Raw genomic sequence first — 255,278 nt, forward strand, 5'->3', positions numbered from 1 at the left:
TATCCTCTTCCACACACAAATAAATATAACTTTAAATTTTTGGGGGACTGGAAAGATGGCTCAGGGGCACATGTCACTCTTAAAAGGACTCTATTTCCGTTCCTAAGGCCCACACCAGCTATTAACTCCAGTTCCAGGGGGATCTGACGCCCTCTTCCGGCCTCAGAGTGCACTGCAAATATGTGGAGCACATACATATACATATATATTTTTACAGGCCATACACATAAAATATTTCAATTAAAAAAAATTAAAACCCATTTTACAGAAAGTTAGCGTCATCCCATTTTCCAGAGGAACAAACGGAGGCTGATCGTGTCAGCACTTTGGAATGCGCGGAGGTGGAGCCCCGACGTCCTCGGGCACTCCCCGACTGGGCGCCTGGGGCGGGCCTCAAGCCCCGGGGCTCCGTGGCCCGCGGCGGCGGGTTACGGCTGTCCGCTCTGCCACGCAGCCGCAGACGCTCGGTCCAGCCAGCACACCGCAGGAAGAGAGGCGACGCCCCCTGGATCTCCGCAGGAACCCGGCCCGCCTCCCAGCCCGCCGGGCCCCAGAAGTGATGAAAGCCGAAGCCGTTGCCCTTTTAAGGGGAAGCCTTGAAACGGCGCCCGGGTTCCATGTTTGCATCCGCCTCGCGGGGAGGAAACTCCATGTTGTAACAAAGTTTCCTCCGCGCCCCCTCCCTCCCCCTCCCCCCGAGAACCTGGCTCCCCTCCCCTCCGAAGCTCGCGGGGATCCCTCCCTCCCACCCTCCCCTCCCCCCCGCGCCCCGATTCCGGCCCGAGCCGGGGGGGAGGCCGGGCGCCCGGGCCAGAGTCCGGCCGGAGCGGAGCGCGCCGGGCCCCATGGACAGCTCGGCCGTCATTACTCAGATCAGCAAGGAGGAGGCGCGGGGCCCGCTGCGGGGCAAAGGTAGGCGGGCGGCGGGAGGGCAGAACCGGACTAGGGGCCGTCCTCGCGCCGCGGTCGCTGCCGCTGTCCCGGGCGTGCGCCTCGGCCTGGCCCGGCCCGAGCCCCGGCCAGTGCGGCCGAGAGAGTTTGAACTCCGCGAGAGTCTGAGGCGCTGGGCGGGGCCTGGCGCCACCGGTGCGCTCGAGTCTGCTCGTAGTGGGGAAACTGAGGCAGAAGGCGAGCGAGGGGCTAGCGGGCTGCGGGCTCCCGGGCGTCGCCCCCTCCCCCAGTTTGGCGCCAATGGGACGAGAAGGTGGGGGTGAGGCGGCCGCCCGGCCACCCGCTGAGGCTCCGCCCCCTCCCGGCTGAGGTCTGGAAGGGGTGCGGAGGTGACAGCGGGCTGGGGAGGCTTGCAGGGATCTCCCGCCAACTAACTCACAGCCAGGTTCTCACAAACTCGGGCGTCACGCGTGGAGGTGCAGACGACACCCTTGGAGGCAGAGAGCCTCTAGCCTTGCAAGATAGACTTGGGGACCTTGTGTCCAGCTGGGCACGCAACACCCAGGCTGCAACAGGCCTGTGCACGCTTGCACCCACCCTGTAAGGGGTGCTGCCTGCCTATGCGGAGCCCCTAAGGCTCCCAAGAGTGGGGCTCACCCCTCCCTCCCCTGTGTGAATTTCAAGATTGGGAAGTCACTCCGGGTTTGTCCACTGTCCAGCCCTAGCTCTTTGGGGGATGGGTGGGGGGGTGGCCTGGAGGCAGAAAAGATGAGAGAAGAGGCTTGGTGGGGGTAGGTCTGTCAATTTAGACAGGCCGCTGCAGCTCAGTAAGTCTAAGGTTGAGACGGGTCGGGGTGAAGGAGGTGGGGCCGGCAGGGCTGACAGCCCTGGGACACTGGCCTCTGGGCCCAGGCTCAATGAGGACTTTGGACTCAGTGGGTAGACAGAGTGGAGGGAGAGTGGGAGTGGACGATAGAGTCCTGAGCCCTGAAGGTCCTGAGCAGGGGTTGCTCAGGTAACGTCCACCTGTGAGGTCAGATGATTGAGAACCAACTGTGAGAAAAATCGGTCCCCAAGCCACCTACTCCTTAAAGTGGCTGCCTTCCTAAAAAGCCACACCAGATTTCCTTAAGTCGCTGAGTTGCAGGGGCCCTGAAGTGGCCCGTGGTGGGGCTCATGGAAGGGGGGTTCTCTGGAGGACAGTCAGCCAGAGCAACCCCCATGTGTCTCCTGATGGAGGGAGACCGCTCACATTCTCTGTGCTCAGGGATTTGAGACTGTAGTGCATGCAGCCAGCCCCTGCAGGCCAGTGTGCCCACATTCACATCTTGCTTCAGGTGACCAGAAGTCAGCAGTTTCCCAGAAGCCCCGGAGTCGGGGCATCCTCCACTCCCTCTTCTGCTGTGTCTGCCGGGATGATGGGGAGCCCCTACCTGCCCACAGTGGGGCTCCCCTGCTGGTGGAGGAAAATGGCGCCATCCCTAAGGTTTGTGGCGATTTGGATGCACGGGGACCTAGCCGGAAGTAGACTTGGCAGATGCAGATAGGGGTATAGGCCCGAACTTCACTGATACACGTGCAGATCCTAAAATGTGCAGAGAGGGAGGGCGCTTGCCCGCTAGGTCCTCCCCCCTTTCCAGCCTGGCTGCAGCCTCCCAACCCACAGTTATGCCTTCCTTGCTGGTGGGAACTTTATGAGGCGAGGAAGAAGGATCCATATATCTTACCCCTGGCTCACAGTTTGCAAGACTCCAAGCTGGGGAGGGGGTAGAAGGTCTGGTCGGGTCCTCAGATAGAGAAATTTGGGGAGGGAAGCCCCTGTAAGAGGTGCCCTTCCAGCCCAGCCCTCCCCACAGCACACCCCAGTCCAGTACCTGCTTCCCGAGGCCAAGGCCCAGGACTCAGACAAGATCTGCGTCGTCATCGACCTGGACGAGACCCTTGTGCACAGCTCCTTCAAGGTGGGCCCTGCCTGGCACCTCTCAGCCTCCAGTCTCTTGACAGGGGGAGGTCTCTACTGGATTTCCACCCTTGGGATTCCCTCCCCACCGGCTCCAGCCATTCTTCTTTCCTTACAGCCAGTGAACAACGCGGACTTCATCATCCCGGTGGAGATAGATGGAGTGGTCCACCAGGTGAGGGTCAGAGGGAGGTGGGGGGCTTGGTGTCTGCACTACACCCAGGTTCCTCCCACCCATCTTGAGCGCGCCCCCACATGGAACTTTGATAGATGGGGCGTGTCCAAAGCTCAGAAAGAGTGAGAACCCAAGACTACCTGTTACTCCAGAGATGGAGCCAGACTCCCAGACCTGCACACTGGGCTCCTTCTGGTCCTGTCTTGTGGAGCCCTCTCTCCCCTCTTACCCCCCTGCCCGGGACCCAGTTCAAGTAATTCAGGATAGGTTGTGGTGCTGACCAGCCTGTTCTCCATTACTTGGCTCGGGGGCCGGTGCCCTGCAGCCTTGGGATGAGAGGGCTAACCTGGACTCCTGCATTTGGATAAAACCAGTGTGGGAAGGGGAGTGGCTCCCACTAGGTGAGGTGGGACCACAGGAATCCTATTCTCATCTCTTTAGGAATGGGGGATGGTTGGGGCAGCCTCTCTAGACTGCCCTTCCTCCTCCACTGTTCCTGTCCCCCTTTTGTGGATCACCCCTAAGCCTGTTGGCCGGCAGCTCCCTCACTGGCTCATTCCCCAGGTCTATGTGCTGAAGCGGCCCCACGTAGATGAGTTCCTACAGCGAATGGGCGAGCTCTTTGAGTGTGTGCTGTTCACTGCCAGCCTTGCCAAGGTGAGCCCTCGCCTGGGGTCTGGGTCACCCATATCCTCCCACGTTGAACATGCAGCCCTGGACATTACTCACTCTGAGGTGACTTAACCTCCTACCCCAGTATGCAGACCCCGTAGCTGATCTGCTGGACAAGTGGGGAGCCTTCCGCGCCAGGCTGTTTCGAGAGTCGTGTGTCTTCCACCGAGGGAACTACGTAAAGGACCTGAGCAGGCTGGGCCGAGACCTGCGGCGTGTGCTCATTCTAGACAACTCACCCGCCTCCTATGTCTTCCATCCAGACAATGCCGTGAGTACACGGGACCCAGCGGCTGAGACACGGGACCAGGGCATATGTGGAGGGGCCTCCCCAGCCCTGTGTGTGGTGGTAGTGGGGACTGGTAATGTCCTATTACCTGTGTCTGCTCACATATCCCACTCGGCCTGTGTATGGAGGGTCCTCACCTCTGGCTGGGGTCCCCATCTGACAGTCTTCAAAGCTGCCAGTCATGGCCTGTAATGGGACGGAATGAAGGTAGCGAGTCCCAGATAGGACCCTGCTGAACAAAACAGTAAGCTTAAGTATGTGTGTGGACATTGTGCTCAGTGGTATCTACAAATGAATTTCACTGTCAGCTGCCAGAAACAAAACAAAAACCAAACAAGTATGTGCCTTGTGGGCAGGAATTGGGCTGGACAGGGGACACCCTGGGACACCGGCCCTCCTCATGTCATCTCTCCAGGTACCAGTGGCCTCGTGGTTTGACAACATGAGTGACACTGAGCTACACGATCTCTTACCCTTCTTTGAGCAACTCAGCCGTGTGGACGACGTATACTCAGTGCTCAGACAGCCTAGGCCCGGGAGCTAGTGAGGTGTCCTGGGGCCAGGACCTGCCTCTCACCAAGGCCCAAGCCTCTTCCCAGCAGACTGTGGGCACCTGCCTTTGCTGTTAAAACCCCTGGCTGTGTCATGTTCACGGCCCTGGGGAAGAGGTGTCTCCCCTGCCATGTTGCATGGAGGACAGTGAGCCCTTGGGCCCCTGTGTCAGTGCCTTCAAACTTCTTCCCCTCTTCTCAGGGGACCTGGGGGGCCCTGCCTGCTGCTCCCCACTTCTGTCTTATCCACGATGCCATGTTTCTCTGTTGCCAAATTGGGCCTCTTCGCCCCAGTTCTGCTCTGGGGGGGTAGGGACAGGGTTTTTGCTGCCCCGTGCCTTGGATTCCCCACCCCCCACCCCCGTCTGAGAACAGTGGACACCCAAGTGCCTTTCATAGAACCCTCTTTACTGGTCAGCTTTTCCCAGATCTAGGCTGACCTGAGAGGAACCAGTTTCTGCCCTTTCCCTCCTGGGATGACGGTGCCCCACCAGTTTGTACGCGAGCAGGAGAGGAAGAAAGTCTATTATAATACACTTGTAAAAGAGCTGGGGACCTTCCTCGGGAGGAACACTCCCGGTCCAGCTTGTCCAAGGCTGACGGCTGCTCCATATCTCACTTAAGCCCCAAGTCTCCCCAAAGCCCTGGGGCTCGGCAGGATGCCCCCGTGGTGCCATATAAATATGTATATGTGTATATAGATTTTGAAGGGAAGGAGAAAGGAAAGGGTGAGAACAAAACACTCTGCCTTAATCCTTCCCTGGGCCCAGAAATTGGGGGAGGGAGGGAAAGGATTTTTACATTTTTAAAACTATTTTTCTGAACGGAACAAGCTGGGCTGAGGGGGCAGGCCGGGTCTTCTGTCTGTCCCAACCCTTTTTACTCTTCATTCAAAAGACATTTATTGATTACCTTCAGTGCCCAGCAGTGAGCTAGTCCCACCAGCTTAGTGGGAGGGGGTTGTCTCTGCTTCATTTTTGGTGCCTCTAAGCCCCAGATGTCACGTGCCTTCAGAGTATCAACAGGGGGTGGAACCTTCTTGTGGGGTTAGGGAGTCCCCAAACCTTAACCAAGCTGGCTCCTCCTGTGCCAACTCCTCCTTCCCTGTTCCTTGCAGCCTTCTCCATGGCCCCCTGCTGGCTGGGGGCCGCTCCTGGGTCTCTGCCTTCTGTTTTTAAAGCCCCTCCCCATACCTGCAGAGTCTGCAGTTCAAGCCCTTAGGCTCTCTCCCCAGATTACGAGGGTTAAGTGAACCCACAAACAAGTGCCAAGGGGGTTGGTGAAGGGAGAGAAGATGGCCGGAATCAGATGACCTTCCCAATTAAGTGCCTTCTCTGTGACCTGAGCACCTCAGAGTGATAACTAAAGAGAAAGCTAGACCCCCTCCTATTCCGCCTCTGTGGTTTTTTGGGGGAGGGGACTTGAAGTGCGTGAATGTCTCACATCTGTGACTGCAGTTTTGACTATTTTTCATAACCCTGCTGGACAGGAGGAAGTTAGCCTAGAGGGACTGCCTGGGCACTCGATCGGAGTTCGATTGCTAGAGCCCACGTGATGGAAAAAGAAAACGAACTCCCACAAGTTGTCCTCTGACCTCCTCACATGCACCATGGCACGAGCTCTACCCCCACCCCCCCCCCCCCCAGATACACGCACTCTAAACAAATAAAAAATACACAAAAAGCACCGTGCCCCCACCTCTGGAATGCGGGGCGGGGCGGGAGACGGAAGGCTGGGCAGATTAGGGCGGCCCTCGGCCGACAACCTTCCGGGCAATGGGGCCAGCAAGGAGACTGGGTGGGGCGGGCGCCCGGAGGCCTCCTGCCCGCTTTTGCCCTGGCCACGCCCCGCGGCCTTTGGCCAGCGTTGGCCACGCCCCTTCGGCCAAATTCGTCTTCCGTGAACCCCGCCTGGGCCGGGCAGGAAGTGCGGGCCCGAGCCGTTGCTTGCCGCTAGGGGCCTCCCTGCCCTTGTGGACCAATACTGGGCTCCGAAGCTTGGCGCTCCGGGGTTTTGAGGTCTGGAAAGGACGAGGGAGCTAATCTCGTCCACCTTCCTCTGAAAGCGTGGAGCTTCAGACATCGTCCACACACAGTGGAGAAGGGGCGGTGTGCATCTCCCAAATACTGGTCCCTATCCTCTAACTCAACCTCAGGCCATCCCTTCCTTATCATCACCAAGAATTTAGCCCCAGCTTCCTTTTGCTCCGTGTGTGTGTGTGTGTGTGTGGTAAGGGGGGCCCGAAATAAGTGTGAAACCGCCCCTTTTCGCATCTGCCTACCCCCTTCCAGGAAACTCCCACCTGAAAAGAAGTTTATCCTGGAATCAGCTCTGGTCTTGAGCTGCATGGACCGGGAGAGCCTTTGGCAAGATTTATACCCTGCCCCTGGCCTCTGCCCATCCTCAGCCAGGATCAGGCTTGGTTTCCTGCTCTGTATGCAAACGGTGGTCGCCTCAAATTTGCATCCCGGCGGCCAGACAAGCAGAGCACCAGCTTTCATTGAGACTCAAACTCTCCGATCCCACAACCTCACACCCTCTGCCCACGCATAATAAACTCAACCACATGTGTGGGCACTTGCTTGTCAGCACCAGCCAGTGTCAGGCTGTGCTTCTGCTCTCAAGGAACTCTTCTCTACATTACCGCAAGCAGCTTTAGTTCCCGGAGCTGGAGAGATGGCTCAGCAATTAAGAGCACTGACTGCTCTTTCAGAGGATGCCGGTTCAATTTCAAGCACCCAAATGGTAGTTCAGAACCATAAGAAACTCTAGTCCCAAGAGATCCTATGCCCTCTTCTGGCCTCCGACGGCACTGCAGGTATGTGGTTCACAGCCATACATGCAGATAAAACACATATTAAAAAGGGGGGGGGGGTCGAGGGTAAAGAAGAAAAATGGAATTAATTCTAGAGTGATGGAGAGATACTTCGTAACTTTTGGGGTTTTTTGTTCTCGAGACAGGGTTTCTCTGTATAGCCCTGGCTGTCCTGGGACTCACTTTGTAAACCAGGCTGGCCTCGAACTCAAAAATCCTCCTGTCTCAGCCTCTCGAGTGCTGGGATTAAAGGCATGCACCACCACGCCCGGCGATACTTTGTAACTTTTAAGTATGAGTATTCTTTCTCTAGGATCAGCTGCCACTACTGAACGTCGTTAATGTTTCTTCGGTGTTAGTTACTCCAGAGAGGCCTCTGAGGGTAAGTCCCTCTGGGGCCCATTGGGAATATTTCTGGAATTAAAGCATGATTAATTAATTAAAAGAAAGTCAGAAAATGAGGAAAAGGAAGTTAGACATAGCAAGTGCAGGTGTGCATGCAACCTGAAATTTAAGGAAAGAGGTAAAATAAGCCGGGTGTGGTGGCGCACGCCTTTAATCCCAGCACTCGGGAGGCAGAGGCAGTGGATTTCTGAGTTCAAGGCCAGCCTGGTCTACAAAGTGAGTTCCAGGACAGCCAAGGCTACACAGAGAAACCCTGTCTCAAAAAACCAAAAAAAAAAAAAAAAAAAAAAAAAAGAGGGCTTTTGTTTTCTTGCTTTGTGTTTGAATTCTGGGAATTGAACTATGGACCTCATAGATGCCAGGCAAGTGTTTTACCACTGAGAGCTGTACATCAGCCGCAGCCGAGTCACTAAGACAATGAGGAGTACTGAGTACTGACGTTTCAGTACTTAGGGTAAGTGTGAAGGATGAGTAAACTTGGGGAGAGCTGCTGTAGCCGACTGTGTCACCAGAAAGTGAATAAATGAGAAAGAGACGTTGTTGTCTTTTGAGACAGCATCTTGTGAGGTCCAAGAGATTCTCCTGCCTCACCTTCCAAGTGCTGATGTTAGCTTATGTCACTGGGGTCAGAATGTAGAGGCTTTTTCTTAACAGAGTGAAGTACTCTTTAGTTCAGCCAAGACTGTAACAATAAACAGGATAAACAAAGGTGCCTGGAGAGATGGCTCAGTGTTTAACAGCGCTTCCTGTTCTGCCAGAGGACCCACGTTTAGTTCCTGTATCAGCAGCTCACAACCACCTCTAACCCTAGTTCCAGGAAAGCAGACAGGTACCTCTCATTAATAAAAACAATAGACCTTAAAATGATAACGATTTAATCTCCGTTGGTAGTGGAGATGCACACACCTGTAATTCTAGCACTTAAAAGGCTGAGGCAGGGGGCCGGTGAGATGGCTCAGCAGGTAAGAGCACTGACTGCTCTTCTGAAGGTCCTGTGTTCAAATCCCAGCAATCACATGGTGGCTCACAACCACCCTTAATTAGACCCGACACCCTCTTCTGGCGTATCTGAAAACAGCTACAGCGTACTTATGTATAATAATAAATAAACCTTTAATATATATAGGCTGAGCCAGGGGCTGGAGAGATGGCTCAGTAGTTAAGAGCACTGACTGATCTTCTGAAGGTCCTGAGTTCAAATCCCAGCAACTACATGATGGCTCACAATCATCTGTAATGAGATCTGACACCCTCTCTGGGGTGTCTGAAGACAGCTACAGTGTACTTACATATAATAAATAAATAAATCTTACAAAAAAAAAAAAAAGGCTGAAGCAGGAGGGATAGGAATTTATCCTATTGGCAAATTGGGAGGCCAGGCTGAGCTATGTAGAAAAGCCTTGCCTCAATATAACAACAACAACAAAAGCCAAAAAAACAAAAACAAAACAAAACGAAAGGATTTAAACTACGTTTGCTTTTGCTTTGCCTGTGGGGCTAACAGTGTTGTCTAGTTTCCCAATACCTGGTGGTAATTTAACCTAAAGGACCACAATTCCACTAAGAGAGGACAAACTCCTACTCAAGTGAGATGCCAAGTTAAACAGAGATAACTTCAGAATTAATTACTTATTGCAACACACACAAGGCAAGATAAATAAAAATAAGTTTAAAAAAAATTGCTTGAGGCCTCATGATGAACAAAATGTCACATGCCCATAGAAGAAATGGTCCAAATGGGCAGGGAGACCACAAGGACAGTAAGAAGATCCGGAGTGTCGTCACATCCTCAGTAGTGAGGCAGACTCTTGAATGGGCAGTGCCAGTCCAGTAAATGCTTACCGATTGGAGTCAGGTGACATGTTTCAAGTGACAGTCTAAAGACACTGGGACTTAGGAAAGCTATCCCTGATTATTATCTTAGCTTCCAGATATTAATTTTTTTAAAGATTTATTTATTTATTATATGTAAGTACACTGTAGCTGTCTTCAGACACTCCAGAAGAGGGCGCCAGATCTCGTTACGGATGGTTGTGAGCCACCATGTGGTTGCTGGGATTTGAACTCTGGACCTTTGGAAGAGCAGTCGGTGCTCTTACCCACTGAGCCATCTCACCAGCCCCAGATATTAATTTTTGCGTGCTTGTTTGTTTGTTTGTTTGTTTAAGACAGGGTTTTGTGTTACCCAGACTGACCTCAAGGTTGAAACATAGCTAAGGATAATCAGGACTATCTGAGCCTCCTGCCTCACCTCCCAAATGCTGGGATTACAGATGTATTCCTCACCGGGCTCTAGAGGTCCATTTAGAAGGAAAAAGTTCTAGTTACGAACTATCTGATTTGCATATCAGGATACCTTCACCCCGATAGTTAACACCCAGGGCCAGCCAGCCACTTATCTCAGTCCAGTCTTGCTAGAGAAAGTGCAAAATGTAGTTAGTGTTATCTGTTATAACTAGAACCCTGACCCACAGGAATGAAACCTGCAAAATCGCGCCACCCAGCGTGAAAGAGAAATTAGGAACTGATCAATGACCACAGCGCTGCAATGCTGTGGATGTCTGTGAGCGGCTTGGGGGCTTGAAGAGCACATGGATGCCTAGACACATAAAGGGCAGCCCCTGGGGCTTGAGCAGCGACTCCCTGCTGGAGGGAGGCTTGCAGAGAGCAGGGGTCTGTGAGGTGGCTTAGGGAGGAGGATGAGTAAGACTCCTGAGCAAGGGCTTCAGAACTGGCTGTAGCAGGAAGTACAGAAAATGGCAGGAATGCAGGAATGACATCCAAGCGGAGGAGCATGGGACGGCAGGATAAGAGTGACCTCCTATTTTATTTTATTATTTTATTTTGAGATAGGATATCTCTGTGTATCTTTGGCTGTCCCAGAATTCCCTCTGTAGACCAGGATGACCTCAGATTCAGAGATCCACCTACATCTGCCTCCCAAGCATGCATCTACACATCTGGCTCGTTTTTATTGTCAGCTCATTTTAATTTATTTACTTATAGACAGATTAAAGGCGTGCACCACCACGCCTGGCTCCAATTCCCTTTTTATTCATTTATTCATTAAAAATTTTTTTTTTCGAGACAGGGTTTCTCTGTATACCCCTGGCTGTCCTGGAACTCACTTTGTAGACCAGGCTGGCCTCGAACTCAGAAATCTGCCTGCCTCTGCCTCCCGAGTGCTGGGATTAAAGGCGTGCACCACCACGCCCGGCTCAAAATTTTTTATTAGATATTTTCTTTATTTACATTTCAAATGTTATCCCCTTTCCTGGTTTCCCCTCCGAAAACCTCCTCTCTCCTCTCCCCTCATTTATTCATTTTTTGATATGACAAGGGGTTGGAATGTAGCCTTGGCTGACCCGATACTTCATATGTCATCCAGGTCAGCCTTGAATTCATGGTACTCTGCCTACCTCAGCCTTCCAAGGTCCTTGGGATTACAACACCACCATGTCCAGTGAAAGAGCTACCCTGCCCCCTCCACCCCCATTTTAATAGGCATAGGGTACAACCGAGGGACCATAAGCAGGAGAGGGGTGTGAGACTACCTACCAACTGCACACTGGAGACTGAGGGAGATGGGCACACACCTGTCACCTGGACTGTGGAAACTAAACCAGGAGTATGAAAACAGAAGACCAGGCTGGGAGAACACAGCCCCAGTCCTGGAGATGAGGAAAGGGCCCGACCTGGGGCAATGGCAGAGTGAAGAGAGAGGCCTGGAGGATGCCTGTGGAAGGAGATAAAATGAACAGGGCAGGAAGTGAGGTTGATCGCTTCTGGGCAGGGGTGGAGGAGGAGGGGAGCGAGTCTGCATCCCTTTAGGGGATGCTTAGGGATACAGCCAGTAAAAATACCTCTAACTGGTCCTGCGATAGAGCAGATTCTCTTAATTCTCCCCCCAACCCCCTGCCCCTTCTCTTTCTGTCAGAAACAGACACTCAGTACAACCCTGCTGACGGTAGTGTAAACTGGTAAAAGCCCGGGAGAATGAGCTAACAATATCAGAGAAAGCATGTCTTTTTAGAGATTACTTGTTTGATTTTTATTTTACGTGCATTGATTTTTTTTGTTTGTTTTTATTTTTGTCTTTCCGAGACAGGATTTCTCTGTGTAGCCCTGGCTGCCCTGGAACTCACTTTGTAGACCAGGCTGACTTCGAACTCAGAAATCCGCCTGCCACTGCTTCCCGAGTGCTGGGATTAAAGGCATGCACCACCACTGCCTGGCTGTGCATTGATGTTTTACCTCTATGTGTGTCTGTGTGAGGGTGTCAGCTCCACTAGAACTGGAGTTACAGACAGTTGTGAACTATGGTGTGGGTGCTGGGAATTGAACTCAGGTCCTCTGGAAGAGCACTCAACCACTGAGCAATCTCTCCAGCCCCTGTATGTTGCTTTTTTTTTTTTTTAATTAATTGATTTAGTGTGTGCGTGCTCAAGTGCACATGTGAAGGGTTCAGATGATGTCTTGAAGGAGTTCACTCCTGCTAGGTAGGTGTCAGGGATTGAACTTTGGTCCTTGGGCTTGTCAACAAAGTCTTACCCACTGAGCCATCTCACCAAACCTGGTTTGGGCTTTTTGTTTGGTTGCTTTTTGAGACAGGGTCTCACAATGTAGCCTTGGCTGGCCTCATATGCACTCTGTAGGCAAAAATGACCTTGGGCGTAATAGCTTTATTTATTTGAAAAAAATTATGTATATAAATGTTTTGCTTATATGTATGTATACCACATGTAATCTGTGTCTGTAGAGGCCAGAAGAGGGTGTTGGATCCCCTAGAATTGGAGTTATAGATGGTTCTGAGCCTTCTTGTGGATGCTAGGAGCCAAACCCAGGACTTCTACAAGGGCAGCAAGTACTATTCGCCTCTGCGCCGTCTCTCCAGCCCTGCCTGGCTTCCCTGCCTGGCTTCCTTGCTTCCCTGCCTGACTCTTGCTTCCTCCCCACGTGCAGCGAGGTCCAGTTTATATCATTTGATAGGAATTGGACTTTATGGCTGGTGGCACTGTACTAGCTGGGTGACATTGGCAGCCTCAACTTTGAACCTCTGCTTTTCTGGCTTCCATCACACCCATGTGCTGGTATTACAGGTGTGCTCCACCACAACAGGCTGAAAAATGGTTTGGTTTGGTTTTTTACCAAATAGGTCAATTTGCATCGGAACAATCCTACTTGTAAGTATTTACCCTGTGGGTGAAATGTATTCTATTTGTAACTTGCTACATGTAAGGGTACTGATTGCATCATTGTTTATGATAGCTCAAGTATTTATAACAGTTCAAGGATTTATAATAAACACTTGAAGCAACCTGTGTTGCCCAGCAAGGGACTAGTTAAGTAGACCTTAGTATAGCTACACCAGAGAGTTTTTTTTTTTGTTTTTTGTTTTTGTTTTTTTTTTGAGACAGGGTTTCTCTGTACAGTCCTAACTGTCCTGGAACTCACTTTTTAGACCAGGCTGGCCTCGAACTCTGAAATCCGCCTGCCTCTGCCTCCCGAGTGCTGGGATTAAAAGTGTGTGCCACCACTGCCCAGCCAGAGAGTTCTTTTTCTTTCTTTTTATCTTTTTTTTTTTTTTGCATTTAGCAGAAAGGAAGGAAGGGAGGAAGAAAAGAAAGAATAGGTTTGAGGGAGGAGTTAGTTCAGTAACTGCCTTCTGTACACAAAGCTCTGTGTTTAATCATCAGCCCTGCAAATTTTTAAAAATTAACTCCTAAAGGACAATTGCTAAAGAAGTAGAAAGTGAGAAATCAAAGGACTTGTGTGTTGGCGACAAACTATCTTGACTGGTGACTTCTATCTGAGATGAGGTCTCCCATGTTACCCAGGCTTGGCCTAGCGCTCAAACAATCTCCCTGCCTCAGCTATCTGAGTGGCCAGGAGCACAGGAGCACACTGGACCCGAGGATGATCCCTAGCTATCAGTGGGAAGCCTGCCACTGAGAGCCAAGCAATATGGCTTATGCCAGAATAACTTGTCACCGGAGTGTCCTCTGATGCCATTCACGGTCATCACCTTTGAGCCTGTGCTGAGCGAGTAGACTCACACAGGGACCAGTGGTATCAGTGCTCCCGAGGACCTTGTTAGTGATCTAGAACCTCTGGCCCCACCCAGAGCTACTGGATTGGTATCTCAGCTTACAAAGATTCCCTGGTGATCCTAAATGATGGTTTCCTGTGAGAACGCCGGACACTAAAGTATTTCTGAAGAAACTGTTAACTGGAATCTGCTTTAGGCTTTAAGAAATGGTAGGAGAGCCGGGCATGGTGGCGCACGCCTTTAATCCCAGCACTCGGGAGGCAGAGGCAGGCGGATTTCTGAGTTCGAGGCCAGCCTGGTCTACAAAGTGAGTTCCAGGACAGCCAGGGCTACACAGAGAAACCCTGTCTCGAAAAAAAAAATCAAAAAAAAAAAAAAAAAAAAAGAAATGGTAGGAGAAGCCGGGCAGTGGTGGCGCATGCCTTTAATCCCAGCACTTGGGAGGCAGAGGCAGGTGGATTTCTGAGTTCCAGGCCAGCCTGGTCTACAAAGTGAGTTCCAGGACAGCCAGGGGTATAAAGAGAAACCCTGTCTCGAAAAAAACAAAAAAACAAAAAAACCCACAGAAATGGTAGGAGAACAAACAAATAATATAATGCCTAAACCTCAATGTTTGCTGCTGTTGTTGTGACAGGATCTCATATAGCTCAAGCTGGCTTTGAACTCACTATGCAGCTGAGGACCGCCTTGGATTTCTGATTTTTCTGCTTCCACCTCCCAAGTGCTAAGACTACTGGCATGTTCTACCACACCCAATGTAAGGGCATAGCATTTATGTCTTTAAAGCAAGCCAGAACAAGCTTCATGGCTGACACATGAGGACTGTGAGTTCAAAGTCAGTCCTCAAACTTAGTGAGACTCTGTCTTTATAATATAATAAAGAAATTTGAATTTCGACCCTTGTTGGGGGGAAGCATTAGTAGGGCTTGTGGGGGTAGCTCATTTAATAGAGTGCTTGCCTAGCATGCATAGAACTGTTCAATGCCAGCACCTTCTAAAGAAAATAGGTTTGCTGGGCAGTGGTGGCACACACCTTTAATCCCAGCAGTTGGGAGGCAGAGGCAGGTGGATTTTAGGGGCTAGCCTGGTCTACAGAGTGAGTTCCAGGACAGCCAGGGCTACACAGAGAAACCCTGTCTCGAAAAAAAAAAATCAACAACAAGAAAGGAAGAAAGAAAGAAAGAAAGAAAGAAAGAAAGAAAGAAAGAAAGAAAGAAAGAAAGAAAGAAAGAAAATAGTCTGGTGCACCAAGGATACTGTGGTCCCAGCACTGGGGAGGTGGCAGGAGGAGGGTCAGAAGTTTAAGGTCATCCTTGGTTACAAAGCAAGTTTTCAGCCAGCTTCAGCTACATGAAACCTCTGTTTGTTTGTTTGTTTGTTTGTTTGTTTGTTTGTTTGTTTTAAAGCATGAATAAATAATACCATAAGGAGGTTGGCAATGGTGGCAGACACCTTTAATTCCAGCATTCAGGAGGCAGAAGCAGGCAGATCTCTGTGAGTTCGAAGTCAGCCTAGTCTGCAAAACTAATTCCAGGATGGCCAGGACTAAATAGAGAAACCTTGTCTCATAAAACCAAAGTAGTAGTAGTAGCAGTAGTAGTAGTAATGCCATAGAGAAAATTGGGGTCCATTCAGGATGGACCATCCCATAAGATGACTCTCTTGTCCCAGGTAAGCCAATGTCATGGGGAAAGGGAAGGGACTGTCCTAGATTAAAAAGTGCTGAGGCGATGCCTATTCTCGATTTGATTCCATATGAAAAGGCTGATAAGGCCCAAGAGAAGTGGAACTGGGACTCTGGACTGAAGACGTGATGGCCTTATAAATACTGGCACAGACTTTCAGGTATGAAGATCACTTTCAAACCACAGAACAGAAAGTGCTCGCTTGTCCTCAGCATAGCAAGCACTGGCTGCAGAAGAGTGATATTTAGTGAAAGCCACCTTCACAATATCTTTGGACTTATCACATACACGTGTCAAATGTGCTAACTCCCTAGTCCACAGATGGCTGTTACACTCGTTTCTGCTTTCCCATCTGGTTGACATTTGTCATAACCAGAAATTAGAAAAGTGGGTATTTATTTGTGTGCTGAGGACACAGTCAAGGCTTTTCACATTTCAGGCACATGGTTTACTAATTGGGCTACTTCTCCAATGGTTTGAAACCATTTGTTTTATATTTACTTATTTTGTGTGCCTGGGGTAGGCGTATATACGTACGTATAGGAGTCATGCATGTGGCTGCTACCCTCAAAATCATTGCAGATCCCAAGCAAGTGAAGTCACCGAGCGTTGTAAGTTGTTATGTAGCACTGGGAACCAAGGTTGGGTCCTCTGCAAGAGCAGCCAGTGGCCTTAACCATAGGGACAGCTCTCTAGGCCTAAGGCAATCTTTAGTTTTAAAAAACTATATATTCTCAGCCGGGTGTGGTGGTACATGCCTTTAACCCCAGCACTTGAGAGGCTGGGGTGTGGGAATTATACACACAGGCCAGCTGGGGTGCAGAGCATGGCCCTGGTTTTTTTTTCTTTATGTGCACTGGTGTCTTGCCTGCGTGTATGTCCGTGTGAGGGTGTCAGATCTCCTGGAGCTGGAGTTAAAGTCAGTTGTGATCACGGTGCCGTTACAGATGCCGGAAATTGAACCCAGGTGTCCCTGGAGAAGCAGCCAGTGCTCTTAACTTCTGAGCCACCCCTCCAGCCCTACTTTTAGAAACTCTTAACCTTTTTGTGTAATATGGAAACTGAATGGGCCTTGCACTTACTAAATGTGTGCTGTGCTGTAGCTTCACTGAGCCCGTACCCACACTATTAGTGGATACAGTTTAAGGGCAAACATTTAGCATTGACAATAGTTGGATAGAGTTTGAATATAGTCCTGAGCTATTGGTTCACGTGACCTTTGCTGTCCTTAGCATGTACTGTGAGAAGACAGAAAATTAAGACTTGAGTCTAGTCCTGGAACCCACAGTGGCGGGCGAGAACCCACTCTTGAAAGTTGTTCTCTGACCTTCACATACAACCATAATAGTTATAATGATAACAATAATTAGTAAATTCTTTTAGAAGGTATATGTTGAGAGGGAGAGACGGCTCAGCTTCCAGGAGCACTTGCTGCTCTTGCAGAGGACCCAGATTCAGTTCCCAGGACCCATATGGTGGCTCATGGCCATCTGGAAATCCAGTTCCAGAGGATTCCACACCCTCTTCTGGCCTCCACAGGCACCACATACATAGTACACAGACATACATGCAGGCAAAACACCCATACACACATAAATAAATAAGGAAACTTAAAAGGTGCATGTGTTGGTAGACATTGTGCATACACATGCTGGTTGAAGACATGTACAACGCACACACTGAAGAGGGATCTGGGGCTGGAAAGATGGCTCAGCAGTTAAGAGCACTGACTGCTCTTCCGAAGGTCCTGAGTTCAAATCCTAGCAACCACATGGTGGCTCACAACCATCTTTAATGAGATCAGACGCCCTCTTCTGGTGCATCTGAAGACAGCTACAGTGTACTTAGATATAATAATAAATAAATCTTTAAAAAAAAAAAAAAAAAAGAAGAGGGATCTGAGACACCCCAAAAGAGATTATGAGCAGTGACTCATGGGTGATTATCTACCCTGGAGTTTTCCCTTTCCGCTTGGCTTGCAACTGGGTGGACAGACGCTCCTTTTCAGTCACAAGAACGGGTGCTACATTATTTCTGAACAAAACAGCACCTGCAGTATGTTTACTGTCCTCGTTGACTATGAGCAAGGGCATGCGCGGACACACACACACACACACACACTTTCAGTCTCCAGAGCTCTTGGGAAGGTCAAGGAGAGGCTGCCCTCAAACACCCTCTTCATCTTTCCCTCCTAAAGGACCAAGATTCCAAGGTGGCGGAAGATCTACAGGGGGCAGAGGCAGGGAAGGGAAAGCATGCCATGGTTCCCAGAGACCTACAGCAGAGGGCAGCAAGGCAGATCCCCAGGTCCAGGGCAGGGAGGTGGAGGCCCTTGGCTCCAGGGAGAAGGCAGGCGGCAGAACAGGGTTCAAAGGCACAGGTTTATGGCAGCTCATAAAAGTGGAGGTCGTGGCTCACTCAAAAAGGAAGAGGAAGGGAAAGGCCCTTGTGCACACTGAGCGAGGGTCAGGGTCATGCTGAGTAGGAGAGATCTGCAGGGGTGCCAGGGGCCCCACCTGTCTGTCCCAAGGGAACCCCAAGTGTGAACTCTGGCCTTGGGTGCTGAGTTCCAGCTACAAGGCCCCAGGAGTCCAACCCCATCCCCATCCAGTGCCCCCTCGCCCCACCCCGCCCCACCCCACCCCACCCCACCCCGGCCTCCCATGCCACTTCTCTAGGGCTGGAGGGTGGTCTATTGAGTTCTCCTCTCAGTGGGAAGGAAGAATGGTCCAGGCACCTGTGGCCAGCCCTGGTTGGGGTTGTCTACCTGCAGGAAGAGCCCAGGTCCTAGCCGGAAGTGCACCCCATCCCTGAAGCTGCAGAGCCAAGGGCGGGGCACACGACAGCTCAGGCTGTCAGGTTGTTGCTGGGCTCTAGGTTCCCAGGGACCTGGGCACCTACTTCCCCACCCCCTCATCCATTCTCTCTGGGGCCCTATCTTCCCTTATATGGTGAAGGAAGTTCCTGAGGGGGGCGGGTGGTGAGGACAAAGGTCGTTCGTTCTCCTGCAGCCAGCTTGCCACAACTTCCTAAGATCTCCCAGGTGGTGGCTGCCTCTTCCAGACAGGTAAGGCAATTGGGTGGGGACACATGGTGAACACAGGTAGTTGGAGGGGACAGGGTCCTTGCTTCTCTCTGGCAGCCTGTGTTTTCTGTAGCACCTTGGTATAAGTTTGGGGGTGAGGTAAGGTGCTCTGAAACTCTGAAAGAAGCAAGAAGCCAGCAGGCTGTCTTGGGCCTTCAGTGAAGGAAGTTCACAGACCCCCTTCCCTGTAAGTCACCTTCCCTTCATATGTGCAGACTCCCTGGGACCAAGGTGGCTCCTGGGACTCAGATTTCTACAATTAAAATCAGGACAGTCCTGAGACTTGGTCTCCGTGCCTATATTTATTACTTCTTTCTGGCTGCTCATTTCTGTGTTCATGTCTTGCACATCTGAAATGGTTTCTTTGTGTCACCATTCCCCTGACACTCCTGGGAGGTCGTATCCTTGGCCCATGTATCCTGGGATGTAAGCTGCAGCCACCAGGAGAGAGGGGGAGAGTCAGGAGCTGGGTCCTAGGCCCTATTAGGCCTGGACATCACCCCTTTCCTAAAAATGGCCCCTCCATTTTCCGGTTACCATGGTCTATTTTATATCAGAGCGGGCAGTGAAAGCCAAGCCTGCCCAGAAGTTTGGGACTCACTTAGACCAAGGTTATCTGCTCAGGAATCCCCCTGTCACTTGAGGTTGGGAGAATCTGCCTCTGGGGGCTTCCAGGTCTTGGTTAGCAGGACGGTGTCCTTTGTATAGGGCATGACCTAGCCCATGGTGTTACTACATTCCTGTCCAGTTAAAAGCTGGAACTAAAACCCATGGCAGCGCCCAGGATTCTCTAAAGTTGTACCCCAAGAGCAACAGGACAGTAGATATGAAAGGATAGGTAGCTGGGGAGAAGAAGAACCCAAATCCCCCTAAGGCCCACAGGTCCTCCTTCCATTCCCCAGTTCACAATGCCAGTATGAGTGCTAGCTACTATGGGCTGTGAGTTGGTAGCTAAAAGCATGAGTGATGTTCATGTGTGTAGTGTGTATAATCTGCGCACTTGGGAGGCTGAAGCAGGAGGATTGCTATATGTTTGAGGCCAGCCTGAGCTATAGAGTGAGACTTTGTCTTTAAGAAAAAAATGAAAGAAGCCCAGCAGTGGTGGCGCATGCCTTTAATCCCAGCACTTGGGAGGCAGAGGCAGGCGGATTTCTGAGTTCAAGGCCAGCCTGGTCTATAGAGTGAGTTCCAGGACAGCCAGAGCTACACAGAGAAACCCTGTTTTGAAAAACCAGAAAAACAAAACAAAACCCAAACCCAAACCTCTCATCTCTCTAGGCTGTGTCTGTCTAGGTGGGAGAGTTTGGGAACTTCAGACTTATAAATAGGCCTTTTTTTTTTTTATCACTGTGTGGTCAGAGATGAGAAAGGTTTCAGTCTGGAACACGGTGGGACCCTGAGAAAGTACTCCTTGCCAGCCCAAAAATTCCGGGAAGGCTTCCTGGAGGAAGTGTGTCCCGATTGAGTCTGGAAGAATAGGAAAGAAGTGGGAAAGCCAAGGCAGAGCAGCCTGGGTATAAAGGCAGTCAGACTCCTGTTCTAGAAGGCAGAAGAGAGGGTAGGAAGAATGTTGGTGGACAGACAGTTGGAACAGAAGGACAGGAGGGGGAGGCATCCAAGATTCTGTACATGTAGCTGACTTTTGGTTCTCTGGGTGACAAGTGTCCCCCAGGGATAGGGCTGAAGAAAGGTGGGGACCAGGGGTGAGCCAATGAGGGACACATCCAGCCCAGGGTCCTTGCTGGCAAGTTAAAGAATGAGACCCCCTCCAACCCTCCCTGAAGTTTAGGGGAGACAGGAGAGTTGAGGAGGTCCTTCTAGGGTGAAGGAGAGGTGTCTGCTCTGACCAACATGGCTAGGAGCAGAAGCAGTTGGACCAGTTACCCCTCAGAACCAGCCATCCCCACTTGGCTCTAAGGAGGCCGGGCCCCTTTCTGTTTAAATCTTACTTTTCTTCAGAGAGAGGCAGCAAGCCTTTGTGCCCTCCCTGTTGGTCAATAAACACCCCTGTGTGTAACATTAGTTTATTTTGCTGACGGTTTGCTCCAGGACAGTCCATCTGGTAGACCTCTGCTCCTAACTCACCAAGGTATGGCCCACATTCCTCACCCAGAGAGTGCAGAAGAGAGCCTTAGAGAAAGGGTAACAGTAACAAAGATGGCCAGAATAAAACAAAAACTACTATCCTTTGTACCCAAATTGGTTTTGCTGAACCAGGAGGGTGTGTGTGAGTGTATGTGTGAGTGTGTGTGTGTCTTGGGGGACTTTTCATGCTAAAGAACATCTGATATTGGCGCCCATGCCAACAGGGGTATTGGGGAGAGTCAGGCTTCTGCAAACACAGCAAGCTGCCCAAGATGGATTGGTGGCCTGAATCACCAAGGGGCAGGCTGATCAGAGTGGACAGAGCATCACAAGATAAGCCACCCTGTGGGGCTCAGAAGAGGGAGTTTACAAGAGGTAAAGGCCAAGCCATTTATTATCCAAGACATGACTCAAAATCAAAGTGCAAGGAGAGATTAGCTGGAGAGATGGGGCTGTCAGTGCGGGACACCTGACCTTGTACTTATTAGTCACTAGGCCAAGGAGCAGTCACAGAGGGTGACTGGGTCCTACTCAGCTTGGAGCAGGCACGTGGAGAATGGGTGACCTCCATCCTGATGGAGAGGGATGAGCACCACCAGGTACAAGTGTTCCCTGTGTCTCATGCCAGGATTCCTGGCCAGTTTTCAAAGGACTAAGGTCTCATCTCTGGTGGAAACAAAGTATCCAAGCCCTAAGCCCCATTTTGGTCTAATTAAATCAGAACCCCTGGGGATGCAGGCTCTGAGCAGCAGGAGCTTTTTAAAAAGCTCCCAGGTGATTCTGATCAGCAGCTGGAACAAACACAGCTACAGGTTCAAACAGAAAGAGGCAAAGCTAGGGAAAGCTTGGGACGGGGAGCCTTCTTCCAGGCCAGTAGATGGAGGCTGGTTAGCAGTGATGGCAGCTTCTCTATGCCTGTCATACATCTATCCATCCACTCATCCATCCATCCACCCACCCATCCATTTATCCACCCATCCTTCCATCCATCCATCTATCCACCTACCCACCCACCCATCCATCCATCCATCCATCCAAACCTTCCTTTTCTCCTTCTTTCTTTATTTTTTCCTTCACTCATTCATTTATCCAACAGAGAACTGGTATTGTACTAAATGTGGGAGATTTAATTAATTTTTAGAAGCTCTGTTGATTGACTGATTGTGCATGTATGTGGACAGGTGCATACCACAGCACACGTGTGGCAATCGGAGAAAAGTTTTGGGTGTTGTTTTCTCTTCCCACGGTGTGGGTTCTGGGGATTGAACTCAAATTATCGGGCTGGTGGCAAGTGTCTTTACCACCGAGCCATTTTGCTGACACATCATTATTACTAGAAAGCATCTTATGTAGTCCAAGCTGGCCTCGAGCTTGCTATGTCGCCACGGATGACCTTTAACTCCTGCTCTTCCAGCCTTCACCCGAGTGCTAGGATTACAGGTGTTCAACACCACACCCAATTTAATGCTCAGGATTTCTTACTGAGCAGGCAGAAATCTGGGCAACAGCTGGGCATGGTGGTGAATGGCTTTAATCCCAGCACTCTGGGGGGTGGGGTGGGGGGGAGGAGGCGGATCCCTGAGTTGGAGGCCAGTTTGGTCTACAGAGTTCCAGGATACCTGGGGCTACACAGGGAAACCCTATCCCAAACAAACAAAGAATATTCTGTGCAATAATCACAGAGATTAGAGGATATTAGTGGGGCTGGTGAGGGAGAGTCATGCTTTCTTTTGTATTATAATAGTAAAGTACTCACAAGATGCATTATCTATCTATCTATCTATCTATCCATCCATCCATCCATCTATTGTATAGCCCAGGCTGCTTTGACTCAATGCTCCTATTTCTGGGTCAACCCTTCACCCCTAGTGTTGGGTTTACCAACACCCAGACATTTATTTTATTTTATTTATTTAGGAGCTCAGGGTGGGACTCAGGGCCTTGTGCATGCTAAGCAAGCTCTCTGCCACAGAGCTGCAGCCCCAGCCCCCATTTTGTTCAGGTGATTCTGTGACAGTTGTCATATTTGCAGCGCTATGTAGCTCTCTCCACCTCCCGGTTCCAGCACTTTCTGGTCATCCTAGTGGGTGGGCAACTCTCACCAGTGCTCACCAGTGCTCACCAGTGCCCTGTCTCCAGACCGAGTAACCACAGTCTCTGCACCTACAGATTTGCCTGTCTGAATAGTTCATGTAAATGGGATGTGTTCCCGTGTATTCTTTTATGGCTGGCCCCTTTATCTTAGCACAGTTTGTGTTGGGCCATGTGTCACTGCTATACTCTATCTTATCGTCGTCTTATGGCTTAATAGTGTTCCTTTGTGTGGATAAACCACTTTCTGTTTCATTTACTGATGGAAATTTGTGGTCCCACCCCCACCCCACACCTTTTTTTTTTTATTTGAGACAAGGTCTTTCTGTGTAATCTTGCAATCTTGGCTGTCCTGAGCTCACTCTGTAGACCAGGCTGTGAGGCTGTCATTCCACTTTTGACACTCCTGTGAACAGAGTAGCCATGAACTTCAAAGACAATTTTCTGTTTTGGTTTGTTTTTTTACATTTGTGTGTGTGTATGCGTGTATATGTGCATGTTTGTGTCTTCAGGTGCTCACATGTGTGTACCTGTGTGTGGGACAGAGAACAAACCAATGTGCAATTCCTCAGATACCACGCATCTTGTTAATATTATATATGTTTATTTAGTGTGCCCAAGTATGCAGGTATTTTGTTGGAGTTTTCACCTTCCCTTGTGGGCTCTTGGCATTGAACTCAGCTCCTCGGGCTAGTGCGCAATGCCTTCACTCGCTGAGCCATCTCGCTGCCCCTGCTGCCACCTCCCCCTTATTTCCCAGACGGGACTACGCACCTCACCGGCCTAAAGCTCACCAAGTCATCCAGAGTGGCTAGCCAGGGAGACTCAGATATGCTGACCTCTGCCTCCACAGTGCTGGAATTACAGGCATGCATCACTGCTGGAAGCTTTTTAACCTGAATCCTGAGGATAGAGCAGGCACTCTACCAATGGAGGGGTCTTTTTGTGTTTGGTTTGGTTTCCTCTGCATAAGATCAGGCAGTCTGAAATAGTGTAGCCTGGGCTACATAACATCTTGTCTCAAAAAGCCTAAAGATGTGGGGAGGTCGAGGCTAAAGAAGAGCCTTAAGCCGGCTGTGATAGCACACAGGATAGCCTGCACTATATAGCAAGACCTTGTTTCAAAAACATGGAGGAAGGGGTATGTTTTAAGTGCTGGGCTGTGTAACAGGCACTAAGGGAGCCAATGTAGGCATTTAACTAAGAAAGGATCATCATCAAAGCTGGGTGGGCAGGGTAGAGGTTGGACTACAGTGGTCAAGACCCCCATAGGAAGCCAGTTTCCCTTCTTCCTCTGGCCTCAAGCCTGGCTCGACAGCCACCGCTCTCACATGCCTTCTCCTCTAGGCTCGTCCACCATGACTAAACTGAATGCCCAAGTCAAAGGCTCTCTCAACATCACCACTCCCGGGATACAGATATGGAGGATCGAGGTGAGTTCTGTCTGGAGGGGAGCCCTGGGATTCAGGAAGGTGCAGGCAGCCTAGCATCTGACTCCTCCAGCTCTGCCCTATACTCTGAAGAGAACTGCTTATGCTCCTGCAGCCAGCTCCACCCATGCTCCTCCCTATGCCCCACCCATGCTCCACCATGCTCCACCCATGCTCCTCCCTATGCCCCACCCATGCTCCACCCATGCTCCTCCCTCACCTCTCTTCTCCACTTTGTCCTTAGCCTACCTCTACATCCTCATCCCCTTCCCCGCTGGTCCTGTCTTCCTCTCCTGTGTCCTCTCTAGCTCCTGCCACCTTTCCTCCCCCTGCCCCTTTCCCTACCTTTCGATTCTTCGATTCTTCGGTATTTTGTGATGCTGGGGATGGAACCCTGGGCCATGCTCAGTAAGGACTCTAAACTGCAGCCAAACCTTGCTGGACCTTGTTCCCTCAGCTCCCATCTTGCTACACACCCCTGGTCAGCTTTAGTACCTGGTGGTCCCGGTAGCTCCTGTGACCTCTTTCTGACCTGAATCAGTTCTTTCCTCCTTAGGAAACCCGATAGTGTCCTGTTCCTGGGAGTCCACTGTACTGGTCCCAAACAGTGCAGCTAGTGATCAGCACAGCCCATAGCAGCCTTGAATGGCTAGACCCCAGCAGTCCTGTTACTTCTGCCTCCTGGGTAGCTGGGACTACAGGTTTGCCATCTTGCCCTCTATGACCTCTCTCTCTCTCTCCCCTCAGGCTATGCAGATGGTACCTGTGCCTTCCAGCACCTTTGGAAGCTTCTTCGATGGTGACTGCTATGTAGTCCTGGCTGTAAGTGGGTCAGGCCAGGCCAGGGCTGATCAGAAAGCAAAGCCTGCTGGGTATTAGGGAGGAAGCTAGAGGCTGGGGCAGTGCTGAGGGGTGGTCTGGCTTCATTAGTCAGTGTTTGCAAGAGTGACCAGGACTCCAGCTGTGGGGCTCCGCGGGGCTTAGAAATGTTTGTAAAAGTCCTTTCTAGCTCAAGAGCTACAAACTCATTCAGCCTAGGGGAAGGCTGAGTTGGTCTGCCTTGCATTCTTATTAATTATTTGTGTGTGTGTGTATGTGTGCATGTGTGTGTGCCATGCACACACCATGGAGACAGTGTGGAGTTCAGAGGACAACTTGGGGGGCGGGGCCTCTTGTGCATCTCAGGGATTGAACTCATCGCCAGTTGCCATGGCAGGCCCTCTTACCTACTGAGCCATTTTGCTAGGCCTGACCCCCCTCTAAAACCCACAATCATCTTCATATCCCTTCCTGATGTTTACCCACTTACACTGCTAGAGATGTTGGTGTTTTTCTTATGCTGATTTGCTTCCGACTTTTGAAGTGTTTCTAATTACACTCCTTCATTTTATGAGTCTGCGAGTGCCTCTGTGTGTGTGTGTCTCAGATTGAAAACAGCTATGATGTACGTACACAATAATTGTGTGTGCAGGAGTTATTTGTGTATACAGGATATCAAAATCAATAGCCGGGCATGGTGGCGCACGCCTTTAATCCCAGCACTTGGGAGGCAGAGGCAGGTGGATTTCTGAGTTCGAGGCCAGCCTGGTCTACAAAGTGAGTTCCAGGACAGCTAGGGCTACACAGAGAAACCCTGTCTCGAAAAAAACGAAAACAAACAAACAAACAAAAAAATCAATAACTGTATAAAAATATTTGAAAAAAATTGCATCTCGGGGGCTGGAGAGATGGCTCCTCAGTTAGGAGTGCATACTGACCTGAGTTCAGTTCCCAGCCCAGCACCCATGTCGGTTGGCTCACAATTGCCTGCAACTCCACCTTCAGGGGAGCTGAGATGCCATATATATATGTACATATATTCACATATATTTACACAATATATATATATATATATATATATGAATTTAAATAATTGAATCTATATAGATTTTTTTTCTTGTCATATAGCACCTATTTTGACAGTATCTGCCTATTAGGTATTATGAATCATCTAGAGATGATGTAAAGTCTAAGAGAGATCTGGGTTGTCGCTCAAATGGTAGAGTGCTGATCTTGTATCCAGGGGACCCCGAGTTCCATCCCTAGCCCTATGAGTGGGTGCATCAGCATACCAGCCTGTAATCCCAGTCCCGCTGAGGGAGAAAAAGAACGCCAGTGGGAAGTCATCTTGCATCCCAGAGTATTCCTGCCCAATGTGAGCTATATGAGGCCCTGTATCAAAAATAAAATAACAGGAGCAACAAAGTTAGTTCTTGATCCAGGGACTCCTCAGCAAGTGTAAGTGCCTGACAAGCTGGGTTCAAAGCCTCAAGTACAGAAGAAAGAACAACTTGCTAAAGTTGCCCTCTGACCTCCACACACACACACACCAGGGCATGCCTATACCCGCACTTAAACACACTTAGCATATCCGTGTGCACACACACGTACATATATACACATAATTTTTTAAGCATAAGGGAGGATTTTTCAGATTGTAGACAAACATCACGTACCATTTTACAGAAGGGACTCCAACATGGGGTGGTCCTCTCTCTCACGGACATTGAGGGACGATTGCAATACATTCGTTTGCTGATATAGTCACCTTACTGGCCTCTGATCTGCACGCATCACTCCATGTGCGTTATTTTTGAGATAAGAACGAGGTCCATAATGGGGAAAGCCACCTACTCTTCTCCATTGGTAGAGTGAGCTGAACCACAATTCAGGGCTCAGGAGCAGAGCTTCCTTGCTGCAGGCTCACCTGCGGCCCAGGGTTCAAGTGTGTGGCAGATCCCGCAGAATGGGATAGGGACCCACGGGAGACCCAGGTCTCACTGCATAGATGCCTCCCACCCCCAGATCCACAAGACCAGCAGCACCCTCTCCTATGATATCCACTACTGGATTGGCCAGGACTCGTCCCAGGATGAGCAGGGGGCAGCTGCCATCTACACCACGCAGATGGATGACTACCTGAAGGGCCGGGCTGTCCAGCACCGCGAGGTTCAAGGCAACGAGAGCGAGACTTTCCGGAGCTACTTCAAGCAAGGCCTTGTGTAGGGCGGGGAACAACTGGGACTGGGGAGGACACCAAGACTGGTCATCCGAGGTGGGGACTGGAACTGGGAGCTGGGCTGAAGAGACAGGGACATTAAGGCCTGAAGTGTGAGAGACTCTGGTCGGTGGGAGGTGAGCTGGCCAGACTTTCAGAAGGAAGTCTGAGGCTCTGGGGGCTCTGGGGAGCGCACATGGCTTTTGTTGATTTTTCTCCACCTTTCCACCCCTCACTCTTATTGCTGCTGTTACTCTGACCTTGGCCCCGTTCCTCTGAGTCTATTTTGGCTGGACTTACCCCTTGGGCCCTTCTGTGACTATGGCGCGTGAATTCTGTACCTTAGCTCTTGTCTACAGGGACCGCTCAGGGCCTGAGGTTCTCAGGCTATTACAGCAAGCCACGCCCACTCAGGCTAACTGGCAGGTGGCCGCTCCCTCTTCTCTTTCCAATCAGGCCTTTCACAGTGCAAAGACCTACTTTTTCTAGAAAAGTCTGAAGCTGGCTCTCCTCATGGAAAGGAAACCCCTGCTCCACCACCGCAGTTTCATTTAACGTGTAGGATGGAAGCTCTCCAATCACCGATATCCCTACCTCCCCTTTCTGTGTTGTTCTCTTCTGCCAGCGGCTACAGTCCAAAGTTACTCTCTGGTAGTCGAGTGGCATCTCTCCCTTCTTCCGCCTCAGCGCCTGGTCACCAGAGCCTGGCGTTATGCCCACTTTCTCCTCTCCAAATTACCATGATTATCTTGGCAGACCGCTCTGCAGGGCCGGGAGCTAGGGCAAGGGATAGGAAGACATACAATGCAGGGTCAGGTGCAACAATATGCTACCCGCCAGCCAAGCCCTTGTAGGACACTGATGGTGACTGTAAACTTGATGTTTGGAACCTAACTACTTCCTTTGCCCACTCAGGCTAACTGGCAGGTGGCTGTCCCAGTTTGGACCTCAGAGGGCCCCAGGAAGCTCAGGACCTTGGCACAACTCTCCCACCCAGTGCCCTTAAGTCAGCTTTCCTTTCTTTCCCAGGATCCGGAAAGGGGGAGTGGCTTCCGGCATGAAGCACGTAGAAACAAACTCCTGTGATGTCCAGCGACTGTTGCATGTCAAGGGCAAGAGGAATGTGCTGGCTGGAGAGGTGAGTTGGCGGGGCTGGGACACGGGCTAAGAACTGAGCCTGAGGGGGGCAGAAGAAAGGGAGGGTGGCTGAAGATGAGGCGGATGGGGAGGCTCTGAACTTCCCTGTGCCCTCTAGGTGGAAATGTCCTGGAAGAGTTTCAACAGAGGGGATGTCTTTCTGCTGGACCTTGGGAAGCTTATTATCCAGTGGAATGGGCCAGAGAGTAACCGCATGGAGAGACTTCGGGTAACCCTACCAGGGCACCTCATTTCTGCAATTCAACATGCCTCATCAGCTTCACTCGTCTCAGCGTCACCTGCCCTAGTCAACCTCAACCCCACAGTCCTGCAACTACCCCACCCCACAGGCTTCTCTCTGGCACTTCTGGGGACAGGACAGTGTGTGAAAGTAGACCTAAGTCTCTATGTACATGAAGAGGCATACTGCTTGTGTCTACTTGTGACTAACCCTTATGGTGGAATATGTCTCCGTACTATGGCAAGCCCCATTCTCAGCCTTGGGTATTCAGGAGTGGATGAGGTGGGCAGAGCTTTGCCCTGGCTGTACCCAGAAGCTGGCCGTCTGGTCAAAAAGCCGTAAGGGAAAGGATGAATCAGAGAACTGGAGAAGTTCGGTACTAGGCATACAGGGAGACTTTGGGGATCAGATGGGGGTGAGGCAAAGGCCCTGGGGCAGGAAAGTGGCTGGTTATTGCCCAGTAGGAAGATGCTGAGCAGGTAGCAGGTCTCATGGGCAGGATGTGTGCCCAACAGGTTGTGAAAAGGAGTTAGGTCCTTACTGGGTAAGCTAATGAAGCTTATCTGATCTCTGAGTGGAAATGTGCTGCGAAGGGGACCAGGTGGAATCCCGGCTTCACTTTGTATGGGGTGAAGATACAAAGCCTTATGCTTGAGAACAGTAGGGAACAGTAGTGCCCCAGTTCCTGAGATGGGGAGGACCTCTAGGGGGGAAACAGAGGGCACTTTTTGACTATCTGAAGAGGCTCTGTCCTATGATGAGAGCCGAGAGCTAGGCTAGAGACAGAAGCACACAGCTGTTGCTGTCCACAAGGGCCCAGGGACTCCAGACGGCTCATGAAGGGAGGGGTCTTGGGCTGAAAAAGTGAACCACAGTGTGTGTACACATGAGAGCTGTCACTCTCCGGACTATGTGTGCAGATACATGCCTGTGTGAACTTTCATGGAACAGAACTATGTGTGTGCCTGAGTATTTGTGTATAGATATGTTCATGTGAATTCCCATGTGCGCCGTGAGACTAAGGTAGAGTACTATGACCTTTGAGGTTCAGCTCTTGTACAGAACCACGAAGGGAAGCCATAAATTCCCAACAATGTCAAAACTACAGGCACAGCAAGACCATCGCAAACACCCCTCCACCCCTAACCATCACCTACGAGGAGATGTACCTCCCCATAGCTTCCAACCGTTGCCTCTCACACCTGAAAAGCCTTGTCTCCACCTCTTGTAGATCTGCACAATGGGGTGGAGTTTGCCCAGCAGAGTTCAGGGTGGTGAACATTGCTACCCTGTCTGCCAGCCTTCATGGGTCATCTGTGCCCTCTCTACAGGGCATGACCTTGGCCAAAGAGATCCGAGACCAGGAACGGGGTGGACGTACCTACGTAGGTGTGGTGGACGGGGAGAAGGAAGGGGACTCCCCACAGCTGATGGCAATTATGAACCACGTGCTGGGCCCACGCAAAGAACTGAAGGCTGCTATTTCTGACTCAGTGGTGGAGCCGGCCGCTAAGGCTGCACTCAAGCTGTACCAGTGAGTTCTGGCTTGGGGCCTTCCTGGGTGTTGGTGACTTCCTGGGTTAGGGTACTCTGCCAGCAGCACCTCCTATCCCTATCCATGCCTTCCTGTGTTCTGCAGTGTGTCTGACTCGGAAGGAAAACTGGTGGTTAGAGAAGTTGCTACTCGGCCACTCACACAAGACCTGCTCAAGCATGAGGTGAGAGGATCTGGAAGACCTCAAGCAAGGGGCATCTATAAGATGCTAAAGCAGACTTAGTGGGCGAAACTGGCACAGCCTAGCCCCACCCCCACCCCCACCCCCACCCCAGCACCACAGGCTAATTTTTTTTTTCTCTATTGGCTCCAGGACTGTTACATCCTGGACCAGGGAGGCCTGAAGATCTTTGTGTGGAAGGGAAAAAATGCCAACGCTCAGGAGAGGAGCGGAGCCATGAGCCAGGCCTTGGTAAGGAAGGAGTCAGGCACAGCAGTTCTCCACCTTCCTGATGCTGCAGCCCTTCCATACAGTTCACCTTGTGTCGACCCCCAGTCATAACATTATTTTCATTGCTACTTCATAACTATAATTTTGTTACTGTCATGAATCGTAATATAGATATCTAATATGCGGGATATCTGATATATGACCCCAACAGGGTTGTGACCCTCAGGTTGAGAACAGCTGATCTAGCAGCAGCAGCAGCAGCAGCAGAAAGGGATTCAGGGAGCTGGAGAGATGGCTCAGAGGTTAAGAGCATTGACTGCTCTTCTAGCGGTCCTGAGTTCAACTCCCAGCAACCACATGGTGCCTCAAAACCATTTGTAATGGGATTTAATGCCCTCTTCTGGTGTGTCTGAAGACAGCGACAGTGTACTCATATAAACATAAAAAAAAAAAAAAAAAAAAAAAAAAAAAAGGGAGGGAGGGAGGGAGGAAGGAAGGGATTCAGACCAGGCCATAGCACCAGGAAGAGTCTAAGGACTATCTCTTCTGGGAGGTCAGGGCTAGGGGCAAATGGACACAGTTGCTGGGGGCTGAGGAGCATACTGTCACCAGCTTCCTGGCTCTCAGCATGTGAGTGAGCTGACAATTAGACAAACCTAGGCCTCCTCAGGATATTGGGTGTCACTCCCCCCTGCAAGAGCTTTGTTTCAGGGAATGGCTCTTCTTCCTCCAAAAGGCTTGATGCCAGGCCTCAGGTCTGGAGTCAGGTCAGTCAGTTGGGTTGCAATGGGTATTAGAATCGAATTGGGGTATAGTGCAGGTAGGGGTCAGATTTGTTGGTATCAGGGTCAGGATTCGGGGTTGAGGTTGGAGTTTGAGACACTAAAAGGTTTGATCTTGATTGAGTTTGGGGTCCGCTTTGGGCTTGGAGCTGGGCATGTTCAGGATTGAGACTAAGTGGATCTGGTTGGGGTCAGGACCAGGCTTTGGCTTGCAGGGGGTATGAAGATCTAGGGACAAGAGGCAGTAGTCACCAGTGACCCCCTCCTTTCCCCAGAACTTCATCAAAGCCAAGCAGTACCCACCGAGCACGCAGGTTGAGGTGCAGAATGACGGAGCTGAGTCCCCCATCTTCCAACAACTCTTCCAGAAGTGGACAGTGCCCAACCGAACCTCAGGCCTTGGCAAAACCCACACTGTGGGCTCTGTGGGTGAGAATCCACACCTCCCTCCTCCCTTTCCCAATTCCCCTCTTTCATACACACCTTACCCTGCTCTCAGCTCCCTGGTGGGTACAGAGAGCCCAGAGGACAAAAAAAGCTCCAGTTATCACAAGAAAAGGGGAGCTAAAAATGACTTCTCTGTCATGTGGAATGGAGTTGAACCTCCCTGGAAACCGAAAACCTCAGCAGACTATATTTGCTGAGGGCAAGAGGTATGCCGGACGCTGGGGGAGGGGTTCAAATGAAAGGACAGCGTGGAGCCTTCATCACGACGGGATTCCTGTCAAGATTGGAGGCAAGGCCGGGCTTGAAGTCTAAATGCTCCAGGGAGCTGGACTAAATAAAGCACTGCTCTTGACCCTCAGTTGTCCTCAGTGGCCTGGGAGCCACTAATGAGGTCTTAGGGGCGTGGAGCTGTGACACATACTACTCTGTGTGTGTGTGACGTTAGACAGCTGAACCTTGCTGGCTTTAGTCTCTTCATCTATCATGTGGGTCTTCGAGTACCAGCCAGCTCTCAGGATTGTAGTGAGGATATGGGGCACCTCAGCTAGTGACAGCTGGTGTCCTTATCTCTCCAGCCAAGGTGGAACAGGTGAAGTTTGATGCTCTGACCATGCACGTACAACCGCAGGTGGCTGCCCAACAGAAAATGGTGGATGATGGGAGTGGGGAAGTGCAGGTGAGTGAGGGACGGGGAGGACAAGTTGGTGGGAAGGGGGTGCTGGAACCCAGGCTGGACCTCATACAGGACTGATTCTGGTCCCAGGTGTGGCGCATCGAGGACTTGGAGCTGGTGCCTGTGGAGTCCAAGTGGCTGGGCCATTTCTACGGTGGCGACTGCTACCTGCTGCTCTACACCTACCTCATAGGGGAAAAGCAATCCTACTTGTTGTATATCTGGCAGGTGAGGTCCTGCCCACCCCACCTGCAACACACCTGCTCAGTTCTCCACATCCCACCTGCAGCACACCTGCTCAGTTCTCCATCTCACCTGCAGCACACCAGCTCAATTCTCCACATCCCACCTGCAGCACACCAGCTCAGTTCTCCACATCCCACCTGCAGCACACCAGCTCAGTTCTCCATCCCACCTGCAGCACACCTGCTCAGTTCTCCATCTCACCTGCAGCGCACCTGCTCAGTTCTCCATCTCACCTGCAGCACACCTGCTCAGTTCTCCATCCCACCTGCAGCACACCTGCTCAGTTCTCCATCCCACCTGCAGCACACCTGCTCAGTTCTCCATCTCACCTGCAGCACACCTGCTCAGTTCTCCATCCCACCTGCAGCACACCTGCTCAGTTTTCTGCATCCCACCTGCAGCACATCCGCTCAGCTCTCCCCCACTCCTGTCTTCACCTATGGGTTGAATACCCCAGCTTTTCCCACCTTGGGTTGGCTTTAGCTCTGAGATTGTTCCCTTTGGACTTCCCCATTCACAGCTCTTTCCTTTTGGTTCTGAGTCTCTTTTCTAATTCCTGTCACCTGCTCTATGTGGGGACTCTGTGTCAGATGCGTGAGTGCAGGGGAGTGAGTTATGTGGTATTTTTCTGAGGATGGAGCAGGAAGAATATACTGCATTTGAGGTAAGCCAGGGCTGGGAAAGGATTAGAATTGGGGCTAGGGTCCAAATCACAGTCTATTGGGGTTAGGTTTTAGATGTAGACTAATATAGACTTGAAGGGAAGGGTGTATTATGGGACCAGCCATGCCAGATTTGGAGATGGCTGAGATGTAGCTCAGCTGTGGAGTGCTTGCCTAACATACACAAAACCTTGGTTCAGTCCTCAGCCTTGCATCTAACCTGGTGTGGTAGCAAATGCCTCTAATCCCAGCACTTAGGAGGTGGAGTAAGGAAGATCAGAAGTTCAAGGTCATTCTAGGCTATATGGAATATTCCAGGCCAGCCTACGATATGTAAGGCCCAGTCTAAAAAAATGATAATAATTGGGCAAGGCCTAGTGTAGAGGGACACATGCCTTAGTCCAAGCACTTGAGAGGCAGAGGCAGGTTGAGCTCTGTGAATTCCATGCTAGACTGTTGTATGTAGCAAGGGCCAGGACATGTAGGGATATACTTACTGACTCCATCTCAAAAGGAAAAACATTTTTTAAAGTGAGTGGGGGCTGGAGAGATGGCTCAGCAGGTAAAATCACTTGCTGCCAAGTCTGATGTGAGTTTCGTCCCCGGAACCCACGTGGTCGGGGAGACCATGGCTGCAGAAAGTCTTTGACCTCGAAACTTGCACGATGACTTGTGCATGTAGTCTCTCTCTGTAGATCAGGCTAGCCTCAAACTCACAGAAATCTGCCTGCCTTTGTCTCCTGAGGGCTAGGATTAAAGGCATGTGCTACTGCCTGGCTCACACCCATACATGTAAGTGCACACATACACATTCTTAAACAAGTGTAATCGATTTAAAATTGGGGTGGGATATTTTGGAGGCAGAGGGATAAGGTCAAACTCAGGACCCCATCCTCCCCTTCCTTCTCATTCCCAGGGCAGCCAGGCCAGCCAGGATGAAATTGCAGCCTCGGCGTATCAAGCCGTCCTGCTGGACCAGAAGTACAATGATGAGCCAGTGCAGATCCGGGTCACAATGGGCAAGGAGCCGCCTCACCTCATGTCTATCTTCAAGGGGCGCATGGTGGTTTATCAGGTGCAGTTGCTGCACTGAGAGATGGCATCTGGGAGATGGGGAAGAGGTTGTATGGTGGGCATGAGGCTGGGGCCAAGCCTGTTCCTCATAGGAGAGGTCCCTTGCCACGTACAACAGAGACCAGCATGTTTGCTGTAGGGTCATAGGGAAGGAACCTTCGATGTGTACAAATGTTATTTACTCTCCTTGGTCTCTGCTCCATGAAAAAGGAGGGTTTTCAGCAACCACATGGTGGCTCACAACCATCTGCAACGAGATCTGGCGCCCTCTTCTGGAGTGTCTGAGGACAGCTACAGTGTGCTTACATATAATAAATAAAATAAATCTTTAAAAAAAAAAAAGACTTAAAAAAAAAAAAGAAAAAGAAAAAGGAGGGTTTTGAGGGGCTAGCTTTGCTGTACCTTCCCAGTGAAATGAACCAGACATCTCGCGCAGCTGTTCAAAGCAGTGATCTCTTTGTGGCAAACCTTCTAAGCACACAGTCTTTTGCAACTCAGGAAGTGAAGCGAGACAGGACAGGCCACCGTTCGTTGGGAAGGGATGGTCATATGGCTCTGCCTAAGTGGTGACTTCCTGGCTTGGAGCACTGTGCAGTTAAATGCCAGGGATGGAAGTTGAGTTCAATGGAAGGCAGGGAGCAGGCAGAGGACTCATGGTGGGAAGGAATTCAGAGGACCTCTAGACATTTGGGGCAGGGGGAAACTAGCTCTCTGGAGGTAAAATGGGGGCTTACAGTGTAATGGGGGCACAGCTTTCCTGAGGGTTTAGAGAAGGAAAGAGAAAGAGAACACAAAGATAGTTGGTGCCTTCATTTCAAATTTATGGATCTTCAAGGGCCAGCAGAGTCCCTGGACTTCATAGCAAAGCAGTGGAAAGCCACTGAAAACCTTGAGCAGCAGAGAGCCAAGATCCAAGCTGCCTTTGGGCTGGCTCTTTTGCCCTTTCCCCCTCTGGATGTTCTTCACATCACTGTGTCCCCTTCATGCTTGTCCCTGTCTTCCCACCTTCCCCTTATGCCTGCAGGGAGGCACCTCCCGAAAGAACAACTTGGAGCCTGTGCCCTCTACGAGACTGTTTCAGGTCCGAGGGACCAATGCTGATAACACCAAGGCTTTTGAGGTGACAGCCCGGGCCACGTCCCTCAACTCCAATGATGTCTTCATACTCAAGACTCCGTCCTGCTGCTACCTGTGGTGTGGAAAGGTGTGCGAGGGGCCACAGGTCTCCCATCTCCAGTGGGCACTCTCAGTCTCAGAACGCATCAGGGCAAAGATAGGAGACTTCTGGGTCATCAGGTCCCACTTACAGGTCCACTGTGGTAGCCTAAGAGTCTCCCTTGCATAGCTCTGGTCTCTCTGTGCCTCTCTGATTCTCTCAGACTGCGTTAAAATCAGCCTGTCCTGTTCCTTTCATATGAGGTATCCATCAGCTCCCTCAGCAGGTACTCTCCTGTCTCGACTTTCTCCCTACCTTGTGTCTCTTGTCCCTTTTTTACTCGGGGGTGGGTGGGTTATTCTCCTTATCATCTCTGCTAGTCTTTAGACTGGTTTTTTTTTTTTTCCTTTACTTATTATATGTAAGTACACTGTAGCTGTCCTCAGACACCCCAGAAGAGGGAGTCAGATTTCATTACGGATGGTTGTGAGCCACCATGTGGTTGCTGGGATTTGAACTCCGGACCTTCAGAAGAGCAGTCGGGTGCTCTTACCCACTGAGCCATCTCACCAGCCCCTCTTTAGACTGTTAAGGATGGGAGAAAGTAAGAACTGTCCCTCACGGTGTGCCTGGAGTCCTGATCCTGAAGGACCCTCTCAGACCCAGGAGGTCCAGCTGAATGTAGCTGAAGGGTGAGGGGGTGGGTGGTACCAAGGATGCTCTTCTTAGCATGGCTGACCTCCTTCATTTCCCAGGGCTGCAGTGGGGATGAGCGGGAGATGGCCAAGATGGTTGCTGATACCATCTCTCGGACGGAGAAACAAGTGGTAGTAGAGGGGCAGGAGCCAGCCAACTTCTGGATGGCTCTGGGCGGGAAGGCGCCCTACGCCAACACCAAGAGGTACTGTCCCAGCATCTCCTCCCCTGCCTCCTACCCATGTTCCGTGTGAGAGACCTTCTGAGAGTCTTCAGTGCTTGTGTTTCTCAAGTCTCTGCCCCACACTCCTTTTGCCCATCCTACAGGCTGCAGGAGGAAAACCAAGTCATCACTCCTCGGCTCTTCGAGTGCTCCAACCAGACCGGACGCTTTCTGGCCACAGAGATCTTTGACTTCAATCAGGATGACCTGGAGGAGGAGGATGTGTTCCTATTGGATGTCTGGGACCAGGTAGGACAGGAGGTCTGGGGAATACCCTTCCCCACCTTGGTTCCTACCATTAAGAGATCCCAGTAGCTTTAGGGTAGGGAAATGCCAAGGTCTTGGAGGGGCCTGGGGCATTCTTCTTCTTCTTCTTTGTGAAGGAGAAGGGAGAAACAGAGGGACATCCCACAACTTATTTCCCACAGAAGCAGGAACATTGCCAGGCATCCTGTGCTCTGCGGCAGAGGAGTGCCACATGTTCACTAGCTGTCTAAGGAACAGCGTGTGACCAGCCTCATTTCCCAGATGTAAAGTCAAGGTCAAAACAGGCCTTGCTCAAGGTCATTAGCTGAGCAGCGACGGGTCTTCCTAGCTGGGCATCAGGGATGAGCCAAGGCAGAGCCGGAAGGCATGGAGACTGCCCGAGCTGATCACCACGCAGGAAAGGACTGAGGGGCTGTGGGGCTCTCCACAGGTCTTCTTCTGGATAGGGAAACATGCCAATGAGGAAGAGAAGAAGGCTGCAGCTACAACTGTACAAGAATACCTCAAGACCCACCCTGGAAACCGAGACCCTGAGACCCCTATCATCGTGGTGAAGCAGGGACACGAGCCCCCCACCTTCACAGGCTGGTTCCTGGCTTGGGATCCCTTCAAGTGGAGTGTGAGTAGCTAGTCCAGTCAGCCCTCAAGACTCAGCACACCCTCCCTCCAGGTAGCTTCATGGCACAATCCAAAGGGAGGCCCTGGTCCAGATGCCACCAGCCTTCTTTCTTTTTTTTCCCCCTTTGGAATTTTGTAAAAATGGTTTTAGGTGCTTAAAATACAAAGTAAGGCCAGTAAGCAACCTGGGAAGGAAGAGGAAAGGGAATTAAAAAAAAAAAAATAGTGGCCAGGCATGATGGTATAAGCTTTTGGGGAGGTAGAGGCAGGAGAAGCAGAAGTTTAAGACAATCCTTGGCTATAAAGCAAGTTAGGGGACAGCCTGGGCTATCTGTTTTTGTTTTTTTTTGTTTTTGTTTTTGTTTTTTTGTTTTTGAGACAGGGTTTCTCTGTGTAGCCCTGGCTGTCCTGGCACTCACTTTGTAGACCAGGCTGGCCTCAAACTCAGAAATCCACCTGCCTCTGCCTCCCAAGTGCTGGGATTAAAGGCGTGTGCCACCACTGCCCGGCTAGCCTGGGCTATCTGAAACCCTGTCTTTGTTGTTGATTTGTTGACACAGGTTTTCTTTGTGTAGCCCTGGCTGTCCTGGAGATCACTTTGTAGATTAGGCTGGCCTCGAACTCACGTCTGCCTCCAGAGTGCTGAGATTGAAGGTGTATACCACCACCTCTGGAATAAGACTCTGTTATAATAACAACCCACCAATAAAACAAAATACCTAAGGTTTGTAGGCACAGTGGATGAGGCATGCCTGTGTTCCTAGAACTTGAAAACAGAGGTAGAAGGGTTTCAAGTTCGAGGCCAGCCTGAACCACATAGCATAAAAAACTAACCAACCCCCCCCCCCCAACCAAAAAAACCAAACAAACAAAACTCAACCAACCAAAAACAAAGGTGTCACAGCACTTGCTGAGCTTGAACAAAGCCCTGGCACCTCTTTCCCCTCACATACAGGGGCGAGGGGGTAATTCTAGTGCCGTTTTTGTGCTATGCAAAGCTGTAGAAAATCGATCAGAATTAAAATTCAAGACTCCGTTCTTTACTGTGCGTAGTTGTGTTCAGCAGCTTCGGGTTTTATCTGTGACAGCACGTGCGTGTGACGAATGTGTTCAAGGACAGTCCTTTCTTAGGAACTTCTTTAAGGCTACCCTGGAGAGTCCTCAGTACCAGCACACTGCCGCTCTAAAGGACAGATGAACTCTCCCTGGCTCTAAACCCAGCAAAGTGGCTCTCCCACGTGCTCCCTACTGGGGGTCAGTGCATCAGGTCTCCGGGGGCACCCGTTTCCCTGCCTTCCCGCTCCCTGCCCCAGGCTTGTGGCTCTGGATGTTTGAAATTGGCAGAGCAGACGAGTTTAGGGCAGAGAAATTAATTTCCTCAAATCTGCTGCTCCCTGTCCCCTTTTCTTTACTCTTGACTCTTGTTGATAGGCTGTTTCGTCCTCAGGATGGATTAAGCAAATCTTCTACCTCTCACCCTGCCATGTGTGTGTGTGTGTGTGTGTGTGTGTGTGTGTGTGTGTGTGTGTGTGCGTGCACAGGGAGGCTCAAGGTTCAGATTCCTGTGTCTGTTTTTGCTCATTCTAGATTTTGACTCCTGAGGGAGGGTTTCCCTCCAATCCCATAGCTCAGAGGTTCATGTAGTCTAGCTAGTCAGCTTGCCCTGGGATGGGGTCCCCTGTTTCCACTTCCTGAGAGGCTAAGAGGCTGTGGTCACACACAGGCAAACTGCTATAGCTAGTGGGCTTTCTGTGAGAGCTGGGGTTCTGAACCCCTGTCCTCATGCGTGGGAGGCATGCACCCTTTATCCACCAAGCCTCACAGTCATCCCAGTGCTTAGCAGTCCAGATGTGTGCCGCCCCATCACCTCAAGCCTCTGCTTCCTTCTCTACCTCATTCAGGAAGCACAATTCATTCAGGGAGTTCTGACGTGTCACCCTGGGTGTTAAGCACTGGGGCTGTGTATAGAGGAGGTTCCTAAAAGTATCTTTCCCTTCCCTGTCTTCTGCTGGGGCTCCCCTTAAGTGCACCTGTTCCCCCAAGTTCCCCAGTATGTCAGTAATGCTCATGGCTATTTGCACAGGCTTCACAACGGGTCAGGGAGGCATACTCATCTCTATTGCCCTACCCAGCTGAGCAGGGACAGAACAGTCAGCTTGTCCTGCCTTTTTCTGATGTGAGCTACTTTGGCCTTTCTCTCTCCATCATCATTAGGACCACCTTGCTCACCTGCTTACCCTGAGCTGCCCCCTGCCCGCTTCCCCACCAGTCCCAGATCAACCTTTTTCTATTCTTTTTGAGACAGGGTTTCTCTGTGTAGCCCTGGCTGTCCTGGAGCTCACCCTGTAGACCAGGCTGGCCTTGAACTCAGAAATCCTCCTGCCTCTGCCTCCCAAGTGCTGGGATTAAAGGCATACGCCACCACTGCTCAGCTCTTTTTCTACTCTTGAAAGAAAGCAGCCATTTACCTCCTCTGCTGAGATGGAGTCTGATCTGTTGTGTACTTTATTTGCAGAACACCAAATCCTATGATGACCTTAAGGCAGAGCTGGGAAACTCTGGGGACTGGAGCCAGATTGCTGATGTAAGTACAGTGGCACGGCTGGCTCTGAATGGCCTGAAGGTGGTCCTATCTGTGGGAGCTGACATGTTAGAAGACATCTGCATCTTATATGCCACCGCAACCTCTTCCCTTTTCTTGTGGAAGTCCTTGCTGTGTAGCATACAATGCCATTTCTTTTTCTTTTTTTGATTTTTCGAGACAGGGTTTCTCTGTTTAGCCCTGGCTGTCCTGGAACTCACTCTGTAGACCAAGCTGGCCTCAAACTCAGAAATCCACTTGCCTCTGCCTCCCAAGTGCTGGGATTAAAGGCGTGTGCCACCACTGCCCAGCTGACTCCATTTCATAGTGAAACAGATTCCCCATTTTTAGCACCCATGAGGCAGCATATTAAAATGCAGATTTTTTTTTTGGCATAGTGATGCATGATTATAATTGCAGAACTGAGGAGGCAGAGGCAAGGACTAGGTAGAAACACCGAGACTCAAAACAAACAAACAAACAAACAAATCAAAACTAGAAACAAAGTTAGCAGATGTCAAGGCTCCATTTGAGTTAGCTCTTAGGAACATCCATGGTTTTGTTTTTTCATTGTGTGTTCTCTTTTGTGTGTGGAGGTCAGAGGCTGACACGGAATGTCTTCCCTGATTGGGCAGGGTATTTTGCAAATCCAGAGCCTTCCATTTCAGCTGGTCTAGTGGCTTGCCCGCCTCTGGGATTCCTGTCTTTGCTTCCGGAGTGTGCTATTACAGGTGGACTCGGCATGTTTATTGTGTGATGGGGATCTAAACTTCAGGCCTAACGCTCACACAGCAAGTATCTATCCTTTGGGCCATCTCCTCAGCTCCAGGTTCTGCATGTTTAAATGAAAGGCTTAAGTGGTCTGATGAACTTAAGCCACGGCTTGCTTGCCCTGGGGGAAACGGTGGTGTCTCTAAGCACAGTCATTGTGAGGAATAGTTCTCCAGGTAGAATGATTGTGACTCCTTCAGTCTCTCTGCTACTTATTAGAGATAGGTTTAGCATGTTGGCTTGGGGTATGAGACTGTGAATTCAAAACTGTCCTTTGAGGTCGTCACAGGCCCGCAGAAGAAACAAGACAGGGCTAGCTCTTCAGAAATGCAATTAGAACCTGAGAGCATCTTCTCAAGTAGGTGAGGGTAGCCCTCCAATCACAGCCTGAAAACACTATGGTGCTTAGCCCTTCCAGGTGGACAGTGCAGTTGTTTAAAAAGAAAAGCTAGTTGGAGGCCGAGTGATAAATTTATAGATGCCAGTTTTACAACAGCTATGAGAGAAAGGGTCACAGATGTCCTAGATGTCACATTCCAGGGGAAGCCATGGCAATGTTAGTCATTGATTAAACAGTCATCTTTTCCCAACTGACTTAGGCCAGATGCAGGCCACTAGGCTATTATATTAGCTTTTGGGTCCAACCCAGGAGATGGTGTTCATTCTACAGTTTGTTCTACTGTGTGTGTGTGTGTAAGAGGGGAAGGGGAGAACCAGGAGGGGGCCTCCCGCAGAAGGTACCATAGCTCACAGCGCACAGCAGCACAGGATGTCGCCACAGCTCAGGGCTGCTGAAGTAACCTATGGTTGTCTTCTTTCCTAGGAGGTTATGAGCCCGAAAGTGGACGTTTTCACTGCCAATACCAGCCTGAGTTCTGGGCCCCTGCCCACCTTCCCCCTGGAGCAGCTGGTAAACAAGGCTGTAGAGGATCTCCCTGAGGGTGTGGACCCCAGCAGGAAGGAGGTGAGTCGGGGACACCCAGTAGGACCAGGTCTGGTCCATGTTATTAGAAAACCTAATGACCTCAGACTGTGCCCTGCCCGCAGAGGACTGAGTGCCTGGGAGTCCTTGGTGAACCAAACACCTTCATGGGGGTCCTATATCCCTGGGAGCAGGGCATAGAAGTCCAATCACACTGCTCATTGTGTGTGTTGTGGGAGTGTGTGTGTGGACTCAGATTTATTTAAAATCAGTTGTCAGTAGCTGATTTTTTTTTTTTTTTTAAATAGACATTGTATAGCCTAGGCTGGCCTCAAACTTAAGAGACCCATCTGCTTCTGCCTCCCAAGTGCTGGGATAAATTTTTCTGAGATTCTTAATTTTTTAAAAAGACATTTATGAGTATTTTGTCTATCATGTAGATGCTGGGAACTGAACTTGCGTCCTCTCTAAGAGCAGCAAGTGCTCTTAACCTCTGAGCCATCCTCCCAGTCCTTGACTTTTTTTAAAAAAATTTTATATGAATATGAGGGCATCAGATCTCATTACAGATGGTTGTGAACCACCATGTGGTTGCTGGGAACTGAACTCAGGACCTCTGGAAGAGCAGTCAGTGCTCTTAACTGCTGAGCCATTTCTCCAGCCCGACTTATTATTTTAAATAATGGATATATTATAAGCATAATGTGAGAAAGCTTGAGTTTAGTGCCAAATGGGGAGAGGAAGATTTCAGACATTTTTGGCTCCCTCAAACTCTAAAGGTGAGCTATTATTAACAAGAGTGGAATGGCGGGTCTTGATGGTGGTGGCGGCAGCAGGAGGGTATGGCAGTGCTGATGAATCAGCCTCTGGGAGGTAAATATGAGCATGGGCAGGGCTGGTAATCAGCTGGCAGGCCTGCAGAGCCCAAGGCCTGCAGGGCCGTGAAAGATACAGGCTCACTGGGATGGGTAGTCTCTGCCTTTTAGCTGGGGTCAGAGTCCAGCAGTCTGGACACAGTTGAGAGGTCAGCCTTACTGGGCCCAGGGGATGGCAGTGGGGGTGAGGATAGGTATGGGTACCATGGATCCATGTGTGGAGCTTATTCTATCATAGGAGCTATAATTGTGACAAATATAGGGCTCCAGTAACAGACGTGGTACCCAGTTCCTACCCACTGATATCCCTATTTACGGCATTTCCAAAACTGCCCTCCCAGGAAACTTGAGGAGAAAAGGCCCATGCCTGGGAGGCAAGTCTAATGACAGGGTAGGGAACTGAAATGTCTTACCTACCTGAGCTTGAAACCCATCTAACAGTGTAGGTTAAGAAGCTGCTCAATAGCTGGGCAGTGGTAGTGCACACCTTTAATCCCAGCACTTGGGAGGCAGAGGCAGGCGGATTTCTGAGTTCGAGGCCAGCCTCGTCTACAGAGTGAGTTCCAGGACAGCCAGGGCTACACAAAGAAACCCTGTCTCAAAAAACCAAAAACCAACCAAACAAAAAAAGCTGCACAATGTAGCTGCTCTAGGAGCTGAGAAATGTCCCCTGGGGTAACTCCACTTCAGGACTGCCTGATTTAAACTGAGCTTTGCACATAGTAGGCAGGCAGGTGCTGGAGCACTGAGCTCTCCTACCTGTATCTTCCAAGTTCTGAGTTACAGCAGTGCGCCACCAAGCCATTTTCTCCAGCCTTTGAAATCTTATTTTTTTAAAAAAAGATTTATTTATTATTATCCATAAGTACACTGTAGCTGTCTTCAGATGCACCAGAAGAGGGTGAAATCTTATTTTTATTATTTACTTTTATGTGTATGGATGTTTTGCTTGAATATGTGTACCATGCGCATGAAGTACTCCTGGAGGCCAGAAAAACCAAATAAACCTCCCCAACAAACAAAAATCAACAAAAAGAAACATCCCTGAGCTGTGTGGTAGTGTACACCTTTAATCTCAAGTACTCAGAAGGCAGAAGCAAATTCATCTCTAAGAGTTCAAGGCTAGCCTGGTCTACAAAATGAGTTCTGGGCAAGCCAAGGCTACACAATGATAGCCTGTTTTAGAAACAGCTCCCATTTTGGGCTAAGAATATAGCTTGGGTTTGAACTGTGCAGCATAAAAACTGTGCCCGGAGGAACATGCCTGTAATGTTAGTAGTAACAGGGGGTTCAGGAGTTCAAGTCCCAGCCTGGGTCCCAGGACCACTTCTACTTCCTACTTAAACTCCTACTTCCTAAGAGTAGGAGCCTGGAAATAACAGAAGTTCCTTAAACAAGCCAAGATCTGAGATTTGACTTCAAGCCTAACGTGGCCTGACTGACTGCATGGACATTTATTTGTGTCACACTTCCTCCTCCTCCCCTTCCCTGGCTCCTGACAATGTTGGCTTTTGTTCCTCTTTTGTTTGATCATATGCCACATCTGTATGATTCATCTTGAGCAAACCCAGGGGAAGACTGTGACCTTTGCCCTCCGGTTCTCTTCTAGGAGCACCTGTCCACTGAAGACTTCACTAAGGCCTTGGGCATGACTCCCGCTGCCTTCTCTGCCCTGCCTCGATGGAAGCAACAAAACATCAAGAAAGAAAAAGGACTGTTTTGAGAATTGAAGCTCTGGCTGTCCAGCAGCCTCTACTCTGCCTTCAAGGGCTTTGTGCAGCCATTACTGGTTTTAGTCCTGTGCCAGATGAAAATGTCCAATTGTACCTGTGAGCCACAGTGTGACAACTCCTTTTGTTTATAATAGTAATTTGCCCATTCCTTCAGACGCATGCCACAGACCCATGGAATCTTGTTGTAGTTTTCTTTCCTTAGATGAACAGCCAAGTACTCCAGGAGACATTAGCATCTGGGGGTTTATCTGGCACCTTCACTCACTCATCCTCCTCATACTCAAAAGGGAGGGCTAAGGCCAAAGCTGGGCTTACAGGCTGTAACCCAGAGCCTTTGCAAAGCTCCAGACTCCTCAAATGACAACACCAGGAACATGGGTTTGCTACGTGAAGTCCAATCAGAAGCCAATAGGTGATTTTTCTCTTAAAACTGGTTATCCAGTGTCCCCAGGAACATGTTCCTTTAAACAAATAAATCAAACTAATATGAGGTTAATAAAGGCTTTAATGTCTCTCACACACATTAAAACAAAACAAAAAACCAAATCCGTATAATTTAAAAAGAAAACAAAACCAGGGAAAACCCTTAAAGGAAAAGAGGAACAGTTCTGCTAAAACACAGATAAAGCGCCGTTCCACACAAACATCAATAATCAGAACCCAAGTCACTCTGAACACAAAGGAAAAAAAGCCACCTCACAAATAACGTGGCCAAAGCTGCCAGCAAACCTGGGAGTGGCTCAATCAGCAAAGTGCAGGAACCTCACTTGTTCCCTCCCCCAGGCATGAAAACCCCTACCAAGAGGCCAGGGAGGGCGAGGAGGCAGTGTGAAGAGGAAGAAGCAAGGGGCAGGTGCACACGCTACAATGGCCTCCCTCTTGCCCTCTCCTATTCCGACTGACTAGTTCAGACAACTGCCCTTTGTTCTTGATCTGGCTTGATACACCTGGATCTTGACTGTCATCCAGCTTCCTCTCAGGCCTGAGGACTATCTCCTATCTGTAACTTTTAAGTCAACTGTCATTAAAATGTTTGTTTATATGGGAACACCTATAATTAAAACCTCCAGACCTTAGACACGGCACTCATGGAAAGTATAGTTTCCTAATTGTGTACAAATGAGAGACTGCTCAGATCTCGTAACTAAAGCAAGCCACCAAGGAGTCTACTGTGGCGACATACAGAGTACCCCTGTTATAAAAATCCACGGCCAACAAACTGTAGTTTTTTTCAATAAAATAGTTTTCCAGATGGTAAGACAATATAGACAGTTTTAAGTAATGCACTACAAGGGTGTTAGAGGGCAGAAAGCTGTATTTGCAGGGAGATGTTACTATAAAGCAGGCAGAAGAGTGGACACTTTTATGCAACTTTCATGTGCTGGGCTGAAGTTTCTGAAAGTGTCCGTATATGTACAAGGTCCACATGAACTTCGATTTAGTTAATGGGTCTACACCACACCATAGCAACTGAGGGATGGAGGGAAAAACTCAGTCACTATGCTGAGGTTTGAACTATTAGAGCTTTTCCCTAAGTTTTACACTTCAGAAGATAAAAAAAGTAAAGTCCAATATTTGCCCTCAGAGTTAACCGATTTGTAAGCACTACACCTTAAAATGTACACACATCTACATGTGCTATGTCTGCTACTGCTGAGCTGTTTACGTTAAACCTGATCATACAAAGTAAGAAACCAATTTGGAATCAGAAAATAAACAATTCATGTATTTACTTATTCTTCCTGCTGGGACAAAGCTTATGAGTGTGTGTACACACACTATCCCTATGAAACAAGAGCACTAGCCTCCCTACAGATCTAAATGATAGTCTTGGCTACTAAAACAACATTCACATGCAGCTCTTTAACTCTGCATAACATGGGCAGTGGGGATGGAAAAATCACCTTTTTAGTTGATTCTCTTTTCCAGTTTTGGCTAAGATGAGAAGACTGCATAGAGTACTAGTTGCTATAAAACTCTAGTTCAGTCATTTAAAGTAACATAACCATACATTTGGCATTTTATACAGGAAAGTTATTATGCTGACTGAAGGGAACCAACACCCTCGGTTCCTATCTAATAATTTGTCCCTTCTTAGCCCAACATGTTAATTGTTCTATCCCCCAATTCTTTGATCACAGTATTAAAAAAAGAGAATATATTATTTACTCATAATTTTAAAATAGACACAGCCACCTTAGAACAACCAGTACCCTATCAATACAGTCTAGGTGAGATTGCCATCTGGAGTCAAGCAGTCAAGGTAAAGGAAAGAAGGGAGCAGGGAGGCTGACAGGTCATCATGTGGACTGGACATAAAATTCAAGTCCTAAATTTGCAAGGAGTAACCTGTTTATAACAAGTCCTGCCCAAGACACGGGGGTCAAAAGGAATCAGGCTCTGTGCTGAGCCACGGCCTTCTAAGTCAACAGAGACACAAGCAGGCATGAAAGCGGTCCAGATGCCCGGGAGGCAGTCCAGACTGAGGGCATCATGTCTGCTGTCCTCCATGCCACGATGCAGAGCCTTTTTATTTTTTTAATTAAATAAACTTCCTCATTATTTCAACTGCTCGAAGTTCTCCAGTAGCGACAAGAGAACTCACTATAGCACACCGTCATCACTCTGGGTGCTCAAGACAACCAGTCACTTTCAAGAAAAACAAGACAAAAGGAGGCTCCTGCTCGAGGTGAAACAACACAATTTAAAGTTAGCTTTAAAAACAAATGTTTTTCTCTGTTGTAACCTGCTGCACACCCTCCCCGTGCCACTTTGGAACATTCACTATAACAATGTGTGCTGGTAGATGGTAGGAGTCATAGTTTATCAGTAGTCAAAGCACCGAGGCACAGGCCAGCGATTCAGAGCTTTAGAAGAGGGGATTAGTGAGAATATACCCAGGTTCCGAGAGTCAGGCTGGAGCTCTCTGAATACACTCTTCCAGAAAAGATGCTGCATCTTCAGTGATGGGTTTTAACATCTTCTGAAAATCTAATATGGTTTCATACCTAACTCAGAACTCACAGTAACCCTCCCATTAATAATAGAAGAAAAAATAGGGAACAAAACAAATGCAGACTTCATTTTGCTAAGGTCTGTGCAATCCTAATGACACTTAGGCTGACAGGTCCCCCCAGGCTCATTCCATGGTTTCGTTAGCTGCTTACCCAGGCAGGTCATGTGGGCAGTGTGACTCATGCAGTACTTGCCACTGCACTGACACTTGGTCTCACTCGGAGCACTAACAAGTAAGATATGTACTAGGCACCTTTGATTGATAGCTCCTGGAATCCCCTCCCACTACTTATTTTCACCCTAGCAACACAGTGTTTAGCTTTTAGCTTTAGTGGCCCAGAATCTGCACTGTAAAAAGTGGCATGCCCCTTGCTTTCTCTGCCTGCAGGACAGAGACTAGTGTTCTTCCCTGCCCTAAGCATCCCTGTCAGAGTCCCAGTTGAAGCTGTCTTTGAACCTTTTATAATTGAGGTTGTAATCCATTGGGTCATGCCTGTTCCAAGGGAAAATGATACAGAAGAAAATATAAGCTTCTAGCTTTACCATCAGCACACCACGGAAGAAGACGATGAACACACCGTGTGGAGGCATCTGAGAGAAAATGCCAAGGGCATGATAAATAGCAAGTGTGGGGCTGTAACACTCGGAAGCACCAACAATCCATTGTTTGGAAACTGCATGTAAACAGCATGAGAGTCATAAAATCAAAAGAAAAATAAAACTCAAATCAGGCTACATAAATGCCTCTTGCAAGGAAAATAAACTGTTTTTAGTGTAACTAGCTTCCCAGAGAGCTTTACTTACAACAAACATAAAACGTTGGACTTGAGTGAAGCCACTCAAAAGACAAAAAAACAAAACAAAACAAACAAACAAACAAAAAAACCAAACAAAAACCAATCCAAAAAGCCCCAAGGTTAAAAGCCAAACACTATGCGCACCCCCACACCATCTCAGATGAATGCGCTTGGACACTTTGATTTCTTGGCCAAACAGCTGCAGCATTCACTGTGCGCAGGAGCATTACTTCTGGTGGCTCATCCTAGCTCTTTAAGGCTCCATCCATTCAGTATATGCGTGTGGGTATGCACATATATATTTACAGTATGTATTCATTCCTAAGACAAAAGGAAGCGGCACTCTTGTAGAAGAAAAAGAGGATAATCAGCTATAGATGAGACCAAGGCTTCCATAAAACAGCATGGAGCGTTGCACATGACTGAAGTTTCTTTTGGTTTGGCCCTGAGCTGCTGTTGCTCCTGCATCAAGCAGAGTTCCCAATTCTCTTCGGGCAGAGGACGTCAAGGAGGGTGGCAGTGACAGACGTGCAGCTTGTGCTGACACCCACAAGGTTCTCCTCAGGAAGCCTGACGGGCAGCTCTCCCCACCTCCATGCTAAGCGCCTGAGAGGTTTTTTCTGTCTCCAGCAACTCATCAAAGATCTCCCTTAAAAAACAAACCACAAAAATCAGAAACCAATGAGAAGGGGGAAATACAGATGAGAAAAAACCCAAACCAAAGCAACCAGGACATGGATATTGATAAAACTTGCACAGTGCTGCTCGGCACTCACATTCTGTTAAGTCAGCAGTTCCCTCGCCTGAGCATCTTAACCCTGGAAACTGATTCTGAGAATGAGGAAGTGCCAGCAGTTAGCTGTAGTCACATGATCAGATCTCACCAACAGAACTGAAGACCAGCTTATAATAAGATATGTCCTACCACAGAACAGCCACTGTAAGTATAATTCCCAGATAGTGTTATGCGATGATAATGTGAGCAGAGAAAACATTCGGGAGTTCTGAGGAACCATTAGGAGAGAAACCCTAACTAAGCAAAGACAGGAAACTCTAAAGCCACCAGTCAGAGAGTGCGAGTGGCTCCAGCCTGTTGCTGCTGTCTGCTGGGGTGCTTACTTGTGCATATAGAAGAAGATATAGCCGCTGCGATCTCGATCACTCTGCACGGCAGCCTCTTGGATTTTAGAGACCTCCAGGTCATTGTAAGTGAACCATGCCTGTTTCTTAATGTCATACACATCACTAATATAATGACCTGAAACACAGAAATTCAGAAAATTCTAGTTTTTCAAAATAAATCTTTTCCTCAGTTACCAGAAGTTTGAGAAAGAGAAACAAATCTTGCAAATCTTGACTTCATTATTATCAGCTTCAGCAATATTTCTTTCTTCCTCCCCCCCCCCGTCTCTCCCCCCTCTCTCACTCACTCACCCACTCTCTCTCTCCCTCCCTGCCCTCTCCCGTCCTCTCCCTCCCTCTCTCTCCCTTTCTCTCTATTTTGGTTTTTCAAGACAGGGTTTCTCTATATAGTCCTGGCTGTCCTGGAACTCACTTTGTAGACCAGGCTGGCCTCGAACTCAGAAATCCACCTGCCTCTGCCTCCCAAGTGCTGGGATTAAAGGCGTGTGCCACCATGCCCGGCGCAATATTTCTTTTAAAAAAATACAGAGAATTAAAAGTATAGGTTTTGTATGTCTACTCCGCAACAGAGTTATATTTTGGCTCTTGGCCATTTGAGACAGAGTGTCTTTAGGAAGCTTGGTCTTGGTTAACCTTGCACTCACTTATGAGGTTCACAAGGCCTTGAGGTTCTTTTTATTTTCTTTTTTCTTTTTTAACCATGCTGCTTCTCAGTTTCTCAGTTGTTCCGTGCGTGACAGAAATGCACCAAACCCAGAAAGCCAGCTTCTTACTTTAGTTTTTGCATGTGAGCATACATGTGTCTTCCTCAATCACTTCTCTCTTTATTTACTGTGGCTGGGTGTCTTATTAAACTCAGAGCTTGCTAGTTTCACTTACACAGCTAGCTAGCTAGCTAGCTTACCCTGGGGAATTCCTTCTGTCTGCCTAATGTGGGGCTAGGATTCCAGACAGGTCACTGGATTTTTATGTGGATGCTGGAATATAAATTCTAGTCCTTGTGCTTGGAAGGCAAATACTTTATCCACTGAATCATTTTTCCAGGTTGATAATTTTCTAATAAATATATTTGCTCAGGAGAATATTTATCATCATTTATGAATAGAAGAACCAAAATAGTCACACCAACTTGCACTGTGTTTAAGAGAGTACTTTAAGCTGGGCAGTGGTCCCTCATGCCTTTAATTCCAGCACTTGGGAGGTGGAGGCAGGCAGATTTTTGAGTTCGAGGCCAGCCTGGTCTACAGAGTGAGTTCCAGGATAGCCAGGGGTACACAGAGAAACTCTGTTTCAGAAAACCATTAAAAAAAAAAAAGAATACTTTAATGTTTTTCCTACCCTTTTATATAGATGAAGTTTCTTCAGACAGGTCCTGAACTGCTGACCTCCCTGCCTCCACTCTATGAATGCTGGGATCAGAGATGTGTATCCCACCTTCACATTTATACAGTGGTGGGCAAGAAACCTAGGGCTGGCTTCCTGCACACTAGTAAGCAAGCCCTTTATCAATCCCATCCTTAGTCTCATGAGTTTTCCTTAAAGTAGCCAACCTACACCTAACAAAGACATGCAAATAATAACAAGTGGGGCAAGTGGTGGCTGCTTTGTTAACACATGGGGAAGTCAGGACTGACGTCCATTTACCTGAGGAAGAAGTGCTCCCAATGTGACTGACAACACTGATGAGCCGATAGGAATGAGGAAGAGTTCCTGTCTGAAAACAAAAGTGGACATAACTCTTCATTTGAATAAACGTAAAATACTGATTTTTAAGTTAATCACAGGTGATATAGATAATCTTGAGTGCATAGTATAGTAAAAGTAAGTAAAAAACTTCAGTGGTTACACTGTTTATAAACCTCAGCACAGGACCCCTATCCCTAGGAATTGTCCTAAGAAAAAAAGTAAAAGAAAGGAATATACTTGGGACTGGAAAAATGGCTCAGCAGTCATGTGTGTAAATACTGAGCATCCTGTACTTACACAGCACCTGAGTTTAGTTCCCAGCACCCACACAGGCACCACACCTGTCTATCAAACTCTGGCTTCAGGGGTGCCGAGGCCCTCTTCTGGCCTTGACAGAGTACACACGTACACATGCACACACAAAATTTTCAAAAAAGGTATACTTTATGTATATTAAATTACTCACTGTAACATTATAATGATGATGTTAGCATATATGCAATAAGTTGACTTACTCGTGGTAGATCACTTATGTTATTCAACTTTATAGGAAAATTATTCCCATTAGCAACATATTAGCTTATTTTTCAAATCTACATGAATGTATAACTATAACCTTACAGAAAGTTATGTTCAGTTATGGACTTCCTGCACAGCAGAATGAAAAGTTGCTATGTTACTGCAAAAATTACAGATAGATTTCTACATTTTAAATACTGTATTAAAATATTGTCAATAAAATAAAATAAATTAAAAGTGAAATTTATACACTATAGGATATACAATAAAGTCAAACCTGAAGAAGGAATACAGCTATTGGAAAATAAAAAACTACTAGTGGCCGGCAGTGGTAGCACAAGCCTTTACTCCTAGCACTAGGAAGACAGAGACAGGCAGACTTCTGAGTTCAAGGCCAGCCTGCTTGGTCTACAGAGCAAGCTGCAGGACAGGCATGGCTATACAGAGAAACCCTGTCTTGAAAAAAAAAAAACCAAACAAAAACCATTAGGAATTCATACATTTTGATGAATTATTTTACTTTGGGAAGTTTATCTTAAGTAGGAAATTCAAAATGGGGAGAACACTATAATCACACATAGTTGCTGAACACACCATTTATTATAATCAACAATGGAAGCTGTATGGGGAAGCATGTTGTAACGCCAGTACTCAGCAGAAGGGTCTGAATTTTAGTCCACCTTGGACTTTATTATATAGCAAAACCTTTCTCAAAAACCACCACCACCAACATTAACTTAAATATTCAGTGTTAGTTAAAAATTACCTAAGTAGTATGTTCATTTAAAGGACTGCAGACATTAGAATAAAGTGCTCAGGCTGGAGATGAGACTCAGTTAGTAGATTGTTTATCTAGTTACATAAAGCCCTGGGGTCAGCATGGCACTCCATAGACAGAGAGTGGTGACAAAGTCTACAGTGCTGATACTCAAGAGGTTAGGGTCAGAAGGTTATCATCGGCACATAGTTGGTTCTTTGTTAGTCTGAACTACAGGAGATTAAAAAAGAAACAAGGGGCTAGAGAGATGGCTCAGCTGTTAAGAACACTGGCTGCTCTTCCAGAGGTCCTGGGTTTAATTACTAGCAACCACATGGTGGCTCACAACCATCTGTAATGGAATCTGATGCCCTCTTTTGGTATATATATGCTCCATATACAGATAGAGCACCTATATACATACAATAAATAAAAAACAAATAAAAACAAAATAAAGTTTAAAAAATGGAACAAAAGAACTTGTGAATAATCTTTTCCCCCTTTGGACATAGGATTTGATTCTGTAGTCCATGATGGTCTTGATCTCTTTTTGGTGGATCTTCGTGCTTCAGCCTCCCCAGTGTTGAGATTATAGGCATGAGACACTAAGTCAAGTGAATAGTATTTAACCAGCAGAATAAAAACATTGCTTAGGTTATAACATTTTAAAGCACATATGAAGGTGGGAATGACAAAATAATATATTAATAGTTGCTAATAATAGTTGTGTGCTAAAAGAGTACAATCCCAAGTAATTGGTATTTTTGGGAAAAAGTAATTATTTGCAAAAAGAGAAGGATGGCCGGGCGTGGTGGCACATGCCTTTAATCCCAGTACTCGGGAGGCAGAGGCAGGCAGATTTCTGAGTTCGAGGCCAGTCTGGTTTACAAAGTGAGCTCCAGGACAGCCAGGGCTATACAGAGAAATCCTGTCTCGAAAAACCAAAAAAAAAAAAAAAAAACCCCCAAAACAAAAAACCCAACCAACCAGAGAGAAGGATGCTGGACATGGTAGCATACACTTTTAATTCAAGCACTTGGGAGGCAGAACCAGGTGGATCTCTGTGAGTTTGAGGTCAAGTTCCAGGATAGATAGGGCTACAAAGAGAGACCTTGTCTCAAACAAAACAAACAAAACAAAAAACAAAACAAAAAACCCAAAAAACCCCCAACAAAAAACCCCCCAAAACAACCAAAAAAAATATAGGAGGGTATACCAATATGTTTACTATTACAGAATTAACTGAATGAGTAGTATTCACTAAATATAAAGATACATTAGTAGTGACTTGGAAAAATTAAAGGTAATGTAATATATTTATGTCTTCATTTATATGGATATACATACATGTTCTTATATAAGAAAAACATCAGTCAGGATGTATTTCTGTTTTGTTTGGAAGAAATAAAGAGCAAAAGAGAAGAGAAGATGGAGATGCATTTGACAGCAGCTGAGAGGCAGAAGCTGTGCTACATTGAAGGAGTCTCTAAAGAGAAGGGACAGAAGGAACACAGGCAGTGTCACCAACCATACCTCAGCATTTCTTTTCAGCTCCTCAGCTTCAGCTTCTGTGTATTCCATATCAAAAACATCCTCATTTCCAGAGTCCTCATCTGAGCCCAGGGAATCCAGAAAAGAGTTGTTAAACTCTGAAGAACAGAAAGATGGGTCTCGTAAAAGGTCTTAGAACAGACATAAGATGACTGGGAAGATTACACAGCTCGAGACAGGCTAGACTTGAGGGTGTCCACCTACAATCCTAACACCAGGCAAAAGGAAGGCTGAAGACAGCGAGTTTGAGAGTACTCTAGACTACAAAACAAGACCATGTCTCAACCAACCCAAACCAAACCAAACCTGAACCAAAAACCAAACCAAACCAACCAACCCACCCTCCACCCCACAAAAAAGAAAAAAAACCAAAAACCAAAACAAACAAAAAAACCTGAAATAAACCAAAAACCTAGCTTCAAATTTTCATCTATCATTCTAAGAAAACATAAAATATTCTATTAACATGGTTCCAATTCACACAGGCACCTAGGAAGTAACTGCAGACACAAGAATCTATGAAAGAAATGGATGATAAACCTTCTTAGATTAGTTACACGTGACAGTGAATTGCCATGAAGTGCTGGCAATGGATCCTGGATTCCTCTGGCAGAGCAGCCAGTGTTCTTACGCACTGAGCATCTCTCCAGCCTTCTACCTGGATTTTTAGAGAGAAGGTTTCTCACTAAGATGTGTTTCTAGGAGACTGTCCTCACCTCCCTGGCACTGTGATTTCAAGTATGCCTTCATCTAGCTTACTAGAAGAAGCTGGGGGGGGGGGGGGGGGGGAGAGTCATCAACAGTTTTACCCAGTTGTGAACCCACATGAGCTACAGTAACAACTGGCATGGGTAGATATGCCCATGGGTGCAACAGTGGAACAAAATGCTATGGTTGTATCCAGCTTCTTTTTAACTGGATTTAAGGCCAACTTTACACTAAGTACTATAAATCTCACTAAGAAACAATGGCTAGGGAGCTTATAGACCCAAGGGATGAATCTACTACTGTTATTTTGCTAAATGGACAAAGTATTAAACTGTCCTCTGAAATTAGTGCAGAAATTATCAGTCCTCATTAGAGAAGTTTCTATGTGCAGTGGACGGAGGTTAACGCAGAAACTGACAGTCAAAGGGCAAAGGATCTATGGAGAGTTCAGCTGCAAACAGGACATCTATTCTACACCACTTGCTCCTAAGGCTCAGCGACCACAACAAGAGAAGGGATGGAAAGACTAAGAACCAGAGGTCAGGAGGACTGGAGTGAAACAGTATCTCTGGACTTGTCAGGTTGCTCTACTTATGAACTCACAGTAGCTATGACTGCTTGTCCAAGATCAAGCCAGTCATCTTTATAGTGTGGAGTGGCAGTGGTTTGAATGAGCACATGGAAGCTCATATGTTTAAATACTTGGTCCTAATTGTTGGAACTACTACTTTGGAAAGGATTAGGTGAGGCCTTGTTGTAGGAGGTGAGTCATGAGAGGTACCATTTGAAGTGTGTTGCTTGCTCTCTGCCTCATGGTTGTGGATTAAGATGTGAGCTCTCAACTCTTCCTAATGTTATGCCTTTGCTCCACCATCATGGATTCTAACACTCTGAAACCTTAATTCAAATAAAATGTTTTTTTTTATAAGTTGCCTTGGTGATAGCATTTTATCATAAGCACAGAAAACTATGACAAGGGTCAGGGGCCCATACAGCACCACCACTAACTGAGGATCTGTGAATAGTTTATGACTTCTTAGGGAGGGAGTCAGTTTTCTTTAAGAGTATGGCCTCAGGTATGTTTATCACATTCTAGTGGATAACCTCACATCCAGGAATAGATGGGTGGTAAAAATCTGGACTTGACTTGATTGGCTATATAGAAAAGCATGCAATTGGTGGGGGCTGTGGAGACATGGGGGTAGATCTGGGAGGAGTAAGGAGAGAGGTGGAACATGAATATGACTGAAACATTATATCCATGTATGAAATTCTCAAGAATTACTAAGAATATTATAGTAAATAAACAAGTATACATGAGCACACCTGGCTTTTTTTTTTTTTTTTTTTTTTTTCGAGACAGGGTTTCTCGTTTCTCTGTATAGCCCTGGAACTCACTTTGTAGACCAGGCTGGCCTCGAACTCAGAAATCCGCCTGCCTCTGCCTCCCAAGTGCTGGGATTAAAGGCGTGCGCCACCAGGCGGGGCCAGTGTATCTTCACTACTTCAGAGAAAATACTTAATGCTTTAAAGAAAGATGTTAAAAGTTTATGCTTGGAGGCAGAAATATTAGGGGTATTTAAAATTCTCCTATATATGGTAAATTTCTTGCCACCACGGCCGGCCATACCTGGCTTTTTAACTGAGTACTGGGAATTAGACTCATGTCCTCATGGTTGTATAGCAAGCTCTGTTGGACATTTTGTTTGAAAGACATTGAAAGGTTTCTCGGGCTGGAGAGATGGTTCAGTTGTTAAGAGAACTTGTACTTGCAGAGGACCCAGGTTCAGTTCCCATGATCCACATGGCAATTCACAATAGTCAATAACTCCAGTTCTTTTCACTTTCACAAGCACACACATGGTATACATACAAAATACAGGCAAAACACTCAGACATGCTTAGGATACACAGATTAACCCTGTCTTCAAAAACCAAAAACCAACCAACCAAACAACAACCCCCAAAAGGATATCTAATCCAAGAAATGAATAAACTGAGAAATAATGCATAGTTATACATATAATCCAAGCTTACTTCCCGCAGCTCCCATCCCCTACAAAGAGGCCAAACCAGGCAAGCTTCTAACCCTAGCATGCAAGAGGCAGAGGCAGACAAATCTGTGAGTTCAAGGCCAACTCAATCTACATAGAGAATTCCAGGCTAGTCAGGGCTACATAGTGAGACTGTCTCAAGAACTAAACAAAACAAAAGGAGGCCACAGAAAAGCCAATAATTTTCTTTTTTGTTTTTTGTTTTTCGAGACACGGTTTCTCTGTATAGCCCTGGCTGTCCTGGAACTCACTTTGTAGATCAGGCTGGCCTCAAACTCAGAAACCTGCCTGCCTCTGCCTTACAAGTGCTGGAATTAAAGGCGTGTGCCACCACGCCTGGCTTTTTCTTATTTTTTTAAAATATAAAACCAGTTCTTGAAATATAACATAAATATGGAAACAACTTTAGTTCTTAAATTTCATCTAAAACATACAAATTCAGTATATAAGCCATTTTCATTAATGGTTCTACATAAAGAATTTGTAAATAAATAGTTCTTTGCTTATAACAAAGCAAAAAAAAACCCCCCAAAATCAAAAAAAACAAAACAAAAACCCCAAAAACCAAAATCACAGCAGAGGGACATTTAAAGGGCATGACCAGCAAAGAATGGAAAAGAAAACATACCACTTCCCTACCTATATAGTGCTAAATGACAGGATTCTAGAGCTCTGTTCTCTGAAGGTTAAACAGTCTCTAGTTTAAGGGATGCGCTGCACAGATGAAGTCATGGTGGATGCATATTGAACGAGGAAAGTGACTCACATCTCCAGCTCTGTTGTTCTAGTTGGCTCTAAGAACATTCTAGAACAAAGGTAAGAGAGTGAAAATACTCCAGGCTCTTGAATAGCCATGAAAGCTGCAGGAAGAGTGTGGCTCACACCCTATAATTCCAGTACTTGGGCTGTTGACTGCTGTGAGCTCAAGGCGAGCTTGGGTTAGAGTTAAGACTTAAAAAACTTGATCTGGCAGGGCGGTGGTGGCACAAGCCTTTAATCCCAGCACTTGGGAGGCAGAGGCAGGTGGATTTGATTTCAAGGCCAGCCTGGTCTACAAAGTGAGTTCCAGGACAGCCAGGGCTATACAGAGAAACCCTTTCTTGACCCCCCCCCCCACCAAAAAAAACCCCAAAGACAAAAACAAAAAAAACTTGATCTGTTCATGTGCTTACAGGTTACAGTTATCCTTTTAGCTCCCTCATCTTAATGAAAAACTAACAGTAAGCATTATTGGATACACGAACAAGCTTTTAACAAGGGACTACACAGACCAAACACGCCAGCTAGAGCAAGCTAAAGGAAAGAATCTACTCAGGGAAGAGAAAACATCAAGCCAATTAACTATTTACGGCCATAAATAAATCATAGTTCAGATGTTACCCCAGTAAAACAAATAATAAGGCATAAAAGAATAGCCATAGAACAACATATCTTGACAATGAAACAGACGGTAGAGATAGACACTGAGAAGTGTGTGGTTAGATAAGACTGAGGAAGCTTCCCAGAATGCACACCGAAATGACAAAAACACTCATTAGAAGATGTGAGGAAATCACAAGGGCTAGCTCAACTCCTGGATAACAGACGTTTCAAAGAGAGAAAAGAAAGCAAGGCCTGAGACTATATGCAAGGAATTCCAGCATTTCAGAGGGGAGGCAGAAGCATCAGGAATTGAAGGCCTGTTGTGCTGTATGACACCTTAAGCAATTACAATTTCTAACAATTGAAGGACAGACATTTCTAGCTTAAGATTAAGTGTATAAAGTGATGAGTGCTGCACCTGGAGGCAAGACAGAAACAATGAGTGGAGCTACAAGCGTCAAGGGATAAACAAGGATAAAGGAAGGCTTTTACACTTGAGATAGCAACCCTGAAAATAACATTACCCACTGGCATGAAGTTAGGGAGAGAAGTATTTTTATGACTGCAAATCAGGAATCCTATAGTCAGTCAAAGTATTAAGAATGAGTGAAACTTGCAAGGACTCCAAAATATTTAAACCATGACTCTTTCTTTAAAAAGCTACTGGGGAATATTGGGAGAGTGGGAGGATGATGGGGTGTTCTCCATCAGTACACAGCTGGAACCACACACGGCACATTCCTTTAGTCCTACATTCAAGAGGTAGAGGCAGGTGGATCTCTATGAGATGGAGGACAATTTGATCTATATAGTGAGTTCTAGGGCCAGCCACAGCTTTATGGTGAGAGCCTGTCTTAAAAATAACAAAACAAAATAAAACAGAACTACAAAAGTGAAATCAGGTGTGCTACAGGATCCCATTCCTGGGAGGTAGATGTGCAGCGCAAGGTCATCCTTTTGTGGACACCCATCCCAGGTTGTCCTGAAGGAGAAGGCCTGAGAAGTCTAGCTGTGTGTCTGTTAACTCTGTCCTAACTACAGTGCTGGCAGTGCTCTCCTCTGCACTCTGCTTAAAAAGTCAGGACCACTCATTTTATACTACGCAAGTGTTTTCTATCTCCATCTGTTTCTGAGAACTGGAGAAAAACCTAAGGCAGTTTAGAAAAAGAAATGAAGAGCCATCCAAGATCTCTGTCTACCTCCAGTACTTGGTCCAAATATTCTGCCAAATAACATGATCATGTGTGAGTTTCTAATAATTTGTATGTATTTTAAATGTGTCTATGTATTCCCCTCTATTGTTCTCTGCCTGCTTCCTGTGAAAGAGGGTCTCTTTCTATTTCTCTGAACCTAGAGGTAGGCTGGCAGCCAGCTCCACTCATCCTCTCACTTTCGTAGCTCCTCCCCACCACATGGTACTGGGATTACAAACACAACTGTGAGCAGGTCTGGCTTTCTTTTCTTCCTTCCTTTCTTTAATTTAGGTACAGGGATCCAAACTCAACTCCTCATGCTTGCACAGCAAGTCCTCTTACCCACTGGACTATCTCTCCATCCCCCTGTGTGTGAATCTTACCCTACTGAATCCTTACTTACTTTTGGCTCTCAACTCAATTCCTAAGAGTGAATTGTTGGAAAAGTCAATTGGATTGAAGCCATATTGTAGAAATCTTAGTAATGAAACTATAAATCTTCTATTAAATATTGTCTTGCTATTTTGTTTTTCAAGATTAAAAATGTTATTTTGATATAGGTATAGATATTAAAATAACTTTTAAACTATATGTATATACTTTTAGATTTACTTGTTATATATTGGGTCTTTTCCCAATTTATGTACTATGTGCATGCCTGGTACCCATGGACATCACAAGGGGGTGGTGTTTTCTGTGGAACTAGAGTTATAGATATAAAGGTATATATAGAAATAAGACATTATATGGGTGTTGGAAATCAAACCTAGGACCTCTGAATGAGGAACCAGTTTACTTAACCACTAAACTATCTCTCCAGCCCCGGTTTTTAAAAAATTACATCATATGCATGCTAAAAGAAATATTACAACAGTGATTTTCTCTGAGAAACAGACATACATACTTATGTATGTATGAATTTCTAAGGTATGTATGGTAAGGACTGCTAAGGTTCTTCCTCTGTACCTGGGAAGTGTTCAAATTTGTTACTACATTAAAACAACAACAACAACAACAACAACAAACCACCTAAACAAAACCACAAAAGAAAGGGCTCGGGACCGAGCTCAGTTGGCAGTGTACTCAGCACACATAGGCCCAGCATATGATCTCCACTATTGCAGCACTGCATACTTGTGATCTTAGCACTCAGGAGGATCAGTTTAAGGCCATCTTTGGCTACAGAGAGTTCCAAAGACACTGTAAATGAGACTAAATGAGACTTTGCCTAAAAAAAAATGTTTAAAATGTTCTTGTATGTATTAATGTACTTTTCCATTTAAAAATATAATTGAAATCCTCCCCATACCTTGAAGACTTAATTCTGTAGCCCTTTTGAGGTCATCATCTTCTTTCTGTTCCCAAGCCTCCTACAGAGAGAAGAACAGGAACAAGTGTTTAAAGAGGTGCTGCTTAGACAAGCCGATGAAGGCACAGCATGCGGCTCTGGGAGCACTTGCTTGCCATGCCTTCCCTAGCTTTACAGCTATCTGGACTCTGACCTATGTGGAATAGAAGCTTGTTTCTTTTCAACACTGTCCTCTTAAAACATAACGTTGGGGTTTTTATTTCCTCTGGTCAATAACATTGTCAAGTCATTCAATGTGACTGTATGGCATATTTTTTTTTTTAAATATAAAAAATGCCAGGCACAGTGCTGCAGAAATGGCTCAGCACTGACGTCTAGAGATCCTGAGTTCAATTCCCAGCACCCACATGGTGGCTCACAACCATCAGAAATGGGATCCCTCTTCTGGTGTGTCTGAAGACAGACAACAGCAGTGTAATCATTCACACCTAGCAAACTACTTACTTTCTTTTCCCTGGACTTAGTATTTATCACCCTTTATGGTACAGATGTAAACATGGCTACATCACAGATTTCAGACAACCTACAGTGAATACACTTATTCTTTTTCAATAACTACTTATAAGTAGTGTAGAACACAACTGGCTCTTCTGAGCAGATGATGAACACTTTCATCCAGGAGGCACTCATACCCTGTGTGTGACAGCAGAATGAACAGTATCTCCACAAGTTACTGAGTCATCTATTTCTATTTTATTCTAACTAAAGAAATCAGATCCACAAGACATGTTTGGCAGCAATACTAAATGAACACCCTTGACTGTCATTTTTCTGAAATAGCAAAGGCATTCTTAGGAAAAAATATAAACATGCTGGGCAGTGGTAGCACACACCTTTAATCCCAAGCATTTGGGAGGCTGAGGCAGGCAAACCTCTGGGTTCAAGGTCAACCTGGTTTACAGAACATGTTCTAGGAGAGACAGGTCTACACAGAGAAACCCTGTCTCAAACAAAACATAATAAGAAAAAAAAAATGTAAATAAAAATGTTTGAGCCGGGCAGTGGTGGCGTATGCCTTTAATCCTAGCACTTGGGAGGCAGAGGCAGGCGGATTTCTGAGTCCGAGGCCAGCCTGGTCTACAGAGTGAGTTCCAGGACAGCTAGGGCTATACAGAGAAACCCTGTCTCGAAAAACCAAAAAACAGGAAAAAAAAAATGTTTAACTGCCTTTATGACTGGGGACGAAGTTTAGTAGTAAAATCCTTGTATAAGGACCTGGGTCCCATCTCCAGCATCATATACATGTATCTTATTACACTGTAAGTAGAGAAGCACTTCTTATAAATAAAAGGTTAGAAGAACTGAGATTGTAAAGGAGCTCTTCTCAATCTTAATTGTTCATTAGAATCACCACGGAAGACTTTTAAAATCTAGATTAAAAGAAAGAGAAATCCAGATGCCCAGTCCATATCCAAGGTTTATCCTTTAAAGATTTATCAGTATTAGGACAATTCAGGCATCAGTATTTTTGGAGCACCTCAGGTAACTTTAAAATATAATCAAGGTTGAAAAGCACTGGTCTGCCAGGTGGCTGGGGTGCTCACCTTTACCACCAGCCCTGGGAGGCAGAGGCAGGCCAATCTCTCTGAGTTCAAAGGCAGCCTAGTCTACGGAGATAGTTCCAGGACAGCAAGAACTACATGAAGAAACTCTTTCTTGAAAAACAAAACAACAAAAAAGCAAAACAAACAGACAAAATAAGGGTCCAATCACCAGAATTTAAAAATTATTAGATTTTAAGATATTTTTGGTTAAATAATTTATAATAAAAGAAATATTGTAAGAAAATAACCAGGGCTGAAGAGATGGCTCACAACCAGAAAATAACCAAACAATAATCTATCACTCATAAAATCATGGTGAAGTTCTTGTTGACAGCTTGCAGAATAAAGCTAACATCTCTATAGCATATAACATGGCCAACAATATTTTATTCCATTTTAATAATAAAAACCCTACTAATTTAATAACTGTTCCAGTCCAAACAAGCCCAAATAATTTTTTCCAAAAACTAACTGTATGTAGCTACCTAGGAGCAATGAATGACTAACGCACAGTAAATGATTAACACGCCAGTCTTTGTGATTCCACTCCTAGGAAGCATGGAAGCAGCAGCAACAGAAAGAAAGTGTCTTACTTGCTCTTGAAGGCTCTGAGCCAGTGCTTGCTGCAGCTCCTGCTCTTCTCTTTCCCGTTCTACGTCATACTGCTGGAGCCAATCAACCTCTCCCTGAGTGCCTTCTGGAGTTTTGTTTTCTTTATTCTCATCACAGTCTTTTGTTATTTCAGTAAAACTAGCGGGACCTGAAGAACAAAACATTATTTTGGAGAAACCCTGAAGTTTGTGGACTCTAGTGACACCTACTGTTGAAAAAGAGTAATTTACCTTGCTCTCATTAACACTATAGGTTAGGGTCTAATGTAGCTCAGGCAGGCCTAGAACTTTCTAAGTATCTGAGGATGGCCGAGACTCTGACCTCCCATCTACACTTCCTTGATGGGATTACTGTACACACCATCATGCTTGGTTTGGGGATGCTGGGTTTTGTGCACCACCGGTGGGCACACAGCCTACTAAACAAGCTACCAAGCTACTATACTCCCAGTTTTACTTAGAATTTTTGGGGACAAATAATTTCATCTTACCACATCTATATCAGGGTTTCTCAGGCTCAGTATCATTAATAATTTGCATGAGGTGCCGATGAGGCCTTTTGGGGAGTGGGAAATGGAGAAGCATGTATGCTGTAAATTTTAGCAGAATTCCCCAGACTCTCTCAGAGATAGGAGAGCCACCTTACAGGAATTAAAGATCCCTTTTGAAAATCTATGGAAATGGAAGTAGTCCATGTCTCTCTATTTGTGACAACCATTCCAGGGCAGCAGAGAATGCCCTTGATTTAGAAGCACTGACCCACAGAAGGTTCTGAAAACAATGAATATGACCAAGTGATGGGCATTATACAGTGACTAACTAACAAGAGCAGGGGAATACACTGCATTAAGAGGAAATAAATACCTCAGAAGAACACCATCAGCTTTTTGGGTTTTGTTAACCTGAGGATACACTAATTATTATTTTACTTGCATATAAAGTAATTCGAAATTAAGACGCTCTGACTCCACAAAATCTAGAAAATAATTTTGTGATATCCCTCTAGGACTTCCATGTCCAAATGTAAGGGCTTTAGGATAACTTAGAAGCTGCATGTCAGTAAAGGCTCTGGAACAACATGTTTTGTGTAACAGATGCTTATCTTGATGAAACTTACCTGGCTCAGTGATTGTTTTAGGCTTCTCAATTTCCATAGCATCTGGATTTTCAGGCATTTCTGGAATATCATCTTCTGCAAAGCCGGTGTCTGGACTGCTGGTTGGCTTATCATCATCTTCAGGGCTGAGTCCCGGCGAAGCTTCTCTCCTGCTTATCTCTAACACAGCTGCCAGCACCTCTTCCTCACTCATTCTGTCAAATCCAGAGTTCTCCAGTTCTGGCTTCCTAGGCTCTAATCTGCACAATTTCAAATCCTGAAGAAGAGCATTACTTTTACAAGAAGGCAAAATGTCCATTAATATACCCAATGTCTACCAATATGAATGTCAATCAATCAATATAGCTAATGTTCAACACTATATTTAATATTCTCTAGAGTTTAAAGTGGGAACTGGGAGGCTGGAAAGATGGCTACACACACAATTTAAAAATAAGAGTGTGGAACTGAATTTGTGTGCTACCATGTCTGGCTTCTGTGGTGCTGTTGCTCACACCCATAGCTTCATGTACTAGGCAAGCACTTTACCAACTGAGCTACAACTTCAAACTGAACAGTTTTGCTTGATTATGACAGTGCAAAGTATACCCTTTAAAGAAATTTGGAAGGTAAACACTGCTAAAATAAAGTTACTCAAAACAATAAGTTAACTGGGTATGGTGGTGCATGCCTGTGATTCTAGGACTTTGAAGGCAGAGGCAAGAAAACTGTTGTTAAGTTCTAGGCCAGCTTGGGCTATAACATGAAATCCTGTCTCAAAAAAGCCTAAAAATCAAAAGATTAGTCAAAGATAATAAGTAACATGGATTATACTGTAAGCATTCTTTTTATTATCCTAAATAGTCTATTTTAAATGCTGGCTGGCAGAGTCAGATTATATAGCTCTGACTGGCCTGGAACTAGTATATGAACCAGACTCACAGATATCCACCTGTTTCTGCCTCCTAAGTACTGGGACATCACCTAGTAATACTGTCTAGTCTTAAATGAGAAAAATGAAAACGACATAAGATTATATAAATTATAAAAAATATATGGAGTTCCTTTTATTCTAGGAGAATTTCTAGTATTCTTTCATATTTCAGGGAAGCAATTAGAACCCTTCAGCTCGCCACTAAATGCAGACACTATTGCATATGCCAGAAAGATTATGCTGAAAGGACCCTGATATAGCTGTCTCTTGTGAGGCTATGCCAATGCCTGGCAAATACAGAAGTGGATGCTCACAGTCATCTATAGGATGGAACACAGGGCCCCCAATGGAGGAGCTAGAGAATGTACCCAAGGAGCTGAAGGGGTCTGCAACCCTATAGGTGGAACAATATCAACTAACCAGTACCCCCAGAGCTCATGTCTCTAGCTGCATATGTAGCAGAAGATGGCCTAGTTGAACATCACTGGGAAGAGAGGTCCCTTGGTCTTGCAAACTTTATATGCCCCAGTACAGGGGAACTCCAGGGCCAAGAAGTGGGAGTGAGTGGGTAGAGAAGCAGGGCGGGGGGCGGAGGGGGGGGTAATAGGGGACTTTTGGGATAGCATTTGAAATGTAAATGAAGAAAATATCTAATAAAAAATTAAAAAAAAACAAAAACAAAACCTCCAGCTCTGTTATAAGATGGGACAACTCAGAACACAAGTAACTCCTTCTGTAGTTCTATAGAATGATGCAAACACCGGAAAAAGCTTACTTTTTTGAAGTATTAATTATAACAGACGATGCAGCCATGCGTTCATGATTACATTTCCTATAAAATACTATGATTTTCTCCTAAAAGCAACAGCTATCAAAATAAGCAAAGAGATGAAATGCAGAATGTGGAAGCTGTTCTGAGAGTACTGATGTCATCTTGCCCTTTTGTGAGGAACTAGGAATTGAACCCAGAACCTCACACACGATAGCCAAGCGCTACATCACTTCAACACTGGCCAAATCCCCAGTAACATTAATTTTTTAAAAATAGACTACTAATTTTGGAAAGAGGGTTTTGTTATGCAGATCAGGTTGGCCTTGAATGAGAACTGCCTAATTCTCCTTTGTCTGGGATAAGCATGTACCATTAGGCTCAGACAAAACTTGGTTTTTGTTTTTTTTGTTGTATCTAAAAAAAGCACTCTTAAACAGCTAGTGTTTGAAACAGAGGCATTATGTTTGAGACCTACCTTGTCAATTTCTTTAATTTGCTGAGGCATTTGTTTGGATAGCTAAACTAAACAGAACACTGTCAGATGTTTTGATAAATCATTACTTACTTTTTCCACATCTTCCTGGTACTGTTCATTGCCTGGCAAATCACAAAGTCTCTGACTGAGGGCCACAGAGCGTTTAAGTTCATCCTCACTGTCTGAATCAAGGCATGATGTCACAGAACTCTTGGATTTGAAGGTGAATTTCCTGCAATTATACAAAAAAAAAAAAAAACAAAAACAAAAACAAAAAAACTGATAAACACTTGTCTGCTTTTTTATTTGCCTGTTTTTGATATATAAACACCAACACAAAAAGCTTTTCCATTACAAAAAAAAACTATTTAACAGAGAAAAATGGTCAAAGAAAAATATTTAAAAAAAAGATTTATTTACATGTATGTATGTATGAATGTATGTATGTATGTATGTATATATATATATATGAGTACACTGTAGCTGTCTTCAGACCCACCAGAAGAGGGCATCAGATCTCATTATGGATGGTTGTGAGCCACCATGTGGTTGCTGGGATTTGAACTCAGGCCTTTCAGAAGAGCAGTCAGTGCTCTTAACCACTGAGCCATCTCTCCAGCCCCAAAGAAAAGTATTTTAAGTATTATCTTTGACAGCCTTCTAAAGAGCCATAGTTTGAAAATGCTATGCTACTGTGTATCACCAGTAAACGTTGTGCCTTTTCCTTTTAATGACCAATTCTAAAGGTAGTTTGTTACCGTCTTTATAGAGTAAGTATCCCATCAGTCCATGAGGAGCAGCAACTAATCAGCACATTCGGTGAGCTCTGTGAGTCTTTCTGCACAGCCCTGGCTGTCCTAGAGCTTACATGGTACGGAGACCAGGTCGCTCTCAAACTCACGGAGATCCACCTACCTATGCCTCTCAAGGGCTGGGACTATCCTACTATAAACTAGCATTTTTGACAAAAGCACATGAGAGCTATTTTTTGATCTTTTATATTATGTTCTATGCACTTTTAAAATGACAGTAACAATCCACTTATTTTATTATTTTGAGATCAGACTTCTGACAACCTGTCCACCTTCTAGATCAGACATTCCAAAATGAGAAAACAGCAACAAAAATACTGAGAAAAGCAGGTCTAATCCCTATGTATTCCCAATACTACAGTGATTTCATAGGAAATGAGTTATGAAATAAGGGAGGATAATTACAAAGAAAGGTCATGGGGAGAAAGAACTAAAAGTTGTTTAATGTAAAGGCAAATAGTACCATCTTCAAAATAGTGCAGCTGGGCACTGTAGTAAGTGAGCATTTGTTTTGGCCTCACTAGGGAGCCTGAGGCAATAAAATGCAGATTTGAGACCTGCCTGGGTTTTATAGCAAGATTTTGTCTGAAAATAAAACACAAAACCCAGTGTAGTACTGATACTTACTTAGAATGTGGATTCATTTTCCTTTGTAAAAAGATTTTATAAATATGTGTGTGTATGCTCATGTGTCAGTATGCTCCAGGTTGGGTGCCCTAAGTTTGTGGAAGTACTGGAGGTCTCTAGAAGGGAGCGCCAGATCCCCCGCAGCTAGGCTGTAATCTATCTGACATGGATGCTGGGATGTGAACTTCAATGCTCTGGGAAGAGCAGCAAGTACTTTTAAAGATGGCTGAGCCATCTTTCCAGCCCCACAATACAAATTCTAAATCATTTGAGAAATATGTAACTGCTCAAGATGTATAAGAATAGCATAACATGCTGGATGTGGTGGCGCATGCCTTTAATATCAGCACTCAGGAGGCAGACAAGTGGAGCTCTGAGCTCTAGGCCAGCCTGGTCCACACAGTAAGTTCCAGGACAGGTAGGGCCATACTGAGAAACCGTCTCGAGAAACCAAGGGGGGGGGGGGCGGTGGGGGGGAGAGGGAGAGGGAAAGAGAGAATGAGAACAGCATTTACATATTTTAGAAAAATTTCTTCAAATATGGTTAAAATTTTAAGAGATAAATGGTTAAAAGGGCAAGCTCCAGTCTCATTAAAATTCATTTATATGAGATTATTTTTCAGTGATAGCTTACGGTAAGATGCTACTGCATCAAAGGAGGAAATGGCAAAGATCAAAGAACAAAAATTTTCTTTGGTGGAAGCTAAACAAATATTCTATAGTAAAAAAATGAAAATCTGAAAACTACAATTAATTTAAATGTGAAACTGTAAATAAATAGACATGACACTAAGAAAAAAGGAGAGTGCAATGAAAATCAAGAGCATAGCACAGAAACATAGATAAGGAAAAGAGGTGAGCAGCGGCATCAAGACAAGCCTCCTGAGAGGCTACACAGAGGCAGGTTTTCAGTATAACTTAGAATTTGCCAAATTAGGCCCCCACCAATGGTTTTGGTACAGAGTCTTAGATAGCCCAGGCTATCTTCAAACTTGTTATTTGTTTGAGGATGGTCTTGAATTCCTGAGCTTTCTGCCTTTACCTCCCAGGTGCTGGGATTATAGATGTACACTACCATAGTCAGCTTTAATTAGCTTTCTTAATTTTTTAATTTTTGATTCATGCTCATCAAGCAAACCTCGATGTGCTTTTTATCAAATACTTTGTTAAAGGGAGGGTGATACTTAAGATGTTTTTATGATGGTTGAATCTGACAAAGAACATTACAAAAGAACTGATGTACAGTGTTAGAACTCAGCCTTGTTTAAGTCTGATTTGCATGATGGGTCTTATAGATCCTATTCACCCTTTATTAACCAACTTTGAAATTCTCATCCCAGTAGAACAGATGGCTGTGACAAGGTACACTATGTCCAACAAAACCACCTGTTTCTTGCAACCACCGTGATCTGATATATAAAATACAGTCCATTAGTGATGACAATGTTTACAGAGGGCAACTTGCCTGTGACAGTGAAAAATGTTTGTCCTGTAAATGCATCATTTGCTTACTTTAAAATAATTTTTTTTCTTTTAAAGTTTATTTTTATTTTTTGTGCCTTGGTATTTTGCCTGTATATGTGTGAGGGTGTTGAAGCCCCTGGAACTGCAGTTCCAGGCAGGTTTGAGCTGCCTTGTGGGTGCTGGGAATTGAACCCTGGACCTTTGGGAGAACAGACAGTGTTCACTAGCCTCCACTTGCTTTCTTCCTAAGCAGGAAATGGTATTGTTCATTGTATCTGGAGAGCAGGCAAGAGTATTCATAGTGGTACCAGTTCCGATTTCTACTCATGCTCATCATCTGGTTTTATTGTATTGAAAAATGATTACAGTAAGAAAAATGTCTTAGGTGTTATTTTATGGTCACACAAGTCTCAAACAGACATTTAAGAACAAAACTGTGTTTTTCCTAAAAAACAAAAAAACTTTGAGATGTGAAATTTTTAGGGAAAAAAGAAAAGGTTTAATCAAGAATTTCCAGTGAATTCTTAAAGGAAGTACATTTTGGTAGTTGCACTCTAGTGCTTATTTCCTGTTTCTGTTCAGAATTCTTCCTGTAAGTGTCAGAGACGGCAGGCACCAGGTGGGTTCTGCCTGTGTCCACTGTGAGGAAGGGGGCTTTGCACAGAAGTTATTTTATTCTTTTAAATCTTAGAGGCAGTTCTTCAGAGCTTTAGGATGAAAACATCATTTGCTTACAAAGCAAGTTTAAGAAATGTAAAACAAAACTCTGGAATGTTTTTTTTGACTGCTAAACTGCGTGCCCAGGTCCAATCTAAGGTAGACCCAATGTCCCCAGACATGAGGAATGCGGAGTAGCAGGCATGCAAAAGAAACGGAGGAGAAGGGTTGGGCCGCCTGCAAGACTCAGGCAAGCCAAGTCCTTACAAAGACAGAGTTTGTGTCCATAAGAAAAAGAACTCACTTTGAAGGTGCAGAAGGGCTGGTGATGCAGGAATTCACCATTTGACAGGCTCTCAATGGTCTAGAACTATCAGAAAATTGGAGAATATATAATGTATACAATTGCATCATTAAAGGTAGATATTTAACTGGTAAAGCTAATTACTCTACACTAAAAGTGTCTTCTTATTCCCTCCTGAAAAGTAAACAATATTTCAAAATAATACTAACCATACCATCTCTGGCTCTCCTTGCTCTAATTATTGAAATAAACAGTTTTGTAAATCCAGTCACGTGTAACACATGAGAAGAACTTAGGGGAAAACCATCTCATCTTATTTATTTTTGAGCAATAAAATAATAATAGCTCTCAGTTTATTGAGATTTCCTAGATGACAAGCATTGAAGGTACTACTGCCCTTAACAGTCACAGCAGATTTTCCCACAGATAAGCTGAACTTTCCAAGGTTTTAAAGCCACTAAAAATGCATTAAAATATAGTCAGCTTCATTTCAGATCATTGATAACAAAATATGTAATACAGTCAGAGGGACTAACAGCTCTACCAGCAGAGGGCAGTCTGCACCAAGTAAAAACACTTCCAATAGCAGAAAGAAAAACAATTACACACACTGAAGACTCTAGGCTTATGCTTTACTAGTAGACTCTTGAGGATTTTGTGTGTAAACTTACATGATGTAATTTATTTATAAATCCAAGAGAAATATATCTTATGAAATTGCATCAATTAATTTGGGGAATTGTTCCATTTCTTTTCTGTAATGTCTAACTCTAGGCAAGAAACTGTCCTTCCTTGTTCTTTTTGGAAACAGAGTATTATGCAGCTCATGGTGGCCTCAAACTTCTACATAGCCTAAACCCATACTGAAGCCTCTTCTCTGCTTTAGGCTGAAATTACAGGCACATACTACAATACCCAGCAAGGCTTGGCTTTTTTAATTACTAACCTCAGTGAAATTAAGGATTTGAACAAAATTCTCAGAAATTATTTTCACTCTTACAGCTCTAGGACTTTATGATTCTACTAAATTACTGTTCAAGTATGAAGAATATCTATAGAGTGGGGCTCCAAGTAGAGCAAGCCTGCAGGAGAGCACCACCGTCAAAAGTCCTAAGGCCTCACCACGAATGGTGACACACACAAAGAGGAAGCAGAGGGGACTTTTTGTCTCTGAAACACTTCTAGGAGTCTCTGTGAAGTTACTCATATTTGGAATAATTTACAATCAAATTTTTTTAGGTGGGCTATAGTATAACATTTGATTTCTCAAATTAGCATGTTCCAAAGAGATGAGGCATTTATTAAGAACATGGATTCCCAAACCTTACTCAGATCTAGAACCTGCAGAGAAGAACACAGAAATAAAGTACATTTTACTTATATTCTCAAGAACACCAAATGGCTTTTTTTTTTTTTTTGTATTCTAAAACAGTAGCAACACTCCCTCAAAAAAGTATCATATTACAAGAGGAATTTGGAAGACTTTGTAAGCATTTTTTCCAATTACTTCTGTCAGATAGCACTTTAATATTAAAGCTCCAAAATAATACAGAATGAAAATCTTTTGGGTTTGATTTTTTTCCTAAGAGTTGCTACCTAGTTTGGTCAATCTCTGAAATACTGTATTTCACAAGTGAAGGTAAAAGTAAAAGCACGGTGTCTTACATTGCCATGTGTGCGCTCCACCCAAGAGTGAACGGCGGCTTTGTACTCTCAGTGCAGTGGGAGGCCAGGGTTAGGTATCTGGGAATGACGACTTGCTGTCCTAGCTTGTTGTTAAGCGAGAGAGCCACATTGAAGCTGTATCGCTTCAAATGAAGGATGAGGACCCTAAAAAACACAAGAGAGTGACTCTACTAATTCATGCGGAACACAGATATCTAATGTCAGACAAGTTTTCACTTACAGAATGCATTTGTTCATGTTGGGTGATGCTGGCCAAGCCTTTATGCCTAGCTCTTGGGAGGCAGAGGCGGGTGGGCCTCTATAAACTGAAGGCCAACCTGGTATACACACAGCATTCCAAATCAGCCAGCACTACATAACCAGACCTGTCTCAAACAGCCCAGCCTTCTGTACACACACACACACACACACACACACACACACACACACACACACAACTTGGCCAAACTAAACATATTTAAAGGAACATTTACTAAATATGGGCCATGCAGAAAGGTGTTAGGATATAAATAAGAATCTTGGATCCAGTGATTCATGAAGTTTAGATCAACTATGTATGAGGCTCCTAGGAAAATTCTCCATCAATAAACACACAGTAAGCTAAAGAATTAAAAATTTAAATATGTCTATTAATCTTTGGTTAATCTCAAATTATTTACTTGACTGTTATACATTTAAAATAGGTTATATATGATCATATGGTAAAATGTCTTTTAGACTAAATATTAAATAGTAACCTTTATGCAAAATGGTGACCAACATTATTTCAAGAAAAAATTTTTTTAATAAGATCTTAACATAAATCTCTGACTTGCCTAGGATTTCATTGCAAACCAGGCTGGTTTTGAACTGTGATGACCCCTCTATTTCTGCTTCCCGGATGTTGAGATTAGAGGTACATGGCATCACACCCAGGCTTTGTTACTGACAGACTTCACTTTGTATTCCAGCCAGGCCTTGAATTTATTATATAGCCTTGACTCATAGTATTTCTCCTGCCCTAGATTCCCACATGCCAACTCCCTGGTATTTCAAGATTAGTTATTTTTATATATTCTGAAGATAGGGTCTCATGTGGCCCAGGCTGGCTTCAATCTTGTTATGTAGCTAGGATGATTTTGAACTTTCAGTCCTCCCATCACTGTAAGGTTTTATGCAGTGCCTGGGATTAAATTTAAGGTTTCCTCCGTGCTAGGTAAGCATTCTCTTGACTGAGCTAATTTTCTAGCCCTCAAGATTATTCTCTTATTTTACTATACTTATTTTGCTTACACACACACACACACACACACACACACACACACACACACACACACACGCCATGGTGTCCATGTAGAAAACAGGATGTCTGTGTCAGTTCTCTCCTTCTTCCAAATGGGTCCTGGGGAATTGAACTCAAGTCACCTAACCTGGCAGCAAGCACCTTTCTCCTTTGAACCATTTTGCTGGTCCTACTTCTCTTATTTTAGAAGCACTTTCTTTAGAGAAAACTAAGAGGAAAAATAGAAAAATTTCCCACTAACAAAAGCATCATATAAAGAAAGCATTTGCATGGTCATCTAGTCTGAGTCTAAAAAGGCTTTTAGCTCTTTAGAAACATTTTTTTGTTGTTGTTATTACCACCACAGGGTAATGTCATCTAACTTCTGCTTGATGGATTAAATATATTTCAAAGCCTGTAAGAATTTTTTTGTTTTGTTTTGTTTTTCAAGTCCCAGAGTTTCTCTACAAGACCATGACTATCTTTTTTTTTTTGTTTGTTTTGGTTTGGTTTTTCGAGACAGGGTTTCTCTGTGTAGTCGTGGCTGTCCTGGAACTCACTCTGTAGCCCAGGCTGGCCTGGAACTCAGAAATCCACCTGCCTCTGCCTCCCAAGTGCTGGGATTAAAGGCGTGTGCCACCATGCCCGGCTAAGACCATGACTATCTTAGAACTTATCCTGTAGCCTAGGCCAGCCTTGAACACAGAGCTCTGCCTGCCTTTGCCTCTGATTGCTATGATTGAAGGTGTGTGCCATCACTGGCTGGCAAACTTCAAAATTTGAAACTAAAAAATCTTATATTTAAACTCCAATTTGGGTAAAAAACTGTCTCCCCTTAGAAAACTATCTATTCTTTCTGTACAGGCTTCTATCATAGATGCCACAAACTAAACAATTTGCAAATTGAATTTACTGATTATATTTTTCTTTATGTGGGATAGGGCTCTAATTTTACAACTCAGAAAGCTGAAGTAGAAAGTTCAAGACCAATCTTAATGAGTATTGAGATCCTACCTCAAGACAAAAGCTTAAAAAGATGGTGGTGTGGCTCATGTAGAATGCTTGCCTCCAGTGTATACCCCTCCTGTGAAAAGCTAGAATTCATGGCCTCCTAATTTACAACGTAAAAGGATATACCAATCCCAGTTGTTAAAGAGACTAAAACTGATGACAAACTCTAAAATATTTAACTAAAACTTCAAAGAGTCAAAGTAAAAGCAACATGAAAAGAACAGATGACCATCAAGACCAGAATATATTTATATATAAAGTAACAACAATCCATCCATGTGGGTGCTGGGAATTGAACCCAGGCTGTCTGGAACAACAGCAGCACACTAACTGCTGACAAATGACTACTAAGATGAGTCATCAGACCTTTCAACAATGAAAGCAGAGGGCTAAGAGACAGCACAAGGTAGAGTGCTTAGCCAGTGAGAGGCCCTGGTTTCAAGTCCAGCAGCAGAAAGATAGAACAGATAACTAGACCTAGTTGTGCACACCTGTAATTACACCACTGGGGGACAAAGACAGGAGGAGTGCTGCAAAATGAAGGCCAGCCCGGGCAATACAGTCTGGCCAACAGAGTAAGACTGTCTTTAAAAACTAAACCAAGGCTTAGACACAGAGCACCCCGATCCCCCCACTCCAAAAAAAAAAACATAAAATAAAAGTAGACAGTGGTTTGGAAGGCTGATAATTAGTATTTAAGATACAGAGGCATCTATTTCATATAACAAGTTCAGAACAAATTAACAGAATACAAGTATACTATTAGGGAAAAAGAAATCTCTTTTTCTTAGTTTTTTTTTTGTTCCTTCACACAAGATAGGGTTTCACTGTGTAGCCCTGGCTGTCCTGGAACTTGATCTGCAGACCAGGTTGGCCTCAAGATCAGAGAGAGCTGCCTGCCCCTGCCTCCTGAGAGCTGGGATTAAAGGCGTGCACCACCACTGCTTGGCTAATTTGAAACCTTTTTATTTTATGTGCATGGATGTTTTTCCTGCATGTAATGTCACCTCTGTTCCTGGTGCTGGAGAAGTCAGAAAAGGTAATCAGATTCCCTGAGAATGGAGCTACGGGCAGTTTTAAGCCACCATGTGGGTTGGGTGTGGTGGCTATCCCAGCACTTAGAGGCAGGCAGATCTCTGTTAGAGCCCAGCCTGGTCTACAGAGTGAGTTCCAGGACAGGAAGAGGAGCACAGAGAGACCCTATATAAAAAATAACAACAATGAACCCAGACTGTCTGGAAGAACAGCAGCACACTAACTGCTGAGCCATACTCTCCAGAACCAACCACCTCAGGATTCCACCTGCATACAGTGAGTGACAGCAGTAACCAATGCTTTGTCTTCAAATTTCTTCCTCCCTCCCTACTGCTGCATAGCATTCATAGTCTCTTAAATTAGGGAAAAAGGAAAAAAAAAAAAACAGAAAGAGATAATACTGCTACAGTAATTTCTCTGAGAACTTATTTTTGAGAAAGAAATGCATTATAGAATGTAAAAGAACTTTCCCCTGAGGCCTAGAGTTCCAGAAACTACATTTACAGAAAATTGAAGATAATAAAAGAAAGTAGAGCTTTCTGGTGCGGACAGAGCACGACATAAATATTTAATGTTAATAGCCATCTTTGTTTGTAGCAGAGATCTAATCTTGGAAAGCTTTAAAAGCTATTTTATAACCACATCATAATTTCTACAACTAGCTTGATCCTATGATAATATAGTATAAACATAATATAAATTAATTTCATTCAAGGCAGAAAATTAATCTTATGATTATAGAAAACCTACTAACTTATAAAATCCTTTGATAAAGAGATAGGAAAAATGAAGTAAGTTGCTCTTCCTATGTATGTAATGTGTCTGCAGCAGATTTTACCTGATTTTTAAGAGAGGAAGGAAGACTATAGCAAATAAAACAAATGACATCTCTAACCTAAAATTTCAAAATCACATATGCTCCAAATCTGAAATTTTTATTGGAGAACTTACATAATGCTACCATGAAAAATTCCATACTTATTTTATGTGTGTGACAAGATGTAAGTAAAAACACAGGGATATTAAAAATAGCATATGAAATTATCTTTAGACTATATATAATGTATATATGAAATGTACTTAGACCCGTACACATCCCCACCCTGAGATTTTTTTACATATATGCAAATATATCAAAATACACTCATGGCTCAATGATTTCAGAAGGGATACTTAAACTATATAACTTGTAATATTACTGAAAGAAAATTCTAGAGCCAGTGTTAATAACTGCATTCTCTTTTTGTCATCTTCCTGGGATTCAAAGATCACATTTTTCACAGTATTCCAATTTTCTTTTAAATTTTAATCTTTTATGTGCCTGGGTTTTCGATCCCTTGAAACTGAAGCTATGGATGGCTGAGAGCTACAAATGGGTACTAGGAAATGAACCCAGGTCCTCTGCAAGAGTAGCTGATGCATCTAACTATTGAGCTGTCTCTACAGCCCTCCTCTTTTTCTAGGTGTACTTTCCTGATATTTAATGCATAATGTTAAGCCATTATTCATGTCATTCAAATACGTTCGTTTGCTTACTTATTGGGCTTAGGGATCAAATGTAAGCCCTTGTACAGATTAGGCAAACATTGTATTCCTAAACTGTATCTCCACTGGTTTAGGAACATACACCTTTTAAATGGCAGTCAAATTTACCTGGGCAGCCTGTTAAATTTGTGCCTGACAAGAGCACATTTTCCACCACACTTTTCACATGAGTATTCAAGTTCTTCTGCCTATAAAAAGATGAGAGAAAAATAAGGATGAAGTTGAATTGGCATTAACCCACTAAATGCAAATAATCTTTAGTCTCACTAGTTCAGTGAAATGACAACCCTTAACCAGTTTAAATGCTGTGTCTTGACAACAGAATTCCTAAATCAATACCTAAACTTTCAAATAGTTATTTATGATGCCATGCCTTCTCTTTTCAGAATTCCTAATTCCTTCTTTACCAAGGAAACATCTAAATTTATGATAGTAACTAGACTCTAATGAAGCGGACCTCAATTTTTCCCAATGGCTACACAAGAAGCTGCCAAGAGTATATCCAGACTTTAACAGCTGGCTATAGCAGAGATAAGATCACCTTAAGGCTAGGCGGAGTTCTTGGTCTGTTAGGTGTAACTCTACCCCTTTCTTACAATGGACCTCAATCTTCTGGTGACAGCCCACTAAGAACAACTGCTCTAAACGGATCAAAGTTTGGGGTGGATAGCATTACCTAGAGAAAACTGAAACCAGAAATCCTTATAGAAGGGGGATACAGATACACGGAAAATCTTCAGTGTATGATAATAGCAGGAATAGTAGAGAGAATGTGTAAAACAACAAAGAGACAGAGTAGTTATCTTCTGATGAAGCCGAACAGTCATCAAGTCATCAAGTCATTAAGTCTTTAAGTCAAACTTAAAGAACAGAATGTTTACCAAACTATAGGATGAAAACTCTGCCAATTTGCTATAACAAAACAAAGACCATCAATATAGATAAATTCCCACCAGTTCTAAGCTGTCACACAATAAGCCTGACTACACCCCCAGAAACTAACACTCTCACAGTCTTCCTCTCTCCCCTCCCCCTCCCACCCACACACCCATACACACACTTATCTACAGCTCTGAATAAACCTGATTCTTCCTTCTTGTTCTTACTAGGTCACACAAACTAAGAAAAAAGTATCTTTTCATTCCTAAGCTCTCAACAACTCATACAGTATCTCCAAGTTTAATTCATGTTGCTAAGTTTTAGCAAAAGCCATTTAGATGCTTTGTATTCATACTTATTATAAATAAGAAGCAGCTTCTAAGGTTGTCTAAACAATAACGACTCACCAAGACATGCAAGATATTCAAGAGCTTCTTCTTTAAGAGTTTTAATCAAGTCTATCAAAAATTTACATATAAATAGAATTTATAAACACTTTTTTTCATTAGTTTTTCCTGCAAGTAGTTTAGTTAAAACTCTGCCTTGGCAATAAACTTAACTTCAAACACAATTATCTATAAAATATAAAACTGAGTTCTATGAATATATCAAAGCTATTACCCTAAAGAAAAGATCGAGAGAATCTTGGATTGACCGAGGAGGGAGTGGCTTTTTCCTCCGAGGAAGGTCAATGGAGAGGTCATTGAACTGCTCTCTTTTGGGAACAGTTTCTCCGCACCTGTAAGGATGAGAGGAGATTTAGTGTAGAATTGGCAATATAAAAATACAAATATAGGGGCTAGAGAGATGGCTCAGTGGTTAGGAGCACCGACTGCTCTTGCCAAGGTCCTGAGTTCAAATCCCACCAACCACATGGTGGCTCACAACCATCTGTAATGGAATCTGATGCCCTCTTCTGGTGTGTCTGAAGGCAGCAACAGTGTACTCACATACATAAATAATTCTTTAAAAAAAAAATACAAATATACTTGATGCCTTCTTCCCTACAGAGCTTATGGGCCAACATACACAGGGAGCATAACATGATCTTTATAACTTTCTTTCATACAGAAGCGTATCTCTCTGATTTCTACTAAGATGTCTTCTGCTTCTATCTCTAGATCCAGATTTAAAGGGCTTGTGGAATTTGCCCATATACATATTATCTCCTGTAAAAAAAATAATTCAAGGGTAAGATTGATAGCAAAATTTCTGTAGTCAGATTAAGTCTTATCATACAGAAAAGTAACAGCTCACAGTCATTGTGAGTTTATATACACTCAAAGGACATAAAAGGCAAGGGTCACCTTAGAACCCTGCCTGTGAGAGAGAGGCACTCAGTAAGTACTTACTGAATGAAAATATATTCTTAGGACTCTGGTCTTTAACTGTGGCTAAAAGTTGAATAATATTAAAGCTCCAAAAAGACAAATGAAGAGCACTGAGCTAAAATTACCTTTAAAAAACTTGTTAGTATACTCCTTTAGTCTCAGAACCCAGGAGGCTGAGGCAGGCATATTTCTGTGAGTTTGAGGTCAGCCTGGTCTCAAACTGAGTTCCAGGACAGTCAGAGTACACAAAGAAACCCTGTCTTGAAAAACAATAACAACAACAACAACAACATAAAACCACAAAAACCAACAAGAAACAAAAAATTTTCTTCCAAGGGCTGAAGAGTGGGCCTTGTTCTCAGGTTTCATTACCAGCACCCATATAGTAGCTTACAATCAATTATCCATAACTTTAGTTCTAAGGGTGACACCCTCTTCTGACCTCTGTCTATATATACATGCAGGCAAAACACTCAGATATATAAAATGAAAACATGCAATTTAAAAACCAAAGAATAAAAAACTGTTTTCAGCCAAGTATGGTGGCTCACACCTGTAACTCCAGCATTTAAGAGGCTGAGTCAGGCTCTTAAATTTGAGTTAGGCTCTGAAAAGTTTGTGGCTAACCTGAGCAACACAGCAATATCCTGCCTTTAAAAAAAAATAAGCCAGGTGTGGTGGTGCACATTTTAATCCCAGCACTCAAGAGGTAGAGGCAGAAGTATCTCTGTGAGTTTGTGGCCAGCCTGGTCTACAGATGTACTTCCAGGACAGTCAAGGTTACACAAAAAACCCTGTCCCAACCTCCACCCCCCAATAACCCAAAAAAAGAAGAGGAGGAGAAAAAGCCAGGCCAGTCAGACCAACACAGAGAGAGATTGTCTATAAACAAAAAAATAGATAAAAAGCAATCCACCAATCAATTAACCATTAACGATTGAGTTAAAACAAAAGTGTATCACAGCTGGTTATGGTGGTGCATTCCTTTAATCTCAGCACTTGGAAACAGGCAGGCAGATCTTGAGTTTAAGACCATCCTGATCTCTTGGTGAGACACCGTCTCTCATAGGACAACACAAACAAAAGTGTCTCAAAAACTATTTCAATTATCTTTGGCTCTTACCTCATCAAGAATTGTTACAGACAGACTAAGGAAACAGAAAGATGGGTCAATGTGTAAAAGAGCTTGCTGCAAAAAAGCCTAATATCCAGGGCAGAAGAGATGGCTCAGCCATTAAGAAAACTGGCTGCTGCTCTTTCAGAGGACCTGGGTTCAATTTCCAGCACCCAAATGACAGCTCCCAACTGTCTGTAACTCCTGTTCCAGGGGATCTGGCATTCTCAGATAGATAGACATTCAGCAAAACATCAATGCACATAAAATAAAAACAAGTAAGATATTAAAAAAAAAAAACTCAAAACAACCAACCCTACTAGTTGTGGTGAAATCTGAGTTATAGGACAGCCTGAAAGGTGTGATACATCATATCAGACAGCACTTGGAGGCCAAGTTCTAGAACAATTTGGGTTACACAGTTAAGGCTGTTTCAAAATCCAAACCCAAAAGAATGAAAGCCTGGAAAAAAAAAGTTTTGGTAGAATTTATGGGTTTGTATTTTCCCCATGGGAAAGAAAGGAAAATAAGTTTTGGTATGTGACAAGGAAATTCTAGTCACTTGCCATAAAGGAAGAGGGGGGTGAGTTTCTTAGAGATTACATACGCTTTACAGATAATGGAGTGCTGAACTTCAAACTCCAAGTTTGTAATAACAGGGCACGTGAACACTTTGGTAGCTGATGTATCTGGTGAATTTTCTTCTCCAAGGACAGGTTCTGTCTTCCAAGTTTTATTCAGTTTTTCCATATCTTCCTTTAGCTGATCTAAGCACTGACTTAAAAATTCATGAGCATCCTAAGAAAATGAAAATGATAATATCTGCCATTAGAGCAAAGCATTTCTTGTCAGGAAAGCTTATTAAACTGTGACTTATACAACCGTGATTCATAAAACACCTAGAAGTCGAAAGGTACCTGAATAAGGCCAGTCTTATTCTGATAAGGATTTGGAATACTTATATCTTTTGAATAAACATAAGTGAAGAGTGTTGGAATTTAGCTCAGTAGAAGAGCAGTTGCTCAACATGTTTGTCTCCTAGGGTTCAAACCACAGTACCAACTCTCCCAACAGTTGGGAGGTGGAGAGAGGAGGAGCAGCATTTCAGTTATTCTTGGCTATAAGTGTATATATATCTATCTATCATGCTTAAACCTGGCTTGGGTTACATGAGATACTGTTTCAAAAACCAACCAAACCAAACAACCGACCAAAAAGAATAAAATGCATTAGAAGAAACATATTGAAAGTTACTGTAATTCCTTAGGTTTTACCATCCAAGGTGACCACATTACATAAGTAACAATTTAAAATCTAAGTCAAAAGCTAATTCCAATTTTGTATATATAAACCATTTAAAATTAAATACTCACGTTTTGGACATAGCCAGAGAATCTCTCTGCAGTAGCTGAAATAGCATTTTTAACCTTCTTAAGTAGTTCTTTTTTGGTCTCTGAATTAGAAATATCTTTTTTAATAAGCAGGTTTGCAAAGCGCCTGATAAATAAGAGACAAGATTAGCGTATTTTAAAAACATTCAGTGGCATATTACTATCAATAACACATAAAAATGTAACTGCTCCAAATCCTATTATTAAAAAAATCAATGAAGTTATTCAGTAAACATATAACATTACCTGATAAGTGCATTGAGTGGAATTTTCTTCCATGGGATACTTTGTTTAAGCAAATCATTTGCAAATGACTGGAGTGAAAACAGAGATTGTAAGATAGCATTCATATAGCATGTATTTCCCAAGTTGGAGAATCTGGAAAGGAAAGACGTATTTGAAGTTATGTTCAGCGTGCATAAAGGTTTCTCCATTTTGCATCAGAACTACCCGTAGGGCTTGCTAAACTACATATAATTAGATTGTTTCTGATTCAGTATGGAAATCATGGGGTACAGGGAAACATGCATTTCTAACAAGTTACTAGTTGCTGCTCCTGCTGATATGGAGACACTGCTGTAACAACTGTCTAACATAACCTTACAACACAAACTTCAAACGAGGCAGTTTCCACTATTTATGTTATTACCGCCTTCCCCACTCAATATATTCTTTGTATAGTAAAATCTTCCCTTTATTATTTATTTGCAGTAAGATTTTATTTCCAATATACCAATGACCTTTTTTTGTGCCTATGAAAAATTTAGTATTATACAAACTTATCAATCTTTTATTGAATCTCAATTTTGAACCAAATTTACACAGCCTTTGCCTACATGTAAGTTATAAAGAAATTTCTGATACCTGAGAGTTTAAAGATCTTGAATTTCATTTTTAATCACGCATATGTGTGTCTGTGTTTGGTTATGTGTACGTGAGGAGGGCAGGTATCCTTTGGGGGGGGGGCACTGGATTCTCTGAAGCTGGAGTTACAGGTAGTTGTAAGAGGGCTGATGAGGGAGCTGGGAACTGAACTCAGGTTCTCTGAAAGAGCAGACTAAAGAAGTGGCTCAACCATTATGAGCCATTTCTTTAGCCTAGGCTTGAAAATTTTATAACAGGTTCCTCTGATTCTATAAGAATTTATTCTTGTACACATTAAAAAATAAATATCTTTTTAAGTGGCTATTTTTAATGTGCTTCTTTATTTCAACAATTAGGACTTTTTCTTTTATCTGCTGATCTGCCTACATACCTATAGTTTATGAATGAGATATGATCTTTGATTTTTACTATAATTTAAGTCCTCGACTCATTACACCTTGTGTAATATTTTTAAAGGACAGTGGTGGTTCATGCCTTTGATCGCAGCACTTGGGAGGGAAAAAAAGGCAGATCTTTGAGTTCGAGGCCAGCCTGGTCTACAGAGTGCGTTCTAGGACAGCCAGGGCTGCATAGAGAAACCCTGTCTCAAAAATCCAAAACAAACACCCTCCAACACCAATCCAAAGAGTTATTTGAGAATGTTTAATTGTAGTTTAAGTTCACTGACAATAAACCACTAGTTCACTTAAGTTCACAGATGTTTTTGATTCTTCATCAGCTGACACCTTTAAATTAATATTTCTCACTTTTCTGTCTAATAATTATTATTATTTTGGTTTTTCAAGACAGGTTTTTTTTCTCTGTGTAGCTCTGGCTGCCCTGGAACTCACTCTGTAGACCAGGCTGGCCTTCAACTCAGAAATCCGCCTGCCTCTGCCTCCCAAGTGCTGGGATTAAAGGAGTGTGCCACCACTGTCCGGCTTAGCCTTCTTTCTTGTATTCCAATTTTGTTTGTGGAAAAGATTCTAAACTCTCTTTAGTTAATTTTGTAAGGTAAAGTCTTGAAGGTAGGACCACAGAGGTGGTGACAGTGGGAGGGAGGAAGAGGAGCAAGCATCCTTTGCTTTCTCCTTTCACTTTAGCACAAGCCTTCTCTTGGTCCTTGGACTTTCTAGAAGTGAGTTTTTCAAGTGCTTCATCACCCACACACATTAGTTTTCTTATGATTTCTTAAGCCTTTTGTCCCAACTCTGAGCATCCACAGGTTTAAGCAATGGAAACCAGGGGAACTGTAGGGAACGGGTTTGCTTGTACACTTAGATATGTATTAAACATCTGTCTCCTAGTAGATGAGGTAGAGGCTTCTTTCAGTTATTTCTTTGCACTCCTCCCTCCCTCCCTCCCCCCCCCTCCCTGTGTGTGTGTGTGTGTGCTCGCGCACGCACACATGAACACATATATACCTGTTTTGGAAGATTTGTGAAGTAGAATTAGGTATTATCCTAACTATCCTCTAGCCTCTAATTTTTTAGTTTCTTTTCCATTAGGAGTCTTGGAATAGGACCTAAAATGCTGCAATTCTTTTTTTTTTTTTTCTAGACAGGGTTTCTCTGTGTAGCCCTGGCTGTCCTGGAACTCACTTTGTAGACCAGGCTGGCCTCGAACTCAGAAATCCGCCTGCCTCTGCCTCCCGAGTGCTGGGATTAAAGGTATGCGCACACCACCACGCTCAGCTAAAATGCTGCAATTCTTAAGAGTTCTGAAAAGAGGAAGATATATTTCTAGAGACAGGTATAGACATTATGCAGGAATGAAAGAAACACTGGAAGAGCCTGGTAACTCAGGCTGTCAACAGAGTAGCACAGACCAGAACTTTCAAGTACATAAGAGGAGGTGACAGGAAAAGGAAACAAAGGTCAATATAGAGAGAAAGAGAGAAGAAGGTCTAAAAATGTGATGAGTAAACCAATTAAAAGAATGTTGCTTAATCAGGTGGTGGTTGATAGCACATATCTTTAATCCCAGCACCCAGGAGGCAGAGGTTGGCAGATCTCAGTGAGTTTGAGGCTAGCCTGGTCTACTGAGCACATTCCAGGACACCCAGGGCTACACAAGAGAAAACCAGTATGGAAAAATGAAAACAAAAACAAAACAAAACAGAATGTTGTCTGGATTTGGAGAGATGGCTCAGTGCTTAAGCACACTGGCTGCTCTTCCAAGGGACTGGATCCAGTTCCCAGCCTTAGCTTGCCAAGAATGCATACTAAAATAAACACATTAGCATTATACGACAAGTGTCATGCTGCATACCTATAATCCTAGCGGCTGTAGGAAAGTACCTGGGTTTAATCTGAGCACCCACTATTACTGATTACTACCACTATGATCTCATTTTTATGTTGAGAGATATATAAAAATGATGAAAGTCAGTCAACAGTAGGCCAAAATGTACAGAGTTGGAGAATAGCCATTGTTTCCTTTAAGACGATATTACAGAGATGACAGATAGATAGAAACACACATTTCAAGGTCTAAAAACTGGAGACTAGATCATGGACTTAATGTTTATAGCTATGATAAATCTTCGTTAAGTGATCTAATTTCTAAATATTTTAGAACTGTAATATGAATCCTTTCTTATATTGATATCCACAACAAATGGAGAATAACTCAATTGAATCACTTTACAAGAAAGTAAGTTCACCAACCCCTGCAGCTGCTGTTGATGGGAGGAAAGGGGCACTCTAGGTTTGTTCCAGCCCGCGTAATCCTGGTTACACCTCAGTTTTTTAACAGACAGAGGAGTTGGTTGAGGAAGAAACCCCAGGCTTCTTTTGGCAGAAGGAGTCTGGCTTGAAACATTACACCTAAAAAAAAAAAAAAAAAGGAAAATAAAAATTTTCATACTCATACTAGCTTTTCCCTCTAGCAGAGTCAGAGGAGATCCATGTCTAAGGGAAAACAGTTTCAATCTTAAGGGGAACATTAGTAACAGTGGGCACTTAATGAGAAAAATTCTAAGTAAGTTCATACAGAAAACTCGAGACACTCGTCTTGTGCACATGCCTTACATTCATTCAGTAACTGTCAATAAAGACAAAACAGAAAGCTTAGGGTGTTTCCTTATTCACCCTATAAACTACATGAACCAAGCCAATGGCGTGAGAAAAACTAGTTTCCCTTTTCAGTTCTTTTCCATGTACTTAGTGATGTCACCTAGTTTTGAACAAATTCAGTCAGTGCATTTTCTTTTTTTTTTTTTTTTTGTTTTTTTGAGACAGGGTTTCTCTGTGTATCCCTGGCTGCCCTGGAACTCACTTTGTAGACCAGGCTGGCCTCGAACTCAGAAATCCACCTGCCTCTGCCTCCCAAGTGCTGGGATTAAAGGCGTGCGCCACCAAGTCGGGCCAGTGTATCTTCTTCACTACTTCAGAGAAAATACTTGATGTTATAAAAAAGATGTTAAAAGTTTATGCTTGGAGGCAGAAATATTAGGGGTATTTAAAATTCTCCTATATATTTTGATTGTTTTCCAAAAAGGTTAAAGCAATTTTTATTTCCTTTAATGGTAAATTTCTGTGTCCTCACATTTCTATTATTTATTATTATTAAGTATTACTCTTTTCCAGTAGGCAGCACGTGACTTTGCTGCTATTTTGACTTGTATTCCTAACTACACCTGAGGCTGAACACCTTTTCTATAATTGCATGTTTTTCTAAATGGTCTATATTATTAAGTTTCTTTTGCCCCCAGGGTCTCACTATGCATCCCTGCCTGGCCTTTTTATGTAGACCAGGCTGGCCTTAAACTCACTGAAATTGGTCTGCCTGTGTATACAGGGCACTCAGATTGCAAATGTATACAATCACACTGGACAAATATAATATTCTTTGTCTATATCCCTGGATTATAATTTACTCTATTACTAACATCTATTTCTCTTGCTGTAAATGTCAATCTGCTTTCTTTTTAGAGTACTATTTTACTCATGTGGGGCGTTTTGTCTGGTTTTGTTGTTTTTTGGAATAGGGTTTCTTTGTGTAGTCCTAGTTGTCCTGAAACTTGCTTGTTAGACCAGGCTGACTTTGAACTCAGAGCCCCACCTGCCTCTGCCACCTAAGTTCTGGAATTTAAGGTGTTTGCCACCACACCTGGCTCCCATGTGGATCTTTAAAATACTATTTGTTGTTTGGCATTTGTTGGGGTTTTCAACAGGAGGGGTTTCAGCATTTTCATCTGAAATTATTTCTCTGCTAATTTCCTTGACTTTATTCTTTTTCCCCAGAGTATTATTGTGACAGAGAATTCCCAAACTAAGTCTCTTAGTTGTATTTACCTGTACTGTTCTGTACCATAGGACACTGTCTTACCAAATGGTTACTATTCTTTCTCTGGTCCTTTATTTTTGCAGAGGATTTGATATTACAGTTCTTAATTCATTTTTAAAAATAACATTTATCTGTGAGTATGAGTACATGTACATGTATAGCACATGTGGGGGGGGGGGGTGGGAGTCAAAAGATAATGTACAGGAGTCAGTTCTCTTTATACCAGGTAGGTCCTGGGGATCAAACTAAGGTTGTAGGGCTTGGGAAAAAGTGGCCTCACCCATCAAGCCATCTTACTAGCCCTCATAATTCTTCAACTCAAGTAACCAGATACCACTGGAAAGCCTAGTTTGAATCCTTGCTCTCTACTCAAGGATACCAGGAAGAGAATTAACCATTTCAACCCAGGAAGCTTTACAAGGATGTTCTGCCCTGGCTTAAATTTGGCCTTTCTAGAAACCATGTTCTGGGATGCCTACACACACACACCGACACACACACACACACAAACTGTGTACATGCTTGGAACTTTGGAAGAGGGTGTCAGTTTTTCTGAAACTGAGCTGTAGGTGGCCGTGGGCCACCATATGGGTACTGGAAATCGACTCTGGGCCTTCTGCAGGAGCAGTGCATGTTCCTAACCACTGAGGAGTCTCTGCAGACCCCATAACCACTTTTGAGAGTCTTGCTGTGTTGTAGCCCTAGCTGGCCTGTAATTCACTTTGTAGACCAGATCAGCTTTCAATTTGTGGTACTTGTACTTCCTTCTCTGCCTCCTGGGGTTACAGGCATGCACTGTCATGCTGGCTGAAAATTAAATTTTTGAAAAATGTTTCTGATGAAAGAAATGCATGAAGCTTTAGCTTTTTAAAAAGGTAAAAAAATGTGTTAATTTTTAGAAGTAAACTTAATTACTGCATAGGAGACAAAGGCAGTTCAAAATGCTCCCAGAGACTTTAACACAACCATGCTTGAGGGGACGGAAAATACAATGGTCAAGACTCTTAATAAATGTCACTCAACATGAGTAGCATCAGTATAAATCTTTCCAGATCTCCACTTATTATTGTTGGACACATTTCAAAACAGAACTAAAATATTTCTTGAGTATTTTCCACCTAAGTGTCATGATGTTATCAGAATTGACTCTGTGTTTAAACTAGGGCATTAGCTGAGAGTATAGAGAACAGCCCATTTCATTCCTCAAGATTCTGAAGAAGGAGAGCCCTGCAGCTTCCATGCTGGAAACTGTGTAACTAACTAACTAACGCGTACCTGTCCAGGTTACTGCCGCCGGAAGAGTAGTCCTTTGACGCAGCTCTGCTCCCGTAGAATGAGGATGACTGCAGAGGTAAAAGCCCTACACAATACATGAAAGAAGACTTAATGCCTAATTTAACCACCCAAGGGCCTCTAATAAGATCACACAACTTACATTTAACTCTACTCTTAATACATGCCCATCTAAAAGATCAATACTGTCAAGAAAGTTATGAGAGCAAAGCAGTGTTCTCTGCCTGAAAGCTGTTCAAGGTAGGTCCTTTACTAGCTTCTAATACCTTCCCCCTTTTCCTTGAGCGTTTCATGTGTGCATATAATGAAGGCATCTGACTCCCACTTCCTTGCTCTCACTCTCTCACTGTTCCTGCCAACAGCCCTCATTCCCAAGAGGTGCCCTCCTGCTCTTTGTCTTTGTGTGTGGCCCACTGACTGGTTTCTACAGGTAGCTTTTTGTGTCTCATATAGCAGAAGTTCTTTTTTTTTTTCTTGTCTTTTTCCAGACAGGGTTTCTCTGTGTAGCCCTGGCTGTCCTAGAACTCAGAAAGATCTGCCTGTCTCTGTCTCCTGAAATTAAATGACTGCACCACCACTGGCCAGCCAGTCAGAAGTTAAGACTTTCTCATTTACTTCAGCAATTCCTCTGGACCATAGGTAAATAACTCAAACAATTATTGAAAGTTATAAGTAAGTTTATTTTAAAAACAATTCTTTAACATATATATAATTTCATCATTTATTAAAGATAACAGCAATTTGTATACTAATGAGATGGCTTATGTATTTACTATTTATGTTTGCTAACTGCTGGTTGGTTATAATTACTTAAAACAAACAAGTGCTATTAATATGGTCTAAGTATTAGTGTTTCAGAAATAAGGCGTATGCTTCTTCCTGTAGGAATCCAATGATAAGGAGAAACACTGATGAGCCTTAACTTAATTCCAAGTCTCTCGCTCAGTCTATGGTGCTGGTATTCTAACACTGAACTTCTACATACTGAAGTAGAGGAAAAACAAAGTAAAATCTGGATTTTGGGGGGGAGTAGGGGGCGGTTGGGAGTGGTGATGGCGGGGAGAGCAGTGCTGGAACTAAAGGTATGAGTTACCATGCCACTTACTGCTGTTTTTTGAGAGACAGTTTCATGTAGCCCCAGCTAGTATCAAACTCACTTTGTAGCTGAGGCTAGCCTGTGAACTCCTGGTTCCCCTGAGTCTACCTTCTGAGTGCTGAGATTATAGGTGTCTAACATCATTACTGGATAACAGTCCTTATTTATTTATATTCAGTGTGTGTATGTGTGCTTGTAAGTATGTAACACAGCATACATGGAAGTCAGAGGCTAACTTTCCAGAGTCAGTTTTCTCCTTCCACCACATGGGTCACTGAGATCAAATTCAGGTCTTTAGGCTTGGTGGAAAGTATTCTAACCCAATGAGCCATCTTGTCAGCCTTCTTTAAAATACTCTTGTCAATTACTGGTACAAGCTACTGACTAATGAATAAACTATTCCTGAACAATGTACAAGACATGTGCTAGTTTAATACAGTCTATCATACAAACAAAAAAAATGACACCATAGAGAAGAAAACTTACCTGATGTTCGATTTTCTTCTGCCTGTTTCAAACTCAGCTGCTTTTCTCTACTGCTGGTTAAGTATTTTCTTGAAGGGTCTGTCATAGCTTTGTTGTTCCTAGAGTTAACAATTTTAAATCAATATAGGGACTGTAAAAAGATATACTAAATTCTCAGTGAATTAAGAATTATGAAGATAGCCTTTCATTAAGTCAAGAACCAATATAAACTATGACTAGCAAATTAAGCAAAAATAAAGGAATATTTTTAGATAATTAAAGACAGCAAGATGATACAGATTTTTCTTGGCTAAAAGCAAGATCAGGAGGCTGGCCAGACAACTCACTAAATAAAAGGCTTGCCAGAAAAGCCTAATAATCTAAGTAGGATCCCAGGATCCCACAGTGAAGGTAGAGAACCAAATTTTGCAAGTTGTTCTGTGATCTCTACATGTAAGACATGATATGTGTATATGCACACACAAAGTAATAAAATTTAAAACTATTTACCTGAGACAAGAACAATTAAAGAGGGCAACTATCCAGTATTGATGCTTTGTGGTTTTAAAAAATAAACACCAAAATGTTCATGTCACATATAATTTGAAATGCTAGTTAGAAAATATAAACATTTTAACTTGTAGTGCTTAGTAAGTTTAAGTGCATGAATACAAAGTTAAGACTTTCTTCTGTGAGACAGGGCCTTTCTATGTAACCCTGGATGTCCCAGAACTAGTTCTGTAGACCAGGCTGTCCTCAAACTCACAGATCCACCTGCTTTTGCCTCAAGTGCTGGGATTAAAGGCATAAACCACCATACCCGGCTTATGATGGGTGTCTTTAATTCCAGCCTGCAGGAGGCAGAGGCAGGTGGATCTCTGTGAGTTTGAGGCCAGCCTGGCATATGAAGCAAGTTCCAGGAAAGCTATAGCTACACATAGAGAAACCCTGTCTTGAAAAGCAAAACAAAGGCACACACAGTCACAGCAAGCACAAAGTTAGGATTCTAAACCTCAATCCCTTTTATTATTTCCATGTACCTGAGGGCAGAATGTCTACGTAAATAAAATCTCCAAGTTTCGATTGAAATTGCTAATTTAGGAAAATCATCATAAATTAAGCTTGTAGCACACAATGCTGTTGCTCTGCCCATATTCCCTGACTCCATTTTTGTGTCCTCTGTTTCACATCTTCACCCTACAACCTGTCATTAAGAAATATACTAATCCTTGCACTCAGGAGGTGGAGCCAAGAAGGTCAGGAGTTCAAAGACAGCCTGGGCTACATAAGACCTTTGTGTCTCCTTCTCTCCATCCTTTAATGAGCTTGGCCCTGTAATTAATTTTCTTTTTCTAAAAGTACAAAACAGAAGTGTTTATGAGTTCTGGTCCTAAGCCCAAAAATGTCTTTCAGATTTCTAATTCCTTGAATCCTGTCACTGCTATATTACTATAGGCTTTCTTTCTAGATGGTGGAAGACACACGGTTTAATTGATATCAACTCCAGGGTCAGCCATGAGTAAGGCTATTCAAAGCTTCCCAAGCTACTTACTGACCACAGATTCATGGGAAATATCAAAGGGTCTACATGAAACTGGTTAAGCCAAGTTTAAATAAGCTGAAGTGACTATAATTTATAAGCAATGATTTTGTTGTTTGTTTTTTGAAACAGGCTCTCTCTCCCCATAGCCCCGCTGTCCCACAACTCACTATGTAGACTAGGCTGGCGTTGAACACAGAGATGTACTTGGTTCTGCCTCTTGGATGAGTGAATTAACCACTAGTAGGTACCACTAGGCCTGGCCAACAATACTTTTTAGGCTATAATTTAAAGACACTATATGGAACAACATTTTATATAGTAATAGGTAACTGCTACAAGGGATGGAAGGTAAAATGTAGCCATGTAGACTACAACAGCAACTTGCTGCTACTATGAGTATTGATCTGTTCAAGACAGAAGATGGCAGGCTCAGCTAAGACCATTGTGTGGAGTCACTGGCCCAGAGGAATGAAGGAGGTACCTTAGGATTTTAGAGCAACACCATCCTGTCTGCAACAAACAATTCAAAGTTATCTGTGAGGTAAGATATGTTACTCATTTCAGACTATGAGGCCCTCTAAGAGAATGAGCATGTGGTTACTAGCCATTAAGGGACTACGTTACCAGAGGCATCAAGAACCGGTGTTATCCCACTATAAAGTTCTAAGGTCAAAGGGGCACAGCAGCAACCTACCACACCCGGGATTAAACATATTGAACGGAAAGAGTGATAATAAACCTAGACCTGATCTGGACACTAGTACAAAATGAAAATCAACTACAACCGGAGGGAAGGACTGTGTTGAAAGACAAAGGTGAGGAGATGACTTCTAGGGAACACATCTCACCACTCACTGTGTGCACAGAGAGACACAGACTACTTACTAGCTGGCAGGAAGGACTTAGATGGATGATCAGGTGCTAAAGATTAGGAAGAAATGATATAGAGAGGAAATATATGGAGAAGTGCATATAAAAATATAGTTTCATATGCTAATTTTTATCAGAGAAATGCCTGAAATCACCCTACAAACAGCAGAGTAACTTGTCTGGCAATTCAGCCAACCTCTGTCCTTTGCTATTCTAATTTTTCTGCCAGAGATCTATTAAGACAGCTATAGTAACAGAGATAAAAATCTATAGAATGGACTTACCCTCATCAAAATTCAGCTATTGCTCCTGCTGTTGTATCCTAACTGGACAACAGCAGAAACTGGTGCTGAATTTGACTGAGCCCACTCTCATGAAAAACAATTTGTCACTTGGTTGCAAATGATTTTAACAAAATCCTTCCACCCTAGAAAAGACTATAAATGAGCCAGAGATGTCTCAGTGGGTAAAGACACTTAACACCAATCCTGATGACCTCAACTCTGAAGGCATAAATGTTGTTTGCTTTTAGGGCAAGTTTACAGTGATTTTTAAGGCAGTCCCAGGGATCTAACATTGTCTCTGAAAATATACTAAACAAACCCCTAACAGTCTATACTGGCCTACTTGGGTTGTTATAACAAAACACCACAGCCTGGCTACAACACCAATTGATTTTTCACAGTGTGTATGCTATTAGGTATAGGGTCATGGAGTCAGCAGACTCAGTTTCTGGTGACCCCTCTTCATGGCTTGTGAATGGCTGCCTTTTCACTTTGCCATCATATGGCCAGTGTGCATAGAAAGAGATCTAGACATCTATTCCTTGTCTCAGTCCTGTTGGATCAGAGCTACACCTTTAAGACCTTATTTAATCTCATCTAACTCCATAAAAGCCCTAGCTCCAAATCCAACTTTGGGATGAGGGCTTCAACAAATGAATTTGGAGATAGGGAATAACTTCTTAAAGAAAGGAAGGCATTGCGATACCTCTGAAAGCTTTATGTTCACAGAAAACCAAACTTACAACCCTGACAAGATCACCCTCAGGAATGTGGAGATGCTGACACTTACTGCTCCAGCTTCCTGTGTGATCCTTCCTCAGCCCACATCAATACTACTTCTTCTAAAGACTTTCTTCCAGGACAACTTCAAAACAGCCAGCTCTTCAGGTCCCGCCTCACAGATTGATCAAATCAGGATCTCATTTAAGCCTCAACTTTCTCAGCATACAGGAACTGGACAACAAATGCTACAGCTTGGCTTTCTTAAGAATTAACTGCGTTCCCACTTTTCTTGGGTGCCAAAAGAAAACTATACACCCAAATCAGCAGGAAGCAATTTTAAGAAAACTCTGTCCCTTTACAAAGAGGAGGGGTGGAGGAATTTTGGTCATTCATTGAATGTTGGATATGTATCATTAAAGGGGAAAGTTACAAATAGGGTCTAGGACAAGGAGGAAATGAAATAGGGGGATTCGATTTAGGGATTTTTCTCTTTCCTTTCTTTTTCTCTGTCCTTCTTTCTTATGTAAGGAAAGGGATGTTGAGAAGAAAAAGGGGGAGGATATAGGAAGAAGGAGAAATAAGAAGAGAAGAGGAGGAGGAGAAGAAAAGGGGTAGATTACTGAATCTACTCTTAAACCAAAAATAGTTTTATAGTCATAATCTTACCTTGGTTTATATCTTTGTATTTTGATGTGAAATTGAGGTTATATTTTGCTATATTGGCACAGAATTTTGTATGCTGATACATATTTAAAGGTTACACTGGTTTAGATTATTATACATCAATACAAAAATTTAAAGTTTTTTTGATACATATGACACATGTATGCTTTTAATTTTTTTTTTTTTTTTTTTGGTTTTTCGAGACAGGGTTTTAATTTTTACATGAGATATTGTTCCTATATAATCCTTAAAGTTACAATGTAAAGCATCAGTTCTTTTAAATAGCTGAGATCACAAACTTTTAGGGATGATTTAAGAAATATAAGTTAGAGGGCAGGAGAGATGGCTCAGAGGTTAAGAACATTGGCTGCTCTTCCAAAGGTCCTGAGTTCAATTCCCAGCAACCACATAGTAGCTCATAATCATCTATAATGTGAAATGGTTCCCTCCTCTGGCCTGGAGGCATACATGAAGGCAGAACACTGTATACATAATACATACATAAATCTAAGAAAGAAAAGAATGGACATACAAGTTAATAGTCAAACTCACGGTCATGTCAGATACTAGTTTAGATCAACACAGAAATATACATCCTGGGTTGAACAGATAATAGGTAGCTGAAGAAAGGCAACATTTGCTTATTCAGATTCGCTAAGAATAGAAATATGGTCTTCAAAAGCCACAGAGACTTACAGAATATGGCATTTAAAGATGTTTTTATGTTAGCCCCTAGCAGCAACCCATTTGACTTGAAAGAAGATGATGGACATTGAACAACCTCCATCTGGAGGGCTTCATATGTGGCACACTAACCACTGGGCAAAGAAACTGCCCTAACTTCATCTGCAGACAGAATGCTGTCCAGATAGGACAAACAGGTGCAGGGAAGTCAACTGTCAAGGCAGGGTAAGGAAGTCCCTCATAATTCCTGCTTCACAAAAGGTCTGTCAGATATTCTGGGCCAGAAGGCTGACGGTGATGCTCCAATATTTTAGAGAATGTTAGTGACTATCTAGGCAGTTAGTTGTCTCTGTATCCCTGTGCTTCCTGCAAACTTCTCAGGTCTCTGATGGGGTTGACGACTAGACAGTCATAGTCTTACTAAGCTTAAGTTGTTTATGATTTAAGATGTTCTAGGTCTAAGAAGATGTTTTTAGGATGGTAATACAAGTTAGGATAGAAAATGGTTTAGATGCAGAATGCTGAACTCACAAAGATAGATAAATGATAGAATACTTTAAGTTGCCAAGTATAAATGCATTAGACATTATGAATGTAACTACTACCTGTTTTCATAATTGTTTTATAATTGTTCCTACTGTATGTTATTATTATAAGAGCCCTTTTATTTAGGCAAAAAGGGAGAAATGTAATGGGTTAGTTTGATGCTGCTTGTATTTTAATGCTAAATACTGGTTCTTAAGATGTGGCTTCTTCTGACATCAAGTAGATCCTAACATACACCAAGTGATGCTATGTAAACCTTGTTCCCCAATTTAACTGGTCAATAAAAGGCTAGAGCCTGTGATTAGGCAGTGGAGGGAAGAGGTGGGACTTGGGGATTGAGTGGGGGCATTGCAGGTAGAGGGAGAATAGAGGACATGGAGAAGGAGGAGGCTGCCATGAGAGGAGATGGACCATGAGCATATGGCTTGGAGGAAACAGCAAATAACAAGGGACATTATGGCTGGGAAATATGTTTAAATAGCTCCAAACCTGCCCAGTCTAGGCTTACAGCTTATAAATAAAATACCTAGATTGTGTGTCTTTTATATGGCTACCTAGAATTATAAATTCATTTTACAGGGAGGAAGTCTAAACCAAAACAGTGGCCCAACAAAAAATATTTGTTGAGCTGGGCATAGTGATGTACATTTGTAATCTCAGCACACAGGAGGCTGATGAGCTCAAGGCCAGTACATATTTCTTAAGACCTTGTCTCAAAAACAAAAATAAGCAAGAAACTCAAAGAACAAAAGAACTATTTATTTCAAGTTCTTTAGCAGTTCTTTCTCTCAGTGCAACAAAAGTCAGACTGGAGCTGTGCAATAAAATGTTAAGAGCTAGAGCCCCCGACGAAGTCTCTGCTCTCATATCACCAAGACACTTTATAATAGGAATGATCACAAATTGAACACTGCTGCTACAAATTCTCCCTAGGAGTTTTAGCAATTGATGTAAGAAGCACTGGTCAAATGCCACAAAGGCTCTTAAAGCAACTTACGATGATGAATCATTTTCCTTAGGATAATCTTCAGTCAGCTCTGAACCAGATAACATTCTTTTCCTCTTTTCAGTGCTATAGAGAACAGATTTGTAAAAAGACTACTTTTACAAAGTCATAATTCATACCATTAAGAACAATAAACCAGGGCTGGGAAGAAAATGTGATGTAGTAAATAAAGTGCTTCACATGCAAGCACAGATCCAGATGAAGGCCGGATTTGAGGGTGTGTGACTATGAGCCCAGTGCTGGAAGGGTTCCTGGAACTTGCTAAGCTCCAAGCCAGAGACAAGCCCTATCTCAAAGCAAGGGGTAGGTAGCATTTGAGGAACGACCCCCCAAAGTTGTCTCGTGGTTTTCACACACATGTACAAATGTGCACACATATCTATACATGCACACCCACCCACATCCAGACAAAAATTAAAAACATGCTCAAAGATAGAAAGACAACAGCCTGATTCTTTACACCGTACTTAATACACGGTTTGTCTGCATGCTCAGTGCATGTCACTGACATAAACTAATGACAAACACTTGTAATTACACATGAAAAATGCATCCTATACTTGCTGCTTTCTCCTCCTTCAATTCCTCAAAATCCCAAAAGACATTTATAAACAGGTGCTGAAGGACTAATAAGTCTTTCCTACCGGTTTTCTAATAATCCTGATCTAAGAGGTGTTGATGTCAGCGTCAAAGAAGGAATAGTCCGGGTAACAGCCATTCCACCTCCGGTTACAGTCTTAATTGGTCCTCTACCAGGACTGCCAAGAACTTTTCGAAATGGAATTTCATCTTTAGTTTCTAAACTTCCTCTTTTTGAAGAGGCCTGTAAGAATAAAACGGAGACAGTTAAATCTTTGACTTAAAGGAAAACATATTTGAGACAGGATTGCATATAAACTCCACGACAACATCAAACTTGCTAAGTTTAGCAGAGGATGGCCTATCTACGTCCTAAGTACTAAGATTATAGACATGCACCACTGTATCTGGTTACTGTGACTCCAAGGGGCACATCAGGGCTTCATATGTGCTAAACAAGTCTAGAAACTGAGCTGCAAGACCAGAGCTATTTTAATTTTTTTAGAGCAACAATTTTTATGGAGAGTTAAAAAAATACAACCATGTATTTATTTCTAGTCCAGTCTCTTTGGTCTAAGACTCACTGTGTGGAAGTATTCCTCTGTGTGACACCCACCACCACCACTGAGCTTCCTGCTCAGCACCTAGGAATATATTTACAAAATATCTCCAGGAGAGTCTATGACACTGTCTATGTTACTTTGCTTTATACACCTGAGAATTTTATATTTTGTGGTGCTTGGTCTTGAACTTAGAGCAAGGTAACATTAAAAGACATAGATTAATAAGTTAGCAAGATGACACAAAAGTTAGAGCACTGGCTGCTGTTTCAGAGGACCCAGGTTCAAGCTCTAACATTCATATGGCAAAAAAAAAACACCATCTGAAACTCCAGTTCTAAGAGATAAATATGATGCTGTTTTCTGGCCTCCAAAGGCACCAAAATACACACATGACACCCAGACATAAAGGTAGGCAAAATGACCAGAGACATAAATTTTTTAAAAATTTAAACCAAAAAGCACTGCCATTAAAATATTTTATAAAGATACACAGAGGACCATCAATATTATCCTATCTCTACCCAATGACTGGCCCGTGCAGTAATGTGAACACATTTGACACGTAGAATTTGAGATGAACTTCATTCAGCCAGTGGTGTTGACAGTTATATGGTGACATTAAGAATTATGTGATTGGGCTGGTGAGATGGCTCAGTGGGTAAGAGCACCCGACTGCTCTTCCGAAGGTCCAGAGTTCAAACCCCAGCAACCACATGGTGGCTCACAACCATCCGTAACGAGATCTGGCGCCCTCTTCTGGAGTGTCTGAAGACAGCTACAGTGTACTTACATATAATAAATAAATCTTTAAAAAAAAAAAAAAAAAAAAGAATTATGTGATTCTGGGACTGAATTCCACTATTTCCCAACCTGCTGTTTTTCCCTTATTTCTCTATTTATTTAAATATACTGGTAGTGTACTAGCTATATACTGTTTGGCCATTTTTGTTATTGAAAAAAATGAATTATCTTATTTACTTAATTTATTCATTTGTTTTATGTTTTGCCTATATGTATGTCTGTGCATCACATGTCTGCCTGGTGCCCACAGAGGTCAGAAGAGGCTATCAGATCACGTAAGACTGAAGTCACAGATGGTTGTGAGCCCCGTGTGGGTTCTGAGAATGATACACAGGGCTTCTGGCAAAAGCAACAAATGCTCTTTACTGCTAAGCCAACTCTCCAACCCTTTATTGGCTGAAATTTTGATCATAAAAGTATTTTACCTCCAAACCTACAATGAGGTGCTGAAGATATGGCCCAAGGTTAAGAGGGCAAAATGCTCTTGCAAATAGAGTTTGGTTCCTAGTACCCACGTCAGGCACCTCACAACCACCTGTAACTCTAGCTCCAGGAAGATGAAATGACAATGTAGAAAACTATGTAAAATTAATATTATAGATGTTTATAGATGATTATAGGTGATGATGCACAGCTTTAACCCCAGCAAAAAAGGGACCTAGAGGCATGCAGGTTTCTGTTGCAAATGAGTCCAGATTAGTCTACAGAGGGAGATTCAGGAAAGCTAAGGCTACACAGAGAAACCTTGTCTCAAAACCAAAACCAAAACCAAAACACAACAAAACAAAACCCAAAACATTTTTATCTGCTACACATTTTAACATTCTAGCATTTACATTTCTAACTATAAATTTGTTCATCTCAAAATATACTTTAAAGAGGCCAGACTCCTCCACTCCTTCTATATAAAATTCCAAAAAAATACATACTAATAGGAAACACTGGTTGTTCCCTACACACTTTCTCATGATAATAATCATCTTCGTCTTCATGTAGGTATGGTGGCCAAACCATTACTCCCATCACTGGGAAGCAAAGAAAAATGAAGGAAGATCTCTGTGAGTCCGAGGCAAGTTCTAGGATAGCCAGAACTACAGAGAAAGAACTTGTCTCAAAAAAACAAAAAATAAATCTTTGTGTGAGCTTAGATGGATGGCTTAGTAGGTAAACGCACCTATCATGAAGTCTGATGACCCAAATTCATTCACCAGGATGCATGTGGTATAAAAAGAAAATAAACTCCTATAAGCTGTTCTCTGACTACCAGATTTATGCAAATGGCACACACACACACACACACACACACACACAAAGATAGAACCTAAGAGTTATTTATCTCTTTATTACTGTTCAAACCAGCAAGTATTATCTCAGTAATCATCTCTGTACAAATATATTTACAGAAGAGCTTTGAAGTTTCTGATTTTATACCTGGCTTTCCTTTGCAAACCAATGAAAAGAAACACAATGATTGCTAAACTGCTGAAAGAATATTTACTGGTGCACACCAAGTCTCACAGCTTACTGAATACTATAAACAAAAGCTTTTTTCAAATCAAAGGGACAATCTCAATAAAATAGTGTGGGGTCATACAGTGTAAAGGCAAGGTTCACGATATACGACAGGCCCAAAGGCATCAAAGAAATAGCAGCAAACACTCTAAGGTGGTCTCTAATAGTACAGTACACAGCTAGCCCCTTTTACATGTACTATTTCAGAACTTCTAAGATGTTGGTGCTGTCTCCATTTTCCAGACAGGTACTGAGACTCAGGAAACATGAGCTTAACTGCTGACACATGTCTATAAGTGGCAGTACTATATGCCAGATTTTATAATAAGAAATCCTTGGTTGTAAAAACAACATTGTAGTCTATTCTGATAACCGTGAGACATTAAACAATTGTTAAGGAAAACTATGTAATGTATTTAGAAAAACTATGTAAGAAGGTCAAATTGAATTGTAAAACAGGCATCAGTGGTGGCACAGGCCTTTAATCCAAGCACTTGGAAGGCAGAGGCAGGTGGGTCTCTTGAGTTTGAAGCCAGTTCGGTCTACAGAACTAGTTCCAAGATAGTCAGGGCTACATTGAGAAACTTGTCTCAAAACAACCAACCAACCAAAACAACAACAGAAAGGTAAAATTGGGATAAAATTTAAGAAACTGCTTATAAAAACAAAGTGATAAGAGGCCAGCTATGTCAAAGTACCACTGTGACACTGCTACACTAGAGATCACCTAAAGTCCATTCTATGTGGCTACTTAGCATCTATGTGCTAATCAATTCTTTAAAAAGCTAGGACAATTTAAATGAACATACCTGATTGTCTGAGTAAGAAAGCTGTCTGTTAGTTTCCTTCTGAGAGGTCCTGCTGCCCAGAATAGTTCCAAAACTACCAGAACCTTGAGAAGCTTTCATAGCTGGTGGACAAAAATGAATAAACCATGTAATTTAGTAAAAATATTCATCATTATTATTGCTACATAATAATATAGAAATGAAAGTAATAAGGAAAGAAGACAAAGCATTCGATTGTCTCTGATAGAATCAATGTACAAACGAGATACACAGCCACACACTGGGATAAAAGCGCCAGTAAAAAAGTAACACAAAAGGGGAGGCCATTGAACAGTTTACAGGACAAAAGAAAATGCTAGAAGCTCTCACATGTAGTATGTTACAATTAACACTGTGGAAAATATATCACTGTAACTTAGCCATGAATACTTACACCAGTGTCAATATTAGAAACAGTAACAATTATAGTTTTTATTTAAAAAATATTACCTTTTGTTTATTTTGTATTATTAGTGTGTTTGTGTAGGCACATGTCACCAAACTTAAACCACCTCTGGAACCCATATGATGGAAGGAGAAAACCGACTCTTCACATGTGTGCATACTGTGTCATGGTGAATGGATTCATACACATATCCACAAAATAAAAGTAACTAAAATGATTTTAGTTAAAAAAAATTACCAAGCAGAATAATTTCTACTCCAAAAATAATAATAAAATCCATACATGTTTACAAAAGCTCAAGGTACTCTAAAATACGGACTTTTTCTCCTCCTTTCCTCACACAGCTACAAAAATCCCAGTGTTAAGGAATGAATGGCTCAGTGAGTGAATAAGAGCGCTGGCTGCTCTTGCAGAAGACCTGCACAAACACTGCAGTTCACAACCATCAGTAACTCCTATTCCAGGGGATCCAATGCTTTCTTGTGACCTCCACAGGCACCAAGTACACACATTGTACATATATATGAGGGCAAAACACTCACACATTAAAATGATTAAGTCTAAAAAAAGAAGTCGAGCTTAATTATGAATTTGAGCATTTTTTTTCATGCTGAAAGTTCTACATCCTGAATTCATTTTTTTGCAGTTTTTTTTCCCATTCACTCCTGAATTCTTTCTTATTAGTTTATATAATGGGTTCTGTTTCATAATGATATTAACATTATATCACGTAGGAGAACAAGTGTAGGAGAACCTGCACAGATTACCAAGACCCTATTTCAAATGTTAATGACATTAACATCTGATTATTTGACTCAGCAGTTGAGTGCTTGCCTTGCATCTGTGAGGCTCTGGGTTCAATCCCTAGAACCTCAAAAAAAATTATTCTGTGACATCACTCTAGCTAGTATTGTTCCTTTGCCATGGAGATCATCTAAATGATATATAGAGTCTAAGTGATCAATTATCTTTTCCACCCAGAGTGTTAGAATTCACTCTTCTCTTTAAATTACAATACTATCATTTTATTTTTTAAAACTCAAAATGATGATTCAAACTTTACTTAGATGAAAGAAAAGTATGATGGTTATGTTAGACAAAAGCAAAACAGAAATATAGACTGAGTTCCCAATGTGTAAGATCTTAAACAGTGCTGTCTATATTCAAATGCTTTTTTGAGACAGGATTTTTCTATAGAGTCCAGGCTGGCTTTAAACTCACAATCCTACTACCTCTTAACTAACAGTTACAAGTATATTGTACATCTCCCTCCTGATCTTTCTCTTCTGTCCTTTCCTTAACAGTTAGTTAACAGACCGTTTTTAAACAAGGTCTCCTAGTCTTAGCTTCCTGGGTGCCAGGACAGCAGGCATTTGCCATCTCACCCTACTTGAACTCAGTACTGTTAATACTGATGTTATCATAGTTTAAGATTGGTGGTATAAACAAATGACTACTAAACAGAAACCCACAAAAACCTTATTTTACAAGAGTGGTATACTAATATATTAACTAAAGCTAAGAAAACTCATACTGCTACATCTTCATTCTCTGTGGAGAGGGGTGGAGGCATGCAGGACCTTGTACATGCTAAGTGCCTGTTCTATTACAACTACAGCTCCATTCTGTTCATGTGTTACACTTAAAAATAAAACCAAGATAAAGTTAATCAGGGATAGTTACTTCCTCCTTTTCAATTTGAACACCCTTTATTTCTTCATTGCCCAGTTGCTCTGGCAAGATTTCAAATGCTCATATTGAACAGAAGTGGCAAGAACGACATCCTTATATTATTATTGATTTTAGAGAAAAGGGCTTTTAGATTTTTCTCTTAAATGCGTAAGCTGTGTGCTTAACATGAAAATCCTTTATCACATTGAAATAGTTTTTTCTACCCATAAGTCTATTTAATAGAGTATTTGTCAAAGAATATTAAATTTTGTCATTTTTTTAACATCAATTGAGATGATCATATGTTCTTGTCCTTCCTTCTGTTAATGTGGTACATGATATAGACTCATTTTCATGCTGCACTATTCTAACATTCCAGGAATAAATTTAACATAATTCTTGTATTGTGCCACTGTTAAGTCTAATAATACTTAGCTGAGGATTTTTCTATCAGGAATACTAGTGTACAGTCGTCATATTCTTTGACTCATACAGCTTAGGCTAGCCATCTCAGATAGCTAACGCTGCTAAGGATGATCTTAAACTTTGATCCTCTCGCCTCTACTCGTGTTGTGATTACATGCATGCCCACCATGCTCAGTTTCTATGTACTGAGCTGTTAGGGATCGACTCCAGGGCCTTGTACATGCGAGGCAAACACTACCAAGTGAGTCTCATACCCAGCCCTTAGTCACCACATTCCTTTAGAACTGTTAATGTTAGACTCACCAGATGGCTGGTGCTTACCTGCATGAAGTCTGTTTTGATGGACGGCATCTAGGAACAACCTCATTTCCTCTGCATCCTTACTTGGTACTTTGTCAATAGACAAGAAGCTGTTATCTTGTAAAGTCAACATTAGGCGACTTTGTTTTGTTCCACTGGGTCGTAGTACCACATTTTTAATGTTATGACTTAGCTTTAAAAAAAAAAGAAAGAAAAGAAAAATTATCTTTTCATCCAAAATATTCAAATTACAATAAACTTGTCTAAAAACTGCTAACCTCCATACATTTCAATTTACCTTTCTCCTTTCCTCCAAAAGGAGTTTCTCTTTCTTGATAAATTTAACTCAAATATATAACTTTGGTTAAAAAGATTTATTCTATGTTTAATTATAAGGATGCATGTGTGTCTAAATATGGGCATGTATTAGCATCTATGGAAGCCAGAAGGCACTGCATTCCCTGAGGTTAGAACTCGTCAGTCATGAGCTATTCCACATGACCCCTGGAATTGAACTGGGTCTGTAGCAAGAGAAGTATGTGCCTTTAGCCACTGAACCATTTTTTTTTTCTTTCTGTTTTTAAAAAGATGGGGTACTATTATATAGTCTACTTGGCCGGAAACTCACTATGTAGACCAGGCTGGCCTCTAAATTCACAGAGCTCTTAACTACCAAGCCTCTGCCCTCCCAAGTAAAGGAATTAAATATGCATGTCATCATACACAGCTCACACTTAGCTTTTCAAACCAACTTCTTACTACATTTTATTCATTTTGTGAGTATTAGGGGAGGGGGGTTACAACAGCAATGCCAATGGAGGTTAGAGGACAACCTGTAGTAATTGGTTTTCTCTCCACCATGTAGTATGTACTTTTATCCTCTCAATGATCTCTCTGATCTCTGTTGTGACAGTCTCACTATGTAACTTTGGCTGGCTTTGAACCAATATATAGTAAAGACCAGTCTGGCCTCAGTTCTTCCTGACTCCAGAGGAAGTCAGAGAGGGCATCAGATCCCATTACAGATGGTTGTGAGCCACCATGTGGTTGCTGGGATTTGAACTCAGGACTTTCAGAAGAGCCGTCAGTTCTCTTAACTGCTGAGCCATCTCTCCAGCCCCCAGCAACTTATTTTCATAGTTCAAATGTGTAAACAAATGGAAAATTTTATTCAATAAAACTTGAACATAAAGCTTACTATTTATTTCTTTAAAAATAATTAACAAAGATAAAAGTTTAATATGTATTTTATTTTTATGTGTATGGGTATTCAGCCTTCATGTATATTTTTTGCCTGGTGCCCTCAGAGGCCAGATAAAGGTACTGGATGCCCTGGACTGAAGTTACAGTTGTGAGCCACCATGTTGGTACTAGGAATTGGACCCAAGTCCTCTTGAACAGCAGTCAGTGTACCTAACTGCCAAACCACCTCTCAAGGCTTGATGAATATAGATTTTTAAGTACATAAAATATGTTAAGATTTAGGGTTATTAACAAAAGAGCTTATTTACTTTTAAGGTATGAGTGTTTGCCTGTGGCCTCCCTTCCCTCAGCCTGGAACCTGCTTGCTCAAGGGTGGAGCTTCCTGCTCATTCGTCCTGCCACGCCTACTGCTGGAACCTGCCTTTGCTGCCTGGAGGCACACACGTGTTCGTCCTGCTACTGGACCCTGAGTTACTTGGCGGGAAATTGGGTTCCCTCCCCTTTCCTTTATAACTGAGTGTCTGAAAATAGTAAAATTGAGCTTTGATCAGAATGTTGTCTTAGCTCCATTCTTTCTTCCGCCCCATCTAGATTCCTCTCTTTTCAGCGAACTGCCATTCTCAGTTGAACCATTCGTGTTGTGGACTGCGGGCAGGCCGCAACATTTGCCCATATGTATGCATTCATCTATGTGGATGCCTAGTGCTGCAGAGGCCAGAAGAGGGGAGTTACAGGCAGTTGTAAGCTGCTCTGTTGGTGATGGGAACTGAACCCATGTCTTCTGCAAGAGCAGTCAGTGCTTTTAATCACTGAGCCACCTCTCCAGATCCTGTTTTTGTTTTTGTTTTCTTTGTTTGTTTTTTGAGACATAGTCTTACTATGTAACTCAAAATGGTCTCAAATTCACCATGCAGACCAGGCTAGGCATAAAGTTGTGATTCTCTTGAATGAGATTCCCAAATGCTGGGATGTAGAAATGTGCTCTCAGGCAAAGGTGTTCTTTAATTCAACTCACAGAAATAGTAGGAGCTCTTTGCTCCTCAAGAGTAGTACAGAAGATAAACTATTTAATTTTTATTATGTTTTTTGTGTGTACATATGTGTATATATGGTATGCACATGTCATAGACGGTAACTTGTGGGAATTGATAGTCTCCTTCCTTGTAGGTCTTAAGGAACAAATTCAGAACATCAAGCTTGGTGGCAGGTACCTTTACCCACTAAGTCACCTTGCTGGCCTAATAGCTATTGTTTTAACGAGAGTGAGAAGTAATAAAGAACTTTCAAATTTGTGCAGTTAGAAGTTATAGTGTGTTACTGTAAGAGGGCTGGAGAAACGGATCAACAGTGAAGAGCACCAGCTACTCTTCCAGAGGTCCCAAGTTCAATTCCCAGTGACCACATGGTAGCTTACACCCATCTCTAATGAGTTCTGATACCCTCTTCTGGCATGCAGGTTAACTCGCAGATGGAACACTCATATACATAAAATAGGTAAATCTAAAAAAATAAATAAATAAAATAAACAAACCCAAGCTATTTTTTAAAAACTATAAAGCTATAAAGATGACCTGAACAATCATCCATTAAAATGTATGACATAGGATGGGATTTTTCAGGACATAGTTACTAACTTTTACAAGACACTAAAAAAAAAAAAAAAAATCCCATTAAATGAATCTAGCAATTACTTCAAAGAAAAAATCAGGGGAATCAACTCAGATCACCCTGATGTGTGTGTGTGATGTTAGTAATTTAATCCAAGGTTCTGAGCACGTAAGGCAAGTGCAACCACTGAGCTCATATTCAGCTCCCAGTTTTCTTGGATAAGTTCTCATGGTCATGAGAATACCTGAAACACTCTTGGAATTCCTCCAGTGTTGTAGTGAACAACCAGGCTGACTTTACTGTCTTTTTCCACAATTTCAAAGGATCCTTCTTTCCACTTTGTAATCCCAGTCTGCATACTTCGAATTCTGATAGGACCATATATCTTCAGAGGAGACATATTTTCTTTAAAAATAAATTGCTTTTAACCAAATTAAAAAGCAAAAATATATGTTCACCTGACGAATTCTAAAGAAAAACAAAAAAATTACAAGTGATTAATACATAATGAATCATCTTATATAATTTTCCATTTCAATAAATCTCTTTTACCTCTGCATCCTCATACTCGAAGGACTTGATCTGCTGAAGAACACAGATAATACAGACAGATAAGGCAGATGGAATTTAATCTTTCATTTCTTCTGTACATGCTTCTTTGTATCTATTAGCAACTATATTTTGTATCCTGTACCACTCATAAAAGAGCTGATAGGGCAATAAGAAATAAAGATTCCATTCTCAATTTAAGTAACTTTACCATTACAGTATTCATTCTTTTCTTTTTATGTAATAGAATTTAAATTTCAATTTTAAATTAAAAATCAACTCCAGTGACTCCATTAGAATATGGAGTTTCACCCCAACATAGTCAGCAGTAAGTATATTATTCATTCACATGTATACCATATATCAAATGAATTTTAAAAATTAGGAATTTTTAAAACTAGCTCAACATTCGGAACTACATTAGGAAAAAAATCATTTAATCTCTAACAACAAAAAAATCTTATTCCTTCCCTAACCCAATATTCAGCATTACCATTGCTATCAAGCAATTTAACTTTAAACAAATATTCAAGTTTCCAGAATGAATTATTTCCTTCTCTTTCGTGTGTGTAGGATGTGTGTGCTTGAGTAGTGGCATACCTGTACAGCAGTTGTCTGAGACAAGGTCTCTCTTTATCACTGCTGCATCCCGCAGGCTAAGGAACCCATAAACTTCCTATGATTTTGTCTCAGCCTCCTATTTCCTATAGGAGTATGCTGGGATTACAGATGTGTATGCACTCTTTCTAGTTTTGGGGTGGGAATTCAAACTCAGGTTATCAGGCTTGGTTATTGAGTACTTTACCCACTGAGCCATCTTCCCAACCCCTTGAATGAACTTCTAATATTTGTAAGTGACTTATAGCAATCACTAATAGGATATCTAATACTCCTCAACTAGACTTTCAAAAGTCAGCAAGTAAAAGTATAGTAATAGATGTTACCAAATAGTACTGTGAATTACTATTCACATGTATAAATGTCCAAATATCTAACATTGCTAAATCAAATTTTTTATGTATTTTCAAATTCTAAAACAGCATCTCTAAAATAGATTTTTGCTTATAAGTTTATAAATTAACCATCATTTGAACAACACTACTGCCTAGATAGCTCAACTGGAAAATGTAGAAAAGATAATATAAAAGACATATTAGGTCTAGAAATTGGGAGCCAATTCTGTTGCAATTGTAATTTCCTTTTCTGATATTAGTGCTGTGTCAACCATAAAGTGCAACAGTGAACAAATATAATGTTGGGGGATGAGATAGCACATGTACTCAGCTGACAGTACTATTAGTATATATGGAGTCAGCATCCAAGCTGAATTATTCCTTCTCTATAGGATCTCTTTTTCCAAATACCTCAGTAATTCACTTGTTGACCGAAATTGCAAACCAATTATCTGTAGTGGCTAGCTAGGTAAGAGAAATGGCTAAGGTAGGTAAAACATGTACAAGTGTTATCAATTCTACTAGCACATGAACCAAATTTGCCAGATCACCTCATTTTTTCTTTGTCTTGAAAATGAACTTCATATAAAACTACTCATTTTATATTGTAAGCAGTAAATTCTAATTTACTTTCTTCAAATCAAAACTCAGCTGCAGGTAGGAGACGACTGGTCTGGAGTCCTCTAATTCAAAGCCTCTTACTAGTTACTACACAGAAAGTAACTAGGAATTTAAAAAGACATTTAAAAACATTTTGGGGGGCAAAAAAAAAAAAACATTTTGAGAGGTCATTATTCTTTATTCTCATCCTCCAAAAATTTCTGAGGGCCAACTATGGCCACATTTAAATGTAAGTAGTTAACTAAACATATAAATTCAAAGTAACATTTATTATTGTTATAGACCTACCTATTCATGTGTCATTTTACTCAAACTAATAAACTTGCAGTAAGCTAAGCAAGCAACCTAAACTTGTATTACATTTTAGCAATTATTTGTGGCTCTATTGTTTGTCCAAGTCCTTGAGGTTTTTTTTCTATGTTGTCTATCAGGATTAGAAAGGATACATTTTTCCTCTCCTACACCAGCTTCTCAAGCCAGAATCACTAGCTTCTGACCTTCTTGTATGATATTTTGGTATTGGACTAGAAATGGGAGGTCAGAATTCTAACTCCACATGCCTTTTCAGGCAACTTTTTTCAAAAAACATTTTATTTGTTTTATAAATGTGAGTACACTGTCAATCTCCTCAGACACACCAGAAAAGAGCATCGGATCTCATTACAGATGGTTGTGAGCCACCATGTGGTTGCTGGAAAGTCAGTGCTCTTACCTGCTGAGCCATCTCCAGCCCTCAGGCAACTTTCTAAGTAAACTACAAATCAAATAGAATCACTCTCCATCTCAGTATTATTGAATGACCGTTCACTCTCCTCAAAATAAAATACAACTTTATTAACATGACATCAAAGCCTCATGAACCAGGCCCAGATTATCCATCCCCAGTAAGTGTCCCCTCAATCCTTCTCAACTCAAAAAATTTCCCATAGCCATGTAGTCTCATGACACTGAATCTTTACGTACTGTGGTCATGTCTCTAAGTTTTCATGTAATCTCTCTTCCCCATCCTGCTTTAATTCCTTCTCTTGATTCTAAAATCAAGGTTCAATTTAGATGTTACCCTCTGTAAGCTTCCTGACTACTTTTCACTGGTTCTCTTCCTTATAACCACACTGAGGCTATTTATTTAAATCCTTCTCCATATTCCTATTGTACTTTGTGCTTATGGAGACACTTTTGATGCTGTATTATAAATGCTGTTTAAACCTTTGTTTTTATCTATACTATTTGAAGACAGGGAATATGTTCTTTAATCTCACTAAGTATCAATACTCAAAAATAATGAACAAGCTGGGCATGGTGGCACATACCTGTAGTGCCAGCACTTGGAAGATAACTGGACTTAAGGCTAGTCTAACTTATACAAGTACCAGATCAAAAGACACATAAGTCAATTGTTGAAAAGTTTCATATCTTATAAAGTTTTTTCATCTTTCCTTATACTTCTCCCTTCCAAAAGTTTTGTCTTATCAAATCCTTTCATCTTTCTTTATATCTCATTATTGGTTAGGGTACCAAAAGGGAATATAAAGCACAATTATCTTGGTATTTACCTTAATAAAAAAGTCATTATTAAATAAAACAGATAAAATTTCATGTTCACTAAAATATATAAGAGATTTTAAAAATCCTATTTTTGTCTAATTCTAAATGCAAATTTTGGTTATGAGTATAAAATTTTTACTTTATATATTTAACATTTTCTTAATCACTTTGACTAACAAGCTTGTTTTCTTGTAATGAAAAAACTGAAAGATACAGAACATAAAATTAGAGACTAAGTACAACTTTACTATGGTCAGTGCCTTCTTCCGTACCAGATGGATGAACAATAACCACTTCTGAACACTCACCACACTATCAGAGCTTGCCCTACTTACTTAAGAGAGAGTTTTTCAGTCTTTTGTACATACATGTAGAAACAATTTTAAAAGAAAAAAAAATTTTTTTGAGACAAGGCCTTACATTGTAGCACTTTGGTCTAGAACTCAGTGTACTGAGATTGCAAAAGTGAACCACTGTGCCTAGCAATAGTTAAACTTTCTGTCAACAAGAATCAAAGATTCCTTGAGCTCTAACACGAATTGTCTTATGTAAGTAATATAGAACACAAGAAAATTAAAATGAAGTCTAAGTATGTTAAATTATTTTTTCTAAATTACTTCACAATTGATTACAAATTTGAGTGTTCTATGCAAGCTCATATTGCAAACGGTGTATATATTGTATTCAGTTACTTAACTGCACATATTGGAGTCATTCTGTGGAAAAAAAAAAAACACACTGAAACATAAAAGTATAATTACAGTGAATATAAAAAACTGCCAATTCTTGCCTATTTGCATACTAGAAAAACAGAACCAAAACAAAAGCAACTTACTTTTCAGTGATTTTTACTGAAAAATTCCACGTGATAACAATTCACAGTTATTCTGCTTCTTGTGCCAAAAGTAATGTACTTTTCTTGAGAAACTATTCATATTCTTCGGCTCTACCAGTGGTCCCTCCAACAGTCATCAACTCAGCTAAAGAAAACATAAGTGTTCTTTATTTAAAAAGTTTCAACATATGAAATTAAAGCTCAAGAAAACAAATCATGTATGTAAAAAGGACTCATTTAAAGACCACTTACTGGAAATATGTAAAATATAGTGTAAGACTTTCCAACCTGCACAAAATAGGGATGTGCCTGCAGTGGAGAATGAAATAGGGATGTGCCTGCAGTGGAGAATGAGGAATTGTACGATTGTAGGAAGAGCCTGTAAGTCCATCACCCTGTGTCTTGCTTTTATTTTTTGCTACTAGATTTTGAAACTAAGTCAATGAAAAAGTACATCCTTTGTTGACTTTAGAAACATTATTACATCATAACTGTCTTAAAGGCTGCTTCTAAGGTGTGTTGAGCTGTAGTTTTTAAAGATGGGAAAAGGGTATCTTCACTTACCTTTTGGAAAGCTCTCAAAAAAAAAAAAAAACAACTTCAAAAAAACAAAAATTTCTTTCTTAATTTTAGGTCTCTCAAAGCATAATTTTCTCTGAAATTCTACAACAAACTTTAATACAAGATTATCAACTTTTCACTCATCTGATCATTTGGATAATCTCCTGATTTCCTCCAGTTAGAAGAAACAAATGTGAGTGAAATCATGTGTCATCAGCTACTGCTCTTCCATTTCTCTATGGTCTTTTTGGTTTAGGTTAGTTTTTTGTTTGCTTGTTTGTTTGAAAGATTTATTTATTATTTTAAGTACACTGTAGCTGTCTTCAGACACACCAGAAGAGGGCATCAGATCTCATTATGGATGATTGTGAGCCACCATGTGGTTGTTGGGATTTGAACTCAGGACCTTTGTAAGAGCAGTCAGTGAGTGCTCTTACCCACTGAGCCACCTCACAGCCCTTTTGTTTGTTTTTAAGACAGGGTTTTTCTGTGTGCCGGAGCCCTGGCTGTCCTGGACTTACTTTGTAGACCAGGCTGGCTTCAAACTCACAGAGGTCCACCTGCCTCCAGAGTGCTGGGACTAAAGGTGTGTGCCACCATGCTTGGCCTGATTTCCCTATGTTTATCCTTTCCCTTATCATTTAGGCAAATCCCAAATGCTGCTGCTTTTTTTTTTGTTTTTGTTTTGGAAACAGGGTTTTGTGTAATGTAGGCTTCCTTTGAACTCTGTATGTGGAGGCTGACTCTGTTCATCCTACTTCCACTCTTCAAGGGCTAGGATTACAGGCACATACCACTACACTTGGCTGGAACCCCACCCACATTTGAGCCACTACCACAGTTCATCCTCATCAATGAATTCTGAGTCACTTCCCAGACTCAGGATTGTTTTCCACCAATGAATCCTTTTCTACAAAGTCTTTCTAAAGAGCCACTCTCTATTTCTTAGGAACTAAAGTCCACAGTAGTTGTTTTTAAATGTCTTCTCCCTAATGGGGAGGCACATGATACATAACCACAAGCACTTAGTCTAGTATACTCCAACAGCAGAAACAGTAAGTGCTAACTAAGTACCTGTGCTAACTAGTACTGTTAACACCATTGTAAACTAGAAAATAAAACCAACTGCTTGTGTTTGACATCTATTACACTTTACTGTTTTATTGTTTTCAGTATAAATTCTTAAAGCCCTAAAACATGTTATTAAACTTTAATATTGACTTCTTTATCTACCAAGAACTGTTTTATCTATTTGTAGAAACCTCATCTTGCAAGTAACTAAATACCATCATAAATGAACACATCCTGAACTGGGAGCCTGAAGTGGCTTAAGACCCAGTTTAAGGCAGACATGGTGTCATACGGCTTTTATCCCAGCACTCAGGGACAGAGGCAGGCGGATCTCTTTAAGTTTGAGGCCAGCCTGGTCTACAGAGTTCCAGGACAGCCAGGGCTACACAGAGAAACCTTGTTTCAAACAAACAAAAAATAAACAAACCCTCATCTTTACTAGTTTCAATTCAACCTGTTGCTAAAAAATATAAACTACTCTTACAGATTTTCCAAGAACTTCCTTTCCTAACATAAAAATCATAATATAGAACCTGCAAAGAATTGCCCAACCAGAAAGGAACTAGCTGACCAAGCTTGATGACATGACTTTGATCCCTGCATCCAACAGTGAAGATTGAAATGACTCCTGAAAGATGTCTTCTGACCACATCAACATACATGCCATGTTTGAATGAACATGTACACAGACACCACACAAATAATATAATTTTTTAAATTACATACAGTAAGTATATAAAGGAGATAAAGTTCATGTCATAGTGGAAAAAATTATCTAAATAAGATTTATCTCTAATTTACAAAAGAAAAGATTTACCTCCATTAGACAGTCTGAAATCAGAATGATTTCACACAATCCAGTTCCTGATTCACACAGAAATAAGTAAAAAAAAAAAAAAAAAAAAAAAACAACCTTAACTGGAGCCCCTCAGTTGTCCTTTGCCCCCACTCATTTTCAAACAGAATCCAGGCTTCCAGCATGCTAACCATGCTGAGCCATATTCCTACCTGTTTTCCTTTGATGTGTCCTTTGCAGTAGAATTCTTCTGATAAGAGTATCTGAAGACTGATGCTTTCAAAACACACGATGGCTCTTACAGCATCTTACACTTTACATCATTACAAGCTTATGCAATTTCCAATTTGATTCATTTAACCAATTCTTGAGAAAACATGTGAAAATGGGTCGCTTTATGTTTATTTTTTTTAACCTAGTATATACGTGTGTGTGTATGTGTGTGTGTGTGTGTGTGTGTGTAAGAGGTTAGTTGTATTTGCAGGAGAGGGTTCTGCCTAAAGTAGCTTTTATCCAACTTGGGGGTTGTAGAGGGGAAAAAAAAAAATCAACAAGGCTTCTCTGAGAAAGTATTACTTAGACTGCAAATTAAGGCCTAAGTTGATTGAAGGATGGCAGCACTAGTGCTGGAACAAGCCAGATAAACAGAGTAGTGTATATGCAAAAGCCTAAACCAGAAACATTGTATGTCTACATAAATTAGTATGGCTGGAGGTTAATTAAAAGAAAGGAAGAGGTCAGAAGGTGAAGCTAAAGAAGTAGGAAAGAGCCGGGTGTGGTGGCGCACGCCTTTGATCTGCACTTGAGGCAGAGGCAGGCGGATTTCTGAGTTCAAGGCCAGCGTGGTCTACAGAGTGAGTTCCAGGACAGCCAGGGCTACACAGAGAAACCCTGTCTCGAAAAACCAAAAAGAAGAAGAAGTAGTAGGAGGAGGAGGAGGAGGAAAGAACCAGGTTATGTAGAAATCTTGTGATTCTGAAATGTTTTCCTTAAAAGAGAGAGAGACAGACAGACAGACAGACTTATAGCCAAGGCTGGTATATCTGAGGACTTGAATTTCTGCTCCTCCTGTCTCTGTTGGCTTTATGTGGTGCTGGAGCACAAAACTGGGGATTTGCCCTGCGGTGGTGGCGCACGCCTTTGATCCTAGCACTTGGGAAACAGAGGCAGGCAGGGATTGCTGAGTTCAAGGACAGCCTGGTCTACAAAGTGAGTTCCAGGACAGCAGGGGCTACACAGAGAAACCCTGTCTCAAAAACAAAACAAACAAACAAAAAACCCCTAGGGACTCGTGCATGCTAGGGAAGCATCCAGCAACTGAACTGTATCCCCAGAACATTATTTTACATTTTATCTTAAAGTAATGAGCACCTTGGCAATGAGAAAGCCACTGAAGGGTTTCAAGCAAAGAAATTATACGTTATTTGAATGAATGGATAGAGGGTGAGTTTGGGAAGAAAAGAAAACAAGAAAAACAAAACAAAACAAAACCCAGGGAGATCAGATAAGAAAGTAGTGTTTTTAACTCATAATTACAATAATAATTCTTACTTGCCAGGTTCTGAGTGTCAATACTTTAGGGAGTTTATAGCACTCACAATAATCCACTAAGGTGAGAACTTTTGTTTATTTGGTTTTAGAGACGGGGTTTTTCTGTGTACTGCCACCCCCCACCCCCCACCCCAGCTATCCTGGAACTCACTCTGTAGTCCAAGCTGGTCTTGAACTCAGAGATCCATCTGCCTCTGCCTCCCATTACCCAGGTAAGCTAAGAACTCTTATTCCTATTCTACGGGTAAGAATAGGAATAAGGGAGATCAAGTCCCTATGAAAAAGAACTGTGGTTTGAACTAGAAAAGTCAAAGTGAAGAAGGTCAAAAATAAATGCAAAACATATATTGGAAGTAAAACAGAACTTGGAAAGGATATGAACACATAGGATGAAGAAATCAAGACTGCTTCTCAAGCTTCTACCCAGTGTCACTGAACAAATGGCTATGTGGCATCAAAATGGATATGCCGCTTGTGGTAGTGGACACTGGAAAGGAGAGAATTTGGGTACAAGAGACAGATTGACTCTAGTTTTTAAAGGTATCATATTTGAAATTCCTAAGGGGGAAAAAAATCAAGTTGAGATGTTAAGCAAACAGTTGGCTATTTGAATATGGAGCTGAAAATAAGAAAATCTCAAGGTATCAACATATAGCAGAATTTAAAGCTTAGAGAGAAATAGAAGGGCAACAGGAGAGAATCCCAGTCTAAAACCAAATCATTTACCCTGACAAAATTTCTTACCAACTGATTACATCTGTCCTTGGGTTTTCAGTCCCTCCTTTTACTTTTGCCAGTATGCAACACTATTCTTTTGAATATTCACCCAAATATTAACATGACAAATGACAAACATATCATACAAACACACTAGTGTGTGCCTATCTGTCTGGTCCAGAAGCCTCCTCTAATACTTAACACAATAAACCAAAATGCCCCCTTAACATTCCCTCTTAGTTCTTTCAACTCTAGACTCATCAGGTACTGTTAACTCGCCAAAGGAATATCTGAAAAACACTACAGTACAACTCTCCAACGACACGGAACTTTATTACCTTTTTATTTTTCTCCAAATTTTGATTTAAAATTGGTTCAATAGACACCGTCAGTGTCCTGTCTAGATATGGGTAGCAACCAAAGGCACGACAAAAGTCACACTCCCTTTCAGCGAGTAATGTCTAAGAGAAGTAGGAAAGTAAAGAATGGTCAAGAGGGCGGGTGAATATCGCAGTCAAGGTCTTGATGGTTATGTGGCAACAAAGTCACCTGTAAAGACAGCAGGCCTTGCAGGGAGGAACGCTGAGACCACCAGAACCTTGGTGACGAGAGGCCAGATTTAGGATGCAGAAAGCAAGTGACAACACGGACGCGTTAAAGGAGAAGTAAAGGGGCAACACTCGAACGGGGCACCTGTAAGGCATTGGGAGTCCAAGGACCCGGGGCGGGCTCAACAGCAGCCGGGAGAACTCTGAAGTGGACGCCGAGTGGGCGGACCGCAGGGGTGGGGTGGGGGTGCCGGGAAAAACGGCTCAATTCAGAAGCTGTCCGGGCTCGCCTTACCTGTGCTAGAGGGTCCCAGCTCCGGACAAGCTTGCCGGAAGCACAAAGTTCCCGCGGAGGGGGTGGAGCCGAAAGGCTCGGAAGGAAGGGGCTCTCCTAGCCCCAGAGAGCGAGGCCGGTCTCTCCCCTAGCACACCTAAACCCGCTGATGGCGGGAACTATGACTACACGCAAACACGTACGGACGCACGCACTCTCGACGCAACCAGTCCAGGCGCGTGCGCGTAAGCGCGCAAGTCCCGCCCCTCAAGCATTCGCTCTGCCCCTCACCAAGCCCAGCCCCCTAACCCGGGCGGCCACGCCCCCGCCGTGAGGACACCGTAATACACATGCGCACCGTCCACTTTACCAACTTTGGCCCTCCTACCATTTTCCTCACGCGCAACCTGCTTGAGCATGCGCAATTCGTGTCCTTCCAAGCCGGCTGGCCTTTTCCCGCCCTTCTCTGGCCTTCGGGAGAAAGTCAGAGTTCACGTCTCTCAGGGGATTTACCTGCGATCCTGGGGGGATACGAGGGCCAGTAGTTTGTAGACGTCATTTTGATCCCGAATCTGAAGGTTCAAAGAACATACTTTGGGATTATTCGCTAGGCCGAGGTCCGGGAGGCGGGAAAGGGCTAGGTGGGCGGAGGGTAGGAGGGTCAGAGGTGAGAGGTCAAAGGCCCGCGAAGGGGGCGGAGCGAGGCGGAGGCGGATGGCGGCTCTTCCTCTTGGGCATCAGAGCCGCTGAAGCTGGGACGCGGGTCCGGAGCGTCCGGCGAGAGGAGGAGTGCGGGGGCGGCTCCAAACATGCACAGCCTGGCAACGGCAGCGGTGAGTGGTTGCTCCCGTCCGGATGTCCGTTCAGCCTGTTTTCTAGCTCCCAGATCCGGGCCCTGAGTCCAGCTGCTCCTGCCCCTCGTCGCAAGGTCCAGGGGTCTCCACACTCCGACCGTGGCGGAGCCGGACCCCCGCTGTCCCCTCCCGTCCCCTCTCCTGTCCTGGCGCGCGGCCTCTCGCGTTGTTTGCCAGCGCCGAGGCCTGGTCTCGCGCCCCGCGCTGCCCCAGCAGGCCATTCATTGATTCCTTTGCGCCTGGCGTCAGTTTATCTGGACGCGGGTTGTGTGTGCTGGGCGTCGGTGAGGATGGGGATACTGCCACAGCCATTCGCTCTGGTCAGGTGATCCTTGACTTCCTCGCCTAGGCACATCTCTGGTTTCGAAATGGGCTTCTAGCTCAAGCCACTTGCTTTTTGCATGAGGAAAGCCTTCCTCGAGCCTCGCGTTTCATCTTTTAACAAGAAAAGCAAATCATGTATTATACCTCCCTAGAGTCGTACTATGGCTTTCGGTTAAATTTAGAGAAAGTAGACTCCTTCCTTGGCCTACAAGCCCTGTATGATGTGGCCCTTAGTCACGTTTATGGGCTTGGTTTTTGTCACTTGCTCCCTAAGCTCCTCTGACCAAGAAGTTTATGAACTTTTCTGTTACATATTCCTTACCTGGAATGCCTTTCTTAGGACTCTGCCTCCATACATACACACAAGTTTACCTCAGAGTGGCTTTTTCCTACCATACTCTTAGTAGCTTAAAACCCCAACATTTTCTCATATAGAGCACCGATCCCACGGTTTAATTACTAGATTTTTAATTTTATTTTACTTGTGGGTTGTCTGTATTCTGTAAATCAGGGGCAAGTATTTGGTGAGGCTTGTTCACTTGTTTTCCCCATCACTGGGACAGTTCCTACTACAAGGTAAGCACTCAATGCTGACTGAATGGCTACGCTCACAACCATACTGGAAGCAGCATAGTTTAAAGACACTTCTAAAGGCCAGTTTCACCAAGGGGAAATGCTATCAGGAAAATAATGTATTTAGGTTACATTATGAGACAACATAACATAATGACTAAATAAAACATGAAAAACTACCTTAACTTCAAGTATAAAATGAAATATTTAGGACAGCCGTGCATGGGAGGGAGAGGCAAGTGGATTTCTGTGAATTTTGAGGCCAGCCTGGTCTATATGGAAAGTTCCAGGCCACCATGATAGCATAGTGATATCCTGACCAAAAAGAAAAGCAAAACATCCTCCAGAGGGTGGTGACAGCACATCTGTAATATCAGCTCAGACAGGCAGATCACAAGTTCAAGACCAGCCTGGCAATTTAATAAGACTATCTCAGAAAACATTTTTTAAAAGATGGGTAGAGATATTAATTATAGGAGAATATTTGATCTAGCATGTGTGACACCCTTGGTTCAGTCTCCAGAGACTCCTCCCAAAAGTGAACAATCTGATTGGCATGACAATGCTTTTAATCCCAGTACCCTGGGAAGCAGAGGCAGGCAGATCTCCGCATTCAAGGGCAGCCTGGTCTACAGAGTGTTTTATTTAGGCCAGCCTGAGTTACACAGTAAGACGCAGTCTCAAAAGGGATGAAAAAAAGCAAGCAACCCAGCTAAGTGTAACTGAGACCTATACAGGAACACATTGCTTCAGGAACCAGTGAGATGGCTTAGTGGGTAAAGTCACTTGTTGCTAAGTGTATTGACCTGAGTTAAATCCCCAGAACTCACAATACACACAAACTAATAAACATTCATTAAAAAAAATTAAGAACATACCACTTTATGAAGTTGATTTCTTCTTTTCAGAGCAAGTAGTATTTTATATATCCTGTCTCTGTTTATAATTGTTAAAATTCTTAATTAAGGGACTATAGTTTCCATAGGGGTGTGTGTGTGTGTGTTTATTTAAGCACAAATAAAGTATATATGTAAGCCACATAACTCATTTCCTTCATTGTACAGCCTGAAGGGCCAGCTGTGTTGTTTTTTTTCTGTAGTGATTTTGCAGTTCTTAGAGGAAACACTGAGAAATCTCAGCACAGTAGATTTGTTACAAAGAAACACTTCAAGCTTTCTAATGCTGTAGACCAGGAGTTTCCAGAAGCCACTGGGCAGCATGTACTTCATTTTCTTGTTGTTCCCATGATTATGTTAGTCATGAGAATCTAGTCATTTAATCTTCTCCATGCCCTTTGTCAATCAATACCTCTGGGTTTCCTGTCACCCTTAGTTTTGACATTGGTCTGATTGGTCCTCTTTTTGATGATCTCACTTCACCAAGGTCTGGGAGCAGCCATTAATGGAGGAAGGAGATGGCAGTCGACTGGCAGACAATAATGGGAAAGAAGCCCCTAGTTGCTTTTGTTCCTTCTTTCCCAGTTATACATATTATTTGAGACTCATCAAGTTGAAAGGTGGCGGTGGTAAGGGAGTTCTTCAAGGTTAGATGGTAGATCTCAGCATCTGAACTTGGATGCTTCAATACCAGTCTCCTCTCCTCTGCCAAGATTCTCATTTTCCTTTTCCCTCCCTAATGCATTATTTGAGTAGCTGTTAAAACTGTGGCACATTAAGCTAACCATAGTGATACATGTCTTTGGTGAGCAGGAGGGGGCAGATCTCTTCAAGTTCAAGGACAATCAGGGCTACATGGACCCTCTCAAAAAGCAAAACAAAAACCTGTGATACGCTACTTATAAAAAGTTCTCAATATATAGTTCTTCAAACTACATCTATAGTGCCATACATAAGTTTAAAAACATGTGTTATGCTGCTTGACCCACATGGCAGCTCTAACAGTTTTTTTTGTACCAGACATTCATTAGGATAATTGATAAGGGATAAGACTGAAGGATACAAATTTGACCCAGTTTCTTCACCATCCCCTATGTCCACAATTCATACTGTTATTTTGATCTGAGCAGAAAAAAATAATAGGAAAAATACTAGGAACTGAGATGGAGTATTACATGCAGCAGTTCCCACAGTAGCCTCGGTCTCGAGAAGATGCTTGATTTTTGCTTAATAATGAAAATTAGTGATGTGTTTATATGTGTGGATGTACATGTCCGGAGACCGACCAGAGGTCAGCCTTGAGAGTTGTTCCTCTGGAGTGGTACTTGTAATGTGGTCTCTGACCTGAATCTTGCAGGTTTGACTAAGTTGGCTGGCCAGTACACCTCAGTGATCTGTCTGTCTGCTTCTACAGCATTGGGATTACATGGGCAACCAAAGCCAGCTTTTTAGGTGGGTTCCAGAAATTAAACTCAGATCCCATATTTTCAAGCACATTACTGACTGGACCATCTCCCCAGCCCTAAAGTTACTTTTTTTTCTTCCCTGTTTATGTGTGTGTGTTGCTGTGAATTGAGTTTAGGGCCCCATATGTACTAGGCAAGCGATCTACTACTGAGCTATTCCCAGCTCTGTCTTTATATACACACACACAGGGGAGGGGGGACCATACATTTAGCAAGAAAATTGGAAATACTATTAAAGGACAATGAATGCAGGGTGTTATTCACTAAACACACAATTACAAAAGTTGGATTATAATATAGTATTGTCTTGTCATTATGAAATAATATCCTAATACCATCCATTATCATCAAAACAAAATTTTTTTCTATTTTACACAAACAGAAAATAATAAAGGGTTATTTACAAAATTAATAAAGGGGACGAGGGGAGATAGCTAACCAGGTAAGAGCACTTGCTGCTCAGAGCATAAGAACCTGAGTTCAAGTCCCTAGTACTCACATAAACAGCCAGCTATGACTGCATATCTGTGACCCCAGAGCTCCAAGATTATGGACAGAAGAATCGCTAGGGTTTGCTAACTGCCAGCCTAGTACCAGGTTCAGTGAGAATCTCGTCTCTACACTTCAGCCTCACATATGTATATACCACACCTGCACTCATACTATGTAAATAAGTAGCATGCTAATGAAAGGTGGATTGATGACATTTGAGTTACAAGGGACTATACAATATGCACTGGAGTAGAGCCCTGTTTTAATCTTGGTCTCAGTATTGAGGATGGTAATTCATAGTCTAAAATAAATTTCTCAGATGATTTTGTGACTGGGTATGTATTAATAGTTGAACTCACTATGCAAATCCAACTATTAATAAACTGTGGTGTAACAATAGTAAAGTTTTGTTATGGTTATAAGAAATAATTTCTTCAACTTGAAGGGAAGATGTTTGATTTCAATCACATAGACCAGATAGGGAATACTGAAAAGTGGTTTTAGATAAATTGAACTCTGCCAGACAGTCACTGTGTGACCCTGAGCATGTTAATCCTTTATTCACCTGTTTCTTAGGATAAAGTGAATGAACCATACCTCCTACCAGTAATTCCTAGAAAGCACAGGCCTCATCTGCAGCAGCTCTAAGATCCTTCTCTTTTTTTTTTAATTTATTTATTATATGTAAGTACACTGTAGCTGTCTTCAGACACTCCAGAAGAGGGCGTCAGATCTCCTTACAGATGGTTGTGAGCCACCATGTGGTTGCTGGGATTTGAACTCGGGACCTTCAGAAGAGCAGTCAGTGCTCTTAACCACTGAGCCATCTCACCAGCCCCTTTTTTTTTTTTTTTTTTTTGGTTTTTTTTCGAGGCAGGGTTTCTCTGTGTAGCCTTGGCTGTCCTGGAACTCACTCTGTAGACCAGGCTGGCCTCGAACTCAGAAATCCGCCTGCCTCTGCCTCCCGAGTGCTGGGATTAAAGGTGTGCGCCACCAGGCCCGGCATTTTGATGCAGTCTTATCTGTAGGTAGCCTGGAACTTCCTGCATAGACTAGGTATCTCAAATTTGCAATGACCTACCTACTTCTGCCTCCGGAGTTTTGAAATTATAGGCATGAGCCTGGTTGCCGTTTAAATTTTAAATAACTTCTGTATGCCTTTTTCCTCATCTATGAAATGAAGATGTGGGGTCTGAAGAGATGATTCAGCAACTAAGAATTTGTAATGGCAGAGAGCTGAAGTTTGAGTCCTATCATTCACATTGGAAGGCTCAAAAATCCCAGGTCTGAGGGATGCCCTTCCCTAGCGTCTGGGTACCCACATGCATGCATGTGCTATACACATATACAGACTCATATACACATAAATAAAATAAGGTAAATAAATTTTTAATAATAAGAACAGTATTATAAAATAGTGCCTAACAGTGAGACGATGTGAAGACTAGAGAGATGGCTCAGCAGTTATGAGCAGCTGCAGCTTTTCCAGAGGACCGAAGTTCAATTCCTAACACTAGCATAGCCGCTTACAACCATTTGTAACTCCAGTTCCAGAGGATCTGACACCCTTCTGGTCTCAAGCATTGCATATATGTGTTACTCAGACACATATGCAGGTATAATACCTGTCTTAGTGTTTTACTGCTGTGAACAGACCAAGGCAGCTCTTACAAGGACAACATTTAATTGGGGCTGGCTTACAGGTTCAGAGAGGTTCAGTCAATTATCATCAAGGCAAGAAAATGGCAGTATCCAGGCAGGCATGGTGCAGGCAGAGCTGAGAGTTCTACCTCTTCATTTGAAGGCTGCTAGCAGAATACTCACTTCCAAGTAGCTAGGATGAGGATCTTAAAGCCCACAACCACAGTGACATACCTACTCCAACAGGGTCACATCTTCTAATAGTACCACTCACTCCCAGGGCCTAGCATATACAAACCATCACATTCCGCTCCCTGGCCCCATAGGCTTGTTCAAACATATGAATCTATGGGGGCCATATCTAGCCATAGCATAATAAAAAATACATTTAGTCCAACTTCCAAAGTCCCTATAGTCTATAGCAATCTCAACAGTGTTAAAAGTCCAAAGTTCAAAGTTTCTTCTGAGATTCATCCAATCACTTAACTGTAATCCCCAAAGCAAGACAGGGAGGGAACCAGTTGGGCAAACTCCAAATTCTTCATCTCCATGTCTGATGTCAAAGTGGTCTTCATATCTCCAACTTCTTTTTCATCTTTGTTGAATGCAACAAACTTTCTCCTGGCCTGGTTCCACTCCCTGTTAGCAGTTTTCCTCAGCAGATAGCCCATAGCTCTGGCATCTCAAATATCTTGGGATCTCCAAGGCAGCGTCAATGTTACAGCTTCTTGTTTCAATGCCTGGGATCCACATATGATCTTTTGGTCTCTTGCAAAGGGGTGGTGTCGCTTGTTTAGCTCCACCCTCTGTACCACTCTAAGCTCAGGCTGATCCATTCACTTCACTGCTGCTGCTGTTCTTAGTTATCCCGTGGTACTGGCATCTCCAATATACTGGGGTCTTCAGCTACAACTAGGCTTCACCAATAGGCTCTCTTCATGGTGCCAAGCCTCAAATCCTTTGCATGACCCCTTCAGTCTTGGCGGTCGACCACAACTGAGGTAGCACCTTCACCAATGGCTTTCCATGGCCTCTCACAATGCCAAACCTCAGCTGCTCTTCATGAGTACTTCATGCCTTTAAAACCAGTATCACCTGGGTGAGAGTTTTAAACATTACCAAGTACAGCTGCAGCACGAAATACAACCTTGGCTAATTATTGGAGCACAGCTTCTTTGTGCTCTCAGAAAACACTTACAGAAAATTTCACCTCAGTGATGCTGGTCTCTTCTTGATCACCACTAATTTCTTAGCTCCAGCTAACCAGCATCAATTGTCCCAGTAGTCCCTTCTGTTCTGGAATCTAAAGCCAGAGCCATAAAGCTGAAACTGCCAAACTCTGCTGCTTGCAGGAGCTGGAACAAAGCCCCCTTGTTCTATTACATTGTCACTGGCTTTCTGTTTTCCAACTCCTTCACTGCCTAAGCTTAGACTCAGAGAGATCCACTTGCCCTGCCTCTCAAGTGCTGGAGTAAAGGCATGTACTTCTAGATCATCCCTAAATAAGTCCTTCCCCCACCCCTTTTTTTAAAGTAACAATTAGCTCCTGGTTTTGTTTCTTAATAAAATTTTACTTTTTGAAATTATAGTATAGTTACATAATTTTCCCCCTTCCCTCCCTACAAATTCTCCCATGTACTCTTGCTCTCTTTGAAATTCGTGGCCACGTTTTACTTTAAAGGCATTTCTATATTACTGTATACAAATACATATTCAGTTGACTTAAGTACTGATGTTACTGAAGTGGGGGTAAAGTGAATAGGGATGATAAGAGGAACGCAGGTAGGCACCAAACTGCCCTCCTGCTGCTAGAATGGCTGCAGAACTGCAACTAGTGCCTTTTGAGGGCCTCATTAGGACACATTTGAAGTGGTTCTGGATCAGTTACATGGAGACTACAGCCTCCACAGATGATCTCTGGAGGAGGTGGCTATGAGTTTTGAAGTGTTGGTCTTATGGGTGTCTATACCACTGGCAGAGGCACTATCTACTGGCATCAGATCAGCTCTGAGAATGGGACCTGGTACACAAGTGTCATGGCATGTTATCTGGTGGCTTACAGGAAAATTGAGGCACAGACTTGTTGAATACAAGTCACAGGCTAGTTCTTACTGGAAGAAGAGATCCTGGAGTTTATGGTGGTGGTGTGTGTATGACAGCACTTGGGAGGAGGTTGCTTGGAGTGTATTGAGCAGCGTGGTTTCTGTGAGTGTTTTAGTTATTATGTTGTAGGACTTGTTCTATGAAAGCTAGGTAGGCAAAGGACTTCAGGCTAAATGTAGCCTATGTTTCTGTTAAATTTTTTTAAGATGGTATAATGATCTAAACATGTATCCTTTCTTTTTGTAGGAATGTGTTTTGCTAATTTATTTAGTATGGCCCATATCATACGACTTTTCATAAAGGGCTACATAACATATTCCATTTTAAAGATGTACCACACTATAGTTATACCATCTCTTATTGATAGCTATTTGTTAGTTTTTTGACTTAAAATATCACAATAGTAAGCATCCTAGTATATTTTTCAGTTCAGCCCAAATACAACTCTAACATGGGCTCATTAACTGTCAAACAGGTTGAGTTACTTTGATCAAATGTATATATATGTTTAACTAAGCCCCCGTAACTTACAAATATGCATGCTTATAAAGCACACTGAGGGGTAAGACTTGGTTTAGTTGTACTAAGTTGACATTTGCTTTCTTGTTTTCCCCTAAAGCCTGTGCCTACTGCACTAGCCCAAGTGGACAGAGAGAAGATCTATCAGTGGATCAATGAACTGTCCAGTCCTGAGACAAGGGAAAATGCTTTGTTGGAGCTGAGCAAGAAGCGAGAGTCTGTCCCTGACCTTGCACCCATGCTATGGCATTCATTTGGTACTATTGCAGCACTGTTACAGGTGGGTATGTATTCACAAGTAGGAATTCAGTCATATTTGTCACACTTGTGTTTTTCTCTTCCTGTGCCCAAATGATTTTTGAAGACTTGAGAATGATTGTTTAAATATTAACATTTGTAAGACTCCATTTTTAAGAAGTCAGAGGTAGCCGGGCGGTGGCGGCGCACACTTTTAATCCCAGCACTTGGGAGGCAGAGGCAGGTGGATCTCTGAGTTCAAGGCCAGCCTGGTCTACAGAGTGAGTTCCAGGACAGTCAGAGATACACAGAGAAACTCTGTCTCAAAAAAACAGGGGGAAAAAAAGTCAGAGGTATTTGTTAAATGCATATTTGGGGGTTCTACCCAGGAGATTGAATTTAGTTGATCTGAGAAGCAGGCCTTAAAATCTGTGTTTAACAGGTAAATCTAAGAGCTACATTGAGAAACAGCTTTTAGAAATACAGTGTGGTAAATCTGTTATAGCTGGGAGGAATATAGAAATAGTATGAGGACCATAGACATGGTCTAAGCGGGGATATGTTAAGATTAAGGTGTAGCAGCTATAGGATTAAAGGTGTGTTTCCATGTGCATTAAAGAGTAAATAAATATATCTGCTAAGGTGGTTCATTGGATAAAGGCACTTGCTGCCAAGCCTGACAACTTGAGTTCAATCTCTGGGTACAAGGAGAGATCTGAATCCTGCAGGTTGTCCTCGGATCCCTACACATGTGCTGTGATGTGTACACACACCACAAAAAAAAAAAAAAAAAAAAATTAGTAAAACCAAGATAAATAACTAAAATTCAGGTCAGGCCAGAGTGGTGATATCTGGAAAATAAGTTAATATGAAACAATCCTAAGATACCAAGGTATTAGAATAAATGATGATTATCATTTATAACTATAAAGTTTCTCCCCAAATTACTAATAATCTTTCAAATCTGTTTGGTAAATTCATATGCTGTTCCTAACACATGTAGCCAAGAATCTATTAGTATTATGAAAAGATTTGCAGCTAAAATAAACAGAACTATATTCAAGATAGGTCTCACTATAAAGTAGAATATAACTTCTTAATGTTACAAAAACATGGGTCCCTCAGTTAGCTACAGGGTCTAGAGAGATGGCTCAATGCAGTGGTAAAGAAAACTGGCTACTCTTCCAGAAGTCCTGGATTTGATTCGCAGCACCTACATTGTAGCTTACAACCAGCTATAATTCTAGTTCCTGGGAATCAGACACCCTCTTTCTGGCCTCCAGGCACTGCATACATGTGATGCACAGACAAACATGCAGGCAGTACACCAACACACATAAAGTACAGTAAAATAAAGACTAGCTGCAAAATGTAGGGGGAAGTATAGGAGACGCAGTATTCCTGCAGGCACATAGGAAAAGGTCTTGCCTACTTAGTTTAGTACACTTGTAATGAAAGGATAATTCAGTTTCTGCAGGAATTAAAATTACTATGCTGTGACACTGGTAATTTGTGATTAATTACTGTCTGGGATTCTTCTAATTTTTCAGGAAATTGTAAATATTTATCCATCTATCAACCCTCCAACCTTGACAGCACACCAGTCTAACAGAGTTTGCAATGCTTTAGCATTGCTACAGTGTGTGGCCTCACACCCAGAGACCAGGTAAGTGGTTTTGGGTGTGTTGGTAAATTAATGGGGGGGGGGTGAGTATTTTATAGGAACTTATATACCTTTGCTGAGTGATCAGAGAAAGGAGATGCAATGTAGTGTATGGATATGAGTCTTCAGAACTCTTTATTTTTTGCTCATTCATGGCAGTGACTTTTTTCTTACAGTTTTTAGTGTGTTGGATATTTTTAATATACTTTCTTAATGTCTCTTGGCTTTTTTGTGTGTAATGTTTTATCTGTTGGTTTTGGAGTTGGTGGGGCTTTGTGGGGAAGGTTGCTTGGTTTCTTTTGTTTTGAGACAAAATGTTTTTGTTTTCATAGCTGAAACTGGCCTTAAACTGTCTTTTCTTTTTCTTGTTTTTTTTTTTGGGGGGGGGGCAGGGGGATGTTTGTTCATTTGAAACGGGGTTCTCTGTGTAGCCATTGCTGTCATGTATCTTACTCTGTAGACCAGGCTGGCCTCAAACTCAGAGCTCCACCTGTTGCTGCTGCCACCCACCACCTCCACCTCCACCCCACACCAGCCTTGGCCTTAAACTCTTAATCCTTCCACCTTTGTCTCCCAGGTGCTGAGATTGTAGGAGTATACCACCATACCCACCTTTTTCTTGTTTTCCTGTTACTGTTGACATATATTTCTACATTGTTAACTTTGATAGCTATTTTTAGTTTCTGGTTACAGATTTGAATTAAGTATGACATCTTTTAAAATGAAGCAAAATACAATTTTGTACCTTTTAACAACATACGAGCAATTTACTAATTTAGTGATTTGCTTTGTTCTAATTGGAAAGATTTTGCTTAACTACCTTAAAGGATATTTTCTGTCAGTGATTCAATCCCAAATATAAAAAGACCTTTAAGCCTTCCATGGTTGTTCATACTTATAATTCCAGTGCTCAGAAGGCTAAGACAGGAAGGAGGCTTGCTAAAGAGTGAGGCCCTGCTCCAAAAAAACAAAATTAAGTAATTATTTTATGTTTACTTAATCAGAGTCATCTTACAACAGCAAAGTTTTAAAGAACAATGGTCATATCACAGGAAAGATAATATATGATAAGCACATACATGTGGAAGGCACTAGGCCAAGATTTTTGCATGGTACATGTCATATAATAGGAACTCAGTAAATATTTGTAAGCACTTTTTCTCACAAAATTCAGATTTGATTTCTTTTTTGTTTTTCACTTTTTTATTAGATATTTTACTTATTTATTTACATTTCAAATGTTATCCCTTTTCCCGGTTTCCCCTCTACAAATCCCCATCCCATCCTCCTTCCCCCTGCTTCTATGAGGGTGTTCCCCCATCCACCCACTCCTGCCTCCCTGCCCTCACATTCCCCTACACTGGGGCATTGAACCTCCACAGGTCCAAGGGCCTCCTCCCATTGATGTCTAACAAGGCCATCCTCTGCTATAAAAGCGGCTGGAACCATGGATCCCTCCATGTGTACTCTTTGGTTGGTGGTTTCGTCCCTGGGAGCTCTGGGGCATCTGGTTAATTGATATGTAGCTCTGACTGTCTAGGGACTCTAGCTGGTCTCAAACTCTCCACCTGCCTCTGCTTCCCCAGTGCTGGGATTAAAGGTGTGTAACATTACACCTTGCATCAGAGTCCTTCTTAGTTTAGAATTCTAGGCAGCCTCTGTAATTTAGTTGGGGGTTGACATGCAAGGTATAGCTGTATTACCATATTGTCATCCATGAAAAAGTAGAGAAAACCCTGCTCAAGAATCTGCTTTGCGCTCGCTGGTGAGATGGGTCGGCAGTCAAGAAGCCTGTGCCTAAACTCACAGCCTGAGTTCCACACAGGCTCTCACATGGTGGAAGGAGAAAGGAGCATGAATGCATCACTCCCAACACACACACACACACACACACACACACAGAGAAACAGTCTGCTGTAGCTTTTAATTGCCTTCTTTTTGTCTAGTTTCTTTATAAAGTCTGAGTGTTTAGTTAGTGCAGACTTGTTAGAAACTTTAAAAAGCTAAGAACTTTGTCTTAGATGAGCTTAGTGGCACAGACTTAAAATTCCACCGCTGGGAAAGCAGAGGCAGGAAGATTACTGCAAATTCAAGGCCAATCTGAGCTACTTAATGTAATAAGACTTTCCTAGTCTCATTATCCAAGAAGAGAATAATTAATTATGTTCACTTAAAAGAAGTACATAAGCCGGGCGTGGTGGCGTACGCCTTTAATCCCAGCACTCGGGAGGCAGAGGCAGGTGGATTTCTGAATTCGAGGCCAGCCTGGTCTACAAAGTGAGTTCCAGGACAGCCAAGGCTACACAGAGAAACCCTGTCTCAAAAAATAAAAAAAAAAAAAGAAGTACATAAATAGTAGTAGATGGTTTTCTGTATTAGTTGCAAATTCAAGTGCTTTCAAGATATTTGGTGTATTTAGTATGCCTAACCAAGGGGGGAAAATATGTTTAAACACAGCAAAGTAGCTGGACATAGTTGGGTATATCTGTAATCTTTTTTTTTTTTTTTTTTTTTTTTTTTGGTTTTTCGAGACAGGGTTTCTCTGTGTAGCCCTGGCTGTCCTGGCACTACTCACTTTGCAGACCAGGCTGGCCTCGAACTCAGAAATCCGCCTGCCTCTGCCTCCCGAGTGCTGGGATTAAAGGCGTGCGCCACCACGCCCGGCTGTATCTGTAATCTTATCACTTGGGAATTTAGAAGTTCAAAGTCAATATCAGCAACGTGCCAAGCTGCCACCCCTGTCTGGGTGTTTGCGGAACCTGGAAAATTCCCCTGTAACTAGAAAGTACCAGAGGCAGTTATAAACTATGGGATATAGATAGAAGAATTGAACTTAGGTCCCAGCAAATTCTCTTAATCACCAGAAGCATCTTTTCAGCCTCCTGAAGAATCTCTTTCCCAGTGAAGTAGCTTTTGCCCTTTTTTTGGAGACAATGTCTCTAGGCTAGCCCCAGACTCATGATGATAATTGTCCTGCTCTAGGATACGGATATGAATGGATAGTAAATTGTGTTGTTTAATCATCCTAGCCTGGGTTGCTGTTCCACATTGACATTTTGTGCTGAGTCTTTATGGTGTGTCAGTGAGGGCAAGAAGGTCCCCTTCTTAGCACTGTAGACTTGTGTGGCTTCTGTGGCTGGATGCTAAGTAGCCCTCAACATCTCTCACTTCTGACAAATACATCTCCAGATACTAACACATGTCTCCTCGGGGACAGCGTTATACATTAAGAATGTTGGTCACGGGCTGGTGAGATGGCTCAGTGGGTAAGAGCACCCGACTGCTCTTCCAAAGGTCCAGAGTTCAAATCCCAGCAACCACATGGTGGCTAACAACCATCTGTAATGAGATCTGGCGCCCTCTTCTGGAGTGTCTGAAGACAGCTACAGTGTACTTACATATAATAAATAAATCTTTAAAAAAAAAAAAAAAAAAAAAAAGAATGTTGGTCACAAAAAGCCAGTGAAATTCTTTTCTAAAGATTCCTTCCCCTGGCAGCCTCACATTCAGCCTCAGACTTAGTGGGCCCTGGGTTCTGACTGGGGTTGTCCTTTCTTTCAGGTCAGCTTTTCTGGCAGCACACATCCCACTCTTTTTGTACCCCTTTTTGCACACAGTCAGCAAAACTCGTCCCTTTGAATATCTTCGGCTCACCAGCCTTGGAGTTATTGGTAAGTTATTTTTTTGTTTTGTTTTTTATTTTCTTGAGAAATGGTCTTATGTAGCCCACGTTGGCCTCAGGCTTACCTATGTAGCTGAGGATACCCATGAAATTTTTTCAATTTATTCTTTACCTTCCACCTCCAAAGTGCTGGGGTCACAAGCATACTTCATCATACCTGATATAGTTTTTAATGTGGAGCTGAAGGTTGAACCCAGGGTTTTATGCGTTCTAGGCAAGCACACTACCAACTGAATGGCATTGATGTCCTAGGTAAGTTATCAGGGACATTTAGTAAGCCTGAAATTCTTACTGATAATAGTGGTCTAAGTTGTGTGTTTGGTTCACTTCTTATAGCTTGTTCATTTTTTGTCTTTGACATCGTCTGTTTACTAATAAGTGATCACAAAGTTACATCCCTTTTTTGTTTGTTTGTTTGTTTGGTTGGTTGGTTGGTTTGGTTTGGTTTTTTTTTTTGAGACAGGGTTTCTCTGTGTAGCTCTGGCTGTCCTGGAACTCACTCTGTAGACCAGGCTGGCCTTGAACTCAGAAATCCACCTGCCTCTGGCTCCCAAGTGCTGGGATTAAAGGCATGCGCCACCACTGCCCGGTGCAAGCACCATTCTTAATACTGTTAATAAAGCTATAAGAATCAGAAATCAAGATCTGATTTTTAGCTTCAAATTATAGAGAGAGTATCGTGCCTGGCAAGAACTTAATTCAGTAAATTTTTTTTCTGTTTTAAGATTTTTTTTTTCATGCATAATGTGCCTACATGAATTTCTCTCTGTCTGTCTTCCTCCCTCTCCCTCACCTTCCCCCAATTCCCCTTCTCTCTGTCTTGTAATTCTTTGTAGTCCAGGTTGGCCTAAAATTCAACAGTATCTTCTAGCCCGTCCCAATGCTGGGATTACATTCATGACTCACTACATCTGACTCTTTTTTTGCTTTTTGTTTAAATGGATATGAAATGGATTCCCTGACACAGAAACTACAGTCTGTATGTCATATTTCTTGCTTTTGATGAACAATACAAAGTAAATATCATTTGAAAGCCTTTCTTTAAAATATCTTTGCTTGTCCATGTTTTCTTTAGGCGCCTTGGTTAAAACAGATGAGCAAGAAGTAATCAACTTTTTATTGACCACAGAGATCATCCCTCTGTGTCTGCGCATCATGGAGTCTGGAAGTGAACTCTCTAAAACGGTACTGCGCGCTTTGAGTGAGATCCACCATTGTTTGTTTGTTTAGGATTACTTATTTTATATATATGAGCACAACGTAGCTGTCTTCAGACACAGGAGAAGAGGGCATCAGATCGCATGCACATGATCGTGAGCCACCCACCATGTGATGTGGTTGCTGGGAATTGAACTCAGGACCTCTTAACCTCTGAGCCGCCTCTCCGGCCCGAGGTTCACCATTGTTTTGGCTCTGGCTGCTGCTTTGTGGCTCTAGAACCTTTCTCTGCTGCTTCAGATTTTTCACCTTCTAAACATTGTGTTGTAAGTGTATTTATTGGTGTGGGTGTGACTGTGCCATGCGCTCCTGTGAAGATAAAGACAACTTTTGCTAGTTGTCGCACACATTCTGCCTTGTCTCTGGTTCCTACTGCTGTGAGCTGGTCCACAGGCTGCTTTCTGGGCACTTATGTCTCTGCTTCCCATTTCACTATAGGAGTGCTGGGATCACAGGTCAAACTGGGGTCATCAGGCTCATACAGTCAGGATCTTAGTTAAGGTTTCTTTGCTGTGATAATACACAATGATTAAAAGTAACGGGGTTGGAAGTGTTTGTTTCCTCTTACAGCTTGTAGTCCAGGGAAGTCAGAGCAGAAAGGCAAGGCAAGAACTGATGCAGAGGCCATATAGGAGTGTTGCTACTGGCCTGCTCCAAATAACTTGCTCAGCGTTCTTAAAGCACCCAAGACCACCAGCCCCTTGCACACATGTAGTGCACATAAACTCATTCTCTCTCAAATTTGGAACAATCCTTCTGTCTCAGACTCCTGAGGACTGGGATTATGGACTTATACCACAATACCAAGCTTGTATTTAAATTTTTTGGGCAACAATTAAAACACTTTGCCCATAGTAGGTACATGTTGAAATAAAGGTCCTCAGTTAAGGCTGTTATATTGTAATAACCTGGGAAATATTTTTAAAATACAGGTGTGGAGCTGGAGAGATGGTTCAGTGGTTAACTACTATTTTTCCAGAGGACCCAAGTTCAATTCCAGTCCACCCATATGGTGGCTCACAACCACCTATAACTCTGATGCCCCCTTCTTTCTTCCCCAACATTGTGTGCACATGGTGTACAGACATAGATGAAGGCAAATCACCCATACACATAAAAATAAACAAGTCATCTTTTAAAATATGAGTCTGGGAAAATGATTTAGTAGTTAAGAACACTTGCTGCATAATCATGGCAACTGGAGATCAAATTTCAGGCCCATGTACCAAATGTAGCAAGCTACATCCTGTGCACACCTATATCCTAGCTCTGAGCAGATAGACATAGGAGAATGCTAGGGCTTGCTAGCTTCCTGCCTACAGGAAAACACAAACCGAGGTTCAGGTAGAGACCCTGTCCTGGAAGGAATAGGAGAGAGTGATAAAGAAGAGCATCTAACATCCTCTAGCTTCTGCACAGTCCTACACCATTACATGCACGCATACTCAAACAGACAGGTACAGACCTTTAATAAATAAACCTTTAATAAATGTACATGTCTAATCCTAGACTACTAGGAATGCTTTTTCAGGGTGGTAAAGTTTAGTTGAATAGGTGGGTTAGTTGATTGACTGGTTGTTTATGTTTTTATTTGTATACACGTGTCACATCACACATGTGGAGGGTAGAGGACATTCTATGGGAGTTGGTTCTCTCCTTCCAGCATGTAGACCTTGGTTATTGAACTTGAGTTTTCAAGGGTAAGTGTCCTTACCCACGGGGCCAGCTCACTAAGGTGACTGGTTGGTTGGTTTAAACCCTGCTAAGTAAATATATAACTACTTAGGAACCAGAAATTATCCACTAAACTAGACATAAGCCTGCTGTATGACTCCACAGTCTCACACCAGGTATGTTCTCAAGAGAAATGAGCTCTTATGTATGTCAAAATGTGTATGAGGACATTTATAATATTTCTATTTTAAAGATTGAAAAGTGGTATGGTCATAAATAAACTACATTAAAAAGTGTGATCTGATACATGTAATGCCGATGGTTCTAATTGTATTAAGCAAAGAAACCAGCACATGAATTTTTACTCTGACTCCACCTAGGTGAAGTTCAAAAACAAGAAAAAGGACTAGAGAGATGGACCAGCAATAAGACCAGTGTCTCTTCCAGAAGATGTGGGTTCAGTTTTCATCATCCACATAACAGTTTACAGCAATCTGTAACTGCAGCCCCAGTGGCTCCAACATGCTCTCTCTGGCTGTACAAGGCATGCACATGGCACACATACATGCAGGCAAAACAGCATCCACGTTTAACAGAAAGCCAAGCTAGCTATTGGTGGTTACCTGTAAAGATCTGTATTAACTGGGGAAAGATACACAGCAATGCTAAAAATTCTGAGTTGCTGGAAATGTTCTGTGTTTTAAGCTGTTGTGCACAGATATGGTATACAGACTGAAAGCTCACCACGTAACATTCTATTAGTGAATTTGTTCTTTGCTGTAGTTTGTATTAGTTGCCTATTGCTGTCATGACAAATTAGCAGAATTAAGTGATGGCGTAATTTATGAATTTATTCTCAGGGCTAGAAGCCACAAGTCAGTTTCAATAAGCTGAAATCAAGCCAGGTAGATCAGAGCCAGGGTTCCTCTAGAGGTTATAGAGAGGAGTCTTTTTACATGCCATTTCACTTCTAGAATTACGTTCCTTGTGTTCTGTTATGTGTGATTCCCTTGTGCAAGCAGTCAAGCATGTTCACATCTCATTCTCTTGTATTCCTTTCTTAGGGGTTAAATTTCCATCTCTCTGTTAGAATGGTGTTTAGTGATTCTTGGGACCTGTGTGATAATCTCTGTAGCTCAAGATCCCTAATCATATCTGCAGAGACCCTTTTGTACATACGCGACAGCACTCTCAGGGTTTGATGATTAAGATTTAGCTACCTTTGGAGTGTATTATTTGTACCATTATACCTCGTATATACAGTGAGGTATATGCAGTGTTATACCTCAGTGGAACAATGACAACAGCTGTTCTGATGGCACCAAAGAAAGATAATCATTATCCTAATTGTCTGCAATTGTGACTCCTGCCTGTAATTCCAACACTTACGAGGCTGAGGCAAGGGCATTGCTGTGAGTTTGAGGCTAGCTAAGCCATGCTTACAGAGTAAGACCATGTCTCAAACCTTGTCCCCAAAATAATGATTGTCTAATTTAAAATAGGGGCTTGGGGCGGGGAGGGAAAGGGTTGAGCCTGTGTTCCAAGCTGGTTTGGTATTCACTGTGTAGCCAAGGCTGGACTCAAGTTTTATGCAATTCTCCTGGTAATTATCTAGGGCTTTCCCCTTTATATAAAATGAGAATAGTGGTATGTACTTTGTGGACTCAATAGGAAAAGTGAAGTCTATAAATAGCCTTTAGAAAAAAATTCTGATGCCAGGCGTGGTGGTGCACACCTTTAATCCTAGCACTCGGGAGGCAGAGGCAGGAGGCCAGCCTTGTCTACAAAGTGAGTTCCAGGACAGCCAGGGCTACACAGAGAAACCCTGTCTCAAAAAAACAAAAAAGAAAGAAAGAAAGAAACCCTGACATAGTACTTGTTCAGTACAATAACTTTTGTTCTGATTATGTGATGCTTGATAAAGTTATGTAAAATGTGCAGAGTACTCCGCTTGTTTTATGCTTTGAGTGCTGATCATGCCTAGATGTGTGAGCAGTAGTCACTTAAATGATAAGTCTGAGCAGCTCTTTAGGAATTCGTCTTTGTTTTACTCCAGGTTGCCACATTCATACTCCAGAAGATCCTCTTGGATGATACTGGTTTAGCTTATATATGTCAGACATATGAGCGTTTTTCCCATGTTGCCATGATCTTGGTGAGTTCTTTCCTTTACCCTCTTTGCAGTTTACTTCCATCACAAAACTTAGTCCCTTCGTAACTGACCCAAAACTTTGTCTTCTAACTAGAAATAACTATTTGGCCAGGTACGATGGTATATGCCTGTCATCCTAGTATCTATAAGGCAGAGGGATGCAAAAGGATGCCTGTGGGCTTGGAGCAACAACATGGGTTTCTCACCAGCCGAATGAAGAAGTGTCTTAGCCCAAAAATACTAGCTGGAATGGTAGTATATGTCTTTAATCCCAGAACTCTGGAGGCAGAGGCAGGCAGATCTCTTTGAGGTTGAGTCCAGCCTGCTCTATATAGCAAGTGCTTGGCTAGCCAAGACTACAGGAAATATAGAGACCCTGTCTCAAAAGGGGGGGAAAATCTTGGAAACTTTATAATGATTCTTAGATGATCTGGTCTCTGGTGTCAATTCGAACTACTTTGTGACTTTTTTTCCCCCTACCTTTGTTTTGGGTAAAACAGGGTAAAATGGTCCTGCAGCTATCCAAAGAACCGTCTGCCCGTCTGCTGAAGCACGTAGTAAGATGTTACCTTCGACTCTCAGATAATCCCAGGTAAAGATTTAATAGGACTTGTCGAAATAGTATCATGAATGGATTCCAGTGTTACAGCTCAGATCTTCTGTCTTGAGAATTGAAACGCATATAACTTTAGTTTGTCTAAGACAAACTTAAGTTCCGGTTAAAATCTAAAATTCTGACTTTAAAATGCACTAGTTAGACCTTCCTGTTGTAACTCTGTTCTACCCTGAAATTCCCGAAAGCCCAAGCAATTTCAAGGGAGGCTGGTGTGGTTTGGGCTTTCTGTGGCTACTCCAGGTAATCACAGTACTTTAAAGAACTCTTGCAAAGTCCGGGAGCCTAGGGCTTTTTTAGCTTGCAGTTCTCTGCTTCCTGTAAGCTGTTGAGCTTAGTACTTTTTCTTGGTAGGTTCAAGGACTCTGCCAGAATCTTGCACTTTGTAGATGTAATGCACTTCAGAAATGTTTGACCTTCTCTCCTACTAATACATAATTTATGATGAAAGCTACATGTTCAGATTCTGCTAAGCCACATAATGGAGTGCTTTCTGAGTTCCTAAGAATCAAGTGGCTTGACTAATGTGAACTGGTCTCTAGCCAGTGGGGTTATTTGAGCCCTAGCTATTCTTTGATCATTTGTCCTGTTTTTCAGTACCTCCCAAGTTTGGAATATATTTATTAGAAATTACACCTGTTTGAATATAAGAGCTGTAACTGGCCGGGCGTGGTGGCGCACGCCTTTAATCCCAGCACTCGGGAGGCAGAGGCAGGTGGATTTCTGAGTTCGAGGCCAGCCTGGTCTACAAAGTGAGTTCCAGGACAGCCAGGGCTACACAGAGAAACCCTGTCTCGAAAAAACAAAACAAAACAAACAAACAAAGAGCTGTAACTGTTCAGAACAGCTCTGTATGGAAAATAATTTCATTTCTCATAAGCTATGTTTAATGGTATTTTGACAGTATTTATCATTAAAGAAGAACAAAGTTTGGAGTGAACTATTGCATCATATTATTCCATTTTGCTTTTGCATGAAGTTCTGCATTGAGGTGTGGTAAAAATATTTGTGGACTACATAACACCTGCTTTAAAGAATTCTAATAGTTTCATGGTGTGACTTGATAGCCATGGATTCCTAGGAAATTGTATATTTATATCTAAGAAAGGGGGTCTTCCCAGCCCCCAAATATGGGCTTATGTGTTGTCTTTCTGGTTGGTTTGTTTGTTTCTGATGTAGGGCACGTGAAGCACTCAGACAGTGCCTCCCTGACCAGCTGAAGGACACAACCTTTGCCCAGGTGCTAAAAGACGACACCACCACAAAACGCTGGCTTGCACAACTGGTGAAGAACCTGCAAGAGGGCCAGGTCACCGATCCCCGGGGGATTCCCCTGCCCCCTCAGTGATCCTCATTCCCTCTCACTGCTCCCCTTTGCTGGGGAGTGAGAGTGGAACCTATTGAGGAAAACAGCTCAGGTTTTATTGCTGGGAATAGACAACCTCAGTGCTGAACTGTACTGGAGAAAAGGGGCAAGGTACCCCGCTGAGGTGTGTGGGCTGACTGGAGGTCCTGGATCCCCCTACTGCTCCCAGGAATTGGGCTCCTGACAGCAGTCTGCTACAACAGCCCCAGGTGGGTGTCAACACCAGCAAATGCTGTGTTTGCAGCATGCCCAAGATGACCCTGCTCCTGAACCTCTACCTAGCCACTGGTAGAGAGAGGAGACGACGTGGTAATGGCAGCAACACTCTAGGCATGAGAGCACCGGGGACCAAGCCATGTGGCTTTTTTTTTTTTTAAACTTTGCCTTCCTGGACAACTTAAGGTGTGTCTCTTAATTCTCTCTCACAGTATTTGTTTACTTTGGATTTTTGTTTTTAATCTCAAAAGAGAGAGATGTGTTTAATGGACACAAGCTGTAGTTCTCAGCAAAACTTTGTCAGTTGGCACTGTTTACAAGTCTGTTAGCTGCATAAGCTCAATAAAAAGTTGGTTTGGGCATTGCATCCCCTCTGACAGACCGATAGCTGCATCAGGCTGTTGGGTGGAATGGGAGGCAAGGGAAGAGGAAAGCCAAAGGCCAAGCAGGAACTCTGTGCCTGCTCTCTGTTCCTGTTCTTTCCCTCCCACACCTGGCTGCTGTGAGGACACTCACCTTGTTCTGGCTTCAGCTGCTAGCCTACCCAAATCTCAGCGCTTTCCCCTTTTTTACCACTTAGACTTAAAGCAGGTGTCTTAATTTTGTCTCAACCTTCCCTAAAAGAGAATTGTATTGGGGCAGGAGGGATGGCAGTTCTTCAGATTCAGGTCTTCGAAGATAATTTCCAGGTGTCTTCTCAAACGGAGTAAGCGCCTGGATCCAAATGGTAGGCTACTTGACCCCGTTCTCTAGCGTGAGTTTTCGTAGTGCCAGCTCCTCGTGATTATACTTGAAGCAGTATTAGCTGAATGAGTTTCTTCAGATTTAAAATGAATAGCTGGACTCTGCTAGCTCAGTCTCCTCTCCCTTTTAACACACTTTCTTAGGTCTATGGAAACTACAGGGTTGCCACTGAAATGTTTTTTTACTTGTTGATAGTGTCAGGGCCCCACTTCCATCCCCATGGGCTTGACTCTCAACCTGTTACTGTAAACTGCGATACTTCCCACCGTCAGCCTTTGTTTTCTCATCCTCACCTCCAAAAATGGCATTATTAATCCAACTCTAGAAAGAGCCCAAATGTTCAGCCCATGTCTCAGACACTTGAGTTTGAAGAGGTCATAAAGGGACAGGTGGTCATAGAAACCTTTGCAGAGGCAGTTGTGCCAACCCAAGGGCTCTTTCATTGTTCGTTGGCTTCTGTCTTTAAAGCCAAGAAAGTAGTAATTAAGTAGCCTAGATTTAAGGAGGGTAGAATAAGCATTTATTCCCCTGCCTTCCAAATTGAAGAGGAGGACTTGGCCTCAAGCCTGAAGAAGAAAAGTCTCAGAAAGCAAAGAACAGCATCACCTTGATAAATGTCTTGACTCACTCTGCGGCTTGTGATCTGAAAAGTTCTCTAGGGTACCCTGATTTTTGAAATATGCCTTCCTGCTGAGCTGAAGTCTTTCATTCCACTTCACTGGGGGAGCAGCTGAGGCTTGGGGCCTTGCTCCCTGGGACATTCTCTCCATCTTTTGGTGCATTGGCCATGTTACTGTGCCAATAGTGTCTTAACTCATGTCCCATCTATCCTCAGCTGGCCTTGGACCTACATAGGAGTTGAATGGGGAGGGGGTACGATGGGTCTTACTTCCTGTGGTTGGTCCTGATGTTGTATGTACTATATAAAGAGACCCCTCCCCTTATATTGTGTTTTCCATCCCTCACCCTCAACAGGATTAAAATAAAACATGCTGGGTTTTTTTGTTTTGTTTTTAAATTCTTTTAATTGGAGAGTTTATTCCGTCAGCATAGAAATGTCTAGGCACTTTAATCTGGTGATCATTGTTAGACCTGCCTCTACCCTGACTGCTTACACACAGACTGTTCTGCCTAGAGGACCATGGTGGTTCCTTTGTGGCTAGACTTTTAGGCGGCTAGAAGGCTACAGCTTCTAGGAGTCTAGGATAGTGGCCCTTACCTGATAAAGTGTCTCTTGCACAGGCAGAACCTCACTCCTGGCTTCTGTACCTGTGAGTAGGAGAGATTTCTGTAAGTAAAGAGGTAGTGCTTTATTTCTTATGAGCTTTAAATATTAGAGGACATTTTCAGAGTTGATCTTATGTCTGGCTTGGTAGAACACAGCCCATTTCCAGCTTCTTTTAAGGACTTTAGAGAGCATGTACTGCTCTGGTGGTGGGACGGGGCAAGGAGAGGCATCTGCAGGCTTCCGGGAGGGCTTTTCTGTCTCTATGGGATCTTCTTGCTTGCTTTCATTGCTGCTCAAAAGTCAGGAAAAGGAGAACAAAACTGTTACCAAGAACCAGCTGGGGATGTGTCTCACTGGGCAAAGTGCTTGCTTGCCATGCAAGCATGTGGAGTCCTGAGTTCGAGTTCCCCGTTCCCCAAACACATAAAAGCTGGGTTTTCCAGCACAGAGGGGCACAGAGATGGGAAAATACTAGGGGCTGTGGCCAATCAGTCTAGCCAAAGCAGCAGTCTTTGGGTTCAGTGAGACCCTGTCTCAAAATTATGACAGAAGTCAGGGATGGCTAGTGCATTCAGAGGGCAGAGCCAGAATCTCCTGAGTTAAGGCCAGTTAGTACACATAGTCATAATGAGTTCTAGGTCAGCCACAGTGCATAGCCACCCATCTTTAGGAAAAAAAAAATGGAAAGAAAGATTTCCAATATTGCCAGGGGGTTGGGAGTAGCACACATCTTTAATATCAGCACCTAAGGCGGAGAAGCAGGCGGATCTTTGTGAATTCGAGGCCAGCCTGGTTTACATAGTAGGTTCCAGGACAGCCAGAGCTACATGGTGAGACTGTTTCTGGGAGGAAAAGACAACAAAAACAGAACTTCATTGGTCAAAGGTGCTTGCCACTAAGCCTGATGACTTCAATCCCTACAACCCACATAGTGGAAGGAGAGAGCTGATTCTGACAAGTACACCTCAGACCTCAACTCGGACACTGTGGTCTGTGCCTGCCTGCACAGACAGACACAAATAATGTAATGAAATATATAACCTCTACTTCATACCTCACAGCTGAAAATCACTAACTTCATGTCAGTATGGAAAAGAGAAAACATAATATGAAGAATAAAAACAAAAGTCAGTTAAACTGGGAGGGGCAACCCTACAAATTAAAAACAACTTTGAAAATATCAGTGAACTTAAACCCTAACAGATGAATCAGAACTAACTTTTTGTTTTTTCTCTGTAGACCTGGCTGGCCTCGAACTCAGAAATCCTCCTGCCTCTGCCTCCCAAGTGCTGGGATTAAAGGCGTGTGCCACCATGCCCGGCTAATCAGAACTTTCAAATGCATTACTTCAGGTCTTGGGTGAGGGTTTACACTGGAAGCTTGGGAGATGAGTCAGTAATAGGTCAAGCACTTGCTCTGTGTCTCAGATTTGTTTGCAGTGTGTTAAAAGCATGACCAAAAAGCAATTTGGGGAGAGAATTTATTTCCCTTACAGATTTCAGTCCATCAAGAGAAGGAACCTGAAGACAGGAACTGAAGCAGAAAGAGGCTATAAAGGAACACTCACTGGGTTGCCCAGCCTGATTTTGATGTTTTTGTTGTTGATGATGCCACCCAGGACCATCTACTCAGCCAACACAGAATGTAAATCTAGTGTCCTAAACTTAGGTGTATATAAAAGTCCATGGCAACACTGTATAATCCCAACCCGGGGGGGGGGGGGGGGGCGCGGTCAGAAACAGGTGGATTCTGGAGGCCTTTCTGGTCATCTAATTTAGCCAAAATATTGAGCTCCGGGTTCAGTGCCAAGCTTTCTCATAAAGTAGGAACTGGTGAGATGGCCTGAGTTAGGTCCCCAGAATCCATGTAAAGACAGAAGAAAGGAACTCCATACATTTGCCCTCTGGCATAGCACCCATACAACCAGACAGTGTTTTAAAAAGAGAAAGTCACCCAGTGTCAGCCTACACATGCACAAGGGCAAGTGCAGGTGTACACACAACTGCTACCACATACACAATGACGTTCCTATCCTAGAATCACCTAGAATGGGGTAATGTTATAAACAGAACAAAGAACAGATCTCAGTTCATTTTTGAAGCAGCAGCACCTGGCTACTAAAACCTGTCCGGAACATCCTAAAAAACCAGGGACCAACTTCCACCATGGATGTAGACATACAATTCAAAGGGTCATGTTTAGCTCAATCTAGCCCTCCCTCAACTTGTGATTCAACTTTCCCAGCTTCCCAAATGCTGGCATTATAGGTATGTGCTACTGCTGTACCCAGTGATGAGGACCAGTCTCTTTTTTTTTTTTTTTTTTTTTTTTTTGGTTTTTCGAGACAGGGTTTCTCTGTATAGCCCTGGCTGTCCTGGAACTCACTTTGTAGACCAGGCTGGCCTCGAACTCAGAAATCCACCTGCCTCTGCCTCCGGAGTGCTGGGATTAAAGGCATGAGCCACCACGCCCGGCTGAGGACCAGTCTCTTAAAATGAAAGTAGGAAACTGGGTATATGGTCTCATACCTGTAATGGCAGTTGGGAACTGAGACACGAATTGCTCTGAGTTCAAGGCCAGCCATGTCTTCATAGGTTCTAGATTATTGGCTATAGAATGAGACCCTGTTTCAAAACCTGAACAGTAAGGCTGGAGAGGTGGCTCTGTGGTTACGAACATTGAGCTTCAAGAGGACTTAGATATGATTCCCAATACCCACATAGCCGCTTGCTCTCAAGTGTGTGTAGCTCCATTTCCAGAGTGGTCTGATACCCATTTCTGGCCTCTGCAGGCGTAGGCATGAAAGTGGGACACAGATACACATGCAAGCAAATCATTCATGTACATAAATTTTATTTTTTGTTTTTTGGGGGTGTTTTTGTTTTGTTTGAAACAGGGTTTCTCTGTGTAGCCCTGGCTGTCCTGGAACTTACTTTGTAGGCCAGGCTGGCTTTGAACTCAGAAATTCGCCTGCCTCTGCCTCCCAAGTGCTAGGATTAAAGGTCTGCACCAACATGCCTGGCCATAAATAAAATTTTTAACTGAAAAATAAGGAACCCAGGGGTATATCTCACTGATAGAGCACATACTTCAGGCCTTAGCACCACAGGAAAGAAATTTGCAGACAAAATAAATAATCAAATCTAGCAATGAATAAAATAGCACTTGGGGGCTGGAGAGATGGCTCAGCAGTTAAGAGCACCGACTGCTCTTCCAAAGGTCCTGAGTTCAAATCCCAGCAACCACATGGTGGCTCACAACCATCCATAACAAGATCTGACTCCCTCTTCTGGAGTGTCTGAAGACAAACTACAGTGTACTTACATATAGTAAATAAATAAATCTTTAAAAAAAAAATCGCACTTGGGAGACAGAGGCAGTTGTGTCTCTGTGTTCAAAGCCAGCCTGGTCTGCAAAGTGATTTCCAAGACAGCCAGGTGAGGAACCCTGTCTAAGAAAAACCAAAAATATTGAATTAACCTAGCATTTTTTTGCAATGAACTGGTTAATCTGATACATTTCTTTTAAAAATTATTTTATTTTTTGATTTTGAGCCATCTCTCCAGCCCCCCATGATTGTTTTAAATTATATTGTAACACATGCCTTTAATCTCAGCACTCAGGAGGCACAGGTAGGCAGATAGATCTCTTGAGTTCAAAGCCAGCCTGGGCTATATAATGAGACCCTATCTCAAAAAATAATATAATGATGCTGGAGTTACACACAGCTATACTCAGCATTCAGGAAATGGTGGCAGGAGGTTCACAAGTTCAGAGTCATCCTCAGTACCTCAGAGTCTTCATAAAAAGCACTGACAAAAACCCTACAGCAAATCTCTCAGGAAACTGTTGAAATCATAAGCCAAATGTATGCCTGTGATTCCCAACACTAAGGAGATAGGAGCTCCAAGAGCTCACAGGTCTATCTCTGTTACATGAGTCCCTTTCATGAAAGGAAAAAAGGTATTCTTTCTGAGATCAGGAAGGAAACTAGAATGTCATGCCTCCATTATCAGTCCCTGGTCAGTGTGGCTTAAAAAGGGACACACAGACATGAGCATGACAGACAAGGCAACACTCACATACATAACAAAACTTAGAAAAGGAGTTCTGACCACAAAAATTATACATATAAGAAACTGGATGTGGTGGCACATGCCTGCAATCCTAGCTTAGAAGGAATAAAGGCAAGAGAATCAGAAGTTCCCAGTCATTCTAGACTTGCATAGGTATTTTGAGGCCACCTTCAAATATAAGCAACCATATCTCAAAGTAAATAAAGTTATAGAGATGGCTCAACAGTTAAGAGTATTTGTTGTAGGGTAGAGAGATGGCTCAGTGATTAAAAGCTCTGGCTGTTCTTCCAAAGGACCTTGATTTCATTCCCAGCACCCATGTGGTGTTCCTCAACCACCTGTAACTCCAGTTCCAGAACTGACACTCTGAGGCACCAAGCATACACATACACAGACAGACATGCAGGCAAAACATTCATACTCATAAAGTAAAAATGTTATATGTGTGTGCATGTTTTCTGAAAGGGTTTCTTAGTATAGCCCTAGCTGACCTGGAACTAGCTCTATAGACTTAGCTGGCCTTAAATTCACAGAGTTCCACCTACTCTTGCCTCACAAATGCTGAAATTAAAGGCATACACAGCAGGGCGTGGTGGTGCACGCCTTAAATCCCAGCACTGGGGAGGCAGAGGCAGGCGGATTTCCGAGTTCGAGGCCAGCCTGGTCTACAGAGTGAGTTCCAGGACAGCTAGAGCTACACAGAGAAACCAAACCCTGTCTCGAAAAAACAAAAACAAACAAAAAACAAAGGCATATACCACCACCGATATTTTATAAGAAAACAATACTGTTGCTTTTGACGAGAACCTGGATTCAACTCCCACACCCACACATCAGCTAACAACCATCAGTTGTTAACTCAAGTTCCAAGGGGTCAAATGTTCCACATAACTAAAATACTATACATAATTTAATATGATAAATATAAATTTTTAAATAAATTTTAAAAAGGAAATAAATTATATCTACAAGGACATCAAGTGACATAGGAGACGTTCCACTGAAAAGTGACCATTTCTTTGAAAGATGAGTTGAAGCCCGGAGAAATGACTTGGCAGTGCAGAGCACCAGGTGCCCTGGAATTCCAAAGGACCTGGGATCAATTTCCAGCACCCACATGGCAGCTAACAGCTGTAACTCAAGTTCCAGGGATCCAGCCAACACCCCCACACAGACACAAGCCGGCAAAACACCAATGCACGCAAAATAAAAATAAATTATTTTAAAAATGTTTAAAAGGGGCACGTGAATGGGAGAAAACATACATCAGCCTGTGGGTGGGGGACCATAGCATTAGGATGCGCCTTACGTCAGGTGACTTGCCTGCTGCTTCAACTCAGTCCTAAGTAAAGTTACACCACGTTTATTATTGTGTTTATTATTGTGAAAATTCTAAAAATTTACGAAAACAGCCAAAGGTAATCTTGAATAAAAATAGATTGGTAAGATTAGTAAAAATTAGTAAAATTAGTAAAAAAAAAATAGTAAGATTGGTAGATTGGTAAGCCTTTTTCGTCCCAGGTTTCTTTAACTTTTAACCTTTTTGTAGACAGGACTCTCATAAAAATACCGTGGATGTATGTATGTTTGTGTCTTTTTCTGAAGTTTTGAATCAGTTTGGAATATTGTATCACATACCATTTCTTTTTCCCAGCTATCATCTGGTTCTCTGGGATTTGTTTTTATATTACCAGCTTCCTGCCCACCACTTAATAAAGTGACAGAACTGAGGCATAATTTTGTTGGAATGGAGGAGTAGCTATACGTTCTCTGGTGTTCTGAAATTATGTAGACTGGCTTTTAGTTCTACAGGTGGTCCCACAGTGATGGACTCTCAGTCTGTCCTGGACATGTTTGTGTGTATGCATGTGGTGTGGTGTGGTGTGGTGTGCTGTGGTGTGGTGTGGTGGGGTGGGGTGGGGTGGGGTGGGGTGGGGTGGGGTGGGTGGATGTGGTGTGTGTGTGTGTGTGGTGTGGTGTGGTGTGGGTGGGTGGGTGGATGTGGTGTGTGTGTGTGTGTGTGTGTGTGGTGTGGTGGGTGGATGGGTGTGGAGTGGGTGTGTGTGGTGTGTGTGTATGTGTGTGTGGTGGGTGGATGTGGTGTGTGTGTGTTCATATAATTGAATGTGAGCTCAGGCATGGAGATCAGAGAACAATCTCTAGCATCACTTCTCACTGTCCCACTGTCCTCCTTGTTTAAGGCAGGCTCTGTTTGTTCTGTGCACACCAGGCAAGCTGGCCCATGAACTTCTGGTGATTCTCCTCTCTCCACCTCCCATCTCACCATTGAATACTAGAATTAAATACTCACTACCCTACCAAGTTATACAGGAGCTTTGGAGATTCAAGCTCCGGTCAACAGGCTTTTGTGACAAATGGGCCATCTCTGAGATCCCACATTTTTTTGACAGGGTCTCACTGATTTTGGATAGACTTGATGGCCAGCAAGCTCCAAAGGTCATCCTGTCCCCACCTCCACAACTGATCCCCAATACCTGACGTTTTTTGTGGATTCTGTGGATCTAAACTCAGGTCCCCATGTTTGCCCAGCAAGCACTTCACTGACTGAGCCATCTCCCCAGCCCTGCAATCTAATATCTTGAGTTATCTCTTAAGTACAAAAAAGATGCTTTATTTTAGAAATCTGAGTTCAATTGAGTAGGCTGGGGATGGGGACTCAGATTTCCCAACCTGAGTGTCCTGAGCACCAGAAGAGTTTGTGCCAAGAAGGGCATCTGGGAAGACACGGCTGGAAGACTCAATACCATGTTTGGGTCTCCCTATGGCACCTGCTACTTCATTTCAATTTAGGGCTTGTAGGCCTTTCCTGGGCATAGTTCCCAGAGAGTCCCTCTGCTGCTGCTGCCTTGATCAGATTTCTGGATCTGTTAATAATAGAAAACTGTGGGGGAAGGGCCAGGATCTTTGCAGACACAGAAATTACCAAAGCACATGAACAGTTCCTGTGACAAAGCCTTGTGTGCTGACTCTTGGATCTATTCAAATTCCTATGTTCTCTCCAGGAGCTAGCTTCCATCCAACAATTCTATTTCTCTCTCTCTCTCTCTCTCTCTCTCTCTCTCTCTCTCTCTCTCTCTCTCTCTCTCTCTCTCTCTCTCTCACTCTGTGTGTGTGTGAGAGAGAGAGAGAGAGCATGCACTTGAGCATGTGGAAGTTAGAAGGCAACTTTAGAAGTTAGTTCTCTCCTCCCATGATGTGGCTCTTTGGTATCAAATTCAAGTGATCAGAAGTGGCAGCAAGTCCTTGCCTTTCTCCACTGAGCCATCTCTCCAAGCCCCTTCCCAAGCATTCTCGGGAGCCAAACTAATCTTGTGAAATCTCAGTCTACACCCAAATCAGAACCCAAGCTGCGTAGTAATGGTAGATTGGTAAACCAGGCAGTGGTGGTGCGCGCCTTTAATCCCAGCACTGGGGAGGCAGAGGCAGGCGGATTTCTGAGTTCAAGGCCAGCCTGGTCTACAAAGTGAGTTCCAGGACAGCCAGGGCTATACAGAGAAACCCTGTCTCAAAACAAAACAAAACAAAACAAAAAAAAAAAAAAGAAAGAAAAGAGAAAAAGATTATGATGTCAAGCAAGTGGGGATGGGACCTCTGCTAAGTCAAATCTGAAATTGATGGCTTATAATTTGATGTTTCTATTTGTCCTGCTCCCCAGCGATGGCTTCCCTTTTAATGTCTACCTTCCCTTTGGATTATGCTTTCTGCTACCAAAGCCTGCTCTAAGAAGGAAAGTAGTGCATGCCTATAATCCCATCTAGAAGTTTCTGGAATTCAAAGTCATCCCTAGCTACATATTTAGTTCAAGAGCAGCCTTGACTACACTATCATTGATCCTATCTTTTAAAAAAAAGGGGGGGGGTGTGCCACTGGAGAGATTGCTCAGTGGTTAAGAACACTTGCTGCTCTTCCAGAGGTCCTGAGTTCAAATCCCAGCAACCATATGGTGGCTCACAACCATCTCTAATGGGATCTGATGCCCTCTTCTGGTGTGTCTGAAGATAGCTATAGTGTACTCATATAAATAAAATAAATACATCTTTAAAAAAAATTAGATTAAAAAAAAAAAGACAACAAACCTACTGTCAGACAAACAAACAACAAACATATAGTCAACCCACTCTCTGGGTTAATTAAGTAAAGCTATGAAGGCTTCAGGGGTTGCAAGGATGGTGGTTCACATGTCCATAGTCCTTTTTTGGAGGCTGAGATGGAGGTCTGGGGGATCTACTTGAGCCACAAGTTCAAGACCAGCCTGAGCAACATAAGGATACTCCCGTCTCACATAAAATTTAATTGCAGAGGTTTAAATCCTCTTCGTTATAAACTATAATAGAAGCAATATAAACCTACAGGAAATGTATGACAGAAATTTTTTTTTTTTTTTTTTTTTTTTTTGGTTTTTCGAGACAGGGTTTCTCTGTATAGCCCTGGTTATCCTGGAACTCACTTTGTAGAGCAGGCTGGCCTCGAACTCATAAATCCGCCTGCCTCTGCCTCCCAAGTGCTGGGATTAAAGGTGTGCACCACCATGCCCAGCTTCAGAAAATTATTTTTTAATGAAGGACCACCCTCACCTCTGTTAGTACTTAAGACTAAAAATAGATGAAGGCCAGCTATGCATTCATTCTACCACAAGGCCTTCCTAAAGTAATCTCCATGCTGGCTTTTGTAGCCATCACTTAAGAGGATTTTATTTTAATGGAACCTAAGACTTAGCTATCAATAACCACTAATGGCAGACTATTAGGCGGTTGAGAGGTATTTGAGATAACTCTAAGAGGCAGCCAGAACTCAAAATACTCAATGTCATGTCCACCTCACAAAGCTCGTTCCCTCTGGGCTTGTGACTAAAATACACCACTGAAAAAGAACCTCACGGGAGTTCCATATACGTGCCCTATGTCCATAACTGCCTTAACTGCCATCCCCTGGGTCAGAAAAGCCATGCTTCGCAGTCTTCCCAAGGCAAAGCAAAAGCTGAGCCCAGCTGTGATGTGGGTTCTCTTTACTGCCAACACATCGTCTAGTGTACTGTAGAAACTTCTAGTGCCTTAGCTTTTATTTGTGAAGTATGGGGTCACAACACCCCTTTCCTCTTCTAATCTGGTTGTCTTCCCTCCATCTTGGTTTCTGTGCCAGCTACCTATTCATTTACTCTTGGAAGGAGCTTGTTCCTTTATGAGTGCCCTCTCTCTCACTTTGCTCTGGTGTTTTTGTTGTTGTTACAAAGTTGGAATTTATTAAAAGATATTCTTTTTTTTTTAAAGATTTATTTATTTATTATATGTAAGTACACTGTTGCTGTCTTCAAACACTCCAGAAGAGGGAGTCAGATCTCGTTAAAGATGGTTGTAAGCCACCATGTAGTTGCTGGGATTTGAACTCTGGACCTTTGGAAGAACAGTCGGGTGCTCTTACCCACTGAGCCATCTCACCAGCCCTAAAAGATATTCTTAACATTGGTTTTTACGTACAAAACAGAAAGACAGAGGGAAGAAAGATACACAGGAGCATGGGTGTGGCCTTTCCTAAAAGAGTCTGTCTATAGTGAGCTTGCTTCATCTCTACCCATACCTTTATTATATGTGGCCAGAATGATAAGGAAGCAGGGTTGTGAGTTCAAGGCTAGCTAGGCTACATAGCAAGACTCCAACCTCATAAATAGATATCCTGTCACTGAACAAATGATTACAAGAGAAAAGAGGACATTCTGGGGGTGGGAGGGGCGTTGCTAAGGATGTGGTTCAGCTGGCCAAGTACTTGCCCACTACACACACAGATCTGGGCTTCATCCTCACCACCATTTAAACTGGCCACAGTGGTGCACACCTGAGTCTTAGCACTCAAGAGGTGGAGGCAGGAGGATCTGTAAGGTCATCCCCAGCTACAAATCAAGTTTAAGAACATATCAAATTCAAGGTTAGTCTGGGCCACAAGAAACCCTGTCTCAAGAAACAAACAAACAAAAGCACCCACCATATACACACGAGCTGTTTCACACGTGTGCACAGATACTGTCCCTTCAAACTGCTGTTTCTTCCTTTCTCCCTGTCTTGCTCAGCTCCTGTATTTTTACAGACTCAGATTGACTGCCCTTTTCAGGCAGGATGCAGAAACACAGGAGCAAGCTGGTGGAAAGCGATACCATGGAGAGCAGCCAGATGAATTGAGGGCAAAAACAGCGGTATTCCACACAGACTCTGAGCAGAATGAAAAGCAGTGATTCACAGCACACTTCAGTAAACAGGCTTGGCTTTCACTCTGAGAACAATTGTGGGATTGGTGTCAGTAAGGGGTCCAGGTGGGGAGGCATCAAGATACAAGGCAGCCAGGCTCCTCCTCCCTAGAGATGTGTTGCTATCAACCTCAATCCATTGCCTTAATTCTTTTCTGCAACCCCACCCCCACAATTCCTCCTGTTGACCAGTGCCCTGGGCCTTTAAGAGTTGGATAGGCTGGACCTAAGAAAGCGCTCACACCTCTCCCCACCCCACTCCTCCTCTCTGGCTGTAACTCTGCCAGTTTACAGCAGCAAACTGCAGTGGAGGGTGGAAGCAGTCAAGTGCAAAGGAGAAAAGGAGTCGTCTTGTTCTCAGCGGAGAGCACTGCGGAGCTCGGGAGGCGACCCTCGCGACACAAGATTACTATCCTATCTACGGTAAGGGCCCTGAGCTCTAACCAACCTCTGGCAAAGCTGAGTCCTGCCTGAGTCCTAACTCAGCTCTACAGATGCATACCTGTATTAGGTTAAACTAGGCTCCTTTTCCCACCCTGAGGCTCCACAGAGCTTCCCCCCCCCCTTCCTGGTTCTCTCAAGTTTATCCTCTCTGCCTCTTAAAAACCATTTTCTTTCCAGCTGTGTCAATCACCCTTTTATAGAGAAACCTCTTAGCTCTACGGGGCCATGAGTGCTGACCCTAGCCACTGTGTCTTAGAGGTGAATCCAGACGAATCCCGTCTTCCTGGGAAACGGGAGGCAGAATGAGAATAGGTTCTCATCAATGAAGATGCATTAAGAGACTGTTAAGGGTTACCAAATGAGGGTGTTCAAAACGCATGAGACATTTGAACTTGTGGTAATAAAGAGATGATTTTAAGATAACCTTAGAAAGAGTCAGGGTTTGAGTTTATTCTGTGCTCTGGTTTTTGCCTGCTTAACAAGCCAAGGCAAGTTCTTGGTACCCTAGCAGGTTGTATGCCATGGGACTTTAAGACCACAGACAACTGTTTGATCTGGACTTGGATTTAGGGCTCCCCAAGGTTGCCTTTGTGCCAGAACTGCTTATTAGGGTGCCCACTAAATATGCTCTTCTCATCCTTGGAAACTGTAATTTGGCAAATTCTAAAACGTTCTCCTAGAGATGACTGATCTAGGCTTAAGTCTCTGGACTTGAGAGAGCCTTGAAGTTCTAACATTCTAAGGGCTATGACCTGTGAGCAGAGCCATCCTGTCCACTTTATATGTTCTCAGAAGTGAGAACATAGACAAAATAGCTCTCTTCCTTCCTGCCTCTCAGGAAGAAATTTGAGACATGCTGACTTCCTACTATAATGTCATTGGCACATGGTGTTGACACTTCCAAACTCCGAGGAGTGTATAAAGCTCTTTGGAAGTACAAGATATATTGGGATATATATATATATATATATATATATATATATATATATATATGCTACTCTCCCCCCACCCTGAACCTAGGCCATCCTCCAACTTCCTATATAGCCAAGGATGACCCTTGACCGCCCCTGATCCTTCTGTTTGCACCTCCCATGAGTTAAGATTGCCACTGTGCCTGGCTGACCCAATCTCTCTTACTTTTAGAATTTTATCCTTTGTGTCCTTGCTGGTGCCCCCTCTCCCAAACCCTCTGTTTCTTCTCGCCCCACTGCACCTGCATCCGTTGTAACCATCCTTCCTTTCAGACACCAGTGGGAACACCAACACTTGGAACACTTAGGTTCTAACACATTCTTTGGGCACTTTGTTTAGTCAGTCTCCTAGGATACAGGGGAAAATGAGGCTGAAAGGAGAGGCATGTTACTGAGTGTCCAAATGAAAGTGCCCTCTCTCCTGGACTGTAGATTTGACATCCTTAAAGGGGCTGAGAGCCAGGGCTATTGGGAATTAGTGGAGATAAAGGAGGGGAATGGCAGGAAAGGGTGATGGAGAAAGAGGAGGAGGAGAAGGTTAAGAAGAGAACACAAAAAGCTTGACTTGAGGGAGCAGAGAGGCTGGTGAGAGAGAAAAGGAGTGAGCTAGGAAGAAAGAAAAGAGTCAGACATGGGATGGGAAAGGCAAGACAACGGGAAGAAAAGGAAGTTGTTTGGCGGGATGTAGGGGACCCAGAAGATGATGGAGTGGAGAGAAAGACCATCGGTGTCCCTCACCGATCGCAGGCCTTCCTTCAACATGCTTTCTGGAGAAGGCCCTTTCTAAGGGAAGAGTTGGTGAATTCTGCACCGGTTGTAGAGAGACCTGCAATCTATTGCAGTTGTGTCACTGAAGGACCCTGTCAGGACAGCCAATCTTTCTGGTCTTCAGTCTCCTCCATGAAGCTCAGGTCTCGTACACTGTGGCTTCCCCGAGGTGCCGCTGACACTCTTGCCCATACTACACACAGATGCAAGCTAAAACCACCACTCTTGAGTGGGGACAGGTTAGACAGGGGGAAAAGAGGTAGTTTGTTTGTTTGTTTGTTTGTTTGTTGTTTTCGAGACAGGGGTTCTCTGTGTAGCCCTGGCTGTCCTGGAACTCATTCTATAGACCAGGCTGGTCTCGAACTCAGAAATCTGCCTGCCTCTGCCTCCCGAGTGCTGGGATTAAAGGTGTGCCCCACCACTGCCCAACAAGAGGTAGTTTTTTAAGGCTGGCTAGGGAAACTGTTTTTGGATCCTGGGCTCTGTTCTCAGGTTTCCCATGTTCCAGGACATGTAAGGTTCCTGGACACAGGAACAGAGAAGGTAATTCTGTCTTCTTCCAACCCCAAGACCAACTACAGAGTCCTGTGCCTACAAGGTGGAAACTTCAATCTCAGCTCACCCTCAGACCACTGTGGTCTGAGCAGCCAAGGAATTTAAGAGTGACCTGTTACTTTGTCCTCTGGTCTTCATACAGCAGTTTTGGGTTTTGTTTGTTTGTTTTGTTTTGTTTTGTTTTTTTGGTTTTGCGAGACAGGGTTTCTCTGTATAGCCCTGGCTGTCCTGGAACTCACTTTGTAGACCAGGCTGGCCTCGAACTCAGAAATCCACCTGCCTCTGCCTCCCAAGTGCTGGGATTAAAGGCGTGTGCCACCACGCCCAGCTCATACAGCAGTTTTGTTTTGTTTTGTTTTGTTTTGTTTTGTTTTGTTTTGTTTTTTGGTTTTTCGAGACAGGGTTTCTCTGTGTAGCCCTGGCTGTCCTGGCACTCACTTTATAGACCAGGCTGGCCTCGAACTCAGAAATCCGCCTGCCTCTGCCTCCCGAGTGCTGGGATTAAAGGCGTGCGCCACCACGCCCGGCTCATACAGCAGTTTTAAGCCATATGAAGATTTCAAATAGTGTTCCACACCTGGAAAAAGAGATGCTTTCTGTCCCTGAAGGAGCTCTTTGGGACCCTTCTTCCATCCAGAGGGCTCTTAGCTAGGAGCACATACTCAATTCTCCTCCTAAAACTGTCATAGCTGTTTCTCTCCTTTGCCCCTCACTCCTCTACCCCTTTAGGGCACCTTCTCTAGGTCTTCAAGCCAGGGAAGGCACATTCTCGGTGACTCTCATCCTCTCCTTAGGAGCTACTGCTAGCTGTGATGCTGTAGAAGCTCAGCACTTGGGAGGCAGAGGCAGGCAGATTTCTGAGTTCAAGGCCAGCCTGGTCTACAGAGAGAGTTCCAGGACAGCCAGGGCTATAGAGAGATACTTTGTCTCAAAAAAGAGTTACTCCTAACTAGGTGACTTTATAGGTCTTCTTATTAACATGGGCGGAAGAGCAGGGCAGAGTGGCACACACCTTTAATCCAGCAATGGAGAGGCAGATGAAGGGGGAATCTCTGTGAGTTTGAGGCCAGCCTGGTCTACAAGGTGAATTGCAGGAGAAACAGGGCTACAAGGAGATACCCTGTCTAGAAAGAAAGAAAGAAAGAAAGAAAGAAAAGAGAGAGAGAGAGAGAGAGAGAGAGAGAGGACAATTAGGGCTCTAATATGCTGTGTGGCTACACAGGTCACATCACATCTTAAATTATTCTCTTGCTTATCCATCTGTTAGATGATACTTTAAAATGTATTGGTTTTATGAATATAGGTATTTTTCCTGAATGCATGCCTATGTACCACTTGGTACCCACTGAAGACAGAAAAAGATGTTGAATCTTTTGGGACTGGAGCTACAGATGGTTGTGAGCCACTGTATCAGTGTTGGGAATTGAACCTGGCATCTCTGGAAGAACAGCCAGTGCTCTCAAATACTGAGCCATCTCTCCAGCCTGAAACTGCATGATGCTTTAATGGAATGCTTACTAAAGGATCACTTTACAGATTTGGAGGGTTTTTCTTTTTTCTTTCTTCTTTTTCTGTGAGACAGGTCTCATATAACCCAGGTTGACCTAGAACTCATTAAGTGGCTGAGGCTAGCCCTGAGTGCCTAAATTTGGGATAACATGAATGTTTCACAGGCAGCTACTTCCCAGAATTTTGAGGATTTCTTTTTTCTTTTTTTCTTTTTTTAAATTTTATTTTTATTTATATGAGTACACTATAGCTGTCTTCATATACACCAGAAGAGGACATCAGATCTCATCACAGATGGTTGTGAGCCACAATGTGGTTGCTGGGATTTGAACTCAGGACCTCTGGAAGAGCAGTCGGTGCTCTTAACCGCTGAGCCATCTCTCCAGCCCGAGGTTTCTTTTTACATGTTTATCACTGTCAAATAATTAACTGCCAAATGTTAAATGCATAATTAGAGCACGTTTCTGTTTAAGCATAGGTCTTTACTCATGCTTTAGGCTTTGAGATTCGTCAGCTTCAGCATAAGCTGAGGAAGAGCTGAATCAGACGCTGGGCAGAGTGGCTCACATCTGTGATTCCAGCCCGAGAGGTGGGAGCAGAAGAATCAGGAGTTCAAGGCCAGCCTTGGCAACATGAGACTGTCTCAAAGAAAGAAAGAAAAAAGATTCTGCCCTAGCTCTTTAGCAGTTGGCATGGTGTACATGAGACTGTAGACAGGACCCTAGGAAGAAAAAAAAAAAAAGGAGAAATCTTGCCTGGAGGAGACAAAGCTAGGGTGTGGACAGCTTCTAGGCTCCCATAAAGGTTAGCAGCAAGATGGCTGGCCCTAATAACAAGGACATGGGGAATGAGCAAGGTGTGGAGCAACGTTACCCAAGGAGAGTAGGGTAGCAAGAGAGTGTTTGGGACATGCCCTGCTTTAACCCACCCTGGAGATAGCCATGGAAACTAGTCAACAAAGATAGATCTATGTATCTTATTTTACATTCCAACCTGTGTATGAATTGAGACAGGTTTCTTAGCCTAGTTAAGCCTCAGGGTCAGCAAACTCAGAAATGCAAATAACAACAGATGAGAAAAGCGCCCAATGCAGGCCACAAAGGAGAGCCTGGGTTTCTTTCTCTTGTTCTCTTCAACTCTAGGATTCACCCAAAGCCCTTTGCTCCTCCTTGTTCCTTTAGGTGACTCTGGCACCAGCTGGTGGAGCAGTGGGTGATGACATCTCAGATTCAAGACCGTGAGTACCCCTGCATGGGAAGAGGTCTTGGAGGAAAGTCCAGGGGATGGGAGGAGATTAGACCCTGGTTCCAGAGCTCGTCTGGGGTCCCTAGCCTTCCCACTGGGTAAATAAGTCCCTGCTTTTCCTGGCTCAGTACTAGCCACTGATCAGGACCTGCTGCTGATGCAAGAAGGCACGATGATGCGCAAGGTGAGGACCAAAAGCTGGAAGAAGCTAAGATACTTCAGACTTCAGAATGACGGCATGACAGTCTGGCATGGAAGTCAACCAGAAAGCATGCCCAAGCCCACTTGTGAGTGAACTTGATAGCTGTGGGTGGGTGTATGGGTGGGTGTATGGGTGGACAGGTCTCTCAGGAATATGACAGTGATATGACGTCACCCCATCTGGATCTGGATTGAAACCCTGGTTATGCCACTTTCTGGTTGAGTTGCTTTGAACAATTACTTAATTGAACTAAAGTTTCCCATCTACAAAATGGGCGTTAGCCTGCACCCACCTGTAAATGATAGAGACTCGCCGAGCGAGCGAATATGTGAAGCATCTAGCAGGAAACCTCCATGGAGTTCATGAACATTAGCCATTACAATATTTCAAAGCACAAAATGCAGCCCAATGTTGTGCCAGCCCTGTTGGCCAAGCTCATTATGCTACCTTTAAACACTCGATCACAGGATAGAGTCTGCTTCAATACTCGTCAGCCACACCGCCTCGAGCGGAGGTGGAGACTGGAAGAATTCCTCTAACTCCCCTCTAGGCACTTGGGAAGAGGAAAGCTTCAGGCCCTAAACAGGCATGCACTGTACTCTTCGGGTGGACCTATTTTGCAGGTGTAATTGTCAGCCCCACTAGCTCTCCTGTGGGAACCATTGCCACCTGCTGTGAATGGACCATCCATTCTTTAAGATGTGGGCACCGAGAGGTTAAGTTTGGGTCATCACTCTGCAAGCTGGTGGCTGGGAATCAGGTCTCGCCAGTTCTAGCTGAACCTCCTTGCTGCGCTGCCTAAGAAAACACAGAGTCCCACAAACTCCTGACTCGCTGGGTCTCCATCACCTTGTCTGAATGTCCTTTGGGGTCCAGCTGTTAGAAACTGCTCTCTGTGTCTCCATGGAGAAGGGGGTTTTGGTCACCATTCCTCTCCCCTATTGTGTGTCAGACTCCTCTCCTCAGTGCTCCCATCTGCTTCTTTCCTGGCAGTTTCGATCTCTGATGTGGAGAGGATACGTAAGGGACAGGATTCTGAGTTGTTGCGCTATCTGGTGGAGGAGTTTCCCCTGGAGCAAGGGTTCACCGTTGTCTTTCATGGGCGCCGCCCCAACCTGGACCTAGTGGCCAACAGTGTTGAAGAGGCCCAGATTTGGATGCGAGGACTCCAGCTGTTGGTGGATCTTGTTGCCAGCATGGACCACCAGGAGCAACTGGATCAGTATCAACCTGATGGCACTAGGGTGTGGGCAGGGGCTACTGAAGAAGTCAGGTGCTGCAGAACCAAAGGAATGGGGGAAGGGTGCAGAAATAGATCCAGGTAGTGTGGAGAGAGACAGGGGCCAAGTATAGAGCTGATGATTCTGAGGGAGAAATGGCTGGAGAATGAGACTGAGAACCCAGGATAGGAGGAAAGGCCAATGAGAGGAAGATGGGCAAGCAAGGTGATGCTCCTGTGAAGTAAACGGACATCCCAGTAGCAAGCATTCACTACCACAGGCGTGGGAAGGAGCAGGCTCCTAGAGGGTGCCGTGGTGTACACTCACTTCAAGATAACCTAGACTGAGATATCCCAGTGAGATATTTCAGTGAGAGAAAGTGCTTGTTACTAAGCCTGACATCCTGAACTCAAATCCATGGAGCCCACATGGTGGGAGAACTGACTCCTGCACCTTGTCCTCTGATTACACACACACACACACACACACACACACACACACACACACACACACACAGTGGCTTGCAGACCCTCCAATATAGGTAAAAGAGATTTCTAGGTTGCACATTACTTAATGCATGTATACATTCATTCAGCACTCATTAGCCAGATTGTATCCACCACTGTGCCTAGTTTTAGGAACATCAAGATCAATGAGACCATATATTTTACTTTAGTTAGTGGAAAGAATCAATTTGTGTGCCGGATGTGGTGGCACACGCCTTTAATCTCAGCACTCGGGACGCAGAGGCAGGCGGATTTCTGAGTTCGAGGCCAGCCTGGTCTACAAAGTGAGTTCCAGGACAGCCAGGGATACACAGAGAAACCCTGTCTCGAACACCCCACCCCCCAAAAAGAATCAATTTGTGTAAATAATTAATTCTAATACTTAATTCTACCTAAGAGTGTTCTGAGAAAGTGCCAGGGAAGAAATGGCATGTGATTTTGATAGAGAGGTAGCTCTGTTGATGGAGTGCTTGCCCTAACATGCGTGAAGCCCTGGGTTTGACGCCAGCACTGTATCTAGTTGTCATGGTAATGTGTGCCTGTAATCCTAGTTCCCAGGATCAGAGGGTTAAACTCTTCCTTGACTACCTGGGACCCTGTCAGAGAAAGAAAGGAAAGTAGTTCAATTGAAACCTGAAGAAGGAGTGTGGGAAGGCACTCCTGACTGAAAGGATAGCATGAATAAAGGGTTCAGGGAAAGGAGACTGAGGAAGCAGGTCGGGTGATGTTCAGAGGAAGAACCTGTTGAGTCTGGCAAAAGGACAGAGAAAGACACAGTGAGGAGGCTGGACTGGGCCAGATCACAAGGGTAGGGGGAGCTTAACTTCTGTGTTAGAATTTATGTTTCTTTCTGTAGACAACAGGGAGGAAGGTACCTGCAGGCACTCAGGCCATCCAGTGACAAGGTAGATTTATATTCAGGAGAGATTTTTCTAGAAGCTATGTAGAGAATGAACTGGTTTGGGAGAGAAACTGGCAACAAAGACAGAAGGAGGGGTTCAATGGATGAGCACACACACACTGCACACACTCACTGCACACACACCGAACTTTTGCCTTGACTCAGAGCTGGAATGTTGCATGAGTGGTTCCAGCAAGCAGACAGAAACCAGGATGGCCGGATGAGTTTCAGTGAAGCTCAACGGCTGCTGCTTCTGATGAACGTGGAAATGGATGAAGAGTATGCCTTCAGTCTTTTCCAGGTGCGTTTGCTGGGGAGGCTTTGCAGGAGCCAGCAAGATCATGTCCTCTCTTGACCAGAAGGTCTCTGACCCCACCTAGTAGCGTTCATTTCTTGACTCCTGTGTACTCCATTACTGTAATAAGCTCAGTGAAACCTGCGTGGGGAGTGAGGCTCTGGCCATTTAATCTTGTTAGGAGGATGAGTCATAATTTCTAGAAAAGAAAAATAACATTAAGACCTGGGTGTGGTGGCGCATGCCTGTAGTCTCAGCACTTGGGAGGCAGAGGCAAGTAGATCTTTGAGTTCGAGGCCAGCCTGGTCTACAAAGCAAGTTTTAGGACAGCCAGGGCTACACAGAGGAAGCCTGCTTAAAAAAAAAAAAATAAGCAAACCAAAAATTTCATCTCACATTAAATGACAGGGCTAAAACTCGGTCTTTTATTTACTTGAAACCATGTGAAAATCAGGAGCTCCCTGAGAGTTTCATAAGCGCATGTTAAGATGACCCTTACAGGACCTGGGAAGATGACCCTGTTGTTAAAGTGCTTGCCATGTAAGAATAGGACTCAAGTTCTACTCAAGTTCTACTCCAGCCTTTGTGTAAAAAGCCAGGCATGGTGTGTGTGTGTGTGTGTATTAGGGGCTAGAGAGAGACAGCGACAGAGAGAGAGAGAGAGAGAGCGACAGAGAGACAGAGACAGAGACAGAGACAGACAGACAGACAGATTCCTGAGACTTACTGGCCATACAACCCTACAGGACAAATAAGTTCAACCCATTTCTCAGAGTTTATCCACACCCTGCTAAATCTCTTGCAGGAAGCAGATGTTACCCAATCTGATGATCTGGGATCAAAAGAATTTGTCCAGTTCTATAAGGCCCTGACTAAGCGCACTGAGATTGAAGAAATATTTGAGGACTTTTCATCTGACAAACAGAAGCTGACCTTGCTGGAATTTGTGGATTTCCTCAGAAAGGAACAGAAAGAAAAAGACCATGCTCCTGACCTTGCTCTGGAACTCATTGACCGCTATGAGCCCTCTGAGAATGGTAAGAACTAAGTGTGCAGGTGTTAGACAGAGGGACTGGGGAACGGGGGTGAAACAAAGACCCAGAGTCTCCTCCCACTGTAGGGAAGGCTGAGTCCACCCTCTCCTGGCCTCCTCCCCAATCATCTCACTGAACCACATGACCTAAAGTAGCTCTTCCCTGTCAGTTAAGACCGAGGAAGAAGAGTGTGAGGTTCTTTTTTTTTTAAAGGGGTTTTCTATCTTATAACTTAAAAAAAAAAAGACTTATTTATTATATATAAGTACACTGCAGCTGTCTTCAGACACACCAGAAGAGGGAGTCAGATCTCCTTACAGATGGTTGTGAGTCTCCATGAGGTTGCTGGGACTTGAAACTCAGGACCTTCAGAAGAGCAGTCGGGTGCTCTTACCCACTGAGCCATCTCACCAGCCCTAGTGTGAGGTTCTATTCCTTCCCTAGGCTCACATTTCACATCACCTATCAGCTTTGTCCTCAGTGGAAGGGAAAACGCTTGATCCCTCCCTCACACCGCCTCCCTACACAACAGTTCTTTTGCCCTGTGTTTCACAGCTATTGTTCCTTTAAATGTTAGCTTCCTGGAAGTTCTTTAGGTTAGTCTTGAGTCCTTACACCCCTGAATCAGGAGTCTGGTCAGCTTAGGCCTGGGGCGGTCATGAGGCTGTTTTCTGGTGTTTGATAAGTACAACTAAAATATTACTTTCCTTTTAATGGATTCATTTCCATCCCCTCCATCTTCTTCAGAGCGTGAGAAGTTTATAGCCATAGCAAGTTATTTACAGAACACTTCCACATCCTTCACTTAATTTAGTCATCCCAGCAGCTTTGAAAAATAGAAAACCATCAATCCATTGGGATTTCTCTGAATATCCTGCAATGTGCTAACAGCCCTACGTTCTTGTCTTGTTTTAGCCTTCCCGATAAGATGGGCTTTATTCTTAAGTTTTATTATATAAAACAGAGATTTAGAAAGATCAACTGGGGAGCTGGAGAGGTGGCTCAATACGTAAGCATGTTTGCGGTTGCAAGCATGGCAACCTGAGTTCAGATCCTAACATCCATGTGAAAAGCCAGGTCTGGGGCTGGAGAGATGACTCAGTGGTTAAGAGCACTGGCTGTTCTCCCAGAGGACCTGGTGGCTCACTACCATTTATAAGAGGATCTGATACCTTTCTGGCCTGTGGATCAGAGCATTCATACATTAAAAAGTAAAGAAGAAGAAGAAGAAGAAGAAGAAGAAGAAGAAGAAGAAGAAGAAAAGAAGAAGAAGAAGAAGAAGAAGAAGAAGAAGAAGAAGAAGAAGAAGAAGAAGAAGAAGAAGAAGAAGAAGAAGAAAGAAGAAGAAGAAGAAGAAAAAGAAGAAGCCGGGCGTGGTGGCACATGCTTTTAATCCTAGCACTCGGGGAGGCAGGGGCAGGCGGATTTCTGAGTTCAAGGCCAGCCTGGTCTACAAAGTGAGTTCCAGGACAGCCAGGGATATACAGAGAAACCCTGTCTCAAAAAGTAAAAAAAAAAAAAAAAAAAAAGAAAAAAAGTATTTACCACCACATTTAGATCTCTGTGTGTTCGAGGCAAGTCTAGTGTACATAGAAAGAGAGAGATGGGGCGGGGCTAGACAGCTGAGAAAAGCCTGAGGCCTAGAATTGTCTTAATGGTGTCCTTTAACAGCCTATGAGAAGGAACTTTTTAAAAAATTAACTAATTATTTTTACTTACATCCCAAATGCTGCCTTCCCTCCCAGTCCCGTCCCCCCCCCCCTTAGGGGAGCTACTCGCCACCTCATCCCCTTTCTCCTTTGCAGAGCCTGAGCCACCAATCAAAGAAGGAACATTTTAAATAGCAGATACAATAAGTGGCACATTTGAGATCTGCTGACTGGGAATAGGCATCCAAGGGATGGGGGCTGGTGAACAGGCTTGTGGGTGTGTCGGCCCTCTCACTTAGAGCTTCTCACCCTAGGCCGATTGCTGCATGTGCTGAGCAAGGATGGCTTCCTCAAGTACCTCTGCTCGAAGGATGGAAACATCTTCAACAGTGACTGCCTCCCTATCTACCAGGATATGACTCAGCCTCTGAGCCACTACTACATTAACTCCTCTCACAACACCTACCTAGTGGGGGACCAGCTTTGCGGGCAGAGCAGCGTCGAAGGATACATACGGTACATGGTGATACGTATGAGAGGGACCTGCTCATGAGATGGACAGCGTGGGAAGCTAAGGGGTAGAAAGCAGAGGTTGGGATAGAGAGAGAGCTTACGGCCTTAGGGTCCCTGGATACCTGCGGCACTGGGAGAACATCTTAGGCATTAGCAGAATGGTAATGAGATCCTAGGGATAAATGGAATCCTTCTCTCTGTCACAAGCTAGGAAAGTCTGGGAATTCAGGAGCTCTGATACTTGTTTTGAGCTAGTACACGGGATGCTCTACAGGAGTGTTCTCAGCCTTCCTTTTTTGTTTTTCAAGACAGGGTTTCTCTGTATAGCCCAGGCTGGCCTCGAACTCAGAAATCCGCCTGCCTCTGCCTCCCAAGTGCTGGGATTAAAGGCGTGAGCCACTACGCCCGGAGTTCTCAGCCTTCCTAATGCTTTGATCCTTTCATCCAGCTCCTCGTGCTGTGGTTGCTCCCAACCGTAAAATTATCTTTGTTGCTACTTCATAGCTGTAATTTTGCTACTGTTATGAATCATAATGTAAATTTTTGGGAGATAGTTTGCCAAAGGGCTCACGATCCCACGTTGAGAAGCATCATTTTAAAGGAAAGGCGGTGGAGTGTAAAGTTAAATCCACTCTGGAGTCATCCACTTCAGTCAAATTCTAGCTCTCTTGGTGTTCTGGGGGCTAAGTAACCTCCATATGATTCTTTGAGAAATATAGATAATTATGGTGCCCATTCTGTGAGGGTCCTTGCAAAGACTAACGGGCACAAGCTATCAGTCAGTGGCTAGTAAGTGGCAGTTGCCATTGTTGTGATTAGTCACGATGAGACTGAGTTGTCAGACAGTATGTGGCACTGGCAACTGAGTGGCTGGGTAGCTTGAAGGGTACACGTTGTAAGGCATGTATGACATCCTGGGTTCAGTCCTATTGGAGAGAAAGAGGCCCACGCCTGCAGAATTCACAAGAGTGGAAATACTGTGAGGTAGCGTGTAATGGCTTGCTGGGGGGGGGGGTGGATTATGAACTGGAACTAGGTAGAGAGAGATGTGAGCTGCAGCCATGGCCCAGTGGACTAAGATGTCTCCGGGGAAATAGCACTTGAAGTGGTCTGGATAGGCAAGTGCTAGTGAGTGGTGTTCTTTCCAGAGAAGGGAGAGGTGGCTCTTTAGGTAGAAGATCACACTTAACCTCTTCTGCCTCTGGGGGTCTGGGGGTCTTGCAGGGCCTTGAAACGGGGGTGCCGCTGTGTGGAGGTGGACACGTGGGATGGACCTGATGGAGAGCCCGTTGTTTATCATGGGCATACCCTGACCTCTCGCATCCTATTCAAAGATGTGTTGGCAACACTCGCGCAATATGCCTTCCAGGTAGTAACCCCAGGTTGGGAATAACACTACAAAAGACAAGAAGGTCTGAGGGCAATGGAACTGGTGAGGGTTGAAAGGACAGACAGACAGTTAGTGCATGCAGTTTTTTTTTTTCATTTTTATTTTATTATATTTTTTAAAACTCTTAGCCAGTTATGGTAGTATAGGCTTTTTTAAAAAAGATTTATTTATTTATTTTATGTATATGAGTACACTATTGCTCTCTTTAGACACACCAGAAGAGGGCATCAGACCCCATTGCAGATGATTGTGAGCAACCAGGTGGTTGCTGGAAATTGAACTCAGGGCCTCTGGAAGAGCAGCAGTCAGTGCCCTTAACCACTGAGCCATCTCTCCAGCCTCATTTTTTTTTTTAAGATTTATTTATTTATTATATGTAAGTACACTGTAGCTGTCTTCAGACACTCCAGAGAGGGCGCCAGATCTCGTTACGGATGGTTGTGAGCCACCATGTGGTTGCTGGGATTTGAACTCTGGACCTTCGGAAGAGCAGTCGGGTGCTCTTACCCACTGAGCCATCTCACCAGCCCTCATTTTTTTTTTAAGACAGGGTTTCAGCCAGGCGTGGTGACCCATGCCTTTAATCCCAGCACTTGGGAAGCAGAGGCAGGAGGATCTCTGAGTTTGAGGCCAGCCTGGTTTACATAGTGAGTTCCAGGACAGTCATGGCTACACAGAGAAATCCTGTCTCAAAAAAACAAAAAAAAGAAGAAGAAGAAGAAGAAGGAGGAGGAGGAGGAGGAGGAGAGAAGGAGAAGGGGAGAAGGAGAGAAGGAGGAGAGAAGGAGAAAAGGAGAGGAGAGAAGAAGGGGAGAAGGAGAAGGAGAAGGAGAAGAAGGAGAAGAAAAGAGAAGAAGAAAAGAGAAGAAAAGAGAAGAAAGAAAAAGAAGAAAAAGAAAAAAAAAAAAGACAGGGTTTCACCATGTAGCCATGGCTGTCCTAGAACTCACTATGTAAACCAGGCTGGCCTCAAACTCAGAGATCCTCCTGCCTCTGCCTCCCAAGTGCTGGAAATAAAGGTGTGCACCACCACTGCCCAACTGATAGAAGTTTTTTGTTTGTTTGTTTTTTTGTTTGTTTGTTTTGTTTTGTTTTTTGAGACAGGGTTTCTCTGTGTAGCCCTGGCTGTCCTGGAACTCACTTTGTAGACCAGGCTGGCCTCGAACTCAGAAATCCACTTGCCTCTGCCTCACGAGTGCTGGGATTAAAGGCATGCGCCACCACACCCAGCATGATAAAAGAAGTTTTTAACTCTAAAGAATCAGACAAATATTAAAGGATTACTATGATTAAGTATTGTGTTTGTTACTGATAATTAGTATTCATACAGTATTCATACTAGCAACAGCCAATAGTTTCTAGTAGCTGCTTCTAAAACTGTCTTGTTTACATATGTAGGGAAGGGTGGGGAGGGGAACAAAGACTTGGGTGAGCTGTGCTCAGGGACAACAGGAATCTAGAGATGAGAAGCACACTGTGAACTGATAGCTAGAGGGATAATCTGACCTCCACACTGAGACTGGAGACTGAGAAGGCCTCAGAATGACTTGGATCAGATTTGGTAGAGGTATAAGACTTAGGGTCTCAGCAGTGCCCCTTAGGTGGGACTCTGTCCCAAAGAATGGACCTAAGAGCCAAGTTCTCACAGAACTCTCTGATGGGGTTGGGGGAATGTAGCAATCAGTATATTGATTGGAGCTTACAAGTGGGGGGCCTAGGAATTCAGTATTTGGAGTAGGAGATTATAGGAGTTGATAGTTCTGAATGTCTCCTCTCCTCCCCTCTGCCAGTCATCAGACTACCCTCTCATCTTGTCTCTGGAAAACCACTGCACCTGGGAACAGCAGAGGACCATGGCACACCATCTGACCGAGATCCTGGGAGAGCAGCTGCTGAGGAACACCCTAGAGGGATTGCTGATTGACAGCATGCCCTCGCCAGAGGTAGGGATGCTGCAGCCCAGCCAGCTTCTACTAAGTCTTTCACATTCACCGTGCCTCCCTCTTCTACATTCCTGTCTCCTTCTACCTTGAGAATGGCCCCATCTTGCTTTTTTTTTTTTAAAGATTTATTTATTTTATGTATGTGAGTGCACTGTCACTGTCTTCAGACACACCAGAAGAGGGCATCAAGTCCCATTACAGATGGTTGTGAGCCACCATGTGGTTGCTGGGAATTGAATTCAGGACCTCTGGAAGGTCAGATGGTGCTCTTAACCACTGAGCCATCTCTCCAGCCCCATCTTGCTTTTTTTTGTTTTGTTTTGTTTTTTGTTTTTCGAGACAGGGTTTCTCTATGTAGCCCCGGCTGTCCTGGAACTCACTTTGTAGACCAGGCTGGCCTCGAACTCAGAAATCCAACTGCCTCTGCCTCCCCCATCTTGCTTTTTTTTTTTTTTTTTGTTCCAGAACCCAGGGCCTTGCGCTTGCTAGGCAAGCGCTCTACCACTGAGCTAAATCCCCAACCCCTCCCATCTTGCTTTTTAATATGCCTGTTGGTGAGGATTTTGTTTTCTTTTTGTTTGTTTGTTTGTTGACACAAGATCTCATGTAGCCAAGGCTGGCTTTGAACTCCTGACCTTCCTCTCTTTACTTCCCAAGTACTAAGGTTATAGGCATGCACTAGTTTCTGTGGTGCTGGGGATTAAACCCAGGGCTTTTTATACTCTCGGAAAGCATTCTACTAAGCTATGACACCAGCCCTTACTATTTCTTGGTTGTTTGTAATTCATAAGACTTTACAAGCAATATAGAAAAAGGGAAATTTCCCTCATTATTATCCCAGCCATTTTCCTTTTTTAAATTAATTATTTATTTTATGTATATGAGTATACTGTCACTGTCTTCAGACACACCAGAAGAGGACATCAGATCTCATTACAGATGGCTGTGAGCCACCATGTGATTGCTGAGAATTGAATTCAGGATCTCTGGAAGAGCAGTCGGTGCTCTTAACCACTGAGCCATCTCTCCAGCCCCTCTAGCCACTTTCATAACAGTATATATTAATAGATTTTTAAGAGTATCACATTTGTTTGTTTGTTTGTTTGTTTGTTTGTTTGTTTAGAGGCAGGAGGTAGCAGTGGCGCATGTGCCATGACAAAACACAAGTGTGGAAATCAACAGGAGTTGGTTCTCTCCATCTACCATGCGGTCCTGGAGATCAGACTCCGATCACCAGGCTTTTAGCGAGTGCCTCTACTCTCTGAGCCATCTTCCTGGCCCAGTGGATTTAGTTTCAGTCATCACTAAACTTCACTGATGCTGAGCTGTGCCGCTGGGCTACACTGAGTTGTTGCCAGTCCCTCCCTTTCCTTCTGCTTTCTCCTCCTCCTCCTCCTGACTCTCCTCCTCCTCTTTGAGACAGGCTCTGGTGAAGCCTAGGCTGGCCTTAGACTTGTTACACGTAGCTAAGAATGACCTTTCCTTGAATCTCTGTTCCTCCTGCCTCCACCTCCCAAGTGCTAATATTACAGGCATGTGCTGCAACACCCGAACTCAGAACTTTGGAAATGCCTTAGCCAAGTGAGCCAGATTGCCAGCACCATTGGATTTCTTTAAAAGATATATATATATATATACATACATATATATGTACATATATTATATATCTAATAATTTATATATATTCATATTAGAAAAACCATGAATGGGATTACTGTTCTCTCTTTTTTTTTTTTTTTTTTTTTGAGACAGGGTTTCTCTGTGTAGCCCTGGCTGTCCTTGAACTCCCTCTGTAGACCAGACTGGCCTCGAACTCAGAAATCTGCCTGCCTCCCAAGTGCTGGGATTAAAGGCGTGCGCCACCACTGCCCAGCTTACTGTTCTTATTTTTAAATTCCATAAGTATATTTTCATGAATATCTTCCCCCTCACACCCCTTTTTTGAGACAGGGATTCTCCACACAGCCCTTGCTGTCCTGAAATTCACTCTGTAGATCAGGCTAGCCTCAAACTTAGAGATATGCCTGTTTTTGCCTTCCAAGTGGTGAGCCCACACTGCCCAACTTTTTTGTTGTTTTTTAAACAGGGTCTCACATAGCCCAGGTGGCCTTTGAACCTCTCATCCTCCTTTCTCCACCTCTCAAGTGCTGGGATGACTGCTGTGGACCACCACGGCAAGGTTAGGCAGTGCTTGAAAACAAGCCCTTGGGCATACTAGGCAAGCATGCTATCCACTGGACTACATCCCCAGTCCCGTATCTTTTCCTCTTCATAGCTCTTTAGTGTTCTGTTTTATGCTGACACCATGCAGGACTGTCATTTATTCAGTTACACATTTGTCAGACACTTAGTCAGATTTTCATCCTGTTTGTATGCTTTGTCTATTTAGTCTTTAAATTTCCAGGTTAAAGTGTTTGCATTTTAGGTATGACATGGGTGGTGGTATTGTGTCATGTATAGGTGCTGGCCAAAGAGTTTACATTTTAGCCAAATGTAGTGATTCCAGCATTCAGGAGTTTGGATCAGGAGGATTAGGAGTTCAAGACCTGTCTCTAGTACATTGTGAGCTAAAAGCCAGCCTATGCTACATGAGACCCTTGCTCAACACAACACACACACACACACACACACACACACACACACACACACAGATTGCATTTTGACAATTTTGGTTATTATTGCTGAACTGCTCTCTAGCAAAAAACAAAAAACAAAAAAAAAAAAACCAAATTATACTGCACCCAACAGAAGAAGTAATTGCAAGCAACTCCCCAGTTTAACGGCAAACATTGAAAAGAAGGGCTTCTGCTTTTGTTGCTAAGGGATTTTTGAGTTCTGGGATTACAGTGCGTACTAACATGCTTGCCACTTTTTAGCATTTAGTCCCACCTGCCTAGGCCGTGGGAGTGCTGGAACTACAGTTTGAACGACCAACTCTCAATTCATATCTTCTCTAAAGACTCTTCTAAGATTATTCAAAAAACAGTATCTCTCATGTTAAGTAACTTTCCCAGGTTACACAGCTGCTAAGTTGAAACTGCACTGTTCAAAAAAAAAAAAAAAACAAAAACAAAAAACAAAAAACAAAAAACCAAACCAAACCAAACCAAAAAACAAAAAAAACGAGAGCTGGCTGACTCCACAGCCCAGGCCCTATAGAGGTGGACAGTGGCATTAAGTGCTTGGAGATTTCTGAGGGGGTGAGAAGTCTGGGGAGGCTTCCTGGCTGAGGTGGGTCTGTTGGAATCATTAAAAAGAAATAAGGTTCACGGGCAGGGAGAGAATAGGAGGAGTGTTTCTGGAGGTTGTGTGGGAAATAACTAGGGAGGCTTGTTAGGCATTTGCTGTCTTTCACCCATTCAGGAGAGCAATGGGTATGTGTGGCCACCAGGTGGCGATGCAGGACACCTTTGCCCTCCCACTGGTCTGGAGGGCCAGGGCTCAAGTCTGACCCCTTGCTCCATGCTCTGCCCTGCACAGCTCAGGCTCCCAGTGGGCTCTCCGTTTTTTTGGTATGGCATCTAACACGTGGAAAACAGGAAATCTTGATACCAGACTATTCCAGATTCAGAATGGAAACCCAAAAGAGCCACCCCCCCCCACACACCCCTCAGCTTACTCTGCCTTCCTGTCCTGTGCATCCCTGAGTTCCTTGGAGATACTGTTTAGGGGAATTGTCAATTGAGTGCAGCTGGCTGGGTCTGCTGGAAATAGTAATTACCCAATAAAGATGTAAAGGTTTTCATGGGGGGCGGGGAACAGTATTTTCTTCATACTTCTATCTCCTCTAAATATGTAAATCTTTAAGGGGATTTTCAGTGTCTTAAATGAGTGAGGGCCTATTGATCCTTTTTTCATATGGATAGAAACATCATATATTTGTTTGAAAATAAGTGACTCTACTAAATGTCCTAAGGAATCAAGCCCCCTCTGGGAAACTTTTGACAGCCCTGTTCTCCTTCCATCTCTGAGATGGTGAGAGCTCCGTTATTTTCAGGAAGAACTTGGGCAGACAAGTAGACATGTCTCTATTTTTGTCCTCTAGCAGCTTCGGGGGAAGATCTTGGTGAAAGGAAAGAAGTTAAGAACAATTGAAGTTGACAAGGAAGAAGAAGAAGAAGAAGAGCTGGAGAAAGATGAGGGACCAGATCTGGACCCCGCCTCCCCTGAGTTGGAAACTCAACCTCAGCCTGAGACCCAGGGGCAGGCCGCTGGGAACAAGAAGCAGAAGAAGAAGGTAAGTCAGGACTAGGAAGGTTTTGTTTTGTTTTGTTTTGTTTTGTTTTGTTTTGTTTTGTAATGGCGTTTGGTGATCATTCATTACAAGCAGAGGGTCTGTTTCTGAAGAGTCTAGAGCCAGCCAGGGTAGACAGCCAAGGAAGAAAAAAAAATGCTCTTTCCTCTCAAAGAGGTCTCTACTGAGTCACTATGCATTATACCATCTGTAGCAATACTGTGCATTATCTATTGCTGTCTACACCTGTGTTGTAGTGGCTTCCCACCTTCATGGATCACGAAATCTTAGACAAAAGCTTCTTATTCAAAATGGATAAATTTAGAACCTTCCTAGTTGAAACCCTTGCTAGGCTCTCTCCTGGGTCCAAGCGGCATGGGGTGTTTCAAGTAGGGTAAATAGATCCTGATGGGCAAGGAGGAAAGTTCAAGAAAGAAGACAAGGATGGCAGGGAGGGATGAAGGAGTTAAGTGACTCTGGACACAACTTTGTTCTTCACAAACTCCTTAAAGGCAAATCTGAATGCCACTTGTTTGTCTCTATCTCTGTCTGTCTCTCTGTCTCTGTCTGTCTCTCTGCATGCGTGCGTGCGTGCGCGTGTGCGTGTGTGTAGCTATTTATTGCTTGAATAGAAGTTACTGGGCCACTGATTGCTGTGCCTTCAGTCTCATCTATAATGAATTAGTTAGAGAAAATGTTTTGGAAAGCACACTTGTGAGGAGGAGCAATCCAGATAGGGGGAGGCCAAGTGAGAAAAGGTACTGTTGGCGGGCGGGGCCTCCAGGGTGCAGGTGTGAAGTCTGCATTTCTCTCTCTTGTGCACTTAGAAGGCTTACTCAGCTGACTTATGACGTTTCCTGTTCTGAGGCTGTGGTGTTGAAGTCTGTTGTCATGTTTAGGGATGACGATGGGAATTCAGGAGATATATCCAAAGCTCTGGCGTCCTCAGATCCTTGCAGGTGTGGATTTTGTGACCATCATACTTAGACATATGTGACTGGATTCATGTGCTTTTTGTATTGTTTTGTCTTTTGAGGCAGTCTCGATATGTATCTTTGGGTGACCTGAACCTCCTTATCAAGACCATGCTAGGCTCAAACTCATAGAGATCCGCCTGCCTCTGACTCTTGAATCCTGGGATTAAAGGCATGCACCACCATGCAAGGATCATGTATACATGTTGACCAAAGATGATTATTGTTCATTTGTTTTTTAAGAGAGGTAGGGAGACTGATGCCTCTTTGTTTAAAAATAATAAGGACTCTTTTCCCCAGATGTAGCATAGAAATGACCTTCCAAACTCAGAATTAAGACTGATCTGAGCAGTACATGCAGACTGCCTTTATTCCCATCCTCACCCCCAGGTTATGAAGTGTCCGATGTCTTGTCTGCTTATCTGTGGTCATGTTATGGCCCAGGCTCCTAGTTCCATTCCTGAGTCCATTCTCTTGTCAAAGCAGGTGAGGCGGGGGGGGGGGGACTGCAGTGGGGAGGCAGCGGGTAGAGGCTCAGGTTGGATGGCCACTAGCTTCTTCTCTCTCTCCAGACCATGTTAAAATCAATACCATCTTCCTGTCCAGTTTCTTCTCCTGAGTTCCACAACCATCATGTGTCCAGACCTATCTGCCCTGGTTGTCTACTTGAGGACTGTCCCCTTCTGCAGCTTCACTCATTCCAAAGAAAACTACCACATCTATGACATTTCATCCTTTTCTGAGTCCAAGGCCAAGAACCTCATCAAGGAGGCAGGTCAGGAGAAAAGTGGGATGGGTAACAGGCAGGAAGGTAAGTCCTAAGAAACAGGACAAGGAAGCAATAGAGAGTTTGAGTTCAGAAATTTAGAGCAGGCGTAAGATAGTCTCACATGGCCCAGTCTGACCTCAAACTTGCTCAGTAGTTGAGGATCATCTTGATCTTTTGACCCTCTTGTTTCTACCTTCCAAGTCTGGCGTTACTGTGTGCCCCCATTGCCAGTTTGTGCAGTGCAAACCCAGGGCTTTATGCCTGCTAGGCAAGCACTTGACTAAGTTATGCTATCAGTCCACCAAGGAAAAGGTTAATGAAGCATGGGCACAAGGCTCGAGGGAGAAGAACATCTGGGGGAGGTGGTCACCTTTCTGGAGCCAGCCTCAGATCTCAAGGATAGTGAAGTAAGTAGAAAGGGTCCTTGGGACCAGGGAAGTGGGAGAAACCACCTTAGAGACAGAACTTCCATCTCCTTCTCTACACCCTTTTACAGGCAACGAGTTTGTACAGCACAATGCCAGACAGTTATGCCGCGTGTATCCCAGTGGTCTGAGGACAGATTCATCCAACTTTAACCCCCAGGAACACTGGAATGTAGGCTGCCAGATGGGTGAGGAGGCAGCAGGGGCAGGGAGGAAGGGAGTGGAGAATCAGCTGATGGGAGGTAATTCCTTAGAAAAAATGGCTGTGGAAGTTAGGGGAATGTTTTAAAGTACTAGGGGGCAAAAGGTGAGAAACGTGGTTCTATTGGAATGTTTCCGGCAGACACTGATTTGAGGACCATGCTTCGTTCTATAGCCAAAGCTGGTTTCAAACTATGTTCTTCCTCAGTGTTCCAAGTGTGCTACCTAACTCCAATAGGCATCTTTATACCTACTACACTCTAAATCCCCTGAAAAAGGGGCTAGAAGGCCAAGGAGGATGTGTGTGCATGCATGTAATACATACCTAGGTGTATATGTGTGTGAGACACAGAGGAAAAAAATAGTGTGTATGCATATGAAAGCATGAGTAGGAGGGGGAGGGGAAAGGAGGGAGAGAGGGGCAAGGGAGGGAGAAGATGGGGAAGGGAGGAGCCCCTGGCTGGGGCTTGATGTGTAGACTAGGATAGTGTTGACCTTGTGGGAGTCCTCCTGCCTCTGCCTCCTGAGTGTTGGGTTTAAAGTATGTACCATCATATTCAGCTCCCAAGGTGACTTTTTCTTTTTTTTCCCCTGGGATTCTCAGTGGCTATGAATATGCAGACTGCAGGAAGTGCAATGGATATCTGTGATGGGCTCTTCCGCCAGAATGGTGGCTCTGGCTATGTGCTGAAGCCAGAATTCCTGAGAGATCCCCAGAGTTCATTCAATCCTGAGAGGCCTATTAGTCTTTATAAGGCCCAGATGCTTGTAGTCCAGGTATGACAGAAACCGTTGAGAAGAACCTGGAAGAGCTGGAGTAGAAGTGTGTATGGGTATAACAGTGGGTGGGGTGGCTCAACATGACAGGAGTGTGATTGGTTGAGAATTCTCTACCAGGAGTGGTAGCATACACCTTTAATCCAAGGCCAGAACTGTATAGTGAGACTGTCTAAAATAAATCCTAAGAGGGAAGATAACCTGACTCAATTGCAGACTTTGAAGCCAACTGACGAGTTTCAAGTCACTTTCTAGTTGTGCAACATTGGACAAGTTCCTTAACTTGTAACCTCAGTAAACTCATCAGTATGATAGGGGTAATTCTCTATAACCTGCTTCAAAGGGTTGTAAGGACTAGCCATTAAAAAGTATTTACAGCCGGGCGTGGTGGTGCACGCCTTTAATCCCAGCCCTTGGGAGGCAGAGGCAGGTGGATTTCTGAGTTCAAGGCCAGCCTGGTCTACAAAGTGAGTTCCAGGACAGCCAGGGCTACACAGAGAAACCCTGTCTCGCAAAACTGAAAAAAAAAAAAAAAAAAGTATTTACAATTCCTGGTGTACAGTAAGAACTATAGAAAATTGTAATTGGTGTGCCTACTTTCAAGCCTTTAACATTTTAGGTTGGAAATTAGAATACACTATGCAAGATTTTGCAAACTGTGAAGTTCTAGTGCGAGTCCTGTCTTCTCAGAGGTGTGAGGGCTGGATGAGGGAAGGCTGGGCTAAGCAGAGACTCATGAAGTTTGTGTCCTGGTTGCAGGTGATTAGTGGTCAACAACTCCCCAAAGTGGACAAAACCAAAGAGACAACCGTTGTGGATCCACTGGTGAAAGTAGAGCTCTATGGTGTTCCTGAAGACACAATGGAGCAAGAGACCAGCCATGTGGAGAATAATGGTGAGCTTGGGCATGGGGAAGGATCAGTCCAGACTGCTGATTGCCTTCTATCTCGTCCTCCATTTGGTCATTTGGTGCAGTCCATGGGACTCTGCACCCTCATGGGAGACAAAAGTGAAATCACCCAGGGAATCCTGGCCCTCCCTTGCAGGCTCACAAATTGGGAAAAGTTCTTATGCTTTTTATAAGTTTCTTTTTTTAAATTTATGTGTATGTGTATGCACCACCTGCATGTGCCCACAAAGGCCAAAAGAGAGCATCAGAGTCCTTGGACCGGGTTATAGGCAGCTATGATCCATCAGGTATGGCGTCTGGGAACCGAACTCAAGACCTCTGGAAAAGGAGCAAGTGCTTTTAACTTCTGGGTCATTTCTTTAGCCCCTGCTTCTGTACATTGCACCTGTGTCTTCACTTGTAAAGATTTATTGGCATCTAGGGAAAGCATTTCAGTATGGGCCTAATGAAGATGGCCAGTCTCTTCTTTTATTTCTATCTCCATTTCAGGTATTAATCCATACTGGGGGGAGACATTCTATTTCCGGCTCCAGGTACCTGAACTTGCTATGTTGCGTTTTGTGGTAAAGGATTATAGCAGGAAATCCCGAAATAACTTTATTGGCCAATACACCCTGCCTTGGACCTGTATGAAACAAGGTGAGACAAACCTTGGACTCTTGGCCAATGTCCCAACTGTGGCTCCCTTCCTGATTCAATTCTTCTGCCCATTTCCAGGTTACCGACATGTATCCTTGCTCTCCAGAGATGGCACTAGCCTCCATCCAGCTTCCATCTTTGTGTACACCTGCATGCAGGAAGACCTGGATATGGATGAGCCCTGAGGTGGGTGTTCCACAGCAAGAGTGGATAGATATACTGGCTTTAGATGTCAAGGTACTAAATTGCCTTGTCCCCGACCCCTGTTCCCCTAAGACACTGTCTTACTATGTAGCCTAGGCTGTCCTGGAACTCACTATATATAGACCAGGCTGCCCCCCAAACTCACAGGTCTATCTGCCTCTGCCTCCAGAGTACTGGCATTAAAGGAGTGAGCTGCTCTGACTGGCATACCTTGCCCTTATTAAGCAAATCTAATCTTTCTTTAGTCTTTCCTGCCCTTCCCTTTTGTGCACTTTTATGCAAGAGTTTGCTCCTTATTCTTGCCCTAGGCTTAATTCCATTCTCAGATTCTCTGTTAATCTTTCCTATCATCTCTGACTAGAAACACAGGGAGGGCCTTGAAGAACAATCTACAGATGCACAATCCTTTCCAACCTACAACTTCCTCAAAAATCCAGAGCCAGCCAAAGGATCAATGAAGGATCAAGGTTGCCAGGCAAAGGTTGAGGAAGAATGCCTGACTCAAAACTATGACTCTAGAGAACAATACACAGCCCTGAGTCCCCACTGGACTGCTGCTCCTTAGCTGGTCTAAATAGAGCTTCTCTGTCCGATTTGGCTCTTGTATGGTCTGTCATTGTTGGGCAAGAAGGGGAAGTAGGGAGGGGGGCCTTGCGGTGCAGAGAAACGACGTTTCCAAGGGCTCTCCTCTTTGTGCTGTGTAAGAAGGGAATGGAAGAGAAGCTTATAAGGCACGGGGCAAGAGCAGGAAGGGTGTAATAGCCTTCCCTGGTTAGGCCTTTACACAGCCTTGATGCTTGTAGTCCCTGATGATGGTGCTGAGCCAGTCTTCCGACTGCTGATGAAAGCTGTTTCTGGGAAGAAGCAGAATAAGCAAGAATCCTCTACTGACAAATAAGAGCTTGAAACCAGAAGCAAGGGAAGAAAGAGCCTGCACAGGTGATCCAGGTCTGTTTCAGAACTGCTTTGAGGTGGAAGAGACAAGGGACAGAGGCCCAGGAAGAGGTAGGGCAAACTCAGATGACAACCTAGGAACCATAGGACAGGGATCCAAACAAGTCTGTTAAACTGGTAATCTTCTGTTTACATGCGTTACAGAGCACTAGACACAAGGACACATGCAATTAAGTACAACTGTTTAGAAAATGGTGAAAGAAAATAGGATTTGCAGCAGTAAAAAGGAAAGAGATGGAGAGAAAAAAACAAAGCCCTCATGGCCAGGGCCTCTGATGCACCAACAACGGTGGACGCTGGAGATTAAGTCACAGGTCAAACATAGTACTACTCAAGAAGTCAATGTTTTAGTCCAAGCCTATCTTTTATATAACTGTTAATTTCAAAGGCTAGGGTCCCAAGGGTGGAGAGTGTGTTCCAGCCACACTTTCATCCCAAAGCCAGTCCTCCCTCAGGCCCGTAGTTCCTCAGGCTAGCTATAGTTTCAATTTGCATATCTTGGACTATATGTTCTTCCTACACCAGAGGTGGGGAAGGGCCTCAGCCCTCAGGTCCAGTAGGGGGAGCGGGAGGAGCAGGAGGGCTGGGATCTTCCAGCTTCACGTCATGTAGATGCACTGTGGGAGTGGTGGGGTCTTTGCCAACACCCTGGTTGGGGTCAGCCTGGTCAGGGTGGTGCCTACGCACATGCTTGACCACCTGGAACTTTTGCTTGGCCTTGTAGCTGCAGAGGCGGCAGAAGAATGGGTGGCGATCGGTATGGGTAAGAGCATGATGTCGCAGTCCAGCAGCCCAGCGGAAAGCACGGTGGCAAACATTGCAAACATAGGGCTTGGCCTCACTGTGCTTTCGGAGGTGGGTGCGCAGCAGGAAGCGTGTCTTGAATGCCTTGCCACACTGCTCACACATGAAAGCCCGGGCCTCTCTGTGCCGTGTCTCCCGGTGTACACGCAGTGCGTCAGCCCGGTTGGTGCAGTACTCACACTCAGGACATTGGTATGGTTTCAGTCCTATAGAACAAGCACAAAGTACCGTGGAAGAGGGAAGAACAGGGTCAGTGAGTCAGTATGATACTTAGATATAAACAACACAGCAGCAAGCTAATGGCCATAGCGTTCTGTCCCAGGCACACCTGACATACTGGTATCCTTCTCCACTCAGTCCTTGTATACTATATACACAGGTTCCAATGGATGCTGACAACTCACTGGACTTCTAACTAACTAGCCTACCTAACAGTAAAGAATATTCAACTATGATGGGTGTTCAATGGGAAACTCTAACCCTCCCTTGGTCATATGACACTACACTAGCTGCTTGTCCAGAGGTCCTGAGTTCAAGTCCTAGCAACCACATGGTGGCTCACAACCATCTGTAGTGGAATCTGAGGCCCTATTCTGGTGTCTGAAGATGGCTATAGTGTATTCATAACAAACAAACAAACAAATCTTAAAAAAAACTCCTTTTAGACACACTTTCTTATCAAACTAAAAAAAAAAAGAGAGAGAAAAAAAAATTAAAAAAAGGAAGAGGTAAAGATACTCCCATATGGGGGCAATGACATGCCACAATTGAAGGTACCCAGTCATCAATCCTTTACAGAGAAACCATAGTTCTCTGTAGTGGATTCCATATGCTGGAGAGCAAAAGACAAACTTGGGGCTAGAAAGATGACTGGGGTCAAGAGCACTGGCTGCTTTTCCAGAGGAGCCGGGTTCGATTCCCAGCACCCATATGTAGCTCACACACAACTATGTCTAACTCCAGTTCTAGGGGATTTGGCACCCTCACACATACATGCAGTCAAAACACCAGTGCATATAAAAAATATCTTAAAATCACCTTTCTTCTCACAATCATTCTACCACATCTACAGAGAAACCAAGTATCTCTCAGTAGTTACTGAAAATTGAGGTTGGAGGTTCTCCCTGTGTGACCCTATATATGTGTGAATGTGTAACATAATCACAGGGGAAGCTTCGTAAATACACTTGCCCAGGCTTTCGAGTAAAACTCTTTGGATTCTATTCAATGGGCTGAGGAGCCATTTCTAGTATTTGTTCTTCTAGTATATCCCCTATTCCCAGAGTGAAAGAAAACTAGGCTCTGAATCTGAGTGAGGACACCCAACAAACATCTCAGGGAGGTCAGGTTTTCCAGAGAATGGGGGATCCTTTAAGCAGGACAGTCAGCTCATGTACTCACCTGTGTGCTTGGTCATGTGGTATTTGAGTTGGTTGACCCACTTGCACTTGTACCCACACTCAGGGCATAGGTACTTCCGCTCCTCCTTATGGATCCGCATGTGGTACTGGAAGGAAGATCAAATGCAGAAGGTTTATTCCCTACACAATACGGTGCTTCTCCTTAGGGCTCAGTTGTTTCTTACTGGCTGTGTTATTGGGTAAGCCAACCCCAATTCTGTCTAATAATCTTTTTTTTTTTTTTTAGATTTATTTATTTATTATATGTAAGTACACTGTAGCTGTCCTCAGATACTCCAGAAAAGGGCATTAGATTTCATTACAGATGGTTGTGAGCCACCATGTGGTTGCTGGGATTTGAACTTGGGACCTTTGGAAGAGCAGTCGGCGCTCTAAACCACTGAGCCATCTCACCAGCCCCTCTAATAATCTGTCTTTTTTTTTTTTTTTTTTGGTTTTTCGAGACAAGGTTTCTCTGTATAGCCCTGGCTGTCCTGGAACTCACTCTGTAGACCAGGCTGGCCTCGAACTCAGAAATCCACCTGCCTCTGCCTCCCGAGTGCTGGGATTAAAGGCGTGTGCCACCACGCCCGGCCTCTAATAATCTTTAACATGGGGAATAGTGCAAGCATCTGTGTGTGTGTGTGTGTTTGTGTGGGTGATATGGGTGACTGATCCCAAGGCCTGTGTATATTATTAAGCAAGCACTCTTATCCCCGAGTTCCCTACCCAGGGACCCAACTTGAATTTTCAAAGGATTAAAATTGCAGTACTGGCTCAGTCAGCTATTGGATGGATCACAGGGCCCCCAATGGAGGAGCTAGAGAAAGCACCCAAGGAGCTAAAGGGGTCTGCAACCCTATAGGTGGAACAACAATATGAACTAACCAATAACCCCTGAGTTCATGTCTCTAGCTGCATATGTATCAGAAGATGGCCTACTTGGCCATCAGTGGAAAGAGAGGCCCATTGGTCGTGTAAATTTTGTATGCCTCAGTACAGGGGAACGCCAGGGCCAAGAAGTGGGAGTGGGTGGGTGGGGCGGGGGGAGGGTATGGGGGACTTTTGGGATAACACTGGAAATGTAAATGAAGAAAATACCTAATAAAAAAATATAAAAAAAATTGCAGTACTGGGAAATTTTAAGTGTTTAATAAATGTTAGCTATTACTACCCAGATTATTCTCAAAGCACTATATTGGCAGTTATTGTAATTTATCTTTACAGAAGCTCATAAAGTTATGTTATTCCTTTTACAGATGAAGAATCTAAGTTTTGAGGAGTTAAGGAACCTACTTAGTGTCACAATGGAATTACTCCACTGCTCAGCAATTAAGAGCACTGGTGGTTCTTCACAGGACCAGGGTTCAGTTTCCAAAATCCAAATGGCAGCTCACAACTGTTCTTAACTGTAGTTCTAGAGGATCTGACACCCTCTTCTTGCTCTGTAGGCACCAGGCACATCTCTCCCCCCGCCCCCCTCACACATACACACACACAACACACACACACACACACACACCCCTTACAGAATCTGACCTTGAGGCGAGAAGGGTCAGCACAGGCATAGGAGCAGAGGTGACAGTGGTAAGGCTTTTCCCCAGTGTGAATGCGGCTGTGCCAGGTGATCTTCTGCCGATTTTTGGTGCTATAGGCACAGTCAGTACACTTGTAAAGCCGGGTACCTCCATGTCCCTTTACATGGTGATCAAGCACCAACTGATGGCGACATGCAAAGTCACAAAAGGGGCAGCAAAGAGAGGGCTGGCCAGCATCCCCATCTGAGGGGGCTGTTGAAGTCTCCTCATGCTGTTCCAGGTAGTGTTTCACCAGGCCTACTCGCTCCCGGGCAGCAAAGCTGCAGAGCTGGCAGCGGTGGCTGAAATGATGTTGCCTCCGATGCTCATCAAGTGCTGGACGGTTAGGGAAGGACTCCTGGCAGGCCCCACACTCCAGCCTTGGGTGCTGTTTACGGGTGTGTCCTCGCAGGCTGGCAGGACTGGGACAGAGCAGGCCACAGTGGGAACAGTGCAAAGGGCCCTCGGTGACCTCTACAGGACAGCCAGAGGAAGGAGGTGTGGGTTCTGGGTGTCGTCGGAGAGCATGCTGCTTGAGTGCTGTTTCTGAGCTAAACTGGGCTTCACACTGAGTGCAGGAAAAGGAAGGGGTGCCCTGGTGGCAGCTGTTGACATGGCGAGTGATGTCATGACGAAGATAACCACTATAGTCACACAGTGGACAGAAGTGAGTGGGTGTTTTGTCATGTACTCGTAGTTGATGCAAGCGCAGTTTTGAGTTGGTACCAAATGTCTGAGGGCAGGAGCTGCAAGGGATGCGGCCAACACCTGTGTGTCGAGACTGATGGGCCTCTAACCGGTACCGTCTAGTAGTAGAAAAATCACAGAAAGGGCACTGATGTGGCTTCACACCCTCATGCTTGAGCCGCCGGTGCTGCTGAAGGCACCGGCTTTGTTTGCAGGTAAAGCCACAGTCCCCACACTGCAGAAGGGGCCGGGGGCCAGAGGCAGTGGGATGCCTCCGTTTTTGATGGAGCCTCAGTGCAGCAGCAGCAGGAGCAGTGAATGGGCAGAGACCACAGTGCAGATCTCCAGACTTAAGGGGGCAGCCCTGGGTCTGGTGAGTCCTTAGGGTCCTTTCCTGCTGACAACTAAAGGGACACGTGGGGCAGGAGAAGAGGGCATCCTTTTGCTTCTGAACCACAGCTGTGTCCCCATCACCAGGACTGGAATCTGTACTCCCAGTATTCAGGAGGGTAGAGTCCCCATTGTTAAGAGGAAGCACAACTGTATGGGTCTGGGGGCGCCCACGCTTTCTTTTCTGGCCACGCCCCCCTCTGCAGCCTTCAGTCACATGAGAGGTAATAGAAGAAAGCCGAGAACAAAGGAATGTGCACGAGCTGCAGTGAAACTTGCCTTGCTCAAAGTGGAACTTCTCAGAGGTCCCTGTGGGTAAGGAGTTTCCTGGTGGAGAGGTTGGGAAGTCAGAGGGTGTGGGAAGAGGTTCCTCTACTACTGGCTCCCCAGGGAGCTCAGAAGGCGCATCTTTTGGAAGCAAGAGCTCTACCTTTGATGGTAAAGGTGGGGGCTTCCTACTTTCAGCATCCTGTGAGGCTTGGCTACCTGGGAGCTGAGGATGTAGAGTGGGAGAGACAGGTTTGGGTAAAGCCTTGTTCTTTCTGAGAAGAACAGGGCATTTCTTCATCATGTGGGTGCTGAGGCCACGCTGTTGCTTAAAGCTAGCTCCACACTCAGGGCATAGCAGGGGCTCTCGGCGACCTTGGCACCCCGATTTAGAGTGCAGAGTTAGGGCTTTTTCCCGGCGAGTGATAAAAGGACAGTGTGGGCAGCGGAAGGCTCTTCCTTCTCCCTGGATCACGACCATTTGTACCCGGCCCTCCAACACCAACGCTTCTGCTTGTTCTTTGTCCTGTCTCCTCATGGCCTTAAGTAGTGACTCCGACTCAGGAAACGGAGGCAACGGTACAGTCTCAGCAGTCAGAGCTGCCTTGAATGCATTAGGTGCTTCCTCAGAGATTAGGAGATTTCTGGGAGGCTCAGAAGCTAGCTTCTCCACAATGGGCTCTTCCTCAGCAACCAAGGCAGGCGTCTCAACACTATCAAAGCTGGACAGTGCTGGCTCTTCTAGTCCACCTGGTCTTTCTGTTCCCGATGGTCCTGAGGGATCCAGAGGCCTGAACTCCACAGTGGCTGTTTCGGTGAGCCCTTCAAGGGGCAGTGGCTCGGTCTCAGGTTCTAGCTCTACTCTCAGGGCCTCCAAGTGTAGTGTGCAGCCGCCCTCTTCCACCTCCCCCAGGCTGGGGCTGCCAACCTGATCATCCTCTTGGGGAGCCTCAATGCCATCTTGTCTTTTGGGGCCGGCCTCCTCATTTGTCTCTGGTGGGGCCTGGTCCACACTGGAGTTAGCCACAATCTCATGATCGCGGTCTTCTCTCTCAGGCTGGGCAGACAGCTGGCTTGAAGGTCCTGAGTCTGAAGGAGGTGCCAGGCACTGCCTAGCCCCCTCCAACTCTTGGCTAGCATTGCAGAACTGCCAAACCTGGTCCCCTGGCATGTAGCCATGGACCTTACGCTTGTGGAAGAAGAGTGTGGTATTGCTAAAGGTTCGGTAGTCACAGAGGGCGCAGTGAAACTCACGGAGATGGGTGTGCTTGCAGTTCTCATGGCTCAGGAGGGCCTGCTTGTGGCGGCTCTGATAGCTACAATAGCGGCAGGGGTAGAGTGGGGCAGGTGTGCCAGGATGGTGCTGGGAAGCCATGTGCTTCTGTAGCTCATACTTCCGCTTGCAGGCAAAGGCACATACCTCACACATGAGGGACTTGCCCTGGTGCCGTAGTTTGTGGCTGCTCAGCTGATCAGCTCGATGGCAGCGGTAGGAGCACTGGTTGCATTGGTATCTGGGGAGAAGGGCAATCACAACAATAAATCATAACAGTTAACAGTCACTGACGAAATACTTTGGGCTGGGTCTGCACTCTGTGCTGCAGGTGAACCAGCTGATTTCACCAGCCCTCCACCATCCTGTGAAATAGGTATTTCTACTTTATAGGTGAGGCCAAGGCACTGAAGTTAAGAGCCAGCCTAAAGGTTGCAAAGGAAAAGATGGACAAAGACAGCCTAGCTTTAGGGCTGGGCCTCTCTAGTCTCTACTCTATACTGCTCCAACCCCCCAACCCCGACAAGGTGCTGGGGATTGGACTCAGTCAGGGCTTTGTGCATGTTAGCAAAGAGTTCTATCAGAATTCCTAAACTACTTCCTATAGAAAAGTAATCTTGAGTAGAGCAAGGCAGGTGTGCCAGGGTGGCATTACCCACATGAATTCTGAGGAACTGGCACAGCAATAGCCCCATGGATCAGGTTTTTGTGCTTTGCTGTCAATCCCCAGTAAAGGCATAAAATCTACAGACCAAGCCACCAGGCAGTTGTGTCCACAGGTTAGAGAATTTGTCCGGATCTTAAAGTAGCCATTTGGTGACATTTAAGTGTGTAGATCCATTTTCCTGAGACCATATTCTAAGAACTCAAGTAATACATTTTTTAATGTAGGTTCTGAGGATCGAACTCCTCAAACTGTCATGATTGCAGGCAAGCATTTTACTGACTGAGCCATATCCTCAGTCCCCAAGTGACACTTTAATCTCCATTTTCCTTTTCCTGGCCCAGAATGCTCTCACCATGCAGAATGGGCCCAAGTTACAGGGCTCAACTGTAGGAGATGGAGCTAAGATGATAGTATCAGAGAATGGTGTTAGAATGGAGAAAGCAGTAGAGCCAGAACCCTGCTAGTTAGCAAGAGCTAACCAGCATACTGTTCTTGGGACAGGGGATGGAAATATACGCGCTCATACCTGAGGTCCCCTGCATGTTTCCGCATGTGCACACTCAGGTAGTGCTTCCACTTGGTGACATAGCCACATTCAGTACACATGTAATCCTTGGTGTTGGAGTGGGTCAGCATGTGCTTTGATAGGTAGCTAACATCTCGGCATGTGAAGTCACAGAGTTCACATTTGTGAGGTTTCTCTCCTTATATTGTGTGTAGGGGAAAGAACACAAGTCAGATATAGATTGACTGAGTGGCCCTATCACCTCTTCCAGCAAGTTTGCTATGATACCAGGCAGGATCAAAGCTTTATGTACTACCAGGTATGTAGCAAACTCCACAAGAATACACTAGAGTTGTCTCAAGACAGTTCCTCCAATTCCTATACTAAAGAGAGGAGGAAAGTAAGCACTGAGTAAATAAGCCTTCAAAGATTCAAGTCTACCTTTTTTTTTTTTTTTTTAGCTTAATTCCTTCTCATTTCCTGAGTACAGATTAGAACAAGAGATGAAACAGAACTGGGACTCTAGATTTCAACAGAGTAATGTGTATGAACAGCCAGCATTTATATAATGCTCACTATGTGCCTGAGCACTGTATAAAGTGTCTCCTCCCTGAATCGTCATAACAACACTATGAAGGTGCTATGATTATCACTATTTTATAGATGGGAAAAATCAAGGCACAGAGAAATCACAGAACTATTTTATTAAATGGTAGACCACATGGCCTTGGGCAGCCTGTCTCCTTATTTACATAAAGGGAGCAACAAAATATAGACCTCACATGGATGATGTATTAAAGAAGACACATCTGCCCAGCAGTGGTGGTCTACAGCTAGTCTGATCTACAGAAAAAGTTTCAGGTTAGCTAGTGCGACACAGAGAACCACCTGTTTCAAAAAACCATCCATCCACCCATCCATCCATAAGTAAATAAATAAGGCATACCAAGTTGTCAGTGAGACACAGTGAGAACTCAAGGATGAGCTGTCCTAGTGCTTGCTCAATACCTACCACTAAGAGGCTAGTGGCCATGTTCCTTCCAGACCCTCCCTACCCCTTCACCCACCACTGTATGGAAAAGGGCAGGCAACAGAGCTCTCTATGGTCTTATTGTAGATTGAAATTTAATTTCCCAATTAAATTTTTGTCTCTTATCTTTCCCTGCCTTGCTTACAAGATTGTAAAGGATGAAACTAGATAATACATATAAAACTAGGTAACACGACACAGGCACAGATTTTGGGAAAAGGCCTTAGAAATGAGAGTCTGTGAATAGACTGTATAGAAATAAAGTGTTCAATGGGGTAAACAATAGCTCTGACAAAACTATCTAAAGATTATTCTACCAACCAGAGTTTCTGTGGGAAACTGGTTTAATGGCCCATCAATTCATAGAAGTTTGCACCAATCACAGAGATGGTGCTGTAGCAGGAAGCCCAATTTAGCTGCTATCTAGGCTTCAGTAATGCTAGCAACCAATTAAGAGTCTAAAATAAAACAAGTGCAGGGGCTGGAGAGATGGTTCAGGAGTTTAGAGCACTGACTGCTCTTCCTGAGTTCAATTCCCAACAACCACATGGCGGCTCACAACTATCTGTAGTGGGCTCCAATCAATGCCCTCTTCTGGTGTGTCTGAAGACAGCTACAGTATACTCATACATGTAAAATAAATAAATCTTAAAAAAAACCAACCAACCAACCAACCAACCAACCAACCAACCAAGTACAATTTTCAGGGCACTAGAGGCGACCTGTTCAGTTCTAAGTAAAGTCACAATGTATATGGATGGTTGATTATTCTCCCTTCTCCTATTCCAACAGACTATCCCAAAACTTGAATTATGAAGGAAGTTATCTGTTCTGGTCTGGAATTCTTCACTATAAAAATATAGTGAAGAATATTCACCTGTCTGCACTTGACTAGGGGTGCTAAACTGGACAAGCGTGAGGAATGATAGTGCAGTGTTAGAACACAGGTTCCAAAATCATACTACATGGATTCAGACGCTAGCATGACTACTTTTGCTAGTTAAGTGACACTGAACTTATGTCTCACTTATAAACTCGGGATACTAGAGTTGTGCCCATAAACTTGAGGTCAGATGAAGCAATGTAAGCAATGCCCTTTGTGTGATGCTTAGTACCCAGCAAAAGCCGACTTTTACCTTCACCACATTATGACACTGTTATAAGGATGAAAGACATCTCACCAGTATGCAGCAGCATGTGTCGGATAAGCACCCTTTTGTGAGCAGTGGCAAAGTTACATTCAGAGCACTGGTGGATCTTCTCATAAGCATGCATCTTGCCAACGTGGTCCTGGTAGGCTACTGGGTTAAAGGTGGCAAAGGGACAGAAGGTGCACCGTAGCTCTTCACTGCCTGGGTGACCTTGTTTCTTATGTTTGCGGAACAAGTGCTTATTGGAGCAGGCAAAGTCACAGTGGGGACAGTGGAAAGCATAATGGCTCTTGTGGTGGGCTTCCATGGCTTCAGCTGTGGCAAAGAGCATGGGACACGAGTGATGGCGGCACTCCACAGCCCGTACGCCATGGATCTCCTTTAGATGCTTCAAGAAGGCCTTACGGTCAGGTGCTACATACGTGCAGCCCTCCTGAAAGCAGTGGAGGGGTAGTGGTTCTGCTGCAGCTGCTGCTGTGTGGCTTTTAAGGTGCTCCTTCAGTGCTTGGCTGAGGCGGAATTCCTCATGACAGACAGGACAGGCATAGGTGTCTGAGTAGAAGTTGGAAATATCCTCGTGCATGCTGGCCATGTGGCGGTTAAGTGCATTCCTCTCTACTGCACTGTAGTGGCACAGAGGACATCGGTGGGCCTTCTCGCCCAGCTCCCGCAGCAGATGGGTCTTGAGTTTGCTCTTGCTGGTGAAGAACTTCTGGCAGTTGGGACACTGGAGGCTTGGGTCTGGAAAGTGCAGATGTAGGTGCTCTACCAAATGGGTCCGCTTCTTAAAGCAGCGCTTGCATTCTGGGCACATGTGTGTCTTGAAGAGAGACTCAGTGCCTGAAGCCACATGCCCTATGAAAAAGAATGTAGAGGGTTAGGAGTCAGATTCTCTAATAGTTCATTAGATAATGACAGAAAATAGAAGCCACAGTTTGTCCAGATACAAATATCATGTGGCCTTTCTTGTCATGAAAACCAAACACAAGAGTCTCAAATAAAAGGTAAGAAATTCCTCTCTTAAGAGAAATAGACCACAAGGACTACCTGGTTTAAGTGTTTTCCCAAGTCACCCACTATTCCTAACTTTTATTTGGAGCTGCACAAGAGAATCTGCATAGAGCCTTCTTATTCTTGCTGCCCTTGCTGTATACAAATAAGCTGAAAGGTCAGCAGGGCTGATGAGAAAGACAGAGCCTCCTATGAGTGAGCAGAAAGAAAAGTACTCTAAGCTTCCAAACACTGGCTCACCAAGCTCTAGAGAATTGAGTGATGGTAATAAATACAATCAGGTCTTTTTTATTTACCAGACATAAATATAATCCCTTTGGGATGATTTTGTTTCTATTAGGGATGAAGTATTTCTATTGAGTTTGAAAATGGAAACAAAGAGTCAGAAAAAAAGTCTTAGGAAGTTAAACAAAACAGGTAGATCATTGATAACCTGCACCATCTACACTATGAACAGAATCCCTTTTCCCTGCCAAAGAGGTCCCTGTCTGCACTGGATTGTTTTATGTCAATGTGACATAAGCTAATGTCATCAGTGAGGGGGAACCTCAAGGAAATGCCTTCATAAAATTGGGCAAGCTTATAAGGCAAATTTTAATGACTGATAGGGGATTTGGGATGAGCTTGTGGTCCTGAGTTCTATAAGAAAGCAGGTTGAGCAAGCCAGTAAGTAACACTCTTCCATGGCCCCTCATCTGCTCCTACCTCCAGGTGCCTGGCTTGCTTTGAATTCCTTTCCCGATTTCAGCGATGAACAGTGATAAGGAAGTATATTGTCCAATAAACCTTTTCACCCCCAACTTGCTTTTGGTTAAAGTACTTCATTATAGCAACAGAAACCCTAACTAAAACACTGGCTCAGGAAACCTTGCTTACAAGAATAAATTATATTTATAGCTGCCCTATGCTACTAGCTCACCTGACCTATTCATCAATGTCTACTAGACTTTGTTGTGGTTTTTAAGTCCTTGAGATGAAGCCTAAGGACTCACACATATGAAGGATTACTCTATTGTTACTTCCCTAGCCCTAGTTAGGATCTTGACTTTTGAGTAGAACAGAAAGAATACATGTAGGCTGGAGAAATGGCTCAGTGGTTAAGAGCCCTGACTGCTCTTCCAGAGGTCAATTCCTAGCAACTACATAGTGGCTTAACAACCATCTACAACGGGATCCTATGCCCTCTTCTGGTGTGTCTGAAGACACCTACATTGTACTCATATACAACAAACAACAGATCTGAAGCGAAGCTCAGAAAACCAAAACCCAGAGCCCAAATGCCAGGATGCTCACTATCCCCCCCTCTCTCCCATGAAGAGCTTCAATCTCAGTGATGTTATTACCTTCCAACTGCTGAGCCCCTGGGCTTTTATCCATGACTTTCTGGGAGTCTTTTTGGGTGACACTCTCCTCTTCCTCTACATCCTCTTCTTCAGCTGACTCCTGCCCAGGCAAAGGTGTACTTGCCTCCTCAGAAGGCTCTCTGTCTCCTGGAGGCAGTTTGGCAGCTGGGAACACATAAAACTTAGTCCACAAGAGCCAGTGACAGGGCTGAATGCTGGCACTTTATTTCTGGCAAGCAAACTACCCTTCTCTCTGTTTAGCAAGAAAGGATCTTGGATGTAAGTATATGTGTTCTTACTCAAGACAGGGATATGAAGAGCAAGAGTAAAAACCTAGTCTAAAAACCTCAGACTCTTGCCTGTCAGAACTTTGAAGTTACTGGGAAGATGGCAGGGGTTGAGAGGCAGACAAGAGTAGACTGTTCTTCCTGGGCCAGGTCTCTGGAGCTAAAGGCTGGAATGGTTCACAGCACAGACACATACCCTGACTGCTCACTGTTCTACTGAGGACTAATTTGGACTTCAGGCTCACACCTTGCCCCTGAAAGGTCTTCTCTTTCTAGATTTTAGAATAAAAAAAGGGGCCCAGCAAGTCAAGTTCTCATAGTCTGTTGTCTCCCGGTCTATTTTCTGCTTCCTGCTCCTATACTTAGCTCATGCTGGTTTTGTTGTTTTTGAGACTAAAAGATTAAATTGATGAAGTATTACCCTTCCCGAGATTTCTTTTAAAAATAACCCTATTCCTTTCTACCCACTCTCAAATCACTTATTTATTTGAGACATAATTTCATATTATGTCTGAGTTGGCTTGGACTTTGTGTATGGCTACAGATGACCTTGAATTTCTAAGCTCTGAAGTGCTAGGATTGCAGAACCTAGTCTCCCTCACCCTAAAGGCAATCCACAAACATTCTCCTAGGAGCAGCAGTCACTGACACACCCTTAGTGTTTGAAGTGAATCAACAGGATATTCCTAAATCATTTCAGATTATACGTTGCATAAGCCAAATTTCACTCTTTGTCATAAACACTGGATTCCTTTTGTCTCATGTATTCTAACTGGTTAAGTTTTCTAGAGCCTTTCCTATATCACCAGTAATTCCATTCTCTTAAGTCACTGACTACATTCTGTCATATTCATGGAACAGTCATACTGTGAACAAATGTCTCTTATAAGAGTCAACTATGGCTACATTCTAGGCATGGGACTATTGGATCCTGGTCATTTACCTGGCAGTAGCTCCTGGGATGGAAGGCCCTGAACAGCAGAAATTTCTCCCCGTGCTCTGGCTCCATGGCTCCGCTGATGCTGCCGGAATAGTTTGACGTTGGAGCCCATGAAGCTGCAATGGCTGCAGTGGAAAGGGTAATGGGCCTGCCGATGCAGCTCCATTCCTTGCTGACTCCCAAAAAGCAGGGAGCAGCCCCGGAATGAACAGGGCACAGGAACTGCCTTGTGGGTCTGTCTCAGGTGATGCTGCAGACCCTTGCGATCTTCAGCAGAGAACACACAGCCAGACTCTGGGCAGGAGAACATGTTGGGAGTGACCCGGTGAATCTTGAAGTGGCTCTTCAAGGCCTGGGGTTGGACAAACTCTTGTCTACATACAGGACATGGCAGGGGGCTATCTGGCAGGCTGGGGTCCTGCAGAGGGCCACGGAGGGTAAGGTTGCTGGGGGGCAGCTCTACAGAGCATGGGGGACTAGAGAGGTCCTGCACAGCCTGAATATGGGTCTCAGTGCACTGGTGCAGGGAGAGCAGAGTAGGCTCTGCAAAGCTCTGTTCACAGCGCTCACAGAAGTATACCTCCACCACCTTTACCAGGACACCTGCAGGCAGAGGACCGACAGAAAAAGGCACAGAATCAGATGGAACAAGACTAAGACTTGAAGGAGTTAGTCACTAGAAGAAATGTAGGTGAATCTTTTCATAGTCATGGAGTACAGACAGACTTTGAGTCTGGCCTGTACTGGGCTATAATAAGCCTATAGGTCAGGGATAACCTGTCTGGTATCTGGCATATGTCTTTGGATTTCTCATGTCTGGTGAAATACTTGGCAAAAGATGTGTGCTTAGTGTGTTAATGAATCAACAAACAATAAAATCCAGAAAGCATTCAGAAAGAATATTTGGAGGCAAAGTCTGTAAAATGCCTACCATATAAGCACGAAGACTTGCGTTTGGATCCCCAGCACTGAGGGTGCAATGACAGGCAGATTCCAGAGCTTCTTGGCTGGCCAGCCTAACCAAACTGGAAAGTTCCAGGTACGATAAGAGACCCTTCCCCCCCGCCGCATCCCCCCTCCCCAAAAAAAGGATAGGGGCTGCTGAGAAGACATTTGCCACCAAACCAGATGACCTGTATCCTGTATTCAATCCTCAGAACCCACATGGTAGAAGCAGAGAACTGAAGTCCACAAATTATTCACTCACATGCTCGTGCACACACACACACACACACACACACACACACACACACACACCAGAGTTGAATAAGATGTAAAGGAAAGAAAAATGAAGAGAGCAACTGAGGAAGATCCCTAATATTGATCTCTATCATTTACAAAAGAGCATATATGTGCACACATACAAATATGTACACACACCACACATACATACACAAAGGCAAATAAAAATTAGAAAATAGGGCTGGTGAGATGGCTCAGTGGGTAAGAGCACCCGACTGCTGTTCCGAAGGTCCAGAGTTCAAATCCCAACAACCATATGGTGGCTCACAACCATCCGTAACAAGATCTGGCACCCTCTTCTGGAGTGTCTGAAGACAGCTACAGTGTACTTACATATAATAAATAAATAAATCTTTAAAAAAAAATTAGAAAATAAAAATGAGAAACTTTCAAGAGAATGACAGATGAGAAAATTTTCTAATATAGATTATGAAAGGCATATTTTGCTCAAATAAAATTTAGAAAGTTTCAGCGGGCAGTGATGGTGCATACCTTTAATCCCAGCATTTGGGAGGCAGAGGCAGGCAGATTTCTGAGTTCGAGGCCAGCCTGGTCTACAGAGTGAGTTCTAGGACAGCCAGGGCTATACAGAGAAACCCTGTCTCAAAAAAGAGAGAGTTTCAAGAGAACAATGATACACTAGGAAAGATACCCAATATAAATGATGTGTTGGGCTGGAGAAATGGCTCAGTGTGAAGAGCACTGGCTGTTCTTCCAGAAGACGGGCTCAATTCTCATCAACCACAGGTGTGTCTGAACTCCAGTTCTAGGGGATGTTATATTCTTCTAGCCTCTACAGGCACCAAGCACACATGGACACACATGTAGGCAAAATAGCCACACATAAATATCAACAAGCTAAGGAATATGTGTTGCTTCCAAAGTCTATAAAGAAAAATTCAGACAAAAAATTCATAAAAGGGGGCTGGTGAGATGGCTCAGGACTGCTCTTCTGAAGGTCCTGAGTTCAAATCCCAGCAACCACATGGTAGCTCACAACTATCTGTAAGGAATTCTGATGCCCTCTTCTGGGGTGTCTGAAGACAGCAACAGTGTACTCACATATAATAAATAAATAAATCTTTTTAAAAATTCATAAAAGAACCTTCTTTTCAGAAGAGCTAGATACAGTAATTGCTATTTTTAAAGGAATGAATAGATCTCAATGATGGCAAGATTTAGTCTTCCAACTGCTCTGAGAAGGACAATTTGGAACTCCACAAAGTTAAGACCACACTTGTTAGTGGTAGAACCATGACTCAAGCACAGGGCAGCTCGGCTTACATTTTATTCTGCTGTCTGCTCCCTCTCTATTGTTATTTTGTTATTGTTTTTTTTTATTCTATGGTGATGTAGTGAGACAAAGTCTGGTTATCTTGAAACGTGTTATGTAGATCAGAATGGCCTTGGACTCACAGAGATTTGCCTGTCTCTGCTTCTTGAGTACTGGGGTTAAAGGTGTGCACTACCACATTAGACGGTTATTTTCAAATTATTCTCCCCAAACCCCTGTTCACTTGCTCTAGGACAAAGTTGCTGGGCTTTTTGTTTGTTTGAGACAATCTTTTTATGTTTTTTTAAAGATTTATTTATTATTATTATATCTATGTACACTGTAGCTGTCTTCAGACATACCAGTAGATCAGATCTCATTACAGATGGTTGTGAGCCACCATGTGGTTGCTGGGATTTGAACTCAGGACCTTCGGAAGAGCAGTCAGTGCTCTTAACCACTGAGCCATCTCTCCAGCCCCGAGACAGTCTTTTTAAAAAATTACATTTACCTCTTTATTTAGGTATTTGTGTACATGTGTGCTATTGTATATGTATCAAGGTCAAGGGATAACTTCTTGGGAGTTGAAATTTTTCTACTTTTGTTTTTGAGGCAAGGTCCCTTGTTGTTTCTGTCCCTGTGGTGTGTATCTGAGCTTCCCAGCTTCTGGATGATTCTCCTGTCCTGTACCTCCCATCTCTCAAAGGAGTGTTGGGCTATAGAACCAAGCCATCTCATATGTATAAACTTTCTACATGGTTCTAAGGATGGAATTCAGGTTGCCAGGGTTGCATGGCAAGCACTTTTGTCTGGTAACCGTTATATGAAACCATGAGACAGAGTTTTGACATGTACTCATGCTGGTTTATGTAGCTTAGGCTAGTTTCTAACTCTAGATCCTTCTGCCTCAGTTTCCCAAGTACTAGGATTAAATGAATGCTGGGAGTACCTATGCATACCAGCACACTTGTAGTGGGTTGGCTTAATGCTGCTTGTATTCTAATGCTAATTTTGGGTGCCCAAGACTAGTCGCCCCAGAGACACCCCCAAGTTATTTCTGATTGGTAAAGATGCCGATAGCCAATAGCTGGGCAGAAGAGACATAGGTGAGGTTTAGGTTTTCGAGAGCTTGGGGTTGGAGAGGGACCGTGAGGAGGAAGGAGAGGCCGCCATGGGTTAGGAGTCAAGAGAACATGGTCCTGAGGGCTGAGCAATTTGAGTTAAGAGCAACCAAGAACCAGTAATAATGCAAGGTTAGCAACAGGAAAGTAGATTCTAACAGCATAGAGGGTAGTATCTGCTCAGCTACTGTGCTGTTTAAGGCTTATTATAAACATAAAGGCTGTATGTGTCTTTCATCCGATACCTTAAATAGTTAAGGCAGGGTAAAAAACCTCGGGTCAGGATTAAATAATTTCTACAACACACCCTCACCTGTCAAAGTTATTTTTGTGTGACTACATATTAAATCTACTTTATCTTTTTAACCTGTGTGTAGTACTTCATGGCACTGATAAATCTAAATGAAATTCTGCCCTGTGGACCACTGAGATGATTCCAACAACAATAAAAACAACGCCAACATCAATAACATCCCCTCTCTATATGCATGTGGGTCTTCCTGTAAGAGATGTACCTGGAATGGAATTACTATGACAGAATGTGCATATTGTAAAATTTGCTATAAGGCTAAACTGACCTTCAAAAGCTTAATTTGGGATGTAGATGCAGCTCAGTGGTAGTACAACCAATAGTGACAACATAAAATAACCTGGGTTCTTCACCTCGGACACAGACAGATTTATGTTCTACACCAATCTAGTCTATATAGCAAATTCCTTCCAAACCAGCCAGAGCTAGTGAAATTGTATAAAAACCAACCCAACAAATCCCAGCGTTGCAAGGTATTATATATCCTTATATAGCCTCTCCTCAATTCTAGGCATTTTTTAATATGTACACGTTTTTAAAAAATTAATTTATTTTTACTTTTATGAGCGTTGATTAGTGTTTTGCCTGCATTTATGTCTGTGTGAGGTCATCAGATCCACTGGAACTGGAGTTATAGACAGTTGTGAGCTGCCATGTAGGTGCTGGAAAATAAACCCCAGTCCTCTGCAAGAAATTAAAAAAAAAAATAAAAACCAAAAACCAAAAACTTAGTTTTTGCCAAAATTGAGAAGCGAAAAATAGCTTCTATTTTATAACTATATGAAATGAAGCATTCTTCCATAAGGCTATTGTTTCTCTTTATTTCTTCTTTGTGAACTGCATATAGCCATTCATATTCATTCATTCATTCTCTCTCTTTTCTCAAGACATCTTACTGTGTAGCCCTGACTGGCCTAGAATTCACTATGTAGACCTCTGCCTCAGAACATTTAGAAATTCTCCTCAGTCCTAGAATTAGAGGTGTGCACCACCACATCTAGCTTAAAAAAACAAAGCTAAACTAAAACTAAAACCAAAAACAGTGAACTCTTTTAAAAAAAACTGGCTTTTTAAAATTTTTTACTTAAAAACAACCCACTCATTTATATAAAATGTGTATACACAACATGCACATGTGACGGTCAGAGGACAACTCGTACTAGTCGGTTCTCTCCTTTCACAACGTGGGCTCTAGGGACTAAACACAAGTCATCCCGCTTAGTGGCAAATGTCCTTATTCACTGAGGCATCTTGCCAGGCCCTAAACTTGCTTATGTTAAAATGTTTCTGTTCTTTATTTTTGAGACAGGGCCCCAGTATGTAGCACTGGCTGGTCTTGAACTCACAGAGATTGGCCACCCTCTGTCTCCTAAGTACTGGGAAAAGCGCAAACCAATACATAGTCCATTTATGCTCTCTCTTTACCCCCAGAGAGAAGTGTAGAACTCTTACATGGTCTAATTACCTAATTTCCCCAGCATTCTTTGCTATTATCTTACACTGACAGAAGACAAAGCTTAAAACTGTAACTGAGAGACAGCAGTTAAAACACGGAGTTTGATAAAAATGAAAGTTTTAGATGTACAGAGAATAAAGAGAAACTTCGACTGGAATCATATGCCCTCCTCTCTCAACAGCACGCCCTGGGTGTGTGCTACACACAGGAAACCAGAGCAAGGGAAGAGCACTTTCTTCTGGAAAGCCTTGCCAAACTCAGCATGGTTGAAGAGGCTGGGCCTCTGGCCTAATCCCTGGCTGGCTTAGGGTCAGTACAGAAGAAAGCCTCTCCAAGGACTGTAAGAGCAAGGACAAGCTAAACTGGCAGGGGTGTCAAAAAGGTTTCTTGTTCTGGATTACTGCCCAGCAGACACAAAACTCTTTTGGGTTAAACTTTGCCAAGTTTGTTACAAGGCTGTATGTACCTTGCCAGCCTTCCATCAACATGCACCAACTGCAAACCAAATTATAGCATCTCAGGGTGTAAAAATAGCATGCTACCTTGTGTTCTCATCACATTCAGAGAGAAGGACCAAAAATAGCACAGATGAAAAAACTCAAGGCGGTGTCCCACTGGCCTGGTAGCAACTATGTTTGTACCTGAGGTCTCTTCAGGAGCTCCTGGGGACAGAGTTCCAGTTACTGCTTCCACAATGATCTCCATGTTCCCTGGACCCTCTTCAGTAGCTGTGGCCTCTACCAGCAGGCAGCCTGGGTCAGCAGGCAAAGGTGCAAGCTCCCCAGAAGCACAGGTATTCTGGACAGGGCCCAGGATTCCATGGTTTGAGAGAGGTGGGGGAATCAACAATAGTTCAGAGCACAGTCCATCCATCTCCCCAGTGCCATTAGCCAGCTGGGATGCCAACACAGGGTCTGTCATTATCACTGATTTGTGTGCTGTGGCCTCCTAAATGCCGACACCAGAAAAAAAAAAAAAAAAAAAAAAAAAAAAAAAAAAAAGCTTTATGTACATATATATATACACACAGAATTCTTAATTTCTTTTAAGTTGGCCCACACATTTAAGCATTTCCTTCTATAGCAACATGCCACACTTTATTATTCTAAACATTTTCAAAACAACATCCAATACAAAAATATGAGATTAAAGTCAGAATTAGTAGAGAACCAACAAGCTGAGGCTGACATTAAAGATTACAGGTTCTGGTTCCTGCAAAGTAACCCTGGCAACAAAACTGAGTGGGGTCAAAGGCTCTCTCTCTTACTACTTGATGGTCTCATTATTCCTCATTATAAATATGATCCTCCTTGACCTACCTCCCCAGGCATCCCTCCCACTCTGCCCTCCTAACCTGATGATTTGCCATTCTCTGACTCACTTTTTTGCTTACAGACCCTTCTACTTTCTCACCCCTCCCATTCAACCCATCAAAATCTCTTGTCTAGCGAGTCAGATACTCCTTAAGAAAATAAACATCATTTCTGCTATGAATGTGTCCTAACATTCTTAATTTTCTCTTTTCTGGGTCCTGACAGCCTTTGTATGTAGTTCTGTCAGAAACCACACTGCACTGTTGTTTCTCTACCAATCTCCCTTCCTAGATGTATAGCTCGGCTGTCCAGAAAACGGTGGTGGATCCCCTGAAGCTGGGGTGCTTGTCAGACACCTGATTTGGGGGGCTGAAAACTGAACTCAGGCTCTCAGAAAGAGCAGCATTTACTCTTAACCACTGAGCCATTTCTCTAGTCTCACACTTTTTAAAAAAATGTGTTGCTAGGGATCAAACCCAGGGCTTTGTGCATGCTAGGCAAGCACTGTACAAATGATCTATCCCAAGCATTGGATGTGGAGCTTTGAGTAGTTTGTTGGCATTTTTCACTTCATTGGACCCTAAGCATCAACAAGCTAGGTAAGTTAGACAAAATGGAAATTCTAGTGGACCAGCTGAGTTGCAGTAAACCCAGATCTTTTAAACTAAGGCATCAAGCCAGTGGTTCCTCAAATACAAGGTAAATTTCCAATTCGCGAACTTACTAAAGCCTCCAGTGGGAACACAACTGAGAAACAAACGTATTAAACTGCATGTCCTGTTAAACACGACTGAAATAAATGAGATAATCTTTTTAAACTTCCAGGACTCAGGAGGCAGAGGCAGGCAGGTATCTGTGAATTTGAGGCCAGCCTGGTCTACATAGTGAGTTCCAGGACAGAGCTAAACAGTGAGGCCCTGTTTCAAACAAAACTGGGTCACTGAGTATGTGCCAGGTGAGAGTGGCTAGTTGTCATTCTACAGATTCCCTCCACGTAAAAAAGCTCGAGGGCTGTAGGGATGGCGCAGTGATGAAGAGCACTGACTTCTCTTCCAGAGGTCCTGGGTTCAATTCCCAGCAACCACATGGTGGCTCACAACCATCTGTTAATAGGATCCGATGCCCTTTCCTCCTGTGTCTGAAGAAAGCAATCGTGTACTCACATACATAAAATAAACAAATATGTCTTTAAGAAGCAAAACAGCAAGAACAGACAGGAATTTAAGAAGGAGGCAGGGAAGTGCACTTCCGTGGTCAGCGAGGCTTTTTGGAAATCACAGCCCCCACGGACTTCTGGTTATCGCTGCTCTAGGCGGTCTTCCAGCCCATCACATGGCCTCAGGAAGATGGGGCAGACGGAGGAGGTAGGAGAGAGCCAGAAATAAGTAACGTGCTTTTCAGACCGGAGAAGCAAGGGACACCGAAGCCTGGGGAACAAGGCAACCCTGCGTAGGCACCTCAGTTCCCACGCGCCTCTGGGCTTTGACTCACTGTGTGGCCTTGAGTCGAGGCACTTGCCTCTCTTCTCTGGACCTCAGCTTTCCTGTCTGTAAAGTGGAGGCGGCGGCGGCGGCGGCGGCGGCGACAGCCAAGTCACGAGATACAGCGGAGGAGAAAGGCGTTTTGGAACCTGCAAGGCTTGGGATGATGCATCGTCACGGTTATGGTCCTGAGGAGAGGCAGCGGATACCCGGGCGGGGCCCGGAGCTGTGACGCGACTGAGACGCCCGAGTGCAGCAGAGATACGCCCGCGCCCCTCTCACAGGCGCGCTCTCCGCAGCACCTCCTCCCGCGGGCTCCACCTCCAGGGCCCACTCAAGTGGGAGCTAGAGAAACTTTTACCTCCAGCTCGCAGCGCCCGCACTTCCCCTGGTTCCCGCCGACAGCCGCTCTCTCACCTCCTACCCGTGGGCTGGTGGGAGCTGCATCTCTATGGTCCGACTGGGACTGGAGTGGCTCCTCGGGGGCCTTTGATGTGGCCGCCCCCGGCCCAGGCGCCTCTAGGAATCCGACGTGTGGCAGCCACTCTGTCTCTCTTCAAGGCCCGTGCTACTCTATGGTTTCCCCTCTATGTCCTTGAGTACCCTCGTCAGAAGCCCCAAAGCGGAACCATCGAGAATTGCAGGGAAGAGTGGCAAGGACTCCGTGGTGGGTGTGGTCGGAAGTAGATGCAGCACTCCGGGGCGGGACAAGCGGCGCTGCCTCCTACTAGGCAAGGCGAAACCATCGAGTGTGAGGGCTAGAGAGTCATGGAGGGAAGGGGGCGGAGTGACAGATTTCTCTCGACCACGTTCCTGGAAGCGCGAGCTTGTCTGTGTATAGGGTGTCCGGGAGTCAGCTGCTGTGTGTCAGGGTTCGGGAGCCGGGGGCCAGGAGATCTTCGTCAGCGACTCTCCATGCAAAGGTGCTTTGGAATTCTGGATCACAGCTCCGAGCCTTAGCGGAGGTCACGGCTGTCAATCCACCGGTGGCCCGGCGTGCCAGGCAGAGGACAAAGTGGCGGTGGAGGAGTGTTGCAGGAGAGGTGTGCTGGAAATAATTGCCTTTTTGTCCCCTTGAGCATTGTCTTAAGTTAGGCTTAGTCACATCTTAATTGGGTTGAATTTGAAAAAGGCTCCGTGGAAGAAGTAGCCTATATGATCTCAATTAAAAAGAATGCCTGGAATAAAGAGGCAGCGGGGGGTGGGGGGTGTCATTCGGTACCAACAGAACTGAGTGAGCCAGAAGTAGGTAGTGATTTGCTAGTAAAGGTAAGCATTCTAATGTGGGCATCCCTGCGTATCCAGCTGTGGTATTTGAACCCAATGGGAGCAAGTCACCAAGGGTGCTGGAATACAAGTGACAGAATTGTAGCGTGTCTGGGATTGGTGGGTTTGGATGATGCAGGTGCTGAAGGTCCATTCAAATATCACCTCAAGAACCAAAATAACTTGCAAGAAATAGTTTAGGTGAGAAGTAATAAATGTCTGTACAGGACATTAGGAACGGAGTGTAAGGGAGAGAATATTTGAAAGACATTTCTGATAAGGTATGTGGTTATTGACAGAGCAATGGAAAAATCACCTTTGCTGATTCCATTCAGTGGGGACCCTTCTGTCTCAGCTCTTGCTAGGGACCAGAGTCTTGCCTTTCTAGTATCCTGATGTGGAGCTGGGTACATTGCTTTTTGGAATTGAGAAGCTCTCCAAAATGGTCTTCTGGCAAAAGGTCTAAACTGAAGAGCAAAATGGATTGAAGAGCCTGGGGTGTTTGCTGTGGCATTCCAACACCATTCCTACTCCACTGAAACACACAGTCCTGCTCACCTGTCCATCTTGCTTCTGTGGGAGGGAGCGGAGCAAGATTGATTGGTCTAGTTTCTACACTAGTCTTCTGCTTTCTTCCAGTTCTGCTGCTCTCCACCCCTCGGTTTTGACAGTGCCTCGGAGCCTATAAGCATCTGTGCTGCTTCTTTTCAAGATGCCATTTTCAGACTTTGTTCTGGCCCTCAAAGACAATCCCTACTTTGGGGCTGGATTTGGGCTGGTAGGTGTGGGTACGGCTCTGGCTATGGCCCGGAAAGGAGCCCAGTTGGGTCTAGTGGCATTCCGGCGCCATTACATGATCACACTGGAAGTCCCTGCCAGAGACAGAAGCTATGCCTGGTTGCTTAGCTGGCTTACCCGACACAGCACCCGCACGCAGCACCTCAGTGTTGAAACCTCATACCTTCAGCATGAAAGTGGCCGGATCTCCACCAAGTTTGAATTTATCCCCAGCCCTGGAAACCACTTCATTTGGTAAGATAGGAAACTAGGTAGGGCTCTGAGGAGAGGGTGGATCGACGGAGGAAATTGGGTCACTTTGACAATTTTATTCAGGTATCAGGGAAAATGGATCCGGGTAGAACGAAACCGAGACATGCAGATGGTAGACTTGCAAACAGGGACTCCTTGGGAATCTGTCACCTTCACGGCCCTGGGCACTGACCGAAAGGTTTTCTTCAACATCCTGGAAGAAGGTATGAGATGGGACAGGCAGGCTATCAGAAGTGGGGAGGTTGGGCATCTGCTGCTTGGAGAGGAGGAATAAGGATCTGAGTCCTTGGGAGAAGGGTACCAGGTCAGAGCTCTACTGACTGAAGCATCAGCATGATCAAGGGACTGTTTTACTTTCTCGCTCCCAGCTCGAGCACTGGCCCTGCAGCAGGAGGAAGGGAAGACCGTGATGTACACAGCTGTGGGTTCTGAATGGCGTACCTTTGGCTATCCACGCCGACGTCGGCCACTGGATTCTGTAGTCCTACAGCAGGGTCTGGCTGACCGAATTGTCAAAGATATTCGGGAATTTATCGATAACCCCAAGTGGTACATTGACAGAGGTAAGCAGCAGCTGGAATCTAGGCGAGTTTGTAGCCAGGTGAAGTTACAGGAAATTCTAGCTCAGGTGAAAGGGAAAGAAAGGTCACCTATGAGAATCTTTTCTGCCTCTAGGACCACTAGCAGGGAACAGAGCTGAGGGTAGATGTGGACACCTGGGCCAGAGTTCATGATTCACTTTAGGTCTTGTTTATCCTGGTTATATCCCTAGGCATTCCCTACAGACGTGGCTACCTTCTTTATGGGCCCCCTGGTTGTGGAAAGAGCAGTTTTATGTGAGTAGTCAAATTTTCTTGACTTTGAGAAACAGCCTTTGCAGAAAAACTGGGCTGAAAGTATTAGAAAAGGGATGAATCTGGGAAGCAAGAATCAGGATAAACATGAGATCCATAGATATACATCAAGTGAGTGGTATAGGAAACAGGCCTTTGCAGCCTACCTCCTAGGACTCCCGAAGTCTTCAGGTTGCCTAGGACCTCCTTCCATGTCACTGTCCACAGAACAGCCCTGGCTGGAGAACTGGAACACAGCATCTGCCTGCTCAGCCTCACAGACTCTAGCCTCTCAGATGACCGGCTCAACCATCTACTGAGTGTAGCACCACAGCAGAGCTTGGTGCTCCTGGAAGATGTGGATGCTGCTTTTCTCAGTAGAGACTTGGCTGTGGAGAGTAAGTGTGGATGCTGGGGATGGGAAATCTTTTGTTTTTAGTTTAGTGTGCATGTGTGTGCAGGTGCACGTATGTGGAGGTTGGAGAACAATTTGAAGGCAGCTCTCACCTTGCACCCTTTGTCTCTCTTGTTGCCCTACTCCTGTCTCTTTTCAATGTGCCTTAATATTTAGGTATGTGCCACCAGAAGCCACTGCATCCAGCAATGTACTTGGATTCTGAGATCACACTTGGGTCTTCAGGCTTGTGTAGCTGTTTCTTTGTTTTAACCACAGAGCTATTTTCCTGGCACAGGGAAGTAGTTATTTAGGACACTGAGGGTCAGAAGTAAACAAGGAACATTTTTGGAGGCCTAAGTCAGCAACAAGAAATACTGATAAATAAGGAGTTGAAGTGGGGACTTAGGGCATGATTTTATCTGAGACATGACTTCTCATATTCCTGTTATCCTCTAGACCCTATAAAGTACCAAGGACTAGGCCGCCTCACCTTCAGTGGACTGCTTAATGCTTTGGATGGTGTAGCCTCCACTGAAGCACGAATTGTGTTCATGACCACCAACTACATTGACAGGTAAGGAGACAGGAAGGCAAAGCTTCACACTTAGGCCTTGGGAGAGTTGGCAGGTTGAGGAGATCGTCTCAGGAGCTAGCAGGGCTGCTGGCTGTCACTGTGCTTTTCCTCTTAGGCTGGATCCTGCCCTCATACGTCCCGGGCGAGTAGATCTGAAGGAGTATGTGGGCTACTGCTCACACTGGCAGCTGACCCAGATGTTCCAGAGGTTCTATCCAGGGCAAGTGCCTTCTTTGGCTGAGAACTTTGCTGAACATGTCCTTAAAGCTACATCCGAGATTAGTCCTGCCCAGGTGCAAGGCTACTTCATGCTGTATAAAAATGACCCCATGGGGGCTGTTCACAACATTGAATCTCTGAGGTGACCCACCAGGCCATGATCTGCACTCAAAAAATTCCATAAACACCTGTCACACTAATCAGGCTTGTGCCTTTCCTCCTTCCGTTGCTGTGTTTGTACTTGAGAATAAAATGAGTTGCCATAGCAGGTGCCTACAAGATCTACATCTACAAATGATGGGGACATGGCCTGAGCGAGGGAAAGGGGAATGAGTATTAAGGGAAAATATACATGCAATCATGAAAGGCCACCCAAATAAGATACATTGTTGCCCTGTGTTGTGGCACACAGTCCCCTCACGTTCCCCCCCCCCACCAATTGTCTTATTTGTTTGGTTTTTGGGACGGGGTTCTCTGTATAGCCCTGGCTGTCCTGGAACTTGTTCTATAAATCAGGCTAAAGATCTGCCTGCCTCTGCCTTCTGAGTGCGCCACCACTGCCCAGCTTTCATTTCTCTTTATATTGTTTTCCCTCTTACCCCTCCTCCCTCCAACCCTTCCCAGTTATTTCTCAAATGTGTGGCCTCTTATTTCTTTGTTTTACACACACACACACAAAATCTGTATAATGTCACTTGTATTTCTCCTTAAGGAATTTTTTAAATAATTAAATTATTCTTTGGGGCAGGGCAGTAGTGGCGCATGCCTTTAATCCCAGCACTTGGGAGGCAGAGACAGGTGGGTTTCTGAGTTTGAGGCCACCCTGGTCTACAGAGTGAGTTCCAGGATAGCCAGGGCTATACAGAGAAACCCTGTCTCGGGAAAAAAAAAAAAAAAAAAAAAAAAAAAAGAAAGAAAAAAAACCTTAAGATCTGGGCTGGAGAGATGGCTCAGCAGTTAAGAGCACTGACTGCTCTTCCAGAGGTCCTGAGTTCAATTCCCAGCAACCACATGGTGGCTCACAATCATCTGTAATGGGATCCAATGCCCTCTTTTGATGTGTCTGAAGATATGTATATATCACACATAATATTCTCTCTCTCACTCTCTCACATATATACTTTAAAAAAATCTTAAGACCAACCTGAACACCACAGCAAAGCTTTTTTTCCCCCTTAAAACCACAAAAGGGCTTGGGATGTGGCTCAGTTGGTAGTATGCTTGCCTAGCATGCACAAACTGGCCATGGTGGCAATGGGCTAGAATCCGCTAGGAGGTAGAGACAGAAATACCTGGAATTCTTCAGCTATATAAAGCTTGAGGCTATATGGTACCTTATCTTGAAACAACCAACCAGTCGGCTGAACAACGCATGCGTGCAAATGTGGGTTTTGTTCAGAGCTATATGCACAGATGTGGACCTTCTCAGAACTGATCACACTGGCAGGGAAGACCCTTTTTACCCTAGTGCCTTTGGTGAACAACAGACTTACAAGAAAGGTGGGAGCCCCTTATAAAGAGTCATACCACATAAGCTAGATGCCGTTAAGCAAAGGTCAATTCTCTTTATTGCCTCCCTCCCACCCCAATTCCCTGTCCCCCAACAGTACTGCTAGGAACCTTCCTCAGATTCCAAGCCCAGGGGCTCCCTGCGAGTACCAGACCGGTATGCTCCCTGGCCCCGAGGTAGGTGGGGATAGGAAGAACCCGGTGTACGGTTTTTGGAGCGTTCCCAGCGAGCACAGTCCCGAGTCCTGCGAGCTGAGGGGCCCTGCCAGCTACCAGGCCCCTTCTCCTGAGGATGACCTGTGAGCCCTTTGTTACGGGGTTCTGCCTTTAAGTCTACAGTCTCCTTGAGAGGCTTCTCAGGAGGTGGCAGTTCATGAATTTCACTGGTACCTTTTGGGGTGCAGCACTCCCCTCCTTTTGGGTGCCTCCGATCATACTGTCGCCAGGAGCCACGAGCATGTCGTGGAGGATCTAGCACGGATTTCTGGGTCTCACCCGGCCTCTGTTGATTTGGCCCAGCCCCCGAAGTCTTCTCATACGCATACTGGGTAGTCATGGGTAGAGAAGTTGGCAGAGCTGATTGGTCAGCTGGGGAAGTAGATTGTTCTGCAGAAAGGGCATTAGGTGGCTGGGGTTCTCTGGAGACATCTACAGCTGACTCCGGCTCAAGAGCAGCAGGAGGCTGGAGAGAAGAGAGGCAGAGCTGATGCATCACGGGGCACCCTTCTCTACTATCAGCAACCATCAGCAACCTTGCTAGCCGAGGGAAGCACACCCTAGGGCCACGGCATTCATAGGAACGTTGGAGGCATTTGAGGCTAAAGGGGAAACCCTCCCCTTTCCTCACCTGCTGAAGGCTAATGAAGTATCGGTTCCGTTCAGCCTCAAGGTCAATGATGCCACCCTTTTCCTGCTGCCTCTGATACAGCAGTTTGAGCTCTTCCTGTTGGCGCAAGCTCTCTGCACTGGGTTGGTACAGCTCCTTGGAGGAAAGGAAGCAAATGGCAGGAGAAAAAGAAACAACGTGAGAAAGACAGATGACTTGAACCCTAACCCTTCTAGCATTGTCATAGGGAACTGCACAAGGTTCCTGGTTTTTTTGTTTTGTTTTAGACAAGAATTTCATATAGCCCAGAATGTTCTCAAACTTGACCTTGAACTGCTTTATCCTTCCTGAGTGCCGTGATTATGTGTACCACCGTACCAGGTTTTTTAATGCAGTGCTGGGGACCAAACCTAGGGCTTTATGTGTGTTAGCCAAGTGCACTACCAAATGAGCCACATTCCCAATATTGAGTTCTTGGTTTTGTTCCTCAGAGTTGGACTTCTGAAGCCTTAGGCTCCTGGGGGAGAGGGGAGAGGGGAGGGGGAAGGTGTGGCTTTGCGGAGTAGTCTTAAGCAAATCAAACCCAACTCCAGAGAATTCAGCAGAGACAAGATGCCATTTCTCTTTCCTGAGAGAAAGCCTGGCTTAGAGCAGAAGGAAGTCCCTTACCATGGGTTGTTGGGGTTCAGGGGCTGCTTTCAGCGAGGCAAGATCATACACAAGGGGCTCCCTGCACACAGGACACTGCACACCGACTGCCTTCTAAAACAAGAGGAGAAATCACATCTTGCTCCCTGTCAGCCAGCCCAGTCTTTGGAGGGCTGGGGTCAAAGGGCACAAGCGTTAGCTGATGCTCAGCAATGTGGCAGAACAAAGGAGGAAAGAGCTGCCTAAGGAGAGGCGTGGAAATGCTGCAAAGCTGCATGCAATATGTACGTCACTATACACAAGGATGATGTTCTTCCTGGACAGGGTAAGAATCTCAAAGGGATCTCGAACTAAAACGATGAAAGGCCACCAGATTGGAGGGATGGAGATGAAAGTCTATGGGTACCAGGGGAGACAGTGGGTCTGGTGATGTCTACCTGCTTGGTGACAACATGCTGTCGCTCCTGTTCCTGTTCCTGTGTAGTCAGCTCTTGTTCCATGTGCTGGATGTACCTGGCAAGGCAATGGCAGTGGAAGTAGTGGTAACACGGTGTTTTGGTAAAGGCCTCCTTCTCCTGTAGGAAGACAGATGCACGGTCCTGCATTAAGTGTCCGATCCCTAGCCCTTCCCATCTGCTCCAACTCCTCCCAGATCCCAGCTGAGAAACCCACCTGGAAACCATAGAGGCAGATCACACACTGACCATGGGGAATGTTGTTATCCGTGAGAATCTCCTTCCCTTTCTGAAAGGAGAGAAGAGGTGCTGAACACGGAGGCAGGAAACTGCGAACACATCCCACATACTTCTAACAGGACTAGCTGGCTGGATATGACATATGTCACCAAGCCTAATTTGCTACCTACTGTTTATACATTCCTGTCCTGGTAACGTTTTTCCTGCAAGGATCCTCTCCGCACCTCTTCATTTGGCCTTCCTGGTTTCAGTATCTAAGTCAATTCTCTCACTAAGTCACATTTAATATACTTAAGAGATAAAAACTACCCAAGACTCATCGTCACTGACGCGTGACATGGTAGCTTCAGCTCCAGCATCCAGGAAGCTAAGAAAGGAGGACTGCTTTGAGTGTGAGGCCAGCTTGGGCTACACAGTGAGACTGTTTCAAAAGTACAAAACTAAACAAACACACCTCATTTCCACTTTCGTTTGCCTCTTGTTTTTGTTTGAACCAGGAGCCAGGCTCCAGAGATCCTTTTCCTTCAGATTTCCCTGTGCTAGCCTTATTAGCACACACCACTGAGCTGGGCCTCAGAGGCCCTTCTTAACATTCTTCAAGGAAAATTCCCCCATGGGGCAATGCATTTGTTCAAATAGACAACCCAAATGGACAGCAATTAAAAGCATCAAGTTGCTCTATGAAACACGCATTTGCACAGCTGACACTATGGAGTTTCAGAAGGTGCACTGGGGTCTGACCCAGGACAGCTATGTGCCCCCACCCATCTTCACCTTACTCTGAACATTTTCCTTCATGAACCCCAAGTAGGAAACAAGGGTGACCATGCTTGTGTGTTTTTATTTTATTTATTTATTTTTTTTTCGAGAGCAGGGTTTCTCTGTGTAGCCCTGGCTGTCCTGGAACTCACTCTGTAGATCAGGCTGGCCTCGAACTCAGAAATCCTGCCTCTGCCTCCCAACTGCTGGGATTAAAGGCATGAACCACCACTGCCTGGCTGCTTGTGTGTTTTTAACCTCAAACAAGAAAAGTTACCTATATATTTTGTTACTCTACCTTTGTATTATGTGAGTTGTTTACTTAACTAGAAAGAATATACAATTTTCTTTCTCCTTTCTAAAGATAGAGTCTGAGGTAGCCCAAGCCATCCTTGAACTTGCTGTGTAGCTAAAGGTGCTTTGAACTTATGGATTCTCTTGCTTCCACCTCCCAACCACTATGCCTTGGTTTATAATACCAACTACCAGGGAGACAGGGACAGGACGTCACAAGTTCCAGGCTTGCTTGACCACTTTGTAACTCATTCTCAGAATTACAAAATTTTAAAAATGTCACAGATATAGCTCAGTAGTAGAGCACTTGTCTAATATTTGTAAAGCCTTAGGTTGGAACCTCAGTACAGAAAAAAAGAAAAAGTACTGAAATTGAAGCAGAGAAAATGCAGGGCATGGGGATGCACACCTTTGATCCCAGCAGTTGGGAGGCAGAGGCAGATGGTTCTCTCTTTCAGGCCAGCCAGAGCTACACAGTGAGACCCTGCCTTGGTTAACTAGAATCATCTGAGAAGAACCAAAACTGAGAAAATACCTCCAGAAAAATGGCCTGTAGGCAAGCCATTGCTTATGGCAAATGCCGAGCACAATGTAAGGCCTTTTCTTAATTGATGACTGAGGGCAAAGGGCTCAGACCATTGTGGGTGGGCCATCCCTTGAGTTGGTGGTCCTGGGAGCTATAAGAAAGCAGGCTGAGCAAGTCAGAGGAGCAAGCCAGGAAGTAGCACCCTCCATGGCTTCTTCCTGCCTCCAGGTTCCTGCCTCCAGTTACTGCTCTGACTTCCCTCAGTCATGGACTGTTCTTTGGAAGTATAAGATGAAATAAATGCTTTCTTCCCTAAGTTACTTTTGATCATAGTGTTTTTATCACAGCAACAGAAACTCTAACTAAGGGCTGGTGAGATGGCTCAGTGGGTAAGAGCACCTGACTGCTCTTCCGAAGGTCCGAAGTTCAAATCCCAGCAACCACATGGTGGCTCACAACCATCCGAAATGATATCTGACTCCCTCTTCTGGAGTGTCTTGAGACAGCTACAGTGTACTTATATATAATAATAATAAAAAAAAAAGAAACCCTAACTAAGACCAAAAATAAATAAATAAACAACAAAAAGAGAAAGAAAAGAACTAACTAAATAAAATAACAAAAACAACAAGGTCAAAGAGAAGTACTTTTTCATCAAGATGCTTAGAACCAACAACTCCAGGGGAGCTACTCAACTCTGTCTGTCTCTGTCTCTCTGTCTCTGTCTCTCTCTCTCTATATATATATACACATATATATTCTTTTTTTGGATACATGGGAGTTATCTTTCTAGACTAATTGAGGCCTTATGCAAACAAACACTAAATGTACTGGCTATAGATATGTTGCCTGGAAGGAAGGACATTTTACCAGGCCATCACACTTTACCTCAATGAGTTCATAGAGCATGGCAGTGCCTAGTCCTTCCTTGGCCACATGGCCCAGGGCCTGTGAGATCCTGGAAAAAAACCCGAGAGGTCAATATTGAAGCGACCCCCTTCCTTCCACAGGCAGAGCTGAATTCTGAGTTGTCCCTGCTCCAACTAGCCTTACTTACTTGTGGATCTGCTCATCTGAAAGTCCTCGAGGGTTACGGATGGAGATCTGTGGCACCTCGTGGGGATACTGATGCAGAAAAGCAACAAACAGCCATCAAAGTGATGCCCGCTCTAGGGACTCTCCCCTCGCCTCCATCCGCTATTGTGTGGAAGAAGAGTCACCTGGACTGGGATCCGAAGAACCAGAGTAAAGCAGACAAACTGCGAATCTTGGACCTCTGCGGTGGCAGGGTGCAGAGTGATAAAGATCTCCCATGGTGATCTGCAGGGGGATGAAGTGAAGATGCAGGATGTGACTAGGCAGGGGCTGGAGAGCTAAGGAGGACGAGGTGAGACAGTAAAGCAGGTAGAGGAATGCACGCTGGACTTGTTTCTCTGTGGTGGGGGGGGGCGAGGGGGAGGGAGGATTAAAGGAATAGTAGTTAAACTTCACCTCTGTGAGGGGAGGCTCATCGTATCCTAAGCCAGATTCTGTGCAGAACTCTCTCACGGCTGAGACCCCTGCCCGCCCCTAGCTGAATACGTACCTGCCATTCCCTTTCATCACCTGTAGCTCATCCAGATAGATAGACTCTAATACTTCAACTTCAGAGGGAAGGACCCTGGAGAGTAAGGGGGAGACTGAGTCACCATTGCAGCTCTCCCTGCTGAAGCTGCCAAGGCTGATAAAGACTGACTTTAAAAAAAAAAAAAAAAAAAAAAAATCTGCCTGAATACATTCTCTGGCCAAATTATTTTTAAACATGGGGAAATGTTTCTTCAAGTTTAGTCAACTGGCCAGGTAGAAAGCATGGGAATTAAATTTTTAGAAATCACACTGCTAGCTTGAGAAAACACATTCTCAGAGAGTTAAAACTAACCAAACCTTAACCCAGGAGGAATGGGACCAATCAGAGCCAGGGCCTGGCTCCCTGCTTAAATTTCTACTGCTTAAGTTATCCTTTAGTGGGTTTCCCTCTGTCCTACATATATGACATCCATTCATTATTAACAAGGTTATCAATACTACTGCTGCCTACCTATGCAACTGTTTGGCACAGATCCCTGTGTTCTGAATACTGCCAATAACCTCGCCAGCACCAGTCAGTCTAAGCATCCTCAAAGGACACACCAGGTTGAACAGGTCTAGGTAATCTAAAAGCTATATCGCATTAGAAAGAGTCATAGGCCTTGTAGCTAATAGTAGAGCAGAAACTACTTACCAAGCTATGTGGTCAGGTTACTTATTTTTAGAAGCCTGAGTTACACTGCCTACCACCTAGTGATAATAGAGCATACTCACTAGGGCTAATGTGAGAGATAAATTATTTGTTTATATAAAGTGCACAAATGTCGGAGACACAGTATCTAGTCTAAGTGATCTTCCCCCCTCCCTTTAAAAGGAATCCGAGAAGGGCAGTCTGAGGACTGAGTGTGCATATAACCCTGGATGCCTAGTTAACCCTGATCAGAGTTCATGGTCCCGATATAAATCAGAGGGTTCACATTTAAACATAGAAAAAACAGCTGTACTGACATCCAAGAAGAGTGACTGTCCACAGCCCTACCCAGGTGATATGAAACCTGTATCCACTTTCTTATACATTTCTTCTCCATCTAGAGGAAGCACACCCCAGTATCATTTCTATAGTGATGGCTATTATTAGCTTTCTTCTTAAAGCTTATTATTTTACTACTACTACTAAAAGACATTCTGACTGCTATAGACCAATGCAGCCACTGCTACTCTGTCATGGCTCAGGTGTCCCTTCATAATCTTAGAAGTCACTCACAACAGTGAAAAGCACTAGTCTGGCTGGGCTCCCTAAACCAACGGAACACAGAGATGCAGTCTCAGTTAAGACTTCCTTCAGTACTTTGCCCACCTTAGGTTAGGTCACCTGAGCCTTGGATGTAAGATACAGACCTAAATGTAAATAAGGTCATAGGTTACAGGTGAGGGTGGGGTGGGGTGGGGATGGGGGTCCGAAATAGGCTGTCCTAATACTAACAGTATAAGGCTTTAACTCAGACAGATGTCCTTTGGTCTCTTGAGGTCTTATACTTCAGCAATTAATGAAAAGCAGGCTTATGGATATTACCAATCCATGGTGATCCATCTTCCCAACTACTCTATGAGGTAATGCCACACCCACTTTTTTTTTTTTTTTTAATAGCTGACACTGACTCGCAGGAGCTAGCTGGTTTGGTCAGCATCACATCAAGCTAATTAAATATGGAGTGAGCACATTTTTATCTTATGTCTAAAACCCAAAGTCTTTAAAGGCTTTTGGTTTCTTATTAAGAATGCTCGAGAGAGTAGGAGAGCTTATGAGGGGAGTAAGGCTTTTCTGACAATAGTTATTAGTGCTGTCAGGGATATGGGAAGATTGAGGAACGCGTAGGCAGAAATGGACTGGTCCAAGGGGCAGGATCCTAGGGGCACGAGGAAGGCGTCCGTTCTGAGAGGCGGGAGGTGTGATGAGAAGCCATCCTCCAGGGCCCAGAAAATCACATCAGGGAGAAGTGGGGAAGGGTAGGCCCGTAGGAGGGAGCAATGGGGTCGATAAGGCGTGGGCCCAGCTGGCAAGGCCGCCGTAGACCCAGTCCCTTCTCAGATCAGCGTCCCTCCTCCCTCCGTTCCCGGTCCAGTAGCTCGCCTACGAAAGGATGTCTCTTCTATCCCTCGCCCCTTGATCCACCCTTTAATGCCCGTGGTTCGGACGGTCCGAAGCTGTTGCCAGTTCCCGGCACCAGATCCAGGCAGCCAGCCAAAACCTATGACCCAAAGTTACCAGTCCTCTTCCCCAGCAGCTGTAGACGCAGACGCCGCCATGTCTTCTCCGGCTCTTGGCCGGAACCGGAAACACCTTTTGGGAAGTTAGAGGCGGAAAACAAGGGCGGGGCGGAGTAAAAGAAAGCTGACGCCGTTTCTAGGCAACTGAAGACTCTAGATCCTTTGTGGGGCCTGCTAGCCAAGCGACAGAAGTGCCGTACGAAGTGCCAATGGGCGGTTCGCATCTGTCACACACCTCTGAGAGCTTTGTCCTTTAAACTTCTAATCAGTTCCAGGGAGTAAAACTGGTAAGAGTGGGGAAACTAACGAGAGCATCAATGAGGAATGGAGAAAAGTAACGCAGGCAGCTGGGAGGGACCCAGCTAGAGGCCCGGAGCAACCAGACTGAACTCAGCCTGGGGAGCTTGGAGGGTCTAGACTGGGAGCAAGTTAGGGGACCTCGGCTCGGGGCCAGAGTGGCGGTTCTGGGCAAGCTGAGGGTGTCAGGAACCTGGGAGAGTATAGAAGGAGCCTGTGAGCATCGCTGGTGGAGAGGGGAAAGGGGTCACCGGTGTGCTATGGGCACCTAACCTGGGTGGGGAGGTGGGGGTGGGGGTGGAGACACTCTAAGACCTGATCATCTTTCCACCCTGGTCATGTTTTTGAGGCCTTGGTTATTGTGAAAAATAGAACAAAGCAAGGTTGATAACGTGTATCTTTCTCCCATGTTATGAGCCAGGCCTCCCAGATGTGTGTAACTACCCCTGGATCTATAGCTCTTTGTCACCGTCTTCTTTCTACCTTCTGAGAGACCCCGAAACCCTTGCCATGGAGAAGTACCACGTTTTGGAGATGATTGGAGAAGGCTCTTTTGGGAGAGTGTATAAGGGCCGAAAAAAATACAGTGCTCAGGTAGTAGACAAGGATATCTTTTAAATGGGATTTGGTGACCCACGTGTCCAGTAAAAACACGGTGTGTATTTCTAGAACCTGACACCAGCCTACTTCCTAGGGTATATAGGCCCAGAAATTTGATTTCTTGGAATCAGATCCCAGCCTTAGAACTAGGAACAAACTACCTAAGCATTCCATGCTTCAGTTTTCCAAACAGTTCAATGGAGGAAGATTGATAGGGTCTGAGGATTAAATGTGTTTTCCAAACAGTTCAATGGAGGAAGATTGATAGGGTCTGAGGATTAAATGTGTTTCACACTTAATCACTTAATACAATGCCTGACTCCTACTGAATGACAAAAATGATCACTGTTCTTTGTATTACCTAAGAAAAGATAACACCTTGAAATCTGGTCTTCCATCTTTACCCTTTCCTTCTCCTTTCCCCAAATCTCACCTTGAGTCCTTTGTTTAGGTCAGAAAACCTCTCCCAGAGTCCCATCGAAGGAATCTGTTTGCCAGTAACTGTTTCCCTTTAGTGATGGGCTGACAAAGCCAGAGTACATCCATAGCACCCTGGGGGAAAGTTGAGGTGGTGGTGGGGGGTGAGTATGTGCTCACATTTATACTAACAGTTGATCAAGAAGTATGAGTCTTCAATTGTGAGGCTCTAAGATAAAGCTTGAAATATCTGCACAGAGAGAAAGAGAGAGAGAGAGAATGAGCACATTGGGGTTACTTAAACAAGTATAAGTGAGGATTTGCTTACAGGATCAGAAATGACTCTCAGACGGCTGTAACACCAAAGCCCGCCCCAGCATGTGTGATAGCCCATGCAAGCCGGACACCTCACACTTACAGCGCTGCTTAGAGGCAGCCTGACAGAATGGAGAGTGTCTCCGGCAGCTCAGCCAGTTATGAGAGTTTCTTTGCACTTCTTGACGGTGTCGTTAGGCCTTGACTCTTCACTTTACCACTGACAGGTGGTGGCCTTGAAGTTCATCCCCAAACTGGGGCGCTCAGAGAAAGAGCTGAGGAATTTGCAACGAGAGATTGAAATCATGCGGGGTCTGTGGCATCCCAACATTGTGCATATGCTCGACAGCTTTGAGACCGACAAAGAGGTGTGCTTTGACGGGATCGGGCTTGGCTTGCCTCTCTCCAAGCCCAAGGACCCCAGGCATTTCCCAACCACAGAGCGCATGGCTGTTCTTTCAGTGCCACGTTGCCTTCTCCTCACAGGTGGTGGTGGTGACAGACTACGCTGAGGGAGAACTCTTTCAGATTCTGGAAGATGATGGAAAACTTCCTGAAGACCAGGTATGCTTCCTGGCTCAAATGTTCCCACACCTTGGATCTCTGTCTCGGTGAAGAGCTAAGATGCAAGCTAGGGTGCAAAGAGTCGCCTTATGTGTACGTGTGTGCATGTGTCTGTCTTTCTCCTTGTAGTGGGTATGTGTTGTAGTGGGTGTGTGTAGGAGGGCATGTTTGTGTATGTGCACATATGTGTAGGTGCATGCGCTTACACATGTGCATGCATGTAGAGTCCAGAGGTTAAGGATGCTGTCTTCATCCATTGCTTTCAACGTTTTGAAAGTCGATCTCTTACTGAGCCTGAAGACTATTGATGATTGGCTGGACTGGCTGGCCAGCAAGGTCTAGGGATCTTTACCCCCCTCCCCAAAACATCAGGGCTAGAGATGTGAGACGCCAGGCCCAGCTTTTAACGTTGATGCTGAGAACCCAAACTCAAGTCCTCACGATTGTGCAGTGGGCATTTCACCAATAGAGCCATCTTCTCAGCCCTGACAATTCTTTTTTTATTTTATTTTATTAATGTATGAGTCTCTGCTGCATATATACCTGCAGGCCAGAAGAGGGCATCAGATCTCCTTATAGATGGTTGTGAGCCACCATGTGGTTGCTGGGAATTGAACTCAGGACCTCTAGAAGAGCAGCCAATACTCTTAGCCACGGAGCCATCTCTTCAGCCCCTGACAATTCTTCTTAAACGTGTTTTTTATTCTATTTTAATTAAAATTTATTTATATGATTACACTGTCGCTGTCTTCAGACACACCAGAAGAGGGCATCGGATCCCATTAAAGATAGTTGTGAGCCACCATGTGGTTGCTGGGAATTGAACTCAGGACCTCTGGAAGAACAGTCTGTGCTCTTAACCCCTGAGCCATCTCTCCAGCGTGTGTTTAGTTTCTTCATTGGTAAAATGAAGATCATAACAATATCTACCTTGTAAGGCTATTTGAAGATGGATAGTTTAATTCATGAAAATGATAAATAGCTACGATTAATGTTGTGGATATTGGTGGTGGTTACTATGCCTTTAAGGAAGAATGGCCAGTTTTAGAGCAGCAAGAGAAGCTTACCATTAGGTTAGGATTCACTCTTAGGACAAAGAGGCCGGCAATAGGATTTGGTGGAAAAGTGTCCCTACAACCACTCTAGGGGGTCTCTTTATACTCTTAACAAGTGGGTACCCTCCAACCCCAGAAATCTCATCACTGCTTGTAAATAGTCACCTTAAACCGGGGCTGTGTGGCTCAGTTGGTACAGTACTTGCCCAGCATGCATTAAGCTCTGGATTGGATTCCCAGTATTCATAAAACTGGACTTGGTGGCACATACATATAATCTCAGCGCTGGCGAGAAAAAGGCAAGAGGATCAGAAGTTCAAGGTCATCCTCAGATACATAGTGAGTTCAAGGCCAGCCTGAGGCCTGTGAGGCTCAACTAAACCCCACTAAACAAATATCATTATCTTCCTGACTTGTTTGCCTTGTTTGAGGGATCGTGTATCTTGAGAAAAGGAAGTTTCCCTTATTTAAAACACTTGATGTGCACAGATGATTTTCCTCATGCCAGGTGCCCTTCTGACGATTGATTTACATGCTTTAACTCCATTATCTATACTCTAGCCCTGGGCGGTATGTACTGCATCCTCACCTCATAGATAGTGACTCTGGGAAAACACAGAAGAACTTGTTCATGGTCATGTAGCCAATGAGAGAGATACAATAGATTTTCCTTGAATAAATGAGTGAGCGGATAAAAGGATGAATTAAGGGGAACAAAAACCAAAGAGGCCATAGAGAACTGTGAAGTTCTAGAAGAGAAGGAAAGAACAGAAAAATCACGTCAGCCTCAGTTCCAGAAGCCTTTGGCTTGTCAGCTGGCTCTGCCCTCTGACCTTGTCTCTCACTTGTCTGACCTCTAGGTTCAGGCCATCGCTGCCCAGTTGGTGTCAGCTCTGTACTATCTGCATTCCCACCGCATCCTACACCGCGACATGAAACCGCAGAACATTCTTCTCGCCAAGGGTGGTGGCATTAAACTTTGTGACTTTGGGTAGGATTTCTGAGCTTCCATCTGTGCTGCTTCTTCAGGGAGTCCTAGACTCTCCCCTGGCCTTACGTAAGAACCGTGCTCCAGCTTATGTTAGAACCAGAGCTGGAGACTGGGGCTTTGGCTGGGCCTTTGGAACTAATTGAAGGTACTGTGTCTCCTTTGGTTCAGGTTATCCCATAGTTAACACATAGAAAGCGGCCAGATTTAAACTCATTTTGGACCTCATTATGGAACTCACTATGTACACCAGGCTGGCCTGGAACCCAGAGTTCCACAGGCCTCTGCCTCCCAAGTTCTGGAATTAATGGCATGTACCACTGCCCAGCTTAATTTTCTTTTTTAAAAATATCTATCTATCTATCTATCTATCTATCTATCTATCTATTTATTGTAATGTGGAGCTGTGGGGACCCATGTGACATGGCCTGCTTACAGGGGCAGAGGACAACTTGTAGGAGTCAGTTCCCTCCTTCTACCACGTGGGTCTTTGGGGTAGAACTCAGGTCATGAGGCATGGTGGCAGATACCTTTATCACGGAGCCATCTCATCAGCCCCTATCCCCAGGTGTAATTTTCTAGATGTGAGTAGGTCAAGATGACCCTTTTCTTTATATTTCCATCCTGTCACCTCTGCAGATTCGCCCGAGCTATGAGCACCAACACCATGGTGCTGACGTCGATCAAAGGCACACCGCTCTATATGTCTCCGGAGCTGGTGGAGGAGCGACCATATGACCACACAGCAGACCTCTGGTCTGTGGGCTGCATCCTGTATGAGCTGGCTGTTGGTACGCCTCCCTTCTACACCACCAGCATCTTTCAGCTGGTTAGCCTCATTCTCAAGGACCCTGTGCGCTGGCCCTCCACCATTAGTTCCTGCTTCAAGGTAATGGGAGGGAAAGGGGGGATGACTACGTATGTGTCAGGGACCTGCCCATCTCTATCCCGACCCTTTTCCTAAACCTTTATTCCAAGGTTGGCTCAGGTCCAGCAGCTTTCCTACTGCAGGTGCGCAGTCCAGTCCCGGGAGGCTACTCTAAGAGTCTGTTCTAAGGTCTGCCAGATTTAAGGATAGTAACTCCCACAGCCTATGCCGGCACGGCACACCGTGCTTTACCACAGTAGGAAGTCATTTCAAGGCACCAGGAGAGAAGAACTACTGGGCTGTTACACTTCCCCAGTCCCTCTGATCCCCCTATCAGAGATAGTGTCAGATGTAATCCAGGTGCTCCCCATGCCGCCTTTAGTGCTCTGCAGTGGCGAAGTGGCTGGCGATAAGGGGTGGGCGACAGGAAGTGGGACCTACTCTTCGTAGCTCCGCCCAGCAGGTTGGTGGGGGAGGAAGAGGAGCTTGTGCTCCTCTCATTTCATATCTAGGGCAAGGCTGTGGGCCTCAGCGGGATTTAAGTACAGGCTTCTCCCAGATGCAGTCTCATTACACATTTCCTTTGACTTATCTAGGATGGAAGGGGACACATTTTCCCCTAACTTAGATAGTTGGGGATGCTCAGATCCTTTTCAAACAGGTTAAGTAAAGGAAGTTTAAATGTGGGAAGTACACCTAGAACATTCATTCCTCCTCAGGCAGCTTTGCAGGAACCTTCAGGGACAGCTGCAGTTCCTCCAGTCACCACATGCCAGCAGGGTGCTCACAGCCTATTAGCACCTTGTCTTCTGTTTTGGTTTATTGATTTAGTTTTACTTTTATTTAAGAACAGATGCAGGAGTCTGCTCGTCAGTACTGCTGAGAGGATAGGGAGATCCTGGAGGGAAAGGCCGGTAAAGTTTGATTTCTCTCCACAGAACTTCTTGCAGGGGCTGCTCACCAAGGACCCCCGGCAGCGTCTGTCCTGGCCAGACCTCTTACATCACCCCTTTATTGCCGGCCGTGTCACCAGTGAGTCATCAGAGTTCCTGGTTTCTTCCCTCCCTGCTCTCTGGATGCCACACCTCTTTCCTCTCCCAACTTGGACTTTTTCCTCCTTAAGCCTTTACCACTCCTGATTTTTGTCAAAATGGCCTCTTCCCACGGAGGCCTAGAGCCACTGATGTGTCCCTTGCCAAGTAGACTTGGTGGCTGCAGCCCCAGAACAATGTGTCTTCATGTCTTCTCTTCCCTCTATGCAGTAATAACTGAACCAGCAGGCTCCGATTTGGGCACCCCATTTACTAGTCGCCTACCCCCAGAGCTTCAGGTCCTCAAGGATGAACAGGCGCATCGGCTTGCACCCAAGGGTAGCCAGTCTCGCATCCTGCGCCAGGCCTGTAAACTCATGGCTGAAGAAGCCAAGCAGAAGGTGTGTGGGTCCGAGGAAGATAAATAACAGGAGCAGGCTAGGATGGGGGGGGGGCGGGGGCTGGAGAAAGATGCAACTTTTAGGGAATTAGCAAAAAGATAGGAAGAGCACAAATAGTTCTCTTGTCTCCGCCCCACATCGCATAGGAAGACCAAAATGCAGGGTCTGCCCTTGAACAAGAAGACAGGCTCAGCAAGGTGACACCCAGCACAGCCCCCGTGCCTGGACTGAAGGCCACTCCTCAGGAGTCAAGCCTCCTGGCTGGTATACTGGCTTCAGAAGTGAAGAACAACTGGGAAGACTGGGGGGCTGGAGAAGCACCCCGTGCCTCTCGGTGAGAAGGCTAAAGCAGCTTGTGTGTGTGCATGTGTGGGATTTTTCAGCAGAACTCTGACATTCATGGTAAACTTGAAAGGCTCTGTCATTAGAGCCTAAATAGAGGCTTTGGGAGTGTCAGTCCTAGGTTCTTGGGTTCTAATGCTTTCTGGTTTAGTTTTTTTCTTTGAGTTTTATTTTATGTGTATGGCTGTTTTGCCTGCATGTATGTCTGTGTACTACATGGGTACAGTGTTTTTAAAGGCTAGAATATGGCATTAGATCCCCTAGGACTATAATTATAGACAGTTGTGAGCCACCATGTAGGTGCTGAGAATCCAACTGGACCAAATGGAAGACACTAAGCCATCTCTCCAGCCCCTGTAACCTTTCCTTTTTCTTTTCCTTTTTTCTTTTTCTTTCTTCCTTCCTTCCTTCCTTCCTTCCTTCCTTTCTTTTTTAAAAACACATTTATTTATTATATTTATATGAGTACACTGTAGCTGTCTTCAGACACACCAGAAGAGGACACCAGATTCCATTACAGATGGTTGTGAGCCACCATGTGGTTTGCTGGGAATGAACTCAGGACCTTTGGAAGAGCAGTTAGTGCTCTTAACCACTGAGCCATCAATCCAGCCCCTAATTATTTCTTGGTTCAGGAAACTTGAGGATTTTGTCTCTATTGTCTCAGTTGTACTTTGAAAGGATAAGAACCATTTCTGTCCAAAAGGGAAGATTATTCAAATGGAAAGTCATAGAACAACAAACAAATATATACTCGATAGTAGATCAGACTGGCAGGGCAGTAATGTATGTGTGGGTGTTAATACATATTGTACTGACCACATCCCATAACCCTCCAAGAAACACCCTCTATCCACGTGTATGACTGGTTCCTCTGGCCCTTTCCTGAGCCTGGAGGGAGGTACGAGGCAGTGAGCCTTAAGCCTCAGGTCTGGCAGGTATCTTACGCTTGTTTTGGCAGGGAAAACCACATCAACCTGGAGTGTGAACAAGGCTTCCCAGAGCCGAGGCCAGAGGTGATGGGCCGGCAGAGCACTGATGTAGTGGATCCTGAAAATGAGGTTGGTCTAGATCTGTGATTTTTAGAGCAATATGAGCAGTATGTATAAGCTCCTGTAGTGTTAAAGATAGCCTTGTTAACATATTATGTGAACATGTAATTCTCAGAAATTAGAATGCACAGATAAAATCGGAGGTTCTTTTTTTGTTTTGTTTTTTGTTTTTTGAGACAGGGTTTCTCTGTGTAGCCCTGGCTGTCCTGGAACTCACTCTGTAGACCAGGCTGGCCTTGAACTCAGAAATTTGCCTGCTTCTGCCTCCCAAGTGCTGGGATTAAAGGTGTGTGCCACCACGTCTGGCTCCAAAATCAGAGGTTCTAAGGTAGATGTTAGCATATTCCCTATAGTTTCATCTTTTTTGAGATAGTGAGAGAAGAGAATCTCCTGAGCCTAAGAATATCCAGCTAGCCTGGGCTACATAATAAAACCTTATCTTAAAAAACAAAACAAAACAAAAATGCTAATGAAGGTCTCTGTTGAACCACACTGCACTTACAAAGATGGCTCCCATTACTAATCTGTCTCCTTTCACGCTTCAAGCTTTCTGACTGTCGCACACATGTACATACATGTACATGTGCAGTTTGGCTGTCTACATTATCCTGTTTGTGTTGCCTTACATTGTACCTCTATTGGCATATGATCTATTTTAGACCTTGATTCTATATCACAGCACGTATTTCTTCTTCAACCTTTTGTGCCTATTGTAGAGTTGTAATTTATTTTGAAATAATTTCAGTTTGTATCATGGGGCTGGAAAAGCGGTTCAGCAGTTAAGAGCATTTATTTTTGCAGAAGCCCTGGTTCGATTCCTACTACTCATGTGGTAGCTGACTCACAATCATCTGCAATTCCAGTTCCAAGAAATCCACTACCTTCTCTGACCTCCTCAGGCATCAGGCATGTGCATGGTGTGTAGATACACATGCAAGCAAACATGTTAAAAGACAATAATACTAATTATGAGACTATATAGAATTCCTTTATATCCTTACCCTTATCTCTGTCTTCTTTGTGCTGCCAAAACACAATACCAGAATGGGTAATTTATAATGAACAGAAATGTATTTCTCAAAGTTCTGAGGTTAGGCAGTCAGAAGTGAACATGCTGGCAGGCTCATTCTCTGTGCTTCAAAGATGCCTTGAGTGCCACACCCTCTGTAGGAGAAGATGCTAGTTTCCATGGTGCAGAATATCAAAAGAGAGAGGTTCTCACTATGTAGCCCAGGCTGGCCTTGAATTCAGTCTTCTTATTTCAGCCTCTAGAATGCTGGGTTTATAAGTGTGGGCCTCCAGGCCCAGCTCTGGAAACAATTTTAAATAAATTGTTATTGTGTTTTGCCTGCATGTTTGTCTGTGCACCACATACATGTGTGGTGCCTATGAAGGCCACAAGAAGGGCATTGGATCCCCTGGAACTAGAGGTACAGATAGTTTTGAAACCCATGTAGGAATTTAACCCAGGTCCTCTTGAAGAACATCTAGTGTTCTTAACCACTTAGCCATAGATCTAGGCTCTGGAAATAATTTTTATAGCAGCGTTAATCAGTTTATGGTATTGGAGCTCATGGTCAAGAAAACAAAACAAACATAAAACCCTCCCCTTAAGGTCCACCTCCCTGTCACTATTTTGTCCTATTTGCTATATGAGTCTGCATGAATAGGTGGACACACTGTCTTCTTTAAGCAGTTTGAGGCAATCTGCAGACATGTCCTTCCACCTCAAAATACTTGGTGCATATTTCCTAAGAATAAAGCCATTCCCTTCCATGATCACAGTGAACTGGGGATGACACCTGGCTTTAAACCTAGCACTTAGGCTGGGCAGTGGTGGTGCATGCCTTTAATTCCAGCACTCGGGAGGCAGAGGCAGGCGGATTTCTGAGTTCAAGGCCAGCCTGGTCTACAAGTGAGGTCCAGGACAGCCAGGGCTACACAGAGAAACCCTGTCTCGAAAAACCAAAACCAAACAAACAAACAAACCCAAAAATCTAGCACTTGGGCAGCAGAGGCAGGTGGATTTCTATGAGTTCGAGACCAACCTGATCTACATGAAGAATTTCAGGACAGCCAGGGCTACTGTATCAAAAATTATAAAGAAAAAGAAAAATGTCACATCAATACTGTACTGTTATTGTAACAACAATAAATAGATAAGTAAACTAGTTATTCTTCATATTCACATTTTTCCTGTTGCTCCAATTGCACTTAATTTAATTTTTTTTCCTCTTGAGGGTTAGAGAGGTGGCTCAGCAGTTAAGAGCAGTGGTTGCTCTTCTAAGAGGACAGGGATTTGGTTCCCAGCACCCACATGTTAACGTGTCTGTAATTCCAGTTTCAGGGGACCTGATACCTCCTGGCTTCTGCCGGCATGAGGAATGTACAACAGTGTAATTGTATACACGGGCAGAACACCCACACCTAAAATAATCAAATAGTAGAAGTGTTTTCCTAGAATGATAGGCTCACAGTTTTAGAGATTCAGGAGCAAGGTTCAGCTCTAGTAAGGACGGCACAGTTGATAACCTCACCACAGTGGGGCCATGGAAGAAGGATTACATCTCAACCTAGAAGCCAGAGATGCTGGGTGAGGCCAGCTCCAAAGTTTTATAATAATCTTCCTTCGAGCCAGGTGGTGGTGGCACACACCTTTAATCCCAGCACTGAGGAGACAGAGGCAGGCTCATCTCTGAGTTCAAAGCCAGCCTAGTCTACAGAGGGAGTTGCAGGACAGTCAGGGCTACACAAAAACTGGGTCTTGAAAAACCAAACCAAACTAAACAGCAACAACAACAAAACAACAACAACACAAAACAAAACAACTTTGGAAACCTAACCAGGGTTCCAGGAAAAAGCCTTTGTTCCTGTCTGGGTATTTGCTCAGTGGGAGGGAGAGTGCATGCTGCTTGCTTCTTGCCTTGGATATACAAGGCTTTCCATTCAGACCCTACTACAGAGCAGAGGGTGCAGGGGAAGGGAGATCTTAATGCCTTCTGCATGGTGCAGGGGAAGGGAGATCTTAATGCCTTCTGTATGGTGGTATCCAGTTGTCCTAAGCACCTTCCACTAGGCTTCGTCTCTTGGACGTCTCAGCATCTCTAGATGCTACCATGACGAGACTAGGACTTTAAAACTTGGACCTTTAGGAGAAGTGTCCCCACACAGGAGGTTGTTTTGTAGTGTTCTTCAAATTGTTGTTTCATGATTATGTTCAGCCTACGTAGGAATCCAATACAAGGTATATCCTCAAGTCCTATGATCTATCAATGACTTCCTAGTTCCTAATAGAGACAGACCAGGGTTTGTCATTCCCTGCCCAACTGGCTTTCTACTGTTTTATCAGTATCAGCCATGGTGCACGGACACCTCTCTAGGTACCTCTTTATGCACATACCCCAGTGCTCCACAAAGGACTTTTCAAGACCCCTTAAATACTGCCCACTCTGTCTCTTTTGACAGTGTCTGAAGATACACACCTATGATGAAGCAGCCCCTGGCTGCTTACTGTTACTTCATAAGCCTCCCCAGGTTCTAATTTCCGGTTGAGCGCTATGACAGCAGCACTCACTCCTCTTGACCTTTCCCTCCCAATGCCCAGGAGCCAGACAGTGATGACGAGTGGCAACGCCTACTAGAGACCAGCGAGCCTGGGCCTGTGCAGCTGAAGTCCCCCCTCACCCTGTTGTGTAACCCTGACTTCTGCCAGCGCATCCAGAGTCAGCTTCGCGGGACTGGTGAGCAGGTAAGAAGCCAGAGGATGCCAGAGATGACATCGCGCTGTAAGGAGACAGAGGGGCTGTTCTTTTACAGTTATCTCAAGAAGGTTAAATTGTAGGTATATCTGCCTCTGAAACCAAAAAATAGCTAGCCATGGTATCGATTCACCTTCATATAATTATGTTCAGCATATACATAAATCCTATACAATTCTCCTTCTGAAGGGAAAAATATCTGTGTAGAACGGGGATCTGTGCATAGCTAATACTGCAGGCATCATGAGCCGAGAGGCAAAAGGAAGGCTCTTTTGTGCTTATAAAGTGAGAACAACCATAGTTTCATAAAACTATCAATGATAAAGTTAAAATATAGTTACCTCAGGATACAGTATTTAATACCACAGATATCTAATGGGATGAGTGAGTTTTGGGTTTTTATTTGTTTTTCAGGGGCAACATTTTAATTAGCATTAAAAGTTAGGCTCCTTCTTCCATCTTTGCATCTCCAAAACTGTACTCTTCCCTCGCAGAAACTTTGAAAAGTATGGTTTCTCTTTATTTCCCCCTTGCTACTCCATTTGTCTTATGTATCAGTGTATAAATACACGTGTGTTACACGTGTGTGCCTCTGTATGTGGAGGTCAGAAGTCAGTGTTAGGCATCTTCTTCTGTCACTCTGTCTCATGTCTGTTTTGAGATGGGAGCTTTTACTGAAGCGAGGGCTCACTAATCCAGTAGACTGGCTGGTCAGCCAGCCTCAGGGGTCCTCCTGACCATGTCCTCAGCTCTGATTTGATTGGCATGCTGCTCTACCCAGCTTTTTACACAGACGCTGAGAATATAAACACAGGTCTCCATGTTCGTACAGTAAGAACTATGTAGTTCTGGCTGTCCTGGAACTCACTGTATAGACAGGGCTGGCTTTGAACTCACAGAGATCTGCTTACGTCTGCCTCCCCAGTGCTGGAACTAAAGGCGTGTATCACTAGGAGTGACTTGTCTTTGAGGTTTATTCATGATACAGCACAGAGCAGTATTTCATTCATTCTTATTTACTTAGTTATTTTTGATGCTGGGATGAACTCCGTGGTTTGCATGTTCTAGAAGAGCCCTCTTCCACTGAGCCTCTTTAATTAACAAAAAAATGACCATTATGTATTTGTGAATAGATGGGGCACTTGTGCTGTGGCACAGGTATGGGGCGACAATTTGCAGGAGTTGGACCATCTGGGTACCAGCGACTGAATTCAAGTCACCAGACTTGGCAGCAAACACCTTTCCTCCCTGAGCCATCTCACTGGTCCCAAGCCTTTCACATTATACTGCTGGTTACAAATAACACTGTCTTTATCCATTTACAACCTGATGGCCATTGGTTTGTTTTCACAGTTTTTCTTCTTGAGACTGAGAGTATGTGGCCCAGGCTGGCCTAGAATTCATGAAGATGTACTTGCCTCCCGAGTGCTGGGATTAAAGGCATGTACCATAGCTAGCTATTTTTTGGTTTCACAACCAAAAATTCTATGTATATGCATGTTATCCATCTATGTACAGATACATCTTCATTTCCCTTGGCTAGGTACCTAGTAGTAGAGCTGCGGGCCGTATGGGAAGCTGCTGGCCTGTCCTCCAAAGGAACTGTACCTTCTTATATTCCTACTGACATGAGTTCTGTTGTTCCTCACCCTTGCTGACGTTTGTTATTGCCTGACTCGTGACTGTAGCCATTCTGGTAAGAGTAACAGCTCAACATTAGTTTAACTTGACCCCTAGGGCTAGAGAGGTGGCTCAGTGGTTAAGTGCACTGGCTGTTTGGACTGAGAACCTGGGCTCAATTCCCAGCACCACCCACAAAGCAGCTCACAACTGTCAATAATTGGAGTTCCAGGGGATCTGATATCCTTTCCTGACCTCCAAGGGTGGCAGGCATGCACGTGGTACTCAGACTTATATGCAGGCAAACACTCATGCACATGAAGTAAAAAATAGGTTTAAAAACCACTTCAGTGTTTAATCTGAACCCCACTGTGATGAGTGCTGAGGACTTTTAAAAGCTTTATTTTGTCCCATTTGTGCATCTTTAGACTTTTTTTTTTGAGTCAGAGTTTTTGTGTAGCATTGGCTAGCCTTGAATTCACTCTGTAGACCAGGCTGGATCTCAGAGATCAGCCTGCCTTGCCTCCTGGGTGCAGGATTAAAAGCATTCACCATAATTCTTTGTTCTTTTTTAAAAATTAATTTTTGGGCTGGAGAGATGGCTCAGAGGTTAAGAGCACTGACTGTTCTTCCAGAGGTCCTGAGTTCAATTCCCAGCAACCACATGGTGAGTCACAACCACCCATAATAAGATCAGATGCTCTCTTCTGGTGTGTCTGAAGACAGCTACAGTGTACATATAATAAATAAATAAATCTTTTTTTAAATTAATTTCTATTTTTGGGAGCTTTTTGAGACATCTCTGGCTGTCCTGGAACTCCTGTAGACCAAGCTGGCCTTAAACTCACAAAGATCTGCCTATGCTTCCTTAGTGCTGGGATTAAAGGTGTGTACCACCACTGCCCAGCTTTCTTTTGGTCATTTTTAAAAATTAATTTTTTTGTCTTCTTAGTGAGTTATAAGAGTTCTCTTCATATTCTGGATATAAGACTTTTATCAGATAAGTGATTTATTTGCAAGTCCCAATCCATGATTTATCTTCTTTGTTCTCAGATGGTATATTTTGGGTTTTTTTGGGTTGTTTTTTTTTTTTTTGGGGGGGGGTGTTTCAAGACAGGGTTTCTCTGTATAGCCCTGGCTGTCCTGGAACTCACTTTGTAGACCAAGCTGGCCTTGAACTCAGAAATCCACCTGCCTCTGCATCCCAAGTTCTGGGATTAAAGGCGTGTGCTATCACCGCCTGCCTAGAGGGTATATTTTGAATTGAAATATTTTAAATACGTATTTTTTATTTTTCTGGGGTTGGGGAGGTCTTGCTAGTAGCAGAGTCTAAGCAGAAACTCCCCATGTAGCCCAGACCTCAGACCTCAGACTCCTCTGTCTCTTAGATGCTGGGCTCCAGGAGGCGTGGACCACCATGCTTGACAATAGTTTGAATTTTGATTTTATTAGATTATCAGGATTTTTCCTTTTGTGAATTATACTTTTGCATTTATGAATAAGAAATACCCTCTAGCCACCAAGCAGTGGTAGCACACACCTTTAATCTCAGCACTTGGGAAGCAGAGGCAGGTGGATCTCTGAGTTTGAAGACATCCTGGTCTATAGAGCAAGTTCCAGGACATCCAGAGCTACACAGAGAAACCCTGTCTTGAAAAAAAAAAAAATCCTCCAAACCCAAGACCTTGAAGCCTTGAAGAAGACTTTCTTTCTTTTTTTTTTTTCAATTTTTTTATTAGATATTTTCTTCATTTACATTTCAAATGCTATCCCAAAAGTCCCCTATACCATCCTCCTGCCCTACTCCCCTACCCACCCACTCCCACTTCTAGGCCCTGGTGTTCCCCTGTACTGGGGCATATAAAGTTTGCAAGACCAAGGGGTCTCTCTTCCAACTGGGCCATCTTCTGTTACATATGCAGCTAGAGACACAAGCTCTGGGGGTACTGGTTAGTTCCTATTGTTGTTCCACCTATAGGGTTGCAGACTCCTTCATCTCCTTGGGTACTTTCTCTAGCTCCTCCACTGGGGGCCCTGTGTTCCATCCAATAGATGACTGTGAGCATCCACTTCTATATTTGCCAGGCACTGGCATAGCCTCACATGATATCAGGGTCCTTTCAGCAAAGTCTTGCTGGCATATGCAATAGTGTCTGTATTTGGTGGCTAATTATGGGATGGATTCCTGGGTGGGGCTGTCCTATTCTAAGGAGGAGTAAAGTATCCACGAGTTGGTCTTCCTTCTTGATTTTCTTGTGTTTTGCAAATTGTTATCTTGGGTATTCTAAGTTTCTGGGCTAATATCCACTTATCAGTGAGTGCATATCAAGTGAGTTCTTTTGTGATTGGGTTACCTCACTCAGGCAAATGGATGTACCTTGAAGACTTTCTAAATGTTCGATAGCTTTAGACGTTAAGGTCTCTGACCCATTGTGAGTTGATGTTTGGTGTTTGTGTAGATCATGAAATAAGATCTAAGTTTGTTTCTTTGTGTGCTTTTTTTAAATTCTTCTTTCTCCATTGAATGATATTGGTACCTTGCTCTTATTTCCTGGATCTAACAGTTCTCCTCCTATTGTTGGAGCATGTCTAATGTAGGAGGTAGTCCTTTCTTCTAACCTGGGAGCTTAGGAGGCTAAGCAGATGTTCTCTGTCTCTGTCTCTCCTCTCTGTCTCTCTGTCTCTGTCTCTCTCTCCCACCTTTTTTTTTTTTTTTTTTTTTAGACAGGGTTTCTCTACCAGGCTAGTCCCAAATTCATAAGAGACCCACCTGCCTTCCACCTGCCTCTGCTGAAATTAACAGTGTGTGCAGGTGGTTTCTTGAGCCTGGGAGATCGAAGCCAACCCGGGAAACATCATGAGACTTTAAAAAAATTAACCAATTATTATTAATGATTTTGGGGCCCATGCTGTAGTACATAGTAGAGGTCAGAGGGCAGCTTTGTGGGGTTGGTTCTCTATTTTATCTTTGTATGGGTGCTGAACATCACCTTCAAGTAGTCAGGCTTGTGCAGGGAGCATTTACCCACTGAGCCATCTCACCAGCACAGCCCCATCTCTTGGAAAACAGAAAGTCTTTGGCTTCTGGGATAAGACACCCTGGATCAGAATTCATAAAAACTCAGCTTTTGATCTGTGACTAGGCTCTGATCTATACAAATACATCTGTTCTCTGTCTTTAAAATGAGTAGTTCTCTTTTCCACATACTGTAAAATGGGAGAATAAATCCCAAAATTGAAAACAGCAACATCAAACTATGAGACATTAGGTGTCAGCATTACACTCTTGAAGAATACCTATCTAAAAGTGTGAGCCCATCCTTAGAGTGCAGATTGCACATAGGCATGTGGTGGGCTAAATTCCCCACGTGGAATGTTGGCAGTCCTTGATCTACAGCTGAATGATGGCTTGTTTCTCTGGAGTTAAATAACATTGTTTCATGTCTGTTTTAACTTTTCAGAAGTGTGTGTGTGTGTGTGTGTGTGTGTGTGCGCGCGCGCGTGTGTGCGTGCCTGCATGCCTGTATGCCTGTGTGTGATCTTTAAGATGAAAGGCTGGACAAAGGAGGGAACAGACAACAGTGATACTAGGGCTGGTGGACAGATCTTGAGTCTCCTGCCCCTTGGGTATTGGTGTTCTCTATCAGGTGAGCTTCCATAGTCTTCTCTGGTGCAGTTCCCCTGTGCCTGTGTTCTTCCCTGGCTTTTCAACTCCTCCAAGAAGGAATTCGGACTTATTCTGCTCTGGTATCTCCCTGGAGACATTCAGTATTTGTGACTCTTCTCCCTTTCCCTATAATTATACCAATTGCTGTCTTCTCTCTCTCCTGTCCCCAGATCCTGAAAGGCATCCTGGATGGTGTGTCCCACCTCCTTCCTGTACTCCGCATCCTGAGTAGTCTCCTATCCAGCTGCAGTGACTCTGTGCTCTTGTATTCCTTCTGCCAGGAGGCAGGACTGCCTGAGCTGCCTCTCAGCCTTCTTAGGTACAGCCAGGAGAGTAGCAGCATCCAGCAGGTATATAGCCCAGCAGCCTCTGAAGACAAGGGGTGGTCCTTTTCCTTGGCTCCTTTCCTTGGTCTCCTTCCCTTGGCAGCTCTTTCTTGGAGCTGCAAATCTGTTTGACTCTGACCACCTCTTGTTAGCTGTCCTCCTTTTTCTAATGACCAGACCATCACTTACAGATTCTGGTACCCTCTGGGGCTCTAAGCAAGTAGTATCAGTCAGTGGAGTAGGTGAGGTAGGTAAGTAGTTATACAGCTGTCTAAGCTGTAGGGAGTATGAAAGACATCCCCACCCTAAATGGGGCTTCTTCTCAGCTCCAGACCATGGTTGCCATGTGGTAACACAGCAAGTTTGAGCCCATGTACCCAATCTGGTTTTCTAAGAGAAGAGAAAAGCCAGAACTTTAGGAAATGGATAATTTCCCAATATTAGAATAGTTGTATCAGAAGGCGGGACTTGGACTTTTTTTTTTTTTACCTGATTTTCAAACCAGGACATTGAGGATCAGAGATGAACTCCTGCAGTCACTGCACATGGCCACATGGCAGGTGGGAGAGCTAGGACCAAGGCTCAGTGTGTTTGGGACCAAACCTCTACTTCCCTGCATTGGGTCCTGCCATGGCTGAGCTCAGAGAACCCCCTCCCCTAGTTTGAGTGGATAGTAAGATAGACCACATTAGCCTGGATGCCCCCTCTGCTGCTGAGTGACAGACTCGGTAAGGAACTGAAAAGGATAGTTTAATGGAAAGTAGCCCCTCTCCCCATCCAACATCTCCAGATGGTCTGTAACCGGCTAGCTGACACTCTTGGCTTCGTCCTTCCCATCCCTTTCCACCTTGACTGGCACTCTGCACGCTTTGTTGATGCTCTTCTGCTCTCGATCTCCATTCTTCACATTACCTGTTCTCCCCTTTCTTCACAGCAACCTTGGTATGGGGCGCTCTTACGGGACCTGGTGGCTGTGGTTCAGGCCTACTTTTCGTGCACCTTCAATCTGGAGAGGAGCCAGACAGGCGACAGGTGGGAAGCTTTCTCCCCATCTGGCTTCAATGTCCACTCTATTTTCTCCCCCTCATTAGGAGGCCAAGTGTGGAGGGGGGATGTGGGGCAGGGCTGAAGATGAGCTGAGTAACCTTCAGAATCTAGTTGGTCCTTATGAGGACCTTGAGACACTTAAAGCTTTTACCCAAGACATCAGACTCTGAGTCAGCAGTAACCCAGCGCAGGTGGGCCTCAGTGATCTGATCAAGATATGAACACAGCTGAGAGGGGCTTGAATGGTGTGTGTGTGTGTGTATGTGTGTGTTAGCAGAGTTGAAAGGAGAAACATTCTGATGTGTTCCATGGCAGAGGTCTCCTGCCTTTCCAGAACTGACCCATTCGCCATAGTCATCCCCAAGCTTTTCGTGGGAGGATGGGAAGATGCCATGGGTTCATTCTTCCCCAGCCTACAGGTGTTTCAGGAGGCTGCCAGCCTCTTTTTGGACCTGTTGGGGAAGCTGCTGGCCCAATCAGATGATTCCGAGCAGACATTTCGAAGAGATAGCCTTATGGTAATTTCCTCTCACCTCCAGATTTCTGTCTTTTCTATCTTTTTTTCTGTATTTCTCCCAGCCCCTGTCTTATGACTACATCCATACAACGAACATTGAATTCTCACCATGTGCCATATGCCACACGAGTAAGCGAGTGGAGCTCCACCTTGAAGAGACTAAATATAGTCAAGAAGGGCTGGGCAGAGTGACATGTCTTAATTCCAGTACTTGGGAGGCAGAGGCAGGCAGATTTCTGAGTTTGAGACCAGCCTAGTCTATATAGTGAGTTCCAAGGCTACTTAGAGAAATCATGTCTTGGAAAACCAAACCAAACCAAAACAAAGCAAAACAAAAAGTCAAGTAGGGAAAGTGAAAAGCCCACTAGAACTCTGTACAGTGTAGAAGGGCCACTGAGGAAGATGCCATTGGTGCTACATGGGAGTCCTCAAACTGTGAAGGAGGAAGGCATGTGTGCTAACATTTCAAGAAAGCATAGCAGTTTTGCCAGGTGGATGGGGCAGGGAAGGAGATAGGCTGTTCTAGATAGAAAGAGCACTATACCTAAATTACAAAGGTGAATTACAGGGTCATTAAGTGGCTTGGCATTTATCAAGGGCCACAAATATAAGTGTCTCAAAAATAAATAATTAAAATTTAAAAAGCCAGGCATAGTGGTACATGCCTTTAATCCCAGCACTCAGAAGGCAGCTGGATCTCTCTGAGTTCAGAGCCAGCCTGATCTCTACATATAGTTGAGACAGCCAGGGCTATGTAGTGAGACCCTTTCTCCAAAATAACACAACCAAAAAATACCCTCATCTTGCAGAACATCTAGTGTTCTCCATCTAAGTCTCATGAACTACTAAAGTACTCTGTCTCAGACCATGAGTTAAGGACAGGAGAACGGAGGACTGAATGAGAGGGCAGCTGAGTTAGTCCAGAGGATACACACACACACACACACACACACACACACACACACATAGCCAAGGAACATGGCTGTGTGGTGGTTGTTGAAACCAGCAGTTGAGATCACAGCTAATTTTCTGCCCCAGTTAGTGAACCATTCCCTTTTCCAGTCTGAAATTCTAGTTTCCTATTCCTCTTCCTTTTGAGTCAGAAAGTTCTGAATATCCAGATGAAGTTTTGACCAGTAAGTCACCATTGTAATTGGCCAGCATTTGTTACGTCATTTGAATACTGGGTTTAATGAGGTGTCTGGAATAATTGTCTTTCTTCCTGAATTTCTGAATTATTATACCTATGTACCACATTTTAGAAACATCATCTAGGGGAATGATGGCGAGAAAATAGAAGGATCAGTTAGGTGAATATGAGAGCATGTGCAAGGGTTCAATCTAAGTGCACAGAGTGTGTGTGGAGGTGGGAGGGCAGAGAGGGAAGGACAAACAGGAAGGCAGTTGTTGCATTTTCTCTAGGAGGAAGTCTTAGGTCAGAGAACTGTCTCCAGGGCTCTTAACCCCTTTCCCAGGTTCCTGGGGTAGCACCTGTTCTCATTAAAGGCCAGTCAGTTTTCTGAAGCCCTGCTGTTAACTCTGCTCTTCTCTCCTTCAGTGCTTTTCTGTCTTGTGTGAAGCTGTGGACGGAAACAGCTGGGCCATCTCCAAAGCCTTCTACTCCAGCCTATTGACCACACAGCGTGCTGTGTTGGATGGGCTCCTTCATGGCTTGACAGTCCCACAGCTTCCTTTCCACACACCACCAGGTGACCCGACTTCCCTGCTCTGTAGTCTGCCTCTGTCCTTCCTACTTCCACCATCTGGAATGGTGCCTGGTACTCCGCAGGTGCTCCAAAACCATCAATTGGAGTTGGGGATGTAGCTCATTAGGGAGAGTGCTTGCCTAGCATGCATGAAGCCCTGGGCTTGGTGGGCTCTGGCACTCTGGAGGTGTAGATGCAGGAGGATCAAGTTCAAAGTTACCTTCATCTTCATAGTTTAAGGCTTGCCTGGGACATACTGAGACCCTGCCTCAAAACAAACAAAAAAAGCAAGACACAGCAAAAATATCCTAAAAAATTGAATGTGTGAGAAACAACCAGCCCTTAGCAGTACACCCTGGCTTTCTCCACAGGAGCCCCACAAGTGAGCCAGCCGCTGCGGGAGCAGAGTGAAGATGTACCTGGAGCCATCTCTTCTGCCCTGGCAGCCATGTGTACTGCTCCTGTGGGGCTGCCCAGCTGTTGGGATGCCAAGGAGCAGGTCTGAGCCACAAATTCATAGTCCTTTCTTCCTGCAGCATAGGAACTGGGGAGGCTGACCACAGTTTCTGCTGAGAGACTGAAAAATAATACTCCAGAAACAGACATTCCCGTGCTGGGCTGGGCCTCTTGTTCAGCACAGTATGGCTAGAATGCCAGAGTGTTGGCCCCTGGCTCAGCAGTCACTGCCCAGGTGATAGGGCTGTGAAAACAAAACTAGGGAAGAGTCCGTTCTCCACTGGCCATGGAGACTGGGAATGATATGGGACTTGAGATTCCTAGCAAACCCAAAAGGGGCCAGCACAAGTCTGAGAGACCTGGCCAGCTGAAGAAACGTGAGGGACAGAAGTGGAATAAGGGAGACAGGATGGAGTTGACTATGTATGTCTCCATAGGTCTCTTGGCATTTGGCCAACCAGCTAACTGAGGACAGCAGCCAACTGAGGCCATCCCTCATCTCTGGTCTGCGACATCATGTCCTGTGTCTCCACCTTCTCAAGGTACTTCCTTCCTACAGCTTAGTAGCCCAATATCTCACATTTCTTTTAACTTCTGGGAAGGGAGGGGAGGCAGGAGATAGGGAAGGGAAGGAAGGAGAGAGAGAGAGGAAGAGTAGGAGAGGGAGGGAGGGAGAGAGAGAGAGGGAGAGAGAGAGAGATTGATTGATTGATTGATTGATTATCCATAGTGGACATGGTGATGTTTGCCTTTAATTTCCAGCACTCAGGAGGCAGAGGGAGGCTGATCTCTGTGGGTTTGAGGGCAGCCTGCCTGCAAGCCTGGTCTATACTATATAGTGAGTTCTGGGCCACCCAGAACTCAGAGGAGAAAGGTTTCATGGGAGGCATGGTTGAGAAGAGCAGGGCAGTCCACGTGATGCCATCCTGGCAACAGAGAGAGACAGAGAAAACCTATGGTGCCGTGGTGTCTGGTTTTCCCTTCCCCCTCTCATTGCATGCAGGCCCAGCCTGTGGAATGGTGCCACACACACCCAGGATGGGTTTCCCTGCTTAGGAAACACTCTGATGTGTGCTTTACGTATGCTCTTCTTACTCCAGACATATTGACAGTCAAAATTGTTTCAATCCCCATATGTGGACTCCAGCTCTACTGAGAGGCTTGCCTGCTTTTCAGCTGAGTCTTCTACCACAGTAGTCTTCCTAGCGCGGTAGGACCCCAGTGCGGTTCTATCCACTGACAGCATCCTTCCGGCCTCCCTAGGTTCTCTATGCCTGCTGCTATATTAGTGAGCGCCTGTGCCATATTCTGGGGCAAGAGCCCCTGGCCTTGGAGTCGCTGCTGATGTTAGTCCAGGGCAAGGTAAGCCAGGGCGATACCAACATGGTTGGGTGTCTCCTGGTGGTCCCATCTCACCCAGAGATTGTTCTGACACCTCAGGTTCCCTTTGCAGGTGAAAGTAGCAGACTGGGAAGAGTCCACTGAGGTGGCACTTTACCTCCTGTCCCTTCTTGTCTTTCGGCTCCAAGATCTGCCTTCAGGGTGAGTCATAAACTCAGATCTCTCGTTCTTGGCTGAAGTTTTCCTCCAACAAAGCTAACCCTGACATATAGGGCATGGCACCCTTTAGCCTTTCCTTAGAAGGGACTAGCATTTCTCTATGAAGAACAGGCCTGGAGTCTCATCACCTTTCGACCTTGGAGGTAGACATGCAGCGTGGGTGGAGCGTGCAGTACCAGGGAGAGGAAGGACCCATTGTCACCTCCCATGCATCTCTCTGTTCCAGGATGGAGAAGCTGGGCAGTGAGGTTGCTACTCTCTTTACCCACTCACACGTCGTCTCTCTTGTGGTGAGTTCTCAGCCTTCTCCCTTCTTAACACCCTTCATCTGACCCTCTTGGGGGCAGGCAGCCATTCTTCTATCCACAGCTGTCTCGGCAAGCATCTTCTACATGTCCCAAACACCATTTGGGTTCAGATGTCCCTCCTTTTCCTCCACCTTTCTCACAGAATGCAGCAGCCTGTCTCTTAGGACAGCTTGGTCAGCAAGGGGTGACCTTTGACCTCCAGCCCCGGGAATGGATTGCTGCAGCTGCACACGCCTTGTCTGCCCCTGCAGAGGTGAGGCACTGGGGAAGGCCCAGACGTGTTTCCTGAGGCCAGCACCACAGCAGCCCTCCTGGGGACAGACCATATCTGGGAATCCCGAAGGGAACTACAGAGTGGAAAAGGAGTCAAGAAGCCTTCCTTCCTGACCTCTGCCTCCCGACAGCGGGTGGTTCTAGGCCTGGGCTGGTCGGTGCTTCTTTTCTGATACAGAACTTCCAAAGATGGAGGCAGGGGAGGGGGACATAAAGGAAGCTGCCCGCCTGCTTTGGTCCCCTCCAGGAGCTCATGCTCTGTGAGTGACGTTCTTCCTGACACTTCGATCATGTGCCTCCTGCTGCAACGTCCTACTCTTCTCCACGACTAACACTGAATAGCGCGTTCTTCAGGAACATGGCCTGCTCTTTCTCTGTAACTAACATGTAGCAGTGTGTCCTTCAGGAACTCAGACTTCTGTTTTGCCTTCTTCTTTTCCCTTTCAGGCCCTTTGGACTTCTTTGTTTTGGTTTGGGTTGTGTTTTGGTTTTTGGTGTTTGAGGCAGGGTTTCTCTGTACAGCCCTGGCTGTCCTGGACCTTACTTTGTGGTCTACACTGGCCTTGAACTCACAGAGATCTTCCTGCCTCTGCCTCCGGAGTGCTGTGGTTGAAGGCATGTGCCCCCATTGCCTGACCCCTTTTGAACTCTTCCCTCACTCTGGAGAAAGGGTAGATTTCATATTTCTATAAATGTCATCCTTGTATATGTAGAATTCACTGTTCTTTATAACTTATACATCACGTCTCCCACAACACACTTGGAAGACTGGACACAGCAAATGCAGTAATAGTCACCTGCTTGTCCTTGATGAAGCTGGCCTTCAGAGGGGTTGTGTCACTAGCCAAAGCCCAACATTCGCCCAGGAGCTCCTCCTCCCCGCTACCCCCTTAGATGGCTCCCCGCGTCCAGTATTCTGCCTTAGGGTTGGCTCCATCTTGTCGCTCTGTGGCACCCTCTCTGACCACCTGGCTGTATTCCTGTGTTATCTCTCTCTAGCCTCTCGCCATCTCAAGGAGAGTTACCCTGTTATTTGTTCTCTTCACTGCCACCAGAGTGAGCTTTCTCAGGGGAAAATCGTGCCATCCATTCAATCGATGGTTCTTGAACACAGACCTGTATGTTGAGTGTTTTGCAGTATTCTAAGTTCTGAGAATAAAGCAGTGGATATGAGATGTTATAAAATATTGCTATTTTGGGCGCCATGGACCACCCCAGTCGGGTATGGGGGTCCCTGGAATGAGGGTCCTTGAAGCTAGGTGGTAAGGACTAAGTGGTGACAAACAGAAACAAACACAGAGGCAGGTTGAATCTGAGTGTATTTTGCAGCTCTCAAGCAGGGGATTTTATACATTAAAAAACCAAACATTACATCTCTTAGGAACTGTATCCAGTGAAACAGTCACAAATAACCAACAAAAACCATTTGGCACAGTGAAGCACAAAAATTATCCAAGCATTACAACTCTGAAACTATGTTTTCAGTGAATCACAAATAGAACAGGTAACATCATTATAAATCATCAAAATATAACAATTCTGAAAGGATGAATTCAGTGGGGCAGTTGTCCAAGGCTAGTGGCATATTTCCAGGAGCAGGTTAATATATCTTTAATGGTCAGTGTTCTTAACCACCGAGCTGACTCTCCAGCCCCATGGTCAATTATTATTTAACATCTAATGCTTTATTTTTTATAAATCTTCAATGCATAAATGTAAACTATTTTAATTCTTTCTAATTAAGGCTTTCTTTACCATATACCAAAACCCACCTCCAATGACACATGTGTAGCCATATGAAATTTTATTGTTGGGAAAGTTTTTATTCATTACCATAGTTTTGTAAATGATTTAAAAAGTAAAGTGTTGGTTTCCCTGGGGATAAGGTCATGTTAGTGACCCCATCTCTAGGGATGGTTTCTTACCCATTATTCTCGATTAAGATCTTGGCCTAGGCTACCAGGAACATGTAAATAAGAAAAGGAATAAGAGAAAACAAAACAGATAGATTGCCATGAGAATTATGGCTCAGTAATTTTTCTCCGGTGAAGAGTTCCACAACCAGTTCAAGGAGGCCTCCCCCTTTTGAGGTCAATTGCCTCAGTCTGTGGAACTTATCACACAGATCCAACTGGAGGTGGTGTAGCATTCAGGAACAGGAGTCATGCTGTGCGAGTCTTTATTGGCTTCCCGCTGCTTATAGGAAACACCTCAGACTCTGTAGACCACAGCAGTGTAGACTGGCACAGCCTATCTGATGCCAGGGGGCTTCAAAGCCTTTTCATTCACTTGTGGAATTTGCTATGGACTTTCATGCCCACCTGCTTCTCTCTGTGCTGTGCTCTGTATGTTTTAGGGTGTTCTGCTTTTCTACTGCCTCCTTCCCTTGTCTGACTTTAAATTTTTATCTACTTATTTTGAAGTGCTGGAGATTGAATTCAGGGCCTGGCACAACCTTGGTATATGTCCTACCATTGGGCTACAGTCCAGCCCCACCTTTAAAATGTTGAATATGTTTGTCTCTGTCTCTAAGAGATGCTGTTAAGCACATTCAACTGTGTAAACAACTTCTTGTTTAGTAAACATCTTCCTAAACTAGAATTGTTTTTGGACTCAAAAGCTTATCCTACTAGATTTCATGTCTTTAGGAACATGATGAAAGAATAGGCAAAACCCACGATTCCTGAATCCCAAACTTGTCCCATTCTGCCAGGCCAAGAAAGAGGTTTTTCTCCCCACCGAGGTGCTGGGAGCCTGGTCTGGGTGCCTACCTCATCCCTCTTGAGCATCTCTGTTCCTCTTGCCTCTCTCCAACAGGTCCGGCTGACTCCACCGTGTAGTTGTGGCTTCTATGATGGCCTCCTCATTCTTCTGCTTCAGCTCCTTATGCAGGTACAGGTGTGCGGCGAAACTGAGAAGAAGCAGAGAGGGGACTAGGTGGAGCTTGAAATCACTAGAATGTAGACATGAAGAAGCACTCATGCTTGCCTGTCCTCTCACACTGCTGTTAACTAGCTAGTTAACAGTTGTATTAGCCAGAAAAGGCCCCCTGCCCCCCAACAGAACCCGGAAGTAAGCCGCCCAGCTGCACCCCTGGGGAATCCAGCGGGAGAAAAGCAGTTTCTCTGGGGTTTGAAGCTTGTGAGCTTTTTCTTATTGTTATTTAGATGAAATTTTTTCTTCACCCAAAGGATCAACAAGTTCTAGGCCAGCCTTGGCCATATAGTAAATTTGAGGCTAGCTTGAGGTACATAATAAGCTCTTATTTCAATGGGGAAAAAGTGGTTTTTTGGTTTTTTTTGTGTGTTTTTAAAATAAGCCTTGAAACAACTTGGCCTTGACATGAGCAGATCTGAATAGGCTAATTTCTTAGTTTTCAATAGGCACACACATAGGTTAGAGGTCAGGTTAAGTTATAGCAAAGGATCATAAGCTGGGTATGGTAGTGGGCTTAAAATCGTAGGGTTTGGGAACCTGATGCAGGAGGATGGTAAGTTTGAGGGCAGCCTGAATACATAATGAGTATTATACAGAATACTTAATGAATTATTCTTTTCTTTGGTTGTTTGGTTTTAGTTTTTGTTTTGTTTTTGTTTTTGTTTTGTTTGTTTGTTTGTTTGTTTGATATAGGCTTTCTCTGTGTAGCCCTGTCTGTGCTGGAACTCACTCTGTAGACTCAGATCTGCCTGCCCAGCTACTCTGTAGACCAGGCTGGCCTTAGATCTGTCTGCCTAGATGGATGCTATTTTCTAAAAAGAAGGAAGAGAAAGAGGGAGAGAGGAAAGATAAAGGGGAAATTGGGAAAGGAAAGGAAGGAAAATATGGCAATATTAGGTAGGAAGATGAAAGGATGGTTTCTGTAACTCTGTGTCCAGGATAGAGATAACAAAAAGGTATTTGGACCCCTGCCTTCTGCACGTCCTCTTCTCTAACAGGGGAAGCCTGGCTTGATCAGGGATGTGGCTGGTTCAGAGGTATGGACCATTCTGTGGCACCGCTTTTCCATGGCTCTGAGGCTCCCCGAGGAGGTGTCTGCCCAGGAAGACGACCTGCTACTATCAAGTCCCTCCAGCCTAGAGCCAGACTGGACACTGATTTCACCCCAAGGTGGCTTTCTCTTACCATAGCTCTGTTTGCACAGCTTCCTTTTCAAAAGGGGGAAGCTTAGAACTGAGTTATCCTTCAGATAATTGCTTCTACTGTGTGCAGAGAGGGTGTCAGGGACTATAATGGAGCTGCTCACCAATGGGGGACCAAAAGAACCAGACAGGTTATGGGCACCTTGGATGATCAGGGGCACCTGGTACTCTTGCTTGCTTTACTAGCTCTGCATTCTCTGTTGTTTTCAGGCATGGCAGCCTTGCTGAGCCTGGCCATGGCCATCTTCACCCAGGAGTCCCAGTTATGCCTGAGCCACCTGTCCCAGCATGGCAGTGTCCTCATGCTGACCCTGAAGCACCTGCTTTCACCCAGCTTCTTGCACCACCTAAGCCAGGCGTGAGTCTGAACTAGAAAAACAGCAGCATCAGGCTCTAAGGGGAGGAGGAAGCGAGGGCAGGAGAGGAGAAGAAGGCTAGAGGTGGAGCAAGGACTAGGCTGGAACCTAAGAGTTGCTGAGATTGGGAAAGTGGAGCTGCGAGAGCAAATGTGAAGAGGAAGAGGCAGTGTCTTAGAGGCAGCGTCTTAGAGCGAGTCTGTTTTCCTCCCTCCCTAGGCCACAGGGGCCCGAGTTTCTCCCCGTTGTGGTGCTCTCTGTGTGCAAGCTGCTCTGCTTCCCTTTCGCCCTGGATGTGGATGCTGACCTCCTTGTAGGTGTCTTGGCTGACCTCAGGGCCTCGGAAGTGGCAGTCTGCCTGCTGCAGGTACATGGAGGAGTTCCCCCTGTTCACTGGCCTCTCATCTGGTTCTATTGGAACTCTGCTGAGAGGCCAGGTACTAGAGCACAGCTCCTTGGTCAGGAATTACCACCCTGGCACTCTTTAGTGTTAGACCTTGGATCTTTGGAGGCAGAAATTGTGCCTCTGCAGAGCCAGGTGTCAGTGTAGAAAGAATCTGCTCTTGGGCTCCAAGTGGGTTTCATGTTTTATGCTATGGGGGCAAGGCTCTGCTGCCTCGAAGATTTCTTTTCTTGGCTTGGCATTTCTTTCTGCCAGCTTTTGCTCTCCTTTGCCATTGCAGAATATACCTCTCCCTCTTGCCTGAATGCTCATTTCTTCCAGGTCTGCTGCCACCACCTTTCATTGTTACAAGCAGAGCTGCCCATTGGCCTCCTTACACGCCTGGCCCTCACAGATTCTGCCTCTCTCAAGCAGTTTGTGAACACAGTGGCCACCTCTTCTAGAGCCATCATCTCATTCCTCTCTGTTGTTCTCCTGAGTGACCAGCCCCTCATGATCTCTGACCTCCTGTCCCTCCTGACACACACAGCCCGGATTCTGTCCCCCAGCCACTTGTCCTTTATCCAAGAACTCCTGTCTGGCTCTGATGAATCCTATCGGCCATTGCGCAGCCTCCTAGGCCACTCAGAGAACACTGTGCGGGTCCGTGCATATGGGCTGCTGGGACATTTATTACAGCACAGCATGGCCCTACGTGGGGCACTACAGAGTCAGTCGGGACTGCTCAACCTTCTGCTGCTAGGGCTTGGAGACAAGGACCCTGCCGTGCGACGCAGTGCCAGCTTTGCTGTGGGCAATGCAGCCTACCAGGCTGGGCCTTTGGGACCTGCCTTGGCAGCTGCAGTGCCCAGTATGACCCAGCTGCTTGGAGATGCTCAGGATGGGATCCGGCGCAATGCTGCATCAGCTCTAGGCAATCTGGGACCTGAAGGATTGGGCAAGGAGCTATTAAAGTGCCAAGTACCCCAGCGGCTCCTAGAAATGGCATGTGGAGACCCTCAGCCAACTGTCAAAGAGGCTGCCCTCATTGCCCTTCGAAGCCTCCAACAGGAGCCCTGTATTCATCAGGTAAAGCCAGAGAGGACTTATGAGCCATGATGATCAAAGGCCCTGAAGTTCACAGCATTTCTCTAGTGTAGTTGTGAGGACCCAGGATACTTAGAAATGCAAAATACTCCCTATCTGGATGTAAGAAACTCAAAGACAGTGCTTTGGAGATGGGTTTCCTAATGCATCCTAGAGAAGGGCGGGGATCTGGAAGGCTCCAGTGGGCTAGGGCATGCCTGAGACCCATAACTTATCTCTTCCAGACACAAAACAGAAGGGAGATGGGGAGAGCCGGAAGATACTGAGGCCGCAATGCCGTAGCACAGAGCTCACCCTTTTAGCTTTACTGCCTAGGTTAAGCTATTATTCCCCTCTTTTTGCAGATGAGGAAACTGAAGCGGAACTAATTTAGTAACAAGTCAGAGTTACAGAGCTCCCAGGTGGAACAGGGCTTTGGAACTCCTGAGTCTGGGTCTAGAGCCTGTTCTCACTAAATACGATGCTGTTTTGCTTCTACTTAATGTTGAGTCTCTAAAAAAACCCCATGGGATTCACACATCTGAGCTATCACAGAGTAGAACTGGTCGGTGTGATATTGTTCAAACTGCAGGCATTTGACAGGCTGGTACTGAACTAAAAGACTTTCTGGCAGTCAATGTGAGGAAACAATGACATGGTGGGAAATGAAGGACCTACTGGGAAGCAGAGGGTCTGGCTTACTGTCTGATACTGCTGCTTTCTTTAACCCCTTCCTGGGGTCAGGTGAATACGTCGCCTGGTGTATTGTTCTTATGGCCAGAACCCAGAGAGAGTAGAAATAAGTACCTGGGTGTTGTTGAGTCATAGCTCCTGAGACTTCTTGTCTTGACCAGTCTATTCCAAATCTGTGAGAGGCCCGTTTCACTTTTCTCAGTTAAGGGTGAATCCCTGGCATGTGCCAACACCGCCATTTCTCACCCTCCGGTCATGTTCTGTCATGTGCTTTAACTTGCAGGTGCTGGTGTCGCTGGGTGCCAGTGAGAAGTTAGCCTTGCTCTCTTTGGGGAATCAGTTACTGCCGAACAGCAGCAGCCACAGGCCTGGCTCCGTCAGACACTGCAGGAAGCTCATCCACCTCCTGAGGCCAAGCCACAGCACATGACCCGCACTCCAGCCTTCACGGTCCTACTGTTGCCAAGATTTCCTTATTCTCCTACACAAGTACTAACTCAGCCAAGAGCTGATGAGACTGAGAAAGAGTGCTGAGCTGCCAACTCCCCTCCAAGTGAGAAACTAGAAGAGATTTTCTTATTAAAGCTTCCTTTCCCTAGATTTATGATGACTTGAATCAGTAAACGTCATCACTGTTGGTGCCAGAGGAAATCCCTTCCTGTCTACACGTAGGGAGGGATCTTTCCTCCAGTAATGGGCCCTTAACCCCAGGACCATGCCATCCACTCAGGCCTTAAGGGAAAAAACTACCTCTGCCTTACTGGATCTCCTGTAATCTGCCTGGCTACTTTTGCCTTAAGTACACTACTGGTCTCTATTTCAGCTCTGTCCCATGGGGATAAATGTCATTACCCCTATTGTTGAGGGGTTCCTCAGCCCTTAGCCTACTTTCCTTCCGTGTGTGTGTGTGTGTGTGTGTGTGTGTGATGTACACTTACATAGATATGTACATATATGTATGTATACACACACACACATATATATGTATATATATATACATAAATATGTATATATATGTATATATATAAAAATTATGTTTGTAAACCTTTAGTGAAAATTGTGCCTCATCCTACCTGAAGCTCCCAAGGTAAGGGGTTGGGATGCTCGGGGCCCTTTTCTAGCTTCTCTGACGCTGGGAGTCCTGTACCCTGTTCACACAAGATCCTGGTTTAGAGAATTGTTTATACCTTTCAAGGAAAGGCCAGTGGAGCTAAACATGACTGGGGCTAAACAGAGGTAAATCAAGGTGCTTGGAGATAATACAGTCACTTTAGTATTTAATGCAGTGTCAATGTATATGGAACCCTAGCTGCTTTGAAAATTTATGGAGACTGGCGTTTACCAGAAAAAAGTGTTTGACTGTCCCATTAGTTAGAATCTGCCTGAAAGGACGTTGGGCAGACACATAAGAATCTAACTGCATGCGTATTAGGAAGCTTGACTGAGATAAGCTTCCAGGTCCCCGATTTCTCCATCAGGTAAAAGGAGAGGCTCCTCTTGGTACGGCTCAGCGATCGGTGCTTGCTGCCTAGGTATGGGGTGCTCTGGGTTCGGTCCCCAGCTGATGGGAGGGGGAGAAAGGTGCTTTTCTGTCCTTCCTTAATTAAAGGTTTTAAGAAATGAAAGATGAGTGTGATTATCTGTATTTTATAAGGAGTTTTCTCATCTACTATATTTAGTTATATCTTAACAAGAGAAAGATTTCTTTAAAACCCTCCTTAATTTCCTGCTTTCTTTCTCTCTATATATATGTAATATAAAATAATGTATATTATATGTATACATATGTGTAATATATATATACATACATATATATAATTTTTGTTTGTTTGTTTGTTTGTTTTGAGACAGAGTTTCTCTGTGTAGCTTCCTAGAATGCACTCTGTAGACCAGGCTGACCTTGAACTCAAGAGATCTGTTTGCCTCTGCCTCCTGAGAGCTGGCATTAAAGATGTGCACCATCACCACCTGGCCCATATTTTATTTTAATTCAGCACTTGCACGTGGACATGAGCGCGAGCACACACACACACACACACACAACCTTCCTGTGTACCAGATACTGTTTGAAGCACTAGAGATAGAACTGTGCCTGACACAGAGTTTCCATTCTGACTGAAAAACCAGGAAACCTATTAAAATAAGTGAACTGAAGCTGAATGGAATGGCAGCTACGGAAGAGGCTGAGGCAGGAAGATAACATTATTAGGAGTCTAAGACCAGCCTTTTCGACATAGCAAGAGCCAATCTCACAGAATAAACTAAATAAACTGTGTAGAAAGGTGATTTTAAAAGTGCTCTGCAATAAAAAACAAAGAAAAGGGTTTAAAAAGCTGGAAGGTGCATTTGAGCTCACACTTGAAGTAGAGTGCACAGTGCAGTTACCCAGGTAGAGAGGACAATGTGTCAAAGGCCCTCATAGGGAAACAGAAGCATGCCTGTCATTTTGTGAGGAAGCCAGTTTCCATAAAGCAACGTTGGAAGACATGGCAATGTTTTCCTATGTTTGGGGACTGATGCATGTAACTAACTCCATCACTAGGTCGTCTGAAGCCGGAGTGTGAAAGCCAGCTTAGACTATACAGTAAGGCCCTGCCTCAGAAAGAAAAGAGCGTAGGAAAAGTGACGAGGGCAGGAAGGTGGTGATGGGGCAGATGCTGCAGGCCTTGTGTGCCTTGAGAGTGTTTCTCAATGCTGTTGGGATCGATGGGAAGGCTCAGAACAGAGAAACATACCATTTACCTTATGCTCTATAGAAAGGGGTGGGGCCTACTCAGGGCTGGGAAATGGCTGTTGTGTTCTTGCTTCACATTTAACAGCTGGGCATAATGGTATGCTGCTGTAATCTGAGCACTGTGCGGGTACAGACAGGCAGATCCTCTGGCTTTGCTAGGCTGCCAATCTAACCAAAAGAGGTCCAGGTTCAGTGAGACTCTATCTAAAATATAAGGTCAGGGGCAGCCCAGGTGATAGACAATGGTATCTTTTTATTTTTTTATTTTTTGAAACAAAGTCTTGTTATGTAGCCTTCCCTGGCTTGGAACTCACTATGAAGACTAGGTAAGCTTCCAACTCAAAGAAGTCTTCCTGCTTCTCTCTGCCTCCCAAGTGCCAGGATTAAATGCATGCAGCACCTCATACAACAGAATGGCATCTGAACTGGATCTATCGACAAAGTAGTCAGGTTTTACATAAAGTTTGAATATAAGGCAAACAATGTCTTGGCTGGTTGGACGTGGAAAGGTAACTAAAGATTAAGCAGAGAAGGATAACCTCAAGGTTCTGGCCTGAGTAATTGGAAGGATTAAACTTCCAGTTACGGAAAGAAGGAAGGTACCAGAGGAGTGGTGATGGGTGGGGAGAGTTCAGCTTTGGACACCTTAAGTCTTTTGGTTGGGAATTTTCAAAATAAGTCAAAGGAGGTAGCGGTGTGGGTGATGCAGTTCCATAACCCAACTCTAAGAGGGAAAGTCAGAAGAATAAGTTCAAAGCCTGATCAATACTGGGGGATGGTGCTCATGACATGTGGAGGACAGAGGGCAACTTCGGATATATCTATTGTCCTCTAATTTTTAGAAATGGTCTCAGTGAACCAAACCCTGTCCCCTCCCCCCTCCCTCACACACACACACACACACACACACACACACACACACACACTTGTGTACACACAATAATGGGTCAATGAATATCATCACTACTTGAATAGATACCAGCTCTCTTTTTTTTTTAGGTTTTTCAAGACAGAGTTTCTCTGTGCAGCCCTGGCTATCCTGGAACTCACTCTGTAGATCAGGTTGCTGAAATTCAGAGATTTGTCTGCCTCTGTCTCCCAAGTGCTGGGATTAAAGTAGTGTACCACCACTACCCAGCTCCATATTCTCTTTGTTGTTTGGCCATTTAAACAAACCACAGCCATTTATTCATAAGTATTTGGTATTAACAATAGGGCTGCTTGCTTTTGAACAAAATTACTGTACTAAATGACAAAACAAAAGCAGTTTAACATTAACTACTTCATCTCCCATTATTTACTGTTTGTTCAGATGGTGAGCTAAACAACATTGGCAGACTGTCTTACCAGACTCAATATTGGGGCCGAGGAGACAGCTTGGTATGAAAAGTACTTGCTGTGTAAGGGTCTGAGTTTTATTGCTAGAAACATGTAAACACAAGGCACTATGATGCATGAACATCTACACATATGTGTGCTCAGTATAAAGTAGTTTGATACAGTTTTTACCATTTTATTAAAGAAAATTGTTTAGTTAGCCAGCAGAATTTCCTACAATTAGACTTCTTGATAGGTATTAGAATGTTATTTATTCTCTTCCATTTATATATAATAATATATAGTATATAATTATGAGATATAATTAATATACATAATATATAATATATAAAATAGAATGAGGGTATATATCTGAATAATGTAGAATATATAATATAGAAAATAGAATATAATACATAAAATATACTATATAATAAATATATAATGTAATATATGTGGTGTGTAATACATATATATAACACATAATATATAAACGTATAATATATATAGCATGATATATATATATGATATATATGTGATCATGGTGTGACATGATTATATATGTAATATATATATAACACACATATATATGTATGTATGTATGTATATATATATATATTTTTTAAACTGGAACAGGATTCACATACATACACATATTCAATACCCCTCTCTCGTTGAGAGACAGGGTCTTCTATTACCTCAAACTCAATATACAGGCAGAGCTGGACTTGGACTCCTGATCTTCCTGCCAGGAACTACCTCCTGAGAACTGGGGTCATGGCTACTATCACACTTGTCCATATTTTCTTCCGTGCGTTTTGTGTGTGCACATGTGTGTAGCTACACTCACCCAGATGAGACTGTAAAGAGGCTGGATAGAGGTTCACATTGGGATATTTCCCTCAATTGTTCCTTCACCTTATTTTTTAGAATAGGGTCTCTCTCACTGTGCCTAGAGCTTTACATTTCTGCTAGAATGGCTGGCCAGCAAGCTCCTGAATCCACCTCTATCCATCTTGGGAGTGCTGGGATTGCAGACGTGCACTATCATATATGTGGGGTCCTAATGTTTGCACAGCAAACACTTTACCCACAGAGCCATAACCCCAGACCCTATATTTTCTTTTTTTCTCCATAAAAAGTCTCTCTCTAGGACTGGGGTTCACTAACTAGGCTAGGGTGGCTAGCCAGCAGGCCCCAAGAGCGTCCTATCTCAGCTTGTATTGCTGGTATTACAAGCACATGCCACTCCATACTGGCATTTTTGTAGGTGCTGGGAATTGAACTCAGGTCCTTCTTTAGTCTTGTACAGTAAACACTACTATCTTATCAACCTCCCATTTTTAAAATATAAAAATATATTGGTTGTTGAATCTTGGATATTGGCCACTTAATCTAGTTAAATGATGTTATTAGAAATATTTATCTTGGGCTGGCGAGATGACTCAGCAGGATAAGAGCACTGGCTGCTCTTCCGAAGGTCCTGAGTTCAAATCCCAGCAACCACATGGTGGCTCACAACCATGTGTAATGAGATCTGACGCTCTCTTCTGGGGTGTCTGAAGACAGCTACAGTATATTTAATATAATAATAAATCTTTTTCAAAAATTTACCTTTTAGCCAGCCGTGGTGGCACATGCCTTTAATCCCAGCACTCAGGAGGCAGAGACAGGTAGATTTCTGAATTTAAGGCCAGCCTGGTCTATAAAGTGTGTTCCAGGACAGCCAGGGCTAAACAGAGAAACCCTGTCTCGAAAAAACAAAAAACAAACAATCAAATTATCTTTTGAAAATTTCATTCTTCAGACTGACATGCCTGTGCTCAAATCAGAACTCACCTTTGTGTTTCTCTAAGACGTCTCTGAGTGGGCAAATTCCAGAGAGAGAGAGAGAGAGAGAGAGAGAGAGAGAGAGAGAGAGAGAGAGAGAGAGAGAAAGAGAGAGAGAGAGAATCTGTTTTAGCTTTGGCTGTCCTGGAACTCACTCTATAGAACAAGGTGACCTTGAACTCAGAGATCGAATCTACCACATAATGTCTGGTACCAGGCATCCAATCTATGGTTTCATGTATGCTAGGCAAATACTCTACCAAGTGAGTTATATGGCCAGCCCATAAATACAGTATTTTTATTATTTAAAAGAGTTTTTACGTTTAAATATATTTTGATCATATTCGTCCCCTCCCCCAAGTCCTTCCAGATCCTCTCCTCCATACTCACCTGACTTTAAGTTTGTTCTTTCATTCCTTCTCTCTCTCTCTCTCTCTCTCTCCCTCTCCCTCTCTCTCTCTCCCTCCCTCTCTCTCTCCCTCTCTCTCTTTATCTCTCTCTCTCCTTCCTTCCTTCCTTTCTTTCTTTCTTTCTTTCTTTCTTTCTTTCTTTCTTTCTTTCTTTCTTTCTTTCTTTCTTTCTTTCTTTCTTTCTTTTTTTCTGAGACAGGGCTTCTCTGTGTATCCCTGGCTGTCCTGGAACTCACTCTGTAGACCAGGCTGGCCTTGAACTCAGAAATCCACCTGCCTCTGCCTCTGCCTCCCCAGTGCTGGGATTAAGGGCATGTGCCACCACTAAGCTAAGTTCTTTCTTAAAAGAACACTAAGCTCTGCCACCTAGCTAAGTTCTTTCTTAAAAGAACAAACCAAAACCCTGATACAACAATATAATGCTCAAAACTCAGAAAACAATATACATCACCCACAAAAGCAAAACAACAACAAAACAAACACCAAACTGTAACCAAATAAAAGTGCATATAAAAAACAAACTGAGGAGCCCCTACTGTTCCCATCTGCTGCTGGAGGAAGCTTCTCCGATGAGGGTTGAACAAGGCACTGATCTAAAAGTATAGCAGAATGTCATTAGGAGTCTTTTTTTTTTTTTGGTTTTTCGAGACAGGGTTTCTCTGTGTAGCCCTGGCTCTGCCTCCCGAGTGCTGGGACTAAAGGCGTGTGCTACAACACCCGGTTTAGGAGTCATTTTTATCACCAATTTTTTTTTTTTTTAGATCAGTATTATTTTGGTTTTGCCCTACGTGCTTGGGAGATTTAGTCTCAGATTCTTCGTTGCCTAAAAGCAGTGTCAGGTATGAGTTCTGTCTAATTGAGTGGGCCTAAGTAAGTCAGGTCAGTTATTGGTTAGTTATTCCAATAAGCTTTGTGCCACCATTGCCCTATCATATCTTACAGGCAATACACCACTGTAGATAGAGCGTTTGTGCTGGCTTGGTGTTTATATTTCTCTTTTGACAGTATGCCGTGTACCTTCCTGTAACAAATATGTAGAGGGGTGAAGTCTCTAGCTGCTTACCATATCTTCATGTTCAACTAGTTATGTGGGTGTTGTCTTCAGAACAGGGCTGTACTGTCAGTTTGCAGAGAACAACCTATTGTTGTCTTGGCAACAGCCTGAGTTGTTTGTGGGGAATCTTATGGAGCACCTTTGGCAAACAACTCAATTAGATGACATGTACTCTATGTTAAAGCCTATTTTTTTCCATAAAGGATCTAGAGGAGCTTGTGAAATATTCTCATATTCAGACAGTTCATTAAATACAAGCTTGAAATTATTTATCTGCTCTACACAAATTTTATGAACAATAATTGACTGTAAGGAGAGACAGTAAGAGAAGAGGCCCTGGGCTGGTGAGATGGCTCAGTGGGTAAGAGCACCCGACTGCTCTTCCGAAGGTCCAAAAGTTCAAATCCCAGCAACCACATGGTGGCTCACAACCATCCATAATGAGATCTGACTCCCCCTTCTGGAGTGTCTGAAGACAGCTACAGTGTACTTATATATAATAAAAATAAATAAATCTTTAAAAAAAAAAAGAGAGAAGAGGCCCCTTGTCTTTGGGAGCACACATTGTAAAAGTTTAGCAGTAATCAGCACCTTCTTTATCCAGCAATTGATGCTTGAAGTGCTGTCACAGTGTGGAGAGCTTGGAGTGAGCAGTCTGACAGCGTGGAATTTGGAGAATATCTGAAAGGCTGAAGAATCTGCGCCAGTGTTGGTTCTGTGTGTATGAGTGTTTTAACTTTTCCAGGAGTGGAAGAAGGCTTAAAGTTTTCAATCACAAAACTAGAGAAAGTGACACCATAAGCCCCTGACCCATGCGTGAGTTTACACAGTGAGCTGTCACGAGCATTTTTCTGTACTGGATTGCTCTGTGCATTTCTTTCTTTCTTTTTTAATTGTCACTATTGTCGTTTAAAAAAGCTATTCAAAATAATCTGAAAGTTAAAGGAAAGTAAGAATAGTGCAGAGAACCTCAGCCCACCCTTTGTCCAGGGTCATGCTAGTATTTTGTCACAGAGGAGAGTAGCAGCTAGAGGTCTGATCACCTGGATTCAATCCAGGAATCCCACTAGGTGGCAGGAGAGAATTGACTCTTGAGAGCTGTCCTCTAACCTACAGCGGTGCTGTGGTGGGTATGCACTTGTATACACACACACACACACACACACACACACACACACACACACACACAGAGAGAGAGAGAGAGAGAGAGAGAGAGAGAGAGAGAGAGAGAGTCACCCAAGGCTACTCTGTGTTGTTGTGGCATCCATCTTTGGCTGCCAGGCCAAGAAGATCTAACAGATCTTTCTGTGAAGCAGGAATTTTGAAGGACTTTCCTACTTTGTCTCAGGAAAGCATGTCAATGACTTCCCTGTGTCTTGATATTTACAGTTTGGACAGCATACTCTCCGGTAAGGGGCAGTTTTTTTTTACCCAGTAGCCAGCTTTGCCACATTTGAAGCAAACTCCAGATAGAGGTTTCTTTGGTGTCCATCATCTTCAGAGTAGAACAGAAGTGCTGGTGGGAGCTAGCATGTCTGTCAGAAAAGTGTTTTATTGTTAAAGCATCTTACCTACCATATTCTCCAGTATTTGAGGACCACCTATCCAACTAAAGTATATCTAAACAGAGAAATGTTGTTTGTTTCTAGATGTATACTTTCTGTTAACTTTGAAAACATATACAAGAGGCTAAATAAAGCTTGTTCTTGTAATTAACCTAGTACCCAACGCAACTATGGTTTGATATATACATGTGGCTAGCTACTGACTTGCATTTCTTAATTATCCTAAACAGTTTACAATAGTAGGTTCTATAGGATTAGAATGAGTTATATATTTAAATAAGTTGCATAAGCATATATACCTTAAACAATAATTGAATCATATATACAGTATGTTGTAGCAAATATAACCTTAAATTTCTATCATACAAAAATTTCATACCAATCTAAAATATTTGAGACTCATTGCTTCCTTAGTCTCAAAGTAGATATAATAATCCACCCTTCTTTTCCTCACATCCTTTTATCTTCCCTTTGTCCTTTCATTCCCTGCCCCCTTCCCCTAATGATGGAAGAGAACCAGGGATAGAGGAGAGAAAATGACAGAGAAAGAGATCTCTGAATCTAACCTCTTTTACTTTGTTTCCTCCCTGACCAAGAACAATAACAACTTATGATCAACCCCCCTAAACGACAACTAATATCCACAACCCACCAAAAGTCCAAAACAACCCACCCCACTTCTGGGGAATGAGCATGTCATTTTCTTTAAATTGCTCCCTGCTGTCTGGGGGTGAAGGCATCTGTAGTGGCTATTCCTGATTGTCAACTTGACTATAGTTTGGAGTGATCCAGATCTTGAGGCTGGAAGACACAAGTTTCTGACCTGGATCTTGGCATGGAGAATTTGAGGCATAGTGGCCGTGAAAAGCTTAGGCCCAGGCAAAGTAGTACACGCCTTTAAATCCAGAAGACTGAGGCAAGGAGATCTCTGAGTTCAAGGTCAGCCTGGGACGAAGCAAGTCCCAGATCCAGGCGTGATGGTACACACCATTAATCTGGGTCACACCTTCTACTGGAGACCTATATAAGGTCATTGGAAGAAGGAAGATTCACTCTCTTCTTTGCCTGCTTACTTTGTGGGACTGAGCAACTGCTAGATCCTTGGACTTCCATTCACAGCTGCTGCTGACCATTGTTGGGGAGTTGGACAACAGACTTTAAGTCAACAACAAACTTCCTTACTATATAGAGACTACCCATAAATTCTGTGACTCTAGAGAACCCTGGCTTTTACAGAAGTTGGCACCAGGAGTGGTTTACGAGGAGCAGAAGTATAAGGATGAATCTTTTAATAATCTGGAGTTGAAGCCAGGCGTGGTGGCGCACGCCTTTAATGCCAGCACTCAGGAGGCAGAGGCAGGCGGATTTCTGAGTTCAAGGCCAGCCTGGTCTACAAAGTGAGTTCCAGGACAGCCAGGGCTATACAGAGAAACCGTGTCTTGACCACCCCCCCCCCTCGCAAAAAAAAATCTGGAGTTGGTTTAATAATTCACCAGCACCTTCAACTACTGAAACCTCTTTCCTGGAATTTTGGAGAACATTGAAGACCCAGTGATTGAAACTATATTTCAAGCTTAAAGAATCTAATGCCCTTGATTTTCTTGATGAATTAGGTGAACTTTCCCAAACATTCTACAAGTTGGGAGAAAGATCGGAAAATGATTTTGCTGACTGGTTGCTCTTAGTATCTCTGGAAAAAATAATGAAGGAAAAGATGGAGTTGTATGATAAAATTGAACCGCTCCAGATGCAAGTAAACAAATCTAAAAGTTGCTAAGTATGCCCTTGAAGAGCATCTTCTCTCCAGCAGCCATAGAGCTCAAGTTGCAGAAAATCAAACTGAAGCCCTCATTATAAGGTTGGCTGAGTTACAGCGAAAATTCAAGTCTCAGCCTTAGGGGGTGGGGTGTCAGCAGTTAAAGTAAGGGCATTGATTGGCAAAGAATGGGATCCTATAACTTGGGAAGGGGATGTGTGGGAGGACCCTATTGAAGCTGAGAACTTTGAATCTTCAGATTCTCTCCACCCCTTGAAATAATGCCTTTTTCACATGAGGAAGTTATCCCTTAGAGTCTGATAAACCAGCACTGATTTTCTCTGAAGAAAATGCCAGACAAGACAATACTGATGTTTCTCAAGGCCCACCAATAGTTTCTTTTTTTTTTTAAGATTTATTTATTATTATATCTAAGTACACTGTAGCTGTCTTCAGATGCACCAGAAAAGGGCATCAGATCTCATACAGGTGGTTGTGAGCCACCATGTGGTTGCTGGGATTTGAACTCATGACCTTCGGAAGAGCAGCCGGTGCTCTTAACCACTGAGCCATCTCTCCAGGCCACCACCAATAGTTTCTTCTAGACCTATAATCAGACTCAAAGCAAAACAGGCCCCTAGAGGGAGGTAGAAAGTGTAGTCCATGAGGAAATGCGCTACACTACTAAGGAGCTTAATGAGTGTGCTAATTCATTCAAGCAGAACTCTGGGGAATATGTGTGGGAAGGGATTTTAAGGGTGTGGGATAATGGTGGAAGGAACATAAAACTAGAGCAGGCTGAGTTTATTGACATGAGCCCTCTGTAGATTCTAGGTTTAATGTGGAAGCTCCCACAGTTTAAAAAAAAAAAAAGGTGTTAGAAGTTTGATTGAATGGTTGGCTAAAGCATTTATCAAAAGATGACCTACTGAAAAAGAGTTGGAGATGCCTGATATTCCTTGGCTTAGTGTTGTGAAGGGATTGTAAGAATCAGGTAAATTGCAATGCTAGAGTGGATACGTACTTAATCTTCCACAATGGGAAGGTCCAGAAGATATGCCCTTTACCAGCTCTATAAGACGCAAACTGGTGAGAGGGGCACCAGCACATTTGAAGAGTTTTGTTCTTGCCCTTTTCCTTGTGCCAGACCTTAGTATTGGAGAAGCTGCTGCTCAATTAGATGAATTAAATTCAATGGCTTTAATTGGACCCCGAGGTAACAAGGGCCAGTTGGCAGCAGCATGGAGGGCTGGGGCAGAGTTCTTCAGAAGGGAGTATATGCTTTGAATCAGCATCCGATATATGGTACAGTTTCCCCTATAGCCAGGATCCATGGGTCCAGGAATCAAGGGATGGAAAAGGGAATAGTTCCACTCACTATCACTCCTAGTGACTCTCTAGGAAAATTTTTACTTCCTGTCCCCACAACTCTAGGTTCTGCTGGCCTAGTAGTTTTGGTTCCAGAGGGGAGAGTGCTCCTACCAGGAGCCACAACAAACATTCCATTGAACTGTAAGCTCAGACTTCCCCTTGGTCATTTTGGGCTTCTAATGCCTTTAAACCAACAGACTAAGAAAGGAATAACAGTGTTAGGAGGGTGTGGGGCTGGTGGGTGTAGGGGAAGGAGGAGGGGGGTGGGAGAGAATGCCCAAGTCCAGCCAGAGTTTCTGTGCTCTGGGCAGGCAGACGCGGGAGAACTGCCTGATGCTTTCCACTTGGCCCCAGGTGGGCAGCTGGCTGTGTGAAGCCATTGACCCCACACAGTTGGGGGGTGGGGGTGGACAAGGGGCAGCCTCTTGACAGGTTCTCAGTCTCCCACACTGGATATGGCAGAGGAGCTAAGAACAGAATAGGGGCCCCAGGGTAGAGGGCAGAGGGAGAGAGGTTCCCATGCAGGAGAGTCCTTATTCTGGTCTGTGGCTGGAGCATAGGAAGGCCTTCTGATGGGAGATTAGGCACAGGCTCATTAGGAGAAAGCCTATCTCATCGTCCAAGCACAGCGGGCCTTGATGAAAAGAGACAGTCTATGGTTTTAGAGCTTTATTGTAGAAAGGCAGGGGGAAAGAGAGAAGGTAAAAGAGAGAGAGAGAACGGTTATGGCCATATGGAGAGAGGGAGAAAGGGAAAGAGAGAAAAGAGCTAGAGAATAAGAAAGGTGAAAGCTTAGAGAGAGGTAAAAGCTTAGAGAGTAAGAGAGAGAGAGTAATAGGTAGAGGGTAAGAGGGAGAGAGAGTAAGAGAGTGAAGAGGGGGCCAAACAGCCCCTCTTATAGTGGGCTTGTTATCTTGCTGTTGCTAGGTAACTGGGAGGAGTCTAGCCTGAAGGTCAGAAGCTTGGGACATAGTCTATGGGACTGTTAGCTACATGCTTCTCCTGTGGGGGCTGTGGGGATGGTAACTTCAACAGGAGCCAGGGGTCCAGGAGACATGAGGGAATGCCTACCACCCCATGTAGGTAGGAATTAACACCACTGGGGTTCTTCTAACTCAGCTTGACTGGAGACTATACTGTCTGTGCATAGCCCATTTCCCCACAGGAGGGGTGATAGATCCAGATTACCATGGGGAAATTGGATTGCCTCTCCACAATTGAGGTAAGCAGGATTTGTCTGGAATGCAGGAGATCCCTTAGGGCATCTCTTAGTACTACCATGTCCTGTGATTAAAGTCAATGGGAAACTACAACAGCCTAATCCAAGCAGGATGACAAAGGGCACAGACCCATCAGGAATGAAGGTATGGGTCACTCCTCCAGGAAAAGAGCCAAGACATGCTGAGGTGCTTGAAGAGGGTGGGAAATATAGAACGGGTAGTAGAGGAAGGTAGTTATAAGTACCAGCTAAGGCCACGTAACCAGTTGCAGAAAGGAGGGTTGTAAAGTAACATGAATGTTTCTGTTTTATTTTGTTAAGAATACATTTGTCTTTCTTCCAATTTCTTTAATATCAATGGTATTTAAGTTGAGACACAACAAGAATGTTCCCAAGGGACATTGCCCCATTGTAATTTACAAATGTGTTTGAGGTTATACAAGGAATAGTTATATCTTGTTAGGTGTATTCATGACCTTGTTATTGTTTCATGTGGGTTGTTGCCCTTTCCACCCCCTCCTTAACCTTGCTTTTTGTGGTTCCTGGAGTAGTTAGCAGTCTGTAAAGCAGTTGTTCTCAACTGTGGGTCTCGGCCCTTTTAGGGGTCAAACTGACCTTTTAAGAGAGGTTGCATATTAGATATCCTGCATATCAGCAATTTATATTACAGTTCATAACAGTAGCAAAATTATAGTTATGAAGTGTCAGTGAAAATAATTTTATGGTTGTGGGTCACCACCACATAGATGGCTAGTGTTGAAGCTTGAGAACCACTCCTCTAAAGGAAACAAACTGATGGGGTGAATGCATGCATCAAAAAGGACTAATACATTGGCTCACACAATATGGTCTGGCTAGTCCAACAACGGCTGCCCCGTAAGAGAGAACTTGGAATCCTGTAGCTTTTCAGTCAAGAGGCAGGATGACTCAGAAGTCCCAATCTGTGTAAAGATCTGGGAGATTCCTGGAGAGTTATGTTGGAAGCCTGAAGTAGCTGGTTTTAATATCAGTAAGAGAGTGCAGTATCAAGATGGATGGACTTTCCAGCAAGAGCAGAGAGGAATGAAAAAAGGCAAAGTTTTCTTCTTCCTTGGCCTTTTAAGTGAGTTTCCCACATTCAGAAGGGTCTTTATGATTCAAGTAATCTGATCCAGAAAGTCCCTCATGCGGGGCTGGAGAGATGGCTCAGTGGTTAAAAGCACTGGATGCTCTGCCAGAGATCATGAGTTCAATTCCCAGCAACCACATGGTGGTTCACAACCATCTGTAATTGGATATGAGCCCTCTTCTGGTGTGTCAAGGACAGTGTGGTCATATACATAAAATAAATAAATAAGTCTTAAAAAAAGAAAAAGAAAGTCCCTCATTGGACTGCACAGGGACTTCTAGTTTACATTTCCTGATTCTTGTTGACAACCAAGCTTAGCCATCACATCAGTCTCTGATCATCACCTAAGCTTACTGTCACTCTCACAAAAATACAGATACAAACCAGAAGCCAGTGCTACTATGTATGACAGCAAACACAGAATACCCAATTTATAGTGTAATTGTTTTATCACACCAATATCCAAAGTATATTTTCTTTCTTTCTTTCTTTCTTTCTTTCTTTCTTTCTTTCTTTCTTTCTTTCTTTCTTTCTCTCTCTTTCTGTCTTTCTTCCTTCTTTCTTTCTCTCTCTCTTTCTCTCTCTCTCTCTCTTTCTTTCTCTCTCTCTTTCTCTCCGTGTCTTTCTTTCTTTCTTTCTTTCTTTCTTTCTTTCTTTCTTTCTTTCTTTCTTTCTTTCTTTCTTTCTTTCTCTGTGTCTTTCTTCTTTCTTTCTCTCTCTCTCTTTCTCTCCGTGTCTTTCTTTCTTTCTTTCTTTCTTTCTTTCTTTCTTTCTTTCTTTCTTCCTTCCTTCCTTCCTTCCTTCCTTCCTTTCTTTCTCTCTTTCTCTTGAAGATGGGGATATGGTTCAAAACAAGGCTTCTCTGTGTAGCCCTGGCTATCCTAGAACTCACTCTGTAGGCCAGGCCTTAAACTCCCAGAGATCTGCCTGCCTCTGCCTCCTAAGTGATGGGATTAAAGATGTGTGCCAGCACAGCAGCTCCAAGTTCATTAACATGATTCATGTCTTTATGCTGTCCTTAATCAACCATCAAGTATGTGGTGTGATTTTTTTTTTTTAAAGACATAGTCTTATTATATTGCTCTAGACAGCATGGAACTTGCCATACATCCCAGGCTGGCCTCAGACAATCTTCCCACCTCAGCCTCCCATGTGCTGGGACTATAGGCAGACCACCCCACATCTTACTGTGTTTGTCAGATGTCTCCACTATAAAACAACTCTTTTTGCCCCTCTCTTCCTCAGGTTAGAGTGTCTAGATACATAGATTTCTTCTCTATATATTTGTCCCTTCTGTTATGGTACCAAATGATTTCGTGGACACATGGCTACTTGGGTTAGGAAGTAGTATTGCTTTGTTTTGTTCCGTAAGTTGTTTCAGCTTTGTCTGTTGGGAGCTCTTTCAATTAACTCCAGGGGCATACTTCTTCCTACCACTGTGAAGGGTATGTATGCATGTGGCCATATGCAAGGCTTCTTTCTCTGATGACAAGAAGTTTCAAGCTCATATATTTTCTGCTGGAGCCTAGAGTCATTCTCTTCTCCAAAGAGGCTTGGTTCCCTTTCATAGAAAATAACCTAGATAACTGTGCTCTTTATTACTATTACTAAGGTGTGTTTTCTGTAGGTATTGGGGTTTCTTGCTGTCTGTCTGTCTGGATGGATGGATGGATTGAAGCAAAGACTCACA

General features: G+C 44.2%; 9 protein-coding genes across 20 annotated transcripts; 6 read left to right on the forward strand and 3 right to left on the reverse strand.

Annotated features, from left to right (window-relative positions):
* Positions 1-431: 431 nt before the first annotated feature.
* On the forward strand, positions 432-5,927 carry Ctdsp1 (CTD small phosphatase 1). Its single transcript, XM_021166153.3, has 7 exons — positions 432-912; positions 2,229-2,377; positions 2,748-2,852; positions 2,970-3,026; positions 3,591-3,683; positions 3,784-3,969; positions 4,403-5,927. Exons 1-7 carry the CDS (start codon positions 846-848, stop codon positions 4,529-4,531), a joined length of 786 nt encoding a protein of 261 aa, XP_021021812.1. The 5' UTR covers positions 432-845; the 3' UTR covers positions 4,532-5,927.
* A 12,515-nt stretch (positions 5,928-18,442) lies between these two features.
* Vil1 (villin 1) lies at positions 18,443-44,447 on the forward strand. Its single transcript, XM_021170852.3, has 20 exons — positions 18,443-18,559; positions 24,101-24,186; positions 24,931-25,005; positions 27,028-27,224; positions 28,250-28,358; positions 28,476-28,586; positions 29,930-30,132; positions 30,238-30,316; positions 30,467-30,565; positions 31,602-31,755; positions 32,349-32,449; positions 32,537-32,674; positions 34,271-34,429; positions 35,453-35,632; positions 36,340-36,485; positions 36,608-36,752; positions 37,201-37,389; positions 39,904-39,972; positions 41,564-41,704; positions 44,147-44,447. Exons 2-20 carry the CDS (start codon positions 24,112-24,114, stop codon positions 44,258-44,260), a joined length of 2,484 nt encoding a protein of 827 aa, XP_021026511.1. The 5' UTR covers positions 18,443-18,559; positions 24,101-24,111; the 3' UTR covers positions 44,261-44,447.
* A 320-nt stretch (positions 44,448-44,767) lies between these two features.
* On the reverse strand, positions 44,768-138,909 carry Usp37 (ubiquitin specific peptidase 37). 5 transcript variants are annotated; one of them, XM_085838346.1, is made up of 26 exons: positions 115,239-115,413; positions 109,700-109,844; positions 105,749-105,781; positions 105,441-105,664; positions 102,407-102,578; positions 99,565-99,665; positions 95,945-96,123; positions 95,292-95,366; positions 89,003-89,100; positions 87,403-87,487; positions 84,507-84,665; positions 81,220-81,351; positions 80,956-81,079; positions 80,190-80,380; positions 77,759-77,876; positions 76,367-76,446; positions 71,386-71,550; positions 69,721-69,786; positions 65,947-66,088; positions 63,697-63,952; positions 62,562-62,728; positions 60,365-60,425; positions 53,721-53,836; positions 50,870-50,939; positions 49,202-49,340; positions 44,768-48,731 (listed from the first exon to the last, which is right to left on the reverse strand). In XM_085838346.1, exons 4-26 carry the CDS (start codon positions 105,594-105,596, stop codon positions 48,644-48,646), a joined length of 2,940 nt encoding a protein of 979 aa, XP_085694472.1. In that variant the 5' UTR covers positions 105,597-105,664; positions 105,749-105,781; positions 109,700-109,844; positions 115,239-115,413; the 3' UTR covers positions 44,768-48,643. The 5 variants fall into 5 exon arrangements, with proteins under 5 accessions (XP_085694472.1, XP_021026480.1, XP_029334455.1 ...); XM_021170821.2 differs by lacking the exons at positions 105,749-105,781; positions 115,239-115,413 and adding an exon at positions 138,870-138,909; XM_029478595.2 differs by lacking the exons at positions 105,749-105,781; positions 115,239-115,413 and adding an exon at positions 115,731-115,809.
* Positions 115,832-138,668, forward strand: Cnot9 (CCR4-NOT transcription complex subunit 9). Its single transcript, XM_021170868.3, has 8 exons — positions 115,832-116,050; positions 124,186-124,365; positions 125,873-125,988; positions 129,547-129,656; positions 130,743-130,852; positions 134,616-134,714; positions 135,212-135,303; positions 136,504-138,668. The coding sequence occupies exons 1-8, from the start codon at positions 116,027-116,029 to the stop codon at positions 136,670-136,672; spliced, it is 900 nt and encodes a 299-aa protein (XP_021026527.1). The 5' UTR covers positions 115,832-116,026; the 3' UTR covers positions 136,673-138,668.
* A 10,471-nt stretch (positions 138,910-149,380) lies between the features above and the next one.
* Plcd4 (phospholipase C delta 4) lies at positions 149,381-173,962 on the forward strand. Its single transcript, XM_085838378.1, has 18 exons — positions 149,381-149,633; positions 154,639-154,694; positions 154,831-154,989; positions 155,898-156,126; positions 157,697-157,832; positions 158,632-158,863; positions 160,824-161,025; positions 162,247-162,391; positions 164,203-164,355; positions 168,401-168,592; positions 169,954-170,049; positions 170,170-170,338; positions 170,829-170,945; positions 171,563-171,735; positions 172,495-172,630; positions 173,135-173,284; positions 173,363-173,470; positions 173,850-173,962. Exons 2-17 carry the CDS (start codon positions 154,673-154,675, stop codon positions 173,467-173,469), a joined length of 2,418 nt encoding a protein of 805 aa, XP_085694504.1. The 5' UTR covers positions 149,381-149,633; positions 154,639-154,672; the 3' UTR covers position 173,470; positions 173,850-173,962.
* A 641-nt stretch (positions 173,963-174,603) lies between these two features.
* On the reverse strand, positions 174,604-196,598 carry Znf142 (zinc finger protein 142). 3 transcript variants are annotated; one of them, XM_029478612.2, is made up of 10 exons: positions 196,388-196,598; positions 195,981-196,158; positions 193,818-194,124; positions 187,778-188,377; positions 186,548-186,712; positions 184,224-185,048; positions 182,034-182,211; positions 178,186-181,081; positions 176,648-176,753; positions 174,604-175,452 (listed from the first exon to the last, which is right to left on the reverse strand). In XM_029478612.2, exons 3-10 carry the CDS (start codon positions 194,095-194,097, stop codon positions 174,983-174,985), a joined length of 5,520 nt encoding a protein of 1,839 aa, XP_029334472.1. In that variant the 5' UTR covers positions 194,098-194,124; positions 195,981-196,158; positions 196,388-196,598; the 3' UTR covers positions 174,604-174,982. The 3 variants fall into 3 exon arrangements, with proteins under 3 accessions (XP_029334472.1, XP_021031688.1, XP_029334470.1); XM_021176029.3 differs by having other exon boundaries at positions 195,981-196,127; positions 196,332-196,598; XM_029478610.2 differs by having other exon boundaries at positions 196,332-196,598.
* On the forward strand, positions 196,594-200,836 carry Bcs1l (BCS1 ubiquinol-cytochrome c reductase complex chaperone). 2 transcript variants are annotated; one of them, XM_085838375.1, is made up of 8 exons: positions 196,594-196,893; positions 197,876-198,268; positions 198,350-198,489; positions 198,655-198,849; positions 199,059-199,122; positions 199,348-199,517; positions 199,973-200,090; positions 200,206-200,836. In XM_085838375.1, the coding sequence occupies exons 2-8, from the start codon at positions 197,949-197,951 to the stop codon at positions 200,453-200,455; spliced, it is 1,257 nt and encodes a 418-aa protein (XP_085694501.1). In that variant the 5' UTR covers positions 196,594-196,893; positions 197,876-197,948; the 3' UTR covers positions 200,456-200,836. The 2 variants fall into 2 exon arrangements, with proteins under 2 accessions (XP_085694501.1, XP_021031700.1); XM_021176041.3 differs by having other exon boundaries at positions 196,612-197,013.
* Positions 200,837-201,835: 999 nt separating this feature from the next.
* On the reverse strand, positions 201,836-209,454 carry Rnf25 (ring finger protein 25). 3 transcript variants are annotated; one of them, XM_021176063.2, is made up of 10 exons: positions 209,399-209,454; positions 207,152-207,226; positions 206,787-206,886; positions 206,624-206,691; positions 206,455-206,524; positions 203,965-204,036; positions 203,730-203,867; positions 203,314-203,403; positions 202,666-202,800; positions 201,838-202,500 (listed from the first exon to the last, which is right to left on the reverse strand). In XM_021176063.2, the coding sequence occupies exons 1-10, from the start codon at positions 209,437-209,439 to the stop codon at positions 201,922-201,924; spliced, it is 1,368 nt and encodes a 455-aa protein (XP_021031722.1). In that variant the 5' UTR covers positions 209,440-209,454; the 3' UTR covers positions 201,838-201,921. The 3 variants fall into 3 exon arrangements, with proteins under 3 accessions (XP_021031731.1, XP_021031722.1, XP_021031713.1); XM_021176054.2 differs by having other exon boundaries at positions 201,840-202,500; positions 203,314-203,406; XM_021176072.3 differs by lacking the exon at positions 203,314-203,403 and having other exon boundaries at positions 201,836-202,500.
* Positions 209,455-209,546: 92 nt separating this feature from the next.
* On the forward strand, positions 209,547-241,177 carry Stk36 (serine/threonine kinase 36). Of its 3 annotated transcripts, none has more exons than XM_085838383.1 (27): positions 209,547-209,687; positions 210,119-210,352; positions 211,257-211,397; positions 211,516-211,593; positions 213,509-213,639; positions 214,276-214,525; positions 215,443-215,536; positions 215,767-215,936; positions 216,083-216,270; positions 217,240-217,339; positions 220,935-221,078; positions 226,546-226,725; positions 227,636-227,733; positions 228,161-228,266; positions 229,824-229,974; positions 230,343-230,470; positions 230,865-230,969; positions 231,691-231,789; positions 231,881-231,969; positions 232,214-232,277; positions 232,438-232,548; positions 235,386-235,460; positions 236,504-236,675; positions 236,918-237,065; positions 237,283-237,430; positions 237,788-238,534; positions 239,508-241,177. In XM_085838383.1, exons 3-27 carry the CDS (start codon positions 211,335-211,337, stop codon positions 239,652-239,654), a joined length of 3,786 nt encoding a protein of 1,261 aa, XP_085694509.1. In that variant the 5' UTR covers positions 209,547-209,687; positions 210,119-210,352; positions 211,257-211,334; the 3' UTR covers positions 239,655-241,177. The 3 variants fall into 3 exon arrangements, with proteins under 3 accessions (XP_085694509.1, XP_021025831.1, XP_021025838.1); XM_021170172.3 differs by having other exon boundaries at positions 210,119-210,291; XM_021170179.3 differs by lacking the exon at positions 226,546-226,725 and having other exon boundaries at positions 210,119-210,291.
* The last annotated feature ends 14,101 nt before the right edge of the window (positions 241,178-255,278 follow it).

Source organism: Mus caroli, unplaced genomic scaffold, assembly GCF_978045245.1.
Source record: "Mus caroli unplaced genomic scaffold, Mus_caroli_1 scaffold_1, whole genome shotgun sequence".
NCBI classification, from domain to species: domain Eukaryota; kingdom Metazoa; phylum Chordata; class Mammalia; order Rodentia; family Muridae; genus Mus; species Mus caroli.

Bases quoted from the DNA above. Each gene is read 5' to 3' on its own strand.
- Rnf25 (XM_021176054.2), bottom strand. From the start codon at position 209,439: ATGGCGGCGTCTGCGTCTACAGCTGCTGGGGAAGAGGACTG. The intron at 207,227-209,398 runs GTAACTTTGGGT...CTTACTCTCCAG, and splicing joins GCTGCTGGGGAAGAGGACTG to GGTCCTTCCCTCTGAAGTTG. The intron at 202,801-203,313 runs GTAAGGGACTTC...CTTTCCTCCAAG, and splicing joins CTGAACCCCAACAACCCATG to GAGCTGTACCAACCCAGTGC.
- Znf142 (XM_029478612.2), bottom strand. From the start codon at position 194,097: ATGACAGACCCTGTGTTGGCATCCCAGCTGGCTAATGGCACTGGGGAG. The intron at 188,378-193,817 runs GTACAAACATAG...CTCTGCCTGCAG, and splicing joins AGCTCCTGAAGAGACCTCAG to GTGTCCTGGTAAAGGTGGTG. The intron at 175,453-176,647 runs GTGAGTACATGA...CTTGTTCTATAG, and splicing joins CCACATGACCAAGCACACAG to GACTGAAACCATACCAATGT.
- Bcs1l (XM_085838375.1), top strand. From the start codon at position 197,949: ATGCCATTTTCAGACTTTGTTCTGGCCCTCAAAGACAATCCCTACTTT. The intron at 198,269-198,349 runs GTAAGATAGGAA...AATTTTATTCAG, and splicing joins CCTGGAAACCACTTCATTTG to GTATCAGGGAAAATGGATCC. The intron at 200,091-200,205 runs GTAAGGAGACAG...TTTTCCTCTTAG, and splicing joins ACCACCAACTACATTGACAG to GCTGGATCCTGCCCTCATAC.
- Ctdsp1 (XM_021166153.3), top strand. From the start codon at position 846: ATGGACAGCTCGGCCGTCATTACTCAGATCAGCAAGGAGGAGGCGCGG. The intron at 3,027-3,590 runs GTGAGGGTCAGA...CTCATTCCCCAG, and splicing joins TAGATGGAGTGGTCCACCAG to GTCTATGTGCTGAAGCGGCC. The intron at 3,970-4,402 runs GTGAGTACACGG...TCATCTCTCCAG, and splicing joins TCTTCCATCCAGACAATGCC to GTACCAGTGGCCTCGTGGTT.
- Cnot9 (XM_021170868.3), top strand. From the start codon at position 116,027: ATGCACAGCCTGGCAACGGCAGCG. The intron at 125,989-129,546 runs GTAAGTGGTTTT...CCTTTCTTTCAG, and splicing joins GCCTCACACCCAGAGACCAG to GTCAGCTTTTCTGGCAGCAC. The intron at 130,853-134,615 runs GTACTGCGCGCT...GTTTTACTCCAG, and splicing joins GAAGTGAACTCTCTAAAACG to GTTGCCACATTCATACTCCA.
- Stk36 (XM_021170172.3), top strand. From the start codon at position 210,208: ATGGAGAAGTACCACGTTTTGGAGATGATTGGAGAAGGCTCTTTTGGG. The intron at 211,594-213,508 runs GTATGCTTCCTG...TCTGACCTCTAG, and splicing joins GAAAACTTCCTGAAGACCAG to GTTCAGGCCATCGCTGCCCA. The intron at 229,975-230,342 runs GTGACCCGACTT...CTTTCTCCACAG, and splicing joins TCCTTTCCACACACCACCAG to GAGCCCCACAAGTGAGCCAG.
- Plcd4 (XM_085838378.1), top strand. From the start codon at position 154,673: ATGACATCTCAGATTCAAGACC. The intron at 157,833-158,631 runs GTGCGTTTGCTG...AATCTCTTGCAG, and splicing joins ATGCCTTCAGTCTTTTCCAG to GAAGCAGATGTTACCCAATC. The intron at 168,593-169,953 runs GTAAGTCAGGAC...CCTCACCCCCAG, and splicing joins ACAAGAAGCAGAAGAAGAAG to GTTATGAAGTGTCCGATGTC.
- Vil1 (XM_021170852.3), top strand. From the start codon at position 24,112: ATGACTAAACTGAATGCCCAAGTCAAAGGCTCTCTCAACATCACCACT. The intron at 25,006-27,027 runs GTAAGTGGGTCA...TCCCACCCCCAG, and splicing joins ACTGCTATGTAGTCCTGGCT to ATCCACAAGACCAGCAGCAC. The intron at 36,486-36,607 runs GTACTGTCCCAG...CCCATCCTACAG, and splicing joins CCCTACGCCAACACCAAGAG to GCTGCAGGAGGAAAACCAAG.
- Usp37 (XM_021170821.2), bottom strand. From the start codon at position 105,596: ATGTCTCCTCTGAAGATATATGGTCCTATCAGAATTCGAAGTATGCAG. The intron at 49,341-50,869 runs GTAAATGGACGT...TCTGTGTTTCAG, and splicing joins TGGGAGCACTTCTTCCTCAG to GTCATTATATTAGTGATGTG. The intron at 48,732-49,201 runs GTAAGCACCCCA...TTGTTTTTTAAG, and splicing joins ATCTTCTTCTATATGCACAA to GGAGATCTTTGATGAGTTGC.